The 236830-nt window shown below is 46.7% G+C and overlaps 3 protein-coding genes and 2 pseudogenes across 6 annotated transcripts; 2 read left to right on the forward strand and 3 right to left on the reverse strand.

The window, feature by feature from the left end:
* Nucleotides 1-5782: 5782 nt before the first annotated feature.
* Nucleotides 5783-70285, forward strand: PACSIN1 (protein kinase C and casein kinase substrate in neurons 1). Of its 2 annotated transcripts, none has more exons than XM_007186861.3 (10): nucleotides 5783-5945; nucleotides 61947-62071; nucleotides 63001-63157; nucleotides 64133-64368; nucleotides 64771-64926; nucleotides 65034-65209; nucleotides 65582-65702; nucleotides 65801-65928; nucleotides 66908-67095; nucleotides 67558-70285. In XM_007186861.3, exons 2-10 carry the CDS (start codon nucleotides 62009-62011, stop codon nucleotides 67665-67667), a joined length of 1335 nt encoding a protein of 444 aa, XP_007186923.2. In that variant the 5' UTR covers nucleotides 5783-5945; nucleotides 61947-62008; the 3' UTR covers nucleotides 67668-70285. The 2 variants fall into 2 exon arrangements, with proteins under 2 accessions (XP_007186923.2, XP_007186924.2); XM_007186862.3 differs by lacking the exon at nucleotides 5783-5945 and adding an exon at nucleotides 43565-43687.
* Nucleotides 70286-72959: 2674 nt separating this feature from the next.
* SPDEF (SAM pointed domain containing ETS transcription factor) lies at nucleotides 72960-89710 on the reverse strand. The gene is made up of 6 exons (XM_007186860.2): nucleotides 89370-89710; nucleotides 79529-79999; nucleotides 77209-77406; nucleotides 75767-75814; nucleotides 75507-75653; nucleotides 72960-73587 (listed from the first exon to the last, which is right to left on the reverse strand). The coding sequence occupies exons 2-6, from the start codon at nucleotides 79968-79970 to the stop codon at nucleotides 73409-73411; spliced, it is 1014 nt and encodes a 337-aa protein (XP_007186922.2). The 5' UTR covers nucleotides 79971-79999; nucleotides 89370-89710; the 3' UTR covers nucleotides 72960-73408.
* Nucleotides 89711-116794: 27084 nt separating this feature from the next.
* ILRUN (inflammation and lipid regulator with UBA-like and NBR1-like domains) lies at nucleotides 116795-234794 on the reverse strand. Of its 3 annotated transcripts, none has more exons than XM_057554870.1 (5): nucleotides 234449-234794; nucleotides 192743-192897; nucleotides 186824-187021; nucleotides 140714-140817; nucleotides 116795-119655 (listed from the first exon to the last, which is right to left on the reverse strand). In XM_057554870.1, exons 1-5 carry the CDS (start codon nucleotides 234604-234606, stop codon nucleotides 119620-119622), a joined length of 651 nt encoding a protein of 216 aa, XP_057410853.1. In that variant the 5' UTR covers nucleotides 234607-234794; the 3' UTR covers nucleotides 116795-119619. The 3 variants fall into 3 exon arrangements, with proteins under 3 accessions (XP_057410853.1, XP_057410851.1, XP_057410852.1); XM_057554868.1 differs by having other exon boundaries at nucleotides 140489-140817; XM_057554869.1 differs by lacking the exon at nucleotides 186824-187021 and having other exon boundaries at nucleotides 140489-140817.
* On the forward strand, nucleotides 152458-152926 carry LOC114238460 (40S ribosomal protein S29-like; annotated as a pseudogene).
* Nucleotides 171267-172090, reverse strand: LOC103010889 (lysosomal-associated transmembrane protein 4B-like; annotated as a pseudogene).
* Nucleotides 234795-236830: the final 2036 nt, after the last annotated feature.

The following is a 236830-nucleotide window of genomic DNA, read 5'->3' on the forward strand; positions in this document are numbered from 1 at the left end:
CGGCACCCAGCATCTGCTTAGGTATTCTGCCTGCATTTAAGGTGTAATGCCAGTAGGTGGCGATAGTGTGCAGGCCCTGAAGTCTCTTCCAGAGCAGATTCCCTAAGGATCATCTCAAAGGTCCTTCCTTTTTATACTTTGAGCAGCTTCACCAAAGGACCCGCTGAGCCTCAGTTTCCTCATCTGTAAAATGGGGATAATAGTACTAAGATCATGTAAAATCCTTCTGTGCATAGTAAGACTTTCAGTAAATGTCTGCTTCTTTCCTAGCTGAGTGATTATGAGCCTGGCTTTTGGAACCAGAATGCCTGGGTTTGAATCCCAGCTCCACTACTTACCAGCTGTGTGACCTTGGGCAAATTACCTAGCCTCTCTGGGCCTTAGTTTCCTTGTTGGTAAATGGGGCTAGTAATCGTAGTTTATATGTGTAAGGTGCTTACAAGTGCCTGGGCCAAGAAAAATGCTTTGAGTTTGCCATTGTCTATGTATGTGCTGGGGTGAACCCTCTCTCAAGCATAGTCTGGGTCCTAACCCTGGGCACCTCCTAAGATTCAGTGCTTTGTCAAGATCATGTCTTCAGGGCTTTTTTAACACCCCTGGCATCAGTCACGGACAGAGAGAGCCACAATTCCAAGACTCCCAACACCCTGGTCTCCGGATGCAAGGTACAGCTGGCAACAGCCTCTGTCCACCAGGCAGGTGATGGAAACCAATTTGCGAGTGTGAAGCCAGCTGGTGGGAAGATAAGGAGGGGGCCAAAGGGGCTGTGAGGCTCTTTTTTAAAAAAAAAATTAATTAATTAATTAATTTCTTGGCTGTGTTGAGTCTCTGTCGCTGCGCATGGGCCCCCTCCAGCTGCAAGGAGCGGGGGCCACTCCTTGCGGTGCGCGGGCTTCTCATTGCGGTGGCCTCCCCGCGTTGCGGAGCACAGGCTCCAGGCACAGGGTCCTCAGCAGTTGTGGCTCACGGGCTCCAGAGCGCAGGCTCAGCAGTTGTGGCGCACGGGCCCAGTTGCGTCGCGGCACATGGGGAGCCTCCCGGACCAGGGCTCGATCCCATGTCCCCTGCATTGGCAGGCAGATTCTCAACCACTGCGCCACCAGGGAAGCCCTGTGAGGCTCTTTTTAAAGTACTTTTGTCCCTTGGGGGTGTGCTGCTCACCTCTGTGCCTACTGCTGGGAGGCAGCTCAGAAAATGAAACACCCTGGGGCTACTGGGCCAATCACTTTCCCGCTGGTCGGGCCCCACCTCCATGCAGATTTTCGGGGGAGGTAGAGGAATCTGGTGACGACAGCACCTGACCGGAAGTCAGATCTGTTTTTAGCTCAGCTCTGTTACGGATGTGCTGTGTGACCTTGAAAGAGTCACTTTTCCTCTCTGGGCTTCAGTCCTGCTCTGCCAAAATTGGGACACGCTCCCTGCCCTTCCTTTCCAACCAGAGATACGGTGAGAATAGAGGAGCTCCTCAAAACGTCACCTCCTCCTTGAAGCCTTCCATATCAGACGGAACAAAAGGGAATTCAAATCCTCCCCACCTCCTTCCATGTCTCCCAGGCTAAACATGCGATATTAACCACCAATTCGCTCGCTGATTGATTGATTCCACATGCATGTTCAGTGCTGGTCTGCCCTCCTGTCTACACATCCTTTCTGTCTTGCCTGCAAAACTCCTCTGAAGTGGGCCATGCCTGCCTCCTTGCTCTGAATGGCATGGAGAGTCTAGCAGAGGAGGCCTCTTTCTGAGGGATGGTTCGGGGCTCCAGGTGAGAAACGAAGGTCCCATGGAATCCCAGATGGATCAGAACTTAATGAGGGCTTCCCTGGTGGTGCAGTGGTTAAGAATCTGCCTGCCAATACAAGGGACACAGGTTTGAGCCCTGGCCCGGGAAGATCCCACATGCCACGGAGCAACTAAGCCCGTGTGCCACAACTACTGAGCCTGAGCTCTAGAGCCCGCAAGCCACAACTACTGAGCCCACGTGCCACAACTACTGAAGCCTGCGTGCCTAGAGCCCATGCTTTGCAAGAAGAGAAGGCATGACAATGAGGAGCCAGCGCACCACAACGAAGAGTAGCCCCCGCTCGCCGCAACTAGAGAAAGCTGGCGCACAGCAACGAAGACCCAACACAGCCAAAAATAAATAAATAAATAAGTAAATTTATATATAAAAAAAAAAAAAGAACTTAATGAGACTGAGAAAAGTGAGTTTTGGGGGAGATCAGAGATGGGAAAAGCACTTTGAAAAGTGAAAAGAGGGGATTCCCTGGTGGTCCAGTGGTTAGGACTCTGGGCTCTCACTGCCAAGGGATGGGGTTCAATCCCTGGTCGGGGAAGTAAGATCCTGCAAGCTGTGCAGTGCAGCCAAAAAAAAAAAGAAAGAAAAAGTAAAAGAAAAAAAAAGTGAAAGTGAAAAGAACTATGGAAATGAGAGAAAGTCTTAGTCTCTGGACAGGGGCACAAAACAATAAGAGAGGGAGATGGGGAGGGGGGTTAGTTTACCTCTGATGAACGCTAAGTTTTGCAGTCAGAAAATCTAGAAGGAAGCTAGTTTAATTTTAGGAAGCATGGAAGTTCTGTGTCAGTTTCCAAAATAACATTTTATTTTGGATTACACATGGGCAAGGGATGTGTGTGTGTGTGTGTGCTTTCCACTCTCATTTTTTTCAGGGCTTGGGGCTGCTAAGGTCTTAATTCAATGCTAGGCATACCTCAACTTCAAATGGAGTAAGCCCAGCTCTTCTGCTCCATCACCCCCTCTCCCCACCACCTACCCCCTCTCTCTATCATCTGCCTAATCAGGTCTCCCCTTCCAAGACCCACCCCACGATGGCCCCAAACTGGTCCAGCTTCTGTGAACCTCCAGTCTCCAGCCTCTCTGAGCGCTTTGAATTATGACCCCATCACCTGTGAATACCTGTGCCCTTCCTGCTCTTGCCATCCTCCACCAAATGCCCAGCTGCCAAGGGACATTGAGTGTCCCGTGTTTTGGACTTCACTGCCTTTTCAAAACTTACCCCTCCTGGGCTCCATTCCATCTACACCAAAGCCCCGGATGACATATGTATAGTAGGGGAGGGGCAGATATTCTAGTCTTTCCATCCTAGATTGCACCTTAACACCCTCTTGGGGAATTAGCCTCTCACAGAAAGAATGTTCTGTCTGGGACTTCCCTGGTGGTCCAGTGGTTAAGACTCCGTGCTCCCAACGCAAGGGGCACAGGTTCAGGGAACTAAGATCCCGCATGCTACACTGTACAGCCAAAAAAAAAAAAAAAAAAAGTTCTGTCTAACGGGAATTTCGTAGCACTGGAGGAGACCAAAAGGGAGAAATTTATTATCACTAACATGTAGTTAGTGATAATATAATCGACACCAATAACTGCACAACTGTTAGGTTCCAGGCACTATGCTAGGTGCATTACTTTCTTTATCTAATTCCAACAACCCTATGAGGCAAGTGTAATTATCATCATAATAAAGACAACAAAATTAACCGAGTACTTACATGCTAAGCAGTTCACCTGGATTGTCTTGTATAATACATAACCTGTGAGGTGGGTTCTATTGCTGTTCCATTTTCCAAACGAGGGAACCAAGGCATGGATTAGTTAAGTAAGTTGTCACACAAGCTATTAAAATAAGGGGTCTGAACCTCAGAGAGGTTAAGTAACATGCCCATCTTTACCCAGCAAACAAGGAGAGAAGTCTCTGTTTTCCCCCCTACATGCTCACCATGCCTCCTCCTGGGGCAATGGAAAATGCCAGGTTGAGGTGAGGGCAGCTGGGACCAAGAACTGCTGGGGTGGAGATAGGGGTGGGACTTCGTCAGCTCCAGACATCAGCATACCCCTGACACAGAGGGTGTCCAGAAATGCTCCAGGACCCCAGCTCCAGCCACCTGCCAAAAGTCCCTGGCTTTGCTGGCCTCTCCAGTAATCCTTCCCTGCCTCCTGCCCATCTGGCTCATTAGAATCACAGCTATTGTTCAGCACCCCATTGGAATGCTGCCTCCTCCAGGAAGCCTCCTGGATGGCTTTAACCCAGAGCCATCTGACCTTCTCCGGAACACTGTCCACTCACTTGGCTGTCCTCTTCATCCTTGGGGTAGGTGCTGCCATCTGGCCTCCCCCACCAGGTACTGAGTTCCTTTAGACTCTAACACCTAACACAGGATCAGTGCTCAGAGAATTCTTTTTGAATAAATACATGCTGCACTGGGGACTCCCCTGGGTCACTGGGGTCACGAATTTCAGTGCCTCTGGTGAGGGGTGATGGAGAGGGAGGGTAGGAAATACAAATGTGTGACAAGCCCAGGTGCAGACATGAGGGAGTGGTGAGCTCTGTGGCAAACTAGAGTCTGCATGCTCCCTTGAGGGGCTTACCATCAGATTCAGTCGCGCCCACTCCCCGCAGATGGCTGGGACCTATTCTCGCCCTGACCACCCTCACTTTCTTTCCCTTTCTCTAGCTTTATTTTCCTACTTTGTGCATATCACTTAAAAGCGTACACTACATACTATTTATTATATTTAACACCTGTCTTCCCTCACAATGTGAAGTATCTAAGGGCAGAGATTTTGCTTTTTTCCCCCGATGGTCAGCATTTTTTAGCAATAAAGTATTTTCGAGTAATTTTTATTGGAATATAGTTGATCTACAATGTTGTGTTAGTTTCTGCTGTACAGCAAAGTGAATCAGTCATACATATACATATATCCACTTTTTTAAGATTCTTTTCCCATATAGGTCATCACAGAGTATTGAGTAGAGTTTCCTGTGCTATACAGTAGGTTCTTATTAGTTACCTATTTTATATAGCAATGTGTACATGTCAATCCCAATCTCCCAATTTATCCACCCCCACCCCTCGCCCCCATTTTGTCTGTTTTGTACTCTGGTGCAGTCCAACCTCTCATCAGTGCCCTGCACAAAGTAGGCTCTCAATAGATAGGTGTTGAATAAATCCTATTTATAAATCCAAGACAGTTCTTTGCAAGTCTGCAGTGAACAGAGCTGCCCCAGGGCCCCCTGCAGTGTCCAGGCTTCCGGAAGCATTCAGGGTTCAAGGCAGGAAGGGTGAAGGCTTCGGGGGTCACAACGAACGAGCCCCCCAAAGAGCCCTCAGGAGGTGGCCTGGTCTGTCTTGGTGACAGCAGGGCCAGCTAGAACCAGGGCAGAAGGGTTAGTGACTACCCTGGGGTCAATGGGGCATTTCTGGGTGAAGCTGATGTGGGGTGGGGGGGTTATGGGTGGGATGGTGGTGGAGGAGGGGCCCTCACTCCAGAGCACCCCCCCCCAAACACACACACTCGCGCCAGACGTACCCACCATACACGCCCCCGCATGTACCAGAAGATGCAGGATTAAGAGAGGGCAGAAACAGATGGGGCCGGAAGAATGTCCTAAAAAGTGGGGAAAGGGCAAAGAGGGGGAGGGGAGAGACACCCCGGAGTCTACGGTGCTCCCGCAGGAGGGCTGGGGAGGAGGGTGCAAGGGAGGTGCTCTCTGCACCCGGCCGCCGCAGAGCCCTTCTGCCCCGGCACCACCGAGCACCCCCTCGGAGGAGGGCGCCGGCCTGCGAGCTGGGGGTGCTGTGTGTCTTCCCCCCGCCCCCGCACCTCCTAAGCAGGTTGCAGCCGCCTCAGCAGCCGCGGCGCTTTCACCTGCGCAGCCCCGCGCCGCGCCGCCATTGGCTCGCTAAAAATGCCTCGCTAATCTGCGCCCATCTGTGCGCGCCTCCTCCCTCCGCCTCCCCCCCCCCCCCCCCACCTCGGCTCTGACCTTCCTCCTTAGCGCAGCCCCGGCGAGGTCTGGAGGGACGCGGCGGCGGGGACGGCGGCGCAGCTTCTCTTCCCCCGGCAAGTCGTGCAGGCTTGAGGCCGGGTCCCAGACACCCCGTTTGGCCCCGCGGCGCCGCGGATGGTGCCGGGCGTGCCTGCCCCCAGGTAGGAGGTCTGGCCCTTGGCTACAGGGTGGGGAGGGAGGGCTGCAGTCAGGGAGTGCGTGTGTGCGGTGGGCGCAGAGACTGACAGGGGACAATTGGACAGTTACCTGCAGAGAGGTGAGCGCGCGGCCGGGGGTGCTTTGCAAACGCCGGGGTTCTCGGGCATCACCCGGGCAGTATCAGGATGTCCCTGCGCTGGGCCCCCTGGGAGAGGGACCTGGCGGAGACCTTTACCTGGGGGAAAACGCAGGAAATAGGTTCCTTGGGAAGGTGGGACGCACGCCCCGGGTCCTGTCCGAGTCTCTGGCCTGGCTTGTTCCGGTACCGGCAGGGTGGGTCGGCTGATGCCAGCTTGGTGCGTAGGCTATTTGTGGACCAGAGTGGGCTGGGGAGAAACACAGCAGCTGATGCGTGCCCTATGTCCTGTCCGGTTTACAATTAAAGATATTTTCTTCTGTCCGTCTACGCCTTCCCCCACAGTTGGGATGGGAGGGGGGAAGAGGAGCAGGAGGTGACGATGAATGGCCCGCAGATACAGCAGAAGCCAAGGTCTGTCTGGCACTGCCCTCCTCCCCACCCCCGGGCCACTTGCTGCCTGTTAGAACTCTCTCTCCTTATTTTTGCCTTAGCGGAGGCCATGAAGAGATTAAAAGGTCATCAGGGTGTGAGGGACACAGAGGCAAACCACAGAGCTTGGCCAGACCAAACTTCAAGCGCCAGCTGCCCCCCACACTCCACTGCCCAGCTCTGCACCCGACGTGCAGTGACACACATGGGTGCTTTTCTCTGGGCACAACCATAAATAACTCACGTTGCCCGGGCTCTGGCATGGCGGGTGTGCAAACAGAACTGTCAATGATTTTGGAGGTTCTATCCCTCACCCACCTGGCCTTCCCACAACAGGTCCATAAGCCACTCACAAGCCCCCCCTCCAGGCAGCTTCCTGATACCCCAGGTGAGATCCTTGCCTCCTGCCCTGCATTCTCCAGCCTAGCCTGCCTTGTGGCTTGGTTATTTATGCCTTGTCTGTCGCCCACTACACTGGAAGTGCTTTAGGGTAGGAATGTGTCTGATTTATCTGTCATCGCCCTTGCACCTGACCAGGGTCTGGCACCAAGTAAATGTGGGATGAGTGAATGAATCAACCTGAACTCTGAGAAATAGCTGGCAACCTGAAGGAGGAGGGTGAGCCCCATCTTGAGCTTTCCTCCCATCCCCCAGGACCGAAGAGCTACCAAAAACAGACACTCCCATTCAGGCCCTTCCTGGGCCTAGAAGTGATGGGCATCTATGGCATTCAGAGATAAACATTGCAGTCCTGAGGGCTCCAAAGGGTCTTTTTGGGCCCGTGGTATGAGTCCCTGGCTGGTCCAGGCTTGGTGGAAGGCCCTGGTGAAGGTCTGGCTTTCCTCAGGCCCCTGGGCTGGCACTTTTCTCCTGGGGTGCTAAGCTCACTCCAGGGTCTCTGTCTCTATCCCAGCCCTTGGGAGGGTCCCGGTCAGCATCAGGGCGTCTGTGAGGCCCAAGCCAGATCATCCTCAGCCTCGGAGGTCCTCATAGGGAGCTCTGAACAGATCTTAAGATTGTGTGGAGGAGCCGACCCAGGCCAGAAGAGGAGGCTGCCAGCAAGGGTTCTGGCCCAGCCACAAGGCTCTGTCTGTGACAGGGACATTCTCAGAGCTTCCCCAGCCCTTGTTGCTCCTTCGACAGCCATGCTGATAACATATCTGCAAGATGTTCTTATTCTCATCTCACAGAGGGGCAGACTGAGGTCCAGAGAGGGTCAGCAGCAGAGCCAGGGCCAGCACTCAGCTCCTGGCCCCAAGTCCAGTGTTCTCTCCACTGGGCTTGAGGGAGCTGGGGCGAGGTCCCAGACCCAGGTCAGAGTGTCCAGTTGTCCTCAGTCCCATCTGGCTCTGTCCTGGCCCCTAGTAATGGAGAGTAAGGGCGTGTTGCTTCAGGGCTAGTCGGGGGAGGTGGAGGATGGTTTGGTTAGTGCCTGCAAGTGGTTGGCCCTGGGGGCCTTTCGGGGAGGGATACAGTAAAAACAGTAGAAACGAACAGTGCACAGCATCTGCCACATGTCAGGAGGCAACTATTTTTCATGAATGGAGTCATTCAGTCTTCACATTAGCCCAATGAGGTAGGTACTACTATTACCCCCATTTTACAAATGAGGAGACTGAGGCACAGAGAGGTCAACTATCCAGGGTCACACAGTTTGAAATTGGAGGAGCTAGGATTTGAGCCTAGGCTCCAGAGTCCATTATTCCCTAATACATTCCCTAATGCAAGAGCAAGAGGGCTGTGGACCTTACTGCTGAGGGCTCGTCTCTGTGGAGACACAGGTTTCAGGTACTCTGTGGCTAAAGTCCCCACATGTTAGGTAGTGTGTGCATGATTAAGTGTGACTGTGATGGTTTTGGATGCTCAGAATAATAACACCCATAGTAGTGGGGCTCTTTGAGCACCTACCGTGTGGCAGGCAGAAATCTTTATAAGATGCACATCTGAGTCTGTCACTCCCCTGCTCTGCATCCTTCATTGGCTCCCCATTGCCCTGAGCACAAAGTGCAGTCTCCCTCCTGTGGCCCCGCTGCCCTCCGCAAGCCTGGGCTTCCTCTCCCTTCTCACCCCACCTCTGCCCTCAGCTGCTCTGAACTGCTTTCAGTTCCTCAAATAAATCACACTTCTCTCACCTGCAGGCCTTTGCACAGGCTGATCCCCTGCCGAAAGCACGCTCCCGACCCCCTCCTCCCTACCCATTCCTCCTCACCCTCAGGAGTCTGCTGAAACTTTTCTTCCTTCCAGAAGCTTCCATGAGTTCCTCCTCCCCACACTTAGCTCACCTCACCTCACACAATATCCTCTCTGGCTTTTCATTCCTCGCACCCACCCCCAGCTGTGGAGTCCTTGGGGGCAGGGTCTGTGTCCTGTTCCCAGAGTCCCCAGTGCCTAGCACACAGTAACCCAGCTCCTACTTGTGGGATGAGTTAGCAAATATTGGTCCCCCTCATACACTTTCTCTCCTCACCAATTTCAGGACTTTTTAGCATTCCCCTCCCAATAGGAGCTAAGGACTCCTTCAGAATTTGCCTATAACACCCCCAGCAAGGACAGGCTGGTGGTGGAAAGCCTTCAGTGGAGAAGTGAAACTGCCTGTGGGCCTGGCAGGACAGGGGAGGCATTGGGGTGGGAGTTGGCTGATCTGGGGGAAGTCCTCCCTGGGGAAGCAGGTAGGAGGGATGGGGGAGGAGTGGGAGAGTTAGATAGGAGGAGGGCTGCTTGGTTTGGTTTTACATTTTTCTTAAAGAAAAAAAAAGCTTTTATTATTGTTTTTTTTTTTTATTACCAAAGTAATATGTAGCCTGTGTGGAAAACCTAGAATGTACTGGAAAGCCAAATTAGAAAAAACTATTAGCTAGCACCAGACCTACCCACTTGTGGGCACTTTGTGGCTGGTTTCTAGCCAGGGACCTGTGGACCGGAAGGGGGAGGTGGAGACTGGGGTCTGGTGGGGCAGGTGAGGGTCCCAGGACTGGGACTTACGCGGGCAGGGGAGTGGTCCCCGGACCTGTGCATAGCAGAGGAAGGAAGCAGGATGGGTGGAAAGAGGAGTGGAGTTCTGGGAATTCCCTGGTGGTCCAGTGGTTAGGACTCCACGCTTCCACTGCAGGGGGCAGGGGTTCAATCCCTGGTTGGGGAACTAAGATCCTGCATGCCATGCAGCGTGGCCAAAATAAATAAATAGATAGATTTTTAAAAAGTGGAGCTCTGATGCAGGCCCAAAAGGGAACCCCAGGGCGCTCTGGAGCTGGAGGGGCCCATCCCAGTCTCTTTGGAATGGTTGGGCCTTAGGACCTCAGCATCCTTCCAGCACTGGGTGTGGCCCACGGTGTGCCCTTAGGCAGGTGGTTCTGCAGCAGCTGCCATCCCTGAAGGGGCTGCCAGCTGAGGGTCATGTGCTGACTGCACCCCCAACAGAAAGGATGGGTGGGAAGGTGGGAGATGGGCCGAACGGAGAAGACCAGCAGGAACCTGGCCCCAGGTGGCTCTGGGGAGACAGGAACTCTAATGCCAGGGAAGTTGGTGGGGCATCTCTGGGTGGGGAGCCTGTCATTGGGGGTTGGGGGATGCCTGTGGAGACCTCGAGCTTGGGTGTTGGGGGTAGCAGGATGCCTAAAGACTGGGAGGGCAGAGGGGGCCTCAGCTCCTATTTATTTATTTAAAATTGAGAATTATGTGGGTTTTATTTTTGCATTTAATATTTGTTTGTTTGTTTGCCCCGGGTCTTAGTTGCAGCACGTGTGCTCCTTAGTTGCAGCTCGCGGGCTCCTTAGTTGTGGCATGCAAACTCTTAGTTGCAGCATGCATGTGGGATCTAGTTCCCTGACCAGGGATGGAACCCAGGCCCCCTGCATTGGGAGCACGGAATCTTAACCACTGCGCCACAAGGGAAGTCCCTCAGCTCCTATTCTGAAATTACTTGGGACTTCTCTGGCTGTCTGGTGGTTAAGACTCTGTGCTCCCAATGCAGGGGGCTCAGGTTTGATCCCTGGTCGGGGAACTAAGATCCCACATGGCACGTGGCGTGGCCAAAAAAATAAAATATAAAAATTACTTGATATTGGGACTTCCCTGGTGGCACAGTGATTAAGAATCGGCCTTCCAATGCAGGGGACACAGGTTCGATCCCTGGTCTGGGAAGATCCCACATGCCGCGGAGCAACTAAGCCCGTGAGCCACAACTACTGAGCCCACGTGCCACAACTCCTGAAGCCCACTCACCTAGAGCCTGTGCTCCGCAACAAGAGAAGCCACCGCAATGAGAAGCCCACGTACCGCAATGGAGAGTAGCCCCTGATTGCTGCAACTAGAGAAAGCCCGTGCTTGGCAACAAAGACCCAACGCAGCCAAAAATAAATAAATAAAATATAAATAAACTTATGAAAAAAATTAAAAATTAATTGATATTTAAATACTGGGTGGGGGCTGTGGTCGGCTTGCCAGATAAACTCAGTTAAATTTGACTTTCAGATAACCAACAAATTTGGTGGTTATCTGAAATTTTTTTTTTTAGTATAAGTATGTCCCAAATAGTGCATGGGACATAGTTGTACTAAAATTTTTTTTTTAATATTTATTTATTGGGAGAGCAGAGTCCCAACCAACCATGTTGTTTATCTGAAAGTCAGATTTAACTGAGTGTCCTGTATTTTCATTTGCTAAATCTGGCTACCCTAGACTGGGCTGGGGGGCTGGGGGGAGGGGTAGAGAGAGAGGGAGGGAGCCTAGGGGTCCTAATTTTCTCTTCTTTTGGGGAAAAGGTCAATGGATACTTGTTTGAAGTTGACAGTTTAAAAAAATTAACATGTCCATTTTTAGAAATAAATGAGATTTTTGAAATTTTGCATCTGTAAATGTTTGCACCTGTAAAGTTTTTTTTAATTAATTAATTTTTGGCTGCGTTGGGTCTTCATTGCTGCACACGGGCTTTCTCTAGTTGCAGAGAGCGGGGGGCTACTCTTTGTTGTGGTGCACGGGCTTCTCGTTGCAGTGGCTTCTCTTGTTGCGGAGCACGGGCTCTAGGTGGGCGGGCTTCAGTATTTGCAGCACGTGGGCTCAGTAGCTGAGGTGCATGGGCTCTAGAGCAAGGCTCAGTAGTTGTCGCGCACGGGCTTAGTTGCTCCGCGGCATGTGGGATCTTCCCGGATCAGGGTTTGAACTCGTGTCCCCTTCATTGGCAGGCGGATTCTTAACCACTGTGCCACCAGGGAAGTCCCTGCACCTGTAAAATTTTGCATTTGTTTCTGTTCACTGTCCAGAGAGTAACTCCCTATTTGTGGATTTTGGCTCCCCAGTGCTGCTCAGAAATAATAAAATGATCCATCCCATTATTTATTCAGGAGGGACAAAGGAGATTTGATGATCAAGGGTGGAGTCACTAAATAAGGCTAATCCATTGGAGAAATGAAAGTCATCATCATAATAAAGCTCTTAGGTGGCAGAGGGTGTGGGAAACTGGAACTCTCCCATCAGCTGGAGGATAGGTCGGCACTACCTCTTTGGCAGTAGCCGCCAAAGTTTTAACCCGGCAGTTCCACGTCCCAGGATTTCTCCTACAGGCACCCCCTTAGTAGGATACAGAGAGCCGGGTGGAATGGTCTGTGTGGCAAAACTAAACGTCCATCAGGAGGGCTGGTGACATATTAGGACCTCGCGAGATGCTGTGATTTTGGCAGCTGTTCATTCTTTGGTTTGGTCAGTGAATGTGGACTGAATGTTTTCTGTGTGCTGGGCACTGTTTTAGGTGCTGGGGACCCAGAGAAAAGAATGGGCAGAGCTTAATATCAGGGTGGAAAGATGGTCAGAATGTATTGGCAAGTCAAAGCAAGTGGCTTTGTAGAACAATGTGTATAGTATGATCCCACTTACAAAATATACATATGTATGTTGTGTTCACATTTGCGTAAAAATGTCGAGAAGGCTGCATACCTGATGGTTATTAGAGCTTATCTCTGGGGCAGGTATTGGGAGGTCAAATGCCAGGCAAGAGAGGGAATATTTCCTCTTTATTTTAGCACCCTGTGCTATTTGTGTTTTATACAACAAACATCATTACTCCTACAAAACATCATTAAAACTCTACTTCATAATACCTGGGATTTTTCTTGGAAATCTAAAAGAAGTGAGCGTTTGAACTGCACGTCCCTCAAATGCAAATTTGATGCCATTTGAGTCAGATGCTGCCACTTGGGTTTGAAGAGTTTTTATTTGTGGCTGGTTTCTCACTGGTTTCCTCATGGGCTTGTTTCTCCTCTCCTTCCTCCTCCCAATCCTGGGGTGGATGAAACCTGGTGGGATGGGAAAGGAGGTAAGTGTGGGTATTAGGAGGTCACAGAGAAGGGAGGCAGGCCCTGGACAGCAGTGCCAGGGGGCCTGAGGGGGCTGAGATCCTCTGACCTGTGCCAGGCACTGTTCTATTTATTCATGTTTATTAACTCATTTAGTCTTCTCAGTAACTTTATGAGGTTATCCCATTTTACAGATGTGGAAACTGAGGTTAAGTGACTTGACTGAGGTCACACTGGCTGGCAAGTAAGTGGCTGAGGCAGGATTCACACCCATGCAGTCTGGATCCAGAGGCTGTGCTCTTAACCTGGAGGCCACAGCCCTTCTCGTTAGGGAGTGGAGATGACCACTCTCAGAGAAGAGAGTCCTTGGCAGGCCCTGCTCCCTAAGGCTGGGGGTGATTGATCATGGCAGGTCTTCGGCAGGAGTAGACCTGGAGGGAAAAGATGGTAGATCCAGAGCAGTGGACACTGGGGCAGGGGAGGAAATTAGCACAGGAACCCAAAGGAAGAAGTGGGAGATGGGGCTGGTGGGGCAGGTGCTGGATAGTTTAGATGATCGGCCTCATTGGCCTGGCTGGGGCAGGTGGCCCAGGGCTATCCTTGCTCCTTGCAGGGCCTGGCAGAGGCCCAGCATCCCCAGGCCCACTCTGCCCCACATGGGCCTTCTCTGGGGCCACACACCCTATCCCTGGCCTGCCTGGGTCCAGCCTTGACTGGCCTCCTGAGAGGAGAGACAGCTGAGGTGGGGCAGGAGCAAGGGTTGGGTGTCAGGAGGCCCAGGGTGAGGTCCTGTACCTGACACTGACATATGGAGGGGCCTTGGGACATTCAACACCTCCCTTTGGACTTGGTTTCCTCCTCTTTTATTTTAAAACTTTTTATCATGGAAAAATAAAAGCATTTACAAAAGCAGAGAGAATAGTATAATAAACCATCATGTACCTACCACTCAGCTTCAAATGCTATCAACTCATGGCCAGTCTTGTTGTACCCCCCACCCTGGAATAATTCAAATCCCAGGCATCATTTCATCATAAGTATATCAAGATGTATCTCTAAAAGATGAGGACTTTTCCTAACATAATCACAATACCATCATCACACCTAAGAAGAAACCATTTCTTTATATCATCGAATATCCACTCAGCATTCACATTCCTAGTTGTCACAGACATGTCTTTTTTTACATCTGGTTTGACTCAAGATCCAAATCAGGTCCACACACATTGTGACTGGTTGATAAGTCTTAGTCTCTATTAATCCATACTTTCCCCCCTCCATCCTTTTCTTTGTCCTTGGCAATTTATCTGTTGGAGAAGCCAGGTTGTTTGTCTCATAGGATTTCCCACAGTCTGGATTTTGTGGATTGCATCCCCATGGTGTAGTTTAACATGTTCCTCTGTTCCCTCTGTAAATTGGTAGTTGGGTTCATCCCTCTTCTGACCCCTCCTTGTGCAGTCACCCATAAATCCTCCAGCTCTATCTTCAAGACACCCAGAATCCCACCACTTCTCACCACCTACACTGCTGCCCTCCCTCTAAGCCCCCACCATTTCTCTCCTGGATCATTGTAGCAGCCTCTAACTGGTCTCCCTGCACCCGCCTTGCCCCAGCAGCCAAAGAGATCCTTATAAAACCTAAATGTGATCATATCCCTCCTCTGCTCAAAACTTCAATGACTCCCTCTTATTTGGAATAAAACCTAAAGTCCTATAACAGGTCCTACAAGGCCCTGTGTGATCTGGCTGTCCAGTACCTCTGACCTCATCTCATGCCATTCCCTCTTCACTGGGCTCCTAGCCATTTCTTGGGCATATCAAATATCCTCCTGCCGCAGGGCCTTTGCACTGCTCTTCCCTGTGCCTGGCCTCAGAGGTCCACGTGGCACATCCCTGCACATGTCAGCGCCTCAGCGAGGCCTTCCCAGAGCACCTCATCTAAAACAGCCCCTGTTGTTCTCCATCCCCTGACCCTGCTCTGTTGTCCATCGTAGCACTTATGCATCCCTCGTGTTAGAGTCTCATTAGTTTCTGGTCTGTCTCCCCTACCTGCCTGTGAGTCCCATGAGGGCAGGGCGGCACGACTCTGCCCACAGAGCAGACCTCCTCTGCCACTTAGATCCCTCCCTGTCAGCTCCTCTCCTTCCAGCATTTCCTGGAAAATAAAACAACCCCGTACTTGCGCGTGGCACTTCATAGTTTACAAAATACTTCCTGTCTTAGGTCAGATTCCTTGGAAGCCATACCCAAGACAGAGATTCCTGGGTCAGTGGTTTCCTTCAGGCATGCGCACAGAAGGGAGAGAGGGCGCCTGATGGGGCCAGGAAGGAGCTGGAGAAAGATGTGCTTTCAGCTAACTCTAGCTCTGATCCCCCAGGGAGCTCTGGAGTGGGAGCAGCAAGTGCAGGGTTGGCCTTCCTTGAGGCAAGGGGCCAGCCTTTGTACCCTCTTATCAGGCCTGGGGGAGGGCATAACCTCCCAGGCACCTCTAGGTGAGGCTGCTCACCTATAAGCCGCAGTCAAAACACTAATTTGAAAAGATACATGCACCCCAATGATCATAGAAGCATTATTTACCATAGCCAAGATATGGAAGCAACCAAGGTGCCTATCAACAGACAAATGGGTAAAGAAGATGTGGTGTATACACACACACACACACACACACACACACACACACAATGGAATATTCCTCAGCCATAAAAAAGAATGAAATTCTGCCATTTGCAGCCACGTGGATGAGCCTAGAGAATATTATGCTTTGTGAAATAAAGTCAGAAAGAAAGACAAATACTGTATAATATCACTTATATGTGGAATCTAAAAAATAATACAAACAAATGTATACAGAAAACAGAAACAGACTCACAGATATAGAAAACAAACTAGTGGTTACCAGTGGGGAGAGGGAAGGGGGAGAGGCAAGATAATGGCATGGGATTAAGAGATACAAACTACTATGTATAAAATAGATAAACAACAAGGATATATTATATAACACAGAATTACAGCCATTATAATGTCTTTTAATGGGGTATAAACTATACAAATACTGAATCACTATGCTGTACACCTGAAACTAATATTGTAAATCAACTATACTTCAATAAAAAAATAACAAACAACTCTCAGGAGAAGGGGGCATCTGTGAGCCACCTGCAGCAGCTTGGGGATGGTACCCCATATGATAAAGGGGTGCTAACAGTACCTCTTCCACCTTCATATCCATTTTCTGCTTTGAGCCCTGCCATTAGCCTATGAGGAAGGTATTTATTAATTAGTATTATTCCTATTTGACAGATGAGGAAGCTGAGGTTGGGAGCAGGGATGACTTGCCTGGGGTTGCACAGCCAGGAACGGGGCAGACCTGGGATTCGATTCATTCTTACTTGGGATCCCCTGATTAGTTGATAAATTGTCTTAGTGGCTACTGGATCATTGTTTTACTCTCATGCATTCATTCAGCAAATATGTATTGAGTGCTGTGTGCCCAGGCTGAACTGGGCACCAGCCATTCAGTGGTGAATGAAACCCATCTTGTCCTTGCCCCCTGGAGCTTTCACTCTGGATCTGCCAGCATTTAGCTGACCGCCCCTCCGCCCCCCTGCTTACCCTTGTTGAGCCCTCAGCAGCCCCAGCTTCCATAATGACAGCATGTGATGTTTGTTGAGCACTTACTATGTGCTGGGCACTGTGTAAGGCTCTTTGTGTTGATGAGCTCGCTTCACCTTCCCAGCGCCCTGTTTTCAGATGGGTAAGTTGAGGCTGCAGAGGGCACTAAGGCTCCTGGTCCAGGTCCCTCCATGAGTGTGTTATAGAGCCCTCTGAACACGGCTCTTTCCACTCCTGCCTCCCCTCCCACGGCCCCACCTACAGCAGGATATCTGGTGTCACCTCTATCAGCAGCTCCATCGGACACCAGGCTGCCACCGCCGCCTGCTCTCCGAGTGTAGGGTGACCGGCTGCCATCTCACCTGCCCCACTTGGCCCTGCCCCAGCTGGGGCACTTCTGATGGGAGGCCTCCCCACCATACAGGGCCCAGGATCCCTGCCTCTGCCCCCGTTCCCAACACCTTTGTCACTGGCCCCGACTGACTGGGTGGCCCTTCCGCCAGCCCCAGCCGGGCCCGGGCATTGGGGGCCCCTCCCCCCCTCACACCAGCTGGCCTGGTAAGCTGCAAAGCTGGCTCAGGTGCCCCTGGACAGGGCCACAGGGGCGGGGTGGCCAATCACAGTGGGGCTTCCTTCCCTTCTCACCACTCCCCAAGCAGGGCCAAGACAAGCCCAGCAGGGAGAAATCAAGTCACGACATTTCCACCTGAGGGGTTTAAGTGTGGGGAGGGCCCCTCAGGCTGCCTTGGTGATGGGGATTTATGAAGCAGTAGAATGGGGGTGGGCACCCAGCTTGCATCAGCTCAAGGTCCCTGAGCCCCCCTGGTCCTCCTAGGACCCTCCACCACCAGGCTGCTCTGAACCATTGCTCAGCTGCGCTGAGCTGTGATGGCTGGGCCTCTGTCCTTTACTTCAGGCCTGGAGGCTTCCTCCAGGGGCCATGCTAAGGAGGTGCCTGCCCCCCCCCAGCCCCCTTTGGCAGAATTCTGGGAATATTTGTGCAAACTTTGGAAACAAAATAGCTTAGCGCATGCAGATAAGCCTGTCTCCCTGTTGGCATGGCCATTGGAGCGGTTAGTCTGCTTACAGCCTGGCGGGGGTGGCTGTGGTCAGCAGGGGGGATGCAGGGGCTGGAAGATGGGGGTAGCCCTGAGAGCCGTGGCCCTCCCACCTTCGCTGCAAGTTAACATCAGATTTCCAGCACATTTTTCTTCCCACCACATGGTGAGTTTTCTAATTTGATCATTTTGTTTGCTAGACTTCTATAAAGAAATTTCCCTCTTTACCTATTTTGTTATTCTGAAATATGGTACATACAGTAGGATAAAGGCTTGATTCTTTCCCTTTATCATTTTTTAGAGAAATGAGTTGGTGCTTTAGCAACCTCCAAAAGTGACCAGTGAGTAATATTCCTAGTTTTAAAATATAAAAGTATATAAAATAGGTTATACATTTTAACAAATTAATATAAAGCCAACACCCATGTTGCCACCATTTAGGTCAAAAATAGAGAATTGCTGCTGCTTCAAAAGACCCCCACGGACCCTTCCCCACCACAAGCCCCTCTCTCTCCCTGGAGGGACCCACCATTCTAAATAGTTGGGGTTATTATCTTCTTTGTTTTTGGTTTTACCTCGTAAGTCTGCATCTAAAACCAAATAGTTCTTTCTGTCTCTTTTTGAATTTTAATTAATGGAATTATGTATTCTTTTATGTCTTTTTTTGTTGTTGTTTTCAATCAACATTTTCTTTTTACCGTGCATCTACATTGTTCTTTTTTTTATTTTATTTTTTATTTATTTATGGCTGTGTTGGGTCTTCGTTTCTGTGCGAGGGCTTTCTCTAGTTGCGGCAAGTGGGGGCCACTCTTCATCGCGGTGCGCAGGCCTCTCATTATCGCAGCCTCTCTTGATGCGGAGCACAGGCTCCAGACGCGCAGGCTCAGTAGTTGTGGCTCACGGGCCTAGTTGCTCCGTGGCATGTGGGATCTTCCCAGACCAGGGCTCGAACCCGTGTCCCCTGCATTGGCAGGCAGATTCTCAACCACTGCGCCACCAGGGAAGCCCGCATCTACATTGTTCTTTGTAGCGGTAGTCCTTTTGTTTTTTTGTTTGTTTTTTATTATTTATTTATGTATTTATTCAGGCTGCACCGGGTCTTAGTTGCAGCATGCGGGATCTTCATTGCAGCATGTTTTTAGTTGCTGCATGCGGGCTGTTAGTTGTGGCATGCATATGGGATCTAGTTCCCCGACCAGGGATTGAACCCAGGCCCCCTGCATTGGGAGCACAGTAACCGCTGGACCACCAGGGAAGTCCCAGTCCTTTAATTTTTTATCGTTGCATAGTGTTCTGATGTGTAGATATATCATGATTTACTTATCCAGTTTACTGTTTACAGACATCAGGATTGTTTTCTGACTGTGGCTCTTGTGAAAAATGCTACTCAGAACATTCTTATCCACGACTCTGGGTAAATACATGCATGCAATTCTGCAGGGTGTATTCCTAGGAGCGGAATTGCTGGGTCATGGGGAATGTGTATTTTCAAACTTACTAGATAATGCTAAACTGTTTTCCAAAGTGGTTGTACCAGCTCACAAGCAGTGTGTGCAGGATCCCAGTGCTCCACATTTTTTTTTTCTTTCTTTCTTTGTTTTTGGCTGCATTGGGTCTTTGTTGCTGCGTGCAGGCTTTCTGTAGTTGCGGTGAGCGGGGACTGCTCTTTGTTGCAGTGTGTGGTCTTCTCATTGCGGTGGCTTCTCTTGTTGCAGAGCCTGGGCTCTAGGCGCACGGGCTTTAGTAGTTGTGGCTCACAGGCTCAGTAGTTGTGGCGCACGGGCTTAGTTGCTCCGCAGCACGTGTGATCTTCCTGGACCAGGGCTCGAACCTGTGTCCCCTGCATTGGCAGGCGGATTCCCAACCACTGTGCCACCAGGGAAGTCCCCAGTGCTCCACATTCTTGCAGATATTTGGTTATTAGCAGACTTTTCTGGGTTTTTTTTTTTTAGATTTTGATTTTGATTATCATTATGGATTTTTATAAATTTTATGAGTTTCAGTCCTTGGACTCATTATTCTCAGTGATGCTCAAATTTTCCCATCTTTGGCCAGTGAGAGCCTCTTGAAGTTGACTCTGGCATCCATTCACACAACTTTGGAAATGTCCTTGCTTTCTGGAATGAAGATGTTCCTGGCTCATCTGAGCTGCAATCAGCCATTTCTCCGAAGAGCTGGAGATATATATATATATATATATATATATATATATATATATAGTTGTTGTTTGTTTGTTTTTTTAAATTGAGATATAATTCATATACCATAATTTTCACAATGTATAATTCAGTGGCTTTTAGCACATGCACAAAGTTGTGCACCCATCACCACTATCTAATTCCAGACATTTCCATTTCTCCAAAAAGAAACCCCATGCCCATCAGCAGTTACTGCTCAGTTCCCCCTTCCTCAACCACCAGTCTACTTTCTGTCTCTATCAATTTGCCTATTCTGGATATTTCATATAAGTGGAATCATATCTTTTGTGTCTGGCTCCTTTAACGTAGCATAATGTTTATAAGGTTCTTTCATGTTGTAGCATATAACAGTACTTCATTCCTTTTTATGACTAAATAATGTTGCATTGTATGGATATACATTTTGTTTATCCATTCATTGATGGACATTTTAGTTGTTCTCACTTTTTGGTTATTATTAATAATGCTTCTGTGAGCACTAGTGTACAAGTTTTTGTGTAGACATGTTTTCATTTCTCTTGGATATATATCTAAGAGTGGAATTGTTGGATCATTTCATAACTCCATGTTTGATCTTTTGAAGAACTGCCAGACTGTTCTCTAGACTGTACCATTTACATTCCCCCTTATTGTGGGTCTGATTTGCATTTCTCTAAGGACTAATAATATTGAGCATCTTTTCCTGTGCTTATTGGCCCTTTGTATCTTCTTTTTTAAAAAAAATTAATTAATTAATTAATTTATTTATTTTTGGCTGTGTTGGGTCTTCATTTCTGTGCGAGGGCTTTCTCTCGTTGCGGCAAGCAGGGGCCACTCTTCATCGTGGTGCGCGGGCCTCTCTTGTTGCGGAGCACGGGCTCCAGACGCGCAGGCTCAGTAGTTGTGGCTCACGGGCCTAGTTGCTCCGTGGCATGTGGGATCTTCCCAGACCAGGGCTCGAACCCGTGTCCCCTGCATTGGCAGGCAGATTCTCAACCACTGCGCCACCAGGGAAGCCCCTGTATCTTCTTTGGAGAAATGTCTTTTCATATCCTTTGCCCAGTTTTAAATTGGGTAATTTGTCTTTTTATTGTCGACTTTTTAGAGTTCTTTATGTATTCTAGATACTAGCTCCTTATCAGATAGATGATTTACAAATATTTTTTTCCCCATTTCCGTGGGTTGTCTTTTCCCTATGAATCTGTTTAACGGGGAATGGTCTTTGAGACTCAGTCTGGGTGTTGGAGGCATTAGGCTTTTTGAATTCTAGAAACCAACCTAAGGACCCACTTATAGCCTCAGCAGTTCTGGGCAGTAGGGCCTCATCTTACAGTGACACTGAGGCACAGAGGAGGGAGGTGGCCTGCCCAGGGGCACCCAGCTGCTGTGTGGCTGCAGGGCACCAGAGTCAGGTCCCCAGTTTAGTTCCCATAGCTTCTCTTGGGGTCCTCACTCCAGCCCAACCCACATCCTCCAAACCCCCAAGCTCAACCATTCCCTTTCCCTGGGTGCCTCCCACTCTACTTTGTTGCTCTCAGCTCCTCTCCTTCAAGGAAAACCCTTCTTTGGCTGCCCTAGCCCAGAAGGGCCCTCCTAGGATGAGCTCCAGGAGGTGGGAAGCTGCACTTGGACACATTGTCAATGGTCAAATTTGGGAAAAAGCAGATTCAACCAAGGTAAAGAATTTTCTTTACTGCAGAACTCATCAGTGCCTTTAGCTTGCTATTGTGTATTGTGAACATTAAGGAATTTAATTGCCAAAACTTAGAAGCAACCAGGATGTCCTGCAATAGGTGAATGGATAAATAAACTGTGGTATACCCAGACAATGGAATGCTATTCCATGATAAAAAGAAATGAGCTGGGCTTCCCTGGTGGCGCAGTGGTTGAGAGTCTGCCTGCTAGTGCAGGGGACACGGGTTCGAGCCCTGGTCTGGGAAGATCCCACATGCCGCGGAGCAGCTGGGCCCGTGAGCCACAATTGCTGAGCCTGCGCGTCTGGAGCCTGTGCCCCGCAACGGGAGGGGCCGCGATAGAGAAAGGCCCGCGCACCGCGATGAAGAGCGGTCCCCGCACCGCGATGAAGAGTGGCCCCCGCTTGCCGCAACTGGAGAAAGCCCTCGCACGAACCGAAGACCCAACACAGCCAAAAATAAATAAATAAAATAAATAAATAAATAAATAAACCCAATCCTTAAAAAAAAAAAAAAAAAAAAAAAGAAATGAGCTATCAAGCCGTGAAAGACATGCAGGAACCTTAAAAGACGTATTACTAAATGAAAGAAGCCAATCTGCAAAGGCTACCTACGGTATGATTCCAATTATATGACATTCTGGAAAAGGCAAAACTTCAGAGACAATAAAAAGGCCATGGTTGCCAGGGGTTTGGAGAGAGGGAGGAAAAGATGGAGCACAAGGGATTTTTAGGGCAATGAAACTATTCTGTATGATACTATAGTGGTGGATACATGCCATTACACATTTGCCAAAATCCATAGACTGTACAACATCAAGAGTGAACCCTAATGTACAGAATGGACTTTGGTTGATAATAGTGTCAGTGTTGGTTCATGGATTGTACCAAATGAACCATACTGATGAGGGATGTTGAGGGCAGGGGAGTATATGTGTGTGTGTGTGTTGGGGGCGGGGGCTATGTGGGAATTCTGTTTTCTGCTCAATTCTGCTGTGAACCTGAAACTGCTCTGAAAAGTGAAGTCTGTTAATTTAAAAAAGTAACATCAGGGAGTGATGTGTTACAATGGAAAAATAGAACAGGGGAAAGGGGCTAGGGAGCGATGGGGGTGGGCTGGCTGTTTCAGATGAGGTGGCGGGTCAGGGACATTGATCAGAGACCTAAACAGGGCAGGAAATAAGCCTGTGGCTATCAGGGGAAGGGCAGCCCAGCACAGGGAGCAGCAAATGCAAAGGCCCGGAGGCAGGGAAGAGCCTGATTTGTGTCAGGGACACAGTAAGGACAAACTGCCAGGAGGGGAGTGAGGGGGTTGGGGGAGAGGTTGGAAGTGAAGACAAACAGCTTGGGACTCTCCACATCGGCCTGAAGGCCTGGCAAGCCTGAGCAACTCGTTCTCAGTGAAATGGTGAGTCACTGGAGGGTTTCAGCAGGGGTGTGACACGTCAAAATTATACTTATATTTAAAAAAGATGACTGTCACGCAAACAGACAGAAGGGGCAAGGATGGAAGTAGGGAGACCTTTTAGGAAACTACACATCCTCCAGGGGAGAGACGATGGTGGTGCGGACCCACCGTCCATGGCAGGGGGCTGTGGGATGGCTGGATTCTGGGTCTGGTGAAGGGAGAGTCAGTGGGCTATGGGGGTGAGGGAAGGAGAGGAACCTAGGTCTTTGGTTTGAGCACGTGGGTGAACAGTGGTGTCCTTTTCTGAGATGGCGAAGACCAGAGCAATAGAGAGTTCTGTTGGGACGTGTCTACCTGTTCAACATCCAAATGGGGCGTTAAGGAGGTGGTTGGGTTTACAGGCTGGAATTCAGCGGCAGAGTTGGGGCTGGAAATATGAGTGAGGTATTAAAGCCACAGGCCGGATGAGCTCCCCTTGAGAGCAGGTGTAGACGGGGAAGACGAGGGGCCCCAGGCCCGGGCTGGGTGTGCAGGCTTAGAGGTTGGAGAGACCAAGGAGTGACCCAGGTGGGGGCGTGGTGTCAGAGAAGCTGAGGGGCCATGTGTTTCAGGGCCAACGATGGGGTGGCCGCTGAGCACGGCAGGAGGAGGATTAGACAGGGACGGGGTGCTTTGGTACGGTGGGGCCAGAGCCCTATTGGAGGGGCTTCGGGAAGGGGTGGAGACAGGGCGGATGGACGGCCTTCCCAGGGGTGTCCTCTAGGAGCCAAGGAGCAGGCCCACCGGGCAGGGGCTGAGGGCAGCTTGTAGTCTGTGGAGGGACTTTTTTTTTTTTTTAGTGATAGAAAAACCACCGTTTCTCCCTTGATGGGAAAGTTTCCCTATGTGAGGGAAAAACCGATCATGTCGGGGAGGGGAGAGAATTGTTGGGGCGCTGCAGTTGGGGAGCTGGGGGGGCTGGTACCCAGTGGGAGGGAGGCGGAGCCTGGGGGTGGGGAGCAGTGGCGGGGGAGCCAGTGTGGGCCGTTGTCTTTAGGCTCCTGTTTTCTCAGCATCATCGTCACAGCCTCAGCTGAGAGCTCGGGAGGAGGAGGTGGTGGGAAACACTGGTCTTCACCGTGGTTCTCACGGCCTCTGTGTGGAGCAGGTGCCCTCACCCCCGCTTTGCAGATGAGGAAATCAAGGGTCACTTGCCAGGAAGGGGCAGGACTGGGATTTTGAACAGGGTCGGGTGGGTTCCAAGGACACTCCTCTGGGTGTTCATAGGGGAGCGTGGATCTCAGGATGTGAATCTACATCCCACTCTTGGAGCCTCTCCGCCTAGGGCAGCCCCTCACCTGCAGGGCAGACATCAGACCCAGACAGCCAGGTGACTGCCCTCGCATAATACAGAGGGACACAGGGTAGACCCAGTGGACTCCCTGGGAGCCAGACCTGGGCCAGAAATCCATTTATCACCTGGTCCCCATATGCTCCCGTCCTAACGAGGGCCCATGATGACTTTCAGGGCCCCTGGTACCTATGTCCGTTTGGACCCTGTGTCTAATAGTCCTTGAAATGCCTGGGTATTTGGGTAGTCCTCTTTCTCCAGTGGTGGTTTCCCTAATAAATGGCTGTGTGAGTCCCTCTGGGGAGGGCCTGGTGGAATCATTACCATATATACTTGTTCTGGGGTCGCAGGGCCCTCGCTCTCCTTCAGTCAGTTGGACCTGAAACCTTGCTTGGGTGTGGAAACTGGGCAGAGGATCAGGACTTTTTATTGGGGTGCAGCCCTCAGATCCAGATCATCAGGCCTTGGTTTCTTTCTTTTTTTTTTTTGGCCACAATGCGAGGCTTGCAGGATCCTAGTTCCCACACTAGGGATTGAACCTGCACCCTCGGCAGTGAAAGTGCTGAGTCCTAACCACTGGACCGCCAGGGAATTCCCAGGCCTTGGTTTCTTTTGATTACAGAGAGTGGGCAGTGTCCTGGTTGGCTGCCCATCTGGCTTGCCTCTAGGGATGCTGGTTCTAGTAACCATTTCCAAAGCTCTGCATGTCAGGCCCTCCCAACTGCCCTCTGACCTTGCCAAAAGTTGTGATAATTGCACTCACCTTGCTTCTGACCAGTAAGTGTTGCCACCTGGCCTCTTATTTGGGCATCCTATCCTCTCCATTGCTGTCAGGGTGCCCAGTTCTGTAACAGCGGCTCCTAGTCTCAGGTCCTCAGAGGACACTCATCCCTGAGCTTGTCAGGCTGCTGGCACCCACCCCCCGCCCCGCAACCAGCACTTCCCTATGGCTTTGGCAAATGGAGAGTCGGTCACACTGTCCTGCAGAAGATGGACATCCGGTGGGTTTTCCAGCCTGACACGCCATATTCATCTGACACTCTCACTTCTCTGAGCCTTTTGACCCCTCTTCCACCTGACATGGCAGCCCTGGCATTTCTACTTCTTGTGCTGTGATACCACTTTGTTTTTGGCCCCGCTGCGCAGCATGCGGGATCTCAGTTCCCCGACCAGGGATCGAACCCGTGCCTTTGGCAGTGGAAGCATGGAGTCCTAACCACTGGACCTCCAGGGAACTCCCTGGGATACCACTTTCTCCAAGCAGTGTGCTAACACCATCGTTCGGGGTTCTTGTCAGGGTGTCAGTGCTTGTTTATGGTATTAACTCTCTCTTATCCGGCTCTACAGCCCCACCCCGACCTTGATCCATCCCCTTAGATCGCATCCCTTGTGCTCTCCTGGTTCTGCCAATGCAGGGCTCCTTCAAGCCGCAGGCTGAGGTGTGACTTACCTTAGCTATTGCTCGGGTGGCCAGGACAGGAGGGGGGCAGTTCTAAAGGAGGATCCTCAGCATCGTCCTCAAGCAGGGCGTGTTCTGTGCTCTGAGGGGTCACTTCCAAGTCCCACTCTTTCCAGAGCCGGGCCTGACCTTGGTGCTGCAGACTCATTGTTGGCTGAGACTTCAACCTTCTCTGACATTCTGCTCTGCTTATAATTAAGCCCTGCGCCTGCTCCTCAGCTTTTCCCTCCCCTCCACCTGCAGGAGAGGAGAATTTATATGCAGCTAAGGAGGCCCTTGGCTTCCACATTTGGCCTTAAATTAGTGATGAATCACTCTCAGCCTTTTAGAATTGTCTTTCTCCAGTGCATAAGAGCCCCAGCAAGAGCCGGCCCATTCCTTGGGCTTTATAATTAATTATGATTCCCCTAGCCTCTCAAACTCCAGAGAAATTCCCCGCCCCCTCAGCGCGCTCCCTTCGAGTTCAACCTGGAAAAGTGTTCGCAGCTTCATCGCTGCTACTTGCAGGCTGCCAGTTCTGCCCCAGCTGTGGTCCTCACTGCCCGCCATCAGTGGGTGACCCAGCTCCATCCCACTGTTCAGGGGCTGCTTCCTAGAGCTACTGGCTAGGTTGGGTTCCGGGGAAACAGACTCTGAAATGATTTGTGCGAGGGAGGGTCATGGGATCTTGCTCTGGTTGTAAGAGGGGAGGGAAGCAGGACAGGCCAGACAGAGGGAGGGGTTGGACCGATGGTGCACTTTTAACACCGGCCTCACTTGATCGCCTGGGGAGCGCTGAGGCTGGGATGGTGCTTCAGAGTTGTGCTGAATTAAGGATCCAGGGATCCAGGCCCGTGTCAACCAGTTATTGGATGCGAGCTTCCCCTGCGACAGGGCTGTAAGGTGGAGGGCAGTCCTTGAGGAGGGACTGAGACTTGTCAGCAGTAAATATACCCCACAGCTGGGGGATACCTTTGTCCTGAAGCAGGGCTTCTGGGAGGCGCAGCACACAGCCCAGCACACAATTTATCAATATTTAGTTTTTCATGTATTGGTGGACATTTGGGTTGTTTGGGGGCTAGTGTGAATCCCACTGCTGTGCGCATTTGTGTACATGCCTTTTTTTTTTTTTTTGGCCATGCCCCGCGGTATGTGGGATCTTAGTTCCCTGACCGGGGTCCAACAAACCCGCACCCCCTGCAGTGGAAGTGTGGAATCTTTCCTTTTTCTTTTTTTTTTTTTTTTAATTTTATTTATTTATTTTATTTCTGGCTGTGTTGGGTCTTCGTTTCTGTGCGAGGGTTTTCTCTAGTTGTGGCAAGCGGGGGCCACTCTTCATCGCGGTGCGCGGGCCTCTCACTATCGCGGCCTCTCTTGTTGCGGAGCACAGGCTCCAGACGCGCAGGCTCAGTAATTATGGCTCACGGGCCCAGTTGCTCCGCGGCATGTGGGATCTTCCCAGACCAGGGCTCGAACCCATGTCCCCTGCATTGGCAGGCAGATTCTCAACCACTGCGCCACCGGGGAAGCCCAGAAGTGTGGAATCTTAATCACCGGACTGCCAGGGATGTCCCTCATGTACATGTCTTTCGGTGGCTGTGTGCACTTGTTACTGTTGGGTGTCTACTCGAGAGTGGCAGGGTTGGTGAACTTTAGTAGATATTGCCAAATAGTTTTTTCTTTCTTATTTTTTTAAAAATTAATTATTTATTTATTTGGTTACGTGGGGTCTTAGTTGTGACAGGCGGGCTCCTTAGTTGTGACTCACAGGCTCCTTAGTTGCATCTCTCCTCCTTAGTTGCATCAGACGGGCTCCTTAGTTGTGGCTCACGGGTTCCTTAGTTGCGGCTCACCAGCTCCTTAGTTGTGGCATGCGAACTCTTAGTTGTGGCATGCATGTGGGATCTAGTTCCCTGACCAGGGATTGAACCCAGGCCCCCTGCATTGGGAGCATGGAGTCTTAACCACTGCGCCACCAGGGAAGTCCCTGCTGAATAGTTTTCCGAAGTGGCTGCACCATTTTATATTCTCACCAGCAGTGTTCCAGAGTTCTGGTTGCTCTGCATCCTCACCAACACTTGGTATTGTCTGTCCTTTTATTTTAGCCATTCTGGTGGTCCAGACATCAGTGATTCTTATGTGCGGTCAGGGTGGGAAACCACTGCTCCCTGGCAGATGGGTGGGTGTGAGATTTGGGGAGCCCTGGGACCACCCCCACTTTTTTTTTTTGGCTGTGTCGTGCAGCTTGTGGAACCCTATTTCCCTGATCAGGGATTGAACCCAGGCCCTTGGCAGTGAAAGCACGAGTCCTACCCACTGGACCGCCAGAGAATTCCAGGACCACCCCCACTTGACTGTACCTGATATTCATTTCCAAGTGTCTTCTTCAAAACCAAATCCTGGCAGATACATTAAAAGGTTATCAGATAGTAACACCCTCAGGTAACTTGGTTTGGCCATCTCCTTTCAGCCTGAGATTCCAGCTCTGAAGGGTTGTGGAAGGAAGCAGGTAAATTTTGCTGCCCGTGAGGCCACACTTCTGTGGATCTCATGAGGACAACCAGAAGCAGCCACGGTGACGCACCCTGTCCAGTGTTTCATGGTTTCCAAAATGCTTTCTCATCTGAGCTCCTTTGGGCTTCACAGCAGCCCCCAAAGGCAGCAAGAGAACATAGTATCAGCTCCATAGGACAGAAGAGGAAACTGAGGCTAATCACTTGTGCAAAGTCATGCAGCAGGTTAGTGGCAAAGTGACCAAGAACCCAGCAGTGGATTCCAAGTCCAGGGCCCCAAATTTACTTCTTAGTTTCATTGGCCTGTGGCTCCCCCCTTCCTTTAGAAAGCAACTCAGGCCAGCCCCACAGCAACCCCCTTCCTTGTTTCATGGTGTACCCCTGCCTGTTGCCCATCAAGGTCCTCTTAGAAGCAGGTAATTCCAAGGGCTCTCTGGGCCTAACTTCTCCAACCTTGATGTTCTCAGCAGTCTCCTGGGGACCTTGCTGGAAGATTTTGAGTTAGGAGGTCTTGTGGGCCCAAGATTCTGCATTTCTCACGAACTCCCATGTGATGCCAGTGCTGCTGGTCCAGGGACCACACTTTGGGTGGTAAGGATTCAGACCACTTCCCAGCCAAGGGCTTTACAGGCAGGTCTTTATGCTGTGCTTGGAATGCCCCCTGGAACTCGGACAAACACTGGTTAGTTACTGTCTGGATTCTGGCATGAGTGTTAGTTACTACAAGTTCAAGCCTGTCTCCAGTTCCCATTATGGGATGTACCATTCAAGTCATTTGGCTCAGTTCAAAGTCCCTTACTCTTGACACCTCTGTCAGGAGCACCTCTTTCCTCTCCGTCTTCCTGCTCTCTTCTCTTTCCTCTTCTATCAACACTCCTAATTTCCACCCCCATCCCCAAATGGGCAGGATCTCAGCTAGGCATCAGGCAGAAAGCTGGCTGTGTAAACTTATTTATACTAAAGTGTGAATGACTCACATCTCGTCCCTTAACTCTTCCAGTGGTTATGTAGATGTGGGACAAAAAGGAGCTTTCACTTGTTGGAAAAGTTGACAGTGAGGGAAAGAACAAGAAATATTCAGGCATCCCTTCCTGTACCCCCTAACATTTCCCAAACCTGGGTTGATGATTGAGCCCCCCAGCCCACCCTGCCATTGTAGCTGGAGAGTGGAGAGGCAGCTGGTTGTGCAGATGCAGGAGATTGTCCTTTGGGACAAAGGACAACCTGTGAGGGGGAAGGCGAGGGCTAAAGCATGTTGGGGGCTCAGCACCTGCACTGAAGCCTTGGTCACAATGGCTCATTGCAGATAATTGCTGTGGTAATGATGAAGATTGCACAGGCAAACGGATTCCAGTTTACATTCTGCTCCCTGCAAAGGTCATCTATAATTGCCCTGCTTCCTCCCTGTGGCAAGTACAGGGCTGCAGTGGGGGCCTGTCAGGGGGTTTCTGGGCTGCAGGCCCCGACTAAGGGGGTTGGGAGCTGGGAGCCCGCTCGGGGTGATCTCTGCCAGCCTGACTGGGGAGGCAGGTGGTGAGCTCTCAGCGCAGAGGCGGCCTCCTCCCCCTGGGTGACGCTCCAGCTCCCCAGCGCTCTCCGGGCTGAGCTGGCTGGAAGCGGGGCAGGTGGTGCTCGCTGACCCGGTGAGCGGTGACCATTGGCGGGGGCAGTGACTGGTTCTGCTCATCGGTCTTTCTAGAAGCTTCAGCCCCAGATCCCCCTAGCCTGACATGCTGTGGGGCCTTGTGCTCACCTCCGTTCTCTGGTTGTCTTTCTCTACAAAACGAAGGAGTTGGTCCAGACACAGTGGCCCTTCCAGATCTGGATCCCAGGAATCCAGCCTTTGGTGCCCCAGTTTTGTGGAAGATTCGTGCATGGGCTTTGGAGTCAGAATAGAGTTTGAATCATGGCTCATTCCTGCTGTGTGACGTTGAGCTGCTGACTTCACCTCCCTGATCCCCAGTTTCCTCTTTAAAAAAATAAAGATAATGGTAGACATCTCTTAGTGTTGTTTTTGACATTAAAGGGGATAATAACAATGGACTCTGTAGCTGGCATAATTGAGTGCTTCCTCTGCGTCAGGCACGGTTCTGGGGCTTTTCCTGTCCCCCCAGCTGCCCTGTGAGGTCAGTGCTGCCATTACCCCCATTTTTTTTTTTTTTTTACCCCCATTTTAAGATGAGGCAACATAATGGTGGAAAGCAGACAGGTTTCCAACAGATGTCGGCTGCTGCTAAGATTACTCCTTCTGTGCTCCTTGGGAGGCTTCTCCAGCGAGGCTCCCCCATTTGCTCCATATGTGCTCAACTCTACACCTCCACTCAAGCTCTTCCTCCCCTGAGCTCCCCTTCCTCCCTGCCCCTCCAAGCCTGCACCCCAGCCCTGCCCCTGGCAGCCCTCCCCAGCAGCCAGACCTCTCTGATTCCAGCCTGTCCCGCACCGTCCAGCAGTCTGTTTCCACTGGACTCTGTGACTTCTCCCGAGGCCACCCATGTTCCCCTGGGGCTGAGCCTCTGGCTGATCCTGCTTCATCTCCTCGGATGCACCTGTCACAGCCCTGGGCGTGGAAGGTGCCGGGGAACCCATGTGTTTGAGAAGTTCCAGGGCTAGAGTCTCCCATGGTCACCCCAGGCCCAGCATAAACCCCATTGAATGTCTCATGGACCTTGCCTTGTGCTAGAAAGTGGGAATACAGAGACCAACACGAGGTGGCCTGGAACTAAGAAGGCTTCAGTGCAGTAGGACAGTGGCTCTCAGCCTGGGATGCCCTTGGGAACCACCTGAGGACCTTGGAATTAATGATGCCTGGGCCCCACCACAGAGAGTCTGGGGTGCAGCATGGACTTGAGGAGTTTTAAAAGAGTCATGGGTAAGGGACTTCCATGGTGGCGTAGTGGTTAAGAATCCGCCTGCCAATGCAGGGGAAATGGGTTCGAGCCCTGGTCCGGGAAGATCCCACATGCCGTGGAGCAACTAAACCCGTGCGCCACAAGTACTGAGCCTGCGCTCTAGAGCCTGCAAGCCACAACTACTGAGCCTGCAAGCCACAACTACTGAAGCCCGCGCGCCTAGAGCCCGTGCTCCGCAGCAAGAGAAGCCACCGCAATGAGAAGCCTGTGCACCACAAGGAAGAGTAGCCCCCGCTCGCTGCAACTAGAGAAAAGCCCACGCGCAGCAATAAAGACCCAACGTAGCCAAAAATAATTAAAAAAAACAAAAGAAAAACCTTGAGGATATTAAAAAAAAATAAAGAGTCGTGGATAAGAAAATTGGACATCCACATGCAAAAGAATAAAGTTGGACCCTTACCTGACACCACATACAAAAATGGATCAAAGACCTAAATGTAAGAACTAAGGTGATAAAACTCTTAGAAGAAAATGTACGGGAGAATCTTCATAATATTGGATCTGGCAATGATTTCTTGGATATGACATGAAAAGCACAGGCAACAAAAGAAAAAATAAATAAATAAATTGGATTTCATCAAAATTTAAAACTCTATCAAGAGAGTGAAAAGACAACATACAGAATGAGAGAAAATATTTGCAAATGATATATCTGGTTAAGGATTAATATTCTGAATGTATAAAGAACTCCTACAACTCAACAACAAAGAACCAAACAACCGGTTTAAAAAATAAGCAAAGGACTTGAATAGACATTTCTACAAAGAAGATATACAGATGGCTAATAAGCACATGAAAAGATGTTCAATATCATTAATCATTAGAGAAATGCAAATCAAAACTACAATGAGATACCACTTCACACCCATTAGGATGGCCATTATCAAAAAAAGCAGAAAATAACAAGTGTTGGTGAGGATGTGGAGAAATTGGAACCCTTCTGCATTGCTGATGGGAATGTAAACGGGTACAGCTGCTGTGGAAAACAGTTTGATGGTTCATCAAAAAGTTAAACATAGAATATGATCCAAAATCCCACTTCTAGGTCTCTACCCAAAAGAACTGAAAGCAGGGACTCAAACAGATACTGAAACACCATTGTTCATAGCAGCGTTATTAACAGTAGCCAAAAGGTGAAAACAGCCCAAATGTCCATTGGTGGATGAAGGGTAGACAAAATGTGGTAAATCCATACAATGAAAAATTACTCACCCTTAAACAGGAGTGAAATTCTGATACATGCTGCAACATGGATGAACATTGAAAACATTATGCTAAGTGAAAGAAGCCAGACACAAAAGGACGAGTATTGTGTGATTCCACTTAATATGAGGTGCCTAGACTAGGCAAATTCATAGACACAGAAGGTAGAATGGTGGTTGCCAGGGGCTGGAGGGAAGGCAGGGAATGGGGAGTTACTAATAGGTACAGACTTTCAGTTTGGGGTGATGCAAAGCTCTAGAGATGGATTGTGGTAATGGTTGCATAACAATGTGAATATACCTAATTGTACAATTAAAAATGGTTAAAGTGGTAAATTTTATGTTATATATTTTTCACCACAGGTTTTTTTTTGGCCGCGCCACGTGGCTTGCGGGATCTTAGTTCCCCGACCAGGGAGGAACCCTAGCCCCTGCCAGTGAGAGTGCGGAGTCCTAACCGTTGGACCACCAGGGAATTCCCTCACCACAGTTTTTTAAAAAAAAAAGTGTTCCAGGTGATTCTCACGTGCCTCTGGATTGAGAGCACTCTAAGAAGGGCCAGCAGACCAGTATGAAAATAATAGTTGCAGTTAAGTACTACAGGTGCTGGGATAGACATGAGTGTGTATGTGGAAAGGATGGGCATATCTGTGTAAAAAGGTCAGAGGGTCAGGGAAGATTTTTTTCCCCATGAGGCAGGCTACTGTAATGATTCGGTCAGTTCTAGAGCCAGACTGCTTGGTCTCAAATCCTGCCTAACTCAGTGAGTTCTGTGCAGTAACTTACGCAAGTTACTGCTCTGTACCTTAGTTTCCTCATCTATAAAATGGGAATAATAATAATGCCAGCCTTATAGGGAAGCTATGAAGTTAAACAAGGCCATCCATGTAAAGCGTTTAGGACGGTGCCTGCTCAGTAAATGTTAGATAATATTATGGTAATGAATATACCATGATTTATTTATCAATTTCGCCAACTATGGACATTTAGGTTTTCTCCCTTTTCTGATTTAACAAAATTGCAAAGGACATTTTTGTGTTTGTGTTCTTGAGGACATAAGATTTTCTCAAGAATGTATGCCAAGAAGTAGAATCCTAAGTTGTTGGGATGGGCATGGTCAACTTTATGACCCACCATTGTGATGTGTGCCCACCATCACAATGCTCTCCAGTGTTGGGGAAACTACTGGGGTCTCTTGAAAGAATTATTTCAACATGATATTTTAAAATATGTGAACCCTGTGTTCAGACGTGTGAGCCTTGCAGATGGTAACAGTTGGGATGCCAATAACAGAAAAAACAACTCAAAATGGTTTAAATCATTGTGACTCAAATTTTATTGTGTAAATAGATCACATATTACCTGTTAAAATGCAAACTCTGAGTCAGTAGGTCTCAGAGTGTGGGGTGGGGTCTGAGAGTCTCCATTTCTAATAAGCTTTTGGGTAATACTAACACTGATGGTCTACCAACCACACTTTCAGTAGCAAGGGTTCTTAAACTTCGCTGCACATTGAAATACCTGGGGGAGGCTTAAAAAATGCTGACTGTTGGGTCCTTCACTCAGAGATTCTGACTTAATTCGTATGGGGTGAGTTTTTAAAGCTTCCCAGTTATTCTAATGGGCAGCAAAGTTTGGGAACTACTTACTTAAACAAAAAGGGAGACTCATTATCTTGGTTACTAGGATCTCCTGAGGACAGCTCCAGCATTGGTTAGTTCTGTGATTCAATCGCCTCCAGAAACCAGCTTCTTTCTGGCCCTCCTCTTAGCTCCTCTTAGGCTGCCACAGCTCCAGACATCACATGCAGACTCCACAATGTCTAAGAAGATGAGACTATTTCTTCCCAAATGTTTCTTATCATCAACAAGGAATCCTTTCCTGGAAGGTCTTTCTCTCTGGTCTAACTGGCCAGGGGAACAGGTGTGCCACAAATCACTTAGAGAGCAGTGGTTCTTAAAGTGGGGTCCCTGGACCAGGATCATCAGCATCACCTGAGCACTCAATAGAAAGGCAAATTCTTGAGCCCCACCACAGACCTATTGAATCAGAAACTTTGGGGGTGAGGCCCAGCAATCTGTTTTAACAAGTCTTTCAGGTGATTCTGATGAATGTTCAAGTTTGAGAACCACTGGCTTAGAGTTTATATCTTGGACCAGTGGTTCTCAATCTGGGTTGATTTTGCCCCCCCCCCCAGGGGACATTCAGCGTCTGCAGAAGTTTTTGTTTGTTATAACTGGGGGGTAGGTGCTACTGGCATCTAGTGGGTAGAGGCCAGGGATGCTGCCCAGCATCCTACAATGCATAGGACAACCCCCCAACAAAGAATTATCCAGCACCAAATGTCAGTAGTGCTGAAGTTGAGAGACCCTGTCTTAGGCCAGTCAGCATTTCTTCTGAGTCACTTGTTACGTAGTCAGGACTCCGGTCGGCAAGAGCCAAAGAGGAATGACTGTTGGTTACAGAACCAACAGTGTCTGCTCCTGGAAATTACTTTCACAATAAATCAGACATCCCCACCATCTTTCCCACCCTGCCCCCTTGTGGCAAAGCCCTTTCTTTAAAAATAGAGAAATACTATAGAATGCAAAGAATGGGGTTGGCAGGGTCAAAGAGGTTTCTGTTTGTCAGGAGGAGCAAACACACAGCCGCTGGCTCTCTCCTTTTTTTGCCGGGGGTGGGGCGGGTAGGGGGGGGTGGAATCCTGGCCGGGGGAGGGGGATGTTGACAGGGGTCATACTTGGTGGCTTGCTCCAAATATTATTGGTCATGCTGTTTTGTCAGATTAATCATCTCTCTCTAAACATAACACATGATTTTAAAGGTTGGCTATATCCCTAAATGTGACTTTTGCAGTGTTTTGGAACCATTTTCTTTTTTTTTTTTGGTCCAAGAAATGCAGCCCCATCGTGTCATATGAGCAGGGGAACAACTAGAATGTAATGTGTAGGGAACTCATCTTTTGGGCCCCATCAAGTGTGTGACACTGGACATGCCTGCATTTGTATGGACTACCTTCTAGCACTGTCTCTTTGAATTTTCTGCAATGATGGAAATGTTCTATTTCTTTTTTTAAAATAATTAATTAATTAATTTTATTTTTGGCTGCATTGGGTCTTCGTTGCTGCGCGTAGGCTTTCTCTAGTTGCGGTGAGTGGGGTCTACTCTTCATTGCAACGCGTGGGCTTCTCATTGCGGTGGCTTCTCTTGTTGCGGGGCACAGGCTCTAGGTGCACACGCTTCAGTAGTTGTGGCTTGCGGGCTCTAGAGCACAGGCTCAGTAGTTGTGGCGCATGGGCTTTTTTTTTTTTGGCTGTGTTGGGTCTTTTGCTGCGCTCGGGCTTTCTCTAGTTGCAGTGAGCGGGGGCTACTCTTTGTTGCGGAGCACGGGCTCCAGGGCACATGGGCCTCAGTAGTTGTGGCATGCGGGCTCAGTAGTTGTGGCTTGCGGGCTCCAGAGTGCAGGCTCAGTTGTTGTGGAGCACAGGCTTAGTTGCTCCACGACATGTGGGATCTTCCCAGACCAGGGCTCAAACCCGTGTCCCCTGTATTGGCAGGCAGATTCTTAACCACTGTGCCACCAGGGAAGCCCAGAAATGTACTATTTCTGCACTAAGATGGTAGCCACTAGCCACATGTGGCTGTTGAACACATGAAATGTGGCTAGTGCAGCTGAGGAATTGATTTTTTTTTTTTAGAAATTGAATTTTCAAATTTATTTAAATCTATTTAACTGAAATTTGAATAGTCAATGGCACCAGTGGCAACTGTAATGGACCATGTCACCTTAGATGCCCTGAGTTGCCCCCATGGTTCTCTGCAGCTTGCCGGCTCGTGGTGGGCCCCGAGAAGCACTCAGCATACAGGCTACTTAGAGCTGGATGGGTTCGTACTCAGAGGATTCCCTGTCCGGCCGATCTCAGCTGGCATCCCCCTGCCCACCGGCCCCAGATTCTAGAGAGAGGCTCGGCTATTTTGTATTTTTTTTTTTTTTTTGGCCGCACCCTGAGGCCTGTGGGATCTTAGTTCCCCGACCAGGGATTGAACCTGAGCCCCTGGCAGTGAAAGCGCGGAGTCCTAACCACTGGACTGCTAGGGAATTCCTGAGGCTTGGTTGTTTTGAATGTTGTGAAAAGCTGTCCCCACATTGAGCATTTCCCAGCTGAGGCAGCTCAGTCCACCCAATATCTCAGAGCTCTTTGCTTTTGGTGAGAATTTTCTCAGTTCAGAGTAGAAATGTTGATTATACCATACCGGTCAAGAACTCTACCTGGTAATTAATTGAGTAAAAAGTCAAGGGACTTCCCTGGCGGTCCAGTGGTTAAGAATCCGCCTTTCAATGCAGGGGACACGGGTTCGATCCCTGGTCCGGGAAGATCCCACATGACGCAGAGCAACTAAGCCCATGTGCCACAACTACTGAGCCTGCGCTCTAGAGCCCACGAGCCACAAATACTGAGCCTGCATGCCACAACTACTGAGCCCGCGAGCCACAACTGCTGACTGAGCCCTTGTGCCACAACTACTGAAGCCCACGTGCCTAGAGCCCGTGCTCTGCCACAAGAGAAGCCACCGCAATGAGAAGCCCCGGCACTGCAACGAAGAGTAGCCCCCGCTTCCTGCAACTAGAGAAAGCCAGCACGCAGCAAAGAAGACCCAACGCAGCCAAAAATAAATAAATACAATAAATAAATTTATTTAAAAGAAAAAAAAAAGACTCTGTGTTCCACTGCAGGGGGTGTGGGTTCGATCCCTGGTTGGGGGAACTAAGATCCTGCGTGCTGCGTGGTGCGGCAAAAAAAAAAAAAAAAGTCAATTTGTTTTCCAATTGAAAAAATTACTTAGCATGTGCAGTTTGTTTGGTAGACAAAAATCTTTCAAAACGTGGGGTTCCTTGGGTCAAAAAATACGCAAAGGGTCCCTGAGTGGTGCAGAAGTTGGAAATTGCTAATCTAGTCCAATCCCCTCACTTTGAGGGAGGAAACTGACACCGGCAGACAGGGGAGACCCATGCCAGGTCTTCGGGCTGGGATGGGGCTGAGTCAGGACTAAAAGCCAGAGCCCTAGGCTTGTGGGAGAGGCCAGTGTCTGAACAGGCTTCTTGTGTCCCAGTGTGTGTGTGTCTGTCCTGGGCTGTCTGCCCCCCAGGACAGCGATTGTGGCATTCCTTTTGAGCGGTGCCCAGACAGGTGGGGAGGTGTAAAAGCCTCTTCAATGACGGTGTCATGGAATAGGTGTTATAGGATAGGAGCAATGCTGCAGGTGTGCTCACTGGGCTGCCTGTATCACAGTGGGGAGCTACGTGGAAAGAAGGTCATAAAAAATGCAAATTCTTGGGCCCTGTTACAGACCTACTGTGGTGGTCTGGTACACTGGTGCTCCCTACCCCCACCTGTGAACCCCAGCTCCTGCTACTCACACCCTAGTTAAGCCTCACCCCGCAATTCCCCCCACTTCCCCACCCCTGTCCACCTCCCACATGGACTCTGGGCTTGGCCATTGACTTGCTTTGGCCAGTGAGACACTGGCCAGCATGATAGAAGCAGAGGCTTGCTTGATAGGTAGGTGCCCACACATTAGACTTGTCCTTTTGGAATGTGTGCTCTTGGAGCCCTGAGCTATCATGTTAAGTAGGGCCAGGTACCCCTTTGGAGAGAGCACGTGAGAGGGAAGGCAGAGAGGGAACGGGGGGAGGGGGAGGGACAGGGTCAGTTGTGTGAATGAAGAAGCTGTCTTAGACATTTTAGCCCCAGCTGAGGCCATGTGGGAAAGCACCACCCAGCGCACCCACCACCCAACACCCTGGTGGTAGGGGATGGGGCACTGGTTACTGCCAGGCAAGGCTCCCCACTTGACCCCTGCTCATGGGGATGGGGTGGGACTGGCTGCAGTTTTTTCCATGGTGTTTAGCTAGAGTAGGGCATTTATTGTTTTAAAAGTTTTTGTCTTGCTAAACTGCACCTTTCCTAGTCCTTTGGCTAAAGAGAGGAGGCTTGTCTTGGGGCTGTTTTTGTCCACGTTTATTGGTCTTTCTGGGTTGCTGACTTCTCCCGCAACACATCTGGGATATAGCAGGCAAAAAGAAAACCCAGAGAACTCACTGCACTGTCGTTCCTTGGGTCCTGAGGTCCCTAGTCAGTCTGCCTTCTTTTCTCCCCCTTTAGAGTCTTCTTATGTTTGTTTTATATGTAATGCCCAGGATTTTTAGCTGGACTTTGCAGAAGGAAAAGGGACAAGTACATTTACTCCATCTTTTGCCCAGGAACCAGAAATCCAGATTTGCCTGTTCTTGAGCTTCATATAAATAGAATCCACAAGAAAGGCCAAACTTGACCCTGAAGTCAACAGAAAAGAAATAAAAAAATCTCTGTCAACAACGACAACAAAAAAGTAGAATCCACTATGTATGTTCTTCTCAGTTTGTGCTTCTCTTGCTCATCATGATGTCTTGAGATTTTTTCCATGTGGTTGTGTGTAGTTGGATGCTTTTCATTGCTGTATAGTATTCAACTATGTAAGCAAACCACACGGTAGCATTTGCACAGTGGAGTCCTAGACAGCAGTGAAAAAGCAAACTACCTCAACTGCATGCAATAACCACACGATTTGTTGATCAGTCCTTCTGTGGATGGGCATTTGGGTTGCTTCCAGTTTGGAGCTACTATGAGTAAAGCTGCTACAAGTGCTCTTGGTCATGGGTTTCAGTGACCACAAACATTCATTTCTGTTGGGAATAAATACTGCAAAAGCCTCTTAACTGGTCTCTTCGTTTTAGCCTGTTGCCTCCTTCTAGTAACTTTTCCATATCAAAGCCACAGTGATCTTTCAAAAACATTAACTGGATCTCTTCTCCACCCTTGCTCAAAAATACCAGTGCCTTCCTTTCTTGCTTAGAATAAAATCCAGATCCTCACCATGGTCCACGAGGCCCTACAGGATCTAGCCCCTGCCTGTTCTTTGTTCCTACCTTGTTTACTCCCCTCTCTGCTGTCCCTTCACCTACCCACACACCTGTCCACCCACCCATTCAGTTTTGGGTACCTTCAGTGTGCCGAGCTCACTCCCACTTCAGGACATGTGCCCTTGCTGTCCCCTCTGCCAGAAACAGTCCCCCCCCAAATTATCACATACTTCCTTTTCCCCTTTATATAAGTCTTTGTTCAAATGTTATCTCTTCAAAGAGGGATTCTAAAATGGCCCCCACTTACCCTCTCTATCCCTTTACCCACATTATTTTTCTTGATGGTTCCCATCATCACTTGAACTTTTACTCTTTATTTGTGGAGTGTCTCCCACTTTGGCATGAAACATCCATGGGGTTATCTCGTGGTTATGTGCTGTGTCCCGCTGCCTAGAGCAGTGCTGCATGTAGTAGGTGCTCAGGAAACATTTGTTAAATGTTAAAGACACTGACATGGGATTTGGTCAGATGCCTCAGTTCTGACACCAGCATCATCTTCAATCTATATCATGGGCCAAGTCCCTTAGACTCTAATCTCCTGGAATCTTGTGACAATGCAGATTCTGATCAGGAGGTCTGGGGTGGGACCTGAGATTCTGCCTTTCCTACCAGCTCCCAGGTGATGCCCAAGCTGTGGGACCTGGGACCCAGGCTTTGAATAGTGAGGCCGTAACTGCTCTGAGCCTCAGTTTCCACACCTGTAAAATGGCTCATTGTGGAAAACAAGTGGGTGAAGTGTGTAAAGCACTGTGCACAGTGCCTGGCCTTAGCACATACTCAGTAAGTTTCGACTGCCCCTCCTCTGGGGACCTTTCAGGATCTGAAACTCAAAGTAGTTGTTGGTTTTCTCCCTTTGATTCTTTCCATCCCCACGTGTTTAGTCTCCTACATAGACCCTCAGCAGAGCCTTGTCCAGTTTATTTCTCCATTGCTGGCCAGCAATCTGCTCCATTCTCCTGTCATGGGTAGAGGTTTTGGGAGGATTCTGGCATTTTGACAGTCATGGGGGCATTATGCAAATGAGATACAAAGCAGCAGTTAATGAGCCCTGATTGCATTTGCCCAGCACTGGGGAACACGGAGGATAACTGCTGGGCTGGGGAGGGGGGCAATTATACTCTTTGGGTTGAACAAGGAGGCAGTGAGAGAACAGGTTGGCTGCTCCTGGGGGGCACGAGAGCAGCTGCCCTGTGGCCTGGGTGAGGCCCCCTCCTCATTTGTAGACTGATCCCACCTGTGGGACTGGAACACATTAAGGTCCAGGAATAGGGGCTGAGGTCGGGCATGGTGTGCGTGTGTGTGTGTGTGTGTGTGTGTGTGTGTGGCATGGGGGGTGTCCCTGGGCCTGTCCAGGGCCTACAAGTAGGGGAGTGGAGGCTGCAGATGGCGACTCCTTGATATTTTTCTAGCCCAATTAACATGCAGAGGAAAGCTGCAACAAAACTGTGGCAGAGGACAATTTTCCCCTGAATGGGGTTCACTTGGGAAGAAGGAGACGAGGGAGGTAGGAGATAAAGACGGAGTAGTTTCAAAGGGCACAGGCTGACATGGCGTAACCTATTACCCGTATTTTTGCTGGTTTGGGGGGGGTCTCTTATCGATGTCAACTTTGACAGAAACTAAGGATATCCCAATCTTGTTGTCTTCTACCCTTATGATACCTGTCTTGGGGGCCCTCCCAACAGCAGATGGGGCTGATCAGGCTGACAGTAGGGTGGGGTGGGGTGGATGCTCTCTGGCCTGGGGAAGGTGGGGGGTGACAGAAGGGGTCAGCTTCTCGCACAGAGCCTGCCTGAGTGTGGGAGGGCAGAACTCAGGGGTCTGCCAGGCAGCAGATGGGGCTGCATCAGGCTGATGGAGGTGGGTCGGGGGCAGCTGTCTTTGGTATCCCTGGATGGAGCTGGCTCTTTAGGAGAAAGATGATCCGAGGCTGGGGGCTGGCAGGTGGGCAGGGGGCTCTGCTTACAGGGCCTGGGAACTCTATCCCTCCCCACCCCCTAGCTCTCCTGGGAATCTCTGCTCTCAGGCACCAGGCATCCCCACCCTCTTGGCCTGGGTGTCGACCTCACCAACTACTGAGGACCTCCAGGCTTGGGGACACCCAGCGTCAGGCTTCTGGCCCAAGTAGGCCAGGCTGGAAGTCACCTCTGAGGTCGTTTGGGGGAGGGGTCCTCACTCATGCCCACTATGTGACTGGCACTTCAAGTACTTATGACCCTGTCCTGCCTTTGACCTAAGGATGAGAAGCACCCTGGCTGTGAAACTCCTAGAAGATGGGTGGCTGTTACTGTGTTTCCTAATCAGATCCTTCCTAATGGAACCAGCATAGAGCCTCGGGAAAAGCTTGGCAGGCATAGGGTTCAAATCCCAGCCCAGGCATTTTCTGGCTTTGTCCCCTTGGGCAAATCGCTCAATCTCTCAGAGCCTCTGTTTCCTAATCAGTCCTGTGACCTCACCTGCAGGGCTGCCATGACAGCCAGAGATGCTACAGGAGAACTGGAATCAGTAAATCCACTAGCTCGTCACTCCTAAGGGCAGGGACTTTGTTTTGCCCACGGCCTGTGTCCCAGCACCTAGAACAGTTCGTGGTGGGTGCCTAGTAAATATCCGTTGAATGAATGAAATGCCCTATTTCATCTATTCTAAGATGATTTCCCCCTCACATTTGACATCACTGATATTAGGATGCTTCATACAATTTATAGCATGTCTTGGTTTAATTGGCAGCAGTCTTATGATTGAGAGGGGTCTTAGATGGGATGAACTATGGAAGAGGCTATCATTATTATTAACAGGCACTTTTTGGCTTAATTTTTGGTGGGCTTCTGGTTCTTTCTGATTGTGTGTGCCCTCTCCAGGCTGTGTGGGGTCCCTGAGAATCACCCTAGGGCACAGGGGCTGCAGTGATCCTGCCTGAGGTCTTTCTGAGGCGGTGCTGGGCTGGGGTCAGCACATCCTGTGGGGAACACTATGTGTCCTGGGCCCCTTTCTCCACTTGATCTACAGCCCCTGCTCCGGCCCCCACTGGATGCTATCCCTCCTGGGGAGGAGGGGGTGGCAGGGCTGTCTGAGTCTGGAACTCCCTCTGGGGAGGAGGGTCCCATTTTACTCAATCCTGTCATAATTCCAAGTACCAGGACTGGACAGCAGCTAGGAGGGTGGGGGGAATATCTGTGAGCCTCCTAGGCTGAGGGGGCTCTAGGTAGGATCTAGTCTGGACCAGGCAGAGGACTTTCAGAATGAGGGAGAGGGAGTGGGGGAGGGTGGACCCCATCTCCTCCCAACCCCAGTCCCCTCCAGTCCCTCCAGCAGCCAAGCTAAGACACGGTGGGCAGATTAGTATCTAGAAAAGCAGACAGATCCTCTCCTGGTTGGGACACTTACTTGTGTCACCAATCCGTCCCATAAGGCTAGGGTTGGGGGCTTGCGTGTATAGCAGTGATTTTATGTAGGAAGGGTTTGTGTGATACATGTTCTGGATCCGTGTAGATGTGTGTACACTGATATTAGTGTTAGAGTTATGTGTAAGTATGTGTGTGTGTTACCTGTGCATGTATAGGTAGATCCACAGATTTGTGGAAATGCACGTGTGCAAATGCACGTAATGGGTGTTTGTATATATAAGTGTGTCGTTGGGGTGCACATGTGCATGGACACAGGTAGGTGCTAATGAGCCATACGTGTGTGGTACAAGCCTAGATGTTTGCTCTAAGGGGTGTGTGACAGCTGTGGCCTGTGGGAGCAGCACCAGAATTTGGATTACAAAGCCTCGCTGCCAATAACAAGCCCAGGAGCCATGGATGCCCAGACGAGTTGTTTCACTACTGCGGGCCTCAGTTTCCAATCTGTAAAATGGGTATGGAATCTCATGGAATGAGATTGCAGACGAGCATCTCACACTCGGCCTGACACAGAAAAATCTCAGAATAAAAGTTTGGAATTGAGGAATGACTGAATGAGAATAAATGATTAAGCAAGTAGAAATGTTTTACAGAGAGGCACGCGGTAAGATTTTAAGGACCTGAGGGAAGCATGTGGAAAGGTGCAGCTTACAGTGCCTTGAAGGGATGCTGGGGGAGCAGGGTCTCAGGCAGAAAGAGAAGACGGGGCTGGAGCAGGGACCCCCCACCCCGTGGGGCGTGGCTGCAAGAGCCTGGGAAGGTGAAGTGTGCGCCTGCCCAACCGCCCGGGGATGCAGGAGCCGCAACGTAGGCGGGCGTCCCCCGATGTACGCGGGAAAGAGGCTGGCTGAGCGAGCATTGCCCGGTTGCCATAGAAACGAGAAGGAGGTGGGTGGTGGGAGAAGGAGGCGGGGGGCGGGAGAAGGAGGCGGGGCGGGAGGCGGGAGGGGGAGGAGGCGGCCGTGGGGGCGGGGAGCTGGCTTCTGCAGTTCGGGCGCTGCTGCCTTCCCGAGCAGCGAGCGGTGGAGGGAACCCAAGAGGACAGATCTCCTGGCCCGGGCGCCAGGCCCCCTCCCCGCCCGCCACCACGGAGAAGGAGGAGGACAGCCGGCCCCTCCGGCCCTGGCCTGGCCCAGTGGGGACAGTGCACTCCTACGTGCCCCTGGCTGGGTGCCCAGACGGGCCCAGGTAGGCATTCCGGTGGGGACAGCCAGAAGAGGCTGCACGGAGAGTGGGGCCCCGGGGCTGTCCTGCCTTCCTACCGGCAGTACCTGGTGGCAAGCACAGGGGCCGAAGGGGCCAGGGCCAGTAGACCTGGTGGGGAGCAGCCTGCATCCTGAGAGGCCCTCTTCAGAACCTGGGGCCTCCCCATCAGGAGGACTGTGCCCCTGCTAGCTCTCCTCCTCTGCACTTCTGTCCCTCTCTCCACCCCTGCCACAGGTCCCGACTGGAGAAATGCCTCTTCCTAGGCAGAGCAGGCCAAGGGGGCTGGAGCTCCCAGGAACCCAAAGTGCCTGCTCCCCAGTCTGAGGCTGGTGGGGGTGGGTGGGTGAGGATGCCCCCCGCCCCCGCTCAGGGCACTGCTGGGCCCTGGCCATTTGGAACCAGCAGAACCGCCCCCCCCCCCATCAGCAGCCTCCCTGCTGGCCCCGTTGCTCTCAGGCCCTGGGCTTAGAGCCCCGGGTCAGGGGGGAGGCATCTCTCTTCTCCCCCAAGCTGAGGCCCTTACCTCTCCTTGTTCTCCCTGCAGACCCAGTTCCCCCAGATCTCCCAGAGGACCCCTGTCCCACCACTGCAGCAAGCCCAAGGGCTCCATGCTGGGGTATAGGAGAGTGGGCCCTGATTGGGTGGGGGGGTGCCTGTGGCCCTCCGTCCCCCTCTCTCTGTGCCTCTGCTGCATTGCTTCTGGGGATGACTCCACTGCTGCTGGGGGAGCTCGGGGCACTGCAGAGGAGCCGCTGCCTGCTGCCCAGGAGGGGGTGGGGCCGGGCCTGGGGAGGCGCTGGGCCGCACTGCCTGGCTCTGGGCATGGAGCGGGCAGGAGGGCCTGCAGCAGCGCAGTGGGTGGGGTGCACCTGGTCCTGGTGGGCCCTGGGCCACAGCTAAAGGGCCTCGGCCAGCGTGGGGAGGAGATCCCAGCCTGAGGGGGCAGGGGGTGGTGTGTGCAAACTCAGGCGTGCCTAGGGTGCCTGGGCCTTGGAGGGTCTGCCCCCTTCTCCTGCCTGCCTTCCGTCCCCGGCACCCCCTGAGAGCTTGGCTGGGTCCTGGCACCACTCTGTGGAGCTTCCCCTTCCCTGGGCACTTGGGGAGTGAGAGCACCCGGGACAGGGGCCAGTGTGACGGGGCTGGGGGATATGTGCTGAGAGGCTGACGCGGCTCCATCCGTTTCTGCAAACCTTAGTTGCACCTGCTGAGTATAGGCACGAGGGCCTCCCCCTTCAGTGTTAAGGGCCCAGGAGGTGAGAGGGCGGGTCTCAGGTGGCAGGAGCTTGGGTGGGGTTGCAGATCTGCCCAGAAGCTGGCAACCCAGTAACCTGTGTGCACCATCACCATCTGCCCCCTGCTTCTCTGAGCCCCGGCACAGATCAGGGCCTGGGGCCGGCACTGGCGTCTATCCTGCTTCACCTCCTACAGCTGGGCCAGCCTCCATCCCGGCCACAACAAGGGCCGGTGAGGCCTGGAGATCAAGAGCTGGAAGGATCTGTCCCTTCCCCAGGCCCTTCAGGCCTGGCCCTGACCACCCCCCCCCCTCCATTCCTGTTTGGCCTTCTCTAGGCCACATTCCCCTTCTCTTCCATTTTTTTCTGTCCCATGTCCCCCTGGGGTCTGTCTTTGCTTGCTCTGTCTCTCTCCTACCCTTTTTGCCCCAAGGCTCTGGGGCAGTTAGCCAGCAGAATGGCCTCCTGGGGCCCATTTCCCAGCCCCACCCCATCACCCCCAGTGGGCTCACAGCCCAGGGCACATGCCCCCCACCTCCAGCAGCCTTCCCAGCATCAGAGGGAGCTGAAGGGAAGCCCCAGGAGCACTCAGAGGCCGGGGCCCCAGGACTAGAAGAACAGTTTGGTCCAGGCTGGCCCCTCCCCACATGCCCCCAGTGCAGGAGCTCTGGGGAGAAGGAACATCTCCACTTAGCTCTCAGGGCACCAAAACTGAGCTCCCATCTCCCTTAAATTGTTCCTCCCGCGGTGCTCTCCATCTCAGGAAACAGCACCCCACCTGCCAGCTGCTCAGTCCCAAACCCTGATGCCACCCTTGACTCCTCCTCCCTCTCGCACTCACATCCAAACCATCAGCAAATTCTGTTGGCCCCAAGTCTGAGTATTTCCCACCCCACCCACCTCTCACTGCTTCTGGCATTACTACCTTGGTCTGAGCCCCCATCTTCCCTGATGGGAGGGCTGCAGCCACCTGCCAGCAGGTGCCCTGTACTTCTTGCCCCCCCGTAGTCCCCTATTCCTACACCCCCAGCAGCCAGGGAGCCTTTAAAACCTAAGCCAGGGACTTTCCTGGTGGTCCAGTGTCTAAGACGCCACACTGCCAATGCAGAGGGCCTGGGTTTGATCCCTGGTCAGAGAACTAGATCCCACGTGCCGCAACTAAAACATCCCACGTGCCGCAACTAAAGTATCCCGCATGCAGCAACTAAAAGATCCTGCACGCGGCAACTAAGACCTGGTGCAGCCAAATAAATAAATGAATAAATATTAAAAACAACAACAACAAAAAAAACCCTAAGCCAGATCACATCCCACCTCTTCTCACACCCTGCAGTGGCTCCCATCTCACTTGATGGGGGAAAAGTCACGGGCCTCACTCTGACCTACAAGGCACCACGTGTCTGCATTCTCTCCCCGCCTTCCCCACCAACCTCTCTGACCTCAGCCTTCCCCTTTCCTCCTCACTCCCTCTGTTCCAGCCACATGGCCCCCTTGTTCCTCAACCATGGCAGCCATGCTTGTGCCTCAGGGCCTTTGCACTGGCTGTTCCCTCGGCCTGGATGCTCTTCCCCCAGGTATCTGCATGGTGCCCTCCCTCACCTCCTTCAGGTCTTTGCTCAAATGCCACTTGCTGAGAATGGCCTTCTCTGACCAGCCTGTGTAAAACAGCATCGCTCCTAAGCCCCCACCATCCCTCCCTGACCCCTTCACTGCCTTATTCTTCTCCAGAGCTTTTGTCACCTACCACACTTGATCATTTACTTTTTCATCTGGTTTCTTGTCTGTCTAGCTCTCTAGAACGTCAGCTCCATGAGGCAGGCGGGTTTCTGGTTTGCTCATGCTGTAGCCCAGAGCTGCACTCTAAGGATCAGGGCTGCAATTAAAGCCAGGAGTCTCTGCCTCAGTGGCTGGCCCCCTGCATCCGTGCTGTAATGGTTTCAGCCCTCACAGGGGAAGGGATGCAATGCCCCCCTGGCTGGGCAGTTGCCCCAGGGCATCGAGTTGGACAGGATGTCCTGCATGGACTGGGTGCACGCTTCTTGCCTTTTTCTGACCCAGCCATGTCCAGGACAGCTGTACCCGGCCAGGGAGGGGAGGAGAGTGGGCTGCATGCGTCCCACCCCCAGTGCTGCTCAAGACGGAGGGCCCCTTCTTCCTGGTCAGAGTTCTGTGCCTCGGGAAAGCCTGCTGTGCACCCACCAGGAGCATCATCCACAGGGCGGGCAGACCTGGCTCCTGCCCTCCAGGAGACCACAGATGCAGAGGGCTCAGGACAGGACACACCCTGTCAGGACAGAGGGCCCATGTGTGGGATGACTGGTCTTGAGGAGACGCATCCAGAGCAGGGAGGATGGGGGCCTGTCTTCCCACCACCTCCCACTCCTGCCTCCCCATCTGTGGAGCCTGAGACAAGGCTATGATTAGAGTGCTTCATTGGGAGGTGGTCCCTGGAAACACAGAGAGTGTGGAGGTGAGGCATGAAGGGAGCTTGAGTAAGCTGGTTCCCACTGTGGGCAGCTGGGGCTCGATCCCACTGGGTACCTCTGAGAGCCAGTGTAGCCAGGAAGGTGGGGAGCCGGGTTGTGTGTACACCTGTTCCACCGGTCATTGCTTGAGACTGCCCCTGACCACCCTCTTCCCTGCCTGGTTTTCTTCAGCTGTTGTTAATGTTAATCACCTAATGAGGTGATGTTTATCCACTGCTTGGCTTCCTGTCTGCTCTGGAGTGTATGCTCCATGGGGGGAAGGCCTGGTCTCCTTCCCTGCTGAGCCTGCAGCACCCAGAATGGTCTTAGAGGCTCCCTAGAGACAGGTGGACCTAATGAGACGTTGCCCCATCCGCGGCCTGGGAGCAGGGGAGTGCAGGGGGCTGCCTTTGGGGGTGATTTTCTGGAGGAGAGAGAGGGCCTGGGGCCTGATGGGGCTGGAGGGAGAGGGGATAGGATAGGAGTGGTGAGGGCTGAAGGTTGGAGTCAGGGGAGTGGCCGGGAGGAGGGGAGGGGAGGCCAGCCAGGGGCGGCTGGGGTGCGGTGCCTTCAACCCTTTCCCGCAGGGACGAATCCCGCGGCCCACCCTTCCCTCAGCTCTGCGCCCCTCTGGGGCCCTCCAGCCTCAAGTGAGACCGAGGCTCTGCCTCCCTCAGTCTCCCCATTTGCTTCCATCCTCTTCCCGCCTCCCCACCTTGGGGTTTATTGTTTCTGAAGGCAGGGCGCTTTGGGGACTGCCCTGGGGACCTACCTCACAGAAGATGGAGGTTGGGGAGCCTGGTTTTTAGACCCAAAGAGAAGGCAAGAGAAAGCCAGGCCTGGGATCTTCTCTTCACAGGGGACCTGGAGACCTGGGGTTCCAGATGAGACCCAACCGTCATGGAAGGTGGTCTTAGTCAGCTCGGGCTGCTGTAACAAAATACCACAGACTCGGCAGCTTAAACAACAGACACTTATTTCTCAAAGCCTGGAGGCTGGAAGTCCAGTATCAAGATGCCAGCCTGTCAGGGCCCTGGTGAGACCTCTCTTCCGGGCTTGTAGATGCAGCCTTTCCGCTGTGTCCCCACACGGCCTTCCCTCTGCTTGAGCCCGGGGAGAGGGGGCGAGCTCTTCCTCTTCTTATAAGGACGCCAATCCTATTGGATTAGGACCTCACCCTTATGAACTTATTTAACCGTAATTACCTCCTAAAAGCCCTATCACCAAATACAGTCACTTTGCGGAGGTAGAGTATCAATATATAAATTTGAGGGGAACACAAGTCAGTCCTTAGCAAAGGTCTATGGGGGTGTTAGTCCAAAGAGGGGAGAAGGAGACGTGAGGTCATCCAGAGAGATCATCCAGACAGTCTCCTGTTTTGAAAGCGCTGCAGCTGTGGCAAGAGCGGGTAATAATACCCATAGTAATAATAACAGTTAATGCGGTGCTTCCCGTGGCTACTCATTTCACCCTCACACCAACCCCATGGGGTTGGTGGTATCGTCACCTCCATTTTGCAGATGAGGAAACTGAGGCGCAGAGAGTTTAAGCAATTTGCCAAAGTCACACAGCCAGTAAAGTGGCAAAGCTGGGATTTGAACCCAGTCGCTCTGTCTGGCCCCACGGCAGGACCCTTAACTAATTTGCTCCTAGTGCTGATCTGGTGGGAGTTGCTGTGCATGTCAGGAGAGCAGGCTGCATCCTGAAGCCAGCAAGACGTGGTTGATGGCAGGGTGTGATGAGGAGCCGCACCCGGGTGTGGGGCTGAGGTAGGCTTCTTGCGGGGGACTGAGCTGGCCCTTGAAGGGAAGCAGGGTTGTTTTGGGGAGAGGTGATCCATGGGCGGGAGGATAGCATGCACCCCAGGCAGGAGAGAAGGCGTGAGCAAAGGAGCAGAGCCCGGAATGAGCTTGGGGTGTGTGTCACAGGGAGGGGTGGAAGGACAGCATATTCCAGCTGACCTGGATCCTTCTCGCTGCATCTGAACCCCCAGCAGAGGCTGGTAAGGGTCCTTGGGTGGCCCCACGTCAGGCACAGTGAGCCCGTCCATCTCTGGGTGAGGTGAGGGGCGGGGGAGCTGCTGGGAATGTTTGTGGGATCTGAGACCCACCCTGGGTGAGGGGGAGGCAGCTCTGGCTTCTCATGGCCCTGCCCAGGTTTGAGCTGAGCCAGTCCCGTAGGCCAGGAGGGCTGGGGTGACACCCATGGAGTACGGGCTCTGGGACGGAGGGGCACGGGAAGGACTCACCCTTGGGTCTGGGTCTGACTCTGCCTCCTCCCTGCTGTGTGACCTTGGACATGTTATTTAACCTCTCTGAGTCTCAGAGAAGGCAGAGAAGTCATCACTCATCTCAATGGGTTGTTATGAGAATTAGAAATAAAGTGCATCAAGAGGTTGGCACATAGTAGGTATTCAAAAATGGTTGTGGTTAATATGAAGGGAGAGTGAAGAGAGGGTGACGTGACAGCCCGATTGCTACCTATTCTGTCTGTGCTGCGGTATCCCTAGGGATGGAGGGCACCATCCCGAGGGCAGAATCATCATGGGGGATCAAGGAGGAAGAGACCCTGGAACTGGACCCTGAGGGTTGACCAAGAGGAGAGGAAGGGGGCTCGGAAACAGAGGACAGGAGGGATCTGGGACCCCCTCCTCTGGGATTCCGGCTCTTGGTTGTGTCATCATCATTATCAACATTTATAGAACACCGACTGTGTGCAGGTGACTATGTTTGGCTCTAGGGTACAGAATTCAGTGTTTCTATTTAATGAATGAATGTTCCAGAAGGTCCTTAGCATTTATTCATCATTCTACAAATAAGGATCATGCACTTACTATGTGCCAGGCACTGCTCAGGATCTGCTGATGGGTTGGGTGTGGGGTGCGAGAAGAAAGAGGAGCTGGGTGACTCTGAGGCCTGTGGTTGTTAGTGGCTAATGCCTAGGAATCTACACGGTGCCGTCCACACCCTCCTGCCCTCCCTGGGCTCATGCTGTTAATTTCTCTATCCCTTCTCCAAGCCAGGGGTCGAGGGAACATGACCAAGGCCTCTGCCCCCCAAAGTCTTTTAGAGGCATCTGGCAGTGGGCCTGGGGCCTGAGGGGGAACACCTTTCACCTTCGGGCTCTTTTCTCCTTAAAGCCAAGTTCAAGGCTTGCATTAAAACTTCAAACTTCCATAGTGGTCTGTGTTTTTCAAAAAGAACTTAACCACCCTTTTATCATTTGCTCTTTGAAGACTCAAGTATTGTTTTCTCATCATATGAGTTAGAAAACTGAGACACCCATGACGCGACCCGGCCGAGATCTCACTGGTAAAAGAGGTCAAGCTGGGGCCAGAGCCCAATACCTCCTGTGCCACATGCGTGCCAAGGGCTACGGCATCCTTGGGGGTGAGAAAGGCCCGGCACCTTCCCTGGCTCCACAGACAGGGCCCATCCTGAAATGGGACTCTCACCCCTATTCCAGCAACAGAGGTGACAAATCAGAAGTGAGAGCTGACAGGCTCTTTCAGTCGGGTCTCAGCCTCAGGGCGCTCATCTACAATGTGGGGGTGAGAACGGCCCCTGCCTTACAGGGCTGCGGTGGGGATTAGAGGCACTAAGACATGCCGACAGGCCCTGGCACCAAGTCCGTGCTCCATAAATGCCAGCTCTTATTATTAATGATATAGGGCTTCCAGGGCCACGGTAGCTTTACAATCATGGTGAGAAAAGTCAGATGGGCGCTGTGCCCGTTTGATGGGCTGAGGACAGGTGAGAGCGGATGGGGCTTGTCCACCGGGAGCAGCAGATTCCGGCCACACCAGCTTCCTGACCTGAGAGATGCCGTGCTCTCAGTGATGGCAGCCCTTGACCGCCATTCAGGGAGGACCAGGCATTTGCCAGAGTTAAGCCCCCGGGTGGCGGTGTGAGGCCGATTTGGAGGAGGCAGGGGCGGGGTGATGGGGTGCTCCCACGCCCCCTCCCACGTCCCTTCCCTGACGCTGCCTGCCTGTCTTTCTGGGCCACCTCTGTGTGGGTCTTTCCCAGGGTGAGAGTGGGCTGGACCTCACCGCCGGCTCATCTAATCCTTAAGTCTGGTTGCATCACCCACATTTCACAGCAAGGCCCGGCAAGGCCATGTGAGTCACCCAGCATCACACAGCAGTTTGGTGGCAGAGCAGGGACCCCAAGGCTAGAGCTATTTCTACTAGACGTGCTGCCTCAGCCGGGAGGCCGGAGAAACCCTGCCTGCACCCAGGGTGGGGCCGCAGCCAGTCCCACCCTCCCTGGATCTGGACAAGGTGGAGAGTGGCCTTCTTGCATTCCCTTCTAGCCCGACTTGCCGACTTGCCGGGTCTGCACTGCTCTGTCCCCTCCCTCCATGCCTCAAGTGCACCCTCGGTCCTGGCTCCCAGCTCCCTCGGCTCTTCTCCAGCACTGGCTGGAGGCTTTTTTTTTTTTTTTTTTTTTTTTTAATTTTTTTTTTTTATAGCTACTTTTTTATTTATTCATTTTTGGCTGTGTTGGGTCTTCGGTTCGTGCGAGGGCTTTCTCCAGTTGCGGCGAGCGGGGGCCACTCTTCATCGCGGTGCGGGGACCGCTCTTCATCGCGGTGCGCGGGCCTTTCACTATCGCAGCCCCTCCCGCTGCGCGGCACAGGCTCCAGACGCGCAGGCTCAGTAGTTGTGGCTCACGGGCCCAGTCGCTCCGTGGCATGTGGGATCTTCCCAGACCAGGGCTCGAACCCGTGTCCCCTGCATTAGCAGGCAGATTCTCAACCACTGCGCCACCAGGGAAGCCCTGGAGGCTTTTTAAAATAGATACAATTTATGCAAGGCAAAATCTAAAGGACACAAAAGGACCCATGGTGAAAAATCCCTCCCCGTTCCCATTCCCCAGCCACCTAGTTCCCTGAAGGCAACTACCATTACTCAGCTTTCCAAAAATATTCTCTGCTCATATGTTTCCCCCCATAAAAATGGAAGCATCCAGCCACACTGCGCTGAACCTGGCTCGTTTTGCTTCAGTGACATGGCTTGGAGGGTTCCTTCCATTCAAGACCGGAGCATTCTGTTTCAGGCCTGCATGGTAATTTACTTAACTGGTCCCCTGCGGCCGCGCATTTGGGTTGTTTCCAGCCTTTGGTTTTTACAAGCAGTGCTGCAGTAGATAAAATTGGGTGGCATTACCTTCCAGGTAAATTCCTAGGGGTGGTGCTGCTGGGTGAAGGGTGTGTGCCTCTGAGGGTGGGAGAGAGCACCAAGCTGCCCTCCGTCAAGGTTGTGTGGAGTCACTTCCCCACTACCAGGGGTGGGTTCAACCGTGTCGTCGTTGCTCCCATAACCAAATGTCCCTACCCCCCATCCCCGCCCCCACCGCCAGCTGCTAACAGCTGTACGTGCTGGAGATCCCAAAGAGCAGAGCTCTGTGACTCTAAGGGTTCTAGATGGTCTCTGGCCCCAGGGATACTTAAGTCCTTCATTAAATATCCCTGCCCTTTACTTCTTCAAACCTAAATTCAAAATGTTCTTTATGAAGCAAGTACTGCTTTATAAGTGAAAAGTGCCAAATGAAGAAGAAAAAAAATTTAGACTCATTTCTTTGTCCCTTGATGAATTCAGCTGCCTTCCTGCCCACCTACCACCACTGTGCGTGAGTGTGGGAAGGTATGTCTGAGGCTTTGCTAAGGCGAAAGGAGCAAAATATATTTAGTGCCTGAGAGGAGCAAGGAACAAAAGAGCACCAGCCTCTGAACAGATGGGGAGGCTGAGGCCCGAGAAGGGGAGGGACACCCTTGACCAAGTATCCTTAGGTGTTGGTGCCACATGTCTGCCCTGAGCCTGAGGGCCAGCCTGGATCCCCTGGTTGGGCTGAATCTTGCAGAGACTAGCCCTCGCCCAGCATCCTCACTGGTCAGGGTTCATAGTGTCCAAGGCTGCGGTGCAGAAGTAGTGAGTTGTCTCCTGCTCAAGGCTCACAGCTCCTAGTAGTGTTGTTACTGAAAGTGGAGTCCAGCTGCTCGCCACTCTAAAGCCAATTAAAAGGCAAGGTTGGTGGAAAGGAAAGTTTGCTTTATTTCAGAGGCCGGCAACCTGTGGGGGGAGGGCAGATTCCTGTCCAAAGGCCAACCTCCCCCCCCCCCCACTGACAATCAGTAGGCAAGAGCTTTTATAGACAGAGGGAGGGGGCTACATGCAGAAACAGCATTCAGTTCTGAAAGTCATCTTGAAATTGGTCATGCAGTGGTTTAATGAGCATCGTCTTGTTTTTTTATTTTTTAAATTTTCTATTGATGTATAGTTGATTTACAATGTTGTGCTAGTTTCAGGTGTACAGCAAAGTGATTCAGTTATACATATATTTGTTCTTTTTCCAATTTTTTACCCATATAGGTTATTACAGAATATTGAGTAGAGTTCCCTGTGCTGTAGGTCCTTGTTGGTTATCTATTTTATATATAGTAGTGTGTGTATGTTAATCGTAAACTCCTAATTTATCCCCCCCCCCCACCGCCATGTTTCCCCTTTGGTAACCATAAGTTTGTTTTCGAAATCTGTGAGTCTGTTTCTGTTTTATAAGTAAGTTCATTTGTATCATTTTTAAAAATTAGATTCCACATATGAGTGATATCATATATTTGTCTTTCTCTGTCTGACTTAACTTCACTTAGTATGATAATCTGTAGGTCCATCCATATTGCTGCATCCATATTGCTGCAACGAAATGGCATTATTTCGTTCTTTTTTATGGCTGAGTAATATTCTATTGTATATATGTACTACATTTTCTTTATCCATTCCTCTGTGGATGGACATTTAGTTTGCTTCCACGTCTTGGCTATTGTAAATAGTGCTGCAATGAACATTGGGGTGCATGTGTCTTTTTTTTATATATATTTACTTTATTTATTTATTTTTGGCAGCATTGGGTCTTTGTTGCTGTGCATGGGCTTTCTCTAATTGTTGTGAGCAGGGGCCACTCCTCGTTGTGGTGCGTGGGCTTCTCATTGCAGTGGCCTCTTTTGTTGTGGAGCATGGGCTCCAGGCGCACGGGCTTCAGTAGTTGTGGCACGTGGGCTCAGCAATTGTGGCTCGCAGGCTCCAGAGTGCAGGCTTAGCAGCTGTGGTGCATGGCCTAGTTGCTCCGCAGCACATGGGATCTTCCCGGACCAGGGCTCGAACCCGTGTCCCCAGCATTGGCAGGCAGACTCTTAACCACTGCGTCACCAGGGAAGCCCACATGTCTTTTTGAAGTATGGTTTTCTTCAGGTATATGCCCAGGAGTGTGATTGCTGGACCATATGGTAGCTCTATTTTTGTCTTTTTAAGGAACCTCCATACTATTCTCCATAGTGATTATACCAATTTACATTCCCTCCAATAGCGTAGGAGGGTTCCCTTTTCTCCACACCCTCTCCAGCATTTATTGTTTGTAGACATTTTGATATGGCCATTCTGACCAGTGTGAGGTGATACCTCATTGTAGTTTTGATTTGCATTTCTTTGATAATTAGTGATGTTGAGCATCTTTTCATGTGCTTTTTGGCCATCTCTGTGTCTTCTTTGGAGAAATATCTATTTAGATCTTCTGCCCATTTTTTGATTGGCTTGTTTGGTTTTTTGACATAGAGCATCTTGATTATTTTAAGTACAGTTAATCTTCAGTTCCAGGGTTGGTTTATTCCCATTTCTTTGAGGCCAGCTCTCAGAATTGTGGCAGCTTATGTCATGGCTACAGCCTGGTCATCATGTAGTTAACTTCTTCCACCTGATGGGGTTTTAGTATCTATAAGACAGCTCATAGGATATGGCTCAGAGTATTATCTATAGCCTTTGAGAAAAAACTAATGGTCCTTGACTATGCTTAATGACTAATCTATTATTATTTAGTCTTATTGGACTGTTTTCCTTTGTTTCTTGATTTTCTCACTTCTCTGATTAAACTTACTCTTTGGCTAAAGTTTTTCCACACTCAAAAGGCAGGCTGAGGGCTTCCCTGGTGGCGCAGTGGTTGAGAATCTGCCTGCTAATGCAGGGGACACGGGTTCGAGCCCTGGTCTGGGAAGATCCCACATGCCGTGGAGCAACTGGGCCCGTGAGCCACAACTGCTGAGCCTGCGCGTCTGGAGCCTGTGCCCCGCAACGGGAGGGGCCGTGATAGTGAGAGGCCCGCGCACCGCGATGAAGAGTGGCCCCCGCACCACGATGAAGAGTGGCCCCCGCTTGCTGCAACTAGAGAAAGCCCTCACACAGAAACGAAGACCCAACACAGCTAAAAAAGATTAAATAAATAAATAAGTAAATAAATAGAGTAGCTTTAAAAAAAAAAAGCAGGCTGAGGACATGTGGGGCAAGGACCATAGGGTCCTGCTCCATTTCAATACCCCCTTTTCTTTGATACTCCTCAGTCTTGAGGAGGGACAGGTACAAAACAAGAAAGGGAATAAAGTTTTGGATACCGAGGTTAATCATAGACTTGGTAGAGGAATTCTGTTTTAGTTCCATTTCTGTTCCAGGTTTCCCCAAATCTTTGAGTGAATGGCGCGACAACTGCTCTCACTACTTCCTGCTGAAGTGGGGCATAGTCCTGCCTAATTTTGGGAACGACACAGAGTTGGAAATAATCTCAAGTTCCAAGCTTAGCATCAACATTTTTTTAAAAATTTATTTATTGGCTGCGTTGGGTCTTTGTTACTGTGCGCGGGCTTTCTCTAGTTGTGACAAGTGGGGGCTACTCTTTGTTGCAGTGTGCGGGCTTCTCATTGTGGTGGCTTCTCTTGTTGCAGAGCACGGGCCCTAGGTGCTCAGGCTTCAGTAGTTGTGGCACGCAGGCTCAGTAGTTGTGGCTCGCAGGCTCTAGAGCGCAGGCTCAGTAGTTGTCTCGCATGGGCTTAGTTGCTCTGCAGCATGTGGGATCTTCCCGGACCAGGGATCGAATCCATGTCCCTTGCATTAACCACTGCGCCACTGGGGAAGTCCTCAACATTTTATATTATGAAAACATTAACTCTCTCTTTGATTACTTGTCATAGTACCTGGACAAACATTTGAAAATTAGTAGACATATTACAATGAGGATAACAATCAAAATGCATCTTCGTATTATTCTCTGTATGTGTTTTGTTTTGTTTTTTTTCCTTAATGGTTAAAGCAGATATACAATGTATGTTTACTAGGCCACAAACAGGCTGTTTTGGTTAGTCTAAAGTTCAAATTAAATCATGTGTAAGCCAGAATGACTTCCCCATACCTCAATATGTGAAAATTTCTTCCATCATTTCCCCCCCCACTTTAATTGCAAATATTTGCACAGAAAGCATTGATAATCAGTATATTTTTCCAGCACTGCCAGATGTAGCTCCATTGCCTGCTCTGGGTTCATTCATGTCCCTCAGTGCTAGACCTACTTTTTGGTTATATATTGGCCTAGTTATCCATGATGGGGGAAAACTAATCAGATATAACAAACTAATACAGGGGTATGCTGATGGGGAAACATTTTATAGGCTACACATTTTAGCACTAATACCCAATTGTCACACAAGCATTGTACATGTGCTTTTATTTTTTAAAATATTTATTATTTATTTGGTTGCATTGTGTCTTAGTTGCAGCAGGTGGGCTCCTTAGTTGCGGCTCAAGAGCCCCTTAGTTGTGGCTCGCCAGCTCCTTAGTTGCAGCTTGTGGGCTCCTTAGTTGTGGCATGCAAACTCTTAGTTGCGGCATGCATGTGGGATCTAGTTCCCAGACCAGGGATCAAACCTGGGCCTCCTGCATTGTGAGCATGGAGTCTTAACCTCTGTGCCACCAGGGAAGTCCCTGTACATGTGCTTTTAGTAGTAAACTTAAAGCCAGCAGTGATACACATGGTAAGTAATTATACTCTATGAAAACTAGCCAATTTTTTCCATCCTGAACATTGGGGTCAAAATTATGGTTTGAGGGACTTCCTTGGCAGTCCAGTAGTTAAGACTCTGCACTCCTAATGCAGGGGACACGGGTTCAATCCCTGGTCAGGGAACTAAGATCCTGCATGCTGCACAGCGCAGCCAAATATATATATACATATGGTTTGAAGCAAAACAATAGCTTTTCATTAGAATTCTTTAAATTTCTTACCCAGTTCAGCAGTATGATCTGAAAGTTATCAAATGTTGTCCATATAATTTAACTTACGAAATCCTAGTTGCTTTAATATTTCTTCTGAGATGCCTAGGGGCCTTTTGGAATACTCAAAGTTGGCTAGAGAAAGAAACTTACAGGTTTCTCTGGTGGCGCAGCGGTTAAGAATCCGCCTGCCAATGCAGGGGACACAGGTTCAAGCGCTGGGCTGGGAAGATCCCACATGCTGTGGAGCAACTAAGCCGGTGCACCACAACTACCGAGCCTGTAGGCCACAACTACTGAAGCCCGTGCTCCTAGAGCCCGTGCTCTGCAACAAGAGAAGCCATTGCAATGAGAAGCCTGCACACTGCAATGAAGAGTAGCCTCTGCTACTAGAGAAAGCCCATGCACAGCAATGAAGACCCAATGCAGCCAAAAAATTAATTAATTAATTAATTAACTAATTTAAAAAATATTGGTGTTATTAAAAGAAAAAAGAAAGAAACTTACAATCTGTTATTAAAAGCAGCTCAGTATTCCAGAAAAATTTTGTTCTCTTAACAGGGAGAAAGAAACCAAATTCCAGTCTTTACCAGCTTACTATAGATATTAACCTAATTAAATCCAATCTAATCTTAATCACTCCTGACAGTGTACAAAATTCTTTTCTCAAAGTTCCCTTTTTTTGCAAACCTTTTATCACCTTTGTATCCATATGATTTCCCCATCCAGAAATAACCAGCTCTAGGACAAGATTATTACCATCATTTTTCCTCAACAAAAATATCTCCATTCTTTATATCTTCTCTGCCCACCACACATATCCTACTTGCTTTACACACTGAAATGCTTCCCTTATCATTTTTAGTAGCTTTAATTACATATTTCAGTTTTTAACACTTAAAAGCCTTAACAAAACCAAGAAGTAAGTAATTGAACTGTTACACAGCATTTACTGATTGGCAAACTTAAGAACATATTCTGGGACTTCCCTGGTGGCGCAGTGGTTGAGAATCCACCTGCCAATGCAGGGGACACGGGTTCAATCCCTGGTCCGGGAAGCTCCCACATGCTGTGGAGCAACTAAGCCCATGTGCCATAACTACAGAGCCTGCGCTCTAGAGCCTGCGAGCCACAACTACTGAGCCCACCTGCCACAACTACTGAAGCCCGTGCAACTAGAGCCCATGCTCCGCAACAAAAGAAGCCACCGCAATGAGAAGCCCGTCCACTGCAACGAAGAGTAGCCCCCACTCGCCGCAACTAGAGAAAGCCCGCACGCAGCAATGAAGACCCAACACAGCCAAAAATAAAATAATTAATTTTTAAAAAGAACATATTCCATAACCTCTAAAAACTTACATTTTTTTGCATAGCATAGTTTCTCTTTATTGTGGTACAAGATGCATGTTTAATAAACCCAAACATCTTTTGAAGTTCTACTAATTAACCCAAGGCTGAAGTCGCAGGCAAAGTGGGCTGTGTTTGTATTTCAAGGACATGATAAGAGTTAACTTCAAGTTTTCTCCTAGGCATATTTTTGTTCTCTGAGGGTCAGAATTCTGAAAAGAGTATTTTATCAAGCTAGCTTTCTCTAACTGCAGATGCAAAAAGAACTAGAAGAATTTCAAAACTCTTTTGGAATTTCAAAAGAGTTTCATCTTAACCAATTTTCTCCAGAGTCTAAAGAATACTGTTGTCTTAGATTGGTAAAAAAAATTATCTTTGGGACTTCCCTGGTGGTCCAGTTCTTGAGACCCTGTGCTTCCACTGCAGGGGACACAGGTTCGATCCCTGGTCGGGGAACTAGGATCCTGTATGTCAAGCAGTGTGGCCAAAAAAAAATTGTCTTTTTTCTTTAGTCATAATCTCATAGCTAAAATTTTTCCAATCACACAAATGGAATATACACTCACACACCAGAAGACAGAACTGTCACAAATCCTCCAAGAGGATGACTGATACAGAGTCCCAAACAAATATTTCCCCAACACAAATGGTCCTCAGTGTCAGACACATGTCAGAACCAATTGGCAAAATGCCCAAATAGCACTTTGTGCTCAAAATAGAAGTTTGCCTGGGTACACACCAGTGGACTTACTCTGTCTTGGAGCTTGTCAGCTCGTCTAGATGCATGTTTCCGTTCCACCAAGGAAAAACGTACATTGGCAGCCAGTGCCAAGCAGGGGAGAAACAGGGAGGATTCCCGAAACAAATGGTTTTGGCAGCTGCTAGGAACGTCCCCCCAAATCCCTCTCTCAGGACCAGCTAGCCACGAGTGGCAGGCTCCTCGCAGCCATCCCAGCACATGGTCATGGTGGGCGAGTCTGCTCGGGAAAACCCCAGGGAGCCAGGTGCTGTGAGAGTGCAGCAGCCCTATGTCGGGTGCCAAAAACTGTTACTGAAAGTGGGGATCCGGCTGCTCGCTGCTGTAAAGCCAATTAAGAGGCAAGTTTGGGGCTTCCTTGGTGGCGCAGTGATTGAGAATCTGCCTGCCAGTGCAGGGGACACGGGTTCGAGCCCTGGTCTGGGAAGATCCCACATGCCGTGGAGCGACTAGGCCCATGAGCCACAACTGCTGAGCCTGCGCGTCTGGAGCCTGTGCTCCGCAACAAGAGAGGCGGCGATAGTGAGAGGCCCCCGCACCGCGATGAAGAGTGGCCCCCACTTGCCGCAACTAGGGAAAGCCCTCGCGCAGAAACGAAGACCCAACACAGCCATAAATAAATAAATAAAATTAAAAAAAAAAAAAAAAGCAAGTTTGGTGGAAAGAAAAGTTTGCTTTATTTGGGGGAGGGCAGATTCCTGTCCAAAGGCCAATTTCCCCCCACTGACAATCAGTGGGCAAGAGCTTCTGTAGGTGAAGGGGAGGGGCTACTTGCAGAAACAGCACAGTCAGCTCTGACAGTCATCTTGAAATTGGTCATGCAGTGGTCTGATCAGTGTCATCTTGATTGTTTAAGTACAGTTAGTCTTCGGTTCAAGGGTCGGTTTGTTCATATTTCTTTGAGGCCAGTTCTTGGAATTGTGGCAGCTTATGTCATGGCTACAGCCTGGTCATCATGTAGTTAACTTCTTCCACCTGGTAGCGGTTTTAGTATCTGTAAGACAGCTCACAGGATATGGCTCAGAATATTATCTATAGCCCTTGAAGAGGAACTAAAGGTCCTTGACTATGCTTAATGACTAAACTATTACTATTTTCTCTTGTTGGACTTGTTTAGACTCTTAGACTTTTAGTCTTGTTTCTGCATTTTCTCACTTATCTGATTAAACTTACTGTTTGGCTAAAGTTTTTCCACAGACAAAAGGCAGGCTGAGGACATGGGCAGCAAGGATCATAGGGTCCTGCTCCATTTCAGAGTCAGGCCCAGCCTGGACTCACTGCCCCTTTGAAGACCAGGCCCCTAGCTCTCTGCGTCCTGTCTCCTAACTACTGAGCCATTCTTGTCCAGGGTGGTGATGAGGACTGGGGGATGGGAGTAGGGCAGTGCCTGCCCTGGCCCGGGGGCAGCACATGGCCTAGATTGGATAGCTGTGATGCCTGCTGACAGATCCATGGTACACACAGCCACCCCGATGTTCATGCAGATTGCGGTGCTCTGACCTGTGGGCCAGGAAGCCACATGTCTGGGACTCAGGAGATACGTAAGCGGCTAACGGAGGCTTTGAAGCTGGGCACCAGGGCAGCCGGAAGGGCATTTACAGGAGCCCAGTAGCTCAGAGATCTGAGGAGGCGCTGAGCCTGGGCGGGAGGTAGGAGGGGGCCTGCTGCCAGCTTCCCGAGGGTCTCGGGTCCAGGCTTCAGGTGGGGGGGTTCAGGGAGGTTCTAGGGGCTGAGACCAGGGGTTCTGCGTCAATTGGGGATTGGGCGGGAGCTGAGGTGGGTTTTTTGCACCAGGTGCAAGGATTCAGCTGTGTCAGGGTGGGCAGTACCGAGGTGGGCAGATTGAGAAGCTTTCTAGGGTTCATCATTGACCCCCAGGGTGCCAGGTCCTGGGGAGGGGGAGTGCAGGACATGCACAAAGATAAGCCTGATTGCTGGCTTTGAGGAGCTGTGTGTGTCTGTGAAGCAAACTGCGGATTTATATAAAGCAAATATGTAATTACGTGGCCCTAGGTTTTAGCTCTAAGAGTCCAGGAGCACAAAAACAGTTGTAGGCACCATGGTTCTGGTGGTTGCAGCAGGCTTCTGAGAAGAGGTGCCCACGCTTGAGCTGGATGACGGACTTAGGGGAGAGGGGAAGGACAGGATGTGGAGTGAAGAGCTTATGGCGGAGAGACCGGGAGGTGGGCACGAGGGGTGCTACAGGGTGGCTCTTGGGGTTACCCTAGGGATGGGGAGCCAGTCTCTGAGCCCCCATCCAATGCGAGGCCCACAGCAAGTTGGGGCCCCAGGCCTGGAATGGGGCATGCGGGGAGCTGCCCTCATCTCTAGGATCTCTCTCCTGCCCTCCCAGCGCATGAGCAGCCGGCCTGCTGACCGCCGCTCCACACCTGTCCACCCCGCAACGGCCACACCATGTCTGGCTCCTACGACGAGGCCTCGCTAGCTCTGGAGGAGACCACCGACAGCTTCTGGGAGGTGAGGCTTAGATGCTCCCCAGGTCCTGGGGACCAGGCAGCCTGGCTGCGTGGAGGCCCAGGCTCCCACCCACCCATGACCTCAGATCTTGCTCCCCAGCCCCACGGACCCCTCCAAAGCCCTCCATGTCCAGCGGGCGGTTGTTGCCACCAAGTGGTTCCTACAGACCATTGAGCCCAGAGCCCCTCTGCCCCACAGCTGCCCCTGGAGAGATCCTGTGGAATTTATGATGCGGAACAGGGCCCTCCTGACCCTCTGCTCTGGGGGCCCCGGCTCAGACTCCTCGTGCTTCACGCAGGCAGGTGCAGCACTTTACAGCTTACGTGTCCTTTCACAACTGTGCCCCGCCTCCTACCCTATGCAGTGGGCAGGGGGCGGAGCACTGGTCACAGAGAAGTGTTACGAGTTCAGGGAGCCCCGCAGCAACAAAGAGGTGGAGCCAGCATTGCAGGAGCCTCCCAAAATATTTGAGACCCAGAAAGAAATTTTCCATCGGCTTCCAAAACCCAAAGTGAAAACTGCCAAACCTAAATTAATAAGTGTTTAATGAGATGTCTACAAAACATAATATTATGTCAAGAAGCTGCAGCTCAACTCAACGCTTATATGAGTCTATATAAATATAATAGATTTACCACGGCAAGTACAAAATGAATAATTCATTTGAGTCTAAGTCCAAATTATAAATATCCTTCTGCACTTGGTGGCAGTGAGGAAATTCTGTTTAAAGTGGGATGAGGGAGTGTATAGACGGTGGGGTGTGAGGGGGGTGTCCAAGCCTCCGTCGAGAGGGTGCAGAGCCCCCAGGGTGTGAGCGCGGGGCGGCCGGGGTGGCCCAGCGGGCGCCCCCTGCAGGACAGGGTGGCCAGGGCGGCCGGGCGGACGAGGCGGGGAGCCCGCGGGAGTCGTGCTCGCTGCTCGGCCGCCAGGTGGGGAACTACAAGCGGACGGTGAAGCGCATCGATGACGGGCACCGGCTGTGCAACGACCTGATGAACTGCGTGCAGGAGCGCGCCAAGATCGAGAAGGCGTATGCGCAGCAGCTCACCGACTGGGCCAAGCGCTGGCGCCAGCTCATCGAGAAAGGTGCCCCTCCCCCTCCTGCCCCATGCGCAGCCCGTGCGCACACCCCAGGCGCTAACCGGCCCCCCACTGTCTGGGTCCCGGGAGCGCCCTGCCTCTGGATGCACCTGCACCCCCCAGTCGCCGGGCCCTGCCCCGCACACTTCCCCTCCCAAACCACGCAGGCCTCCCTGTCCCCGGTCAGCTCTACTTTCTGCAATTTTAGGTTGGATTAAAAACAAACAACTTTTTATTTTGAAATAATTTAAGCTTAGAGAACAGTTGCTAGAACAGTACAGAGAATTACATACCTTTCACCCAGACTCACCAGCTCACATTTTACTACGTTTGTTTTCTCACTCCCTCTCTATTTATAGGCATATCTTTTCCGAACCATTTAAGTTAGAGACATGCCCCTTCACCCTAAATTCTTCATGTAACACCGAAGAATAAGAACATTTGTTTACATAACCATAGTCCAACTATCAAATTCAGGGCGTTTAATGTGGCCCATATGCAAATTTTATTATAGCAATTGTTCTTGCTGGTCCAGATCCTGTGGGATGTCTGGTCCCAGTGGCTTCCTGTTATCTGTCACCAGTTGGTTCTTCAGTTTTACGTTCAGTCAACATTCCCGGAGCACCGACTGCGTGCCTGGTGCTGTGCTGGCTTGTGAGAGCTCATGGGGGTCCAGGCTGCCGCCCATGGGGCTCACAAGCTGATGGGGGAGACAGGGAGTAGGCCCAGAGACGGACGCTGTAAGAACAATTCATGAGGGCTGGAGACCGAGGTGTGTGAGGATAGAGTACTCAGAAAAGGCTTCCTGAAGGAGGTGGCTGTTCTTCGGCCCTGGAAGATGGATAAAACTATAGGGAGAGCAGAGGAGGGCATTTCTGCTGCCATGGGAAGTATGGGGAAAGCCTCAGAGAAAGGAGGCGTGAGGCGGGCCTCTGGGCCGGGGGTAATGAGGACCCGGTGACCGCATGGCCATTTCCTCAGGCCCACAGTATGGCAGCCTGGAGCGGGCCTGGGGTGCCATGATGACGGAGGCGGACAAAGTGAGCGAACTGCACCAGGAGGTGAAGAACAGCCTGCTAAACGAGGACCTGGAGAAGGTCAAGAACTGGCAGAAGGATGCCTATCACAAGCAGATCATGGGCGGCTTCAAGGAGACCAAGGAGGCTGAAGACGGCTTCCGCAAGGCCCAGAAGCCCTGGGCCAAGAAGATAAAGGAGGTGCCTGGTGGGCGGCTGCCACGGAAGGGGCGAGGCTGGGCAGCTGGGCTCAAGAGGGGCAGACTGATCAGAGGGAGGGTCTCTACGGATGTGGCAGGCGGTGCACTGCCCACTGGTATTGGGCCCACAGGGGAGCAGCACTGCCTGCCAGAAAGAAACACCCACAGATGGGGCAGGCCCTGCAGTGCCCGATGGGAGGGAGTCCACAGGGGCAGGCAGTGCAGGGAAATGCACAGATGGGTGGGCGCTGCTCCTGAATACCTGGAGCTGGGGCCTGCATCCCTTCCGCCTTTTAAGAATGTGTGCTCACAGCTCCCGGTGGAGCGGGCAGGTGGGAGGGGTTGAGAGTGAACACGTTTGCTTCTGCTTACACCCTGCCCCCTCTCCCCCCCCTCCCCACAGCTAGAGGCAGCCAAGAAGGCCTACCATCTGGCCTGCAAAGAGGAGAAGCTGGCCATGACCCGGGAGATGAATAGCAAGACGGAGCAGTCGGTCACACCCGAGCAGCAGAAGAAGCTGCAGGATAAAGTGGACAAGTGCAAGCAGGATGTGCAGAAGGTGCTGGTCGGGCTGGGGTCTCAGGGCCCCTTGGAGTGGGTGGCAGCTGGGAGCTGCAGGCCTGGGTCTCACCACCACCACCCTCCGCCTTGCCCTGGTTCCTATAGATGCAGGAGAAGTATGAGAAGGTGCTGGATGACGTGGGCAAGACCACACCCCAGTACATGGAGGGCATGGAGCAGGTGTTTGAACAGTGCCAGCAATTTGAGGAAAGGAGGCTGGTCTTCCTCAAGGAGGTGCTGCTAGACATCAAACGTCACCTCAACCTAGCTGAGAATAGCAGGTAGCTGGGCGTGGCGGCACGGTGGGCACAGGCAGAGGCAGCAGGGCATCCTGGGCCCTATGTTATAGTGACAGGAAGGGGAGGGCAGAGCTGCAGGGGCCAGTGGCTGCCTGGGTGTAAGCTGACACACACCAGATACTCAAGAAACATGCTTGGATGGATGGGTGAGTGGCTAAGGTGGGGATGGAGAAGGTGCCCACTGGGCATACCTGGAGCTGCCCACTCAGAGATTGCTCCTTTGGAAGCAGCCTGATTCCCACCTGGGGGGCACGCCAGCACCCTGGTCTCCTGAACAGGCTCTGGCCCTCACTGAGGCTGAGACGGGGCCATGGTGCATCTTGCCCTGCACCTCTCCATCTCCCCCGTGCACAGCTATGTTCAAGTGTACCGGGAGCTGGAGCAGGCCATCCGGGGGGCCGACGCCCAGGAAGACCTCAGATGGTTCCGCAGCACCAGCGGCCCTGGCATGCCCATGAATTGGCCCCAGTTTGAGGTGAGGATGTGTGGGGATGGGGAAGGGGAATCTGAAACAGCTGGAAGGAGCCTCGGGGGGCAGCCCCCCAGCCTGACTGCTCCCCTGACGCCCCCCAGGAGTGGAACCCAGACCTCCCGCACACCACCACCAAGAAGGAGAAACAGTCCAAGAAGGCAGAGGGGGTAGTGCTGACCAATGCTGCTGGGATGGTGGAGTCCACATCCCAGGCTGGGGACCGTGGCAGGTAAGTGCCTCCTATGGAGCTTCCTGGGGGCCAGGGGGGTCCACACACTGGGACAGCTGAGTTTTACCTCAGGAGACAAGAAATGGTCTAAATCATGGCAACCCTGGGCTCCTCTCAAAGGTAGTGATAGATAACCCTGTGAGAGCACCTACTGTGTGCCAGGCACCGTTCTAAGCATTTTCCATAAATTAGCTCCTTGATGTCTCTCAACACTCTGAGGAGTGTGTGAATATTCCCATTTTACAGATGGAGAAATCAACACCCAGAGAGGTTAAGTGACTTGCCCAAGGTCACACAGCTAGTTAGTAAGCCTCAGAGCCAAGATATGATGCCCAAGAGGTCCGGCTCCAGAATCCTCACTCATATATTTGCCTTGGCCTTATTTCTTTCTTTTCTTGTTTTTTTTTTTCTCTTCCAGTTTTATTGAGATATAATTGATGCATAGCACTGTATAAGGTTAAGGTGTACAGCATAATGATCTGACTCACATACATCATGAAATGATTAGCACAATAAGTTTAGTGAGCATCCATCATCTCATATAGATACAAAGTTAAAGAATTAGAAAAAAAATTGTTTTCCTGGTGGTGAGAACTCTTAGGATTTACTGTGTAACTTTCATAGGTAACATACAGCAGTGTTAATTATCTTTATCATGTTGTACATTACATCCCTAGTACTAGTAATCCTCACTCTTAGCCACTGGGTTGTAATGCCCCTCTCAGATGAGGGGTCAGATGTTCTCTGGGGTCTCTTTCAGCACCTCCTCACTCAAGGGCTGAGTAATGCTAATAGTCCTGCCTCCCATCTGGTTAAAGAGCTGTCAGTGAGGGTCACTGGCTCCGGACCCCGTTTTACAAGGCCCATCCTTGCTCCAGCCTTGGTGGAATTTAGGGTCAGGGCTCTGGTTGGGAGAAGGGGGCAGCCCTGAGGACAGGGTGAGAGGCCACTTATGCTGGGTCCTCTCTTTGCGTCTCAGTGTTAGCAGCTACGACAGGGGCCAGACTTACGCCACTGAGTGGTCGGACGACGAGAGCGGGAATCCATTTGGGGGAAATGAGGCCAACGGGGGCTCCAACCCCTTCGATGAAGACGCCAAGGGAGTGCGTGTGCGGGCGCTCTACGACTACGACGGACAGGAGCAGGACGAGCTCAGCTTCAAGGCTGGTAAGGGGGCGGGGCCTGGCGCATGGGCGTGGCCAAGACCTGGAGGGCGACCTGTGCCTCGGGGGCAAGACTTCAATTGGAGAGCAAGGGCAGGGCCTGAGAGTGGCAAGTGGGTGCCAGGGGCAGAATCTGGACCTGAGAATAGGGTGGGGGTAGGGCCAGAACTTGGATTGGGGGCGGAGCCTGAGGGCAGGGCTGCCAGGAGGACGGACAGGACTAGGGCAATGAAGCTGGAGGCGGGGCCTGGGTTTCCGGGGTGGAGCCGAGATTAGGTGGTTGGCTGGGCCGCCCGTGGGTGTTGAGGTGTGGGTGGGGCTGGTCTCCGGGGGCTGGCATCCGGGCAGTAATGGGCGGGGCACTGGGGTCGGCCCAGTGTAATCAGAGGGCTTACCCGGCAGGTGGGGGTGGGGGTAAGTCCTCTCTGAGTTCCTGTCAACCAGCTCCTCTGTGTCACCTCCCTAGGAGATGAGCTCACCAAGCTTGGCGAGGAGGACGAGCAGGGTTGGTGCCGCGGGCGGCTGGACAGCGGGCAGCTGGGCCTCTATCCCGCCAACTACGTGGAGGCCATCTAGCTACCCTGCTCCCCTCCACATCACCCCCACTCCTCACCCACCGCCTCCTCTCCCTGCCCACTCTTGTCCTCCTCCCCTCGCCATAGAGTTCCAGACATATTTTCCAATCAAGCTTTTATTTTTTTAAAAGTCAAAACAGAACAAAACAAAAAAATACTAAGAGACAGAGCATTTGCCTGGAGGCCAGGGTGGTGGGACTTGGGGTGATGGCCCCAGGGTAGGTGAGGGTCTTAGGACTTAGCCCAACAGCGACATCACAACATCCGCTCTTCAGATCCCACCAAAGAGTCTCCTGAGCCCAGATGGGTGTCTCCTGGACCCTTCCATCCTGCCTCAGTCCCTCCAGCCTTCCCCTCCCCACCCCAGGCTGCCAGCACCTGCGCCCATTCTCTGGGCCTGGTTTTATGACCTCTGCCTCCTGCCCAACCCTGCTCCCCTCCACCACCTCCCTATTCTCAAAGACCTCCCCTGCAGACCCCCGAGAAGGGGGTCTCCTCTTTAGTCTTCCACTCTGCCTGGGGAGTGCCCTTCTCCTAGCCTCGCCCCTCAGGACTGGTGGGGCTGGAGGAGGGATAGTCACCCTCTTCTCCCATAGAGCTTTCCAGGGGGCCCTAGACTCCCCAGGACATGAAGAGGGGTGAGCTGGAGTTGGTGACAGTGTGACTGGGGTGTAGGAGGGTGAGTGAACGGGGAGCAGGCTCAGCGGAAGGACCAGGAGGACCCTGCTGGGGCCCTTCTCTGCCGCTGTCAGTACTTCCGGCACAGGCGCTTCCTCAGACCCCGCCCCCCTCTCGTAAGGCCTCAGGCCGGGGGGAGGGGCCCCAAAGCCCCCCAAAGCCCCCCAAAGCCCAGGGCAAAGCCAACAACAGTAGCAGCCTCCTCCCATTTCCTGGGGAGGAGGGCCTCTTGCCCTCCCTCTCTCCCTCCCTCCCTCCATGTCCATCTAAAACCGTAGAACCACTGGGCTAAGCTGGCCTCCCATGCCTCTCTCTGCTGCTCTGGCCTGCCTGGGGAGGCACTGGGGACCCGGTGCCTGTGGCCAATGGGAGAGGCGTGGGTTTGCAGGAGGGAGGAGCCCCGGCCTCAGAAGCAGGACAGTCGCCAGGTCTTTCTTCCTTGTCCCCTCTCACCCAACCCCAGCCCCTGGCAGCCCCTCCTGCTGGCAGCCCCTCCATCTCTCCAAGCCTGGGTCTCAGTTAAAGGACTTTTGTGGGTGGGAGGAGGCAAAGGGCCTCACGCAAGAGCAGGAGTGTTTCCTGTGGTTGGTGAAAGGAAGTGGTGCTGGATTACCAGGTATTCGTACCAGGTACCAACCAGCCTGGCCCATAGGAGTGGGGCGAGGGTGCTTGAGAAGCCGACTAGGGCAGGACAAGACCCAATGAGGTAGGGGAATGACGGGAAGAGGAGTCTCTCGGGGACCTCCGGGGTGAGGCTTTGAGACTTCCTGCAGCACCAGGCGAGGTTACTGCTCACAGCTGATGCTACTTCTGAGCTTCGGGCCTGCAGACACCCTACCTGCTCAGCTCCAGCAGCACCTGGACCCCAGGCCTCCAGGTAAAGACAGTGTGATACCCCAGCCCCTCCGTCAGCCTCAGTCCTCTTTTGCTCAGTGCTTCTTCTCCCAGCAGCCCACTCAGGAGGTCGCAGACCCCAGCCTCAAGTCCCTGAGCCTGGTCATGTGGTCACAGAGGACCTGGGCAGAGTCACAGGGGCCTGAGCTGGTGCAGGCCTCCCTTGGGGCCAGGGGAGTTGGGGGTTTGGGGACAATGGCACCCCCAGGGTCTGGCAAACTCCCCTCTCAGCACCCCTGTTCTTGTTACTGTCTGCTTTCTGGGCCTCTGCTGCAGCCTGAGATGTGCCCTAGGCCCCTCAGAGCCTGAAGTAAGATTTCGGAAGCCTCAGGCCTCTGGACTCCAGAACAAAAGCCTCTTCAGCCTCTCCCCAAGGGCAGGAGTTGGGGTTGGAGGCCTCTGCCCCTTGGAAGGCAGGAAGCGAGCACATCTGCACCTTGGGCCTGGACTCCGCCTCTCTGTGCCCGCGGCTTCCCGGTACCTGGGGAGGGGCTGTGGCCCTGGCTGGACCCCAGGCCTGTCCCCCTCAGCACTCCAGCAGCCCACTCCGGGGCGGGGGCTCGAAACCCATTCCTTCTGAGCAACCACCTCCACGGCCCTGTTGGGGACCACTCCCTCTCAGTCCCCCGGCTCCTCAGGACCCCAGGGCAGGAGGGTCTCCCGCCCGGAAGTCCCCCTGAGTCCCACCTGTCAGTGCTGGTGTCGGGCACTCAACACCGAGCGTAGCGGCCTCGCCCACCGCCTCCTGTAGCCCCCGTCCGCCCCCTGGATGCTGCGTGGGGCACCCTGCGGGGCTCGGCGTGTACCGTGTTTTGTCCCCAGTTAAGCGCCCTTTCTGCAGCCTGGCTCTGCGAGGAGCCGGGGCTGCCCCGCCGCCTGCCACCCTAGGCTTCCTGACTCCATTAGTCCAACACCTGTGAAACTCCGAGAAGTGCTGTGGTCTCAGCAATGCACCTGTTTTGTACATGATTGTGTAATTTAAAGGTATATAAATACAAATATATATATATATAAGTTGTGATTGTATGACTGTGGATAAAATCCAGAACTGTGTCACCCTGGCTGGACGTTGTCATCCTGAGTCTTGTGTGTCTTGCGAGCGCTCTGAGAGTTGCCTGCGGTTGGACGTCTGTTGGGGAGCACGCTGGGTACTGGCCCGGCGACCACCACGGGCTGGGGGCCTGAGGGCTGGTCCCTTCACCTTCCAGGGCCCTGGGTCCTGTCTGTACAGGGAAGGTCACACCAGATGCTCTCTAAGGCTCCAAGGCTGTGGCCTTTAGAGTCCCGGGTGCCTGGTGATGAGCACTGACCAGGAGACCTGGGGCATCCGGGGTCCCAAACTCATGGTTCAAGGGTGAATTTGACCCCTAAATAGGTTTCCATTTTTAAAGCAAAATTCTAAAAGTGGCCGCTGAGGCCTGTGGCTCCTGGCTGTTCACAGTCTCAGGCTCCCTGTGGTGTGACATCAGGCCATGCCACACTTTCCTGTGTCCTGCCTGACCTCTGACAGCATTTCTGTGTGGGGCCCCTTGGGGGGCAGGACAGGGGCTCTGGGCTCCTAACTCTGTTATGCCCGGGGCTCAGCCCCCAGCCCAGCTTCAGCTCCAGTCCCAGCCCCTGCTCCAGCCTCCCCACTCCGCCCAGATCCCCTCTGGGGCAGGGCAGGAGTCCCTGTCCCAGTCCTGCCATCAGGTCACTGTGTCCCCACCCCGGGTCTCAGCCTCCCCCGTCTGGTTAGATGTCTCTCTGAGGCCCTTCTGGCCTTGACAGGCTGACAGGGTCCTGACACAAACCCATCGTTCAAGGCAAATATACTATAGTCCCCTCACCCCTACTGTTTTCCCCCAGCCTCGGGGCATGCTCAGGGCAGGGAGAAAAGGTCCATTTGGGGATTGGATCTGTTCTCTCCCCCATATTCTTCATCCCGCAGATCCACCTCCAGGGACAAACCCCTGGTTTTAGCCAGAGGACGCTTCAAGTAAAGATAACAGTTTGCCTTATTTGGACAGGCTGTTCCATGCAGTTATGGGGAGCCCTGGAGGCAGGCTCCCCTGCAAAAGGTCAGGGAGGACCTAGGCTAGATGGAGTCCTGACAGGCAGGTGTGTGAAGGAGGAAGAGGATTCAGGAGGTGTCACTGGATGGGTGTGTGCCTCTGCGCCTCGTGCAGATCCACACAGCAGGGAGCTGCCCCACCCAAGCCCCCCGCAGCTCCACGTTCTGGAGCGGCTCCAGCTCCCCTCTCCTCGCCCCTAATCCTCCTCCTCCCTCCCTCCCAGCCCCAGCCTCAGCCTGAGATCCGAGGCCTCTCCAGGCCCAGGCCCAGCTGGGGACGTGCAAGCAGGTGGCTCCAGGGACTTGGGGGCAGGGTGGGCAGGCCGGAGACAAAACCAGTTCAGCAGAGCCGAGCTGGGTTCTGGCCAGGGCCCAGTCTGCCCCCTCCCCGGGGGTGGGCAGACAGCAGGGGCCCAGCGAGGTACTGGCCTGGGGCAGGGCCTCCTCCTCCTCCCAGTGCAATCCCAGATGACAGATGCCAAGGTGCTGTTTGCTCACTGCCAGGAGTAAACTTTCTTCTGGAGACAATAAAATTGCTGAGGGCAGAAGGTGCAGTACAGGGCAGTGTTTAACCCTCAGTGGTCTGGGTGGCGCTGGGCTGTCTCCCGGAAGCCTGTCATCAGAAGCTAAGCGTTACAGAGGCTAAGGGCGCTGACAGCGCAGGATGGAGGGACAGAGAGAGCCCTGTCCTTGTGGGTTCAGTTCTTGGTTCTGCCGCTGATTGGCTGTGTGACTGTGAGCAAGCACTTAACTGCTCTGAGCCTCAGTTTCATCAGCTGCAAAGTAGCGGGTGGCGGGGTGACCCTTAACCTCCCAGTTTTGTCGGGAAGGTTAATGACAAAAAGCAGTGGAAGCACCTGGCCGCCTAGTCGGCCCTCACGTCAGCTGAGCTGGATGAACAAACGTGAGGGGAGCATGAGGAAGCCGAGTTGCTTTTCCCAGGAAAGAGGGCGGTGGGTTCCATCTCCCCCAGCACACAAATGAACACTCAGACCCACCCCTTTTTCCCATCAGGAGCCCTGGCCCCTCACACCCAGCTTGCAGGGCTCACAGCTTCAGGGCCCCTGAGGAGGTCTGTGGCTTCTCTCAAGAGAGAAATTGCCAGCAAGCCAACCTCTCTTCCACTTTGTTTGCTGCAGAGCCAGTGTCCCATGAGGAGGACTGAAGGCCCCATCCTCTCCCACAGCCCTGCTGCCCAACCCAGAGCCCCTTCAGTTGGCCAAGCAGAGGCAAGGGCTGTGGACCCCCTCACAAGAGGGGCAGCCCTCGGCCCACCCCAGGGGAAAGTCCTGATCTACAGCAGAGCAGGAGGATGGGAAGGACACCACCATCTCTCCAGTCCTGCCGTAGACCCTTTTCAGCCCCAGCCCACGCCCTCCTTCCAGCCGACACCAGGTCAGGGGAGATGAGGGCCAGTCCAGCCCCTCATTGGCCTTGAGGACTCACTGCCTCTCTCCCACTGCTTCTACCAATCAACTGCCCCTTTCCTTTTAGGCTCAGCTCAATGCCACCTCCCCCAGGAAGCCTCCCTCGACCACCCCAGGCCCCTGTGACCACAACCATTTGAGCATTGATGGCCTCCAGGCTGTGCCACTCCCTCACCGTAGGACACTGGGGCCATGTCAATTCTCTAGTATCTTTATTATCCGTCCCCAGGGCACCCCTGGCTTCCCAACTTGGGGGTGTAGACGTCCCCGCACCATGCCAGGCACGGTACAGAATGGGTGGCAGAGGGCACTGGACTGCGAGTGGCCTTGGCCAAGTCACTGCCGTTCTGTCGGCTCTGCTCTGGAACTTCTGGGGTCAGAGGCTGGGTGGAGGGAGGGCCTTGCCTGGGGTGCCATGAACACTGAGAACAGCCCTGGCTTCCCCCGTCCTCCAGTGGACTGGGCGCAGGAGCAGTCAGGCCCAAGGAGAAAGCACGCCCACCCCGGGGTCCCTCGGGCCCCAGAGAGCTCACTGACACCCCTGGAGCAAGGGGCCATCCCCTCCCTGACCTTGAACTCCGGATGCCAGCAGACTGCCCTGTCCCCCAGCTCAGGGTCTGGCTGAGGCAGGGCAGGCAGGAGGGAGGTCTGGTGAGGGCAAGGTTCGGGCCCGGGGCCTGGCCGCAGCACTCAGATGGGGTGCACGAACTGGTAGACCAGGCGCTGGGAGATGTCCGGCTTGCGGATGATGCCCTTCTTGTAATACTGGCGGATGGAGCGGCTCAGCTTGTCGTAGTTCATGGCGGGGCGGTTCTTGCGGATGCCCCACAGCCGGGCCACCTGCGCGGAGTCCTCGATTTTGAAGATGCCTGGGGCAGCAGGAGGGCCCAGAGAGAGCCAGCAGTGCAGGCGGGGCAGCAGGAAGGAGAAAGACCAAGACCAGCAGGTCAGTCTCTCGGAGCCAGGGGAGCTAGAGTCGCCCGGGGTTGGGCCAGGCGGTGGGCCACGATACCTTCTCCCATGGTTGTGGTGAAGGTTAAAGGAACATGTGGGAAGGGTGTTCCACAGGGCCCAGGAAGTGGTAAATCGTACCACGGACTCACACACCTCCTGGTGCAGGGTGAACCTGCGTACGTTGGTTGGTGACTTGGGGCCCTGAGGGCCTGATCCTTGCCAGCCTCTGCTCCTAAGCGTGGGGTGTGCACACCCTACGCAGAAGCCCTGCAGGGCTCCGGGCTGCAGACACGGCTCATTTGGCAAGGTCACCCGTGCAGTTCCCGAGCCTGAAAAACCTCTTTGCGATTCTCAGACACTTCAGCCCACACAGCCCTTTCTGGCAGGATTAATTGGTAGGAGATGGTGGAAAGAGCCTGGATTTGGAGCCAGGCTGACCTGGGTTGGAATCCTAGCTCTGCCATTTTCTACCTTTAGAAGTTGTCTGAGACCCCGTTTTCCTGTCAGTAAGAGGGGGTTGTAGTGATCATCACCATGTTGTTGAGTGGGTACAGAAAGCGCTTAGAGCAGAGCCCGAAGGAAGTACCCCTTAGGATGAACTATTACTCATTAACACCCCCAGTTCTCATTCTAAACCACCTGGCAAAGCCCAGGTCAGCACACCCTCTCCAGGCAGGCTTCCCAGACCACCCTGCCCTCCCTGATCTCCCTGCCCTCATGGGACAGTCTCCCTGGAGTACCGGCTCACTCTCAGTCTCAAATATACACACGGGATCACCACACCTTGTGCAGGAACTTTTCCACCCCTCCTAACCCCTTCCCGTGCTCCACACTCATTCCCAGAGTCACTCCTCTGTGAAGCCCTCCTGGACCCAGGCACAGCTGACCCCATCACAGCCCAACACATTCTGCACACCAGCTCATTTCACTGCTGGTTCACCTACAAGACTGCAGGTCCCTGGAGGATGGGGTACCGCTGAATTCTCCCCACACCCTCAGGACACTGTAACCCTCCATAAATGTCGGCTGAGCAAGTGTGGAACCAGAGGAGGTGCTCAAGGAAGGTTTGCTGGATGAATGAATCTAGTCCATTTCACAAACATGAAGACTGGGGTCCAGGCGCCCACAGCTACTAATGGCAGAATGGGGCCTAGAACCCAGGCTTCTTGGCTCTGAGCCTTTTCCAAAACACACACCTGCACACCATCCAGCCCTGTTGCTGTCCAATGTGGTCGCCACTAGCCACATGTGGCTCTTAGCCCTTGAAATGTGACTGGTCTGAAGTGAGATGTGCTGTAAGCATAAAATGTATACCAGATTTCAAAGACTTAGGAAATATCTCATTAATAATTTTTATATCGATTATATGTTGAAATTATATGAATTTATAGTATTGGATTAAATAGATGTATTATTAAAATTAAATTCACCTGTTTTAAAAAATTTTTAATTGTGGCTACTTGAAAATCTAATATTACCTCTGTTGCCCACACTGTATATTTCATTGGACACCATCAGTCTCCTCCGTCAAGCTCTGATGTTTTGAGGGTAAAGACCGTGTCCGGTTCTCAGCAGAGTTTTAAGGCCCTGCTATGTCCCAGGCACTGTGTGTCACTGGGGACCCTCAACAGGCAGAGCCCAGGCGGGGAACACGCGTGGACACAGATGGCACACAGACCCTGGGCCGGTCCAGTGAGAGTGCGTGTGTGGCATTCAGGGCAAAGGTGGGGGCAGCGCCAGGCCTCTGCCCCGCCCCCAACCCTCCCTGCCCAGCGCCTGGCAGGACCGCAGGCCCCCAGCAGCCCCCTCCCCTCCTGCCCCTGGCACTGCTCACCCTTCTCCTTGTTGAGCCACCGGATGAAGCGGCCATAGCTGTGTGGCTTCAGCAGCAGTTCCTTGAGAAACTGCCACAGGTGGATGGGCTGCCCGGAGCAGGACGAGTCCACCTCGCTGTCCGTCCAACTCTCTTCGCTGGTCGACGCTGGGCAGCCAGGGAGGGTGGCGGTGAGTGGGGAACCCCCTTCTTCAATGGCTGCCCCAGCCCCACCCCCAGACCCCAGAGCCCCGGCCACCTCCCTGCCCTGCCCGACTCACCACAGTAGTGAATCGCCCCCAGGGACGTCCTCTCTTTCATCCAGGCCGCTGCGGGACAAGGAGAGGAAGTTGGGGACCAGAGGGACCCCCCCCAAGGGAGGAGGAGGGCATTTGGGTGGAACTGTGGGGCCAGAGCAGCCCCCCCGTGGCTCCCTCCCTCCTGCCAGCCTGTGAAGACCAGCTGTTTACAGAGCCTCTTCCTGGAAGAAAATGTAGGATTTCGGAGCTGAGAGGGGCCTTAGAGGCCCTGCAGGCAGCTCCTTGTTCAGAGAGGAGTGGAAGTCAAGCCTTGCTTTGCCTCCCTTCTGTCACCTGTGAAATGGGGCTGGGACACCCCCTCACAGGTCTCGCAAGGATGCAGGGTGGTGAAGCCTGCACGGTGCATAATAAAAACACTCCCTGCCCTCCAGCTGCCAAGCTCCCCGAGCACCACCATCCCCTCCTGCTCTCTACCTGGCCCCCTCCCCAGACAAGCAGTGGGAGGCAGAGGCCACCAGCTTCTGCCCACATCACCACCCGGCTCATAGCCTGGCACTGTCCACTGCTCTTGCCAGACCCCGGCAAGGGGCCTGGGCTGGGGCAGGACACTGGTTTCTGGGCCATGAGAGTGGGACCTGTCCTCTTATTCACCCTGGGCCCTGAGGGGCAGGGGCCTTGACTCGTGGAGCGAGGACTGACCCCTCCGAAGTGCACGGCTCTGTGCAGGGCACACTGGGCGCCCGATGAGATTGAGACCAAGTAAACATTAAGGGGTTGGCATGCAGCCATCAAAAATGGGGCAGCTGTATAGACAGTGATGGGAAACAAGATCCAAGATACGCTGTTCAGTACAGAACAGTGTGATACTCGTACTGTTCATGTTAGAAAGGGGTAGAAGTCACACTTACTCTTGCTTGTATATGCATAGACTTTCCTTGGCAAGGTACTCATGAAACTGGCAACAGTGGTTGCCTCTAGGGAGGGGGATTGAAGGGCCGGGGTAGGTGGGAGGGAAGACTATTCTTCATGGTATACTGTTGTTCACGATGGTCTTTTTAAAAATCCTGCACATTTATTACCTCATTTCTTCTTTAATGAAAACAACGCAAAACAAACACAACATTTTAAAAAGGACAAAGAAGAAGGACTTAGAGTATCTGATGTCCTGCGTCCTCACAGTCTAACTTCTATTTTTAACTTCCCACGTGCTCTGTCCTAAGTTCTGTGGTCTTGACCAGGGTAGGCAGTGGGTCGGGGCTGGAGAGTTCACCCAGGATCCAGGGAGGCAGCTGTCATTGGGGTTGGGATTCAGAACAGAACCCAGACTGGGACAAGGGGCTGCCTACCCAGTGGAGCGTAGCCTCCGGACAGGCATCCTGACCTAACTGTTCCCCTTGGTGTCCCTGGCTTGGAGCCCGCAGTGGGGGGCAGGGGGTGGGGCGTTCTACCCACGCCTGTCCCACCTGATTTCCAGATGTCCAGGTGGGCGTGCAGCACGTCCCCGCCCAGGGGCGAGCGCTGGCGGAACTGCTCCTCCGACATGGCACACAGCTCCTTACCCCCCAGCTCCTGGAAGGCCTTGCCCACGGAGGGCAGCCGGTACTGGTGCTCCGTCCACAGGAGCCACTTCTGCACGTTGCCAGGGCTCCAGTCCACGGGGTCTGGGCAAGAGACACTCTTTCAGCCCCGGAGGCTGCTTGAGGGCACCACCCCCAAGGTGGCCCCTCTGCTCGGATGGAGCCCCCGTGGGAACCGGTGGCCTGGGACCATGCACTCCTGGGATGGGGCCAGGCCAGGCCACATGGGTCCTTGAGGGGCTCCGTGGAGGGGGTACCGAAGAAGGGGGCGGTGAGAGGAAGGAGCCAGGGCCCTTGAAGCAAACATGGCTCAGGGCAGGGCAGCCTGGGGCCTCTGCACCCCCATCTCACCTGGACCTCAGGTCCTCCCAGACCCCTCCAGCCCCTCCAAAGGGCCTTTTGGGGAGCCGCAGCCCTGGAGGGGACAGTGACATTAGACCAGAAACACCCAAGCTTCTTTCTTTCCCAGATGCCTCTTGCCTTCCCCAAACCCTTCAAAGAACCAGAGAAAAACCCAACCAAGAATTAGCTCTACAAACCCTACTCTCCACCCCCACTGTATTTTACAGATGAGGAAACTGAGGCACAGAGAGTTCCATTCCCTCGTCCAACACCTAACAAAGGGCTGGGTGCTGGGGAGCTGCTCAGTGCACGTGCACCAAGTGTGGGGGAGCGGTGGCAGGGTACAAGGTGGCCATGGGGCCAAGGCCCGGAGGCGAGTGGCTGGCTTGGTCCTATAAGTCTCGCTGGGGAGCCGCCCTGGGGTGAGCCCAGCAGGGCACGTGGGTGGTGGCCAAGCTGCGGGCACAGACACAATGGGGCCTCCAAGTGAACGCTGTGGTCTAAGCTGGATGACCTGCAGACTGGCCTGCCCCCACTTAATAAACCCATTTTCTTCCTCAGGGTCAAAGCAATTTGTTTATGTCCCTATTGTTTAGAGGGCAGAGCCCTCCCCAACTCGGTGTGGGAGCGGAGGCACCGTGGGAAAAGCTGCCGGGTTGGGGGCTGGCATTGGGCCACTGGAGGATGGGGCCTGGGCAGGAGCTGCCTCAAGGGGGGGACCCCAGCTGGGACTACCGGGGGGCAGGGGCTGGGCCCGGATGACTCTGAGGAGGAGGAGCCAGGCCTGAGGGATGCCTGAAGACCCTTCCTGTGTGGGAGCCTCAGATGCCAGGGCCCAAAGGCCAAGGAGATGGGTCAGGCTTGCCCAAAGCTGGAGAGATGATGGAGGGACAGGGGACTGGAGACCCAGCAGCCCCTCAACCAGTAGCATAAGCTCCGTAACCACACCTTCCAGGCCCTCGCAGACATGTGCCTGGCTTCCTGATGTTCCCTCCTCATCAGAGCCCTCATCCCCACTGGAACAGTGATACACTATCCTATTTATTTATGATCTGTTTCGTCACTGTAACATTAGCTTTGTGAACGAAGGAGCCTTTGTGCTATGTTCACGCTGAATTCCCCAGTGCTAGAACAGGGCCTGGGATATTAAGTTATTGTTTATTGAGCATCTATTATGTACAAGGTAACATCCTAGGAACTGGGGATGTAGCAGTGAACAAAACAAATGAAAATCCCTGCCCTTGGGGCATGTACATTCCAGTGGTGGAGACAGTCAGTAAACAAGATAAATATGCAGCATATCAGATGGTAGGAAACGTGAGAGAAATAAAGCAGGTTGGAGGAATAAGACGTGGGGGTATGGGCAGCAATTTCAATAGAGGGGTCAGGAAAGGCCTCATCGAGATGGTGCCATTTGAATCAAGACCTGAAGGAGGTGAGGGGTGAGCCAGGTAGGTATGTGGGGGAAGAGTGCTCTGGGTTGAGGGACCAGCAAGTGCAAAGGTCCTGAGGTGTGTGTGTTGCGGTAACAGCAAAGAGGCAGGAGTGGCTGGAGCAGAGTGAATAAGGGGAGAGTGGATATAAGTGTCAGAGGAGGAGGTGGGCCAGATGGTGTAGAGCTCATATTTGCTTCATCCGGCACCTACCAAGTGGGGACACTGGGCTGGTGCAGTTGGGGCACAGAGAGAGTGGGAACCATGGATCCCAGGCTTGCAGCTGCTGTGTGTTAGGGGCTGACTGTACGTGTGGAAGCACCAGCATCTCTGGAGGTGACCACAGTGCACCAGGCGGTGCCCCCACACCTCCCTGTGACCTCCGCTGGCCTGTGTCCCCCTGGCGGAGGGGGGCGTGAGGAGGGGCTCACCTGCCGTGATGTTGAGCAGCTTGCAGGCTGTCTCGATGTCCTTGAGCACCTCGCCCACCACCATGGTCTGCACCTGCTCCAGTGAATGCTCCTCCAGGGTCAGCTCGCCCGGCGCCAGGTCCAGGCTGCCCCCCGGGGCTTGGCTGTCGATGACGGGGCACTGCTCGGGCTCGTCGGGCGGCTCCTCCCGCGTGCTGGCCCCGGGGCCCTTGGCCACCCAGCTGCTGTCCTCAGAGTACAGCATGTCGAAGTAGGAGAGGTAGAAGGTGGACAGGCCCTGCTCAGGTGTGGCAGGTGGGCTGGGGCTCCAGTCCCGTCTCTCGGGCCCCATTGCCCCTGCCCCCACTGCCACCTTCTCCAGGCCAGTCCGTAGCACAGTGTCGGGGGGCAGCAGGAGGCGGCTGGGGGGGACACCACTCAGGCCTGGGCTGGCACTGCCCATGCCGCTGCTGCTTGGGCTGGCGGCTGCGTCTACAGAAATAAAAAAGGAAGGAGAGTCAGGTCCTGGCTGCTTCCCCATCCCCATGGGGGCTGCTAAGCTGGTTACAGAGATGAGGAGCCCAGCGGGCAGTGGCTGGGCCTGGGAGAGAGTTGGGGCTTCCGGGTCACTGGGCAGCTAAGACAGGGCTGGGCAGACAGGTCTTGTGGCTGGGAAGCCAGTGGGGTGGGAGTGGGGGCAGGACTGTAAACAGCTCCCTTACTCCCCAGGGAAGCCAGGTTGGCTGCGAGCAGCAAATCTTTACACGTGTAGCCTGTTTAAAACAATCTTCTGAGGTTCTTGACCTCTTTCAGTCCTCACAATGGAAGGCACGATTAGTCCCATTTGGCAGATGAGAAAACTGAGGCCTGGACAAGAAGTCTTTAATATCCAGCCCTCTGTCCCTGGGCCGGCCCCCACCCAGATCCCAGTCCCCTGTCCTGTCGAGGAAGCTCCTTCTAAGAGCTAACCTAATCTTTTCTGCTGTGGCAAAGCTTGTTTTCTTTTACTCTGCCCTTGGAGGGGGTAGGGAAGGGAGAAGGTCACCATCGTCTCCATCAGCCAGGTGAAGAAAGAAAGGAGCAAGTGAGGGGTGTGGCAGGGTAGAATCCCCTCCCAGGTTGGGGAGGCGGGGCCCCTTCCTCTCCCACAGGGCCACTTGGGGGGTGCGAATAAATTCCCTGCCTAACGCTGCTGAGGTGGTCACTGAACAACAACGTACAGGTGTGCTTGGCCCCGCCCCTACTCAGGGCTGGGTTCCCGGTACCCACCCTCCTTGTCCTTTCCTGAAAGGTGCTTCCCCAGCCCCTCCCAGCTCCCAGGCCCTCTTCTCTCCCCTCACACCCAGAAGAACTCACAGCTCCCAAGGCGGGAGGTGCCAGGTGCAGACCTACAGGCCCACTTTCCCCACAGCTGCAGGGGCTGGTCAGAAGGCCCAGGCCCTGGGGGACAAATGAGGCCCTCAGCAAGTCAGACCCCACTCCTACCTGCCGCCCCAATGCCTCCCAAGGGACACCATTTGGCCTCAACACGAGGAACCACAGTGTCCCTCCCCATGGGTCCCCAGGCTCTGCTTCCCCTGGACCCTTTTCTCTGAGCCCCATATTGGAGTCCGTGGTTTGGGTGAGGCAGGGAACTTGCGAGATGTACATACACCAAAGAACTGGGGTCCCTGGGATATTTCCATGATTTGTGGGCTCAAAACCCAAGAATAAATCAGGACAGAGGTGGAAGATTACCAACAACATATGTTCCTCATAATACAGGGGATCATTCCGAAAGGAGGAAAGGAGCAGATAAACCTGTTAAGGGCGAGTTAATGGGTGTCCTTTCTTGGGGGTATTTACATTTTAAACAGTGTTCTCAAAATGCGGTGCCAGGACCAGCCGCATCAGCACCACCTAGGAACTTTTGAGGAACTTGAATTCTCAGGTCAACATCAGAGCTACTGAATCAGAAGCTGGGGGGGGGGGGTGTGGGGAGAGTGGGGCAGGGGGAGGCCCAGCAATGCATTTCTTTCTTTTTTTCTTTTTTCTTTTGGCTGCGCTGCACTGCTTGTGGGAACTTTGTTCCCTGATCATTGAACCTGGGCCCCCTGCCATGGAAGCACAGAGTCCTAACCACTGTACCGCCAGGGAATTCCTAGCAATGCGTTTCTACAGGCCCTTTGGGTGATTCTGATGAGTGTTCAAGTTTGCAAATTGCTGCTTTGAAGGCATCTGGCCAGTAAGAGGGGTAGGCTTTACTGGAAGGACTGGTAGACTCTCTAATGGTGGGATTTGCTGCGCTGCACCAGGACCATGGGGCGGGGGCTCCCTGGCCCTTCTCCAGTCACCTCGTGAGACTGACTTGCTCAGCCTCAACGTGCAGGTGAGGCAGAGAGAGAACTCTGTTTGGAAGGCTCTGGCTTCTCTAGGGCTGCAGCTAGTGCAACTGCGTACAACTCAGAAAATGATGCCCTTTTCTCTCTGGGTGGCGTGGCTTGGTGAATGGAGCCCAAGTGGAACTTTAACTCACCCTCGTCCCCCATCTTGTGCAGTGCCCAACCTTCCCAACTGTACACGGCGGCCCTGCTTTTCCATGGTGGAGAGAACGCCAGAAAGAGAGAAGTTTGTTCACTTTCATTTTGCATCTCCCTTTCAAGGGCTCCTTTAAGTGACAAGGAAGGAGAGGTCAGGGTGGGGTGGGGTGGGCAGGGATCGGGGAGCCGGGGTTGCGGGGGACAGAGGGCAGGCCTGGAATCATTTCAAGTCCTTCTGTGCAAACACACGTGTGCGCTGTGGGTCCACATTATTTACCCAGGTAGAGCCAACAGCCCGCTCTATCCCTGGGTCCCCGCCCCAGCCTGTGCCCACACCCTACCCCCTGGGTGGCCCCACCCCTGGAGAGCCCCTCTCAACCCCACCCTTCCCTCATCACCCCCTTCCTGCTTCCCGCCCCATCCACGTCCCCAGAACTCCCCGGCCTGCCACGTTAGGACAGTCCCTGCCAACACCTTGGGCCGGGTGCCAGGGAGACGGAACCTTTCCCAAGAAGCAGGGGAACTTGCTTCCCTCGTGGCCCTCCTGTTTGCTTGGCCTCGGCCACAGGTAGGATGGGAGGCAGCTGCTGTGTTTTGGGGCACAGTGGTGTGAGGGGTCAGTGAGGATGAATGGGCAGGGCAGGTGGCAGCATTTGCCAGGTGGGGATGTGATGACACATCCCTGACACATTTGTCAAGTGAGCTTTGAAGCCCTCGCCTTCGTTCCCTCCCGGGAGAGCGGCAGCTCAGGCCTTAGGCTCATTCCAACGCTGTGGTGGGGAAGTTATGGTGCGGAGAACTAAACGACTTCCAGCTCCTGGCCCAGGGCTCCTTCACCAGCAGAGAACTCCCACCTCCTCCTCCACACCCCACATTCCAGCTCCCCGTCACCTTGCTCCTAAATGCCAAGGAACCTGCTCTCAACCAAGGCTTGGTCCCAGCTCCAACACCTACCTAGTGAAAAAAAAGTTAATGATTAACCATGCGGCGGGAGGCAAGAGCCAATTGTCCGCAGGTGGGGAGGTGGTGCAGAAGGCTCAGACCCCGGCAGCCCAGCGTGGGGGACCTGGGTTTACTGGTCAGGAGCCAGGGGCTGGTGTGCCCAGCCTGCATCCCTGGCACCTCCTCCAGGCTCTAGGACTAGACTTGGGAGGGAAGAGGACACACGGGGAGCACCTCCTGGGCCCAGAGCGTTGGTACACGTTACCCTTTTACTACCCACAGGGGACTCGAGAGCCCTGTTTTATAGATGTGGACTGTGAGCCTCAGAGAAGGTGTGCAGCTTGCCCGAGGTCCCCAGCTGGCCATGTGCGGGCTCTGCTCATTGTACCACGTTCCCTCTGGGGCTCCTGCTCCGGGCGGTCCCATCTTCCCAGGGTCCTGCCCACCTCCTGATCAGGCAGCTTGATCCTCCAAAGTTCATTCCCGCCTCCTAACTGCTCACTCCACTGCACTGTCAAGTCCATTTCCCTCCAAAACCCTTTCATCAGGCACCCCTGGGCTCTAGAACCTCCCATGGTTCCCCACTGCCTGCCCTGCCTGATCCCAGTGGCTGGCGCCTACCTCTGAGCCAGATAATCAGAGCTGGAAGGGACCGTATACTATGTGATCCCTATAGATGGGAACAATGAAGGCCAGAGCGGGAAACAGATGTATTCAGTGGTTAGGGGCAGGGTCTGGACCAGAACCAGAGATCAACATGGTGACCACATATCCAGGCTCTGATGAGAACGGTGCTTCTCCCTTGGCCCCTGTGCTGTGGGCATGACATGGCTATTTTCTCTTGTTTTGTCGTTCCCCTGCCCAAGATGCCCCTTCCTTCTCATCACAGTTTAGCCCAAAGCCCTCCTCCCCCAGGGAGCCGTCCCCAGCAGCTTTCTCCTCTGACTTTCCAGCTCTCCCCATCTGTGCCATGCAATTCAGCCATGATTACATTCATGGGTGATTGTCTACCCATGCGGACACATGTGCCCTGGGAAAATAAGGCCCAGAGAGTGGCAGAGATGTGTCCACAGCCACACAGCAGAGCCAGGACCACTGCACCGTAGGCCTAGGGTCCTGGGACAAGCCCAGGCTTTGCCAGGTCCAGGTCCCTCCTGACAGCCTCTGGCCCCGAGGGGCTGCCCATCTCCTGAGCGATGGCTCCAGCTCCCAAACCTCGAGCTGATCTTTTCTGGGTTAAGCCACGTGTCTGGATTAAGGCTCAGCATGTCCTGCCTCCCTCCTGCCTCAGAGGCACTGGCTGTGACTCCAGACAAAGAAATTTGGTAACAGCTGGTGGAGGCCAAGGCCCAGAAACAGGGCGGATTCGCAGGGTAGCAGCGAGAGGGATTAGCCACCTCGGCCACTTCTTTTCAGTACTTCGCATTCTCCCAGGAAGGCAGAGCAAGGAGAGAAGGAAGGCAGAGGGACCCAAATTTAGAGACTTACAGCAGCTGTTTCCTGCCCCTTGGGAGGCAACTCCCCGGCCTCCTGGTTCTCACTCCCATCCTGACATGCAAAAGATGCTCAGATATCTCCTGAAACCACAGCCCCAGGGAAATGGAGTTACCAGAGTCTTTACTAAGGCCCTGGGCTGTCATGGGGTTGGAGCCTGTCTCTCACATCCTGCTCAATCCAGGCTCAGATCTTACCCCCAAGGGGGTGGTGGGTGGGGTAAATGTGCCTGAGCCCCCACCTCAATCCTGAGACACAACCTTAGTCTGCCCAGAGCCCAGCACCCCAGCTGCAGGCCCCATGAGAAGAGCACTGAGGGCAAGAGGCTGGGGCTAGGGTGAGACAGAGCCTGCCACTCTGCCCAGAGTCGCCTCCTCCACCAACTGGGGGCAGATCTCCTCCAGTTTCCCCACTGCTGTCAGCCCTTCTCTCCCTCCCTCCAAACCTCTGGGCCTGCATTCATGGGTTGGAATCAGGGGGCTTTGGGGGTGCGATCAGGACCTGGCCAGGAGCCATGCAGAGTGGGCAGGGGCCACATGGGCCTGTCCACCCAACCCCCCGTCAGCTGGTCAGCACCTTGGAGAGAAGCCAAGCCTGCCCAGTCCAGTGCCCTGGGCCTGCCTGCACCTGTCTAGCTTCCTTGAACCCTCCCTGCCTCTGGCCTCAGCCTTCCTGCTCCTTTAGACATTCCCTTCCCACGCTGCTACTCCCCCTCCAGCCCCCTCACTGCTCCTTGGACAGCTCCTGCCCTCCCATGAAAACCCAGCTCCCTGTCCTTTGAAACTGCTCTTCAAACTAGCTGGATCCAGGGAATTCCCTGGCGGTCCAGTGGTTAGGACTCCGTGCTTTCATTGCTGAGGGCGCAGGTTCGTTCCCTGGTCAGGGAACTAAGATCGCACATGCCGCGCGGCGTGGGCAAAAAAAAAAAAAAAAAAGAAGAAAAGAAACTAGCTGGATCCAATTAGCAGGAACAAAGGTTCAAATTGGGAAGATTTAACTTGGGGAGCCAGCCCACGGGCCCAGGGAGACTTGGGAGTAGGGATTTAGGGAACAGGGCCAGGTAGCAGGAGGATGGGGGACAGGAAACAAACGAGTCGGGGAACATCAAGGAATTATGGTCAGGTCTGCTTTGCCCACAGTTCCCAGGGGCAGCCAGGAGCCCGAAGGCACGTTTGTACCAGCACTGTCTCCCATTTGCTCCTGTGGTGTGGGTACCATGGGCATCCAACCCCCCCAATTCCCCCCCGCCCCAGCCCTGCCACTGACATCGCCTCCAACTCTTCCAGGGACAAGGTGAAGTCCAACTAAATAAACTGCTTGGGTTCTCCCACTGTCTTCTGTGGCAGTGGCGCAGCCAGGATTATTCCCACCTGACAGGCAGGGGGCAGTGGCCGCCTCAGGGCACGTGTCCATGGTGACCAGGCAGGGATTGGAAATCAAGGCGCCCTCTTTCCAGATGGTGCTGATGACTTGGCATTTTCCGACCTCTAGGATTACCCCTGCTGACCACCCCTGTCGCCTCGCTCAGGCTACCTGCGGGCCCAGCCCTAGAAAACCCCAGCCCCACAAAGGTCGCTCTGGGGAGGTCTGGGTGGCACCAATGCCTGAAGCCTGGAGGTACAGGGACCCACCTCAGCCCCAAGCTTACCCCTGTATTCGAGTTTGCTCCAAAGGGTATGTGGTCTGGAAAGAACTCGAGGCCTCAGCATCTAGAGATGTGGATTCATATTCTGCCCTGTTCCCACCATATGTAAGGCCCTGGGCAGCCCCTGGTCCCCTCTGGGCCTCAGTCTCCTCCTCTGTTCTCCCACTGGGTAAATCATCTCCCAGAGCTTTTCTGGCCCAGACACTGTCTAGAGTCTATGACCCCATGACCTCCATCTTGCCCGTCAGCCTGACTTGGAATGGAAGTCAGAGGTAGGAAGAGCTGGATCTCAGCAACCCTCGCTGCCCCAAGAGCAGAGACCTGGGCCCCACCCCTGTCACCAGTCCCAGGTGCTGGGAGCCTAACCCAGACTGTCACTCCCAGACCCCTCTCCTCAAACCCAGAGCTGGAGGGAAAAGGAAGGGCCCCTTCGATTCTGGTGGTGCCCAGAGAAACCTCATTAGTCCTTTCTACAGCCCTGGGTGGGCTCTGGTCCATTAGGCCCCCACCAGAGTCCCTGGCCTGGAAGGAGTGATCCAGAGGGAAGAGGAGGCTCACCTTCCCCTAGTCCGGAGGCCCCTGAGAAGTAGGAGAGGAGAATCTGGCAGGGGGCACCTCTTGGGCTGGGAACATGCAAACGAGGCAGGGGAAGGAGCTTGGCATTAAATGTCAGGAAGAGCCCAGGGCAACTCGGCTTGTGCAAAGTTTGCTTTGGGAAGAGTTGTTCCACCTGACAGGCCACTCACCTGGCTGGGGGCAAAGGGCGGGGCATGAAATGTGGTGTGGGTGGGGGCAGGGGGAGGGTCCCGCGCTGTTTGGAGCCCTGACTCCCTGCTCTTTAGGTCTGGCACTGGGGCAAGAGACTCAGTTGTCCCGTCTACTGAATGGTCTGTCAAGAGTATGTCTTAAAGGGGTTGTGGTGATTGAGGGGGAGGGCAAATGGAAATTCCTTGTGAATTATGATGGGCTGAGCAGGCATGAAGGTGGCACCTGCGAGCAGGTGAGGGGATGGGGCTGGAGAAGAGGGGAGGGAAAGGTAATAAGGTGAAGAGTGAGGGGCATAAAGGAAGAAGCAGGTGGTGATGGTGGAGGGAGGGGCAGGGCCAAAGGGTGGAGTCTGGGGGAGAGCTGAAAACGGTGGTGGGAGAGGCCTGGACCTTGCTCCGAGGTCAACCTGCTCTCTAGCCCAGACCAGGGCAGCTGCTGGCCTCACTCACTCCTCCCTGGCCTCTAGGAGGAGCCAGAGCCAGAGTCCCCTACCTCCCCTGACCTCAGCCTAGGAGACAAGGCTGGGAAAGCACACAAGTCTTGTAAAGCTGGCCAATCCAGACGGACAGCCTGCCTCCACCAGCTCCTACACAGCCTTCAAAACCCCACTCCAGGTTGCCTCTTCCATGAAGCCTCCTTTAACAAAGGAGGCCACCTTGTCCAACCCTCTCATTTCACAGACAAGAGCTGTAAGTGCAGGGAGGAAAAGTGACTTGCCTAGGGTCACACACTGTGGGTCCTAACCCGCCCCTTCTTGCCCTCCACCAGAGGGCCTTGTCCCCAGGTTATACTCAAGCTGCACCAAGTCGTTTAGCACAAAGTTGTGCTCTAGTTGTTTCAGGGTTATTAATGTTATAACTGCAGTGACCTCAGTGGCAGACAGTGGGTTCTCCTGGTTCTTCTACTTACTGCCAGCATCACACTTTCTGCATTGACTGAGCATCTACTGAGTGCCACCCTATTCTCTCAGGCTCGGTTGACAAGAGAAGTTCTATCTAATTCAGAGGGTCCTTGTGACAACCAAATGACATCACATCTGCCAACGTGTTTTATAATCAGTAATACAATAACCAAGTCTGGCAGGGACTGAGTTTTCAGCTCTGAGACCCTCACAGCGCCTGTCAGGCTCTCAAAGGGGAGGGTGGTCCCCCACCCCGCGAGAGACCACCCCAACCTCCCTGGGGGCTCTGAGGATGCTCCCTCTCCCCAAAGTTCCCTGAGTTGGGGGTGGGGAGGCTCCAAGCTGGGAGTTCCTGGCTCCAGCCCCTCCCCCAGGTGGGCAGGGGTCGAGTGGGACTGGCCAGCCAGGCTGAGCCGTGGCCTGGGCCCCCCCGTCTGGTGGGGGGTCTCCTGCCCATCCCTGCCTGCCACCTTGGGACTGGGGCAGCTCGGATGCCTGTTTGCTTTGTTACTCAGCCGAGCAGCTGGTGCGGGGAGATGTTGCTTTATTGGGGGTTGCTGTGAAGCTGTTTATTGGGGAGGTGGGGGCAGGAAATGAGGCCAAGTCCCAGCCCTAAGCAAGAAGGAGCAGAAAGGCCATGACCATCATACAGGGGACAGGCCACTCGACGCCTGTGGCCTGGGTGCGGGCTGCTGGGTGGGCCCAGAGGGCAGCGAGGTGAGAGGCCCGGGGCTAGCTCAGGGTGCTTCCCCCTCCCCAACATGCACAAGCACGCACGCATGCACACACCTTGTCCAGCTTCGGGGGAGCCCCCAGCCATCCAGACCCTTCAGGTTTCTACCCTGTCATCCTCACCACCCACTTCCCTCTCTCCTCACAGGAGGCATCCGGCAAATCTAGAAATCAGCACCTTCAAGCACCCCTGTCCCCCTCCACCCATTGCTTTCCTCACGCGCCCAGACTCCAGTCCACAGGCCCCACGCTTCCCTGGGGACCCAGGCACCCAGGTGGTTACTCCCCAGCTTCCCAGATGCCCTGGTTCCTGTGCCCACCACTGCCCCACCCAGCCCCTGGGCTCTGGGACTGTACCCCCTGCTGCAACCCGGACCCTGGCCCTGGCCCTGAGCCTCTAGGCTCCAGCAAACCCCTGCCAACTCGTGACCAGGCCCCAGAGAGACCCTTCCCTTGGCAGAGCAGCTGTGGCTGGCAGCAGCAGAAAGGCTGCTTGTGTTTCGTTAGCCAAGCAGAACTGGCCCGGTCTCAGGGCTGCGGCTCCGCACCTACAAAGCTGCCTCCCCTCAGGCTGGACGAGGCTGGGCTCAATGTGGAGCCCAGATGGGGTCATCACAGACATGGGGTACCCCAGGCCTCTCCAGGCCAGGGGGGCTCACCCAGGCTCTGGGGTCAGCCCAGGGAGGCAGACTGGGCAGCATGCACAGGGATCAGGGGCTTCTGAAGGTGAAGGACCCAGATCAGGGTCACTGATGCCCGGGAGACCAGTTCTGGCTTTGAAAGCACTCTCAACAACCCACTTCCCCACTCCTGGCAGGGGAAGGCCCCCATGGCAGGGCACTGCCCCTCCACCAGACTTACCCGTTAGCTGCCTGGCGCCCAAGGAGTTGTCTGCTGCAGTGCCAACCTCGGGGGCCAGGAGGAGGCGTGGGCAGCTTGGGCCACTGCTGGGTCTCAGCCAGGCATCTGGGGGGCCAGTGGTACCAGGGGCCAGCAGGGCTGGAGTCAGAGGTGGCAACTGGGTGGGCCGCTGGGGGCCTGGCCACCCTCGAGGTGTGGCCCTCTGAGGTCTCAGGGCTGCGCGCCCTTGTAGGGAGCCCCCTGCCCCCAGCCCAGGGCCACCTGCTGGCACCGCAGCAAGACCCAGCCAGAGGGGCTTACGAGGGAGGCCACGGTGGGCTCAGGGGATTGGGTCTGCGGGGCAGTGTGGACACGGGCGGAGTGCAGGAATGTGCTGGGAGGAAGTCAGGCAGCGTGAGATGAAGAGTTGGCCGGGGCCTGATTTCCCATTATAAGTAATCCTTCCTTATTTACCTGAACAAATACGCTCCCTGCTTACCTCAGACCACAGGCGGGCTCCTGGTTAACCCTTGCAGGCCTCTGCCTCCTTGCTGGGGGACCCACACCCTGGCAGCCAGGGAACTCACTCACTCACTCATTCATTCATTCATTCACTCACTTGTTCATTAGTTGATGCATAGCTACAGAGCTCATCTCATGTGCAAGGCACTGGGGCTATATTGAGAGGGATCAGCCAAGGGTGGGGGACAGTTGAGCAAAGCAGCATTGGAAAAAACCCCAATGGAGGGCTGTGGGAGAACAATGAGGGTGGGCACCTGGCAAGGGAAATCAGTGAGGGCTTCCTGGAGGAGGTGTTATCTGGCTCCCCAGGTCAGGGATGGAGGGAGCTTTCAGAGAACCCTGGGGAAAGGGACCTCGCTTTCCCAGGCCCAGAGTGGTGGTCAGCCAGCAGCAGCTTGCTCTCCACAGTCCCTGTAGGGGGAGGCAAGGAGGTACCCAAGCCCAGGCACCCACTGCCCAGGCTCCTCCACCTCCACGAGTTCAAGGAAGGCCATGTAGCTGAGCTCTCAGCTTCTTCCTCATCCTGCCAGGTGGGTTGAGGGCTGTCCCCGGAGGGCAGAGTCTGGCATTTCCTTCCTCTGGATCACCTTAGAAGGGCGCAGGGCATCTGCAACCCCCATGCTGTCAGATGGAGGCGTTTTAGTGTTATTTTCCAATTTCAGAAGTAATTGTGTGACTGCCTACAGTATGAGTATTCTAGGGCTTCAGGAAGATTCCAGGGTCTTCAGAACTAGCCCCCTCACCTTAACCGATGCCAAATTTCTCCAACATATGGTTGCACTTTTCACACTGGAGAGCCTATGCTTAGGTGTTATCAGAGTTATCAGAGTCGTTCCCCAGAGAAGGTTGAGGTGGGATGTTATCAGAGTCGTTCCCCAGAGAAGGTTGAGATGGGATGGGATGGAGGTCAGGGAGGTAACACAAGGTCCTAAAGTGGCTACAGTCGACCATCCCAGCCCTCCAGGATCAAGCAAAAAGAAAGACCTCCTACATTCCCAGGCGGGACCTCCTCTTCACTCTCACAGAAGCTTGTGCTTATATCAGCACTCTGATGCAGTAATAGTAATGGCCACTGAGCACTTATTATATGCCAGGCACTGTTCATAGCTCATGAGATACTAAGGTATTAATCATATTAGTACTATAACATGGGTAAGTACAAGGAGTATCCAATCAATGCTTATTGAAGGGATGGGGTATCAGAGATAGTTACCCCCAATGTCCATTTTCCTCTTTTCCTCTGTAAACAAGCCTTACTTTTCACCTGGGAACTTGGCTACCTGGAATTAAAACTATCCCAGACTCCCTTGCTGCTAGATGTGTGACCAAGTAGAAGTGTCATGTGTCATTTTCTAGGAATCCTTCTTAAAAGTAAACTACCAAGAAAAAAAAAAAGTAAACTAGCATGTACCATTCACCTCCTTCTTCTTTATCCTTCCTCTGTCTTACTGCCTGGAATGCAGCTGTGAATGCTGGAATCTTGGCTGCTATTTTGGACCATGAAGACAAGATGGAGGAGCAGTGAGCTGGAAGAAGCTTAGGTCTCTGAGGACTGCATAAAACCTTCAAACTGCCTTTGGACTGCCTGCCTCAGGACTTTTATGAGAGAAATAGACCTTTGGCTTTTGTTAAGTGGGGTCTTTATTATTCAAAGCCCAGTCTGATTCTATTTGAGATAGACCAGAAGATGGGTAGATAGATGAAGATAGAATACTCTTGCAGCCAGAGAGGATATTTCACTGCTGGGTGGCATTTGGAAGGGGACTGGTTATACTACAGAAAACCCTGACTTTGGGAAGGCTGCCCCTTGAATGCTGGTACAGCTTTGCTCTGGGACCAAATGAGCACTTCATAGGTGTCCTCAGGAATGGGTGGGCCTGAATGGATGGACCAGACTAAGCTGTGCTAAGCATGGACTGTGATTCTACCAGCCCAGGCCTGGAGTAAGGAAACAAAGGGTGCCTCTGGAAGCTGGAAAGATCCAAGAGGTAGCAAGGAGAGGACTCTCCATCTGCTCAGCTGGGGCTCACATGGGCTAAGGTGCTAAGAGGCTGCTTGGGGTGGATGTCAGTGGTGGGCTCAAGGAAGGTTTGGTGCCCACCTGGGGCAACTCCGGTGGGCTCCAGGGGAAGGGAGGGCCAATTAGGGGACTCTGGGTGACACACACCCCTCAGCACCTTGATCCATCCAGCATGGTGTTGTGACACCAGCTCAGGATCTGACCCAAATACACATCCTAATTCTGTCACCTTCCAGCTTTGTGACTTTGGCTGGAACCTGCTGGACTCCCCTCTGCCCATCCCCTGGGAACCCTCAGAGCTGTGGTGAGGGGTGAGATAATGTTGTGAAAGTGCTCTGTGAACCAGCAAGTTCCAGGGCTTGCTGACCACCAACTACAGGCCACGTCATCTTACTCACCACAGCAGCCCTTCCAGGTAACTATTACTGTACCCATTTTTCAGGTGAAGAAACTGAGGCCCAAATGTTTAAAATGTCTTGCCCAAGGTCATAGCTGGGAAGCAGATATAAGCTCACATCTGAAATTTCCTCAATCACCTTGCGCCTGATAGGACCCTCTTACTACCCGCCTTGTCCCCTTGGGGTCAAGTCCCAGGTCTCTCGCACAGGTCATTGGGTCTACTAGACCTCCTGCCTCCTGCCCACAGCTCCTCAAGGCTGGTCCTCCTCTTCAATTCTCCTCTGGCCAAACCCTCAGGGGGTGAAATGTGGCCCCTCCTGTTCTCCCCCATCCAGACCCCACCCATCTGTTATGGGCAATACCTTCTCTACACTCACCTGCTGCAGACCTGGGGTCCAACACACCACCCACTCCATCCTGGAACTTTGCTCTGACCTACTGAGATAACATTCCCTCTGGTCACTGGGGTTTACTAAGCCTTGAGAGTGAATATTGGGAGCTGTCACCTCCGGGGGATGTGAGCTGCGACAGCCAGAGAAGGAGCCTGGCAGAGCCATCACTCCATGAATACCTGGATGAACCAGTGATGCTCTTTTTCTGTTGTTCAAATAGAGCTGAGTTTCTTCTACTTCGATTGAAAGCATCCTCATCCTTCGAGCCCCATCTCAAGAGCTTTCTCCTCCAGAAAGCTTTCCCATGTCCCCTCTAGTACTTGCGGACCTCACATGTCCCAGTTCTTTGTGCTCTGTTTCCCAGTGTTTCTTTTTTTTCTCCCCAAGATTCTACTCCTCGAGGGCAGGGACCCTTGAGCAGCCCGCAGGCTCAGACCCAACACAGATTATGATTTCTGGAGCAGCTAGCTCCAGAGCTTCCCTCCCTGTGTGCATCCTCTCTTGCACTAGTCCGTCAGAGAGTGAAGAGCGCTGGATGGGAGGCAGGGCCCAGGGCTTGGTTTGGCGCTGCCGTTTACTAGCCCCCTCTGGGCCTCCCTCACCTCCTCTGTGAAATGGAAATAATACTTGCCTGCTGATCCTGCCTTGGGAGATCCTGGTGGGGCCTTGTGATGGGTGAATGCCAAATGACAAAGGAATTGGATGTACTTTGGAAAGGGCAGTCTGTCTTTGTCTGTTGGTCAGTTGGTCAGTGAGATTGCTGCCTCCATCTCCTTGGATCCCCACCCTCCTAGGAGCTGTAGCCTGGGAGTGATGGCAAGGACAAGGCTGGGACCTGTGTCAGCCACAGAGAGACAGGGCTTCCAGTTGGTTCTTTCCCTCCCCCTGCCTGGTGGACACCAGGCCCTGCCCTGCCCCAGGCTCCAGCTATGAGAAGGGAACAGCCTGGGCAAGGGCTCCCTTGCTGAAGAGTCTGGGGCTGGTCACCCAGATGGGGCCGTGGGGGCAGGGTGGGCAGAAAGCCTGGTTTGTGGGACCCAGAGACCACCCAGCCCTTGCAGTCCAGAGGAAGCCCCTGAGACCAGAGGGGCTAGGGGACAGACTTGAAGGACACACAGTAGGGCGGGGATCTGAGTCCAGACCCCAACCATGCTTCTGGAGGGGGGCATGCACTATCTCATCTCATCCTAGTAAGTCCAGCAACTGGCGGCTTCACTGACCTTTCTCATGGCAGATGAGGAACAGAGGCTCCAAAGTCAAGGCTGGAAAGTGGCAGAGGCAGGATTCGGGCTGGGTCTGTTGGAGTCTTCTTTCCAGGACACTGTGTTGCAGCTGGATGGTGGACGAGGAGACCAGGAATAGCCGACGGGCGGGGGGCTGTGTCCTCAGGCCCACATACCCATGCATTTCCATCACCTGGAGCACGCAGGGCCCCCTGGGCCATGACATGGTGCTCTGCGCAGGCCAACAAGCATTTACTGAGCACCTGCTCTGTGCCAGGCCCTGGACAGGCACTAGGGGCAGGGTGGCCGGGCACAATCTGTCCTGTAGGAGTTCATGGCCTGGTGGCCTCAGAGGGCACAGATGACCTCCAGCATCTCTCCCAAAGCTAGCCATCTGTAGGTTACTGGTTTCAGGAACACCTACTGTGTGCATGATCCTCTCCATTCTGGGAAAAACCAAAAGGTAGGAGATGCCAAAGGCTTTCCCAGCTCGGAGCCTGGCTCCCCAGGCCCTGGGCTTCCTCACCAACGCCATCTCCTCCTCCTCCTCAGACACTCCCCCCAACAGTGGCTGAGTAGATGGGCCAGTCTTTCCTGTGTCCAAGGCCTGGTTGTACCCACCCTTCCAACCCTGACACACGCTCTTGCCTATAGCCTCATCCATCCACCCCATCACTGATTCACACCTGGGATGCCATCTAAGGAGGCCTCACTCCACCCCAGGGCCCCGGCACAGCTCTCAGGGTCCCCAGACTTCCCTGTGAACTGAGTCATGCAGAGCTCCTGCCAGAGATGGGCTCCAAGCCTGGGGAACACTGCAGGCCTATCTGGGGGTCAGAGAAGACACACACACACACACACACACACACGGAACATCCTCTCCTCCCCCTTAGGCCCTTGCGATGGTACAGCAGGGTGCTGTCCCAAGATATAACCTCAACCCTGGCCTGATCTCTGCCTTCTGAATCCATTCACTCCACACATATGTGCTGAAGGCCTATTGTGGGCCAGGCATTGTTCCCTGGGACACAGCAGTGAACTTTGGTTGGTTTACATTCTAGAGGAGAAAGACAGTCAACAGGAAAAGCAATAAATGAGTAAATTATATAGTACTCTAGACTCTGATGAGTGCCATGAAAAACAGGGTGTCAGGGGTGCTGGGTGGGGCATGGAGAGCAGCATGAAATATGGTGGTCAGGGCAGAACTCCTTGAGAAGGTGGGATTTGAGTAAAAACAGGAAGCCCTGAGTTACCCGTAAGCAATCCAGGTAGGGGCAAAGCTTGAGCAAAGTCCCTGAGGTGGGCTCATGCCTGGTGTGTTTGAGGAATGTCAGGAAGCCGGTGTGGCTGACGCAGAGAGCGGGGAGTGGAGAGCGATGAGGCCAGGGAGGCAGCGTGGAGCCAGATAGCAGGGCCTGGAAGCCTTGGCCCCTCAATTTCCCGGGTCCTCCTGCCAAGCACCTCCCTTACCCGGGGCTCACTGTGAGCCCGGGGCCACGTCAGTTGCTCTACAGAGCGTAACTCATGTCAGTGTCCCGACAGCCCTTGGAGGTAGCACCCCTCTCATCAGTGTCCCTATTCAAACATCAGTGAGGAAACTGAGGCAGGGAAAGTGAGGCAGCTCACCTGGCGAGCCGTGGAGCCAGGAGCCGAAGCCAAGCCTGGCCCTCGGCCATGGCAGCACCCCCCAGCCTCGGTGCGTCAGTCGCCCCTCCCGACCCCGCTCCCGGGTGCCAGGTACACCCCCTGGCCCGGCCCATCGTGGGGGGTGGAGGTGGCGGGGCCGCGTCACTGCCCATGCCCGCGAGCTGGCTGCTGCCTTTCCCCCATTAGTGCGGGGCTGGCAGGCCTGACAAAACCGCAGGCCCAGATAAGAGCACAATTGAACCTGTTTTGCTCACAGGCCGGCAGGGGGGCTGGGCCGCAGGGCGGTGGGAAGTGGGGGGAGGCCGCTGGCAGCGCCCCGGCCCTGCTATCAGCGGCCCTGCCCCATTAGCCCCTTTGAAATTTACCCACCTTATCAGGGCTGCATGCTTTCCGAGTGGGGGGCAGGCGGGCCTTCGTGTCCAGCCCAGGAGGCTGCCTTCGCCCTCTCGCCCGCCCCAGGAGATGATGAGGGGGGCCGCAAGCTGGGAAGGGGCCCCCTCACACGCGGGCTCAGGCTGCCCGGTCACTGCCCGGTGGGCACCTCCCAGGCGGAGGGACACCCTGCCCAGGAGCCCCCTCCCACCCTGCCCTGACACTGCACCTCACGCCCAGACTGCAGCACCCACTCTCCAGCCCCCTCCTCGGCCGCCCAGGCCTGTTATATGGCCGACCCCCCAGTCACACCCTCAGCAAACGTTTATTTGCTGAGCACCTGCGCCTGCCAGGCGCTGGGGCACAGCAGTGAAGGGACAGACCAATCTCACTCCCCCAGTCTCACTCCCCCATAGGGAGAGACAACAAATAAACACAAATAAGTAAGCTAAGAGGGTGTCCGAAGGTGATGACTGTACAGTGGGGCAAAAATAAAGCAGGGGTGTAGGATAGGAAGTGTCAGGCAATTTTAAGTGTGTGTGTGTGTGTGTGTGTGTGTGTGTGTGTGTAAGGGGGGGTGAGGGGTCAGGGAAAGCCTGCCTGAGAAGGTGATATTTGAATCAAGACCTGAAAGATTCTAACTCTCTTCCTCCATGGGGTTAGAATCGCAGACACAGAAGGGCTGAGCCAGGAGGATAGAGATCAACCAGTCCTCCAAGATCCCTTTATACTGAGGATCAGAGAGGGCAATGAAGTGCTCAAGGTCACACAGCACAATGGCAGCAGAGCCGAGCAGGAGTTAGAGATAGCCAGGATCTCTCTCCCCATGCTTGCTGCCCCCAGCCTGGGGCACTGCTGGGGCCCTGGGCAGGACAGTCTGGCCATTGTTGGACAGTCTGGGGGCTGTGCTGAGCCTGGGAGTGCAGCATTCACAGCCATTTGACTCTGCCTTTTGTAGACAAGGGGCCCACCAGGTCGTGTTTGAGGCTGAGGGTCAGGGCTCAGGCCCTGGTTGGAGGACTGCAGGGTGCGTGTGGATGGCACTGTGGGCTGGGGGGTCTGCCCTCAGTGCCCCCTGCCCAGTGTCATGGTCCTCTGGCTCCCTTACCACCCTCTGTGTTCTCCATCTGCCTCTGGATGTCCAGGTCCACCAACGGCCTGACCTTGACAGCATGTTCTTCCAGTAGAAGCCCCTTTCTACCCCTCAACCCCCTCCCTCCTGACACACACCTGCTCTCCCGAAGGATGAATGGCCTGGAGGGAAGAAGGGGCAGCCACGGGCATGGTGGCCTGTGCAGTCATGGGGCCAGGATGGGCAGACCCCAGGGCCTGGCTCAGGCCAGATGGGCTCTAAGGAGACAGATGAGAAAACAGAGCTGAGGGGGCTCAAGCTAGTGGGCTGCTGGGTAGGCCATCCTCTCAGGGCCCTGGGGTGGTAGCGGAAGGTGTCCAGAGGCCCTTAGGGCACTGTTTCTATTGAGCTGGAGAAGCCCGAAGTCTCTGGGCTGCTGGGGAAGAGCACTGAGTCTGGACACGGAGTTCAAATCCCAGCTCTGCTGCAGTCCCACAGTGTGACCTTGGGCAAGTCACTTCCCCTCTCAGCCTCAGTTTCTCTTCTCAGTGAAAGAGGAACAAGGATTCCTTCTTCAAAGAGATGCTGTAAGGAGGAAATGAGAGAAAGTGCAAGTGCCTGGCATACAGCCAGGCCCTGTCGACACTGGAAGGTTCTCCCTGTGGGAACCTCTGTCTCTGTCATCTAGATTGTGGCCAGGGTTAGGGAGCACTCAACATGTGTCAAGCACTTTAGAGGCTTTTATTAGGACCAATGTTAATTGGATTAACCATAATCCTGGGTCTATGACCCACACTCACCAAGGGTCCATGCATGGCCTTTTCAAAAAAATTTTTTTAAAGGGATATCACTTTTTTATTTTTTATTTATTTTTTATTTTTGGCTGTGTTGGGGTCTTCATTGCTGCATGCGGGCTTTCTGCAGTTGTGGCGAGTGGGGGCTACTCTTTGTTGCGGTGCGCGGGCTTCTCATTGCAGTGGCTTCTCTTGTTGCGGAGCACGGGCTCCAGGCGCACGGGCTTCAGTAGTTGCAGCACGTGGGCTCAGCAGTTGCGGCACACGGGCCCTAGAGTATGCAGGCTTCAGTAGTTGTGGCGCTTGGGCTCAGTAGTTGTGGCTCGCAGGCTTTAGAGTGCGGGCTCAGTAGTTGTGGCACATGGGCTTAGTTGTTCCGCGGCATATGGGATCGTCCTGGACAAGGGATTGAAGCCGTGTCCCCTGTGGATTCTTAACCACTGTGCCACCAGTAAAGCCCTCAATTTTTAATCATACAATGAACACAGGGAACCCACTGCCAACCCAGAATCAAGGTTATTACCAGCAATGCTACGTGAATTAATTCACTTATTTCTCACATTTAAAAAAAGATTTATTATTTATTTATTTTTGGCTGTGTTGGGTCTTAGTTGCAGCATGCAGGATCTTCGTTGAGGCATGCGGGATCTTTCATTGCAGCGCGCGGGCTTCTCTCTAGTTGTGGCATGTGGGTTTTCTCTTCTCCAGTTGTGGCGCGCAGGCTCCAGGGCATGTGGGCTCTGTAGTTGTGGCGCGTGGGCTCTCTAGTTGAGGTGTGCGAGCTCAGTAGTTGTGGCACGCAGGCTTAGTTGCCCCGCAGCACATGGGATCTTAGTTCCCCAACCAGGGATCGAACCTGAGTCCCCTGCATTGCAAGGCAGATTCTTTACCACTGGATCACCAGGGAAGTCCCTTATTTCTCACATTAATCCTCCTATACTTTGCCCCCAACTTGTCCCCATTTTACAGATGAGGAAATTGAGGCACAATTGAGGGTTCAGGGCATCCTCTCCACTGAATGATGCTGGAGATTCATTGGGTACATTCTTCCAGTTGACTCCTGTTCTGCTCCAGAGCCCTAGATGATGAGGTCCCCACACGAGCCCCACCCCACCCCTGCCATGTTCTATAGCTCAGCTCAGGGGGTTACAGTCATGGGCTCAGCCCCCACCTCCCTACAGGGTCCCAGCTCGGACACCTGGGGACGCCGTGGGGAGTACCCTGGCTGGCCCCATGCTCCCTGCTGGCCTCCCCTGGCCTCCTCTCCCCGCCCCCCCCCCCCACCAAGTGCTTCCTCCAGCCCAGCTTGGTGACATAAGAGCCTAGTGCTCCTAGTCAGTCTCCTATCCTCCTTCTAGGTGCTCAAGAATAAATGAAAGAAATGAATAAGTGAATGAAATGAATGAAGATGCTAAAAGGGGAAAAGGGATAGGAAAAGAAAAAAATACAGAGCATTTCTGAGGGCTGGCGGGGAGAGGTTGGGCGAGGGTGGGGTGGGACTTAGTGTTGAAAGATGTCCCTTTGCCAGCTGCTGCAGTCAGGGAGCCCCTGTGCCCTTTGGTTGTGTGGATCCAACCCTCAGATCCTACTGCCCGTGCCCTGACCCTGAGTCCTGCCCCTCCCCCATGGTGACTTTCCAGATACAGTGGCAGCCACAGGTTCCCAGAACCATCCTAAGCTGACACAACTAAAGCTGCTCCAGGGGCCAGGGCTGTGGGTGGCACACCCCTGCCGGGCAGCTGCACCACCAGGCAGGAAGTGCTTGGGGCTCTCACCTGCTGCCAGGAATGGCCAGCTCCTGACGTAGGGTTGGGAGGGTTTGGGGTCCAGGGCAGAGTCAGGGTTAAGCTAAGATTGGGAGGTCCTGGGACCTGACATCTCTCAACAGCATCCAGATGCAATGCCAGGAAAGCAACTTTCTTCCCTATACATGTGGGCCTTGACCTGTGTGGGGAGCTGGCCACTCTTGAGAATCTACTAAAAGCTGTAGATCTCCCACCTCAGAATACACACACAATTCCAGGGGCTCACAGACCCCCTGCAGCCCCTCCATGAACCCCAGATTAAGAGGCCCTGTCCTCCTAAGAAGAGAGTTGCCATATGATCCAGCAATCCCACTCCTGAGCATATATCCAGACAAAACTCTAATTCAAAAAGATACATGCACCCCAGTGTTCACTGGAAACAACCTAAGTGTCCATCAATAGATGAATGGATAAAGAAAATGTGGTGTGTGTATATATATATATATATACATATATACACATATATATGCAGTGGAATATTACTCAGCCATAAAAAAGTGAGATAATGCCATTTGCAGCAACATGGATGGACCTAAGGATTATCATACTAAGTGAAGTAAGTCAGAAAGAGAAAGACAAATACCATACAATATCACTTATATGTGGAATCTAAAATATGGCACAAATGAATTTATTTACGAAACAGAAACAGACTCAGAAAACAAATTTATGATTACCAAAGAGGAGAGGGGGTGGGGGAGGGACAAATTAGGAGTTTGGGATTAGTAGATACAAACTACTATATATAAAATAGATAAACAACAAGGTCCCCTAGCACAGGGGACTACATTCAATACCCTGTGATAAACCAAAATGGAAAAGAATATGAAAAATAATGTATATATACGTATAACTGAATCACTTTGCTGTACATCAGAAACTAACACAACACTGTAAATCAACCACACTTCAATTTAAAAAAATTTTTTTTAAAAAGAGTCCCTGTCCTGGATTGTGGGTAATGTGTGGGCAATACTGTCCAATTCACCTCCAGCTCACAGCAAAACATCCGGCATGCAGTAGATGCTTAATATGTGATTATTTCCACAAACCAACAGATATGGACTTCGATGAGGGAAGGGGCAGCTGCAGCTGGGTCGTGCAGGGGCTCAGAGAGTCAGAGTCAGGGGAAGGGAACAGAGGGTGAGGCGGAGTGTCACTCGGCTGCTTTCAGCCCCCATGGCTCCCCACTGCCCTCAGAGCAAGTGCACAGGGTCTGTGGGGCCTGGTGTGGTCCTGCCCCCATCACCCACACCACTTCAGCTCACAATCACAGCTGCCGCTTCAGGTCTAGGAAGCTCTCCCCAGACACCGACTTATTCTAACATCTACTGAGCATCTATTGCATGTCACACTGTTCTAGACACTAGTGACACAACAATGAACAAAACGGGTCCTGCCCTTGTGGGGCTGACAGTAGCTCTTGCTTCCAGACTTCTCCACATGCCCTTGTTCTTAATCTGCACAATCCAGCATGGGCATCATGTCCTCTGAGAAGCCTTCCCTGATCCTGCCAGTATCAGGGCCCTGGGATCAGGGTACAAATCCCACCTTATCAAATAGTCCTTCTCCTAGTCTGTCTCCTGCCCTGGGCTGGGAGTCCATAGAGACAGAAGCTTTGTCTTACTTGCTGTGCATCTTTGGACTCTAGTGCAGTGCCTAGCAAATAGTTATGCATGGAATGAAGGTATGGATGGATGGATGGATAGATGGATGGAATTTGTTGGGGCTAGGGGTACCAACCAGGAAGTGGGAGGGAAATGGGGGATGGGGCTGAGGTAGGCCTGGGAATATCCCTGGGGAGTGCAGAGGGTGTGGGGAGGTTGCAGGGCCAGGTTCCCTCCTCCTGGTTCCCGTGTGAAGCCTGATTTCCTTGGACAACAATGGCCACAGGTGTGGGAAGAAGGAGGGTCACGGGAGGGGTGACAGAGAACAGGCTTTGTTTCCTGGTGTGGGGTTTCCAGTTGCTCTCACCTCACCATGAGGCTCTAGTCAGAGGCACCATTCGCTAAAGTGACTCAAGCCTAGCCAGGTGGAGAGGGCTGCAGGTGAGGCGTGCGATAAGACCACCTGCATCAGGCCCCTGGGGGTGGGGGACATTGAGCTCTTACCTCCCTGGGTTATGAGCTCTCTGTCACCAGGTCCAGCAGGGGCCGAGACATTGCCCGCCTGTGCTCAGACCCCAAGACAAGCTCAGAGAGAATCAGGGGTCTGCCTGAGGTCCCACAGCTGTCAGGGCTTGATTCCTGGCCTCTGCTGTCTTCATTCTTGGGCAAGGCCTGCCTGGCTCTGCCAAGCCAAGGAGGGGGCTTCTCTGGGGATTCTCCTTCCTGATGGAGGGGGCAAGCCAGCTCTGCCTCTGTGGGTCCCACCCTGGTCGGAGATGAGCAGGGGCCTGGTCCAGCTGCCCATCCCTGGGGCACCAGTGGGCAGTGGGAACAGGATAGAGGGTTGGTGGGAGGGGGGATGCATCACCTCCCCACTGTCTCAACCCTGTGACTGCCTCCCCGCCTCCTCACCACCAAGGCTGTCCTTCTTCTTTGGCTCCTTTGGCTCTCCTGGAGGAGGAGAAAGGAGAGGGGGAGGGATAGAGGCTGAGGAAGGGTCCTGCCCTCAGGTGTGTGGGACGAGGGTTCTGGGGAGTGTGCCGTCACTCCCCAGAACTACGGATCTCAAAGCTGGAAGGAAGGAGCCTCCAGCTGAACTAGTCTCATGATTCATTTTACAGGGATGAAGCAGAGGCCCAGAGAGGGAAGGGACTTGCTCAAGGTCACATAGCCCGATAACTGCTGAGCTTATGGAGTGTTTCCTCAGTACAAGAAACTCTTCCATGCACTTTACACAAATTAACTCAATCCTTCTAGCAACTCTATGAGGCAGGTGCACTATTATAATCCCTATTTCACAGATGGAGAAACTGAGGCACAGATGGGCACATGAGGCACAGAGAGGTTATGGAAGTTGCCCAAGGTCACACAGCTTGTGAGTGGCAAAGTTGACCTGCAAGCCCAGGCAGCCTGGCTTCAGGGTTTCATGCACAGCCCCATGCTTTGTTGCCTTTTACTATAGTTACCAAGTAGGAGTCTCGGTCCCTCCTTGGCTTTGCCTGCTGTGGGGCTTCAATTCAGTCTCTCATGGTCTCTGTGCCTATAGCTAATAAATACAGTAATATCACTTTTTGCATTTGTTGAACCCTTTCTATGGTATAGGCACTGTGAACAAATGCCTTTTCTACATAATGTCATTTAATTCTCATAATAACCCTATGGGGTAGGTATCATACTTTCATTTGCAGACGAGAAAACTGAGGTCCAGAGAGGTTGATTAACTTGCCCAGGGACACATATCTACTAAGAAACAGCCAGGATGCGAAGCCAGCCAAGCCCAGACTCTGATCACAGCTCCGTCTGGCCTGTACATGGGCTGGGATATTCAAGGGGTCACAGAGTCAGTCAGTCCCAGGAAGGTCGTTCTGTCCAGCCCCTCCCTCCACCTTAGTGGACAGCTTGCCATGCGTACCTTTCGCTGGGCTCAGCAGCTTGGTGGCCCCCAGAAGCTGCCCTACCCCCAAATGATGACCCTTGCCCCCTTCGGCCATCTGACGCTGCTCCTGCGTCATGCTGGGTAAGCCAGGATCCCCGCGCCCAGTCTGGGACGCAGTTGGCAGCAGCTGCAGGAAGCGGACCCACCCAGCATCTCGGGTATCACTCATAAACCTTCACCCTGCCGTCAGGGCTCAACCCCTCCCTCACATGCTCCCCCCCACCCCCATGCTCATTCACCACTTCTTGTTCAGCCACAGTTGTGTGCCCAGCCGAGCGCCCTGCCCTCAGGTAGCTTACGGTCTGGCTGGTGAGCCAAGGCCAGCTGCCCGGTGTGAATAGGACAGGGCAGACAGGAAGGACTCCAGGGCAGGAGGAGGGGGCTGGGAGGGCATCATGGCAGAGGCGGCCGGGAGCCGGGCCTCGAGGGACCGGCTAGGACTTGGAGAGGCGTGAGGAGGGGAGGAATGTGCTGAGCTTTCTGAGGTGCCCTGTGCTTGGCTCTCTCGCGTGAGCAGACACATGAGTGGGCAGGGGGACAGACAACCTATGTGACCTCAGGCGAGTCACCCCACCTCCCTGGGCCTCTTAGGCTGAGGTAAGGATTAGTCTCGCTGACACATGTGGGGTGGGAAGTACTGTGTGTACGTGTGTATGTGGGGGTGGATCACCCACTGGGTCCTCATGACAATCCTGTGCAGGGTCCTATTCTAAACTGAGGTGACCTGCCCAGAGCTGGGCAGTAGCAGAACTGTTTAGAGCAAGGGTGTGCCTAACCAGGCATCCTAGAGCATTTGAGGCCGGAGTGGGCGGGAAGCCTGGGGGCTGGAGGGGAGCAGAGGCTGGAGACCCTCTCTTTGTACCCCTCAAGGTGGGCAGGCCAAGGTCCTGGGCCAGGGGGCTCAAGACCTGACTCTAGCCCCAGCTCTGCCTGACTTGCTGTGCAACCTCCACACGTTCCTTTCCCTCTCTGGGCCTCAGCCTGGTCTTCTGAATGCCGAGAGGCTGGACTAGACAGTCAGTCACTAGGTCCCTGTGGGCCCTCCTAGTACCTGCCCACTAGTCCCCTCACTGTGGGAGGGACCCACCTGCCCCTTGCTGAGTTTACTCTCCATTGCTGTCCTCAACAGCACTCACATTGACCGGGCAGGCTCTTCACACATGCTGTCTCATTTCATCTCCACATACCCTTGAGAGGAAGCTCTTGTTTCCTGTTTACAGATGAAGAAACTGAGACCCAGAGGAGGCAAGTGGGCAGCCAAGACCCCACAGAGGGGAGGTGAGTAGGCGGAATCAGGAGCCCAGATCTCCACGCCCCTGTCTCTCCTCCCAGGGCGGGCAGTCACCTGGCCCAGCAAAGACCACCACTGGCTTGTCCTCCAGCCACCAGACCTGCGGAGGGAGGTTCCAGGACAGGTGTCTTCACTCGCCTGCCTGGTGGCCATGCACTGCCTGGGGCCATCTTTCTGTGGTTCAGCCTTTCTAGATGCAGGGGCTGGAGGCGTGCATCACAGCGAACCCTCTGGGACCAGGTGGACAAGAAGAGTAACGATGAGCCCAGGCACAGACCCTCACGGTTCCCAGCACTTTACACATTTTAACATTAGCATTGTACACTGACCCTATGAGGTGGGCACTACGACTATCAACCCCATTTTACAGATAAGGAAACTGAGGCAGAGGAGAGGCCACATTACCTCCCAGTAACACAGCCAGCAAGCAGAGTGAGGACTGAACCCTGGCAGCTTGGCCCGAGAACCACTGTGCTCTATCCCTCCCAACACACATGAAACAAAAGAAAACAATAGCAGACAGGCAATCTGTAATTAAGAATTTCACTGTACAAGACAGACTCTCTGTGCCGGAGGGAAGCTGAGCAGGGAGGAGATCAAAGTTTCAGAGAAGAAAGCCTGAGTCTTGGTGACCAAGGTGCTGGGAGAGGTACATCAGGCTTGAGGCACAGGTCTCCTGGTACAGGTATTTGATCCATTCGAGATACTGGGGCCGAGCCCCGTAGGGCCAGGAACTTTACCCAGCCCACCTCCCTCCCCCCACACCAACCCTGCCCATCCCATTGCACAGATAGGAAAAATGAGGCCCGAGCTCTGTCCAGCAGGGCCCTCTGAGAAGGGTGGGGGTTCTCGAGCTGAAGGGAGGAGTTCCTGGGGGGCCAGGAGGAGGGGACATGGACCCTACTTGCCTGGCCTGGGACCTTAGCTCTCCAAACTTCCAGTCCCTGCTCACCCAGGGAAGGATCACCCCTCCTTTGCCCCCCAACAGTAGGGGGTAGCAGATGAGAGGCCAGCAGGCTGCCCTTCACCTGAGGCCTCCCGAAGCATTCTTCAGCCTCTACAGCCAGCCCAGGAAAGGGGCCACTTCACAGATGGAGAAACTAGCTCAGAGAGATTCAGTGACTTGCCCAAGGTCACAGAGCAGATTGGAAGTGGGTCTCTCTTGAGAAGGGCGAGGAGGAGCAGAGAACAGAGAGGAGAGGAGAGAGGAAGGAGGGTTAGGAAGAGAAAGGGGACGGGGCAGTCTCAGGGGTCCTGAGGCCTGTTCTCACAGCTCCCTGCCCTGGCCTCAGCCTCCCAGGTTGGCTTCCCCTCCACCTTTTCAGAAAGGGCAGACCACAGCCCTGGCCCTGAGTGGCTGCCCCTCACCCCTGGCCCCAGGCATGAGGCATCCTGCTAGTGAGGGCTCCAGGGGGGTGGGGCCTCCTGGGAGGGGCCGGGAAGGGCTGTTTGTTCCTGGGAAGCCCAGGTTTGGGTATGGATTTATGGTACCATCTGGAAGATGTGGCACGGGCGGGCCTAGCTGGCACAGGGCCAGGGCGGGGAAGGGGGCACCAGGACACAGTGAAGAGCTGCCCCCCAGCTGTTACCTGGCCCCAAGAAGAGGGCAGGGGCCTCAGGTGGGCATGAGCCAAGTACAGTCTGACGAAGACCTTGTGGAGCAGGAACTAGCCCCATTTCACGGGTGGCGACGCTGAGGCCCAGCAGATCAGTGAACTGACCCAAATCACACCTGGCCAGGTATAAGTGACATGGAGCCCATGTCCCACTCGTCTACCTGCCTCTCAGCACTGCCACAGGGGCGCTGGGCACCAAGGGCAGGCCTGGAACCAGAGGACCTGGCCCAGATGCCCTGAAACCTTGGGCAAGGGTCTCCACCTCCTTAGCGTTCCGTTTTCTGTACTGTTAAATGGGGATACAGTACATCTTCTGGGCCAATTGATGGGAGAAACAGGTAAGACAGTATTTGTGAATGCGGTCAGAAGCTGAGATAGTATTTGTGCGCGAGGACAGTAGACCCAGGGAGGGATGTGGGGGTGCTTCTACCATGTGTGTTTGCAGTCAGTGACCCCACAGGGTAAAGTCCTACCCCGGCATCCAAGACCCTTGACCACAGGATGCAGCTCTGGCCCTCTCCCCTTGGCCATTGCCCCTTTTCCTCTGGGGAGTTTGAGCAAGTCCATCTCCTCTCTGAGCCTCAGTGCTCTCATGTGTTAGGTGGTGGGGGTGGGGGCAGACAACATTCCCTGTAGGGGGTCCATGGAGGCTCCAGGGAGCCCCTGTGGGAGAAAAGGCATCATATACACATATGGTATTGTTACTCAATAACAGCATCACCCCTTAAGCAGTATCAGTCCTTAGCTCCTCACTGAGATGTTCACTTGATCTTCCTAAGGGCCTCAGAAATGTTATGGTGAGAGAAAAGGTCTGGGACAGCGGGACTTGCAGGAAGGGATGATTTGGGGAACCAGCCGGTTCTCTTTCCTCCCCCAGCACCCTGAGGCCACTTTCTCTGAAGAGAAGGGTGCTCAGGGCACAGTGTCTCTGCACCCAGTGGTGAAAGCCTCTTCTCTCCCATGGCCAGTAGGGGTAGGGCTGGCTCCCCTCCAAGCTGAGTGGGCTGCCAGGAGGTCTGCCTGGCGTGTGAGGGTCTGGGGGAAAGGAGGCCCTGCCTCATTCTTCAGGCCTCTGGGAGTCCATTCAACCACACACCTGGGACCCGGTCTGTGAGGGAGGACCACTCAGGGTGACCCACAGGAACCACAGTCTTGGACTTTCTGCATTTGCTAGGTGTCTGGATCCAGCAGCTTTTCTGAACAGCTTCAGCACTGATGCAGAACCCCCTACACACACTCCCCTGTGATTTTTTTGGTTTCTTCTCCAGGCTTGGGCCAGCGCCTGGGCTGAGAGCTCCAGCACCTGACACCTGCCCTGGGGCGTTCCATGTGGAGCTGTGTTCATCCCCTGCGCCTCAGAAGTCTACAGCCTTTGGAATCTGGGCCACTTTCCTGAGGGCTACATTCAACACACACTTATTAAGTGCTGGCTGTGTGCCTGGTGCTCCCTGACCACCTGGTTAACCTCTATCTACCACCTTTCCCTGATATCTTCTCGGTACTCAGGGCAGCCTGAACCGATCTTCTTTAGGTTTTGGTCTGTATGATGACTGTCTCTCCCCATCAGAATGTCAGCTCCTTGGAGGAAGGGACTGGCCTGGCTTGTCCCCTGCTGTGTCTCCAGCTCTGACCTCTGCTGAGCAGGGGAGTTGGGAGGCCCTGCCCCTCCCCCATGATGGACACCATAGGCTGGTATTCTGCGTTCTTACAGTTAACTCCACCCTCCCCCTTTCACTTGAGCAACCCTGAGGGGTTTCTGTCACGGTAACCCCAGTAGGTTCAGAAAATGTGCTGTGTGCTCCTTACCAGGGAATAGATGACTAGGGGTGAGGGTAGAAGTCTTCGCAGGTAGAGGGAACAGTGTGAGTTTTTTTAAGGCACAGAGATGGAAAAATACACGGTATATATAGGGAAGAGAGTGCTAGTTGCCTCCCCAATATCCATTCTCTTCTTTCTTACTGATGGAATCCCAATTATCTTGGATGAAGTCATGCCAGCATTCCCTGGAGACAGAAGGAAGTTAACCAAGTTCTGGCCAGTGGGATATAAATTAAGTTGTTGGGTAGGGATTCCAGGACAGTTCCTTTAAAAGGGGACTGATTCAGTCTTTCCTCCTTTCTGCCTGGAACTGGGATGTGATAGCTGGAGCTGTAGTGGCTACACTGTGACAACAAGGAGGCCTTGAGGATGGAAGTCAGCCCAGTAATTACCTTCGGACTTTACATCTAAGGAGAGGAAAATAAACCCCTATCTTGTTTAAACCACTGTCTTTCAGGACTATGTTACTTACAGCTGATTGCAATTCCTAAATGACTCAACAGGGCCTGTTAATATCTCCTTCTTTGTCTAGATGGTCTTAGGTAACCATTTCCCTTAAGGAGGCTTTTGAGAAGCTAAGGGGTTGAAGGGAAGGGGAACAGGGCCTAGATGTGAAGCCAACCCTGGGAGGAGGTCAGGGGGTCCCCAGGAGAGAGGTCCTTCAGAGATAAGCCAGGACTGGAGTGTCCAGTGAAGGTGGAGTCTGAAGGGACCCTAGACTCATCCACTGTTCCCCTCAACAGTAAATATGCAGATAAACATATGACACCCAAGGCACCTACAAATCCCCAGTAACGCCATCCCATTGTCCCAAATACACATAGTCAATATTTGAAAATGCTCTAATATCCAGGAACTATGCCAGGGCCTCCCCTACTGCCACCCCTGGCCACTGCATCTAGAGGAGTCAGGGCCCTGGACTGAGTCTATGGCCAGCCCTGGAGTGAGGGTGGGCAGGCCAGAGGCACTGCTGTGGAACTCTGCCAGGCCCCGTGACCATAACTTGGGTGACCACAGATGCTCCTCCACTGGTTAGGGCAGGTCCTTGAGGACAAGAGTGCTCAGGTGGACAGGAAAGCTCATTATTTTCCTCTCTTCCCAGAGAGGAAGGGTGAATCCACCAAAGTCATACAGCACGAGTCGGGGAGGGGAGCAGATGCCAGAGTCTGCAATTCACATAACCCACAATTGGCATCTAAACACAATGGGTGCTGTCTTTTTGCTTTGTTTGGCCATTCTCTTTGCCTGGAATGCTCTTCCAGATATCCACAATGATCACTCCCTCAGCTGCTTTACATCCTTCTTCAAACATCACCTTCTCAGTGGGGACTGCCCTGACCTATTTAAAGTTGCACTCCCCCTTCTCTGCCCTATCCTTTTGTGTTTCTCCCTTTTCGTTACCCAAAATACCATATATTTCACTGTATGTCAGCTCCATGATGCAGGGATATTTTGTGTCTGTTTCACTGCTGCATCCTCAGCACCTAGGACAGGGCTGGGCACAAGGTAGGTAAGTGCTCACTGTGTATCTATTAACAGAATGAATGAATGAATGAATGACAAGCTTTGCCAAAAGTGCTTCTGCTGATGGAGGGCACGAAGAAAATGCCTTGAATGGCTTCTTCTAGTGCAGAAGTGTCCTCAAATGCGTCCCCTGCCCCATGGATATACTGTGCCCCAGGGCAGGAGCTGCAGCCCTTGAGCTCACCGAGTTCACGGATCCTTCTATCCTTCATGAGCCAAGTCATGCCCTTTTAAGGGCAGATCGAAAACAAAGCTTAAATTGTCTCTGCTGCTTTCCACATGGAAAAAACAAGACAGGCCCTTCCACCCCTTTTGTGATCATGTCCCTCTATTAGTGGAGGGTGTGCACGTGGATAAGAATGGCTATCTAAGTGGTGTGGTAGTCTAGAGTCAGAGAGCCTGCAGCCTGGCCACTGTTTAGTATGTGACCATGGGTCTGAGCCTCAGTTTTCTCATCTCTTAAATGGGAATAATAATGGCACTTGCCTTAACAGGGCATTGGCTCCTCTTGTGTGGGCTGTTGATGGACAAGGCCTGCTGGGGCAGTGGACATGTTCTAGATCTTGACCTGGATGATGGTTATGCATCATGTGCTTAAGAAAGAGTTCATCGGACTTCCCTGGTGGTGCAGTGGTTAAGAACCTGCCTGCCAATGCAGGGGACACGGGTTCGAGCCCTGGTCCGGGAAGATCCCACATGCCGTGGAGCAACTAAGCCGTGCGCCACCAGTACTGAGCCTGCGCTCTAGGGCCCGTGAGCCACAACTACTGAGCCTGCGTGCCACAACTACTGAAGCCCGTGTGCCTAGAGCCCATGCTCCGCAACAAGAGAAGCCACTGCAATGAGAAGCCCGCACACTGCAACGAAGAGCAGCCCCCGCTCGACGCCACTAAAGAAAGCCCACGTGCAGCAACGAAGACCCAACGCAGCCAAAAATAAATAAATAAACAAAAAATACATAAATAAATTTATTTAAAAAAAAGAGCTCATCAAGCGAACCTGTAAGTTTTGTGTTCTTTACTGTGTGTAAAGTATACATTAATAACAAAGAAAAAATATTACTTACTTCAGAAAGTTGTTGTGAGGACAGAATAGAATTTCAAATATGCCTGATTTACAGGGAAAACTAGTAAAAAAAATACCCACTATTATTGTATGAACGTGGGAAATGGGTGTGAACTTTTGTGTGGGCACATGCTGGTGTGAGATTACGTGACTCCCAGGGTGTGCTGGTGCGTCTGTGTATGAACTAGGGTCATGAGTGGGCACCTGTGTAGTATGTGGATGCACGTGTGTTTTGTGAACATGTTCCTGCGTGTAAGTGGTGCACAGTACTGCACATGTATGTTGGATCACATGCACATGTGTGCATGCATATGCAGCTATGGAGACGCCTCTGTTTCTCTTAAGCCGTGTGTTCTTCTACACGGAACAGAGCCTGAATGCTGAGCCAAGGGCACTGGGACTCAGCTGTGCTCCTCACACCAGGTAAGGTGGGGGCTGGCTGGCACAGGGCCTGATGCCCCACACCCACCCCATCCAGAGGGAGGCAGGAGATGGAAGGCCTGCCTAACAGCTCCCACCGCCCATTCCCTTCCCACAGCTGTAACTTCTCAAAGATGCAAATTCCACTTCACTCCATGCAAACGAGTCCCCAGAGCCAAGCTGCCTCCCCTGGGGCCCAACCACCACCACTATGATTGGACCCCACTGGACCCCTGCAAGCCTGGCTGCCTGGCTTGGGGATCAGAGCCAGCTGGAGTTGTTTCTTGTTTCCCAACCACTGATTCTTCCTCTTCTCTGGGGGACCTTGGCTCTCCCTGCTGGCTCCGGCATCCTGGAGAGAGCCTGGGCTGGGTGAGGCCGACACTGGCTGTGGGACTCTGGGGAAGGCAGTGCCCTTTCTGGCTGGGCTCTAAGGCCCTTTCTGGTCTCATGTTTGGGGATTCACTGAATGGTCACTGTCCCCAACCCAAGGCGCTGGAGGGAGGCCCGGCTTTCTCAGACCCTCCTGCATGGGCCCCACTCACAGGACGCTCAGCCTACCCAGTTCCCCACCGGTGCTCACTTTTCCCATCTCCTAGGTCCTATCTCCCACACAGGGACGTGTGTTTTCATCAGCCCTGGATGACCCACATCGGGGGGCTTGGCAGGGGCTCCACACACACACAGATAGCCTTCCTGACCCATCTTGGTAACAACTGCCCCAAACCCACCAGCTCTCTGTGGGACCCCCAGCCCCAAGCCTACACCCTCTTGGCTCCTGGTTAAAGTGTGCTCAACTACCAGGAAGCCAGGATGTGGGGGAAGAAAGAGGTAAGTGAAGACAATAGCATGAAGGCAAGAGCTGGAGATGCTCAGAGGATCCGGGTGCCGTTGACGCCAGTAAATGCCGTGAGGATGGGATGCAAATGCCACCTTGGTGCCCACCTGTGGTCTGGCCTGCGTCCCTGGCTCTGGTACTGATACGGGTCCCTGCAGGCACCTGGAAGCAAATGTGTCGGCCACAGTGCTCTGCCCTCGGAAGTGGTAAACCACAGCGGCCAAACCAGTTCCCAGGAATAGGTTTCTGGGCTGTCATTGTCAACCTCCAGCACACCTGTGACTCACCGACCCCTCTCCAGGAGCCCCTGCACTGTCTGGGGTCTGGTCTGGGCGGTGTCCACCTCCAGAAGTCAGGCCAGTCCAGTACAAGGCAGTCTCTCCTACACACTTGTTCATTTCTTCACTCAACAAATGAGTATTTGAGAGCCTACTGCACGCAGTCACTGAGGACCGCCTCCTCCCCCTAGAGCCTCTTCTTAGAGGAAACTAGACTATCTTCCAGAATGGTCCTTTCCTGCACCCCAACTCCCACCCCAGACCAAGAAATACCCTCAGGGCAAGGATTTGCTGGAAATAAGGGCTGTGGTCCAGGGAGAGACTCCTGAGCAGGCTATGGATTTCTTGGACTCTGCCTCCCAAACGCCCAGTGCCCCAGTTCCCTCTCCTCGGGAGTGCAGACTTCCCACATCTGGAGGGTCACAAAAATATAACAATGGTCACCACATACTGGACACTTACCTGTGCCGGGTATACGATGCTAAACTTTTATGAAGGGTTTTAATTCTCATGACCATCTCCGGAAAAAGGAACTGTCCTCATTTACAGATTGGGACACTGAGGTTCTGAAGGTTGACATAAATTGAGCAGCCACACAGCAAACAGCAGGGCCTAGATTCAAACCCAAGCTCGCCTACCTGGAGCGGAGAGCAGAGGCAACACTCGCCCTGGAGCCGTGGGGATTTGGAAAACATACTGGCAGGGGAGCCGGCCAGGGCAGTGTCCATCCTTTCCAGACAAGGCCTGGGCCACATGGTGCCCTCTGCTGGTCACGGGCCCACCTGCACCAGCTCTGAGGTGGCCACACTCCCAGCACCCCTAAGGGACTACTCCTGCCCTCCACACTTCCCCCTTCCCACCTACAACGCAGCTCAGGGCAGCCATACCCTGAGAAGACATCCCTCACAGCTTGGCCACAGTCCCCCCTTGGCCCTTGCTGTCCCACTGCCCTCTATGTGTGGGGGCCTTGGTTGCTCAGAGGCCTCAAGCAATGACAGCCCAGCCTGTCAGGGATCTGGGGTGTCTTGGTTGCTGACCAGGGCTGGGGGATTGGTGCAGGTAAGCATGGGCCACAGGGCCTTGCTCCTTGGGCCCCCAACCAGATACAGCACCCCCTCTTCCCTCAGACTTCTCCCTTTCCCACAGCCCAGCAGGAGGAACTCCCTAGAACTTGGCTCCAGGGGCCTGGACTGTCCTTGGGAGGACAGGACCACAGGAACTAAGCTACAAGCTACCGGGGCTCCGGCCTCACTCCTCCAGGCACCCCCCACCTGGTTCCCAGGTGGGGTCCATCCCTGGGTGCACCTAGTCCCTTGTCTACTCTATAACCATCTGTAGGAGTGCCCTGCAGTGAGAGAGCTGGGACACAAGGGTACAGGGACAGGACGGGGATTGGACAGGAGAGAGGTGCACTGCAGCCATGAGAATGCTGAGTCTGAGGCGGGGGTCTTCTTGGTCACAGATCATCGCAGAGGGAGCTGGGGCAACCAGCAGAATTTGAGGGAGCATGTGACACGTGGGGTCAAGCCCGCTGTCCCTCCTTTGATGATCTCATCTTGTTCTGAGGCTTTAAATTCCATCTGATCTCTAATGACTCCCACACCGTGTCTCCTGCCCCAACCTCCCCACTGAACTGCAGACTGTGTATCCACCAGCCATCTCTCCAACCTTCAGGTCTCAGCTTGCTCAGAGAAGCCCCCCGTACACCCCCGGACTAAGTCAAGGTTGCTTACTGCATATTCCCAGCCTGCACTTTCATATCCATGGGAGTCCTGACACTTCAGAGTTACTTGTTCACAAACTGAACACCAGGCCAGCCTGCTCTCAACTTTGGATGGTTGTGAGGATTAAGTCATTCATATAAACAGTTTAATAGGAGTTGGTCAGCCAATATTACCATAATTATAGTGGACACTCAGACATTTGTTGTTTGTGATGGAAAAGCAGCACACTAGAAATAATATTTAAGCCAGAAATCACAGCCTTGGATAAACCCTGGGAAATGCTGGGGAACCATAGCCCAGTTGGAACATTACTGTTCTAAATGACTTCAGCTCCCTCAAATTCTAGTGGGCCTGGCCAACACAGCCCTGGCTAGATACGGCTCAGTCTCATAGACCGGGTGGCTGTGGGGGCAGTGAACCCCTTCAGACCACCCCCTACTATCCTCAGGCAAAGTGTGGTCTGAGGACCAGCAGTGTCCATTCACTTGGGAGTTTGTTAGAAATGCAGAATCTTGCCCTCTTTCCCAGGATCTACTAAATCAGAATTTGCATTTTAACACATTCAAGTTTGAGAAGCACTGCCCCAGACCACAGACAGCATCTTAGAACAAAGGGCTAAAAAGGATACTTAAAAAAAAACTGTGAGTTCCACCCAAGTCCTGGTTTCTAAACCAGTGCATCTCCATTTTATAGAGGAGCCATCTGAGACCCATCGGGCAGTCATGCTAGCCTGTCAGAATCCATTCTCTGGACACCCTGACTCCCAAACTCACACACCCTCTCATGTCTCAAGCAGCCTCACCTGCTCCATTCCCATTTTTGAAATAAAGGGCTGTCACGACTGCCCTTGGTGCCTGTTCTCTTGGCCGCCAGACAGGGCTGGACACCAGGTGGCGTCTGGGAAAGTGGCCAGGTCACAGCAAGCAGGTGAGGGAGAGGCCTTCCCAAGAACAGGGTGGGAGGCACCCAGTACAACCTGAGCTGGGGCAGGGAGGTGGCCGAGAGGACCTGTTTGCTCTGCCTGGAGGGCTGGGCCCAGACCACTGCAACTGTCTCCCCACCCCCACCCCCAGACAGAAGCTCAGCTGAGAGCCCCCTCCCTGTCACCTAGCCCCCGCGGGAATGGCTCAGGCCAGGAGCTACCATCAAATCTGCTCCTTTCTCCCAGGGCCTGGTGACTTCTCGACAGGTAACAGCCCCAAAGACAAAACACATTCTGCCAAGCAAATAACTGTCCAACAGTGGGGGCCCTGGGGAAGGCCTGGGAGTGGGTCTGAGCTGCCAGAAGACCCAGGTGACAGGGTGGGGGCCCCTCTTCTGCAGAAAACAAATAGCCGTGGGCATCTGGAAGGACGCAGGATGCAGGTGCACTGTCACAGCACTGGGGGCAGAGGCGAGGGTGCTCACCCCAGGGGTCTCTGGGCCAGTCTCCCAGGCTCCCTTGCACTGGGCTCTGTATCAGGCTACATAGAGACCCTGGGGCCTTGGGGCAGAGACCAGTTTTTCTGCGGTGCTTCCGTCTGTCTTGTGCAATCTGTGGCCACAGGTTCCCTCACTGAGCTGCCTGCAGAGAGACGGCCGGAGAATCCCCTCCCCCCAATTCCCACACCTTAGACCCCCTGGCTCAGTGCCAGGGCCACCATCATTTAGAACACACAGCTCTGCCAGTCAGGGTGAAGACCCAATTTGGGAGTCTGCAATTACGTGAAAACAATACCAGCATCTGGGAACCGATGCCATGGGTCCAAGCCTGTAAGACAAGCAACTCCCTTCCCCCTGTGATCTCACTTTCCCTTCAACACAGAAAGGGTGATGATGTGACTGAGGACACAGTTGAGTTCTGAGTTCCTACAGACATGAAGGGATGAATACAGTGAACCCACAATTTGCTGATGTATTTGTCAATTAAGTTTCTTTCATGCTATGGACCACTGTGTAACCCACCTCCCCATCTCCGGAGGCCAAGGTCATAGGCCTGTCTCACATAACTACGTGGGGGTAGGATCCAAGTTAGCTTGTCAACTGCCTGGAGTATGGTCCCTATTTGGCTCTCGGGCTCCCAGACCAATCTGCAAAAAGGTACCTAATCCGTAATCCACCAGAACCACTAAAGAAAGATGCATTTCCTCTTCTAAATCTAGTCCCAGCTGGGTCTGAGGACTCCCCAACTCGGCCTTGTCTGTTTCCCCAGTAGGAAGATGCCCATGGTGCTCTGCATTCTTCCTGTGCAATTCCTGCATTCACACCTGTGCGCCATGCCTGACACACAGTAAGTGCCCACACAATGCCTGCTGGCTGATACACACTAACTTGGCCGGTACATCTTATGTACTGGGGATAGAGTAGTGCTCAACTGACGCATGGTAGGTACCCTGAGGAGGCCACTGGGAAGAGTTTTACCTTTCTGGCCACTGGAAACCAGGAATAGCAGCAGATCTAATTATAATCCCAGGACTGATTTCACAAACATATAATGAACCGCAGGGTCTCAGTTTTCCCATATACAAGAAGGAGAGACATAGAGACCAAAAAGCACATATCACAGAGCCACTGGGGGAGCGAAGCAGGTACACAGGGGCTTCAGGGAGCAATAAACTCACTGACACACATGAAAACAGGGTTTTTTTTGGTGTGTGTTAATTTAATCATACAAATATTCATTTATACAGTAAGGAAAAACCTCCTCATCTTCATCTCCTCCCAGGCACCATAAGGCCCCACCACAAACACCCACCCAGCTTGCTTGCTGCACACCACTGTCCAGGTGGAGGAGGCAGCTACTGCTGCTCCAGCATTCACACGAGGAAACAAAGAAAAGGCGAGGCAGGGTGGGGTGGGGAATCAGCTTGCAGTTCTGGGCCCTGGCAACCCCACCACCCTCTCCCGCTGGGGCTCACATTGAATTTGGGGAGGTGTTTATTCTCATGCCCACTTCCCACCTTGGCCATCCTTGGGCCACAGCAGCTGTCTTGGTGAGGTTCTCTCCTGGCTGGAAGTGCCTTTGATGGACTTTAGGTAACAGCCAGTCCTTGCTGGGGGAAGAGAAGGCTGTTTCTTGTAGAAAAATGCCCCAAATTCAACTGTCCCCATGGGAAAAAAGAAAAAACGCATGCACGCGTGCACACACATCCACACACACCTCACTCTGTGCACACAGACAGATTCCTCCCAAGCCTGAGCCCCTCTGCCTCCCCCGCGGGCCTCAGGTCCTTAAGGATGGTGCCTGCCTCACCTGGCGGGTGCCAGACACTGGTGGTCCTGCCCAGAGGCAGCCTGTCATTTGGTAAAGAGTCCAAGAGGAACTGAGACTACTGGCGCTGAGAGGGTAGCCTTTGCCGCCCCACTAGGCAGTGGAAAAGAGGGGCTCTAAGGACTTGCTCAGAACCCAAACCAGCGAGAAGAGGCAGGATGAATGGTACCAACAGCCTCCAGGTCTTGGGGGAACCATGGACTCCTTCCACCCCTACTCCATGGCTTGCGCTCGCTCGCTCTGGCCTCTGCAAGGAGCTCACCTCTCCAAAGATGTGTACAGAAATGGTTTGTTCTTGGCAGGGAAGCCAACGTGCTTGGGACAACTACCTTGCCAGGTGAGACTGCCTAAAAGCAAGAGGAGGAGCAGGATCCCTCTGGCAGGGCCAGACCCACTGATGGTGATCTATGAAGCCACTGCTGAATAACGGCAGGCACCCCCTCCTGAGAAAAGGGGAAGGGGCACCTAGTGTGGGGCAGATGAGGAAGCCAGGAGACCAGGGGACGTAAAGCCTCCCATGATCCTGCAGGGGCAGCTGGAGATGTGATGCTTTGAGGGCTATCAAGTGAGTAGAACGGCTGGGCATGTGTGGGCTCCAGGGTGGCGGTGTCCCAGGAGGTTGGCACCAACAGTGGTGGCAGTCTGGGCCCCATAGGGCCCTCAAACAAAAAGCCATCGTGAGCCCCTGGCTTGGACCTGTGGTGGCCTGAGCACCCCTGCTCTGCTGGGAACGGGGTGCTCTTTGTGTGCATAGAAAGCAGGTGCTCCAGTGTGAGCTCCAGTCCAGCCCCTGACCCAGCTGCACTGCCCTTTCAGCAGGCAGGCTCCACCCTCCCTTGGGGCTTCTCCAGTGGACCAATGGTTACTCACCCTTTTATTTGGGGGCAGGTGGGGAGGCAATGGGGGAATTTCGTACAAGCTTTTCTCTCACAATCAAGCTTGAAAAACACAACAGTCTCAGAAGAGGATGAGGAGGAACAAACAACACATGTTTTCGGAACTCAGACACCCAGACAGAGACAGACAGGCAGGCAGACCCTCACCCACACCCAGGCTATATGACCCCTTGCAGCCAATCATCGACCTGGACTCCCTGCTGTCTCACACCCCCGGGGTGGGTGGGGGTGTGGTAACAGGCAGGTGACCCAGCAACCGCACCCTAGATCCATATCCCCGGCTATCAAACAAACCAAGACTCGAGGGAAGGAGGGGGTGAGAAGAGAAGAGGGACTTTGCATATTCTTGTATCTTTGGCAGACAGCTGTTCTGGCCTGGTTTAAGCTTCCCATGGAGATATCCACATCTCAACCTGCTCGGAATCCACAGGATGCCAGTGGGGACACCTGTCCCAGTGAGCAGCCAGCCAATCAACCTGTGCTCCGGCTGGGCTGTCCCTTGCCCGCCACCTCCCAATAACTAAGCATCCTGCTCAGGGCGGGGGTCCTTTCATTCCCAGCAAAATGTGGTCTCCAAGATCACTCAGTCAGTAAGTGTGGCCCTTCCCCATGGCAAATTCCCCATCTGGGGCTCCATTTTCATACCTTAACAGCTCAGCTCCACTAACAGGCTGCAAAAACACCCCAAAGGACAACTGGAGAGAAACACAGGGAAGGGAGTTGTGTGACAACAGAGAAGCAGGGGACACCTTCACATTCGCCTGCTGCACACTCACTGGTGAGCTGCACCAACACCCGTGTGTGTGTGTGCACGCAGCACACACATATACGCAGCACAGAGGCAGCGTTCCCAGAGTGAACGGGGAGCCGCTGTGTACCAAGAATCCAAGAGAGCAGTAAGCGTGATGGCATTTCTCTCCGCCAAGAGAAACAAGGAAGGAAAGCAATTCGAATTGTTACAAGTGTGTGCAGGAGGACACCTCTCAGCCTCACAAACTCCCACGTCACCCGAGATCTGTCTTCAAGGCTTCCTCTGCTGGCCACACAGGGAAGTTTGGTCTTCAGAGAGGTTCTGACGGTAACAAGCCACAGGGTTGACAAATACAAATGTCAAAGGTGTAAATCAACAGAAGATTAAAGAGAAAAGAAGAGGAAAAGCGTGATAACTCATGGGCTGATGCCATTAAAAACAAATGGGGTTGGAGACTCGTGGAGTCAGGTGGCACGGCAGGTGTCCTCCTATAGCACTGACCCGCAGAGTCCCCAAGCAGGCCATGCCAGTTTTGAACCTGAATTGCTTCCAGAGCAACAAGCATTCTATAAACAGCATGTTATCCCTTATCTAAAAAAAAAAAAAAAAGTGGGGAAAGGGGAAAAAATTAACATGTGCTCAAAACTACAACCTGTCTGTAGGCAAAATAATTTTTGTTTAAAAAGATGGCTTTTTTCCCCCATTTTAAACATTTTTTTCCTTCCCGAGCGACCTAATGACTTGTTAGATTGACGCCTAATAAACAAAACCCAAACTGGCTGCATGGATTTCTTCTTGGTAGCCTCAACACCACTCCTGCGATTCGGCATTCACACACGCACACTGAGTTTTATTCAAAACTAGTCTTTCTGATTCTTCCTCTTCTTCCAGGATGGGGGTCAGAGCCAGGGGTCCGTGCGATGTGGTCTGCAATCCAGAGGAACCCCTTGCCCTCCCCCCCAGAGTCAAGCCTTCTGTCTTTTGTTAATTCTTCTTCTTGCTGACACCCGTTTAAGACTGGCCGAAGGGGTAAGGCCCGTGGAGCCCCTGGAAGAGAGTGAACACAGTCAGTGGTGGCAGACATAGCAGGTACAATGTGACAACCAAACCAAGTAAAAGAATTTACGGTTCCCAGTGAGCCAGAAGGAAGCTCCAAAGCACAAACAAGACTTGAGGGTTGTCCTTACCATGCAAATCTTCAGGAGGCCACATATCAGCACATTTCAAGTTTTTGCTAAGTGTTCTCCTGCAAACACACCATCCAAGAGAGGGGAGGCTGGTGGAGAGATTCTTCATCTTTCAAATTCTAGATCAACTGGTGCCAACTTTCCTCCACCCAGGTCACAAAGCCTTCCCTCCTTGACAACATCTTAACCTCTCTGCTAAAGATCCTTGGACACCACTGTCTGCACCTTAACCTCAGGTGCAGGCTACTGCTGGCTGATGGCACTTATATCAACAACACACACACTGGAGCAGAAAAAGCAACTGTCCACCGGGCACCTAGTACAGACATGGCAGCAGGGGGTTTGCATACACTGTCTTTAGGTGAATTATTACACTCATTTGACTGATGCCCATCTGACTGCAGACATTAGGAGACTTGCTCAAAGTCACATGGGTAGTAAAAGGCAGAGCCAAGATTCAAACCCAAGTCTGATCTTTGCTCTCTTCACATTGCCTCTCCCTTGCCACATGATGATAAGGTTTATTCCAAATTCCCAAAGGCGTTTTCTATGCTGCTTGGCTGGTGGAGAAGGCATCATAGTCTCACTTTTCCCTTATGTTAAGAATGAGACACCAAGATGTGCCAACACCAAAAGCGGCCACACAAACTTGCTGGAGGATGTCTTGTGCCTCCCTCCACCTTCACACCTCTGTGGAGTGTGCTCCTTGAAAAGACCCGGTCAATGCCAAGACCTGGGAGGGCAAAGGTAACTGGTAACCAGCCTCACTAAAGGTCCTACACCCCAAACTGGCCCAGAAGCAGAGGGCCCTTGGACCAAGGGGACCAAATGGGTACGGAGAGCAGGTGGCACGGCCATAATCACGACAAATGACCAGAGGGGTTTCCCGATGCTTGACAACTATGTTAAGTAAGAATCCTGAATCTAGGCACAACTGGGGTGAGGAGGCACAAGAATGATTGAGATGACATTTTCCATTAGCTTGGTAAGATGTGAACAGTCAGAATTTGATTATCTTTTCAAAATGACACGTTTCTTTGAAAAGAAATGTAAGTGCTTGGTTGCAGGGTTGTCAATGATTAGAATCCCTTTCCAGTATGACTTTGTTTGCTGCCATCTCTCTAGCACTTAGCATGGCACCTGTCCCTCAGCAGGCACCCGGTAAGTATTGTTGAATTAATAATTGAAAGAGAACAGGTATTTCTCAGACTACTACCTGGAGTGCCAGACCCTTCGAAGTCACAAGAATATTGGCCTTTCCAAACCAAGTTTTTAAACAGCCGCTTAGGTCTGGGGACACAAGTGTCTGTGTCATGCCATCCATCTGGTCACAGCCTCCCAGGTCCCAGGAGAGGCTGGGCTCCCTGGGAGTGGTCAGCTAGAGATGCACAACCTTCACAGTTTTCACTGCAATGGGCTGCGGGTCACGCGGAAGTGGGAGAAGGAGATCTGGGTTCTGATCCCCGCTTTGCACTAGCACACCAAATGACCATGAATAAAGTCCCTTCCCCTCATAGGATCTCAGATTCCTCCTTAAAACTTCTAGATTTAAGGTTCTAGGAGCTGACATAAAGTACCTAGCTCAGGAGGTTGAAACACAGTGTTCTAAGAAAAAAATGCCCTTTGGTCATGCTTATTTAGACCAGAGGTCAAAGCTGCCAAAAACAGGGAACATGAGATTAAAGTTCCCAGTTTTTTTCAGTGGAAAGCACTGAAATTGCTTTTGTCTTTTTTCCCCTCCCTCCATAAAAAGCCTCAAGAGACCAGAAATAGGCCTCAAGCTGCTTGGTGGTATCGCTGAAGAGGTGAATATGGGAGACAGGCAGGCCAACACTGAAAGAGCATCAACTACGTGCCACCGGGTGCTGCTGGAGCACTTGAACATGTTCTCTTTAATTCTCACAAAGATAAACTGAAACAAGTATGCTCTCCAAGCTCAGAGAGGTGAGGTAACCTGATCAAGAGCACAGAGCTGGTAAGCAAAGCAGTGGTGGTTAAAATGTCACGTCTGCCAGCCCCGAGTCAACCATGCCTCCAGCAGACGAGCTGAGACTGTAACCATGTCAGTAGTCACAGACCCACCCACTCAACCAAGTGTGGGCCAGACCAGCTAAGGGCTCTCAGACTCCATTTTGTGGGGCCTGGTTGGAAGGTCACAGGCCCCAGAGATGGAAATTAAAGAAGCTTAAAACAAGCTGCTCTCAGTATTTCCCAACCAACATTCATTCATCCCAACAATCCAAGGAGAGCAACAAAGGCTCAGATTCCCATACGATTTAGAACCAATACAACGCTCAAAAGTCTTTGTGCAGAAAAACACGCACAGAGAAAAGAAAACAGAAGAACAAACAGCATTTGTTTTCTATGAATTTTTTCCCCCTTCACCCTAAATTTAACTGCTTTCCAGACCAAAGCTCCACACACTTCACATAGGCCTTTATAAAGCAAGCACTAGCCTTGTGACTTGTCTGGAATGCTTGGAGAAGGGAGTTCATGACTTTGCCAAGGAGCTGTCGTGCATTCCCATTTTACAGATAAATGGACCCCATGCAATTGGCAGAGAGAGCAATACAGACATGGGCATTTTCAGATTTCCACCTGAACGCCCTGGCCCTTAGACCATTCAGTGTAGTATTTAACTAGCTTAGATTAATTAATTAATTAATGTTGATCCTCTATTTACTGACTGAGGTGCTGTGCCTTTTGGAAAAAAAAAAATGCTATCTAATTCCCTTTCATCCAGAGAATGGCATATTGGAGTTGTTGATGTTTAATTGGCACAGAAACATGGCTTGAGGAACAAGCTCTATTTTCCTTCCCCCCCAAATAAATTACTATCACTTCAAGGAAGAGAGAGGGAGCCAATTCTATCTCAGAATTACTTTATCATCTAGACTCCCCACACGCAGGATTACAGATGTCACAAGAGGATCACAGAACACAGGCAATGCAACACCAGTTATAGAGGAAAAGCCTGGCGGAGATTCCAAGAACAGCTTGCCCAGGGCATCCGATGGCAGGAGGCCAAGCAGGAAGTGCCTTTCCTAAGAGTGGGATGAAGGTATATTTGAAATGAGATGCCCATCCACATTTCAGATTCCACTGGAGTTCCAAGACCCCGTGTAACAGGTTCTGGTGGCTAATGTCTCCAGCCCCAGCCCAAAGTAGGGTTTGGCAATACAGATAGCGTTCACTCTCTTCTGGGGCCTAACAACTCTTCAACTTTTACCCACAGGAAAAGCAAATGCCAAACATTTTCATTAACCTGGCACCCCTGATATCTCTCCTATAACAGGTGTGCCACTAATAAGGAAAACAGATCAAGGGATGGATGCATCAGATGGTACCACACAAAGCCCTGAATTAAACTCCGACAAGCAGAAATGGAGGCCATCGCAGCATGATTACAAAACTCAGTTTGATGCAGAAGACCAACCTCTTCTCTATGAGGATTCACCTCTCACCACATAGGGACTAGCAGCAAGGCCGGATTTATGCATATTAATAGAGGGTGTAAATGACCAAGCCAAGAAAAGAACTCCTCTATCTGACTCCAGGTCTAAAGAGCAGCTCCCCAGGGCCAACTTGCACAGAAATGGCTTTTCAAAGGCTACATTTCTTGGGAGTGGCCCCACATCTGCTAGGGGACATGAAAGTGTTCCTGGCGAAGGAGAGACAGCCTTTAGGTCCACAGGGGTTGAGGTGTTGCCTGTTTGCCTCAGTCTTCCCTAAGCTTTCACTGAACAGCTGTCATGGCTGTGAGCCCTGGGACCTAAATTCTACTTGGCTACAGGGCAGGCGAGCCCTCTTAAAGCATGGGAGCTCCATACCTGCCAACTAAGACAAAGGGGCCTCCCTACTCGTGGGTGTCTGGGAAGAGACATTGGCCTCAAGCCAGCTGAATGATTACGGTAGTTGGGCCAGGTCCTGAGCTGCACTTCCACAATGGAATAACTACTGTGAGTCATAATTTGGCTAATTTTCTAAAATATTTTTAAAAGAGAACACTTATAGACATAAAAGACAAGCTAGCTCAGTTTCACTCATCACAATCTCCTGAAAGGACAATTTAAGATCCAGTACTTGCGGGCCTATCCTCAAAGCAAAACTAAAACTAAAAACTATCTCTTTGATTTGTTTTTCACAATAGTTTATAGTTGCCCCTGTGGAATAGCAGAGTCACTCCCAGCCGGTGATTTGGTTATCACTGATCTTATGTGAGTGGGTACCTACGATAACTTAAAAGTTCTTCCTAAAATTGTACAGAAATCAAAATAACTTTTCCAAAAAGGAGTAGTAAAAAAAACAGAAACTATTTTGTTTCAGATAGAATGTATTTTTTTTTAAAGAACTTACCCCCCCCCAAATTATTTATTTATTTAGGCCGTGCTGGGTATTAGTTGCAGCACGCAGGATCTTCGTTGCAGCATGTTTAATTACAGCATGAGGGATCTTTAGTTGAAGCATGAGGATTTCTTAGTTTTGGCATGCAAACTCTTTAGTTGTGGCATGCATGTGGGATCTAGTTCCCTGACCAGGGATCGAACCCGGGCTCCCTGCATTGGGAGCGTGGAGTCTTACTGGACCACCAGGGAAGTCCCTCAGCTAGAATATTTTTAGACGTTTACTCATCAATGTTCAGCAGTAGGGAGTACAGTGCTATCAGAAGAGAAAGCTGCCCTTTTACGACAGTGGAACCTGTTTCTTCTTTTCTTTTCTTTTTTTGGCCGTACCACGCACATGGCACGTGGGATCCTAGTTCCCCGACCAGGGATCGAACCCGCACCCCCTGCATTGGAAGTGCGGAGTCTTAACCACTGAACTGACTGTCAGGAAAGTCCAGTGGAACTTGTTTCTGCCAGTTATTTGTACCTTGCACATAGTAAGACACAAGTGTCAGTAAAATGAATGAATGAACTGTGAAATACTCTGCACTGCTGAGCCATCTCTGTTTAACCTTCCAGGAGAAAAAAAAAAGGAAGGCTAAAATTCCTAATGAAACAACAATGTCTTAGGAGGGCTTTTGAGGGTACTCTTTCTATATGAAAGCCTGTTTAGATAAAGCACCACAACACGAAGACTTTCACATACCTGTCTTATTTTGCTTTTACTTGTGATTTGATTTAAATAAATAAAAAGGTTCACACTGGTTAATAAAAAGAGAGGAGTGTTTGCTGCATGACTGTGAAATAACATGCTCTCGAGGTGTATACTGATGGCAGCATCAGATAACACCACCAGGGCCCTCCTCCTCCTTTCTCATTTCCTGGGCCAGTCCCAGTCGGCGCTTCGCCCACCTACTGCTCCTTTTGTATCATTTATGTACACTAAATGCAAACACAGAAGAATACAGGGTTTAGTATTAAGTTCTGTCCTGATCCTGTACTGCAAACTTGGTGTGGTGAGGCCCTGCTCATGGGGCTGGCTTGGCTGGCAAGGGCCAGAGACTGACCAAGCCCTGATCGAACCCATTCATCTCTCATTAATTAGAAATCAAGTCTGTACTGGAGTAATGGGCAGGGCAATAAGGACTCTTCTCTCAGGAGCACTCAAAGCAGCGCCCTTCCCTCGATGGATGCTGACCGCACAAGGAGGCTTGCTGGTGGAATATCAGGGCCAGATCACCATGACGGGAACGTCTGCAGATGCTTCAACAATGGTGTTCAAGCCACTGTCATGTGACAGTCCTCAAAATTTCAAAGATGCAGTGGCTGAAGACAAGTATGAGAACAAGCCAAAGAAAAGAAAATAAACGTACTTTTATGCATGAAGGCTGTTCATGGGGCAGGCTCAGTTCACAGCCTTCTGATTGTGCCAAAGTTGTGCTTAAAAGCTTAACTCAGTTATAAGCGTGGTGAACTGTTGTTTTAAAAGCCCTGTAAAACCACTTTTTATACTTACCTCTGTAACACAGTTTTTCTGTTGCTCTTAACTAACTTCTACAGTCCTGCTGGGGACCTTCGTGTCTATCCATCCATCCTCCCTCTAACCACCCATCCAATCCTTTGCCATGCATCCATCCTCTGTTCTTCCTCCCTCCATCATCCACCTTTCCATCCTCCCTCCTCCTTCCATTATTCCTCTGTCATTCATCCTCCCATCCCCCCAAGCTCCCCATGGCCAAAGGCAACTCCCAGAGCCTTCACCTACCCCCTGACAAATCAAGAAAATCACCAGGAAGAATAAAACTCAAACATAATTGTGAATGAAAACATATTATTTAAAGTCCTACAAGAAGATGAAGGATGTTGGTTGAGTTTGACTTCCCTTTCATTAAACACTTCAGAAAAGGCTATTCGCTATTTGAAATTCTAGTCCCCAAGATCTCATGTAATAGCAAGTGTGCTAGAATCCAGGTGAGATGCAGGCTCTCTCATGGCCATCTCCTAGGGTAGAGGAGATTCATAGAAAGGAAGAAAGAAGTGCTAAGAGTCTCACTGGGGACAACACCTAAAAGGAGAGAAAACTTACCCAAGTTCCCAGCCATGTGGCCATTGGTGTTGTACTATGGGAGTCCTGAGGCACAGGGTGAGGTTGCTGGTCCCACTTCCTCTCAGAATTTCCATTCAAGCTCCTGTACACTTTCCTTACATGCCACTGTCTCCTCCACCTCTCTTACAATTAATTCACAGCATCACCTCCCCCCACCCCCACCCCAGCCAATGGATGGCTGATTGAAGGAGAATAAATTGTCTTTCCTTCAGCCATATTTGGTTTCATCTTGCCACCCCTCTGCTCAAAAGCATTGTTAGCACTCTGATTCCTCTCACATTAAAGGTGAACTCTTCTTTGCTTGGCTTTCAAAGGTCTTCCTCCAAAATTCACCTCACCCTCTTTAAGCACACCTCACTCACCACAATCAGGCTGGCCAGTGTCCCCTGAACACACCCTGCCTGTGAATGCCTCTGGGTCTTCCTTCCTGCATGTGACTCCTTTTCCCTCCAATTTGGTTTGAATCTATCATTTCTTTCTTTCTTTTTTTTTTTCTTGGCCACACTGCATGTCATGTGGGATTTTAGTTCCCCGACGAGGGATCGAACCTGTGCCCCCTGCAGTGGAAGTGCAGAGTTCTAACCACTGGACAACCAGGGAAGTCCCAGTTTGAATCTATCATTCACCAAGGTATCATTTTCCTGGCTACTCCAAATCTCATTGTTTTCTCCTTCCTCCAAACTCAAGAGCACTTAAAACTCAACTGGAACTCAATATACTCCATCTTTACTGGTCTCATTCTTTCCTATGAGCTAGTCACATCTATGTAATCAGACAGTAAATTCTTTGAAGATAAGGAAGGATTAGCACAGGCTGAGGAACCTAGGAGGTCTCCCTTATTGACTAAATAATATCAAAGCTCTCTCTGTTAAAGTAGTTTCTATGAACGTCCACAGCTTTGAAAACGGTCTCGCTTTCAGTCGAGCTCTAAGGAAGCCCATACTTTCCCCCGATGTACAGCAGCCTTCAATCTTACATTGTGGACCTGGTCCTGCTGGAATACAATCAGAGCAGACTTAGCTAAGAACAAGTCACTGAAACCTGAGCATCTACACCAGACACAAATCCTCACACTTTTTTTTTTTATTACTCATCAATTTTATACACATCAGTGTATACGTGTCAATCCCAATCACCCAATTCATCACACCCCCACCTGCACCCACCCCCACCGCTTTCCCTTCTTGGTGTCTATACGTTCGTTCTCTACATCTGTGTCTCAATTTTTGCCCTGCAAACTGGTTCATCTGTACCATTTTTCTAGGTTCCACATGTATGCGTTAATATACGATATTTGTTTTTCTCTTTCTGACTTACTTCACTCTGTATGACAGTCTCTACATCCATCCACGTCTCAACAAATGACCCAATTTCGTTCCTTTTTATGGCTGAGAAATATTCCATTGTATATATGTGCCACATCTTCTTTATCCACTCATCTGTCAATGGGCATTTAGGTTGCTTCCATGACCTGGCTATTGTAAATAGTCCTGCAATGGACACTGGGGTGCATGTGCCTTTTTAAATTGTGGCTTTCTCTGGGTATATGCCCAGTAGTGGGATTGCTGGATCAATATGGTAATTCTATTTTTAGTTTTTTAAGGAACCTCCGAACTGTGCTCCATAGTGGCTGTATCAGTTTACACTCTCACCAACAGTGCAGGAGGGTTCCCTTTTCTCCACACTCTCTCCAGCATTTGTTGTTCGTAGATTTTCTGATGAAGCCCATTCTAACTGGTATGAGGTGATACCTCATTGTAGTTTTGATGTGTATTTCTCTAATAATTAGTGATGTTGAGCAGCTTTTCATGTGCTTCTTGGCCATCTGTATGTCTTCTTTGGAGAAATGTCTATTCAGGTCTTCTGCCCATTTTTGGATTGGGCTGTTTGTTTTTTTAATATCGAGCTGCATGAGCTGTTTATATATTTTGGAGATTAATCCTTTGTCCGTTGATTTGTATGCAAATATTTTCTCCCATTCTGAGGGTTGTCTTTTCGTCTTGTTTATGGTTTCCTTTGCTGTGCAAAAGCTTTTAAGTTTCATTAGGTCCCATTTGTTTGTTTTTGTTTTTATTTCCGTTACTCTAGGAGGTGGGTCAAAAAAGATCTTGCTGTGATTTATGTCAAAGAGTGTTCTTCCTATGTTTTCCTCTAAGAGCTTTATAGTGTCTGGTCTTACATTTAGGTCTCTAATCCATTTTGAGTTTATTTTTGTGTATGGTGCTAGGGAATGTTCAATTTCATTCTTTTACATGTAGCTGTCCAGTTTTTCCAGCACCACTTATTGAAGAGACTGTCTTTTCTGCATTGTATATCCTTGCCTCCTTTGCCATAGATTAGTTGACCATAGGTGTGCGGGTATAACTCTGGGCTTTCTATCTTGTTCCATTGATCTATGTTTCTGTTTTTGTGCCAGTACCATATTGTCTTGATTACTGTAGCTTTGTAGTATAGTCTGAAGTCAGGGAGTCTGATTCCTCCAGCTCCGTTTTTTTCCCTCAGGACTGCTTTGGCTATTCAGGGTCTTTTATGTCTCCATACATATTTTAAGATTTTTTGTTCTAGTTCTGCAAAAAATGCCATTGGTAATTTGATAGGGATTGCATTGAATCTGTAGATTGCTTTGGGCAGTACAGTCATTTTCACAATATTGATCCTTCCAATCCAAGAACATGGTATATCTCTCCATCTGTTTGTATTATCTTTAATTTCGTTCATCAGTGTCTTATAGTTTTCTGCATATAGGTCTTTTGTCTCCCTAGGTAGGATTATTCCTAGGTATTTTATTCTTTTTGTTGCAATGGTAAATGGGAGTGTTTCCTTAATTTCTCTTTCAGATTTTTCATCATTAGTGTATAGGAATGCAAGAGATTTCTGTGCATTAATTTTGTATCCTGCAACTTTACCAAATTCATTGACTAGCTCTAGTAGTTTTCTGGTGGCATATTTAGGATTCTCTATGTGTAGTATCATGTCATCTGCAAACAGTGACAATTTTACTTCTTTTTTTCCAATTTGTATTCCTTTTATTTCTTTTTCTTCTCTGATTGCCGAGGCTAAGACTTCCAAAAGTATGTTGAATAATAGGAGTAAGAATGGACATCCTTGTCTTGTTCCTGATCTTAGAGGAAATGCTTTCAGTTTTTCACCATTGGGAATGATGTTTGCTGTGGGTTTGTCGTATATGGCCTTTATTATGTTGAGGTAGGTTCCCTCTATGCCCATTTTCTGGAGAGTTTTTATTATAAATGGGTGTTGAATTCTGTCAAAAGCTTTTTCTACATCTATTGAGATGATCATATGGTTTTTATTCTTCAATTTGTTAATATGGTGTATCACATTGATTTGAGTATATTGAAGAATCCTTGCACCCCTGGGATAAATCCCACTTGATCATGGTGTATGATCCTTTTAATGTGCTGTTGGATTCTGTTTGCTAGTATTTTGTTGAGGATTTTTGCATCTATATTCATCAGTGATATTGGTCTGTAATTTTCTTTTTTTGTAGTATCTTTGCCTGGTTTTGGTATCACGGTGATGGTGGCCTCATAGAATGAGTTTGGGAGTGTTCCTTCCTCTGCAATGTTTTGGAAGCGTTTGAGAAGGTTGGGTGTTACCTCTCCTCTAAATGTTTGATAGAATTCACCTGTGAAGCCATCTGGTCCTGGACTTTTGTTTGTTGGAAGATTTTAAATCACAGTTTCAGTTTCATTACTTGTGACTGGTCTGTTCATATTTTCTATTTCTTCCTGGTTCAGTCTTGGAAGGCTATACCTTTCTAAGAATTTGTCCATTTCTTCCAGGTTGTCCATTTTATTGGCATGGAGTTGCTTGTAGTAGTCTCTTAGGATGCTTTGTATTTCTGCGGTGTCTGTTGTAACTTCTCCTTTTTCATTTCTAATTTTATTGATTTGAGTCCTCTCCCTCTTTTTCTTGATGAGTCTGGCTAAAGGTTTATCAATTTTGTTTATCTTCTCAAAGAACCAGCTTTTAGTTTTATTGATCTTTGCTATTGTTTTCTTTGTTTCTATTTCAGTTATTTCTGCTCTGATCTTTATGATTTCTTTCCTTCTGCTAACTTTGGGTTTTGTTTGTTCTTCTTTCTCTAGTTTCTTTAGGTGTAAGGTTAGATTATTTACTTGAGATTTTTCTTGTTTCTTGAGGTAGGCTTGTATAGCTATAAACTTCCCTCATAGAACTGCTTTTGCTGCATCACATAAGTTTTGGATTGTCGTGTTTTCATTGTCATTTGTCTCTAGGTATTTTTTTATTTCCTCTTTGATTTCTTCAGTGATCTCTTGGTTATTTAGTAACATAGTGTTTAGCCTCCATGTGTTTGTGTTTTTTATGTTTTTTTCCCCTGTAATTCATTTCTAATCTCATAGCGTTGTGGTCAGAAAAGATGCTTGATATGATTTCAATTTTCTTAAATTTACTGAGGCTTGATTTGTGACCCAAGATGTGATCTATCCTGGGGCATGTTCCGTGCGCACATCAGAAGAAAGTGTAATCTGCTGTTTTTGGATGGACTGTCCTATAAACATCAATTAAATGTATCTGGTCTATTGTGTCATTTAAAGCTTGTTTCCTTATTTATTTCCATTTTGGATGATCTGTCCATTGGTGTGAGTGAGGTGTTAAAGTCCCCCACTATTATTGAGTTACTGTTGATTTCCTCTTTTACAGCTGTTAGCAGTTGCCTTATGTATTGAGGTGCTCCTATGTTGGGTGCATATATATTTATAATTGTTATATCTTCTTCTTGGATTGATCCCTTGATCATTATGTAGTGTCCTTCCTTGTCTCTTGTAACATTCTTTATTTTAAAGTCTATTTTATCTGCTATGAGTATTGCTACTTCAGCTTTCTTTTGATTTACATTTGCATGGAACATCTTTTTCCATCCCCTCACTTTCAGTCTGTATGTGTCCCTAGGTCTGAAGTGGGTCTCTTGTAGACAGCATATATATGGGTCTTGTTTTTGTATCCATTCAGCAAGCCTGTGTCTTTTGGTTGGAGCATTTAATCCACTCACGTTTAAGGTAATTATCGATATGTATGTTCCTATGACCATTTTCTTAATTGCTTTGGGTTTGTTTTTGTAGGTCCTTTTCTTCTCTTGTGTTTCCCACTTAGAGAAGTTCCTTTAGCATTTGTTGTGGAGCTGAATTCTCTTAGCTTTTGCTTCTCTGTAAAGCTTTTGATTTCTCCATCGAATCTGAATGAGATCCTTGCCGGGTAGAGTAATCTTAGTTGTACGTTCTTCCCTTTCATCACTTTAAGTATATCATGCTAATGCCTTCTGACTTGTAGAGTTTCTGCTGAGAAATCAGCTGTTAACCTTATGGGAGTTCCCTTGTATTTTATTTGTCGTTTTCCCCTTGCTGCTTTCAATAATTTTTCTTTGCCTTTAATTTTTGCCAATTTGATTACTATGTGTCTCGGCGTGTTTCTCCTTGGGTTTATCCTGTATGGGACTGGCTGCGCTTCCTGGACTTAGGTGGCTACTTCCTTTCCCATGTTAGGGAAGTTTTCGACTGTAATCTCTTCAAATATTTTCTTGCGTCCTTTCTCTCTCTCTTCTCCTCTGGGACCCCTATAGTGCGAATGTTGTTGTGTTTAATGTTGTCCCAGAGATCTCTTAGGCTGTCTTCATTTCTTTTCATTCTTTTTTCTTTATTCTGTTCCACAGCAGTGAATTCCACCATTCTGTCTTCCAGGTCAGTTATCCGTTCTTCTGCCTCAGTTATTCTGCTATTGATTCCTTCTAGTGTAGTTTTCATTTCAGTTATTGTATTGTTTATCTCTGTTTGTTCTTTAATTCTTCTAGGTCTTTGTTAAACATTTCTTGCATCTTCTCAATTTTTGCCTCCATTCTTTTTCCGAGGTCCTGGATCATCTTCACTATCATTATTCTGAATTCTTTTTCTGGAAGGTTGCCTATCTCCACGTCATTTAGTTGTTTTTCTGGGGTTTTATCTTGTTCCTCCATCTGGTACATAGCCCTCTGCCTTTTCATCTTGTCTGTCTTCCTGTGAATGTGGTTTTTGTTCCACAGGCTGCAGGACTGTAGTTCTTTTTGCTTCTGCTGTCTGCCCTCTGGTGGATAAGGCTATCTAACCTCATACTTTTGAATTATACTTATCTGCTTCAATTTCACCAGTCCCACTTTGAGAATTTTCATCAGAAATTAAAATGCTAAATTCAGAGTACAGGGAAAAGAATACGTCCTTACAACTGAAGTAAAATATGCTATCTTGGGAACACTAGCTCTGTTTCAGCTACAAGACTGCCCAGCATCAGCTCAGCCTAAAACAATGCTCAGAGTCCCAAAGCAAAGAAGACGGAGCTCAACGTTCCACTTTGAAGCTGTTGAGGTACAAAAGAGAGAGTTCCTGGAGATACTTTTTATTCTCAGTGAGATAGTAATGTTACAAACAACAAAAGACATTTTCTAAGGCTCACAGTGTTTGCTTAATTTATTTTTAAAATGCACACATGACCCATGCCAATGCAAACACCAACAAGGCTGGGAGGACTTTGCTGGCTCCTCAGGGTTTTCAAAAGAGAGACATCTTAATATCATTAAACCAGTCTCCTGGCAAACCCCTTCTGTACAGAATGTGCTAATCTGCCAGTGAACAGGGGCAGGTTCCTCAGTTGCCGGCCACTGCTTCCTCCTTGGTCACAAATTCTTTTGTAGCTCCTGAAGATGAACAAGAAGGTCTCTACAACCTGACACTAAGTGTATAAACTACCTTCAGAGAACAGCAAACAAACTTTGCTTCTGCCAGCAAGCCTCAGAATAATGTGGTGTAGAAGAACACTAGACTCCAACTGGGTTCCCTGGGTTCCAGCCCATGGCCCACCCCCAATTTGCTGTGTGAATGTGAGCAAGTCACTTACAACTTCCTTATTGTTTTGTCAAATGAAGAGTATAACTAACTACAAAAGTCACAAGAGTGTCGTGAATTAAGAATAAGAATAAACGCAGTAGAGGTGTTTTGAGTAACAGCAGTTTTACATGTTAGACAGATAGCATTAAGCTCAGTCCTTGGACCTCTTCTCCATCTATACCAGCAGTTTCCAAGTAGGGAAGTTTTGCCCCTGCCCCAAGGGGCATTTGGCAATGTCTGGAGGTGTTTTTCGCTCTTACACTTGGGGCTGGGGAGGTACTACTGGCATCCAGTGGGTAAAGGCCAGGGATGCTGCTGAACATCTTACAATGCATAAGATCCATACCCCACCGCCCCCCGCAGCAAAAGAAGACTCATCCAGCCTAAAATGTCAATAGTCTTACTCTGTTGGCTGAGAAAACCCTGCTTTACATAGACTCATCACTTTGTGGATTGCAGCCAGGCTCACAGCGTTAGATACCATCCACATGAAATGACTCCCAAATTTTTTATCTCCACCCAAACCCTCTCTCCTAAACTCTATATCCAATCTGGATATACAAAAGCCTACTTGATACCTCCATTTGGATGCCAATGTACCCAAAATGAATTCCTGATCTCTCCCCACCTCTACCATAGCCTTTCCTCTCTCTGTGGATGGCAATTTTACCCTTTTAGTTGCTCAGGCCAAAAACCTTGGTGTCATCATTTATTCCCTCTTATACCCTGCTTCCAACCCATTAGCAAATCCTGTTAGTTCTAGCTAAGAAACCAGATCCAGACACAGACCTCTTCTACCTCTGCTGCTACCAATCTGGTCCAAAGCACCCATTCTCTTTACCTAGATGATTGTACTAACTTCCCTACTGGTCCCCTGCTTCTATCCTTGCCCTGTACTCTCCACAAGAGAGCCAGAGAGTGATCCTTTTACTCTCTGGCATGAAGTCAGGCATGAAGTCAGACCACATCACCCCTCTGCTCAAAATCCTTCAGTGGTTCCCTCTGTCCCTCAGTGCAAAAGCCCAAAGCTTTACAAAGGCCCACAAATCCTTCCATGATCTGGTTTCCATCCCCTGACTTCATTTCCCTCTACCCTGTTCCTACCCACTCTGGTCTTGAACAAACCAGGTGAACTTCCATCTCAGGACTTGTACTGACTGTAAAATATTCTTTCTCCAGATAGCCTTTGCTGAAACTAAATCTGGCTTTAAAGGGAGTTAGATCGTCCCTAAGTATGTTCTAGTTTTAAAATACTAAGTATGTTCAAAGGGAGATGTTAAATTCATTACAGAAAAATGAAAAACTCCAGAGACTATCTTTTGGCCACAATCAGGAATAGACAGGTGACTTCAAGAGGTATAGGTGCTGCTGTCACAAAAGTGAGTTAATGGAAATTTCAATGTCACCAAAAATCTAAACCCAAGTGACCACGGAGGTTCTAGGGAATCTTTTCCCTTTATAGAGGCTGGAGAGAAAGGCTGATTTCTGTAGCTTCCATAGATAACAGCCTGTGGAGAGAAGGGGTTTAGCAGTAGAGAAGTCACATAATAGCTAGCCAATAATTGGCTTGATCCTCATTTGAAATGTAGCTGTGTACTACAGAAAGCATGCATGCTCTCCCTAGCCCACAGCTGTCAGCTCAGCTGATAAAAATATGTACTTGAACACTATTTGTAACTGGGAAGCAATGTAGTGGATCGTTAAGAGAGCAGGCTCAGGAGTCAAAAACAACTGGTTTTGTTCATATCCTTGTTTTACCACTTTCTAGCTGCATGACCTTGGGCATGGAACCTGTGTACCTCAAGTCTCAGCAGCTGTAAATAGGGATAATGACAGTGCCTGTATCACGGTCCTGTTGTGTGGACTAAATGAAGTAATGCATGTCAAACTGCTGCCTCTGCCTCTGGGGAACAAATACTGGGGGTTGGGAGGCAGGGAGGTGACTAGCGTTTTTTGTAATAAACTTTGTAGATCTACTTGACTCCTTAAATTATGTACATTGATAATTTTAACAATAAAAATTAAATTTAAAAAATCCTCAGCACAGTGCCTGGCACATAGTAAGTGCTTAATGAACGGCAGCTTTACAGCTCTGATTACTGCACTCCCGTGGCCCCCACCTGGGAGTAATGTGCATTTGCTACCTGTCCCTTGCCAGAGGAGAACACAAGTTGGATAGAATATCAAGTGACACAAGTTTTCCTTCCAGCTTCTCTTTGAGCCATCTTTAAACCTTTCAGGGAAAGGGTCTGCACCTGAGAATGAAGACTCAGGTTTCATGGCAGTGGGAAGGTTATACTGCCCTCTATTGCCATTAGCTCAGCTAAGGACACCAACCACCTGCCTTTGGGTCAAATTCAGTGCGCTCTGAACTGAGCAGATGTCGGGCCCATCCTTATTAAACTCATCCCTTATTATTATGTTAAACTGATTGGCTACTTCAAAGTAGATAATAAGATCCACAAGCCATTACATCCTCAGGCCCATACAGCAAAATATTTGCCTTTTCCAAACCTCTCCCTGTAACCTCTACTACGTTTCTAAACCCTCACCTAAACAGAGAGAAATTAACTCTTCCATGCCTTAGTCAACACAGACAGCAGCAGGTTAGAAGAGAGTTGATTTCTGATATAAGAAAAGCAGACTAACTTCTCTAGCTCCAGATCCAAAACACACTAGGGTGATTGTCAGAGACAGAGAGGAGGAGGAGCAGGTGCAAATGTGGGCAGGCAGGGCAGATGGCACTCGGCAGTGGCTGACGCTTGACAAGCATGAGGAACCTCTCCCAAAGATAATAACACGTTTCTCCTTCTGAACCAGCACTTGGCGGAAGTAATAACAGTGGCTCAGACTGTAATCAGTTTAAAGGAGGAGTATACGACAAACACCAGCTCCAAACTTTTTTTTTTTTTAAAAATAAGAACAAACACAAAATAAGACGCATAGTCCAAGTAACAAAATAAATGAATTTGGGATTCTTTTCAGCTCCCCCAGTGTAAATCATTACTCTTTAGAGAAAGGAAGCAAAGCATTTGGGTTGTCCTGAAGAACACCCTGGTGTCACACTCTTATTCCCAGCTGTCCTGAATAAGACCATTTAGTTGGTGTCTTATTCCTCTGTAAGGCCTTCTTAGAAAACATTGAGAAATTTTGAAAATTACTGGCAAGTAAGAAAAAGAAGTACTTAATTTCAATACGACTTATTTTCTCCTTCCACACCTCTACAGATTGTTTTTTGCTACTGTACCACTGTCCGAACAGAAGCTGTCCCAGCCTCCAGAGATGAGTCACAGTTAGAACTCATGGCAAGACTAGCCTTGAGTCCATAGAGTGAACACCTACCCTACTGTGACTGTTTGTCCTCAGAGGCTCTTGGGTTAATCACATAAAAAGCGTTCATTAAAACAGCACCTAACCTTCACCAATACTTGGTCTGATTGCTCACCTGGGACAGGTCAGCCACAACTGAGCTGACAATGAGGCCAGCCAATCTTTAACAAAAGCATGGAGTCAGATTTATGAATCCTTGGAGGTCAACATATACTTGCTCACCTTTCTGACTCCCTCTGACAGCTCTCACACAGGGAGGGCCCAGGCCCTCTGGATGTTGTGGGATGGTGCTAGGACAGGCGTTCCCACCCAGAGCTCCCCCATTCTCCCCCCACCACCCCTGCCTGTGGCACAGAGCACTGGGTCCAGAGAGCTTATGGGTTATTCAAGGGTAGCTGGGGAAGGGCTCCAGGGGTGTCCAGATCCTGGCACTGACAGATGGGCCATTATGTTGACATTTACCCAGCCCTCACATAAGGTGCATGAAGCAATCTTTTCATTTCATCCTACCAACCTTAGCAAGTTAAACTGTAACTATGGAGGCAGCAGGAAACTGTATCTGCCTATTAAAACTGTGGTCATGGGCTTCCCAGAGCGTCATGTTCTTTCCCAGCCTTCAGGGCAGGCAGGGAATTTCTTTAGAGTAAATCAAATCTATTGCCAACTCAGTGATCCCTGATACCAGGGCATCAGGTACTCCTCCAACCCACCCAATAAAGATGGCACCTGGTGTGAACTGAACACACTTGCCCCAATCCTAGCGCTCTAGGGGGCTCTCATCCTTTCCACTCACTCATAAATAAAAAGGGCTATTTATTATTAACCCCACATGGTTGGTACACCCTGAGAGTTTAAAAAGTTTTTATTTTTATCAACCAGAAAAAGAAATCACTACTTTAAAGACTCAACAAACAGGGGAACTCTTCAAAAGAAAAAGATGCCACAGGCAATCCTCAGTTTACATTAGAGCCACTTATCTTATTTCAACAACCTTGATGACACTGGTCATCAACTCAGTTAATGCTTTCGCTCAACACAGCCTCCATCCCAACAGGAAGATCTAAGGAAAGCCCAGGTTCACCTACTAATACCTTTAGTAACGTGGTGCCTGGATGTGAATCCCAGCTCTGCCTCTTGCTAGCTGTGTGACACTGGGGTAAATTACTTAGCCCCTAGGAACTTTTATTTTCTCATCAAAATATGAAGATGATACATGTAAAGTACTTGGCAGCATACCTGGCACATAGGAACGGTTAAAAAATAACTCTAGTATATACCTGATCTCGCCACTTATAGCCCTTCAGAACCTCAAGTATTCTTGCCTTTAAAAATAAATAAATCTATATTCTCAAGCCAAACACAAATGCTTAGAATCATGAATTATCTCTGCTTTAAGGTATTCATTTAAGTATAGTCCCAATTCTTTTCGAAGCCATTTGTAATTATTTCACCCAAATTTTTCCATCAAATTACTTCATCCAAAGGAACACACTGCAACCAACTGAATGTATCTCCCACTGTCCGTCACCCGTATCTCCTGACCACACATCCCTTACTCAGTATTCTGCCCTCAGCACTTCAACTGTTCTCCTACCATCATCCTTCCTGTCTTTCCAAATCTGTCCATTCTTTGAAAAGCCCTTTCCATCAACTCCACCTCTACTTCATCTCTGGCTTCTGTAACTCTAACCCCCAGCCATGCACACAAATTATACATTTTGACTGTGCTGTGCTCTACTGCCCAAATTCATACTTCACCTTGACTGAATTGTATGCGTGTTTCATCTCCCCTACTGTACTGTGAGCTGCTGGTTGGCAGGGATAACTTCTTTTATTCTTCAAGTTTCCTTACTCAATAATGTACACTGCTCTGTACACCAGTGCAGAAACGTGTTAATAAATACTTGCTGATAACTGTCTATACCCTACCCCATTTCTAAGGAGCCCTAAGAGGTGGAGCTGACTCAACTTTAGCCAGAAATGCTTTCAGAGGACTTGCTTTTAAGAGGACTGCTTAACTTAAGAAGAAAAGGAGGCTCCAATTTCTCTTTGGGGTCCAAGTGCCACATTCTCAATGCATTACAGCCAACAGTCTTGTATATCGTCTCCAATGAGAACCTTTTCTCTGTGGTTCTTGCAAATGCTATTTCTAAATGATTCTACAGAGTTCATGAAAAAAATCAGGTAACATGCCACGAGTTCATCAACCTCAAGAAATATCTCAACAGCCTCACCATAGCCCAGCCTTTCCGAAAAAGAGCAGCATGGCAGGACCTCAATTAAGGCTGGTAGGTAATCCATTCCGACAACCCCCACCCCACCCCGGGCCAGAGCAATGACAGACTTAAAAGGCATCAGTCCCTAAAGCCCTAAAGGAGCAAAAAACAACTAACAGGCTCACAACTCAGGAAAACGAGTGCAGTGCACTGGCCAGGAACACCAGCCCTCTCCTAAGACTAACAGTGATAGCTGAGCCAGGGAGTTCACAGTTGGGTGAAGGCGCTTCCTTTACAGAAAGCACTGGAGCAACTGGTTTTGCCTCGTCCAACTCTCATCTTCCCATTACACTCAACTGCCCTAAAGTTCTCCTTCTAACAGGGCATGCTTAGCCTAGGGCCTATACCACCCAGAACAGTCATACCCTGGAGGGTTAAATTTAAGGAAGAGAAATCTGGAGCAATAGGAACTTAGTGGAAAATCTTTTGTTAGAGTGTTAAGATGTGAAGTCTTTCCTCAAATATAAGCCATTTATTGCCTTGCCAATTTACTTCTCTTATGTCCTGTATGATTAACATGATTCCACACAATCCTTTATAATGACCATCCAACCAATAAATCAATCCTGTTGCACTACTGTTGAATGCAGTCCCTCTTACTAGACCCTGTGGAGAAAGAGAATTCACATCACCAAGTTTCTTTTCTTAATTTGCCTCTGGATCTAGACCACATATAAAGCACTGGTCAGAAAAATGCCATTCTTACAACAGAGCAAGTTGTCCCTCAAATAAACATTATTTTTAAAAATTTGAGGGTGAATGCCAACACGAAGCAAGGAAAGACTTAACAGTTATACGATTATATAGGTGGGAGGCTGGGCCTAATACACCATATTATTAATCAGAGAAGAACGAACAGGAATGTTCACAGGCCCTGCCACACAAATCACCTACAATGGTTAGCGCTTAGCATCAGGGCTTTATTCAACCTACCAAAACCAACAACCAGGAACCATAGTCACCTTGGCGGAGTATGGAAGGTGCTGTTTAATCAGCAAGCAAAGCAAAACAGATCAAGAAATCAAACACCTAGAAGACTGTCTTAGAACAATCAGAATATTTAAAATCATGATTAACTCAACAAACAATTCTCTCACTTATTCCTCACACATGAAAAGTCAAAATATCACTTGGGCCACTCTGGGTTGTAGGTGAGGAGGTAGATGGGCCATAAGAGACTGGAAAGACATCAACAAGAAGACATGCAAACTAGGTAAATAAAGTGGAAGCCCAACAACATTTGGATAGGATACAACAACATTAGGATAAATAATTGAGCTTGTCTATTTCCTCAGGAAAAACACCCCACCCAAAACCAAAAAAACACAGTAGGAACAAATTCCAAAGGTGTGCTGTTGCTCTACACTTGGTATACATTTACATTGGAAGAATGGCTGGTGATATTTTGACTTCTTTTGTTTTTTTTTTTTAATGCTAAAGGTAAAGAACTCTGTTCTTTCAGCACCCAAACCAGAGCAGAGACAGTAGTAAATTATAAATGTGGATGGAGTAACATCCACAGGACATGGAGATGGGGGAGGGGGGGAGGGGAGAAGGGGTAGGTTTTTGTGCTGTTGCATTGGCAGGAGAGCTAAGCAGTCTTAAAGAACATTCTAGGCTTCTAGGTTTGCCATGAAGGAGTATCACAAATCCCAAGGCCCACCACCTACCCCTTCTCCTCTTCTCCGAGGGCACCTACCTTACTGTAAGTCACTACTGATAAGTTGTTTGCGTGACTGCTGGGGGACAGATTTACAGAGTTCTGTGAGAGTCTATTCTCATCTTGCTCGGTTTGGTCAGGAGCAGGAGCCCACGTGTTTTTGCTGATCGAGTCGAACCCGGAACCCCCAGGGTCTTTTAAGTTGTTTTCATCTGATTGTCGGTTCTTTTGGGGAGAGGCAAACGGGTTGAAGTTTCCTTCTACCTTGCGATGTGGCTGTGTGTTGAACTCCGTTTCAAAAGATGACAGCTGCTGCGTTACTCCTAAAAGTCCACCCACCTCCACACTGAGAATGACCCAGATGACATCTGAAACAAAAAGGCAAGTCATGTCAATGCCAGGCATACCCTCAAGGCTCAAAGCAGCCATCACAGAGAACCCCAAACACCACCCAAACCATAAGAAGAAATGTTCCTCTACATGCTAGTTTAGAAGCTTACTGACAAAGTTATCCAGTACATTTGCATCGCATGCAGTTCCACATTTTTGGTAACGTCAAATTCATACTCTGGTACAAATTCAGGAGAGGTCTGTGGTGAGACCCATGAAACTATCTGTAAAAAGGTTACTAGTTGATTTTGATGCATAACCATATTTTGGAAATCATTACTCCAGAGGAACAATGATCAATATATAGAAACCCAAAAGCTATTTTTCCAGAATTACAAGCTCTTTGTGGTTTTTGCTTTATTTTGTACATGGTTAACTCAGAAAACTCAGGGCAGGCATAACTCTTGAGGCAAAAAAAATGTTTATAATTACTAAAACTGCAACTTATCAACCAACCCTCCCCCCACTTTGGGGCAATTTAGAGTGACCTGCCCAAACTAGGACAACTGAGAGTAAAAGAGGGCGTTATTAGTTACACCAGGACACAGGTGTAAGCCAGCACTAATCCTGACATATTAGAACAGATACCACCCTGGCTATTTTCACCATCTATGTGTTCAAAAGATAACAAAATTTAGTATGCCTGAGACTTTCTATTGATAAAATAATCCAATTTGATACCAACTTTGCCTTTCTGTCAGATAGGGAAACCCTACCATCTACATTGAAACCATAAGAGATTTGTTTTAAAAGATGCACCATAGGACTTTTGGTCATAATTCAGTTCTTTATTTCCTCAACTGTCAAAGCCATGGGTTCAAAAAGAAATGAACAAAGTAAGCGGCACTTCAATTTGATGTTCAGCACCTCAATTCAGAGAACAGTGGCATCTACTTTCCTGATGGAAGGTTTTCAAAAAGCAAGCTATAGAAAGGCCAAGAAGCTTTTAAGTGTGAACCTTGTTGAAAACAAATATGAAAAATTGTTCAGGCTCCTAAGTAAGTGGTATAAGGTTGATAGGAAAAGGCAGATAAAACTTCATCAGTTAGCTACATGGCAATACAGTAGTCCCCTTTACCCATGATTCACTTTTCATGGTTTCAGTTACCCATGTCAATGGTGGTCCAAAAATATTAAATGGACAGTGCCAGAAGTAAACAATTCCTAAGTTTTACATTGCGCACTGTTCTGAGTAGTGTGATGAAATCTCTCACTGTCTTGCTCCATCCTATCTGGATGTGAATCATCCCTTTGTCCATCGTATCCAAGCTATATACGCTATCTGCTCGTTAGTCACTTAGTAGCCATCTGGGTTATCAGATCGACAATCACAATCGAGTACGGCACTGCTTGTATTCAAGTAACCCTTATGGTACTTAATAATGGCCCCAAAGCACAAGAGAACCGATGCTGGCACTTCAGATACGCCAAAGAGAAGCCGTAAAGTGCTTCAAGTGAAAAGGTGAAAGTTCTCAACTGAATAAGGAAAGAAAAAAATCATATGCTAAATAAGGCTGCTAAAACCTATGGTAACAAATCTTCTATCCATCAAGTTGTGAAGAAGGAAAAAGGAAACTTGTGCCAGTTTTGCTGTCGCACTTCAAACTGCAAAACTGAGAGCCACAGTGAGTGATAAGTGCTTAGTTAAGATGGAAAAGGCATTAAATTTGGACAATAAGATATTTTAAGAGAGAGAGACCACATTCACATAACTTTGATTACAGTATATTGTTATAACTGTTCAACTGAATTATTAGTTATTGTTGTTAATCTCTTACTGTGCCTAATTTGTAAATAAGGCTTTATCATAGGTAGGTATGTATAGGAAAAAACACAGTATATATAGAGTTCAGTACTGTCTGTGGTTTCAACATTCATACTAGGGGTCTCGGAGCATATGCCCCACAGATAAGTGGGGGACTACTGTATAATATATAAGCCTAGAACAAATAGACTAAAAAGGAAATTGAAGGAAACTAAGGAAAACTCTCTTGGGCTGCGTTTGTTCTCAATTTTCAATCTGGGTTCTACAGCTGAGGAAGGGGATCTTAAGTGTCAGATAGCCATAAATACTCGATTTAAGGTTAGTGATTTGGAAGCTGTATTAAGAACTTGGTTGTATCCAAACAGCTATGAGCCAAAACCTTAGTAAGCAGAGATGCAGTGACATCTACTGTTCACTTCTATAATGAGCAACTCTTTTTATCTCTTGTGAAGAGGAAGCTAAAGCCACTAGCAACATTAGTATGGATCACAGGAATGGGAATCCATCCCAGACACACTTACCATTAAAGCAAATGTGAATCTTTACGTAAACTAGTATCATAAAAGTTCAACCTGGGCTTCCCTGGTGGCGCAGTGGTTAAGAATCCGCCTGCCAATGCAGGAGACACGGGTTCAAGCCCTGGTCCAGGAAGATACTACATACCACAGAGCAACTAACCCTGTGAGCCACAACTACTGAGCCTGCGAGCCACAACTACTGAAGCCCGTGCACCTAGAGCCCACGCTCCACAACTAGAGAAGTCACCTCAGTGAGAAGCCCGCGCACCGCAACAAAGAGGAGCTCCTGCTCGCCACAACTAGAGAAAGCCCACGCACAGCAACGAAGACCCAACGCAGCCAAAAATAAATAAAAATAAAAATAAAAATAAAAAAATTTATTAAAAAAAAAAAAGAAAGTTCAACCTGCTGATTTAACACTGTAAACAAAGACAGGCAGAGTACCATTTCACTTAGAAATCTCTAACAGTGCCAGTAATGGTGGGTCAGATGACTTTCATTCAAGACTTGCTCAATCTCATAAACCAATATGATAAGGGCCTTAAAAAACAATTCAATGGCAGGCAGCCTGAGGGAGACTCATTCTGTGCTCTCTTATTCTAGGCTTTCTAACCAAAGGCAACATTCCTTCACTCTACTATTCATTTCTTCCAAGCGGATATGCCTTATCTTACAGTAAATTAATTCCTACTTTTATCTTCCACCCATCTGTTTTCCAAAATCCTTTTGTAAGTACATGGTATGTTTAGCATACTCAGCTATAGGTAATAGGCTTTGTTCTCTTAGCTCAGGAAACTAAATGCTTATGAGAAAGGACAGACTGTTCTGAAGGCTGTTAGCATACGAGACTAATGACATTTCCCCCCTGGCTTTGAGAACTAAAGCTTCTTTAATACAACTCACTGGGCCTTATCATACTTAAAGCCACCACACTCTCTTCACTTTAGCTATTTTTCTGCACTGTTCACAGATTCTACATAGTAGCTGTAAAAGGAATGTCACTTAAGAAGTCACTGATTTATAAACACCCATAATTAAAATTCCAGTTCTGATCCTCCAAAGTTACTATCATGATGGGTCATTATGAACAGTACACCATGCCTTCTACATGGTACTATCTGAGCCCTCCAGGTACTACCTATAGACCTCACATTTTGGAACGTGTTCATCCCACACATAGTGTGTGTGGGTTTCTTTTAATCAAACAATAAAAAGGATGAAGATGAGCCCAATAAGCTTATTTCAGAGGTTGACCATTTCCAATTCTTGCCAGAACACCTTAATTACTAAGATTAAAACTGCCAGCCAGATATTTCACTATTGCTGATGACAAAATCACAGCTGTAAGGAATATCAGGGGTCATCTAACGGAACTGCTTCACTTTCTAGATGAAGGATCTGAGGTCTGGAGGTAGAAGTGATGGGCCTAAGATCAGACTTCAAGTTAGAAGTTGACCATGATGATGACCAAGAACTTCCAGCTCTTAGTATAGCTTTTTAAACCCAAACAGGAATTTGGGAAGCCAAGTGCCCAGGGAACGAAACCTATAGTTAAGTCAGTCCCATTTTAGTATCTTTACTGACAGACATATGAAATAAGAATGGTGTCCTAGAAAAGTAGCCAAGAAAGTAAAACCAAGTGCCAAGCCTACACAGTCAGGGCTTAGTAAGCCAATGGAGAAACCAATTTTAGAATGTCTTGCCTTAAAGTAATTTTTTAAAAGCACCTGAGCCAGAACTTTGGAGCTAGAGGTACTGTAAATATTATTTCATTCAACTTGTCCTTTTTACATATGATAAAACCTTTAATAATAAGTATAAACCTTATTAATAATAAGTATAAATTTCCTTTTGTAGAAATGTGTAATAAATTACTGAAGAGAGAACATAACCTTTTATTTCTTAAGTTTAGACTATGAGAAGTGTAGAGTAAAAGGAAAATATTTTACTTTGAGCCCAAGTCCATAATCTTAATCAATCATGCTGACATACAAAGACATCTCAGATTATGGTAAGAATATTAAAAACATTTGCATATATCTAAAAGCTAGCATCATGGGTCAAATCACATCATAATAAATATAAACAAGCACCTATGATTTGTCCACTAAAATAGAACTGTTAAAAACAGTACAATATTAGAACTGGTAAATTTGTTTCTTGTGGGAATATAGGTTACAATATATGTACAGTACAGGTACAGGTATACTGGGTTGAACAAATAAGTAAATGGATGGTGAGAGCAAGGTTTTTCATTATCAAAGAAGGATATTACAGTAAAGCAAGCAAAGAAGGAATTCTAAAATAAACCCTGTGGTACTGGATTAAAGCCAGAGACATCAATATAAACGAAACACAGAAACAATTATAGATATGTCTGTATGCAAAGGTTAGTATGTATACATATGTTATCTAGCTCTATTTGCTAAGATGGCCTAGAAGTAATGATACCCCTGTAGCAATGAACATACCTAGTGCTCAGTAGTTTCTAAATACTACTCTCCAATAGAAAGAACAAGGGCTTCTTGGAGAAATGGCTGATTCTAGGGCTGGGGCATGGAAAATATAAGAAAAGCCTGGAACATCTTGTTGTACCAGAAAGTAAGGAAGTGGTCAAAACACAAAAGGATAGGGGCAGGTTACAGGGATACAGGAGCCACCTGAAAGATCTCCCTCTGGAGCTGGAACAATCTGGGCAACAAAATAAATAATGTAGCACTGGATTGTAACTCCAACTATAAAATAAATATACATGAGTATATTTATTAACTATGAGTCCATAGTTATATAAATAAATGAAGAAATGACAAACTTCCTTACAAAGAATTCCAAATAATATATAAAGATACTCTCCCTTCCAAGAGGTGGAGCTTAGTTCTATACACCCCCCAGGGACTTCGCTGGTGGTTCAGTGGGTAACACTCTGCGCTCCCAATGCAGCGGGCCCGGGTTCAATCCCTGGTCGGGGAACTAGATCCCACATGCATGCCGAGACTAAGAGTTCTCATGCCGCAACTAAAAGGAGCTCGCATGTTGCAAGACCCGGCAGGGCATAAATAAATAAATATTTTAAAAAATAACAAAATTCTACACACCCTCCAATCCACTCTATCTTAGTGATAGAGTAGGGAAAGAGAAAAGGAGTAACTTTACAGTGGAGAAACTGGCAAACAAACTACTCAACCTAGTGACCAAGGTTAATATCACCAGTGATGTTATGCAAATATCAAGTACCCTCCACCCCCACAGGGCACTTCACCTTCACAGTATTCTTCCCCAAACCCATAACATCAGTCTAACCATGTGGAAAACATCAGATAAGCTCAGATTGGGGGACATTATAAAGCAGGGGTCCCCAACCCCCAGGCCACAGACTGGTACCTGTCCATGGCCTATTAGGAACTGGGCTGCACAGCAGGAGGTGATTGGCAGGTGAGCAAGCGAAGCTTCATCTGTATTTACAGCCACTCCCCATCGCTCGCATTACAGCCTGAGCTCCGCCTCCTGTCAGGTCAGAGGCAGCATTAGATTCTCAGAGGAGTGCGAACCTTACTGTGAACTGCACATGCAAGGGATCTAGGTTGTGCGCTCCTTATGAGAATCTAATGCCTGATGATCTGAGGTGGAGCTGAGGCGGTGATGCTAGAGCTGGGGATTGGCTGCAAATACAGATTATCATTAGCAGAGAGGTTTGAATGCACAGAGACCATAATAAGTCAACTGCTTGCAGACTCATATCAAAACCCTATCAGTGAGTGGCAAGTGAAAACAAGCTCAGGGCTCCCACTGATTCTGCATTATGGTGAGTTGTATAATTATTTCATTATATATTACAATGTAATAATAACAGAAATAAAGTGCATAATAAATGTAATGTTCTTGAATCATCCCAAAACCACAGCCCCCCCCGTCCGTGGAAAAATTGTCTTCCACAAAACTGGTCCCTGGTGCCAAAAAGGTTGAGGTCCGCTGTTATAAAGGATACTTTATATAAAGGATACTTGCCAGTATTCCTCAAAACTATCAGGGGTCCTGAAAAACACAGAAAAGACTGAGAAATTTTCACAGACCAGAGGAGACTGGGAGACATGACAACTAAGTGCGATATGGGACCCTAGACTGGTTTCTGGAACAGAAGAGTCCTGAGTGGAAAAACTGATGAAATCTAAATAAAGTTTGCAGTTGAGTTCATAGTAATGTACCAATGTTGATGTCTTCATTCTAGCAAGTGTGCCATGATTATGTAAGATGCTAACAATGGGGGAAACTGGGTATATGGGAACTCTGTATCACCTCTGAAACTTTACTGTAAATCTAAAATTGTTCCAAAGTAAAGTTTACTAAAAGAAATTAGTATAGCATTAAAAAAGTGTACTTTCAAACACTAAGAGGTAAAGTTGTAACGGAGCCAACACAAACAATTCTCTCTGTAGTGAAGTGACTATAAAGGAGAGTGCTTTGATCTAGCAGGGGGTAGAACAAGGTTGTAGCAGGGCAGGCAGGAGGGGCCGTCACGCGCTCAATTCTTCTGAGGCCTCAAAAAGACCACATCATCAACTGGACACACGAGTCATTCCCATCTGCAGGGAGATCTTGCCTTTCTAGTGCAACCCCTTCTCAGCAGTGCAGTAAGGACATTAACAGTCTTCAAACAGGGGGAACAGCAATGACGGCACAAATGAACCATCTTGATGTGGATGTTTGGCTGAAGCTGCCTGACTAGTTCCAGAGCCTGCCTCTGGCCCACAGAAGATGCAAATGGAAGCCACAAAAAGCAAGCAATAAACTGCCACATTAATAGGTTCCACTTGGCGTGGGTTTCCGAAGGGGAAAGGGTAGGGGACTCGGGAAAGCACCACCTTCAAAAATCCAGTTTACAAGGACACCTCAAAGTAATTCCCACTGTGGCTAGGAATGAAATCTTATAGGCTTCTGATCTCTAGAGCAACTACCTTGGGCTCGTCCCTAAGAGCTGTAAGAGCACCAGGAGACACAGGCTAGCTTTAGCCTGCATGTACCTACAAGATTACCAGGGAGGCCACTTCTAGATTTGGAGGTTGTGAATTCAAATCCTTCCTAAAGCTCAACTCATCTTCATAGCACAACAGGAACCCCACATTTCCCCTGAGAATTAAGAAACAACTTGGGTCTGCAGAGGTAAACAGGCTCTAGTCAGCTGCTGGGCTACAAGCTACGGGCTCACATTTCATTTCTAGAGTAGGAAGGCTGGATATGTGCTGCCTGGCTTCAGTGAGAGAGGCTTGAAAGGAGAGAGTCTGAGCACTGGTAAACTAGTGGCCTGAAACATGCCCCGAGAGTAAGTAGTGCAAAGGTCAACATTATGAGTATCTCCTCATCTTTGTGTCTGTCTCTTCCCAGTCTCAACTTCCAGTCCGTTTTTCTACACTGTTTACTCAACACATGCCTGGCTCTCACGACACCTGCCCAGGCACTCAGATACTTTCACTATCTATGAACACAACACCTACCTCAGCATCTATGGGGGAAGATGGGACAGCCAACTCCAGTTCATTAGCTCCTCAGAGGACAACTCCTGATCTCTGGGGCCCAGGCCCCATCTACAGCAGAGTGACTGTTGAAGGGCTGCCTCTACTCAGCTCTGCTTCCCTACCCATTCTCACTCCCCACCCCATCTTGCCACAGTGTGCATTAAATACTTATTCCTTAGTTTCATATTATTCTCAGGAATTTCATTTTAAAGTGCAAATGCCCCCTAAAGGAACATATTAAGCTACATTAACACCATTATCAGATCAACCAACGGGCACAAGTTCACAAAGGGGAGAAGATAAAGAGAAGCCTAGGAAAGAGCACTGGAAGCCTGGATGAGACAAGACAGTGAGGAGTCCCCAGTGCCCATAATAGGAAGAGGGGCTCAGAAAGAAAAGCAGAAATGGCAACAAAAAAGAGACTACTCCTCTTCACAATTTTTTCAAATCATGCCCTATTTAATAATCATGAGGGACTTCCCTGGTGGCGCAGTGGTTAAGAATCCGCCTGCCAATGCAGGGGACATGGGTTCAATCCCTGGTCCAGGAAGATCCCACATGCCGCAGAGCAACTAAGCCCTTACACCACAACTACTGAGCCTGCGCTCTAGAGCCCGCGAGCCACAACTACTGAGCCCGCGCGCCACAACTACTGAGCCCGTGCACCGACAGCCCGTGCTCCGCAGCAAGAGACGCACCCGCACCGCAATGAAGACCCAATGCAGACAAAAATAAAAATTAAAAAAAAAAACATGAGCTTTTGCCTTAACTTGTGTGTGTGGCGAGGGTAGGGGGGCAGGTAATCGCAATCATTTAATCACTTAGTTATTTACTTCAGGTCTGAGGAAATAAGGACCCCTACTTCCCAAACCCAGTAAAATCAGTGCTGTGAAACAAAGAGTGAAAACATGTCTGAGACAAAAGATGAAAATCAGCTCAGAATGGGGAAAAAAACCAAAATTGCCATTAATCAGGCTGGGAGGACACAGATAAAGGCAGGTACAAAGATAATAGGAAACACTATTTCTCCCAAGGTCATACAGCAGCTGTAAAATGCTATAATGACCCTCTCTTTGAATGCCTACTGCTTTCTTACCAACGACGCCCCCAGACCAGCTTTGTTACAGCCATCTATTACTAAGGATACCCAACTGCCACCCACGATAGCACCCAAGCCCTAATTAATCCTCACTTCTAGTCCTGCCTCAGAAACAGCAGCTAATCCAAAATTGATCCCACTTCCCTAGAGCCTCCTGAGAATCCTTCAGCAGGAACCCAACCTTACAGAAGCTGCTTCCCTCCTCCCTCTTACTGCATGGCATCCCACAGGTCACCTGGAGTGCCTTCCCTCACCACATATGTCTATCTGGTTTTGTCAGACTACAGGTTTGTTTCAGGTGATCTCTGAACCCAGACGCCTTCCTCTCTTCCTCCTCCCAGCCTCAACTCCTAGAAGCAGAGACTCCACCCCTTCCTACCAGTCTTCCCTTCCTGTACAACTGCCCTCTCCCCACCAGCTGATAACATAAGGAAAGAGGAGTGAATTCAATGATAAGGAGGTCAAATAAAGAAAGAGAAGGAGCAGCCCCAAGAATAAAGAAAAACCAGGAGTATATAGTATTCTAGAAGCCTAATGACAAAAGCGTTTCAAGGGAAACAGAGTTATTAAGTGGGTCCAATGCAGCTAATAAATCAAGTAACTTGAAAACTGAGAACAAAGCACTGGATGTAGTATCATGCAGGTCACTGGTGATTTTGAAAAGAGCAGCAGTTTTAGTGGAGTGGTAGGGACAGAAGCCTGAATGGAAAAAATTCGACGAGGAGACAGGAGGTGGCGATAGCCATTACTGATACTAAATGTTTGAAGGACTTCTGCTATGAAAGAGAGCAGAGAAATGGGGAAGAAGCTGGAGGAGGAAAATTAATAATATTACATTATATGTAACAGCAAGAAATTTTTTTTATCAATCCAATCTATAGTTATTGTTTCAAGGCATGTAAAACAATAATGTGTGCCAATATTACATCTCCAAAGGATTTAAAAAATTTTTTTAAATTTTATATTGGAAGAAGTTTAAAATAACTCAAATGTCCATCAGTGGGGACTAAGCTAGAAAAATGAAGACATATCTACCTGAGGGGATACGCCACAGCCATAAAAAGGAATGAATATTTCTACAGTGATCTCTAGAATATAATTATGAAGTGAAAAAAAGTAAGATGCAGATCAATATCTATAGTTATGACACTTCTTTGTAAGAAAAAGGACACATTTATATACATTTGCTGGTGTCTGCAAAACAAAACAAAATGCAACACTGAATGGATAATCTATAAATGAATAAATAAAAATGAGTACCTATAAGAGGAGGAAGGCACTATCTGAAGGGGACAGAACGGGAGGGAGACCTTTCTAAATATATCATTCCTAAATTGAGACTTAGGATCACAGAAATGTTCTACATATTCAAGAAAAAAAAACCCAAAACACTAGGCCAAAGGGGGACAGGAGTAAGAATTGGAGATTAAAAATAATTTTCCTAGGATGGTGACTGACACAGGATAGGTGCTCAATAAATAGAAAATTATTTTAAAAAAAGAAAGAAAATTATTTATGCAGAAGTACTTAGCAGTGTGACATTAAAAAAATGTTTACTGTGTTGCACTGTTGGAAGTTAGATTCAATGCTAAGAGTAATGTCTGATGATTGCCTATGTCTAACTGTTGCTGGAGGACTCTACCAATGACAGTAAAACAGGTTTCCTATATAAAATCTAAGAGTTTATGATACCTATAAAAAGGGAATATAATCTTTAATCCTCCTCTTCATTCACTAGTTTCACTGAAAGTAAATAAAGCACCAAACCCTTATTCTAAAAAACTGGCAAATAAAGGTAAAGAATTAAGCATTTAATCTAGCCTTATTTGTAAAACTGAATTTCAGGAAAATAAGTCATTGTTGATAAAGAAAAGTTTCCTCCGCCCAAAACTACTCTAGCTAATATATGTGGGGAAAAAATTGCCACTTTGTAATCCCTAATTGAAATGATTCAGGCAATAATCAATGAACAAAACCATTAGACAAAAGGTTGGTTGATGGGGAGGACCTTTGGAGGGATTAGGCTGTCACCACTTGAACCCTTTGATTGATCTCAGCATCACTAAGAGCCAAATAATTTTGAAAAAGAAGTAGAAAGTTAGGTCTCACACTCCTTGATTTCAAAACTTACTACAAAACTACAGTAATCAAAATAGTGTGGTATTGGCAGAAAGACAGACATATAGACCATGGAATAGAATGGAGAGCTCAAAAATAAACCCTCACATTTATAGTCAAATGATTTTTGACAAGAATACTAAGAGCATTCAATGGGGAAGGGAAGTCTTTTCAACAAATGGTGTTGAGAAAACTGGATATCCACATGCAAAAGAATTAATTTGGATCCTTACCTTACACCATATACAAAAATTAACTCAAAATGGATCAAAGATCTAAACGTACGAACTAAACCTCTGAGAAGAAAACAGAAGGAAAGCTTCATGATACTGGATTTGGAAACGATTTCTTGGATTTGACTCCAAAAGCACAGGCAACCAAAGAAAAAAGATAAACTGGACTACATCAAAATTAAAACTTTTGTGCATCAAAGGACACAATCAACAGAGTGCAAAGGCAAACACCGGAATGGAGAAAATATTTACAAATCAATATCTGATAATGGGCAAATATCCAAAATATATAAAGAACTCCTACAAAATAAAACTAATAACCTGATTTTAAAATGCGCAAAGGGCCTTTTGCCTTGCTACATATGAGAAAGCAAGATGGGTCACCAGCAGCTCTAATGGAGCCATCCAAGAAAATCAGGCCAGGGTTCTTGCTCTTGCTGCATCTGCTCAAACCTGCACAGTCCAGGCTTCCCTGGTGGCGCAGTGGTTGAGAATCTGCCTGCCAATGCAGGGGACACGGGTTCGAGCCCTGGTCCAGGAGGATCCCACATGCCGTGGAGCAACTGGGTCTGTGAGCCACAACTACTGAGCCTGCGCATCTGGAGCCTGCGCTCCGCAACGGGAGAGGCCGCGATGGTGAGAGGCCCGCGCACCGCGATGAGAAGTGGCCCCCGCTTGCCGCAACTGGAGAAAGCCCTCGCACAGAAACGAAGACCCAACACAGCCAAAAATAAATAAATTTTTAAAAAAACCTGCAAGTCTGATCCAAAAGTACAGCCTCAATATGTACCACCAGTGTTTCCAACAGTACACGAAGGATATAGGCTTCATTAAGTTGGACTAAGCCAACTTCTTGAATGGTTCATCCAGGACATCTACCTTACCGCAGAAACAATGCTAGCTCTTTGTACATTAAAACAAAAACAAAAACCCTTTTCAATTGTGAGAGTTTTAATGTGAATGGAATAGTCAACTGACTACAGAAATCTCCTTTTAAAAATTTACTATTATCTTCTCAACGGATTCATCTTCAAAATATGTGGCTTATTTTCCCTCAGTTATATAAAAGTATTCACACTGGGGGGAAAAATGGGCAAAGGACTTGAACAAACTGAAGGACTTAAAAGCACAGGTAAAGATGCTTGATATCATTCATCATTAGGGAACTACAAATCAAAACCATAATGAGATACTACCTCACACTCATTAGGATGGCTACTGTCAAAATAACAGAAAATAACAAGTCTGGGCAAGGATGTGGAGAAACTGGAACCCTTGTACACTGGTGGGAGGGTAAAATGGTACAGCCACTATGGAAACCAGTATGGCATTTCCTTAAGAAATTAAAAATAGAATTGCCATATGGTCCAGCAATCCCATTTCTAGGTATATACCCAAAAGAACTAAAAGCAGAGTTTCAAAGAGATATTTGTATACCCGTTTTCATAACAGCATTATTCATAATACCAAAAGGTAGAAGCAATCGAAGTGTACATTGATAGATAAATGATTTTAAAAGTGTGGGATATACATACAATGGATTATTCAGCCTTGTAAAGTTGGAAAATTCTCAGCCATGTTACAACTTGGATGAACCTTTAACATGAACTGAAATAAAAGCCAGTCACAAAAGGACAAAAACTGTATGATACCACTTATATGAGGTACCCAGAGTAGTCAAATTCAGAGACAGGAAGTAGAATGGTGGCTGTCAGGGGCTGGAGGGAGAGGGAGAAGAGGAGTTATTATTTAATAGGTACAGAGTTTCAGTTTTGCAAGAGTTCTGCAGATAGATAGTGATGATGGCTGTATAACAACGTGAACGAGCTTAATGCCACTGACCTGTATACTTAAAAATGGTTAAGATGGTAAATAGTTATGTGTATTTCACAATTCAAACAAACAAACAAACAAAACCCTGAGGCCCAGTACCTTTGAATTAGTTGCTCAAGGTCAATCACTAATATATTATGTGGCAGAATCAAAACCAGAGGTCAGATCTTTTAACTCCTGGACTAGTACTTATCTATAACTTCAGGCAGCACTTTCCCCCACCCCTGGTCAGTTTTGAGTGTTCCACCAACCAGGAAAGAGACAGTACTTATGGAGACAACTATTCCTGGCAGAAAAGAAGGAAATATTAACGTCTTAATAATTTGAAATTTTATAGCCTACTAATAAAGTATAACTGAGTGGATGATAGCACAATTGCAGAAAATATAGCACGAAAGTACATTTAAGCAACTTAAATTGCTAATTTAAATCTCAAAGTATAATTATGTTTTAAGGGTAACACAGGGAATCAAAACTATAGCACATTAAGAGCCAAACGTATGTAACTGACAAAAAATATACAGATTAAAACTGGCATTTTAACAATCGTTTTGTATTAACTTTGAAAAACACTTAAATGTAACATTGGATAAAAGGGCTTAACATTTAAATATTGTCCATTTTACATGCAAATAGGGAGAAAAATGGCTGGAATTCTCATTCCTTCACTACTTCTGCTGCATTTCTCAACCAATCTGATTGTGACACACTTGGTGCTTCTTCATATCTGTAGTATTTTTACCAAAGGGTAATTTAAAATAGAATATTCGAACAGAAGAAGTACTTCCAAGTATTTAGTTCAAGAACCAGAAAGTCAAATTTTAGACTAGCAACTGATTTACTTAATTCAACCTTAAGTAGTTCCATTAAAAAAAGAAAGAAAAAGGTCTGTTCTTCTTGGTACATGTGCTTTAAAGTAAGGTTTAACTTAGGACTCTGATGTCCTTCTACAGAGGTACTATGTATGTTTTGAATACTAAAAAGCATAATAACAAGATATAAGCCCCATCTGTCTTTTTTAAGAAACTCAAACGCTATCTTTGACATAATTATGGACAAAAAGGGTAAAACAGCATTACTGATGGTAATTAGTTATCCTTGGTGAGATCTTTGATAATGTACTACATCAACTCTCCTTTCCCCCTCCTCCTAAAAGAGGATGGGCTTTGTTTCTGGCTTCAGGGAAACTGCTCCCAGTCAACATCATCATCCTAGCTGGACCAATGAGAGAACTAGCAAAACAAAGAAACTAGATACCCCTCCCCCTCAACATTCTCTCCAAAGAGAACTACATTACAGACATCATCACATTCACTGACAAGTCAGAGTCAGACAGAGACAAAGCAGAACTTCTTAAATGTTTCTTCATTCTCCTTTTATTTTTCTCATTTTTCACTTTCTTCATCTCTTTGGTCCTACCCAATCTTCCTAAGTATCCCTTCCTCTTCATTTCCACTGCAGGCCCTTATTAACAGGCCAAAAATTTTCCTGGCTTGAATCTGGGCACAGAGCTTTGAGGGAATGAATGACTATTCATCCCTAGACTGAAGTAGCAACATCCACACACAGGGGGTCTTGGGACTCACTCATGGCCATTGGGACTTCCCAATCCTACAAAGGGAGCCACCCTCGCCACCCTCTCACAGCAGAGGTACAGTGCTTTGGGCCTTTTAGTCTGGGCCATGACACTCTGCTACTCATCCCTCTTCCAGATGACCTGTGGGTGTAAATATTCTTCAGAGTACCATCACCTTCAATCTACCTCCCACTCTTTTGCACACAGAACCCTCAACTCATGCCAAACTGCATTAGTCATGCTCAACCAGAGTTTATGCTTATTTACTGCAATCTGGAAATGTGATACCCTGTCACCAATCTGAATCTTTTTAGTTAAAATACTGCATATCTGGGAAAGCCCCTTCAGACACCATTTGACCTAGAAAGTTATTATTTCCTAATGTTTACTATTTTTTATTATTGAAAATAAGTTTTAATAGAGTTCATTATTTTTAAGACTTTATTTTTAGAAGATGCAGGTTCACAGCAAAACTGAGAAGATAATATACTCTCTGCCTCCACATACATAAAATCTCCTTTACTATCAATATCCTACATAAAAGTGGTGTATTTGTTACAACTGATGAATCTACACAGACACATCATTATCACCCAAAGTCCATAGTTTACGTCAGAGTTCACTCGTGTTGCACATTCTATGAGTTTTAATAAATGTATAATGACATGTTTCCACCACTATAGTATCACAGAATAGTTTCACTGCCCTAAAAATCCTCTGTGCTCTGCCTATTCATCCCTCCCTCCCCTAGTCCCTGGCAACCACTGTTTCCACAGTTTAGCCTTTTCTAGAATGTTATATAGTTGGAATCATACAGTATGTAGCCTTTTCAGACTGGTTTCTTTCACATAGAAATATGCACTTAAGGGTGTTCTGTATCTTTTCATGAAGTGAAAGCTCATTTCTTTTTTGTGCTGGATAGTATTCCACTGTCTAGATGTACCAAAGTTTATTTATCCATTCACTTACTGAAGGATGTTTTGATTGCTTCCAAGTTTTGGCAATTATGAATATAACTGCTGTAAATATGGTAAGAATATTTTAGTTTTGTAAGAAACTGCCAAACTGCCTAACAAAGTGACTGTACCACTTTGCATTCTCACCAGCAATAAATGAGTTTCTGTTGCTCCACATCCTTGTCAGCATTTGGCATTGTCAGTGTTCCAGATTTTAGCCATTCTAACAGGTAGGTAGTGGTAACTTATTTTAATTTGCAACTCTCTAATGACATAATGTTGAACATCTTTTTATATGCTTATTTGCACCTGTGTATCTTCTTTGGTGAGATGTCAGTTCAACTCTTTTTTTGCTTGTTTTCTGAGTTGTTTTCTTATTATTGAGTTTTAAGAGCTTTCTGTATATTTTGGATAATAATTCTTTATCAGATGTGTCTTTTACAAATGTTTTCTCCCAGTCTGTGGCCTGTCTTCTCATTCTCTTGACACTGTCTTTCACAGAGCATAAGTTTTTAATTTTAATGAACTCCAGCTTATCAATTCTTTCTTTAGATCATGCCCCTTTGGTGTTGCATTTAAAAAGTCATTGCGGGGATTCCCTGGTGGCGCAGTGGTTGAGAATCTGCCTGCCAATGCAGGAGACACGGGTTCGAGCCCTGGTCTGGGAAGATCCCACATGCCGCGGAGCGGCTGGGCCCGTGAGCCACAATTACTGAGCTTGCGCATCTGGAGCCTGTGCTCCGCAACAAGAGAGGCCGCGATAGTGAGAGGCCCGCGCACCGCTATGAAGAGTGGCGCCCGCTTGCCACAACTGGAGAAAGCCCTCGCACAGAAACGAAGACCCAACACAGCCATAAATAAATTAAAAAAAAAAAAAAAAAAAAGTCATTGCCTATAATCAATTCACTCTGCTGCACACCTGAAACACAATATTGTAAATCAACTATACTTCAATTAAAAAAAAAAAGTCATGGGAAATTCCCTGGCAGTCTGATGGTTAGGACTCCATGCTTTCACTGCCGAGGGCTCCGGTTTGATGAGCTGTGAGGCACAACCAAAAAAAGTCATGGCCGTACCCAAGATCATCTAGGTTTTTGCCTATGTTATCTTCTAGGAGTTTTACAGTTTTGCATTTTATGTTTAGATTTATAATCCATTTTGAGTTAATATTTGTGAAGGATGTAAGACCTGTGTGTAGATTCATTTTTTTACATGTACATGTCTACTTGATCCGGCAGCATTTGTTGAAAAGAGTATCTTTTCTCCAGTGTACTGTCTTTGCTTCTTTGTCAAAGATCAGTTGACTATATTTGTGTCAGTCCATTTCTGGGCTCTCTCTTCTGTTCCAATTATCTATTTGTTTATTCTTTCACCATTACAACAATATCTTGGTTACTTTATAGGAAGTCTTGAAGTCAGAGAGTGTCCATTCTCCAACTTTGTTCTTCTCCATTGTTGAATTGGCTACTCTGGGTCTTTTGCCTTTCTGTATATAATTTAGAATCAGTTTGTTGATTTCCACACAATAACTTGCTGGGATTTTGATTGGGACTGTGTTCAATCTGCACGTCAAGCTGGGAAGAACTAATACCTTGAAAATACTGAGTCTTCCTATCCATGAACATGAAATATCTCTTCACTTACTTAGTTCTTCTCAGATTCTTTTCATCAGAATTTTGTTGTTTTCCTCATATAGATCTTGTTCACACTTGGATAGCTCTACACTTAAGTACTTTATTTTGGGGGGATAAAAACATAAATGGTAATGTGTTTTTAATTTCAAATTCAACGTGTTCATGCTGGTTTATAGGAAAGCGTTTAATTTTTGTAAATCAATCTTGTATCCTGCAACCTTGTTATAGTTGCTTATTAGTTCCAGGATTTTTTTTGTTGTTGATTCTTTCAAATTTTGCCATCTGCAAAAAAAAAGACGGTTTTATTTCCTCCTTCCCAACCTGATATTTTTTAATTCCTTTAACTGTCTTATTGCACTAGCTAGGACGCCCAGTACGATGTTGAAAAGCAGTGGATTTTCCTTTGCCTCACTTCTGATCTGAGCAGAAAACTTCTAATTTCTCATCATTAAGTATGATATTAGCTGAAGATTTTTTGTAAATAGTCTTTATCAAGTAGAGAGAGATCCCCTCCTTTCTTCCTAGTTCCCTGAGAGTTTAATCACAAATAGGTGTTGGATTTTAACAAATGGTTTTTCTGTATCTATTGATATGAACATGTGACTTTTCTTCTTTTTTTTTTTTTGAAAAAGGGCTGGGGCCCAAATCATTCCTGAGCCCTTTATTTTTTTTTTAATTATGTATTTATTTATTTATTTATTTATTTATTTATGGCTGTGTTGGGTCTTCGTTTCTGTGCGAGGGCTTTCTCTAGTTGCAGCAAGCGGAGGCCACTCTTCATCGCGGTGCACGGGCCTCTCACTATTGCGGCCTCTCTTGTTGCGGAGCACAGGCTCCAGACGCGCAGGCTCAGTAATTGTGGCTCACAGACCCAGCTGCTCCGCGGCATGCGGGATCTTCCCAGACTAGGGCTCGAATCCGTGTCCCCTGCATTGGCAGGCAGACTCTCAACCACTGCGCCACCAGAGAAGCCCCTGACTTTTCTTCTTAGCCTGTTGATATAATGGGTTATATTAATTGATTTTTGAATGTTGAACCAGCCTTGCATGTCTGGGAAAAATTTCATTTGGTCATAGCGTATGTTATTCTTCTTACACATTGTTGGATTTGATTTGCTAATATTTTGTTGATGATTTTTGCATCTATGTTCATGAGAGATAATGGTCTATGATTTTCTTTCCTTGTACTGTCTGTCTGGTTTTGGCGTTAGGGTAATGCTGGCCTCACAGAATGAGTCAGAAAGTATTCTTTCTGCTTCACTCTTCTGGAAGAGATTCCAGAGTAGTGGTAAAATTTCTTTCTTAAATGTCCGGTAGAATTCACCTGTGAACTCATCTGAGCCTGGCACTTTCTGTTTTGTAAGGTTATTAATTGTTGGTTCAATTTCTTTAATAGATATGACCTATACAGATTATTTCTTCTTGGGTGAGCTCTGGCAGAGTGCACCTTTCAAGAAATTGGTCCAGGGGGCTTCCCTGGTGGCGCAGTGGTTGAGAATCCGCCTGCCAATGCGGGGGACATGGGTTCGAGCCCTGGTCTGGGAGAATCCCACATGCCGCGGAGCAACTGGGCCTGTGAGCCACAACTACTGAGCTTGCGTGTCTGGAGCCTGTGCTCCGCAACAAGAGAGGCCGCGATAGTGAGAGGCCCACGCACCGCGATGAAGAGTGGCCCCCGCTTGGCACAACTAGAGAAATCCCTCGCACAGAAACGAAGACCCAACACAGCCAAAAATAAATAAATAAATTAATTAAAAAAAAAAATTGGTCCATTACACCTAAGTTATCAAATTTATGGGCATTGCATCTGTTTGTTACCAACATGACTTGCTCATAATATTCCTTTATTATCCGTTGAATGTGCATGGGATCTGTAGTGATGTTCTCTCTTTCATTTCTGATTTTAGTCATTTGTATCTTCTCCTTTTTTTTCTTAGCCTGGCCAGAGGTTACTGACTTAGATCAATCTTTTCAAAACACCAGTTTTAGGTTTTATTGATTTTCTCTATTGATTTTCTATTTGCAATTTCACTGCCTTCTGCTCTAATCTATATTTTTCTTCTGATTTAATTTGCTCTTATTTTTCTAGTTTCCTAAAGTGGAAGCTTAGATTATAGATTTTAGGTTTTTCTTTTTTTCTAACATGTATTCAATGCTATAAATTCCCCTCTGAGCGCTGCTTTAGCTGCATTTCACAATTCTGATAGGTGTTATTCTCATTTTCATTTAGTTCAAAGTATTTTTAGATTTCTCTTGAGATTTCTTCTTTGATCCATATGTTATTCAGAAGTGTGGGGATTTTTCCACTATCTTTCTGTTGTTGCTTTCTAGTTTAATTCCATTGTGGTGTGAGAGGATACACTGTATAACTTCTATTCTTTTAAGTTTGTTAAGGTGTTTTATGGCCCAGAATCTGGTTTACCTTGGTGAAAAGTTTCATGTGAGCTTCAGAAGAATGTCTATTCTGCTGCTGTTGGATGAAGTAGTCTGCAGATGTCAATTATATCCAGCATAATGATGGTGTTGTTGAGCTCAACTATGTCCTTATGGTTTTCTGCCTGCTGGGTCTGTCCATTTCTGATAACGAAGTGTTGAAGTCTCCAACTAAAACAGTGGAGATTTTGTCTATTTCTCCTTTCAGTTCTATCAGTTTTGCCTCACAGAGTTTGATATCCTGTTGTTAGGCACATATACATTAAGAATTCTTATGTCTTCCTGGAGTACTAACCCCTTTACCATTATATACTATCCCTCTTTATCCCTGATAATTTTCTTTGGTCTGAAGTCTGCTCTGACTGAATATAGCTACTTCTCCTTTCTTTGGATTAGTGTTAGCACAGTACATCTTTCTCCATCCCTTTATTCTTAATGTATATGTACATTTATATTAGAATTTTCTTGAAAACAACGTAGAGTTGGGTCTTGTTTTGTGATCCATTCTGACAATCTCTTTCATTTGTACATTTAGACTACTGAGGTTTAAAAGTGGTTATTGATATAGCGGGATTAATATCTACCATATTTGTTACTGTTTTCTATTTGTTGCTCTTGTTCTTTGTTCTGATTTTTCTCTTCTACTCTTTTTCTGCCTTTTAGGTTTTAATTGAACATTTTACATGATTCCATTTTCTCTCCTTTCTTAGCATAACAATTAGTTTTTTTTTCTTTTAATGAGGTTGTCAGTTTGCAATGTACATTTACAACTAATCCAAGTGAAATCATAAATGACACTACCCACTTCATGGATAGTGCAGGTATCATATAATAGCAAAATACTCCTAATCTCTCCCTCCTGTCCCTTGTATCACTGCTGTCATTCATTTCACTTATTCATATACACACACACACACACACACACACATATGTATATATATGTATGTATACACACAGAGATACACACAAACACATATAATTGAACACAAGCATACATAATTGATTACACTGTTGCTGTTACTATTTTGAACAAATTGTTATATTAGATCAATTAAGAATAAGAAAAATAGGGACTTCCCTGGTGGTCCAGTGGTTAAGACTCCACACTCCCAGTGCAGGGGGCCTGGGTTCCATCCCTGGTCAGGAAACTAGATCCTGCATGATGCAACTAAAGATCCCGCATGATGCAATGAAAATCTTGCAGGCGGCAACGAAGATCCCATGTGCCGCAACTAAGACCCAGCGCAGCCATATTAAATAAATAAATAAATAAACAAACAAACAAATAAATAAATAACATATTTTTAAACAAGAGTAAGAAACTTTTAAAAGGATAAGACTTTTAATCCTACCTTCACTTACTCATTCTCCAATGTGTTTTCTTTCTTTGTATAGATCTGAGTTTGTGACCTGCAGTTTTCCTTCTCTCTGAAGAACTTTCACATTTCGTGCAAGGGAAGACTACTGGCAACAAATTCCCTTAATTTTGGTTTGTCTGAGAAATTATTTCTTCTCAACTTTTGAAGGATAACTTTGCAAAGTACCAAATCCTAGGCTGGGAGGTTTTTTTTTTTCCCCTCAGTATTTTAAATATTTCACTTCACTCTCTGCTTCCTTACATGATTGCTGAGGAGAAGTCATATATAACTTTTATTTTTGTTTCTCTATCAGTAAACTGTTTCTCTCCTCTGACTTCTTTCAAGATTTTTTCTTTATCGTCGATTTTCTGCATTACGAATATGATTCACCTATGTGTAGTTTTTTGGGCATTTATTTTCCTTGGTGTTCTCTTAGCTTCCTAGGTCTGTGGTTTGGTGTCTGATGTTAATTTAGGAAAATTTTCAGTCATTATTACTTTAAATATTTCTTCTGTTCCTTTCTTTCTTCTCCTTCTAGTATTCCAATTATGCATATGTTACATCTTTTGTAGTTGTCCCACAGTTCTTGGGTAGTCTTTTCCATTTCTTTTCCCAGTCTTTTTTCTCTTTGCTTTTTAGTTTTGAAAGTTTCTACTGACATATCCTCAAGCTCAGAAATTCTTTTCTCAGCTGGGTCCAGTCTACTAATGAGCCCATCAAAGGCATTCTTCAATTCTATTACAGTTTTTGATCTCTGCCTTTTTTGTTTTGTTTTGTTTTGTTTTCTTAGAATTTCTACCTTTCTGCTTACATTATCCATCTGTTCTTGCATGTTGTCTACTTTTTCCATTAAAATCTTTAGCATATTAACCACAGATTTTTAAAATCCCTGGTCTGATAATTCTAACACTCCTATCATGTCTGACTCTGGTTCTGATGCTTGTTCAGTCTGACTCTGTTTCTGATGCTTGTTCAGTCTCTTCAAACTGTGTTTTTCGTCTTTTCCTTTTCTGTTGAAAGGTGTACATGAATATACTGTGTAAAAGGAACTGCAGAAAAGAGCCTTTTAGGTGTAGGGGGAGGGGAAGCATTCTGCAGTCCTATGATTAGGCCTCAGTCTTTTGGTGAGCTTGTGCCCCTGGACTATGAACTTCATCAATGCTTCTCAGTTTTCTTCCCCATTTATGGGACAGGATGGCTAAGGGGACTGGAGCTGGGCATTTCCCTTCCTCTAGGTCAGTTAGGCTCTGATAAACCCACAGCAGGTAAGGCTCGGGTAAAATAATTTCTCCTGAGGGCAGGCCTTAAGAAAAACACAATATTCTGGGTAATTTCAAAACAGTTACTTTCCCCTTTCCCTGCCAGAAGAATTAGGGGATTTTTTCCCTCCAATATTCACTGGGAAAACCTGGTAGAGATTCTTGAGGTAAAACTCATGAAAGTGTGGGGACACTCCTGGAGTCTTCATCTCTCAGGCTTGTCTACACTGAGCCTCCAGCAATTTGTCAATTACAGTTCTGGTTTTTCTACCCCAGTACTGGTTCCCACAGGTTTCCACTGGTGGTTTCTGCTCTGGTAAATTTTAATTCTCTGCATAATTTTCAGTGCACATTAAGCTGCATATTCTTCTGCCTTGGGTATTCCACATGTTTAACACCTTTCTCGTTTTATGACCTGGAATCTTTGACTCCATCCTGAAGATGCCACCAGGTCAAGAGATCACTGAAATATCTGACATGGAAAAACCTTAAGGAATCTTTACTAAGAGAGTTCTTACAAGACAAGTTAACAGTTGAGGAAGGATTACCACATAAGGTTTCACAATATAGTCGTATCTTTTAATAGCAAGAAGAAGGGGCTTCCCTGGTGGCGCAGTGGTTGAGAATCCACATGCCAATTCAGGGGACATGGGTTCGAGCCCTGGTCCGGGAAGATCCCACATGCCGTGGAGCAACTAAGCCTGTGTGCCACAAATACTAAGCCTGTGTTCTAGAGCCCACAAGCCACAACTACTGAACCCAGGTGCCACAACTACTGATGCCCACGCGCCTAGAGCCCATGTTCCGCAACAAGAGAAGCCACTGCAATAAGAAGCCACGCACCACAACAAATAGTAGTCCCTGCTCACCACAACTAGAGAAAGCCCGTGTGCAGCAATGAAGACCCAATGCAGCCAAAAATAAATAAATTTATATATAAAAAGAAAAGAAACAAGAAGAAGAAGAAGCAGTAGCAGCTGTAGCATCTAACACCTATTCATTGCTTACCATGCCAGGTGCTGTTCTAAAAGCTTTTTACATGCATTAACTCCTCAAATTCCCTCAAAACCCTATGAGGTGAGTACTGTTTTCCTTATTTTATAGGTGAAGAAACTGAGTCATTGAAAGATAAAATAATTTCCTAAAGGTCACACTGCTACTGCATTGTTGAACTAGAAGTCAAACCCAGATGGTATGACTTCAAGGTTCATAGTGTTACTCTACTGTCCTTCTTTAATAAAGAAGAATATTTAAGAATTTAACTGTAAGTGAGCCAAGTAAATTATGGTTTGTTCATTCTTAGTAAGCAGCCCAGATTTTGTTTTTGAGATGGCTGTCTAATATATTTTATTTTTTGATCACTATTTATATACCTTGCCCCAACACAGCAGAAAGAATTATCAATCCATAGAGACAAAAAGTACATTCGTGGTCACCAGGGGCTCTATGAATGAGGAGTGACCACTTAATGGGTATGGAGTTTCCTTTTGGGGTAATAAAAATGTGTTGGAACTAAACAGATGATGACTGCACAATTCTGTGAATGCACTAAATGCCAATGAATTGTACGCTTTAAGTGGTTAACTTGTTATGTGAATTTTATCTCAACTGAAAAAGAAAGAACAATCTACAACATTTTGGTTAATAGTAGGGGGAAGGTTCTAAAATATTAGTGAGTAGGAAAAAAGTAGGTTACAAAATTATATGTAGCACAATACCAAATTTGAAAAACAAAATTTTTTATGCTTTTAATATTTGGATACATACACTAACAGTGTCTATATCTGTATTTCAGAATAAATGTTTTTTCTTTATATTTTCTGTATCTTCTAGGTCATATATTTCTTTTATTATGAGGACAAATACATTTTTTAAAGAATTTAATCACAAATAAGTTTAGTGATGTAATTGATTTAAAAGTCCTCAAATAATAAAACAGTTGAACTAAATTCAAATGTATCAATACCTATAGTAAATGTGAATAGTCTCAACACACCAATTAGAAGAGATTGTCAGAAAGGAAAAAAAAATAGCCTAACTATATGCTGTCTATAAGAAACTCCAAAAATAATAATATAGGTAGGCTGAAAGTAAAAGGCTAGGAAAAGATACAGCATGCAAACACTAATCAAAGAAAGCCAGAGTGGCTATATTAATATCAGACTTCAGAATGAAGAAAATTACCAGCGACAATGAGGGACATTACACAATAATAAATGGGTCACGCACCTTGAAGACATAATCTTAAATGTGTATGCACTTAACGACAAAGCTTCAAAATACATGAACCCAAAACTGACAGAACTGAAAGGAGAAACAGACAAGTCCAAAACTGAAGTTGGAGACTTCAACACTCTTTTCTCAGTAATAGATAGAACTAGTTGATCCCCCCAATAAAAATCTATAAAGATATAGAGAAATTGAACAACAGCATCAACCAACTACATCTAACTGACATTTATACAACACTCCACCCAACAATAGCAAAATACACATCCTTTCGAGGTACACATGAAATACTCACCAAGATAGACAATATTTCTTGGGTGTATCTCCTGGGTCATAAACACCTTAACAAATTTAAAAGAATTGAAATCATGCAAAGTATGCTCTCTTAACATAATAGAATTAAACTAGAAATGATCAAACAAGATAACAGAAAAATTACCAAACATTTGGAAACTTAACTACATACTTCAATATAATCCATGGGTCAAACAGGAAGTCTCAAGGGAAATTAGGAAATAATTTGAACTGAATGAAAATGAAAATACAGTATTTCAAAATTTATGGTAGGCAGCTAAAAGCAGCACTCTGAGGGAAATTTACAATTGTTATAGACTAAACATTTGTATCCTCCCACCAACAAATTTTTATTTTGAAACTTAATCCCCAATGTGAGTGTATTGCGAAGTTGGGCCTCTGAGAGGTGATTAGGTCCTGAGGGTAGAGCCCTCATGAATGGCATTAGCATCCTTATTAAAAAACATCCCAGAAAGGATACAGCAAGAAGGCCACCTTATGAAGTAGGAGACTAGCCCTCAACAGACACTGAATCTGCCAGCATCTCTATTTTAGACTTCCCAGCCTCCAGAAATGTAAGAAATACATTTCTGTTGTTTACAAGCCACCCAGTCTATAGTAGTTTATTACAGCAGCCCAAACAGACTAAGAGAATAATACTAAATACCTACATTATAAAAGAAAGGTCTCAAATCAATGACCCCAAGCTTCCATCTTAAGACACTAGAAAAAGAAAAAAATAAACTCAAGTCAAGCAGAAGGAGGGAAATAATAAAAGTAAGAGCAGAAATCCAGGGACTTCCCTGGTGGCGCAGTGGTTAAGAATCCGCCTGCCAATTCAGCGACACAGGTTCAAGCCCTGGTCTAGGAAGATCCCACATGCCGCAGAGTAACTAAGCCTGTGCGCCACAACTATTGAGCCTGTGCTCTAGAGCCCGTGCTCTGAAACAAGAGAAGCCACCACAATGAGAAGCCTGCACACCGCAACAAAGAGTAGCCCCGCTCACCGCAACTAGAGAAAGCCTGCGCACAGCAATGAAGACCCAACGCAGCCAACAACAACAAAAAAAAAGTAAAAAGAGCAGAAATCCACGTAACTGAAAACAGAGAAACAGAGGAAAATCAATGAAACCAATGAAACCAAAAGCTGGTTTCCTTAAAATTAAGAAATCTATCAAGATTATTAAAGAAAAAAAGAGAGGAGACACAAAATATCAAGAATAAGAGAGGGTTATCACTACAGACACAGAAAGCATTAGAATGATAATAAAGGATAGTACAAACAATTCTACACACATAAATTCAATGATTTAGTGAAAAGGACCAACTCCTTGAGATTACGCAAAGTCATCCAAGATGAAAGATAACCTGAACAGATCTATAACTATAAAAATAAACTGAAGGGCTTCCCTAGTGGCGCAGTGGTGAAGAATCCGCCTGCCAATGCAGGGGACATGGGTTCGAGCCCTGGTCCAGGAAGATCCCACATGCCGCAGAGCAACTAAGCCCGTGCACCACAACTACTGAGCCTGGGCTCTTGAGCCCACAAGCCACAACTACTGAGCCCGTGCACCGAGAGCCCATGCTTCGCAACAAGAGAAGCTACCACAATGAGACGCCCACGTACCGCAACGAAGAGTAGTCCCCACTCGCCACAACTAGAGAAAGCTCACGTGCAGCAACGAAGACCCAACGCAGCCAAAAATAATTAAAAAAAAAAAAAAAAAGAACCCTCCAGGCCCAGAAGGTTTCACTAGCAAATTCTTTAGAAGAAGATGGCCACCAATTCTACACAATTTGTTATAGAAAACAAAAAAAGTTGGTACAACATACCAGAGTTTATAGAGCTGCAGGCCACTAGCCACATGTAGCTACTGAGTGCTTGAAATGGAACTACAGCCACACGTTGAAATGATACTATTTGGGCTATACCAAGTTAAATAAAATGTATTATTAAATGCTCTCTAAAGTCTTAGTAAGACTTAGGTCAGATAAAGTCTGCTTTCCTATTCACTTCTGATTTCTAAAATACAAAAGACAATTGTAGGGCTTCCCTGGTGGCGCAGTGGTTGAGAATCTGCCTGCTAATGCAGGAGACACGGGTTCGAGCCCTGGTCTGGGAGGATCCCACATGCCGCGGAGCGGCTGGGCCCGTGAGCCACAGCTGCTGAGCCTGCGCGTCTGGAGCCTGTGCCCCGCGGCGGGAGGGGCCGCGATGGTGAAAGGCCCGCGCACCGCGATGAAGAGCGGTCCCCGCACCGCGATGAAGAGTGGCCCCCACTTGCCGCAACTAGAGAAAGCCCTCGCACGAACCGAAGACCCAGCACAGCCAAAAATAAATAAATAAATAAATAAATAAAATAATTAAAAAAAAAAAAAAAGACAATTGTAAAACTAAAAAAGGAAAAAATGACTTTGAAGTGGCTACTAAGCCAAAGCCTGACCCACTGTAGAATTCAATTACTTTTAAGACCATCTAAAAACAAAGTACAAGCAAAACTCTTAGAAATCATAAGAGGAAACTGGAAGGACACTGATCACTACCAAGTAAAATCCAGAGGCTCAAAGCATTCCTACCTGGAGCCAAATGTCTGACATTGACATTCTCTATGTAAAGAAAGGAAACCATAAGCTCTTTAAATTTAAAAGGAGAAAAATTAAGAGGGTTTTTTTTTTTAAACTTTTTTTTTTCTTAATTTTTATTTATTTATTTATTTTTAGTTTATGGCTATGTTGGGTCTTCGTTTCTGTGCGAGGGCTTTCACTAGTTGTGGCAAGTGGGGGCCACTCTTCATCGCTGTGCGCGGGCCTCTCACTATCGCGGCCTCTCTTGTTGCGGAGCACAGGCTCCAGACACGCAGGCTCAGTAATTGTGGCTCACGGGCCCAGCCGCTCCGCGGCATGTGGGATCCTCCCAGACCAGGGCTCGAACCCGTGTTCCCTGCATTAGCAGGCAGATTCTCAACCACTGCGCCACCAGGGAAGCCCAAGAGGGTTTTTTAAAAAGGGATTTTTTTTTCAAGATAAAGATTACAGAATGAACTAATTTCTAATGATAAATATCTTTGCCATTCCAAGGAAAAACTCATTAGAGCACTGTGTGGCTAATGTCAAAGCATCATTACAGGAAGAGAATGGAATTTGCTTTTCAGTAAAAAGATACCCTCTTCAAAGATTCCTACAGTTAACTGCAAGACTAATACGAGGTTTTTAAAAATAAAATAACAGCTACATTTCGAGCAATAATTAAGGAATATAAACTGCATCATAAAAATTAAGATATCAGATAAAGCTTAAAAGCCCTATACTTCAATTACTTTAGACACTAATCACCATTCTGTTAAGAAAAATAACCACATATTTTTCAGTAGTTATATAGCCCCCACACCCACAGTTTTGCTTTCTGTGGTTTCAGTTACCCAAGGCCAACCTCAATCTGAAAATACTAAATGGAAAATTCCAGAAATACACAATTCGTAAGTTTTAAGCTGCACACCATTCTAAGTGGCATGATGAAATCTCATGCCTTCCCGCTCCATCCCACCCAGAACCCCCAACCACTGACATCATCTGCTCCTGACATCCAACCATCCACATTGTCATGGCTTGATGATCCAGGATCACCCAAAGCAAATGATCCTCCTTGTAGGTATTTTATCATCTCACATCATCACAAGAAGGTTGAATACAAACAATAAAATATTTTGAGAGAGAGAGACAGAAGGAGAGAGGGAGGGAGAGAGACCACATTCACATAACTCTTATTATAGCATATTGTTATAACTGTTCTATTTTATTATTAGTTATTGTTAATCTCTTATTGTGCCTAATTTATAAATTAAACTTTATCATAGGTATGTATGTACAGGAAAAACCACAGTATATATGGGGTTCACTATCCGTGGTTTCAGGCATCCACTGGGGGTCTTGGAATGTTCCCCCAAGGACAAGGGGGGGACTACTGTAATGATAAATTAGATATTCATCATGATTTGAATAGGAAGCAATTATGCTTGCTTCCTGATTTATAAGAGACATGCTGTGGTCTGATTCAGTGGCAAGGGTACACAACGGCACTTATTAAAAATTCCCATCACATAACAATTCAGTAAAACTTTAAGAATTACTCATCTGAAACAATTTCAGCATATATGTAAACATTTTTGTGACGGGGAAATGGACATATCTCCTCCATTGTAAGTCTTACTTTTCACCTCATTTTTAATATTTCTGAAATCAAAATGTATCATATGATCAAATATGTTCATTTAATATGATAATGCTCTTCCCTTCTCCTCACAAGAAAAGTAGTCATTAAACCAATGATGCATATTAAAATTACTGTCACATAAGAATCAAAGAAGCGCAGGAAGTTTTATGTGTTTATGTTTTACTATGATAGGGATATACTCTCTACGTAATGAAACACTTTTTAACTAGATTCTATCTAAGCTATAGCCCTTACCAATGCATACACACAAAAAAGTTAAGAATTATATATATATACATTTTTCTTGGATGTGGGCAAATCTCACTTTAATTCCAAATGGCTTCATTTACAGCACATTCAATAATGAACAAACAGGAGAGGTGTGACTTTTGAACATATGAATATATAAAAGTCCCTTGAAATTCAGGTAGTCAAGATAAGGGCATTTCACAAGGAAAGCACCCCCGCCACCTCCCATTTTTCTGAAGACTGTTTTACACTCATTTTAAAAGATGATGAGACATACTCAGAAGTTCAAAGTAGTAGGATGTGCCTTGCAGGGAGAGAAGAAAACCTTTTTTCAGGTTGTTGGATAAATACATATCAGCAATTCCACTTGACAAAGGCTGATGGATGTCCTCCCTGAGTCAGGCTAGGGCAGAACACTTAGTGAAAGGGGGGCTCTGAGCAGGGATGGGAAACTGGGAGAAAGGGAGAACCTGATACCACACAGTACCAACCAGTTCCCCTCTAACACGCCATGCCGTGACCCGAGACATGGGTGTACAAGAGCAGCCACCGGGGTGGCGACTGACTGCCCTCACTGCCAAGAATCGACAAAGGGTTTCAATTTGGCCCATGGACAAAATCCTTGACCAGCAAACTCAAATTATCACTGAATTTAAATCATAAAGGATCTAAGGAAATTCTTGTTTTACGTATATGTATATATGGACTCCTTACACGATTAACATTCCTCTTCTAAGGTTTGTTCTATAAACTGGAATGGCCTAAGCATCATATAATTTTGATTTTATTTCACGTGTTCAAAAGAGAAAGGAGGGAACGGAGAGAAAAGTGTCATAAATTCTTCAACTCGGGGGCTCAGCATGTACAACAGCCTCCTCGGACAAAAGGTTCATCCGCATTGTTGGGTAGTTTCAATGCTGAGCGAAGACTAGGGGAGCCCATCGCACCCCCCACAGAAAGAAGTCTACAGTTACTCTATCATGGTGCTCTAGCTAAAGCATAGGTTTCAAACTACAGAGAGTTTCAACTTAACATCTAAAATTTTAAACTGTAGCATTTCAGCAACAAATAAGCTCAGAAGCTCATCTCAGAAGTAAAATTAAAGACCTACTGCCCTGATGTATGAAAGTCAAGCTGTCACTCTCAACTACACCCTACTTCCAGGCTTCGGCAGACACATAAGGTGGTGGTGGCTCCTTGGCGGCACCATTCACAGTGGCATCATCGTATGGGGGTGCATAGCACCGTAGTGTCATTGCTGGTAACAGAGGCCAGGACATCGGAGGAGTTCCTGCCACTGATGAATCGGTAGCAGTTCCAAACACAGCTAATCAAGTAACCCTTAAAAGTAAAGATAATGCTGATAAACAGAATAATAATAAAGACCAAACAAGGTAGGATTCACTGACATGATATCATCTTTGTAAGGAAAATCAGGAGGCAGCTGTCCTATGTATTCCTGGATGGAGTTTGGATAAACAAGCACAGTGACTGCAACCAAGCTGTTCAGGGCAAAATCAAAGATCTGGTAACAGAAGAATGGGATGATCCAGGCCGCATGTTGCTTGTATGCTCCATAAGTAGCCACTGCACAGATCAGGATCATGAGAAGAGAAATTGCAATAGCAATGCACATGCTGGCATCATCCATGAACTCAAAGTCACCTCCGAGTTCAAAACTTGAAAAGTGATAAGTGAAAAGTGATCTGGATCAGCCAGGGCGCTCAACAGAAGCAGCAGTACCACGGCATTCATGATCAGGTACCAGACGCCAAGCAGGATGGTGCCGGTGCAGACATGGCAGCACAGGCAGCAGCTGTTAGAGTAGAACCGCGTCCAGGGGGCCACCATCTTCATCACTCAGGCCGCCGGCGGAGCAGCGTGAGCGCGCGCCCAAGTTTGCGGGAGCTTCAGCCGCATTGGTCCGGGCCCAACGCATGGCTGCTGCCGGCTCCTCAGTCACTCCTGCTCGCGCGCATAGCCCCGCTCGCTGCCCGCTAGCCCTTGCTCCACGCCTCCCCAGAGAGCTCCGAGCAGCTGCCTCCAAGAATTATATTTTTTTAAAAAGCAATTATGCCGGGCTTCCCTGGTGGCACAGTGGTTAAAAATCCACCTGCTAATGCAGGGGACAAGGCTTTGAGCCCTGGTCCGGGAAGATCCCACATGCCGCAGAGCAACTAAGCCTGTGCGCCACAACTACTGAGCCTGCGTGACACAACTACTGAAGCCCACGTGCCTAGAGCCTGTGCTCCGCAACAAGGGAAGCCACTGCAATGAGAAGCCCACCCACCACAAGGAAAAGTAGCCCCCGCTTACCACAACGAGGGAAAGCCCGCATGCAACAACAAAGAGCCAACGCAGCCATAAATAAATAAATAAATTAAATAAATTTAAAAAAAAAGCAATTATGCCTAAGTATTTATTTTTTAAATGGTCAGTGGTTTTACAACTATTTATTTTCTTTCTAACAATAAGTATATGGATATTAATAAAGAATTAAATTTGGTTAAAAATTTTTAAGCAACTGTCGATCCTGAAAATCAGAATCCCTGGAGCCTAACATTCCAGATCAAAGACATTTCCATTATCAAAACGGCTCTGGCTACCATAAGAAAAAAGATGCTGCTTTGAAATTATATTTTTTAGATAACTAGTGGGAAGCAGCCACATAGCACAGGGAGATCAGCTCTGTGCTTTGTGACCACCTAGAGGGGTGGGATGGGGAGGGTGGGAGGGAGGGAGATGCAAGAGGGAAGAGAAATGGGAACATATTGTATATGTATAACTGATTCACTTTGTTATAAAGCAGAAGCTAACACACCATTGTAAGGCAATTATACTTCAATAAAGATGTTTAAAAAAAAAAAAAAAGAATAGTGATGGAGAATAGACACAAATATCCTGAATGAGAATAATAACGATGGGGTTGTTCTCTACCAGGTATCGAAACACATTGTAAAGCTACAATAATTAAAACAGGGTAGAAAGGATGTGGGAATTGATCATTAGATCAACAGAACCACAGAGAGGATGTGATAAATCCATAATTCATTATTGGATAAAAGCTATGTTTGTATTCAACAAATACCTGATGATTGGCTCTCCATTTGGAAAATATATAAGGTTATATTCCTACCTACACAAAAATAAACTCCAGGTGAAGTAAAAACAAACACCAAAACAATGAAAGTACCTGAATAAAATAGAAAAAAAATAGAAATTAAAAAAAAAAAAAAAGAAATTATATTTTTGCACTTCTACCAAACCCTTAAATATATATTTGGTCTACTGAGAAATAATACAACTAATTATAAAGGAAACAGTGTTAGCACGAACAGTTCACATTAAAACTACTCACATTACAATTTCCAAGTAGTTAAAACATCTGACGCTTCATACCTAGACATGCAAATATTTTATTTACTACACTTCAAAGATCTATCACTGTTTCACCTGATCTCTTGATTTCCATGCTTCACAGAGGTTCAGGACCCACATGACTGCATTTTAGAGATTAATCTGAACAGTAGAGCCACTTCACACTGCCTGTAACTCCTGAGGAACTACCTGGACACGACCACCAAACAAATGACCACTTGGTGTCAGTACAACCAGCTGGCCTGTACAAACCTGCAGGCTTCCTTCTCTGAAGCCAAAATAGCCCATCGCCTTTTAAACATAATGTACACCTTATAATGTAAAGATATTTAAGGATTTTGGATTTCATTTACATATTGAAATGTCCCTTCTAAAAACACTTCCCATACACTTCCCTTTGGCTAGCATTTCTTTTATCAAAAAATAAATCTTATCTTCAAGGGGTACTCCTATTTCTGATACTGGAGGGATCTAGAGATCAGAACTGAAACAGAGAGCATCTTTTTTTCTTGTTTTAAAGAGATAAAGAATATTTTTTAATTTCTTTTTTTACACAGCAGGTTCTTTTTAGTTATCCATTTTATACATATCAGTGTATACATATCAATCCCAATCACCCAATTCATCACACCCCCACCCGCACCCCCCCGGCCGCTTTCCCCGCTTGGTGTCCATACGTGTGTTCTCTACATCTGTGTCTCAATTTCTGCCCGGCAAACTGGTTCATCTGTACCATTTTTCTAGGTTCCATATAAATGCGTTAATATACGATATTTGTTTTTCTCTTTCTGACTTACTTCACTCTGTATGACAGTCTCTAGATCTATCCACGTCTCAACAAATGACCCAATTTCGTTCCTTTTTATGGCTGAGTAATATTCCATCACATATATGTGCCACATCTTCTTTATCCATTCATCTGTCAATGGGCATTTAGGTTGCTTCCATGACCTGGCTATTGTAAATAGTGCTGCAATGAACACTGGGGTGCATGTGTCTTTTTAAATTGTGGATTTCTCTGGGCATATGCCCAGTAGTGGGATTGCTGGATCATATGGTAATTCTATTTTTAGTTTTTTAAGGAACCTCCAAACTGTGCTCCATAGTGGCTGTATCAGTTTACATTCTCACCAACAGTGCAAGAGGGTTCCCTTTTCTCCACACCCTCTCCAGCATTTGTTGTTCGTAGATTTTCTGATGATGCCTATTCTAACTGGTGTGAGGTGATACCTCGCTGTAGTTTTGCTTTGCATTTCTCTAATAATTAGTGATGTCAAGCAGCTTTTCATGTGCTTCTTGGCCATCTGTGTGTCTTCTTTGGAGAAATGTCTATTTAGGTCTTCTGCCCATTTTTGGATTGGGTTGTTTGTTTTTTTAATATTGAGCTGCATGAGCTGTTTATATATTTTGGAGATTAATCCTTTGTCCGTTGATTCGTTTGCAAATATTTCCTCCCATTCTGAGGGTTGTCTTTTCGTCTTGTTTATGGTTTCCTTTGCTGTGCAAAAGCTTTGAAGTTTCATTAGGTCCCATTTGTTTATTTTTGTTTTTATTTCCATTACTGTAGGAGGTGGATCAAAAAAGATCTTGCTGTGATTTATGTCAAAGAGTGTTCTTCCTATGTTTTCCTCTAAGAGCTTTATAGTGTCCGGTCTTACATTTAGGTCTCTAATCCATTTTGAGTTTATTTTTGTGTATGGTGCTAGGGAATGTTCAATTTCATTCTTTTACATGTAGCTGTCCAGTTTTTCCAGCACCACTTATTGAAGAGATTGTCTTTTCTGCATTGTATATCCTTGCCCCCTTTGTCATAGATTAGTTGACCATAGGTGCGTGGGTTTATATCTGGGCTTTCTATCCTGTTGCATTGATCTATATTTCTGTTTTTGTGCCAGTACCATATTGTCTTGATTACTGTAGCTTTGTAGTATAGTCTGAAGTCAAGGAGTCTGATTCCTCCAGCTCTGTTTTTTTCCCTCAGGACTGCTTTGGCTATTCAGGGTCTTTTATGTCTCCATACAAATTTTAAGACTTTTTGTTCTAGTTCGGTAAAAAATGCCATCGGTAATTTGACAGGGATTGCATTGAATCTGTAGATTGCTTTGGGTAGTATAGTCATTTTCACAATATTGATCCTTCCAATCCAAGAACATGGTATATCTCTCCATCTGTTTGTATCATCTTTAATTTCTTTCATCAGTGTCTTATAGTTTTCTGCATACAGGTCTTTTGTCTCCCTAGGTAGGATTATTCCTAGGTATTTTATTCTTTTTGTTGCAATGGTAAATGGGAGTGTTTCCTTAATTTCTCTTTCAGATTTTTCATCATTAGTGTATAGGAATGCAAGAGATTTCTGTGCATTAATTTTGTATCCTGCAACTTTACCGAATTCATTGATTAGCTCTAGTAGTCTTCTGGTGGCATCTTTAGGATTCTCTATGTATACTATCATGTCATCTGCAAACAGTGACAAATTTACTTCTTCTTTTCCAATTTGTATTCCTTTTATTTCTTTTTCTTCTGATTGCCGAGGCTAGGACTTCCAAAAGTATGTTGAATAATAGCGGTAAGAGTGGACATCCTTGTCTTATTCCTGATCTTAGAGGAAATGCTTTCAGTTTTTCACCATTGAGAATGATGTTTGCTGTGGGTTTGTCGTATATGGCCTTTATTATGTTGAGGTAGGTTCCCTCTATGCCCACTTTCTGGAGAGTTTTTATCATAAATGGGTGTTGAATTTTGTCAAAAGCTTTTTGTGCATCTATTGAGATGATCATATGGTTTTTATTGTTCAATTTGTTAATATGGTACATCACATTGATTGATTTGCATATATTGAAGAATCCTTGCATCCCTGGGATAAATCCCACTTGATCATGGTGTATGATCGTTTTAATGTGTTCTTGGATTCTGTTTGCTAGTATTTTGTGAGGATTTTTGCATCTATATTCATCAGTGATATTGGTCTGCAATTTTCTTTTTTTGTAGTATCTTTGTCTGGTTTTGGTATCACGGTGATGGTGGCCTCACAGAATGAGTTTGGGAGTGTTCCTTCCTCTGCAATGTTTTGGAAGCGTTTGAGAAGGATGGGTGTTAGCTCTTCTCTAAATGTTTGATAGAATTCACCTGTGAAGCCATCTGGTCCTGGAGTTTTGTTTGTTGGAAGATTTTTAATCACAGTTCCAATTCCATTACTTGTGATTGGTCTGTTCATATTTTCTATTTCTTCCTGGTTCAGTCTTGGAAGGCTATACCTTTCTAAGAATTTGACCATTTCTTCCAAGTTGTCCATTTTATTGGCACAGAGTTGCTTGTAGTAGTCTCTTAGGATGCTTTGTATTTCTGCGGTGTCTGTTGTAACTTCTCCTTTTTCATTTCTAATTTTATTGATTTGAGTCCTCTCCCTCTTTTTCTTGATGAGTCTGGCTAAAGGTTTATCAATTTTGTTTATCTTCTCAAAGAACCAGCTTTTAGTTTTATTGATCTTTGCTACTGTTTTCTTTGTTTCTATTTCATTTATTTCTGCTCTGATCTTTATGATTTCTTTCCTTCTACCAACTTTGGGTTTTCTTTGTTCTTCTTTCTCTGGTTCCTTTACGTGTAAGGTTAGATTGTTTACTTGAGATTTTTCCTGTTCCTTGAGGTAGGCTTGTATTGCTATAAACTTCCCTCTTAGAACTGCTTTTGCATCCCATAGGTTTTGGATCGTCGTGTTCTCATTGCCATTTGTCTCTAGGTATATTTTGACTTCCTCTTTGATTTCTTCATTGATCTTTTGGTTATTTAGTAACGTACGGTTTAGCCTCCATGTGTTTGTGTTTTTTAGGTTTTTTCCCCCTGTAATTGATCGCTAATCTCATAGCGTTGTGATTGGAAAAGATGCCTGATATGATTTCAATTTTCTCAAATTTACCAAGGCTTGATTTGTGACCCAAGGTGTGATCTATCCTGGAGAATGTTCCGTGTGCACCTGAGAAGAAAGTGTAATCTGCTGTTTTTGGATGGAGTGTCCTATAAATATCAATTAAATCTATCTGGTCTATTATGTCATTTAAAGCTTGTGTTTCCTTATTAATTTTCTGTTTGGATGATCTGTCCATTGGTGTAAGTGAGGTGTTAAAGTCTCCCACTATTATTGTGTTACTGTCCATTTCGTCTTTTATAGCTGTTAGCCGTTGCCTTATGTATTGAGGTGCTCCTGTGTTGGGTCCATATATATTTATAATTGTTATATCTTCTTCTTGGATTGATGCCTTGATCATTATGTAGTGTCCTTCCTTGTCTCTTGTAACATTCTTTATTTTAATGTCTATTTTATCAGATATGAGTATTGCTACTCCAGCTGTCTTTTGATTTCCATTTGCATGGAACATCTTTTTCCATCCCCTCACTTTCAGTCTGTATGTGTCCCTAGGTCTGAAGTGGGTCTCTTGTAGACAGCATATATATGGGTCTTGTTTTTGTATCCATTCAGTGAGCCTGTGTCTTTTGGTTGGAGCATTTAATCCATTCACGTTTAAGGTAATTATCGACATGTATGTTCCTATGACCATTTTCTTAATTGTTTTGGGTTTGTTTTTGTAGGTCCTTTTCTTCTCTTGTATTTCCCACTTAGAGAAATTCCTTTAGCATTTGTTGTAGAGCTGGTTTGGTGGTGCTGAATTCTCTTAGCTTTTGCTTGTCTGTAAAGCTTTTGACATCTCCGTCAAATCTGAATGAGATCCTTGCCAGGAAGGGTAATCTTGGTTGTAGGTTCTTCCCTTTCATCACTTTAAATATGTCATGCCACTTCCTTCTGGCTTGTAGAGTTTCTGCTGAGAATTCATCTGTTTACCTCATGGGAGTTCCCTTGTATGTTATTTGTCGTTTTTCCCTTGCTGCTTTCAATAATTTTTCTTTGTCTTTAATTTTTGCCAATTTGATTTCTATGTGTCTCGGCGTGTTTCCCCTTGGGTTTATCCTGTATGGGACTTTCTGTGCTTCCTGGACTTGGATGGCTATTTTCTTTCCCATGTTAGGGAAGTTTTCGACTATAATCTCTTCAAATACTTTCTCTGGTCTTTCTCTCTTCTCCTTCTGGGACCCCTATAATGCAAATGTTGTTACGTTTAATGTTGTCCCAGAGGTCTCTTAGGCTGTCTTCATTTCTTTTCATTCTTTTTTCTTTATTCTGTTCCACAGCAGTGAATTCCACCATTCTGTCTTCCAGGTCATTTATCTGTTCTTCTGCCTCAGTTATTCTGCTATTGATTCCTTCTAGTGTAGTTTTCATTTCAGTTACTGCATTGTTCATTTCTGTTTATTTGTTCTTTAATTCTTCTAGGTCTTTGTTAAACATTTCTTGCATCTTCTCAATCTTTGCCTCCATTTTTTTTCCGAGGTCCTGGATCATCTTCACTATCATTATTCTGAATTCTTTTTCTGGAAGGTTGCCTATCTGCACTTCATTTAGTTGTTTTTCTGGGATTTTATCTTGTTCCTTCATCTGGTACATAGCCCTGTGCCTTTTCATCTTATCTATCTTTCTGTGAATGTGGTTTTTGTTCCACAGGCTGTTGCTAGATGATACACATGTCTAGGGGGCTAGAATGGCATCATGTTGGCTGACTGCTCCAGGAGCTCTAATCTGGCAAGAGCCTGCTTGTGGCTGCTGCTGCTGCTGGTTTTCCTTCCTTCCTTCCTCCCTCCTTTCCTTTTTCAGAGAGTATCTTATTGAGGATCTTCTAGAAGCAAATGAAGCAGGTTTTTTAAGTGCAACATAAAAGAGAGACATTCTAAAGGTGGGGTCAATAGGCAAAAGGGCAAGAGAGCTGGTAGAAATTCCAAGTAGAACAGCATCTAAATAGAAGACACTTGTGTAGAGTCTAGAGGACATCCATGAAAGCAGAGCTTCTTTTACAACATCATTAGTTAAAACATTGGAGAAGAATGAGGAGGAGCAGTTCTGCACTACCTGGTTAAGGTGGACATTGCATAAACTGGAGAAGCTGAAAGAAGAACTTACAAAGGTTTAAAGAAATAAACAGTGTGGTTTACACAGAGCACCCATTAAGCTTCCTAACCTGTGGGACTATATTATATATTATGATTTGGGAGTTTTATAAGGGAAGTTCCATTTCTAACTTCTGAGAAAACTAAATGAATATAAGTATTTAATCTACATGTGAATTGTCCCTAAGGAACCACATGAAGCCATTTAACAAGAAGAGCTATTTCAAGCGGAAGAAACCCTAATCAGCATGTGATAACCAGAGTATCACGTGACCTCAGTGCCTACTTCACAACTAGAACCCCTCTGCTTTAGAAGGAACCATCAAGTGCAGGGGTACAGCTCTCCTGTGGAACTTTGGGGTTTTTTGGTTTTTTTCTTTTTGGTGGGTTTTTTTTTTTTTTGGCTGTATGGTGCGGCGAGTGGGACCTTAGTTCCCCAACCAGGGACCGAACCAGCACCCCTTGCATTGGGAGCATGGAGTCTTTACCACTGGCCCGTTAGGGAAGTCCGTCTCCTGTGGAACTTTGAAAGATGGTACTCCACTAGGAAGAGGGGAGGCATGTTTGTACCAAGGCTAAAATGGTGACAAGCACTCATGCTGCTTACTCCTTTCCAAGAGTCAAGTGTCCTACAGGAACTGTATATCTCCTGAAAAGCAGGAACTCCTTGGGGAACACTGATATTTACTCAACTACCTAAGAGTCACCTTGCCAATCTCAGCCTGACCCTCATTCCCACTCACTCTGGAAATGGAGAGGACTTGTGGACCATATACCCCAGTCTCCCTAAACTCTGCCAAGTGCCAACAACCTGGAGCCAAAGTTTCCCTGTGAACCCAATATAGTAGTGTCCAATGGCAAAGATCATAAAACTACTTTTGTTAATTTGTAACTATAATTTATAGTTAATTTATAACTTTCACTGAAACTTAGACAAGTCATTAATTATCTCTGGTCTTCAGTTTCCCCACCCATAAAGTGCAGCTAATACTTCCCTTATAAGATAATTTATATGAAAAAGCCCAGTACAATGCCTGACATAAAGTAGGCATTAGATAACAGGTTGTTTTTATCTAAGAAGCAAAAGTCTGTAGAAAAAAGATAAAATAAAATGTTTGGGCTTGAAAATAACTCTGCCAAGAATCAAATACTTAGTGGTACTCAACCAAGGGAGTTAGAAATGTGTGTGGTGGGAGTGGAGGGTGGCTCTAAAGATGAACATGGTATTTAGTGAGAGGGCCAAGGGTCTTATAAATATGCCCCACATAAAGAAGAACTGTCTACACAATATGCTAATAGCACACTCCTGTTGAGAGACTGAATGAGTACAACCAATCTAAAATGAGGGAAGAAGACCCACTTTGTAAATTATTAAATATAGCAAAAATTCCTTTTAGGAAGAGAAATGAGCTCAAACAACATAAGTATTATTATAAAAATAAGGAGAATAGATTTTTTCTAGAAAAGACCATTAAAGACTAAAGAAGAGACCACCCAACCAAAACCAAAAACAAACAAACAAACAAAACAAGCTTTGTTGTTAAAACAGAAAGACAAGGGACTTCCCTGGCAGTCCAGTGGTCCAGTGGTTAAGACGTTGCCTTCCAATGCAGGGGATGCAGGTTCAATCCCTGATCAGTGAGCTAAGATCCCACATGCCTCTCGGCCAAAAAACCAAGACATAAAACAGAAGCAATATTGTAACAAATTCAATAAAGACTTAAAAAAAAAAAAGGTCCACATCAAAATAAACCTTTAAAAAAAAACCCAGAGGGCTTCCCTGGTGGCGCAGTGGTTGAGAATCCGCCTGCCAATGCAGGGGACTCGGGTTCGAGCCCTGGTCTGGGAGGATCCCACATGCCACGGAGCAACTAGGCCCGTGACCCACAATTACTGAGCCTGCGCATCTGGAGCCTGTGCTCCGCAACAAGAGAGGCCACGATAGTGAGAGGCCCGCGCACCGCGATGAAGAGTGGCCCCCGCTTGCCACAATTAGAGAAAGCCCTCGCACAGAAACGAAGACCCAACACAGCCATAAATAAATAAATAAATAAATAAATAAATAAATAAATAAATAAATAAATAAATAAATAAATATTAAAAAAAAAAACCCAGAAAGATAAGGCATAGAGAAGTTACCTAACTTGTCGAAGTTTGTGCCCAGGCAATGTAGTCCTACATTCCAAACGCCTACCACTACACTATACTCAATGCACTAGCAAGCTAAGAGTGAGCAGAAAAACTGAAAGAGCCATTCATGCCAAGGTTAACATAGCAGCTTATTTTTTTCACATGTTCACAGCTGTGGTTTTATGTATATATGTATATTTCACTTTCTGCCAGTCATTTAACAGTTCTGCTATCATGACATGTTTTATAATCAACATTAAACTGAATTCAATGGAATACGGTAACTTGTAAATGGAATTAAATTCTTTATTAGAGTAGATGAAGGGTTTGCAAACTATACTCCACACAGCCCTGGAGGTCACCTCAGACAGAAAGCAGGGAAACACAGGCCAAGGAGGCTCCCAATTCAACAAAGCCAGTTTCAGTTTTATCTTTTCTCTTTTTTGGAGGAGGCATTCACATATACTTTTATCAAGAAAAGGGTTCCACTGATTAAGAAAAATGCTTGAAAACCATGGAATCAGATGAATTATTAAGATCCCTTGTAGGTATTAGATTTCAAAGTCCTGAAAAACAACTCACAGACTATATGACCAAGAAAGGCTTTGAAGTTTTTAATGCCTTCAGAGCTAGTATATTTATACTCTACCTACTTATAGAATTTGAGAGGGATGTTACAAGTATAAATTTTAATGTCACATATAGTGATAATTATTTTTAATTTAACACTAAAACACACACGCACAAAATAAGACAAGAGCTCTCAAGCATGGGAGAACACTATGAAGCAGTATCTTTGCATCAAAGAAATTTTTTTTAAAGTCATGTATGTTGTCTTCCTCCTCCTTTAAAAACACTGACATGCATTTAAAAATTTGAGTAGCCACTCTCCACTCTGCACTTGGCTCAGTTTTTTCAAGAGTTACAAAGATAAATGAGACATGTATCACCTGAAGTTTTAAAAGCAATATTAGACATTCATCAAATTAACTGGGCAGAAAGAGGTAAAGTGCCAAAGAGAGGCAAAGGAGAGGGAAAGAGATTATGAAATGGAGCTCAGCAATGGGAGACACTATTTCCAACTTTGCAAGTAAGAAGATTCTCAGGAGAGGTGGCCTGAAAAGAGGGGAGAAATAATCTCTCTGCATTCTGATAGATGATTGTTACATGATGTTGATTCTTTATTCAACAAATAGTTCACTGTCTAGTAGGAGAAAAGGATAAGTAAACAAACACCTAAAACACAATGTGTTAACTGTAATAACAAGCGTGTGCATAATATAAGTGAAAAGGGAAGGAGGTATTTCCTTGGGGTAGAGGGGCGAGTAAGAAGGGGGGAGGAGGGAAGGAGGAAAGGTGACTTCACCAGGGTGCTGAGGATGAGCAGGGGTTTGTTGTAAAGAAAAAGGTATTTCAGGCAATGGGAACAATATGAGCAAGGGCATGAAGAACTGAAATCATGTGGTGTCTTTGGGGACTGGCTGTGGGGAGTAAAGAGGTGACTAAGGATGAAAGTGAAAATGAGGCCAGACCAGATCATGAGGAGCTTTAAGCCCTGTGCCAAGGAGTTTGGCTCCATTACAGGAGGTACAAAGGTTTTCGGCAAAGAATGATGTTACAAAAAAATGACACTAACATTATAATTTTTTCAGTCAGAGAAATACTTCAAGTTTCCACTGGCTGCAAAAACATATATGAGAAAATTAATTCCAGGACTCCTTGAAATAACTCCAAAGGTCCCACTGGCCATGAGTCCAGTTAAGAGCTCCCTGAGGACAGGAACTCTTTTTTATTTATTTTTCTCTGGATCTCTAGGACATAGGATATAGAGAAACGAATACGAATTGGTCTGTGATTAAGGATGATAAGACAGAACAAAAGATGACTCAAGCTTCTGGCCTGATCATCTCAGTGGGATGACAATAACAAGAATATAAGTTTTGTCTAGGAGATACTAAAATTCAAAACTCTACAGAATATCCAGGGGTTCTGTCCACAAGCACTTAAATACAGGTTTGAAACTCCAAAGAGTCTGCACCACAGATATGACTTCGAGTACCACCGTGTATGCCGTACTGGTGACAGATGAAGCCAGGTGGGTGGATGAGGTCACAGAGCATGAACAGGGCCCAGCTCACAATCTAGGACAGGCATACATTGGAGATACAGCTGGTTTGGTTCCAGACCACCGTAATAAACTGAATATTGCCATAAAGCGAGTCACATGAATTTTTTGGTTTCCCGGTGCATGTAAAAGTTATGTTTAGACTATACTGTAGTCTGTCAAGTGTGCAATAGCATTATGTCTAAGAAAACAATGTACATATCTTAATTAAAAAATACTTTATTGGCAAAAACCGCTAACCATCATCTGAGCCTTTAGCAAGTTGTAATCTTTCTTGCTGGTGGAGGGTCTTGCCTCCATGTTGATGGCTACGGACTGATCAGCTTGGGAGTTGCTGAAGGCTGGGGCAGCTTAAAGTAAGAGAACAATGAAGTTTGCTGCACTGACTGACTCTTCCTTTTACAAGCAATTTCTCTGTAGCATGCAATGCTGTTTGATAGCATTTTGCCCACAGTAGAACTTCTTTCAAATTGGGAGTCAGTCCTTTCAAACCCTGCCATTGCTTTATCAACTAAGTTTATGTAATATTCTAAGTCCTTTGTTGTTATTTCAACAATCTTCACAGCATCTTCACCAGGAGTAGATACCATCTCAAGGAGCCACTTTCTTGGCTCGTCGTAAAAAGTTAACTCCTCATCGGTTAAAGTTTTATTCTGAGATTGCAGCCATTCAGTCACATCTTCAGGCTCCGCTTCTAGTTCTCTCGCTACATCCACCACATCTGCAGTTACTTCCTCCGCTGAAGTCTCGAACCCCTCCAAAGTCATCCACGAGGGTTGCAATCAGCTTCGAAACTCCTCTTAATGCTGATATTTTGACTTCCTCCCATGAATCACAAATGTTCTTAATGGCATCTAGAATGGTGAATCCTTTCTAGAAGGACTTACTTTGCCCAGATGCATCAGAGGATTCACCATAGCCTCACAAAATGTATTTCTTAAAGAACAAGACTTGAAAGTAGAAATGACTCTTTGATCTATGGCTACAGAATGGATGTTGTGTTGGCAGACATGAAAATCTCGTTGTATATCTCCATCAGAGCTCTTGGGTGACCAGGAGCACCGTCAATGAGTAGTAACATTTTGAAAGGAATCTTTTTCCCGAGCAGTAAGTCTCAACAGTGGGCTTGAAATGGTCAGTGAACCATGTTGCAAACAGATGTACAGTCATCCAGGCTTTGTTGTTTCATTTACAGAGCACAGGCAGAGCAGATTGAGCATAATTTTTAAGGGCCCTAGAGTTTTCAGAATGGTAAATGATCACTGGCTTCAACGTAAAGCCACCAGCTGCATTAGCCCCTAACAAGAAAGTCGGTCCTTTGAAGCCAGGCACTGACTTCTCCTCCTTAGCTATGAAAGTCCTAGATGGCATCTTCTCCCAATATAAGGCTGTCTTGTCTACGTTGAAAATCTCTTGTTTAGTGTGGCCCACCTTCATGAATTATCTTAGCTGGATCTTCTGGATAACTTGCTGCAGCTTCTACATCAGCACTTGCTCCTTCACCTTGCACTTTTATGTTATGGAGAGGGCTTCTTTCCTTAAACTGCAAGAACCAACCTCTGCTAGCTTTAAACTTTTTCTGCAGCTTCTTCACCTCTCTCAGCCTTCACAGAGTTGAAGAGAGTCAGGGCCTTGCTCTGGATTAGGCTTTGGCTTAAGGGAATGTGGTGGCTGATTTGATCTTCTATCCAGACCACTCAAACTTTCTCCATATCAGCAATAAGGCTGTCTCACTTTTCTTATGATTCGTGTGTTCACTGGAGTAGCACTTTTCATTTCCTTGAAGAACTTTTCCTTTGCTTTCACAACTTAGCTGTTTGGTACAAGCGACCTAGCTTCTGGCCTATCTTGTTTTTTGACATGCCTTCCTCACTAAGCTTAATCATTTCTAGTTTTTAAAGTGAGAGATGTGTGACTCTTCCTTTCACTTGAACACTTAGAGGCCACTGTAGAATTATCAACCGACCTAATTTCAACATTATTGTGTCTCGGGGAATAGGGAGGTCCAAGGAGAGGAAACGAGATGGAGGAATGGCTAATTGGTGGAATGGTCAGAACACACACATTTACCAATTAAGTTCACAGTCTTATGTGGGCACAGTTTGTGGCATCCCAAAACAATTACAATAGAAACATCATAGATTGCTGATCACAGGTCACCATAACAAATATAATAATAATGAAAAAGTCTGAAATATTGTGAGAATTACCAAAATGTGACACAGAGACACTAAGTGAGCAAATGCTGTTGGAAAAACGGTGCTAGCAGACTTGCTCAACGAAAGGTTGTCACGAATCTTCAATTCGTAAAAAACAAAATTATCTGTAAAGCACAATAAAGCGAACGTCAATAAATCAAGGTATGTCTGTAGTCCCAGGGCAAAAATGAGACTAGACAAAGAACATTCAGAGAAGAAACAAGAGAGGTACCATGTGAGTCTAAGAAGGTATACACTTCAAAAAACATTTAGAGTTTGGTGCCAAATGATAGAGGGTCAGTTAGTATGAAGACTGGAAAGTGGCTACTGGATTTGGAAACAGGGTAGTTGCTGATAAACATCACTGGAGTGGGTAAAGGATTGACTGGTTTGAAAAATAAAAGTAAATGGGAAGAAGAGACAATGAGTGTAAATCACTCTGTCCAAAAAGTATGGCAGTAAAAAGAAGGAGTGAGAGGTACTAGCATCTTGACAGGTCATCAGGTGGAGAGAAGTATGCACATTTTGTGCATTATCTTTTTTTATACAACTTCTGTCTAGAGACTGTGAGAACAAGGACTCCTTCAGTATTCTTACAGCACCTACTAGATTATATAATAAAAATAGCAGCACTACTAAATCATTGTTTAGAATGCAATATATATCTCATTACACTTCACTAAATTTTAACTAAATTCCTAGTATAAAAAGGAGACCGCTAGACTGAACCAATTAGTCATTAAATTCAAGTCATTTACCCGCATGGGGTCGCTATTTAAAAGGGACCACACCCTGCTACATAATTTGACAGGCTCTGTGAGCAACGCTGGGGATGCTGTAAGATGTTACCTTAATTCATTCACCCTGGGCTGCACAGGGACATACTCACCTCCATAGTAGAGTCCTGTAGCAGTGCACATCCGCCACTGTCCCTGATACATTCCTGCTCTGCTGGGGCTGCACATCTGGACGCTGACATCTGCAATCTCTTGGGGCTCTAGCGATCTCACCATCACCATGTTCACATGTCCAAATTGGTCTCCCCCGACATATTTAAGACAAACCCCTGGAGGCCAGGCCTCTGCCCCTGAGTTCAAGCAAAAGAAAAAAATGTTAGGCAATCAATGGTCCTATGCTGAGTGCAGTTCATTACAAAACTGTAGAAGAGGTCTCTCTGTCTCTCACACATATGTAAACCTAGCCACATATCTTTGAGCTATATAACACCTCACTGGTCAGCAAGAATCAGAGTCAGCAACCTCTGACCAGCAGTCTATCCCTAAGAGAAAGCACACACAGCAAAAGCAAGGCAGTTCCTCAAGAAAATGTGTTTGGGGTGACCCAGGGAAGGCCACACATCACATTGAATCTGTAGAACCTAAGAATGATGTCGGAAAAGAGCCATGGAAATGAAGCTCAGGCCCACATCTTTCGAAGACTGCTTTCTCCACTAAGAACACATGCCTATTTGCACCTGACCTTTTAAACTGACATTCAAAGTAAAAATATGTCTGACTGTCCCCAGTTTTTCCATCGAGGAAAGAGGATGAAACTTTCCATTGAGGAAAGAGGAATAGTTTCTGTATTATTTTCATTTTAGAACTGCTTTTTCCCTGATGTATGACTTTTCTTCTGGAGTCCCTAACAATGAAAAGATCGAGGGTCAAAAGACTGCAAATAAGACAAAGGAGTCAAGTGAAAGTTTCGTTTTCAGGTTCAAACAGTAGTGGGGAAAATATGAACAGTGGGCCCTGATAACAGTACAATGACCCGTTGTCTCAGGGGTGATGACACCAGCAGGAGGTGCTTGTAGAAAGAATAGGAATGGCAAGACAGAGAAATGGCTTTGGCAGGAATGTCTTTCCCTCCTTTGGAAGTGGCAACAGTCTTATTTGGTTCCCACTCCTGTACACCTATTTTCACGTAAACTAACTCAAATGAGAAATCAATATATTGACTTCTGACCAGTCATAGGTAGACACACAGTGACTAGATGTGATCTTTCCTGTGAAGTCTCTCCAACAGACTCCTTTTTACTATATACAGAAACCTCTATATATCTTTTTGTTGAGATACATACATTCATTATAAAAGCAAATCACCATGAAAAGCTGGACATGGAAGTACTTTCAGCATGCTTGAAACTCATCTCCTAACAGCACTCTAGGATTCCTCAGTACCTTGTTTGTGAAGTGCCAGGCCGGTTTTGATATACTTGATGGTTTACTACTGAAAAAGAGAACTGGAGAGAAAAGCAACCAACACTCTACTGCTGAGATCTCAGCAGTAGAACGGCACCTGCTGTGGCTCTTGGATTTTAGGGGTAGCAGATGGAGCAGTGGTCGCTATGTCTGTCAGACCCTCTTTAAAAAAATCCTGCCAGCAAAGTGCCCTCTTAAGTTAACACTATAAAGGGCAACTGCTGCTGTTGAAAATGTTGTGGATGATACACTGGCAATACATGCAAATTCTTTTTTTTCATTTCTGGGGCCTATGGCCCGGCAAAAGCATATTTGTCTTAGTCAAGAATAGTAGCAGTTGACGTGAAGTACCTTGGAAAATGTCAGTCTCCTTAAAGACCAAGATCCAAGAGGAAAATTAAGCTACTATTATAGGGCTGAATTCACAATTATTCTTTAAAAGATACACATACACATGCACACACACATCTATAACAAGACAATGTTTATATGAAAATCCAAGAATGTGTCTGTTTTGGAACTTTAAAGAAAACAAGGGAAACCAAGACTGTCTGGGTGTGGAAAATACTTGGCTGTCCTAGGCAGACAAGCACAAGCAGCTGAGACAGTTGGATCTCTCATCTGTGCAAAAGAGGGAGTACTGCTGTATTCCCAGGATACTGAGTTAGTTGGTAAAATGTTAAATGATTAACAATTATGAGGCTACGGTCCTGATCTTTTTAGTACGTCAGACCCTATTGATGTGGTACTTGGAGAGCCTCTTGAAAAAACTGGAAGAGTTATACACCATCAACTCTAGAGTGTTAATCTGCTATAAAATGAAGAACCAATCATCTGCCTTCTGAGAGTTACCAACAGTTTATTATGAAATATAGTTCTTACAGCCCCCAACTGTCAGGTCAGGTAGTTCTGAAAAGGTCACTGATACTGACTCTTGATACAGAAGGAAGGGAAATACTGATGAGCTACTTGGCCTACCAGGCTAAGCATACCAGAACAATCTGGATTTGAGAAGTATAACGCAATAGCACTTCAAATTAAGTCTGTTACAACTGGTTTAATGGGGGGGGTAGATATATATAAGAAGAAAAGAAAGACTAATCTGTGTTTTATGACTTTCCAAGTTAAGTATCGCAAGCACACATATGACTAAGGCTGTGATTCTCCAGTTATCATGGAATATAATTTTATTAAAAGACATAAAAAGTCAAAACAAAGCAAGACAAGAAACCTGTCATGTGGCAATTCTGAGATGATAGAGAGCATGGCAAAAACAAAATAAAAGTCCATCAGTTCCAGAAAGTCTGAGACTTACTAGGTATAAGTGATTATAGAAATAGTTTGGAGACAACAAGGAACATCCAAAGAGCAAGACAGAAGGCAAACCTCAGTGAAGACCCCCTCCCTCTTTTTAACCCCTGTAGCTTTAGAGACTGCATTTCAAATTAAGCTACATGCAAACAGGGCCCTTCACTGATCTTGTTGCCATTTTCTTCCTGTACCTGATAAAGTGACTGGAACATAAGAAACTTAACTATTTTAAGGAGTCAAAAGAAAAATGGAGGGAACAGTTGTTCTTTCTCAAGTTTCTTTTTTTCCCTCAACTGTTGTGTCATATTCACTTCTATGTAGTTTAGAAAATAAAGATGACACTGAAGTCACTCTCTCATATAACAATCACAACTACTTCATTAAAGTCAGAGAAACACCAGAGTTATCATATGCTTAGTTTAACACTCACCACAGCTGGACAGCACAGCATGGCTGTAACAACTGAGAAGCTGTAAGTGTTGGTAAAGAGAATTGTCTCCTTTCATCTTCAGAGGGACAGTTTCAAATTTTCATTTTAAACTCCAGCTGTAAAGTTTCCCAAACTTCTAAAACTTACACAGTACCAAAAGTTTGGATCCTGGGATTCTGCATCTATGTCATTAAATGTCTCACTTCAGTTTCTCTATGATCTGAATATAAGGACTTAAACAATATTAGGTGTTTAATTTTAAACAATGTGTGACATTTATCTTCTTTGGGGAAGGTGCTGGGACAGCTATATGCAGTTCCTATCAATCTCATCTGTTGTAAATTTGAATTCCTGGTATGCCTGAAACATGACAGTAGAGAAGCACTGTGAAAAATTATTTATGAAACTCTTTCAGTGAGCACTTATCTCTTAGGGAAGGTTATGAATGAGAGTAAGAGAGCCTGAGGAGAAACAGCTAAGCCCTACCCTACTTTTGTTTTTTTTTTTTTTTTGGCCACGCCATGCGGCATGCAGGATCTTAGTTCCCCAACCAGGGATTGAACCCGTGCCCACTGCATTGGGAGCGCAGAGTCTTAACCACTGGACTGCCAGGGAAGTCCCGGCCTACCCTACTTCTGTGTGTTACCACTCTATTTCCAGAAAGAACCCAGGCCAGATTAGGATGATGCCAAAGAACCAGTGCCTGTGCATGCTTTCCTTATCTCTCTCTCTAATAACATACCTGTCACTTAATTATGTGAGGCCAGTTTCTTCTTAAACAAATGGAAAGCATTTAGTTTACAGACACAAAACTATTTTACAACTGATGGAATGATTTCCAGAAGAATAAAAAACCTACCTATTCCAAGTACCTCAAAAGGTAAAATCTCTAGCAACTGTTGCCCAGTTTTTCAAGAGGTGTACAGGAACAAAAATGTCCTTTTACAGGAAGAAAGGTTGCAGACCCAGAGATTGTTTTAAACTGGAGTTACTATGCAAAAGCAGAAGGAAAAAGAGCTAGCCCCACCAAAACAAATTTTCTCCAAGTAAAGGTGAAAGGCAGGCTCTTTGGGGTTCTGATTTGACATTCTCGCCATTTTATATCAAACCCTTACAATCTCCCATTAACCCAAGAAACTGTCTAGTGAGTGAGTAGATATTTCAAGAGGCTTTCTGAAATGTAAAATGGTTATTTTGCAGCAAGATGGTATTTAAAACATTTCAACAGTACTCTAACAACTTTCAATATTTAAAAACACTATAAAGAACCCATGGAAAGCCAGACCATTTCCAGTGTTTTCACCATTAAGTAAACAAGGTCTTGGATTAATTCTTTTAAATAAACAAAACTTTTAATAAGCTATACTTTCTAAACAAATGTTACTCATTGTAAAAATTCATGGCTAGGTTTCAAAAGCATTTTTGACCAGTAACACAGATTTTAGTAATTCAGATAAGAAATATGATGAATAAAAGCTGACCTAAAGAGATTGTTTTAATATTTGTAAAAGCAGACAACACTAAGAAAGGTGAGAAAGAAATTAGACAACGTAAAGATAATCAAACTCGGAACAAGAATTTCAAGAAAAATAGAAAAATGGCTGTTTTCCTGTACTACCATGTGCCTCTCAAACTAACAATGCACCACACTGTTATAACCAAAAGAGAAAAGAAGCTAATGAAAATTTACAAAGCCACTGATGTCCCCAGTCATCTACAACACTGGGTCAATCCAGATTATGTGCTTTTGCTCAGTGACACACCAAACCTTCATCCAAGGTAAAGTTACTTCCAAATTAGCCAGAAAAACTAAGAATAATAATTTGGTACATTAATTATTATATAAAAGGCTAGCTTGGCCAGTCTCTCCCCATCATAAAAGAACTGAAATATAAAGAACTGAAAAGTAAACAGGGTCCAATAAAAGGTCACTTTTATAGGTTTGAGTCCCCAGAGTTTTATATCATTTCACATCAGATTACCTTACTAGACACGGTTCCCCGACACCAACAAACTTTTAGCTAAATATTCCTTTTGTCTAGTTTTCCATCTCTTAGAATTTCTTTTGTAAATCCTCATTAATAAGGAAGTTAAAGCATCCTCACCTAGTCAGCATAAATTGTTACTGGATGAGACAAGAAATATTAAACTCACTCGAATTAAAAAAGTCATTAGAAAAGAATTTAACAAGTAAAAGGTGATAATAAACAGTTACTAGATACATATTCAGATACTATTTTCAAAGAACTATGGTTAACTTATGTTAAATTTTTCTTAAGTCAGCAGTACGTCAAAACAATGTTTTTTAAAAAAAGCAATTTCTCAATCTTTCCATCTTTTCTATGCTGAGCAAATCCCTACGCTTCTTAACCAATTTTTCAAAGTGATGTTAACATCTCAAATAGATAGCTCAATGAAAATTTCAGATACAATCATCCTTGTGGTTGCAAAGAAATGAGCTTTCAAAAGAGCAGATGCTCACAACTCTAACTACCTTGTTCCATTCAAGGATGCACCTCCTCTAGCTTGCTGGAAATAACTGGAAGATTAATTAGAGCAGAAATAAAATAATGGAGTAGAACTGTACAGGTGGAGAAAATACCACCACCACACACAGGCCTAGTTCCTGGTATCAAAAGAATACTGAATTGTGTTTAAATGTCATCAAGACCTAAATTCTTCCTAATCTAGGGAGTATTTTATTGCTGTTTGGGTCATCATACCAGTACAAGAAAATTCTACATCATGTATAAGGAAAAGCTCAGAGTTACACAATCACATAATTTAAGCTAAAACACTTCCTTATTTCTTTTAACAACTAAGAAAAAGAAGACTGGGCAAGGAAGATTGCTCGTTATACATTTACCAGAATTTTGGATTCGCCATGTTTTTATAAATTGAGTATCAGGAGGTATCGACTCCCCTTCTCCTATGGTGACATCTTCAACAAAGGACATAGAGGGCACACTGATGTTTGGGCTCTCAAAGTCATAATAGGCGCCAATTGCTGCTTGTAGGTTCCTACAAAAAAAGAGAAAAGGCAAAAGACTTCAGTCCTCTCCAGAGCATATTATCCTAATTGTCAAACAAAAGGAACCTATAGACCCATATATAGAAAGTATATAGATGGCTCCTAGTATGTTAATCTTCAGAGTCGTTGATTCTGGCTGAGGAACAACAGGAAAAACGCCAGGACCAAAAACTTGTGCATCACTTTCTTCCCAAGGTACCCACATAGAAAGTAACAAACATTATTAGCACCATCAGCAACAATGTGAGGAAATCCCTCTCTTACCCACAAGGACAGCAAGTATGGGTAAGGAAGTCAATTAAAAGAGAGCTCCTCTGTAGCTGTGACTAAAATCCAAAGAAGCTCCATTAAAAAAAAAAAAATCCAATTATTTATTTTTTTAAAAAAGCAACACATGCACATGATTCAAAGTTTCATACAATGAAAAATACCCATCTTATCTCTTCCTTCCTACACACACACATACATACACACACACAGGTAATCATTTGTTCATATTACTTTCTTAAATACCCTTCCAGAACTTCCTTATGCACACACAAGCAAATGATATACATTCTTATTTCCCCCCTTCTTACACAACTGGTAGCATATTACACACTGCCCTTTGCTTTATTCCCTTAACACTGTATCATGAAGACATTTCTAAGTCAGTACACAATGAATATCCTCACTGTTTTTTACAGCTGTATCCACTGTATAGATATATCATTATTTAGGTAACCAATCCACTTTTGAGTTTGCTTCCTATCTTTAATTCTTCCATATATAAGCTTAAGCACACATAGTTTAACATACAAGTGCATCTGTAGGATAAAGTCCTACAAGTGACACCGTTGGGTCAAAGGGCGTATATTTGTGGCTTTAATCAATATATCTAAACTTCCCTCAATAAAAAAGTTACATACTTAATGAATGCTCCCACCAAAAATGTATGAGAGTGTCTATTTCCCCACTTGCTCATCAACGGTGTTTCTCCAACATTTTGGATTTTTGTCGATCTGATAGGTAAAAAATAAGATCTTGGTGAGGTCTTAACACCATTTTGTAAATAGTAGTGTTCTTTATTTTGTTTTTTAAGATTTATTTATTTATTTTATTTATTTTTGGCTGCATCAGGTCTTAGTTGCAGCACACAGGATCTTCATTGAGGCATGCGGGATCTTTCGTTGTGGCGTGTGGGCTCTTCGTTGTGGTGCGCTGGCTTCTCTCTAGTTGTGGCATGTGGGTTTTCTCTTCTCTAGTTGTGGCACGCAGGCTCCAGGGCGCATGGGCTCTGTAGTTGTGGCGCGCGGGTTCCAGAGCACGCGGGCTCTAGTTGAGGCGTACAAGTGCCGTAGTTGTGGCGCACAGACTTAGTTGCCCCATGGCATGTGGGATCTTAGCTCCCTGATCAGGGATTGAAGCCACGTCCCCTGCATTGTAAGGTGGATTCTTTACCACTGGACCACCAGGGAAGTCCCTGGTGTTCTTTTCAATTACCTATAAACCCCCTTATGTCAGAAGGAACTACCAAGCACACAAACCAGAGTCCCTAACTGAACAGAATCACATGACAGACAGCTTGGTTCTTCAGTGCCAGAGACCAAAGGCCGCTAAGGTGTTTAAGTTAGCTGTGTTCATTAAAGATCAAAGAAATTGTCGGTAATTACATTAACCATTTCTCTTATGGTCTTCCTCAAACTAGTGACATCATCCCCAGTCCCCACAGAATAACAACACAAATAGCATTTTTCTAAACATAACCCAACCATAAGCCAATGGATCCAGTGGGTTGTTTTTAATTATGTATAAACATAGCATGAAATAAGCTCTGACAGTACACAACTGTTAACAGACATGCTATTAACAGCAAATACTTTTCTGCTGGGGGCCTGCCTGCTCTTCCAGGTGTTTGCAGCTGCCAGAAAGGAAGGCTATATTTAGAGCAGCTACCTCAGGTCAAGCCTCACGCAATGGCGGCCTGCAGTATTAGTGAGTCATGACTGGAATTACACCACCACCAACTGCTGGCTCGTCATGTGTGTGCTAGATAAAATTTACATGGAGCAGAGCTGGGCCAGGGTCCAAACTGTGCCTGTTTACTTGACCATTCAGTATGAAAGCTTAGACTTCAGTTTTTCCGGCAACTTCCTTATCTAGCTGACACTGATCTCAAGTGAAGAATATGTGACTGGTCGAACCTGGGGATGCCCAGACCCTACCACCCGCAAACAGACTTAGGAGTACATCTGGAATCAGCCTTACACTTAGGGATCAGAGATAAAACAAGGGAGAGAGAAATAAGCCTAGGTTGCATTTTGTTCTTCTGAAACTTTTTATAAAAACCAAGTGTCCACTTTTTTATAAAGATAATTTTTCTGCCGAAGGTCTCAGGCAAACAGCCTGAATTGTCTTCTGTTCACTTGGCTGTAAAATATGCTTGGGAGGGAAGAGACTATTTGTGCACTCAGGACAATTGCCAATGCTCATCCTCAGCCTGTGTCATATTTCGCCACTTGGCTCTGCCTGATATCAAACAGGACTTCGAGACCAGCACAGCAGAAACACTAGCAAGTGGAAAAGTCCAGCTACCCTACTTAGGCAGATCCATCCCCCCCACCAAATCTCCTTTCACACATTCCAACTCATCCCACAGCCAAGCCAACAAAACTGCTTACTTGTACCTGTATTATACAGAAAATTCAACCAGAGAAAGATTAAGGAATACTTTTAAAGCCCAAAGTGAAACTGAAAGTAGTGAACTGGACTCCTGGCAGGAAGAAGAAGTGAAGGATGACAAAGCACAATCATTTCCCAAGTACAAGGCGGAGAGAAGACATTAGCCCGGTGGTGCTCTAACCCATCGGGCAGGTACACAGCTCCTCAGCGCTTGGACCATTTAGATCACTGCCTCACAGGGCCAAGGAACGGCAGGAAGAGACTAAACAGCTCCTATTCAGTGTGGGAACAAGCAGACATGATAGCATGTATTCCTGTTCAAAACAACATACTCAACTATTATTAGCCAATAAAAAACTCTACATGAAACAGAGCTGGCTGAGCAGATGGGAAAGGGAGGACACTGACTCAGTATTCAGCCCAGCCTGAAAGTTTAAACTTCCAGGTTCCTTCAGTGTTTTTGCTCAAGAAAAGTTTTTACTCTGATTTTAATAGTTAAAAGTGCCCTAAAGAACAAAGGGAGGCAGTGTTAATGGGGGGGAAAAAGGCACAGGCAAAGATGGATGATAGTGATGGTTACAAAACATTGTGAATATACTTTATGCCACAGAACTGTGCACTTAAAAATGGTTAAAATGGTAAAATTTTATTTTACTTTATTTTTTACTAACGTATAGTTGATTTACAATGTTATGTTAGTTTCTGATGTACAGCAAAGTGATTCAGATATATATATATATATTATTTATCATATTCTTTTCCATTATGGTTTATTATGGGATATTGAATATAGTTCCCTGTGCTATACAGTAGGACCTTGCTGTTTATCAGGTGGTTTGTATCTGCTAATCCCAAACTCCTAATTTATCCCTCCCCCACCCCCTTTCCCCTTTGGTAACCATAAGTTTGTTTTCTATGTCTGTGAGTCTGTTTCTGTTTTGTAAATAAATTCATTTGGATCATATGTTAGATTCCACATATCGGTGATATCACATGGTATTTGCCTTTCTGATTTACTTCATTCACTTAGTATGATAATCTCTAGGTCCATGCATGTTGCTGCAAATGGCATTATTTCACTCTTTTTTTATGGCTGAGTAGTATTCCATTGTATATATTTACCACATCTTCGTTACCCATTCATCTGTTGATGGACATTTAGGTTGCTTCCATGTCTTGGCTATTGTGAATAGTGCTGCTATGAACATGGGGGTGCATGTACCTTTTCGAATTAGAGTTTTCTCCTGATATATGCACAGAAGTGGAATTGCTGGATCATATGGCAACTCTATTTTTAGTTTTTTAAGGAACCTCCAAACTGTTTTCCATAGTGGCTGCACCAATTTACATTCCCACCAACAGTGTAGGAGGGTTCCCTTTTCTCCACACCCTATCCAGCATTTGTTATTTGTAGACTTTTTAATGATGGCCATTCTGACCAGTGTGAGGTGATAACGCACTGCAGTTTTGATTTTCATTTCTCTAATAATTAGCGATATTGAACATCTTTTCATGTGCCTATTGGCCATCTGTATGTCTTCTTTGAAGAAATGTCTATTTAGGTCACCTGCCCATTTTTTCATTGGGTTGTTTGTTTCTTTGTCATTGAGTTGTATGAGCTGTTAGTATATTTTGGAAATTAAGCCCTTGTCAGTTGCATTGTTTGCAAATATTTTCTCCCAGTCCATAGGTTGTCTTTTCGTTTTGCTTATGGTTTTCTTGCTGTGCAAAAGCTTTTAAGTTTTTGATTAGGTCCCATTTGATTATAAAATGGTAAAATTTTAAAAGGCTTTTTTTGGAGGCAGCTCCTAACCCCTGGCTGTGGGGCTTTGAACAAGTGGTTAAGCATCTGTGTCAGTTTACTCATGTGCAAAACTGAGTTTTTTTATTGTAAGGATGCTTATATTTTTTATTACAAAGTTGGGTGTTATAAAGTTGGCTGTGAAGACTGCATGAGGCAATGTGTGTAAATGCCAATGCCCTAGGTTGGCAGTCATTCATTCAACAAATATTTAATTAATGAGCATTTATCCATGTGCTAGGCACTCGGCCTGGGTCTAGGGATAGAACAGACAGCAAAAGAGACAAGGGCCCTATCCGTTACAAAGCCTAGCAGACTGCAGCAAACCAGGGACACTCAAAGAAGGGTAACTGCAACTACCTCTCACACTGAGGCTTATCAGCCCAAGGCAGCTTTTCCATCTTGGGGTAAAAAAAAAAAAAAAGGGGCTTCCCTGGTGGCGCGGTGGTTGAGAGTCTGCCTGCCAATGCAGGAGACACGGGTTCGAGCCCTGGTCTGGGAAGATCCCACATGCCGCGGAGCGGCTGGGCCCGTGAGCCACAACTACTGAGCCTGCGCGTCTGGAGCCTGTGCTCCACAACGGGAGAGGCCGCGATAGTGAGAGGCCCGCGCACCGCGATGAAGAGTGGCCCCCGCTCGCCACAACTGGAGAAAGCCCTCGCACAGAAACGAGGACCCAACACAGCCATAAATAAATAAATAAATAAGTAAAAATTAAAAAAAAAAAAAAAGTGACCTTCTAAAAAAAAAAAAAAATGGGCTTGGTGCACAATACAGTTTCAACTGCACTGATAATCAGGTTAACCTGATTTGGAGTAGAAGAATCTGGTGATGCTGATATGTGTTTCCTGATGAAATGCACTTTTATAACTAAGAAGCAATATTGTCCAGCCTGCATTTTACAGATGAGGCCACAGATGCACTGACAGGTAAATAACTTGCCCCAGGCTAGACAATTATTAGTAGAACTCAGAACCACATCTATTCAAAGGCATAAAACTTTTACCTTACCCAGAATTTTCCAATTTTCTACTAATGCTCTGAACATCTGATTTTCTTAAGAACATATTAAGTACCATCATGAATTCTATAAATGAATTAATTTTAACTTCTCATTAAACTGAATTCCTAAAAGTGGTCAAATGCCTAATCTTGCATATATTCACAAACATAAAACATTTATTTTTGTACTATGTATACAAACCGAAGTCAGATTGACAGTCTTATGAAGAAAAATCATCTATATACTGAATATACAGTCAGGAACATCATCCTAAAAATACGGGGTAGAAGAAAACAGTTAAGAAAACTAGGAAATCAGAATTAAAGAGGGAATGCTGGAAGTCTAAGTATTAGCTCAGATTCTCAGCAAAATAAAATTAGACACCTTCTCTTTCCACTCTCTGAACAAGTAAGAAACTCAAAAGGATCCAAATTGTTTATAAGAAAAGAAACTATCCATCTAATTTGGACATAAATTAAAATGGGAAATCAGAATAATGAATCAATCTAGTTAAACATGAACAGTAGCATCTTCAGGCTTCAAGCACTACCTATCCCGAACTTCAAGAAGTTTTCCTCACCTGTGGAGCACCAATGATACTGCTCCTAAGGCACAAGCTCATCAGGAATCAGAAAGACCTCACTATCTTTGAATGACTGAAAAAACCTGATTAGAAAAAGGATCAGCAAAACAGATGTCAGTTCTTACCCGGGCTTTCCAACATCTACCCGGGCTTTCCAACATCAACTCAGCAGGCATGTAACATGGAAGACCAAAAAAACAGGCCAAAAAACGTGTACTTGTGATACTTGTGAATTTTAAGGCCTCAGAAGAAACAGAATTTCATTAAAACAAAGATGAACGCAGGTAGGTAATAGAAGTTGGGCTGAAGAAGGCTTAAAATACTTTCAAACCTAAAAATTAACTAATAGATATTATTTAATACATGAAGACAGTAAGAAGAAAGAAAGAACTTGTGAAAGATTTCATTAAGAGGAGCAACAAAGTTCACACCAGTATTTAGCCACTTCTCAGAGCCCTAGCAAGTCCAAGATTGTTTCTTCCTCTTCTTTTCCTGGCTATTTACTGATCCATTAATTTTAATACTTTTTAGAACTGGTCCCTCTAACTAACATCAGCAGTTATACCTTCCCCAAAGAGAAAGTAAAAAACTAGCATTCTGCCATGAAAACCCAAGGTGGTGGCACTGTTCTAGATTTAAAGAGAGGGTCCAGGGGTTAGGCGCTTTCACTGCCGTGGCCCGGGTTCAATCCCTGGTCAGGGAATTAAGATCCCTCAAGCCTTGTTGAGCAACCCCCAAACACAAAAAATTTCAAAGAGACATAACAACCAAATGCAATATATGATCCTTGAGGTCCTTGAATGGATTCTGATTCTATAAAAAAAAAAAGGGGTTATAAATGATACATTTGGGAACAACTGAGCAAACTTACAATATGTACTGAATATTTTTTTAGTATAAAGAATTTTTGTAAATTATCTTAGTGTCTTACTATGTAGTTATGTAAAGGAATGTCCTTTTTCTTAGAAGCATGCTGAAATATTTAAGGATGAAGGGTCGTGATGTCTACAACTTTCAAATGATTCAAAAAATTTTTATATAGAGAAAACAAATTACGGCAAAAATGTTAACCACTGTTCTTGAATTAGGTGGCAAGTATAAGGGTATATACTCTGATTCTTTTAAAATTTTCTGTAGGTTTGAATAGTTTATAAAAAAGGTAAATGAAAATAAAAACAAAAACAGAAGAAAGAAAAGGTATCTTTTTTCCCACCACTGGAAGATACAAAAAAAAAGTAGGTGCAAAGAATTACTTCAGCCATCTAGGGAACATTAAGGAACCTATTGGGAACCTCAGGAGACCTAATGAGGATGAGGCTGACATGCTGACAATGACAGCTCAGAAGGTAAATAAAATTGCTGTGTCCTTGATGATATAGTTGAACCACTAAATTAGGCAACCCCAGAGCCATCTTACATTGGGTATCGTTGTCATCTGAGAAAATACAATTGGCTCATTGTTTAAAAAGTGGGCAGGGGAAGGGGCAGATTTTGAGCCTACACCAATTTGACACTGGCATTACAGAGTTTAATTTCTGACTGCCTTTGGCTGTGTCAAGATCAAACTATTTTTCCTCTTTTAAAAAAACTGAGGTGAAAGTCACATAACATACAATTAACTACATACTTTAAAGTATATAATTCAATGTTGTTTACTGCATTCACAATGTTGTGCAACCACCACCTCTACTTTCAAAACTTTTAAATCATCTCATACCCATTAAGAACACCACATATCCATTAAGTAATCATTCCTCATTATTCCCTCCCCCCCATCCCCTGGCAACTACAAATCTGTTTTCTGTCTCTATGAATTTGTCTATTTTGGATAATTTATATAAAAGGAATGACACCATATGCAACCTCTGTGTCTGGTTTCTTCCACTTAGCAGAATATTTTTGAGATTTATCCCAAATGGTAGCATGATGATCAGTATTTCATTCCTTTATATGGCTAAGTAATATTCCATTATATGTACATACCACATTTTGACTATCCATTCATCTGCTGATGGGCATTTGGATTGTTTCTACCTTTTGACTATTAAGTAATACTGCTATAAACATTCATATAGGGCTTCCCTGGTGGCGCAGTGGTTGGGAGTCTGCCTGCCAATGCAGGGGACATGGGTTCGTGCCCCGGTCTGGGAAGATCCCACATGCCATGGAGCAACTGGGCCCGTGAGCCACAAATTACTGAGCCTGCGCGTCTGGAGCCTGTGCTCCGCAACAAGAGAGGCCGCGATAGTGAGAGGCCTGCGCACCGTGATGAAGAGTGGTCCCCACTTGCCACAACTAGAGAAAGCCCTCACACAGAAACGAAGACCCAACACAGCAATCAACCAATCAATCAATCAATAAATAAGAACGTGAATTTCTTAAAAAAAAAAAAAACAAAAAACATTCATATACAAGTGTCTGTGTGGGTATATGTGTTCATTTCTTTAGATATATAGCTAGGAGTAGAACTTCAGGGTCACATGTAATTCCATGTCTAACTTTTCGAAAAACCACAAACTGTTTTCCACATCAGCTGAACCATCTTACATTTCTACCAACAATGTACAAGTCAAGTGTTCCTATTTCTCGACATCCTCACCAACACTTATTTTTTCTTTTTTTTTTTTATTATAGCCATTGTAGTGGGTGTGAAGTGATATCTGACTGTGGTTTTGATTTCCATTTCCTTAATGACCAATGATCTTAAACAATTTTTCATGTACTTGGCTATCTGTATATCCTCTTTGGAGATACGTCTATTCAAATCCTTTGTTCATTTTTGTGACTGAGTTACTTGTCTTCCTATTGTGCAGCTGTAAGAGTTCTTTATATATTCTGGATACTAGACCCTTATCAGATATATGATTTACAAATATTTTCTCCCATTATGTTGACTGTCTTTTCACTTCCTTGATAATGTCTTTTGATGCATAACAAGTTTTTAATTTTGTTGCAGTCTAATTTATCTAGTTTTTTTTGTTGTTGCTTTGACTCTGACATCAAATCTAAGAATCAGTAGCCCAATCCAAGATCATGAAGATTTATCCCCATGTTTCTTCTAATAGTTTTATTGTTTTACTTTTATTTAGGTCACTGATTTTCAGTTAATTTTTGTATAAAGAGTGAGGTAGGGGGTCTGACTTCATTCTTCTGCCCGTGGTTATCCAGTTGTACCAGCACCATGTGTTAAAGAAGATGAAATGTTTTTAAGAGAAAAAGAAGTTGGACAGATTCTTGGGTACGAGTAGGATTCTGCCCTATGGGTGATCCTAGCTAGCCTTTGGGGACACTTCCATGGCAAGTGCAATAAACGGCAAAGCTCAGACATGGGAAACTGAGTGGGAGAACAAATTGAGACATGCACTGTACCTCACCATAACTCAAGTATGGTATGCTTATGCTCTGATCACCCTAAAAAATATATTTCCTATTCCCAAACACAGTTTCTAGGACTGAAAGAACCAACAACATTTATGCTCAGAATCAAACTAAATTATCAGCACAAAAACGTTTTCCCTATCTGCCAATCAGTAAGTATATAATATTTACTTCTTTTATATTTCTTTTCTTTAAGTTTTCACTCATTCATGCTCTAGGTAATAGAAACGTAAAGATAAATAAGACAAACTCTTTGCTACTAAGGAACACAAAGTCTATTAAAGAAAGATTTAGAAACAAGTAATCACAATTCAATGAGGTAAATTTCAGGGAAGAAATATAACCAAGGACTACAAAAGTACAGAAAAGAAAATACCTTACTCAAACTTAGGAACTCAGGGAAAGCTTCATCAACCAGGTAACATCAAAACTGTACCCTAATGAACTGGTTAACCACCTAGAGAACGGGGTGAAGGGGCATTTCAGATAGAGGGAGATTATATGCAAAGGCACACAGATGTATGAGAGTCACAAGAACAGCACAAACTCACCAACAGACAGAAAAAGACAGGCCTGACAACATTCAGGTCCCTGGTTCTGGTTGTTTCTGAAGCCCAAATGAATTGCTAACTTAAGTTCTAAGATATTCCTGTATCCTTATTAATTCTCATTTTTATTCAGGCTAGTTTAAGACAGGGTTGTGTTCACCTCCAGTACAGTCCTAACTGATACAAGACTAAAGTATTGCAAAAGTTAAAAATCCACAATGCATAACAAAGTCAAGGGGACTTTCCTGGTGGAGCAGTGCTTAAGATTCTGCCTGCCAATGCAGGGGACACAGGTTTGAGCCCTGGTCCGGGAAGATCCCACATGCCGCAGAGCAACTAAGCCCGTGCGCCACAAATACTGAGCCTGCGCTCTAGAGCCTGCGAGCCACAACTACTGAATCCCGAGCACCTAGAGCCCGTGCTCTGCAACAAGAGAAGCCACCACAATGAGAAGCCCGCACACCGCAACGAAGAGTAGCCCCCCGCTCACCGGAACTAGAGAAAGCCCGCAAGCAGCAAGGAAGACCCAATGCAGCCAACAATAAGTAAGTAAGAGAAGTAACCACTGACACTGCAGAAATATAAACGATCATGAGAGATTACTACAAGCAACTCTATGCCAATAAAATGGACAACCTGGAAGAAATGGACAAATTCTTAGAAATGCACAACCTGCCGAGACTGAACCAGGAAGAAATAGAAAATATGAACAGACCAATCACAAGCACTGAAATTGAAACTGTGATTAAAAATCTTCCAACAAACAAAAGCCCAGGACCAGATGGCTTCACAGGCGAATTCTATCAAACATTTAGAGAAGAGCTAACACCTATCCTTCTCAAACTCTTCCAAAATATTGCAGAGGGAGGAACACTCCCAAACTCATTCTATGAGGCCACCATCACCCTGATACCGAAACCAGACAAAGATGTCACAAAGAAAGAAAACTACAGGCCAGTATCACTGATGAACATAGATGCAAAAATCCTCAACAAAATACTAGCAAACAGAATCCAACAGCACATTAAAAGGATCATACACCATGATCAAGTGGGGTTTATGCCAGGAATGCAACGATTCTTCAACATACGCAAATCAATCAACGTGATACATCATATTAACAAATTGAAGGAGAAAAACCATATGATCATCTCAATAGATGCAGAGAAAGCTTTCAAAAAAATTCAACACCCATTTATGATAAAAGCCCTGCAGAAAGTAGGCATAAAGGGAACTTTCCTCAACATATTAAAGGCCATATATGACAAACCCACAGCCAACATTGTCCTCAATGGTGAAAAACTGAAACCATTTCCACTAAGATCAGGAACAAGACAAGGTTGCCCACTCTCACCATTATTATTCAACATAGTTTTGGAAGTGTTAGCCACAGCAATCAGAGAAGAAAAAGAAATAAAAGGAATCCAAATCGGAAAAGAAAAAGTAAAGCTGTCACTGTTTGCAGATGACATGATACTATACATAGAGAATCCTAAAGATGCTACCAGCAAACTACTAGAGCTAATCAATGAATTTGGTAAAGTAGCAGGATACAAAATTAATGCACAGAAGTCTCTTGCATTCCTATACACTAATGATGAAAAATCTGAAAGTGAAATTAAGAAAACACTCCCGTTTACCACTGCAACAAAAAGAATAAAATATCTAGGAATAAACCTACCTAAGGAGACAAAAGACCTGTATGCAGAAAATTATAAGACATTGATGAAAGAAATTAAAGATGATACAAATAGATGGAGAGATATACCATGTTCCTGGATTGGAAGAATCAACATTGTGAAAATGACTCTACTACCCAAAGCAATCTACAAATTCAATGCAATCCCTATCTAACTACCACTGGCATTGTTCACAGAACTAGAACAAAAAATTTCACAATTTGTATGGAAACACAAAAGACCCCGAATAGCCAAAGCAATCTTGAGAACAAAAAATGGAGCTGGAGGAATCAGGCTCCCTGACTTCAGACTATATTACAAAGCTACAGTAATCAAGACAGTTTGGTACTGGCACAAAAACAGAAACATAGATCAATGGAACAGGATAGAAAGCCCAGAGATAAACCCATGCACATATGGTCACCTTATCTTTGATAAAGGAGGCAAGCATATACAGTGGAGAAAAGACAGCCTCTTCAATAAGTGGTGCTGGGAAAACTGGACAGGTACATGTAAAAGTATGAAATTAGAACACTCCCTAACACCATACACAAAAATAAACTCAAAATGGATTAAAGACCTAAGTGTAAGGCCAGACACTATCACACTCTTAGAGGAAAACATAGGCAGAACACTCTATGACATAAATCACAGCAAGATCCTTTTTGACCCAACTCCTAGAGAAATGGAAATAAAAACACAAATAAACAAATGGGACCTAATGAAACTTAAAAGCTTTTGCACAGCAAACGAAACCATAAACAAGACCAAAAGACAACCCTCAGAATGGGAGAAAATATTTGCAAATGAAGCAACTGACAAAGGATTAATCTCCAAGATTTACAAGCAGCTCATGCAGCTCAATAACAAAAAAACAAACAACCCAATCCAAAAATGGGCAGAAGACCTAAATAGACATTTCTCCAAAGAAGATATACAGATTGCCAACAGACACATGAAAGAATGCTCAACATCGTTAATCATTAGAGAAATGCAAATCAAAACTACAATGAAATATCATCTCACACTGGTCAGAATGGCCATCATCAAAAAATCTAGAAACAATAAATGCTGGAGAGGGTGTAGAGAAAAGGGAACACTCTTGCACTGTTGGTGGGAATGTAAATTGATACAGCCACTATGGAGAACAGTATGGAGGTTCCTTAAAAAACTACAAATACAGGCTTCCCTGGTGGCACAGTGGTTGAGAATCTGCCTGCTAATGCAGGGGACACGGGTTCGAGCCCTGGTCTGGGAAGATCCCACATGCCGCGGAGCAGCTGGGCCCGTGAGCCACAATTACTGAGCCTGCGTGTCTGGAGCCTGTGCTCCGCAACAAGAGAGGCCGCGATAGTGAGAGGCCCGCGCACAGCGATGAAGAGTGGCCCCCACTTGCCACAACTAGAGAAAGCCCTCGCACAGAAACGAAGACCCAACATAGCCATAAATTAAAAATAAATAAATAAATAAAAATTTAAAAAAAAATACAGTCTTAAAAAAACAAACAAACAAACAAACTACAAATAGAACTACCATATGACCCAGCAATCCCACTACTGGGCATATACCCTGAGAAAACCATTATTCAAAAAGAGTCATGTACCAAAATGTTCATTGCAGCTCTGTTTACAATAGCCAGGACATGGAAGCAACCTAAGTGTCCATCACCGGATGAATGGATAAAGAAGATGTGGCACATATATACAATGGAATATTACTCAGCCATAAAAAGAAACAAAATGGAGGTATTTGTAGTGAGGTGGATGGAGTTAGAGTCTGTCATACAGAGTGAAGTAAGTCAGAAAGAGAAAAAGAAATACAGTATGCTAACACATATATATGGAATCTAAGGGGAAAAAAAAAAGGTCATGAAGAACCTAGTGGCAAGACGGGAATAAAGACACAGACCTACTAGAGAATGGACTTGGGGATATGGGGAGGGGGAAGGGTGAGATGTGACAGGGTGAGAGAGTGGCATGGACATATATACACTACTAAATGTAAAATAGATAGCTAGTGGGAAGCAGTCGCATAGCACAGGGAGATCAGTTCGGTGCTTTGTGACCACCTAGAGGGGTGGGATAGGGAGGGTGGGAGGGAGGGAGATGCAAGAGGGAAGAGATATAGGAACATATGTATATGTATAACTGATTCACTTTGTTATAAAGCAGAAACTAACACACCACTGTAAAGCAATTATACTCCAATAAAGATGTTAAAAAAAAAGTAAGTAAATAAATATTTTAAAAAACAAACAAAAAGTCAAGGTGAGCTGGAGGAAATGGGCTCCCCTCCATCTGGCCTTAGCAAGGTAGCAGTCCTTGTATGTAGCAAAGCAACTGGTTACACTCCATATGCACTCCAAAGCTAGATGGAGCTTTTGGAGCTTGGACCATAAAAGGAAATTGCCCACAGAACACTGTGCAAACTTCAGTAAAGTTTTTCAAGACAAACCAATCTGCAAAACACAACCCAACCCAATCTGGCTTTCCAGAAAGAAGATATGACATACAAGAATATAACTTTCTGCCTAAAGCCAGAGATCTGAAACCTCTAATGGTTAATTAAGAGACTTGCTGAATTTCAGCACCTGAACTCTCTGCATCACTTAACCTGTGAGACACTGATGAATACAATGTAGATAGCCCCTTTCAAACACTTCTCCCAGGATCCCCCAAACTGCCATCTCCTCCCCCCTTCATTATAAACCGTATCTAAAAGAAACATAGCTGGGAGAGGGGAAATTTAGGGGGTGACATTCCACAGAATATTTGAGAAAACTCTAAATCCAGAATTATCCATCCATGCCCTGAGTAGAGACCTTTAACCTGGAATGATAAGCAGAGCTAAGGGACCTAACCCAGTCCTAGCAATCCTCTTCAGCAATCTTGGAGGCTAAAATCTAATCATAATATTACTGGAGTTGGTTATTTATCAAAGGGAATGTCCAAATATGAAGTGGATAAGCAATGAACTTAAGTTTTAAAGGAGTTCTATTATTGGGAGCCTATAATTATTATACCCCTGGTCAAGCCCTAGGTCCCAAAAGTAGCATCGTATTGGAAGGGAAAGCTAAAGCAGCATGGCCCTCATAAAGGAATTCTCCCACCCTGCCCCTACATCTCCTGTGCTCCTCTCAAGGATGGTCATGAAGAATATCAGACACAGGAAATCTTTCTGGGGAAAGCTAGGCCAAGGCCTTCAGTTCTCCGCCAATGAAATGAGTTAACAGGTGACCAGGAGACTTGCTGACTGTATTATTTACTGCTCCTGCCCTACAGAAGACAGTGTACACCGTAATTCTTTCTGCTTCTATCCCCCAGGCTGAGAACAGTGCCTGCCATATAGAAGGTGCTTAATATATATTAGTTGACTGGAATATGCTACTGACCGAAATATAGTACAGCTGCCCTTGACCAACATGAGGTAAATTGGGCGGGTCCACTATACTCAGATTTTTTTCAATGGTAAATACTACAATACTACACAATCCAAGATTGGTTGAATCCACAGATTGGGAACTGCTGATATGGAGGGCCAAATTATAAATTATACACAGATTTTCCACTGCACAAAGGGTTTGCACCCTTAACCCCCTAGTTGCTAAAAGGTCAACTATATTTCTCCTTTCATCACATTTTCCCCTCACAATTTTATACTGGGACTATAGGCATACCTTGTTTTAATGGACTTGGCTTTATTGTACTTTACAGATAATTGCTTTTTTACAAATTGAAAGTCTGTGGCAATCCTGCTGCAGGCAAGTCTATCAGTGCGTTTTTCCAACAGCATTTGCTCACTTTGTGTCTCTGTGTCACATTTTGGTAATTCTCACAATATTTCAAACTTTTTCATTATTATTATATTTGTTATGGTGATCTGTGATCAGCAATCTATGATGTTTCTATTGTAATTGTTTTGGGATGCCACAAACTGTGCCCACATAAGACTGTGAACTTAATTGGTAAATGTGTGTGTTCTGACCATTCCACCAATTAGCCATTCCTCCATCTCGTTTCCTCTCCTTGGACCTCCCTATTCCCTGAGATATAATATTGAAATTAGGACAACTGATAACCCGTCAATGGCCTCTAGGTGTTCAAGTGAAAGGAAGAGCCACACATCTCTCCCCTTAAATCAAAAGCTAGAAATGATTAAGCTTAGTGAGGAAGGCATGTCAAAAAACAAGATAGGCCAGAAGCTAGGTCGCTTGTACCAAACAGCTAAGTTGTAAAAGCAAAGGAAAAGTTCTTCAAGGAAATGAAAAGTGCTACTCCAGTGAACACACGAATCATAAGAAAAGTGAGACAGCCTTATTGCTGATATGGAGAAAGTTTGAGTGGTCTGGATAGAAGATCAAATCAGCCACCACATTCCCTTAAGCCAAAGCCTAATCCAGAGCAAGGCCCTGACTCTCTTCAACTCTGTGAAGGCTGAGAGAGGTGAAGAAGCTGCAGAAGAAGTTTAAAGCTAGCAGAGGTTGGTTCTTGCAGTTTAAGGAAAGAAGCCCTCTCCATAACATAAAAGTGCAAGGTGAAGGAGCAAGTGCTGATGTAGAAGCTGCAGCAAGTTATCCAGAAGATCCAGCTAAGATAATTCATGAAGGTGGGCCACACTAAACAAGAGATTTTCAACGTAGACAAGACAGCCTTATATTGGGAGAAGATGCCATCTAGGACTTTCATAGCTAAGGAGGAGAAGTCAGTGCCTGGCTTCAAAGGACCGGCTTTCTTGTTAGGGGCTAATGCAGCTGGTGGCTTTACGTTGAAGCCAGTGATCATTTACCATTCTGAAAACTCTAGGGCCCTTAAAAATTATGCTCAATCTGCTCTGCCTGTGCTCTGTAAATGAAACAACAAAGCCTGGATGACTGTACATCTGTTTGCAACATGGTTCACTGACCATTTCAAGCCCACTGTTGAGACTTACCGCTCAGAAAAAAGATTCCTTTCAAAATGTTACTACTCATTGACGGTGCTCCTGGTCACCCAAGAGCTCTGATGGAGATATACAACGAGATTTTCATGTCTGCCAACACAACATCCATTCTGTAGCCATAGATCAAAGAGTCATTTCTACTTTCAAGTCTTGTTCTTTAAGAAATACATTTTGTGAGGCTATGGTGAATCCTCTGATGCATCTGGGCAAAGTAAGTCCTTCTAGAAAGGATTCACCATTCTAGATGCCATTAAGAACATTTGTGATTCATGGGAGGAAGTCAAAATATCAGCATTAAGAGGAGTTTCGAAGCTGATTGCAACCCTCGTGGATGACTTTGGAGGGGTTCGAGACTTCAGCGGAGGAAGTAACTGCAGATGTGGTGGATGTAGCGAGAGAACTAGAAGCGGAGCCTGAAGATGTGACTGAATGGCTGCAATCTCAGAATAAAACTTTAACCGATGAGGAGTTAACTTTTTACGACGAGCCAAGAAAGTGGCTCCTTGAGATGGTATCTACTCCTGGTGAAGATGCTGTGAAGATTGTTGAAATAACAACAAAGGACTTAGAATATTACATAAACTTAGTTGATAAAGCAATGGCAGGGTTTGAAAGGACTGACTCCCAATTTGAAAGAAGTTCTACTGTGGGCAAAATGCTATCAAACAGCATTGCATGCTACAGAGAAATTGCTTGTAAAAGGAAGAGTCAGTCAGTGCAGCAAACTTCATTGTTCTCTTACTTTAAGCTGCCCCAGCCTTCAGCAACTCCCAAGCTGATCAGTCCGTAGCCATCAACATGGAGGCAAGACCCTCCACCAGCAAGAAAGATTACAACTTGCTAAAGGCTCAGATGATGGTTAGCGGTTTTTGCCAATAAAGTATTTTTTAATTAAGATATGTACATTGTTTTCTTAGACATAATGCTATTGCACACTTGACAGACTACAGTATAGTCTAAACATAACTTTTACATGCACCGGGAAACCAAAAAATTCATGTGACTCGCTTTATGGCAATATTCAGTTTATTACGGTGGTCTGGAACCAAACCAGCTGTATCTCCAATGTATGCCTATATATCAATATAACAGAGGGCAGAGGAATGCCAACAACAAAAAAATGTATCATTTAGCCTATAGAGTGCAGGATCATGCAAATGTATACCTGGACCAATCAAGACCAAATTAGGGAAAGCACAGCTATCACCCAAAGACCTTCAGTTGGTGGGATAGGGCACCTGGGACAACAAAAGTCATAATTATGATAGCTGGACCTGACTAGGGGTCATCTCCCACGGGAGAGGGGGGATGAGAGCATTTGTAGTTGTTACTTGTTTGGCAATGCCCCCACTTGCACGTAGAACTCCTTAATACAGAGCGAGGTCATTCCAGAGTTGATGTGGGGGTGGGGACACCCAGAAATTTGGAACTGAAATTTAGAAAGAGTTTTTCTCATAGTATCTGGGCTATAAACTACACATTTGGGGGCTTTTGACAGTCACGGTTCTCTTCAGCAGAGACAGGAGACCACTGCAAACACCTAGATACAACATACATAGAAAGGAATCTGAAGGGTTTTTTAGTCCCTGGTTCCCGTTGTTCCTGGAAGCCCAAACTTATTCCTGCCTTTGGGTTCTGTGTAACATAGAAACATCCTTAAAATACCCCCACCCCTTTAGCATTATCTAGTTGGAAGTAAGTTTGTTACCTGCAACATAATAATCCCAGATTAATTCAAAATTGTAGAGTGTGGTCCAGAGATAGAGTCTGCAAGTCTGGTGCAAAGTCTGTCACAAGAGACAGAAGAGGAACTGGAAAGGTAAATTAAAACTTAACTCAGATCCAGCAATCTACTTTTGGGTATATATTCAAAAGAACAGAAAACAGAGTCACAAAAAGAAATGTGCATATCCATGTTCATAGCAGCATTATTCACAATAGCCAAAAGATGAAAGCACATGTCTATCAACAGATGAAATGGATTAAAATACAATAGCCAAAAGATGAAAGCACATGTCTATCAACGGATGAAATGGATTAAAATACACATGCAGTGAAATATTACTCAAACTTAAAAAGGAAAAACTGTCACATGCTGGAACATGGATAAACCTTGAGAACATTATGCTAATAAGCTGTCACAAAAAAGACAAATACTGTATTACTGTATTCACTTATATGAGGTATCTAGAGTAGTAATTCATAGAAACAGAAAGTAGAATGATGACTGACAGGGGCTAAGGAAAGGGGGAAATGAGGAGTTATTGTTTATGGGTAGAGAGTTTCAGTTTTGCAAGATGAAAAAGTTCTGGAGATTAACTGCACAACATGCTTAACACTACTGAACTGTACACTTAAAAATGGTTAAGATGATAAATTCTATGTTATGTGTATTTAACCACAATTTTTAAAATTTTTAATTAGGATGAGACCAATATGCTTCATTAAGAAATTTGGACTTAACTCCTAAGAGCAAAGGAGAGCATCTAAAGGTTAAAAAAAACAACTTTACTGAAGTACGACTTATGCAGCATAAAACTCACCCATTTCAATTGCACAATTCAATGATTTTTAGTAAAGTTACTGAATTGTAACACAATCACCATGTTTCAGAACATTTTCATCATCCCCACAATGTGTATATATGTTATGTTAATGGCACAGGGGAATTAAGGATGTTAATCAGGTGACCTGGACATAGCAACATTATCCTGGATTATCCAGGTGAACTCAATGTAATCACTTCCTTAAGTGTGAAAGAGGGAATTGGTAGACAGAACCAGAGAGAGAGCAGTGTGAGAAGGACCCACACGACATGCTGGCTTTGAAGATGGAGAAAAGAGGCCATAAGCCAAGGTACGGTATGTGGCCCCTGGAAGTGGGAAAAGGCAAAGAAACGAACTCTCCAGCAAGAACACAGCCCTGATACACCTTTATTTTAGCCCAGTGAGACTCACTTTGTATTTCTGAACTCCATAACTGTAAAATCATAAATTGGTGTTTTTATAAACCACTAAGTTTGTGGTAATTTATTAACAACAGCAAAAAATTAATACAATGGTTATTCATTATATTATTCTTTCTACTTTACTATATGTTTGAAAACGTTCATCATACAAGAAAACTATGAATATAAAAAACTAAAAGCTTATAAATAAAAAGGTGCTACTTTCTGCTGAGTCATTTCCTTCATCATAACTCGGCTCTCAACAACTCAATTATCCATTAAAGATGCACACTTAGAAGTTAACTCCTATTCTTCTTGCCTCCCGCCACCCCACCCCCGCCCCCGCCATGTAACTGCCATGGATACTTCCTAAAAAGGTAAATAATCACTAGGTTCAGTGCTAACTGAAATTTTTGAAGATACTAGAACAGAGTAGAAATGCGCAGAGTAGCCATGAAAATGTAAAATACCCAAAAAGTCCCAGAATGACAAACAGAAAACGTGATTCAAACAAAACTAACTTCATAAACAAAACATCTGTGGTTTACTGTTGTTCATGAAACTTTCGTTGGGACATAATTTAAAGTAGCAGTTATGAAATGATCAAGTAAATCTATAATTAAGTATGGTTTTCAAAAGTGTGTTTACCTCACAAGGAACTTAGAATAAGCCAGCAATGGTTAAAATGCGTCTTATCCTACAGCTTAGTCAGAGATCTGTTTTCTAAAAAATACCAGGAACTTTTTTTTTATTTTTAAAAAAGGGAAAAGTGCCAAAAAGCTAAATTGTAAGCCAACGTTCCACTCTCAAATCTAGCTGTTGTTTCTGCATACAAAAATGCAGGGGCTTCGAAAAGAAATCACATACCTTTTACATATACCTTTGATTAAAATGCTCCACGCCTGTCTTATATGTCTTGCCTAGAGATTTCCTGATGGTGTGCTACAGGGGCCAGCTTCAAAGCCTCTTCAGTTTCATCGCCCCTAAAGAACCACGCTGACCACACCATCTTTGGAGAACACAACCGTAAGCCTCAGCACACTTCACCTCCAAAAATGTATACTAGGGTACGTGTCTAAGACCCTATGTTATGAAATCTTATTCTGTCCTCTAAAAACAAAAAGGTAAATAAAACTTGGCCAAGTTCTATGCAATATGATGAACAAAGCCAATGCAGTGTTATCATCACCACCAAATAATGTCACATGGCCTTAATGCCTACTCTGCTCATTCTGCAGCCAACCCATCTCCAAATACTCTGCGGCTATATTTGGCTGTTCTCTAGTACATGTGAGATAGGTACCTTAAAAAGCTACATACTTACAGCTGGAAGACTAAATTAAATTGGACAGAACTTGAAAAAAGACTAGGATAAAGGCAGATTTTATCACAGCTCATAAACCTGAGAGGACCAGCTCCCCTTTTCTTTTACAAACTAATAAAACGACAGTATAAAAGATGTCAGATGCCATTTTTAGTAGTAACTAATCCCTGAGAACAAACAAGGAAGACAACATGTAAAGAATATTTCCTGTAAAAGTCCTATGACACTTGCAGACAGTCTCACATACTCTGTTAATGTTTTCATGTCTGGGCAACCAACTGCACATGAGAAGCAGTCAGGTTTGGACGGCTCATCCAACTATGGCATTTCTTTTACATTACAGAAGAAAAGGATTTTTAAAAATAGCTACTTTGCATGATACTGCATAATTACCACCAGTTAAATTACTATCAAAAAAAAAAAATCACAAAACCATCCAAACAAACACGGGGGAAAAAAACTAATTTGGTTTACAAAGAAAAACTAATAAAAGCTTAAGAAAAACCATTTCTGTAGCTTTTTCTTATTCCTTAAAAAGAGTGGTCTCTCAAAGAGAGAAAAGCAGCAAACATCCCCAAATAATGTAAACACAGTGAAAAAGTTTATGTATTTCAAGCTTCGCAAACGTCAAGGAGATCTCGCTCTCTCTCCAGTACCGTTTCTTTGGATCCTCTGTGGCTTAGTGTAAGGTAAATATGCTAAGCTCAACACTATTAAGACAAGCAACCAAAATCTGCTTCATTCTCCATAAAATCCTTCATGAGTCTGACAAGTTCCATTTAAAAATTAGCAATATCTTTACAAAAGACTGCGAACTAGTAAACACAGAAGGAACAACAGAATTAGAAAGTTATCTTTTTGCAACCACTAGGCAATAAACAACTCAAGCAAGGATCATCAATGGATACTAAAACAGGAGAAAGATTGTTGGGGAAAAGGATATTCTCACAGTCTATCACAGATTACTTACTAATTACAAAGGAGAATAACAGGTGAACACTGTCTTAACTAAATACTCAAATTTAGCATAATAATGGGACAAAAGCAGATGCCTCCTGATGTGATGCAACAGAAGACACATTTCTAACAACAACAAAACGTTTAACCTGAATTTAACCATGAGGAAACAGACTAATCATCAATATGGGACACTCCAGAGGACAACTGGCCTGGACTTTTAAAAAATGTCAATGTCATAAAACAAGCAAATGGCAAAGGTGAGGGACTGTTCTAGATTAAAGACATGACAACCTAATATATCATGAGATGCTTGAGAAGACTCTGGATTTTTTTTAAAAAAGTTATAAAGGGCATCTGGGGAACAAATAGGAAAATCTAGATATGAACTGTATATTGGATAACACTATTATTTCCAGGCTAAATTCCTTGGGAGTGACAATGACATTGCAGATATGTAGGATGACGCCCTTGTTCTTAGAAGATATCTGCTGAAGGACTAAGAGGTGAAATGATGATGCATGATGTCTGCAATATATCTCAAATGGTTCAGGGAAGAAAAATAAAATAAAATCCAGAGAGAGAACTTTCACACATTGCTGGTGGGAATGGAAAATGTTAGTTACTTTGGAAAAGAGTTTGGCAGTTTCTTAAAAAGACATAATTTTACAATACAAAATAGCAATCAATTCCTAGGTATCTACCCAGAAGAAATTAAAACATACATCCAAAGTCTTGCAAATGAATGTTTATAGCAGTTTTATTCATAATAGCCAAGTAGAAAAAATCCAAATGTCCATCAACTGGTAAATGGATAAACAAAATGTGGTATATCCATGCAATGGAAAATTACTCAGCAATAAAAATACTGATACACGCTAAAACATGGATAAACCTCATAAACAAACACTAACTGAAAGAAGCCAGATACTAAAGACCACTTATGGGACTTTCCTGGTGGTCCAGTGGGTTAAGAATCCATGCTCCCAATGCAGGGGGCCTGAGTTCAATCCCTGGTCCAGGAACTAGATCACACGTGCATGCCACAACTATGAGTTTGCATGCCACAACTAAGAGTCCACATGCTGCAACTAAGAGTCCACGTGCCACAACTAAAACACGCCGCAACGAAGATCCCACGTGCCACGACTAAAACCTGGCGCAACCTAAATAAATAAATAATTTTTTTAAAAAAGACCCCTTATTATATGATTCCATCGATATAAAAAGTAAAAGAAAAGGCAATTAGTTAAAGACAGAAAAAAAATCAGTGTTTGCCTGAGGCTGGAAGTAGGAATGGTGATTAACTATAAACAGGCAGGCAAAGCCTTCTTGGAATGATGAAAATATTATACAACTGGATTGTAGTGATGGTTGCTCAGTTCTGTAAACTTACTAAAAATCATTCAATTATCTATTTTAAATGGGTTAATTTATGATATGTAAATTATACTTCATTGAAAATACTTAAAAAATAAAGCAGATACGGTAAAATGGCAATTATACAGGTATTCATTGTGCTAATCTTTCAACTCTTCTATAGTTTTAAAAGTCTTCAAAATAAAAAGCTGGGGGACAGACAGAATGAACTCTGCACAGCACATACACTCACCCCAAATTAGTGTTTCTAACTGTAGATTACCTAAAAGAAGTAAAGGACAGAGCACAACTCTGATAGATTTAGGATTAAATAAAAGAAGAACATATTGGAACCTAGGGCAAATTTTTATCTAAGGATGTTTAACAATGTTTTCTCTACTTAGGTATTATTTTTTCCTAATTACACAAGTAATACATATTCATTATAGAAAATGAGAGAATTAAAGTGAAAAAGAAAATAAAAAACAACTTCATAATCTCATAGCCAGAGATAAGTATTTGTGGTTTGTTTTTTATCCTTCAGGTAAATGCAGATCCATTTTGGCGAAGGAAAGCTATCTAAATACAACATCATCACAACTTGATCAATTATTCAATTGGTATACTAAAATTTTACATCATATCCAAACAATCACATAAATCGTAAGAATAAAAAGGCAGAATAAAAAATTTTAGATCCAAATCCAGTACTTCCTTTCAGCTTCCAATTAAAAATTTCAGGGACTTTCCTGTGGCTCAGTGGTTAAGAATCCGCCTGCCAATGCAGGGGACACGGGTTCGAGCCCTGGTCCGGGAAGATCCCACATGCCTCAGAGCAACTAAGCCCGTGTGCCCCAACTACTGAACCTGCGCTCTAGAGCCCATGAGCCACAACTACTACTGAAGCCCACACGCCTAGAGCCCATGCTGCGCAACAAGAGAAGCCACCGCAATAAGAAGCCTGCACACCGCAACGAAGAGTAGCCCCTGCTCGCCGTAACTAGAGAAAGCCCACGCACAGCAACAAAGACCCAATGCAGCCAAAACTAAATTAACTAATTAAAAAAAAAATTTCACACACTAGCCTCAGCTCTCTCCCAAAACCCTCCTAAAATACAGGTATAGTTCTACAGATTGAATGAACATTTGTGTCCTCCCAAAATTCATTGTGAAACCCTAACTCCCAACGTGATGGTATTAGGCAGTGGAGCCTTTGGGAGGTGATTAGGTCACAAGGGTAAAGCCCTCACGAATGGAATTAGTGTCCTTATAAAAGCCATCACAGAGAGCTCCCTTGCCCCTTCCACCACATGGGGTTACAGTGAAAAGTAAGTCATCTGTAAACCAGGAATCGGACCCTCACCAGACATTGAATCTGCTGGTACCCTGACCTTGGACTTCCCAGCCTCCAGATATGTGAGAAATAAATCTCTGTTGTTTATCAAGCCACACAATCTATGATATTTTTGTTATAGCAGCCTGAATGAAGAAAAATGCGGGAAAAAGTCAGAAATTCACAAGGACCAAATGAACAAGTGAGGAGGCAATATTTGGGTGGCTAGAAAGCAGACAGACAAGTGGTAAATGACTTAGCCAACCTGAGAAAGATGACTCCTCCTCGGCCAGCAGTGGGAACAAGTAGAGAAGCAATCCAACTTAAAATGAGGATTCCCCAAAAGGTTCAGAAATTAAGAGCACCAGGTACCCTACAAGTGAAGGTAAAGACATGGATAAAAACAGAAGTTATGCATTTGCCTAAACTATGCATCAGACCTCAGATCCTCAATACAGTCTAAACACTGCATAGCTGGTGACTGCCCCACCCTGGAGGAAATGGGTGGAGCTGTTAAGCCCTCATTTAACAAACCCTACAGTCAGGCCCACAACTTTCAAACAACTTTTTGTGTCCTACTCTTAAATACGAGTAGATAGCTAATAAACAGCAAGTACATAAGGTAAAGTATCTAATATGATAGAAAAAAACTAAAGCAAGCAAACAGAAAAGGCAACCTGAAGAAAAACAACACTGAGGAGATCTCAGAAAAGAGAGCAAAAATTTTGTCAAAAGATTAAAAGAGGGGAAAAAAAAGATAAGACAGAGGACCAGAACAGAAAATCCAGTGTCTGAAAAATAGGAGATCTAAGAAAAGAGAACAGAGAAAATGAAGAGGAAGAAATCAAAGAATTAATTCAAGAAAATTTCTAAGATCTAAAAAAACAAAACAAATGAACAAACACAACAAAAGAGAAACAGAGGTATAGACAGAGAGAACAAACAGGTGGTGGCAAGGAGCGGGGGTAGGGGGAGGAAAGAAATAGGTGAGGGAGATAAGAGGAACAAACTTCCAGCTGCAAAAAAATGAGCCACAGTTATGAAATGTACAGTGTGAGGAACATAATCAATAACTATGTAATATCTTTGTATGGTGACATATCATAACTAGACTTATCAGACTTATTGTGGTGATCATTTTGAAATACATAAAAATAGCAAATCACTATATTGTGTAACAGGAACTAACATAGTGTTATTGTAGGTCAATTATACTTCAAAAACAAACTCACTGAAAAAGAGATCAGATTTGTGGTTACCAGAGGTGGAGGGGGGAACTGCAGGAAGGCAGTCAAAAGGTACAAAATCCCAGATATAAGATAAATAAGCACTAGGGATGTAATGTACAACATGATAAATATAATTATCATTGCTATATGTTATATATGAAGGTTAGTAAGAGACTAAATTCTAAGAGCTCGCTCACAAGAAAAAATTTTTTTCTATTTCTTTAATTTTGTATCTATATGACATGATGGATGTTTACTAAACTTACTGTGATAATCATTTCATGAGGTATGTAAGTCGAATCATTATGCTGTACACCTTAAAGTTATACAGTGGTGTAGTATCTCAATAAAACTGGAAGAAAAAAAATAAGAAACATTCCAAGAACAGAGGACAGTTTCCAGACTAAAAGGGCTCCCCAAGGCTAAGCACAATGTATGAGAACACAGGCTGAAATGCATCATTGTCAAATTTCAGGACACTGGGGACACAGCAAAGTTACCAAAAGCTTCCAGAAAGGGAAAAAACAGAATTCATTCAAAGAACAAAGAATCAGAACAGCATCACATTTCAACATTTCCACTGAAAAACACAAAACAAAGGAACAGTGCCTTCAAAATTCTGAGAAAAATACTTCCAATCTTCAAATTGCTACCTAACCAAACCTGGGATTATCAACTAAACACAAGAGTAAAATACAGTTTCAGAATACGAAAGTCTCAAATTTTATCTCCTCTGCACTCTTAGGAAGTTTAAAAAAATGGGGTCCAGGAAACAGGGGTTCCAACAAAGTAGGGAAAGTATGAAAGAAATCCCCGGGGTACCAGGGGAGCTGTGAGCAGACCTAGAGTTCTACCAGTCCAGTCATAGTGGGTCAAACACTGTGGAAGACTTCTTCACAAAGATAAAACCAACAGAACACCTGAAGTGTCTAAACCTACTGAGAAGAGATTCATAGATAGTAAGGAGTTTGAGGATAACTTAGTTTAAAAAATCTGATCCAGGACTCCCCTGGTGGAGCAGTGGTTAAGAATCCGCCTGCCAATGCAGGGGACACGGGTTCGAGCCCTGGTCCGGGAAGATCCTACATGCCACGGAGCAACTAAGCCCGTGCGCCACAACTACTGAACCTGCACTCTAGAGCCCGCGCGCCACAACTACTGAGCCTGCGTGACACAACTACTGAGTCCGTGCACCTAGAGCCCGTGCTCCACAACAAGAGAAGCCACCGCAATGAGAAGCCCGCGCACCGCAACGAAGAGTAGCCCCCGCTTGCCACAACTAGAGAAAGCCCGCACGCAGCAACGAAGACCCAACAATAAATAAATAAATAAATAAATAAACAAACAAATAAATATTTTTTAAAAACAAAATCTGATCCCCATACAGAAAAAACAGAATTTTCTGTATATCCTGTATACAGATGTTGTCTACAGATGTTGAACTATAATGCTGTACACCTGAAACTTAATAAATAAAGCATTTTAAAACTATCTAAGAAACTGAGCAAACCAAAAAATCAAGACAATGATTCCCCCTAGGACAGCAAAAGATTGTGCAGAAAAGGAAAATGAATCCCAGTACACTAATGGCTCAAGTGTCAATAAGGATTTAAATAGTTAAAACAACATAAACACTGAAAACTGATTTAACCAAATCACAAATAATTAAAATGGGAGCATTAGACAGAGGGTGAGTGTAACTGAAAATTACCATGTGCTGGGTACAGCTCTAAATCTTTACACATATTAATTTATCCAATCCTCAGGTAAAAACTGATATTGTCCTTATATATAAGGAACCAAGGCACAGAGGCAGTAAAATAACTTGCCGAAGGTCACACAGATAGTAAATAGCAGAAGCTTTGAACTTTGCTCTTTACCACCACATTGGCTCTCACAGAATAACATCCTCATCTCCCTGTGGGAAGTCAACAGATAATGGTCAAAATAGAAAAAAAAAAAAAAAATCAATAGAGGTAAAAACCCAAAAAATCAGCTGAAAGAATTTAAAAAGACTGCCTTTGGAAATGAGTAAGAAAAAAGGACTCTAGAATCCCTGGTTCCTTTTAACAAGCCTGTAGAACTACCTTACCCTTTAAACTACGTGCCTTTATAATGCAGATAAAATGAAAATTATAAGAAGAAAATGTACTTCCCTTTAAAAATATTTTTTAAGTGAACATTAAAATTCTTATTCAACCTTAGAAAACCGGACATACACACCAGTACAACAGAGGAAGAATCTCAAAACCAAGCCCAAATATATACATAAGCATTTGATATATGATAAAGATAGCATTTCAAATCATTGGGGAGAAATGTAAATTCCACAATAAATGGGAAAACTGACTAATCATCTGAAAAACATGTTAGATATCAACCCCAGCACACTGCCAAACAAGTTTCATCTGTATAAAAAATTTATATGTAAATTATGCAATCATAAAGAAAACAGAGGTGAATAATTATATAACGATTAGGTGGGGGAAGGATTTCTAAGCATGAAACCAAAAGCAGAAATCAAAAAGGAAAAGACTGCTGGATTCAACTTCACAAAAATTCACCAAAAAACTTCTACACAGTTAAAACAAAAATCATAAATCATGTTAAAAGACAAACTGGAGGAAAGGTAAGTATTTAATAAGCTATTTTCCTTAATATGCAAATAGCTCACACAAATCAATGGAAAAAAGAATAACAATCCAATAGAGGTAGACAGAAAAACACACAAAAAAGTCACAGAAAAATACAAATGGCCTCAACAAAGCTGGGGGGCAAGGGGGGATACAAATGGCCAATAAGGATAAGGAAAGATGCCCTACCTCACTCATAATTAAAGCAATACAAATTAAAATGAATAATATATTTAACCTATCAGACCAGCAACAATGTAAAGACCATTCTTCCATGGCTAAGAGGGTGGCAAAACAAGCACTCTTGTATACTGACAGTAAAAATGAAAATTGGTACAATACATTTGAAGTGAATTTGATACTACCTATCAAAATTTATACTGGCCATACACCTAGCCCCAGCAATCCCACTTCTAGGACTGTATCCACAAGTTTGTATCAAGATACCTATACCAGAGCAGCTTTATAAAAGCAAATACCTAGAAACGAACTGTCCATCAGTAAGGAAGTGGTTAAACAAAATGTGGTCAGCCACAATGGAATACCATGTATCCATTAAAAAAAAAGAAAAATAATGTCCACATTGTAAAGTTAAACAAGCTAACCTAAGAACAGTATGTATAGTGTGATTCCATTTGTGTGTGTGTTTTAAAGTAAGAAGGGGATAAGACCTCTATACGTGAGATGGTGCACCTACGTATCCTGCTCTCCCAGTTAAAAAAATCTTGACAACTGAGGTGGATGATTGACCTGAAATGGCTTGGCCTAAAGTCCATACTCAACAACATATCAAAGTTTGTTTTAAAGCATTGAGGAGGGGAACATTTCTATATCCATGTAAAGGAATATTGTGAAGCCTTTAAAATAAAAGTACAGAATCATATTTATTAAGAATGGAGAAATGGGGACTTGCCTGGTTGTCCAGTGGTAAAGAATCTGCCTTACAATGCAGGGGACGCGGGTTCAATCCCTGGTCAGGGAACTAAGATCCCACATGCTGCAGGACAACTAAGCCCGCATGTCACAACTACTGAACTCATGTGCCTCAACTAGAAAGCCTGCGTGCCACAAACTACAGAGCCCACACGCTCTGGAACCTGAGCACCACAACTACAGAGCCCACGCGCCCTGGAGCCTGCGGGCCACAACTAGAGAGAGAAAACATGCCGCCACAACCAGCAAGAAGCCCGTGCGCTGCTACGAAAGATCCCGCATGCCTCAACAAAGATCCCACGTGCCGCAACTAAGACCCGACAAGCCAAAAATAAGTAAATAAATAAATAATTAAATAAATAAATCTTTAAAAAAAAAAAGAATGGAGAAATGGTCATATTTTTAAGTGAAAACAGACTACAAGTAGTGTGTATATTGGTTGAAGGGTATCCCCCTGAATTCATGTCCTTCCAGAACCTCAGAACCATGATCTTACTTGGAAACAGAGTCTGTGCAGACATAATCAGTTAAGATGTGGTCATACTAGATTAGGTTGGGTCCAAAATCCAACTGGCTGGTTCCCTTCTAAGGAGACACATACCCCCACCCACCCACTCCCTACCCCCCCCAACACACACACACACACACACACACACACACACACACACACACACACACACACACACGGAAGACGGTCATGTGACTTCTGAGACAAACTGGAGTGATGCATCTACAAGCCAAGGAACACCAAGAAACGCCAGGAGCTATCAGAAGCTAAGAAGAGGTAAGGAAGAATTCTTCCCCAAGAATCTTCAGAGGGAGCATAGCCCTGGCCATGCCCTGAATTCAGACTTGCAACCTCCAGAACTGTAAGAGAATAAATTTGTTTTAAGCCACTCAGCTTGTGGTAATTTGTTATGGCAGTCCTAGAAACCCATACAGTGTGTAAAACACAACAATCAGGAGCACAGACTCTGGTCCCAGGCTGCTTATACTTGAATCCTATTTCTACCATTTATTACCCACATAACTTTAGGTAAGTTATTTAACTTCACTGAGTCTCTAATCCTTTTCTGTAAAATGAAGATAACAGTATTTATTTCCCAGAATTATTATGAACATTAAATTATATATTAAACTTAATAACTTAAAACAATACCCAGAATATAGTAAATACTCCACTTTTGTAAAGCAAACACAGGTACACACACACACAATAGTATTAAAAGGATATAGATCAAAAGGTTAAAATTGCTTGGGGCTTCCCTGGTGGCGCAGTGGCTGAGAATCTGCCTGCCAATGCAGGGGACACGGGTTCGAGCCCTGGTCTGGGAAGATCCCACATGCCGCGGAGCAACAAGGCCCATGAGCCACAATTACTGAGCCTGCGCGTCTGGAGCCTGTGCTCCACAACAAGAGAGGCCACGATAGTGAGAGGCCCGCGCACCGCGATGAAGAGTGGCCCCCACTTGCCGCAACAAGAGAAAGCCCTCGCACAGAAACAAAGACCCAATGCAGCCATAAATAAATAAATAAAAACAAAAATTAAAAAAAAAAAAAAAGTTAAAATTGCTTATTTCTGGGTCCCATGAGTATGGCTTATTTTTTTCTTTTTTCTTTTTGGTATTTTCTAGCTTATATGCAGTAAGATCTATGTCATAATACAATTGTTACTATTTTTTAATTTTAAAATATTTTAAAGGCAGTAGTTCCCAGTTACATGCGTATGCAAACCCCATCCCTCGGCTAATGATTTCCACTACTCAAAGTCTGTTATCGAAGTATTTTTTTAATTAAAAAGCAAAATTTACTTTAGAAGATAAATGCTGACCACAAAGCATTTTAGAAGCACATCGTGTATCATTCAATCAATCATTAGTAAGCTGTTGCTACATAATAGGCTATGAATCACTGACCTCAAGCACAATAATTCAAACTCCTGGAAACACTGTACAGATCCGAAGCTCAAACATTTTAAGAAAATGTAACCATTCATTTTTAAAAGTGAGTCTTTTCAAACCCAGTACATAGTAAATTCAATGAGGCTGAGTTCCATATTTGGAATAAACTGCTACCCCTCCCAAGACATACATTAACTTTGGCAAATCATTAGAAAATCACTTACAAAATCAATTACCCTTCCATAGAGTGAAAAATGTATTAGTGTTATCTGTACAAGGTGGTTTAATAAAGAGTTAAACTGAGTTTCAGTTTTGTGTTTTGGGTCCCTAAAAAGTTCAAATTATGAAATGTGTTCTCTGACAGTACCTCATAAGTAAATTCAGATGAGCTCACTGCTAGATAGTTTAACACATTTTGCTCTTAACACAGCAAAACAAAGGTTTAATAAGTATAAGTAATCACTAGATGAGAGTCTGTTAATACAATGAAGGAATTTTACTATATTTGAAGAGACCAAATCCACCACTGCACGGGTTTTTTACTGCTTTTCGTTGGTTTTTATTATGTGTTTTTTTGTTGAAGTACAGTTGATTTACAATATATCAGTTTCACCACTGCATTGTCAATTTAAAAAGTGTATCTATTTGATCATCCTATCCAAGTACCTTGACAGCTAATTCACTGCCCACTGAAGCAAAGAAGGTGCAAGAGATATGGTACCCACTAGTCTGGATAGGAAGAATAATTATTCAAATAGCAATACCACTGCTATTAAAAGTTTTTATATACATTTAATTTTTTATATACACATATACATATACACACATGCATAAAAAATTACCTGTGTATACGTACAAAAGTCTATAGACATGAACATTTTCTAAAAGGTACAGAAGAAATAGTAGTGGCTATATCTAGAAAGGGGAGGGGATTTTTGCTTTTCACTATTCATCCACAGGTTGCAAATTAGCGGCCCAAGGACCACATCCCACCTACAGATGTAGTTTATTTGGCCCACACAATGTTTTAAAAGTATTTAAAATAGTTGCCAACGTTTGAAAATCAGGAAATTTCCCATAAAAATCTGAATTTCTGGCTTCTCTTGAAAAAATGGAAAAATCTAAGAACGCTGGGCCCCCATTCCAGCATGGCAATATTTGACTTAAGGCAAGTATCAGACATCCTCTTTATAAAAGGCAAGTGCTTTCTAGCTCACGCATACTTCAACTGTTCATGTCCCCCACCTGGCATCTATAAGCATTTTAGTTTGCAATTCCTGTTTAGACCCTTCTAAACTATTTGAACTTACTATGTGCTTATACTGCTTTTTACAGTTTTTCCTCAATAAAAAATACTGGCAAAGATCCAGGAGAACTTCAGAGATTTTACAAAATATTTTTCTCCATTCATATCTAAATAACTGTTACCTAACTTTGACTAATAATACATTCTCTCATAAACTGATTACAAAAAATATTTAGTATAAGGAGACATGCCTGGAAAGGTAGGTATATAACAAGGGGGGGGCAACCTGCAGAGGGCTCAGATTGCTTCCAGAAACAATATTCTTGTTGTTACTTAAATTTCAATTTGCTTTCATGTCATGTATGCCCAAATTAAACCTACAAACCAAAGAGCCTGAAAAGAAGCTTAGTTTATAGAACTTGTTTCTTCTAACAGCACTAGACTTCAAGACTTCCATAAAAACAAAATCTTTATTCCCACCTACCTTCAGGTACTACTTCAACAAATATTTATTGAGCACCTACTACATACAAAGTGTTGCATCAGACGCTAAGGAAGAAACAAAGGCCGTTAGGGGACATTTTCCTCTCCAGGCTGTGTATCATATATGATAACCGTTATTAAAAAGGCAAGAGTGCAGTTCAGAGAAGACAGCACTACCAAGAATTCGTGTCCCAATTTCAAAAAAAAACAATAGGATTTCATGAGGTATAAAGAAAGGAAATAACAGTATTCTAGGTAGAAGAAAAAAGTTAAAAATTGGGAAAGCAAAAGTATGTGTGGGAAATGAGCAGCCGGCCAGCTAGAACGGGGCAGAGAGGAGCAGGATATCCATCACAAAAGATATGCTGGATCAATCTATGGAAGGTCCTGAATGTCAAGCTAAAGCTCTCTGCTCTTTACCTGGTCCGCAACAAGGCACAAAGGTTTCTGAGAAAAGAAGGGCCCTGATCAAAGCTGTGATTCAGAAAGACTGACCTGGTAGGGGTATGTCCACAAAATGGACTGGAAGGAGGAGAACCTGGTGCAGAAAACCAATTTGGAGACTATTCCTATGTTACCCTGTTAAAGTGGTAACATAATCTATATAAGCTAAGGTGATGGCAAGGAGAATGGAAAAAAGAGACAGTTGGGAGGTGCACTGCAGAGTGGAAATGAGCTGGGTTTGGCAAATGATCTGGGGTATCCAGGAAAGAGAGGGCACTGGAAATAACACAGTTCAAGCCTTATGTCTGGAAGACCACTGTAGCTATTAATGAAAGAGGAAAAAGTCAGAAAGAAAAGCTGAAGGATTGGGGGCGGGGAGGATTGACCTTTTGAACATACATTTAGTTTTCGGTGCCAATAGAACATGCATAAATTTTTTCCCCCATCAGAAAACCTGGCACATTTTTCTGGCCCAATTTTCAATGGTAGCCAAAGCAAGTACAGTACATATTTAATACAAGTAAAGGATATATTTAATGCAGAGTCAATGAGAAGCCAATTCCAGAGCATATAATATGATCAAAATTAAACTCTACAGAATGAAGATGGACTCCCACCTCAACCATATGCAAAAATTAACTCAAAATGGATCAGTGACCTAAATATAAGAACTGAAACCATAAAACTCTTAGAAGAAAACATAGAGGTAAATCTTCATGATCCTGGATTGGCATAAATTATTAGCTATAACACCAAAAGCACAAGCAACAACAAAAAATTAAATAAATTGGACATCACCAAAATTAAAAACATTTTATGCATCAAAGGACATTAACAAGAAAATTTTAGAAACAATCCATAGGGGATTTCCCTGGTGGCGCAGTGGTTAAGAATCCGCCTGCCAATGCAGAGGACATGGGTTCGAGCCCTGGTCTGGGAAGATCCCACATGCCGCAGAGCAACTAAGCCCGTGTGCCACAACTACTGAAGCCCGCGCGCCTAGAGCCCGTGCTCCGCAACACGTGAAGCCACCACAATGAGAAGCCCATGCACCGCAACGAAGAGTAGCCCCTGCTCATCGCAAGTAGAGAAAGCCCACGCACAGCAACGAAGACCCAACGCAACCAAAAATAAATAAATAAACAGATTTTTTAATTATGAAAAAAAACAATCCAGGGCTTCCCTGGTGGCGCAGTGGTTGAGAATCTGCCTACTAATGCAGGGGACACGGGTTCAAGCCCTGGTCTGGGAGGATCCCACATGCCGTGGAGCAACTGGGCCCGTGGGCCACAACTGCTGAGCCTGCGCGTCTGGAGCCTGTGCTCCGCAACAAGAGAGGCCGCGATGGTGAGAGGCCCGCGCACCGCGATGAGGAGTGGCCCCCGCTTGCCGCAACTAGAGAAAGCCTTAGCACAGAAACGAAGACCCAACATAGCAATCAATCAATCAATCAATAAAATTTAAAAAATTTAAAAAAAAAATCCACAGAATTGGAGAAAATATTTGCAAATCAAATATCTGATAAGGGTCTAGTATCCAAAATATATAAAGAACCCTTATAACTGAACAACAAAAAGACAAACAGTCCAGCTAAAAAACCAGCAAAGGACTTTCATAGACATTTCTCCAAAAAAGATATACAAATGGCCAACAAGCATATGAAAAGACATTCAATACAATTAGTAATCAGAGAAATGCAAATCAATCTCACAATGAGGTACCACTGCAGACTCACTATAATTTAAAAAAGGAAAATAAGTGTTGTCAAGTTTGTAGGAAAATTGGTACAGACCCTCAAGCATTGCTAGGGGAATGTAAATGATTCAACCACTGTGGAAAATAGTCTGGTGGCTCCTCAAAAAGTTAAATATAGAATTACCATATGACCCAGCAATTCAACTCCTACATATATACCCAAAGAAATGAAAACAGGTACTCAAACAAGTATACCTAAACGCATGTTCACAGCAGTGCTATTCACAATAGCCAAGAGGTAGAAATGGCTCAAATGTCCACCAATGGATGAATGGACAAACTGTGGTATACACATACACTGGAATATTAAACAGCCGTTAAGAGGAATGAAGTACTGATACATGCTATATACAACACGATGAAGCTTGAAAGAAGCCACACACAAAAGGAAAAATATTTATGATTCCATTTATATGAAATATCCAGGATAGATACATCCATAGAGAAAGAATTCAGATTGGTGGTTGCCGGGGCTGGGGGGAGAAGGGAATGGAGAGCAACTTCTTGATGGGTGCCGAGTTTCCTTTTGCAGTGAAGAAAATGTTTTAGCTAGACAGAGGTGTGGTTGCACAACATTGTGAACACACTAAATACCACTGAATTGTTCACTTTACTGTGGTTCAATTTTATGTCAATTTCAGCCCAATTTTTTAAGAAACCAACAATATTCCAAAGCAAAAATAAGAATAAGCTCCATCTCTTATCACTTCTGATCCCATTAACCACATTCTTGCCAAGCCAATCTTCCAGACAGCTCTGCTCCAATTGCTCCTTCCTGGTTTCACTCAGGAAATATCCTCCACCTAACATTACACAACTTTTCCATCAATTCAAATCCCAACCATTTCAAACCTTCTAAGAAAGCAACCTGCCCACAGCAAGCACTCAATATTTGTGAATCACTGGTTCTGTTTGATTCAGTCCATTCCTACCTGTTCTGAAATTTTACTCAGTTAATTCAGCATTAACATATGAATGCTGCTTCCTTATTATCCCCAAACTTTTTCTCATAGTTTCAGGCATGTTCTTTTCCTGTTAGAGAGCAAATTATGATAGAGGCTGTCTTCTGCTTTTGTATTACACTATATGCCAGGGGTCTATCCAAAATACGTTTCTTTAAATACTGTCTGGTTGAGGGAATTCCCCAGTGGTCCAGTGGTTAGGACTTGGTGCTTTCAAGGCCGGGCCCGGATTCAATCCCTGGTGGGGAACTAAGTAAGATCCCGTAAGCCTTGTGACCAATAAATAAATAAATAAATACTGTTTGGTTGAGTTTTTGCTGTTATGTGCTAGACAAACTGGGGTGGGCAAGTCGGAAGACAAGAGATGGTAAAGAAACAACTCCACCCACCCTGGCGATAATGGAGATTAGTTCTGACTTGATATATATCAGAAATGCAAGTGCCACAGCATTTGAACAGTAAAAAGACTTCCTGCAGGACAACAATGTGCTTTTTACCGTGTTCCTTTTAAAACTAAAATGAATCTTGATGCTCTGTTTGTAAACTATTTTATATTATACCCAGAGTCCCAACCTGTGTGTGCCACTCAAAAAAGGCCAAAAAAAGTGGGAAAGAAGAAGGTCCAAACCAAGAACTCCCAACCTTCTTAAAAATGCAATAGCGTGCACAACACTCTGTCATTGTTACGCAACCCTTCCTACTCTCTTCCTAAAGCTGCTGCTTGGCACACATTTTTAAAGGAAACCATTATTAATATCATGTTTTATCTGTCATAAAGAGACTTTTCCTAGACGCATACATATAAACCAGAGAGTGGATCAGAAACTCATTTAGCATGCAGGTGACTGAGAAATGGATTAAGATCAGGCAGAGGAGGCACTGTGAGATCAGATAGGATGTACAACTGATTTTCACATCCAGATTCTGATTTCACTTCATTGCATAGTGGTTATACCTTCATTTTATCCAGAAGGGTGCCTCTGACAATACTGAGAAAGTCAATAGGATGTTATTTTACAAAAATGTTTTTCCTGAGTTATTTTTCTAGAAAACATCTGTTGTATCCATGATGGGCATGTGTAGTGTTCCAAAAAATACATGCTGCTTCCCGAAGATACCTGAAGGCAACCTAGGATGTTGCAAAACTTTTGCAGTTTTGCACCAAAACTGAAAAGCACTAGCTTAATGAATAGGAGGGACAGAAACAACCAACATTGTCTATATGCTGGTCAAAGATAATTTACTTACCCCTATAATGAGAAATAACTCCTACGTTAACATTCTCTAAAAAATCTACAAGTGTTATTTGCTTCTTGTCACAAACACTAAAGAATAACTTACTTTGAAAACATAACAGAGACAAGTGACTTTGAGGGCCACAACTGAATTTAAAATCTCATGTAACACTGAACTGTAAATTTAAAATTGACTAAAAATGGTAAATTTTACGTTATGTACATTTCACCACTATTAAGCTCTCCTCTCAATCCTGTTGGTTTCCACTTAAAAATATATATAAATCTATCAGACTACATTAAAGAGTGAGAAATCATTAAACTGAATGTGTTAAAATGACAAATGGTTGAAAATTTCTAGTGATTTGTATTAATAGAAGCTTTCTGACCTCTTAAGGAACGTGTTTATTAGATATTCTTCATCTCCAAGGAGGACACAAGCAAATGAAAAAAGCTTAATTACAGTAAGAAAGATTCAGTTTTGACATAATTCTAACTAGAAAGGTAATTAAACACTACCATAAGGTATCATGCAAATCTCTGCCCTCAGGGATGCAAGAATAAGCTATCTTGGAAGGGTTATATGCAATTTTGCAGGAAAAACTGGAATGAACTAGAGAATCTTAAGCCAGCTTCCAGTTTTAGAATTCCAAGTTCTATACTCACAGCCCAAAAGTGTCTTTGCAAGACATTCCACCTATAGAAAGTTATTCTAATCTATAAGTCATTTCAGTTTAGCTTCAGATATTGGGTTCCTTCACCACACCATTTATGCGCTTTATGTACTTACTTAGGAACTAAAAATTAACTACTTTTTTAAGAGTCAGTTCCACCAATCTCCAGCAGCATAGCTGCCAGCTCAGGTATAAACAGTACAAAACTGAAATAATACTGGGTTCTAAATTAAATATAAATATCTATATAATGCATATCCAACCTAAGACTAAAAAAAAAAAAAAATCTATGTTTACACGGTAGGTAACTTATAAGGCCAACACACTCAATTTAGCCAATTTTCAACAGCTTTTTAAAAAGTTGTTTGTTACCAATAACAAAAATAAATTCTTACTTTTGAAAACAAACCTTTCCAAGTAGGGTTTCATTTTAGAAGACTCGTGGCCTTCATTTTAAAATAATCATTTTTATTTTACCACATTATTTTTTAACAATCACTAGACAACTGAATGGTGGTTATTTATTACAACCCAAAGCAGGCACTTATAAAGTCACAGGAGGGTTAATCATCTCAAATTCAACAGGTTAACCACAGCAATTTGAGAGAAATTTTGGCAACCTGTACCGGGACTATCTCGACAGTTTCCAAAGTCAGACATTAAATGACACTTAAAAACAATACATTTCTATGTAAAATAGATAGCTAGTGGGAAGCAGCCGCATTGCACAGGGAGATCAGCTCAGTGCTTTGTGACCACCTAGAGGGGTGGGATAGGGAGGGTGGGAGGGAGACCCAAGAGGGAGGAGATGTGGGGATATATGTATATGTATAGCTGATTCACCTTGTTATAAAGCAGAAACTAACACACTACGGTAAAGCAATTATACTCCAATAAAGATGTTAAAAAAAAAAATTTCTAGACTTTAGATATTTATTTAACACACAAATATTTTGACCAGGTATGCATTCATGTATGTATTTTAACTAGATTTTATTAATTATCATGAGTATTTGTTTAAAACAAAGACAAATTTAGCCAGGTCAACATAGGAATCAAAACACAATATTGGATTATGAAACTAACTGCTTTCATTAGAAAGAAAAGCATAACAAGCCTTACTTCCTTCAGTTCACAAATTTTTCATTTTATAATCAAAGAAAAGAAAGAACATGACTTCTACAGTCAAAAAATAAGGTAACGTACTTAAAGCTGAGTTATCACTTAATTGCCTGGATTCCTAAGAAGCTACTGACTTCTGTTTTAAAACAAGAATACATTTTTTAATGGCTCACTCCTTTGTTCAGGAATGCTGATATCACCTTGTTTTATACAGAGATAACATCTCATCAGAACACATGCTACTCAGTGTCATTGAGCTTAATAATTTTTATATAAAATTCAAATAAAATTTTTATAATGCAACCATAATTATTTTTTTTTCTCATCCACACTGGGCCTCACCTTTCACAACACTTAAAAACAAACAATCTTAGATGTTAAACACACACACCTCAAACATATAAAGTTCATTACGTTGTTTCTGTAGCCATTAATAATTGTACTAATACTGACTCTAAAAAACTAAAAACTTATTAGAGCAGGATTTAAATGGTACAACTCACAAGAGGGTGGGGAGAAATAATGATCCTCCCCTACCAAACTGGCAGCAACAATATACCAAGTCTCTTATGCTGAACTAGTGTAAACAAGGAAGAAAAGGAGCTGGGGGTGGGAAGCAGGCAGGCAAGGGTACAACCCTCCTCAAGATATAGCTTTACTTCTAAATCTCACCAGTGTAGTACCTCTTCTTGGTGTTTTCAATAACCCCTGTCACTCTCTATTAAACACATAGGCTGGTGTTCAGAAAACTACTGCAGGCTGTAGTCCCTGTCTGAGATCATCCCGGACTTAAAAGATACAAGTGGGGATCACAAATGCTTCTTTAATTATAAAGACTATTAATTACAAAGACTATCTCCTGCATTCAAAGAGTTTTCTAAACATCTAGAAACTCAATCCCACTCTTACTATAACAATCAACTTTAAAGATAAACAACAGGACCTACCAATGATGCTGCACAGAAAAAAATTCACACGTCACCACAGCTATAAGGCTCCCATTAATAAGATGGGCATCATTCAGGATAGGGCTCGATGAGTAACGGGATAAAGACTAAGCTTACAGCCTCTTTTTCTGGCATTGCTTGAGGCATCCAGTGGACAGGGAATAAAGGGGAGGCTGGTTGTATAAGTGATGCCAAGAGAAACAAGATTCCACATGCCCAACACAGAGAGCAAAGGGCAATCATCTCATGTCTTTCCAACCAAAGAAAGATGAGTTGTTTCACCTGAAATCCTTTCAAAGGAAGTCTAATGGTCTCCACTTGATCACTCACCCTGAGTGAACTCAACAACCCCTCCTCAAAGAACAAAGGGAAGCCTTGCTTATCAAAAATAGCAAGTGCTCCACCCAAAGCCAAGAAATACTCCTTTAGTCTAAGTTGTCATGGTCTTCTGTCCCAATTCAGTCTTCTAAAAGGAAACTCCAAGCCAAAAATACTTGGTTCCGAGCCTAAGTCAAGTTCTCCATTTTCCCAAACATCTACCAACCAGCTTTCTTTCCGGTAAGCCCCTCTGGATAAGCCCCTCTCCATTCCCGCATTCTGGAGCCCAGGGTTCCAATCCCCTCAGAAAGTTCCCTCCCCCAAGATAAGCTCTCTCCTTCACTTTTCCTAAGGTTTTTCCCACACCCTGCCCCAGGTCTAGCACTCCCGGTCCTCCATTAGCGGATCCCACTAGTAGATCCCACCGCTGCCTGGCACAGCTCTTGGGAAAGTCATCTTTCTTACCGTACTCACTTGTCCTCCCCCATAAAGTTTTTCCCTTTTCTTTATCTGTCCTCGAATGGACACACACACACACACACACACACACACACACACACACACACACACACACACACACACACACACACACCACACACCCCCCCCCCCCCCTGCTCTTCTCAGCTCTTAACTCCCAAGTCTCACCCGCGCGCCAGGTTCTTGCATAGTACCTAATTCTCTCCCTCAGTTTCCCCTCATCCCTGTCATCCTCAGCCCCTAACTCCATACCCCAAGCTTTTGCCCACTCCCCAAATTCACATTTTCTGTGCTTTTTACTCTTAGCCAACACCACAGCGCTCTTCCTCACAGGTCGACCCCGTGCCTCGATCCTCAAGTCTTTCCCCCTCTTCCCGCGTTCCTCGGCCGCTAATACTCCGCAGAACCTCAGGAGTAACCCCCGCCCATCTCCCTTCCGCCTCTCCTGCCCTCCACGGACCCCAACTCTCCTCATACAACCCCCTCCAGCCCTGCTCGGCCCCCAAATTTCTTCCAGGCCCCTAGGGTTCCCCACACTCCCTCCCCGCCCCGGAAAGGGGGTACCCCTCAGTGCCCGACCGTCCCGCCCGGCCGCCGAGCTTGGGTGTCCCTTCCCTTCCCCTCGGGGCCCCGAGGCCGCTGCCAGGGCTGGCGCGGCGGGGCCGGCTCACCAGTTGGTCATGTCCAGGAAGAAGGCGCAGCCGGCCGGGTTGAGCTGGAAGCCGAGCAACCGCTGGAACTCGGAGATGAGCACGTCCTTGTCGGTGGTGCCCAGGCAGCTGAACTTCTGCATCAGCTCGGGGTCCAGGTCCACGTCCATGCCCTCCATGGCTGGGGCCGGACACTCGCTTCCCCGCCTCCTCACAACTGAGCCGCCGCCGCGCCGCCGGGCCCGGGGACCGGGAGGGGGCCCGCTGCTAGCTGGTGCCGCGACCCCGCTCCTCTGAGGTAGGCCCCGGGCCTCTCACCGCCTCATAGGGGTAAACTCACTCAGCCACTCACTCACTCTCGCGCTCCCCCCCCTCCCACCCCCCCCAGTGCCGCCGCCTCCGCCGCCGCCGCCGCCTCTAGCTTCTATGCCGCCTCCGCCTCCTCCCGCGCCGCGCCCACTGCGCAAGCGTCGCTCGCCTAGCCCCGCCCCTTCCTCTCCCGGAGGCCCGCCCCTCTGTGGCGTCAGAACCCCGTGACGTCCCCCGCGTGACCTCACCGCGGTGGAGCGAGGGGCGGGCAGTGGGAAGGAGGAAGGGGACGGCCGGGCGGCGCGGGGAGGTGACTCCTGGCCTGACCTTTTCCTCGCCCCGCCCCCACGCTGAGGGGGAGGAGTTAAAGCCCGGGGTTGGCGGGGAAAAGCTCCGGGATCTTCTTGTACGACAACGGCGGCGTTTGGGAGGTGAGGAAACTGAAGTCAGGGAAGAACAGAGGCCAGGGCAAGGTCAAGTACCAGATGGCACACAAGACCCAGTCCTCCCAGCCAGGGCTTTGCCCCTCGCTCTGGAAGGACTTGTTTGCATAAGTTTCTAGAGCTGTTTTCCCAGAGGGATAATGCTCTAAAATCCTAGGCTCCCGGCCACCCTCGGTGATGATTACTCCAGTTTACCCGTGCTGTTTCTGTTATGCAACGGTAGTCTCCAGTTTCCGGAAAGTAAGGGAGGCCTCGATACAAACGTCAATCACAGGTCCAGACGAACACCGCATATAATCTTACACCCACTCCGTCAAGACCAACCCTCTCAAAATAAAGGTTAAGTCCCGAGAATTTGACATTGCCTTGTTAAGTTTTTAGAAGGCAAAGTGTTACGGTACATATAGTACACCTAACTGTTCAAGATCAAAGAATGAGAAAGGACGCATAGGGACCATCTTGTCTACCTTCATTCCTTCTTTCACCACGATTTGCCTAACACATCCACACGGGGAAAAGACGAATAAGAAACGGTCTCCTGCCTTCAAGTGGCTCATTGTCTGTCTTACAAATAAGGAAAGTGAGATCCAGAAAGTTTGTATGCCTTGTCCAAAAATACAGAGCAGCAAAACTAGAACCCATCTTTCATTCCTAATGGAGTATGTTTTCCATTAACAATTTCAACAAGCAGACAACTAGAATAAGTGACCAGTAGTATCCGGGGTGCCATGAGATTTTGGAAAGGGAAAACATTCTACCTCCTTCTGTCCCACTACCAAATAAGACTAAAACAATGGCTTTAAAAGCCTAGGTTCTGGGGTCACACACATTGGAGATTTAAATTCTCATTCTGCCCGTTATTGGTAATCATAGTGCTTTCCCAGATAGGATTGTTGTGAGGATTAAATGAGGTACCAATATATAAGCTCAGTACCCTGCCTACTCCATAAGAAGCACTTAAGAAATAGTAACTAGTATTCTGGCCATAAACTTGAGATGACTGTGGGGTTAGACAGTGATACAAGTAGGCGGGGATTACTTCTTCACTTGGTCCCTCTTCTACTTCACTTCCCTTGCTGGTCCTCCGTTAAAATATGAAATATGTGCCCTTTCTCTTTTCTTAATAAGGGACCATCCTTTCTCTCTCCAATGATTTTTTTCCTCCAACAGGAGTATTTTATGGGAAACAGACACATTTAACAGCATACTTACAAACTCGTATTAGACACTAGTTATAAACATTTTATAAGAAACTGTTCTTGGGTCTCTAAGATCTCTGTGGAAGCTTAGATCATTGCCAGGGCCTAATTTTTGGATGGCCATAATGTTGGAATATTTCACTACTATTAAGGAAAATTTAGTCTCCCTCAGAGGTGAGCACATACTGTCCCAATCTTTTGGATGATGGAATGGGAACGCAGAAAGATTATAAAAATCCCAACATTAGAGCTGAAAGGAACTGAGACTGTCTAATCTAACCTCCTCGTTTTACAGATGAAGGAGTTGAAACCAAGAGAGGAGAATTGATTAACCCAAAATCACACAGCTAGTAATCACAGAAACTCCCAGTCTAGTGCTCTATCCACTATATCCTGCTACAATTCCCTTTATACTTTGAGTTCAATGTGGCCTTACATACAAAATAATTCGA

The sequence above is a fragment of the Balaenoptera acutorostrata genome, chromosome 10 (assembly GCF_949987535.1).
Source record: "Balaenoptera acutorostrata chromosome 10, mBalAcu1.1, whole genome shotgun sequence".
Taxonomy (NCBI): Eukaryota; Metazoa; Chordata; class Mammalia; order Artiodactyla; family Balaenopteridae; genus Balaenoptera; species Balaenoptera acutorostrata.

Excerpts from the sequence above, each read along its gene's own strand:
- ILRUN (XM_057554868.1), bottom strand. The coding sequence starts at position 234,606 with ATGGAGGGCATGGACGTGGACCTGGACCCCGAGCTGATGCAGAAGTTC. Across the intron at positions 187,022-192,742 it reads ATGGCGAATCCAAAATTCTG|GGGCAGAGGCCTGGCCTCCA; the intron begins GTAAATGTATAA and ends GCTTGAACTCAG. Across the intron at positions 119,656-140,488 it reads CAGTAGTGACTTACAGTAAG|GGGCTCCACGGGCCTTACCC; the intron begins GTAGGTGCCCTC and ends ACTCTCTTCCAG.
- PACSIN1 (XM_007186861.3), top strand. The coding sequence starts at position 62,009 with ATGTCTGGCTCCTACGACGAGGCCTCGCTAGCTCTGGAGGAGACCACC. Across the intron at positions 62,072-63,000 it reads CCACCGACAGCTTCTGGGAG|GTGGGGAACTACAAGCGGAC; the intron begins GTGAGGCTTAGA and ends CTCGGCCGCCAG. Across the intron at positions 65,703-65,800 it reads TGAATTGGCCCCAGTTTGAG|GAGTGGAACCCAGACCTCCC; the intron begins GTGAGGATGTGT and ends GACGCCCCCCAG.
- SPDEF (XM_007186860.2), bottom strand. The coding sequence starts at position 79,970 with ATGGGCAGTGCCAGCCCAGGCCTGAGTGGTGTCCCCCCCAGCCGCCTC. Across the intron at positions 77,407-79,528 it reads GCTGCTCAACATCACGGCAG|ACCCCGTGGACTGGAGCCCT; the intron begins GTGAGCCCCTCC and ends TCTCTTGCCCAG. Across the intron at positions 73,588-75,506 it reads GTGGCTCAACAAGGAGAAGG|GCATCTTCAAAATCGAGGAC; the intron begins GTGAGCAGTGCC and ends CTGCTGCCCCAG.